Source organism: Pseudophryne corroboree, chromosome 6, assembly GCF_028390025.1.
Source record: "Pseudophryne corroboree isolate aPseCor3 chromosome 6, aPseCor3.hap2, whole genome shotgun sequence".
NCBI lineage: Eukaryota > Metazoa > Chordata > Amphibia > Anura > Myobatrachidae > Pseudophryne > Pseudophryne corroboree.
The window spans coordinates 696057096-696345453 of NC_086449.1; the positions used below are offsets into that span (position 1 = coordinate 696057096).

General features: G+C 47.3%; 2 protein-coding genes and 1 pseudogene across 3 annotated transcripts in view; 2 read left to right on the forward strand and 1 right to left on the reverse strand.

Annotated features, from left to right (window-relative positions):
* Nucleotides 1-9568: 9568 nt before the first annotated feature.
* NME5 (NME/NM23 family member 5) lies at nucleotides 9569-177216 on the forward strand. Of its 2 annotated transcripts, XM_063928319.1 has the most exons (6): nucleotides 9602-9964; nucleotides 63464-63626; nucleotides 92961-93166; nucleotides 142576-142676; nucleotides 144993-145111; nucleotides 177077-177216. In XM_063928319.1, the coding sequence occupies exons 2-6, from the start codon at nucleotides 63474-63476 to the stop codon at nucleotides 177152-177154; spliced, it is 657 nt and encodes a 218-aa protein (XP_063784389.1). In that variant the 5' UTR covers nucleotides 9602-9964; nucleotides 63464-63473; the 3' UTR covers nucleotides 177155-177216. The 2 variants fall into 2 exon arrangements, with proteins under 2 accessions (XP_063784388.1, XP_063784389.1); XM_063928318.1 differs by lacking the exon at nucleotides 63464-63626 and having other exon boundaries at nucleotides 9569-9964.
* Nucleotides 177217-245297: 68081 nt separating this feature from the next.
* On the reverse strand, nucleotides 245298-245416 carry LOC134937262 (5S ribosomal RNA; annotated as a pseudogene).
* A 28034-nt stretch (nucleotides 245417-273450) lies between these two features.
* The window catches only part of LOC134933252 (RUN and FYVE domain-containing protein 1-like), a 180436-nt gene continuing 165528 nt past the window's right edge, over nucleotides 273451-288358 (forward strand). The window contains exons 1-2 of the mRNA XM_063928320.1: nucleotides 273451-273600; nucleotides 281453-281619. Coding sequence (XP_063784390.1) covers nucleotides 281463-281619 — 157 coding nt within the window. The 5' untranslated portion in view covers nucleotides 273451-273600; nucleotides 281453-281462. The remainder of the gene's footprint in view (nucleotides 273601-281452; nucleotides 281620-288358) is intronic.

Genomic DNA, 288358 nt, shown 5'->3' on the forward strand with positions numbered 1-288358 from the left:
ATCAACAGGTACCTTCAAAGTGGCCGTTCCTAAAACGGCAGTGCCACCTTTTTTGACAACCGTGTGAGCGCCTTATCCACCCTAGGGGATATCTCCCAGCGTAACTTATCCTCCTGGCGGGAAAGGGTACGCCATCAGTAACTTTTTAGAAATTACCAGTTTCTAAACGGGGGAACCCATGCTTTTCACACACTTCATTTATTCATCTGATGGGGGAACAAAACACTGCCTGTTTTTTCTCCCCAAACCTAAAAACCCATTTTTAGAGGTGCTTGGGTTAATGTCAGAAATGTGTAACACATTTTTTATTGCCGGGATCAAGTCACGGATGTTCCTAGTGGATTGTGTATATGTCTCAACCTTGTCGACACTGGAGTCAGACTCCGTGTCGACATCTGTGTCTGCCATCTGAGAGAGCGGGCGTTTTTGAGCCCCTGATGGCCTTTGAGACGCCTGGGCAGGCGCGGGCTGAGAAGCCGGCTGTCCCACAGCTGTTACGTCATCCACCCTTTTATGTAAGGAGTTGACACTGTCGGTTAATACCTTTCACCTATCCATCCACTCTGGTGTCGGCCCCACAGGGGGCTACATCACATATATCGGCCTCTGCTCCGTCACCATATAAGCCTCCTCATTCAACATGTCGACACAGCCGTACCGACACACCGCAGACACACAGGGAATGCTCTAAACGAGGACAGGACCCACAAAAGCCCTTTGGGGGGACAGAGTGAGAGTATGCCAGCACACACCGGAGCGCTATATAATGCAGGGACTAACTGAGTTATATCCCCTATAGCTGCTTTTTTTATATAATGTATACTGCGCCTAAATTAAATGCCCCCCCTCTCTTTTTTAACCCTTTTCTGTGTTGTAAACTGCAGGGGAGAGCTAGGGAGCTTCCCTCCAGCGGAGCTGTGAGGGAAAATGGCGCCAGTGTGCTTGAGGGAGATAGCTCCGCCCCTTTTCCGCGGCCTATTCTCCCGCTTTTTTATGGAATCTGGCAGGGGTATTTACCTCATATATAGCCCCTGGGGCCATATATTGAGGTATTTTTGCCAGCCAAGGTGTTTTTATTGCTGCCTCAGGGCGCCCCCCCCCCCAGCGCCCTGCACCCTCAGTGACCGGAGTGTGAAGTGTGTGAGAGGAGCAATGGCGCACAGCTGCAGTGCTGTGCGCTACCTTGGTGAAGACTGAGTCTTCATGCCGCCGATTTTCCGGACCATCTTCTTGCTTCTGGCTCTGTAAGGGGGACGGCGGCGCGGCTCCGGGACCGAACACCAAGGACTGGGCCTGCGGTCGATCCCTCTGGAGCTAATGGTGTCCAGTAGCCTAAGAAACCCAATCCGGCTGCAAGCAGGCGAGTTCGCTTCTTCTCCCCTTAGTCCCTCGCTGCAGTGAGCCTGTTGCCAGCAGGTCTCACTGAAAATAAAAAAACCTAAGTCTATTTCTTTCTAAGAGCTCAGGAGAGCCCCTAGTGTGCATCCAACCTCGGCCGGGCACGAAATCTAACTGAGGCTTGGAGGAGGGTCATAGTGGGAGGAGCCAGTGCACACCAGGTAGTCTAAGATCTTTCTGGAGTGCCCAGCCTCCTTCGGAGCCCGCTATTCCCCATGGTCCTTACGGAGTTCCCAGCATCCACTAGGACGTCAGAGAAATAGGATTTTAATACCTACCGGTAAATCCTTTTCTCCAAGTCCGTAGAGGAAGCTGGGGACTCAAAAAGGACCATGGGGTATAGACGGGATCCGCAGGAGCTTGGGCACACTAAAAAGACTTTGACTGGGTGTGAACTGGCTCCTCCCTCTATGCCCCTCCTCCAGACCTCAGTTATAGGAACTGTGCCCAGGAGAGACGGACATTTCGAGGAAAGGATTTTTGTTTAAACTAAGGGCGAGAAACATACCAGCCCACACCACAAACATACCGTACAATCGGAGTAGGAGCAAACCAGATAACAGTATGAATTAACAACAGCCACAAGCTGAATATAACTAATACACAAATAGAACCAGTAACAACACAACTGCAAGTAACAGTCCGCACTGGGATGGGCGCCCAGCATCCTCTACGGACTAGGAGAAAAGGATTTACCGGTAGGTATTAAAATCCTATTTTCTCTTACGTCCTAGGGGATGCTGGGGACTCCAAAAGGACCATGGGGTCTATACCAAAGCTCCAGAACGGGCGGGAGAGTGCGGACGACTCTGCAGCACCGATTGAGCAAACATGAGGTCCTCATCAGCCAAGGTATCAAACTTGTAAAACTTAGCAAAGGTGTTTGAACCCGACCACGTAGCTGCTCGGCAAAGCTGAAGTGCCGAGACCCCTCGGGCAGGCGCCCAAGATGAGCCCACTTTTCTGGTAGAATGGGCCTTTACTGACTTTGGCAATGGTAGCCCAGACAAAGGAATGAGCTTGCTGAATCGTATTACAAATCCAGCGAGCAATAGTTTGCTTAGAAGCAGGATTTCCAATCTTGTTGGAAGCATACAGGACAAACAAAGTCTCTGTTTTCCTGGTAAGTGCTGTTCTAGCGACGTAAATTTTCAAAGCTCTTACAACATCAAGAGACTTTGGAACCGCCACAGCATCCGTAGCCACAGGCACCACAATAGGTTGGTTAATGTGAAACGAAGAAACCACCTTCGGCAGAAATTGTTGACGAGTCCTCAATTCCGCTCTATCCGAATGGAAGATCAAATATGGGCTCTTGTGAGACAAGGCCGCCAACTCTGACACTCACCTGGCAGATGCCAGAGCCAAAAGCATGACCACTTTCCAAGTGAGAAACTTTAACTAAACCTTACGCAAAGGTTCGAACCAGTGAGACATAAGGAACTGCAACACCACTTCAAGTTCCCACGGCGCCACCGGTGGCACAAATGGAGGATGGATATGCAGTACTCCCTTCACAAAAGTCTGAACCTCTGGAAGGACGGACAATTCTTTCTGAAAGAAAATAGACAAAGCCGAAAACTGCACTTTGATGGAACCCAATTTCAGGCCTGCATCAACGCCTGCCTGCAAAAAATGGAGAAACCGACCCAAGTGAAACTCCTCCACAGGAGCTGCTCTGGTTTCACACCACACAACATACTTTCTCCAAATACGGTGATAATGTTTCGCCGTAACCTCCTTCCTAGCCTTAAGGAGAGTGGGGATGACCTCCCCGGGAATACCTTTCCGAGCTAAGATTTGGCGCTCAACTTCCACGCCGTCAAACGCAGCCGCGGTAAGTCCGGAAACACGCAGGGCCCCTACAGTAATAGGTCCTCTCTTAGAGGAAGCGGCCAGGGATCTTCCACTAGTAATTATTGAAGATATAGATACCAGGCCCTCCGTGGCCAATCTGGAACGACGAGTATCGCCTGAACCCTTGTTCGTCAAACGATCCTCAGCACCTTTGAAATGAGAGGAAGCGGAGGGAACACACACCGACTGAAACACCCACGGAGTCACCAGGGCGTCCACTGCACTGTCTTGGGGGTCCCGTGACCTGGAACAATACCTCGGAAGCTTCTTGTTGAGGTGAGACGCCATCATGTCTATCAGAGGAAATCCCCAACGCCTTGTCACTCTGCAAATACCTCTTGATGAAGGGCCCACTCTCCCGGATTGAGATTTGTGTCTGCTGAGGAAGTCTGCTTCCCAGTTGTCCACGCCCGGGAGGAAGACTGCCGACAGGGCGCTCACGTGCTGTTCCGCCCAGCGAAGGATTCTTGTGGCCTCCGCCATAGCCGCCCTGCTCCTTGTACCGCCTTGGCGGTTTACGTACGCCACCGCTGTTATGTTGTCTGACTGGATCAGGACAGGAAGACCCTGAAGAAGGTTCTTCGCTTGCACCAGGCTGTTGTAAATGGCTCTTAACTTGAGAACATTTATGTGGAGACAAGATTCCTGGTATGATCATTTTCCCTGGAAATTTCTTCCTTGCGTTACTTTGCCCCAGCCTCGGAGACTTGCATCTGTTGTCAGCAGGACCCAGTCCTGGATTCCGAACCAGCGTCCCTCTAGAAGGTGAGAGCTTTGCAGCCACCACAGGAGAGAAATCCTGGCCCTGGAAGATAGACTTATTTTCCGGTGCATGTGCAGATGAGACCCGGACCATTTGTTCAGCAGATCCCACTGAAACACCCGGGCATGAAACCTGCCAAATGGAATGGCTTTGTAAGCCGCAACCATCTTCCCTAGAACCCGAGTGCATTGATGAATCGACACACTTGTCGGCCTCAGAAGCTCCCTGACCATTGTCTGGATTTCCAGAGCTTTGTCTTCCGGAAGAAACATTCTCTGTAGCTCCGTGTCTAGAATCATGCCCAGAAAGGGCAGCCGAGTTGCCGGGATCAACTGAGAACGACAGGAAAAGATCCACATTTCTTACTAACTGTTCCTTGGACCTCGCCTTTATCAGGAGATCGTCCAAGTACGGGATAATTGTAACCCCTTGCTTAAAGGATAACCATCATTTCTGCCATGACCTTGGTGAAAACCCTCTGGGCCGTGGAAAGCCCAAACGGCAACGTCTGAAATTGGTAATGGCAATCCTGTACCGCAAATCTCAGGAAGGCCTGATGTGGAGGGTTCAAATTGTAAAGCGCAACGGAATTTGCTGCGCTATATAAGAAACTGTTAATAAATAAATAAATATCGGGATGTGTAAGTAGGCATCTTTTATGTCGACTGACGCCATAAAATCCCCCCCTTCTAGGCTGGAGATCACAGCCCGAAGAGATTCCATCTTGAACTTGAAAATTTTCAAGTATGGATTGAGGGATTTTAGGTTCAGAATCGGTCTGACCGAACCGTCCGGCTTTGGTACAACAAAGAGGTTCAAATAGAACCCTTCCCCCCGTTGGGATGGGGGAATGGGAACAATGACCCTCTGTTGACACAACTTTTGTATCGCAGCAATTACCACATCTCTTTCCGGAAGAGACACTGGCAAGGCCGAAATGAAAAAACGGTGATGGGGCATCTCCTGAAACTCCAGCTTGTACCCCTGAGACACTATGTCTAAGACCCAAGGATCCAGGGCTGAATGAACCCAGACCTGACTGAAGATCCGGAGATGGCCCCCACACCTGCCCGGACTCCCTCAGGGGAGCCCCAGCCTCATGCGGTGGATTTGGTAGAGGCGGGAGAGGACTTTTGGTCCTGGGCGCCTGATCCTGCAGGCGACTTCTTTCCCCTTCCTCTACCCTTTGAAGCGAGGAAGGATGAGCCTTTACCTCGTTTGTATTTATTAGGTCGAAAGGACTGCATCTATTGATGGGGTGCCTTTTTTTGTTGTGTGGGAACATAAGGAAGAAAAGATAACTTACCCGCAGTAGCGGTAGACACCAGGTCAGCCGGGCCGTCACCAAACAAGACACTACCTTTGATGGGGAGAGCTTCCATAGCTTTCTTGGAGTCGGTATCAGCATTCCATTGATGGATCCACAGCGCCCTCCTGGCCGAGACCGCCATGGCATTGGCTCTTGATCCCAAGAGGCCAACATCCATCGACGCATCCTTTAGGTAATCTGCAGCGTCCTTGATATAACCAAGAGTCAAAAGAATATTATCTTTATCAAGGGTATCCATATCAGAAGCTAAATTATCAGCCCATTTAGCAATAGCAGTACTTACCCACACCGACGCTACAGCAGGTCTGAGCAATGCACCCGTATTAACAAAAATGGCCTTCAAAGACGTTTCCAGCTTGCGATCCGCCGGATCCTTGAGAGCAGCCGTGTCAGGGGACGGAAGCGCCACCTTCTTGGACAAACGGGATAGTGCCTTGTCGACATTCGGAGACGACTCCCATTTTTCCCTGTCATCAGAGGGGAAAAGATATGCCATAAAAATTTTCTTGGGAATCTGCCACCTCTTGTCCGGCGACTCCCACGCTTTTTCACAAAGAGCATTCATTTCATGAGAGGGGGGAAACTTCATCTCAGGATTTTTCCCTTTAAATAGGCAAATCCTTGTTTCCTGAACCGTAGGTTCGTCAGAAATATGTAAAACATCTTTAATAGCCACAATCATGTATTGAATACTCTTAACTACCCTTGGGTGTAAAGTAGCCTCATTAAACTCGACATCGGAATCTGAGTCCGTGTTGACATCTGTACCATCTGAGTAAATGAATGTTTTTGAGACCCTGAGGCAGAGGCGTAGCTAGGGGTTTTGGAGCCCAGGGCAAGATGGAAAATGGCGCCACCCCCCCACAAAAAAAAAACAACAACCAAAAAAACAGCAAAAGAAGCATGTGCGCGCGGCGAAAAAGTGGGCATGGCCACTCGCCAGAAGGGGTGTGGCCACTGAAAATGGCCCACAGTGCCAGTTACATTGCCCCACAGTGCCAGTTACATTGCCCCACAGTGCCAGATACATTGCCCCACAGTGCCAGTTCCATTGCCAGATACATTGCCCCACAGTGCCAGTTACATTGCCAGATACATTTTTACCCCACCATGCCAGTTACATTGCCAAATACATTGCCCCACCGTGCCAGTTACATTGCCCCACCGTGCCAGTTACATTGCCCCACCGTGCCATTGCCCCACTGTGCCAGATACATGCCGCACTGTGCCAGATACATGCCCCACTGTGCCAGATACATGCCCCACTGTGCCAGATACATGCCCCACTGTGCCAGATACATGCTCCACTGTGTGCCCCCCCCCCCCTGCCGGTCACTCACCGCCTGTTGTGTCTGTGAGGGGAGGAGAACGCAGCGCCTCTCCTTCCCCTCACCGCTCCCGGTCTCCGGCGGCTGTGTGGCGCCGGTTCGCCAGCCAATCAGGAGCCGGTCCGCAAGCTCTGATTGGCTAAGGCCGGACACACGCCAGCGCTGCTCGTGCTCTGGTGGCGGTGAGGGAGAGACGCTGCGCTCTCCTCCCCTCACATTTCGGCGTGATGGGGGCGAGTGGGGCATGATGCCCTGGCCGCAGGCGGCGCCCCCCTCTCCTGGGCCTGCCAAGGCGCCCAGGGCACGTGCCCCACTCACCCTACCCTTGTTACGCCTCTGCCCTGAGGGGGTCTGTACCTGAGCCAAAGCATCCTCCATGGATTTTCTCCATGTCTGTGTCTGAGAATCAGATTTATCCAACCTCTTAGACAACAAAGCAACATTGGCATTAAGTGAACTCAACATAGCAACCCAATCAGTAGTCGACTGTGTCATTTCCAGCTCCTTTTCTGCGCCCCCAGTAACTTCCTCGGGAAGGAACACTCAGCCTCAGACACGTCGACACGAAGTACCGCCACCCAACACACACACTGGCTAAATAAAGGGGACAGCCTACAGGGAAACCTGAAGAGAGAAACACAGAGGAAGTAAGCCAGCTCACACCCCAGCGCCCATATACTACACCAAAATAATATATGTCAGTAGCGCTGTTAATAACAATAAAGGCACCAAAAATATTTGTGTCGTCCCCCCCCCGTTTTTGCTCCCTGCTACTTGCGAGGAGCCTGGAGGTCCGGGCCAGCGTTCTCTGCAGCGGCTGTGGAGAGAGGAAAATGGCGATGGTGAGCTGTGCGGCTAAGCCCCGACCCTTCCCGTCGCGCTTCAGTCCCGCTCAATTTCAAATTCTTTATACTGGCGGGGGTTTAATATATGGTGCCCGGGCAACGAATATAGCGTTAACCAGTTGTAACAACCTCAGCAACTGCTGCTCAGGGCGCGGGCGCACCCCCTCCCACCCCCACCCCCCCCCAGTGCCCTGCACCCTGTGAGTGCCGTTGGTGGATGTGTGTGGGAGCATGGAGCAGCGCTACCGCTGCGCTGTACCTCGTTGCTGAAGTCTTCTGCCGTCACTGAAGTCTTCGGATCTTCTAATACTCACCCGACTTCTGTCTTCTGGCATCTGTGAGGGGGGTGACGGCGCGGCTCCGGGAACAAGCAGCTAGGCGAACCAAGTGACCGAACCCTCTGGAGCTAATGGTGTCCAGTAGCCTAAGAAGCAGAGCCCTTAACTAAGTAGAAGTAGGTCTGACTTCTCTCCCCTCAGTCCCACGATGCAGGGAGCCTGTAGCCAGCAGGTCTCCCTGAAAATAAAAAACCTAACAAAAGTCTTTCCAGAGAAACTCAGGAGAGCTCCCCTAGTGTGTGTCCAGTCACTCCTGGGCACAAAGTCTAACTGAGGTCTGGAGGAGGGGCATAGAGGGAGGAGCCAGTTCACACCCAGTCAAAGTCTTCTTAGTGTGCCCAAGCTCCTGCGGATCCTGTCTATACCCCATGGTCCTTTTGGAGTCCCCAGCATCCTCTAGGACGTAAGAGAAAAATTGTGAAAAACTCATGTCGACCTTTTGACCTGTCGACCTAGAACATGTCGACCTAAAGACCCTGTCGACCTAGTTACTGTCGACTTAGAGACCGGATCCCGTATGACGGGTTGCTGTCCCATTGCTGCAAGACTCACCCTGGATGCCGGCCTGACGGGATCTATAAAGCACCCCGAAGTTTAAGCAGGAAGTGACAGGGCAAAGCCGTCTCCCGCGGGATACACGTCATCAGGCGCTTGTTGCTAGGGACCCAGGGGGCGGGGACCGCCGGTAGTGACTGCCCGTGCACTGCGGCTCTGTAGCTTGCGACTCGCATGCAGTCACTGGGCCTTAATTGTTCAGCTGCATCGCAGGGTCTTTGTGACCTAGCGATACAGCACAGTGGAGCAGATGTATTAAGCCTGGAGACAGCATAAGGAAGTGATAAACCAGTGATATGTGCAAGGTGATAAACGCACCAGCCAATCAGCTTCTAACAGTTAATTTACACATTGGAACTGATTGGCTGGTGCGTTATCACCTTGCACGTATCACTGGTTTATCACTTCCTTATGCCTACTCCAGGTTAATACATCTGCCCCAATGTGTGGTGCAGGGAGCCTGTGGGCAGAGAGCCGCGGGTGCTGTGTGTGTGAGATTAAGGGGGGGAGAGCCGTGTGACTGTAATAAATACGCAGGGCCGGACAGGGATTGCCAAAGGGCCGTATGTGTCCCGCGGGCCGTACTTTGCCCAGGTCTGGCCTAGGGGCTGCTAGGGATTTCTAATTTTTTTAGTTGCCTCCGGCGTGTTTTAATACGCTTATATGCCAAATTTCACGATCTTCGCTTGTAAACTGTGATTTGTATAGAAAGGCAGAGGGACAAATTTTCACTTTTATATAGAAAGATGTTTCCCACCGCCTGTAAAAGGCGCATGCGCAATATCAGCAGACGGCACAGTGTGGGCTCCAGCACGCCGCAGGCTACATGCACACAGGGAATGCCGCAGCAGCGCGTATTGTGTGCCGCTATCAGCATATGACATAACAGGCTAGGCGGCCGTATGAGGCACACAGCGCCCAGCACCGAGATGGGATCCTGTCACACGCCTTGCACGGCTACTGCTGCTGCCCTGGCACAACCTGTATTGTTGTCCCCAGCAGCCAGTCACAGCATCACTTATCTTCGGGGTTGAGGTTAGATACAAGTGGCCTAAGGGACCTTTTCCGTCAGGGGGAGGAGCCACGACACAAGGGGGAGGAGCTAGGCCAGCGGGACAGTTGCTCTACTATCCCCGCCACCAACTATTACCTTTAGTAATTAGGTGGTGAGCGGAGCGGAGCGAGCCACCGAGCCCGAAGCGTGGCGAGCGAACTTTTCGGGTACCCTGTTCGGCCGTAGCTCCTCCCCCTGGTGACGTGCCTCCTACCCTAGGGACGTCACAAGGTCCCTTCTCCCACTCCGATATAGAACCAACCTTATCTTCGGGACGTCAGCCACCCGGAAGCCGCGCTGAGACATCGCACAGGTTTGAGCCGCGGTGGACACCGTACAGATGCCTTGTGGCCGGTTTCTTAGCAACGGAACGCGCAAACACTGGTGTGCTGCTACTGCTGGGGCCGGTCACTCATCCCTGTCCTGGGGCCGGTCACTCATCCCTGTCCTGGGGCCGTCACCGTGCTGCACACCGGGAGCCGCTCATTACACAGCCGTAGGTGCCTTACTTACCTTCCTCCCCATTGTGTTACCCTCCATGTGTAATTCTTAGATCAGCGTTATAGTAGCATTACGCCTCATACCCTCGCTGGCTCCTTACGTGGCAGCCTGATAACTACTCTGGACCCATCATGGGGCCTCTATCTATTATCTTACAATAGATACGGGTACTACATGCCTGTTACAGAGGGAGGTCAGTATGTATAATTATAAATTTGAGTGAGACCACTCCAAATGACGTGGAAAGAATAGTCGCAGTTACAGCATGTTATGCATATGTGTAACCTTTTCTCCCAGGACTGATGCCCCGTTGCCTTCTGTATGGTTATGGGGGTATAATAATGGGGAAGCATTCAATATTCCGGCACTCAGCATACCAGCGCCGGGATCCCGACCGTCGGGATACTGTCAACTATTCTCCCTCTTGGGGTGTCCACGACACCCCTGGAGGGAGAATAAATGCCCGCAGCGTGGCGAGCGCAGTGAGCCTGCAAGGAGCTCTTTTGCACTCGCCCCACTGCCGGCATTCCAGCGGTCGGCATCCCAACAGCCGGGATATCGTAGTAGACCCATAATAATGTACATGTAGCGGTACTTGTCAGTGTATATAGAGTTGCTTATAAACAATTAATGAATGTAATGTCACTTGCCATGCAAAGCGTATGTGCTGGACAGAAAGACACACACCGGTAGTGTAACACTTTGCGGCAGTGACCATATAAAGGTAAAGTGCGTATATGCTTGACAGAAAGGCACACACACACCGCTAGTGTAACACTTTGCAGCAGTGACCATATAAAGGTAAAGTGCGTATGTGCTGGACAGAAAGGCACAGACCGGTAGTGTAACATTTTGCGGCAGTGACCATATAAAGGTAAAGTGCGTATGTGCTGGACAGAAAGGCACAGACCGGTAGTGTAACATTTTGCGGCAGTGACCATATAAAGGTAAAGTGCGCATGTGAAGCAGTTACAGGTGAAACTCAGAAAATTAGAATATCGTGCAAAAGTTCATTTATTTCAGTAATTCAACTTAAAAGGTGAAACTAATATATTATATAGACTCATTACATGCAAAGTGACATATTTCAAGCCTTTATTTGTTATAATTTTGATGATTGTGGCTTACAGCTTAAGAAAACCCTAAATCCCAAATCTCAGAAAATTAGAATATTACATAAAATAAATAAAAAAAGGATTTTAAATACAGAAATGTCAGCCCTCTGAAAAGTATAATCATGCATATGTACTCAGTACGGGCCACTTTTGCATGAATTACTGCCTCAATGCGGCGTGGCATGGATTCTATCAGCCTGTGGCACTGCTGAGGTGTTATGGAAGACCAGGATGCTTCAATAGCGGCCTTCAGCTCTTCTGCATTGTTCGGTCTCATGTCTCTCATCTTTCTCTTGGCAATGCCCCATAGATTCTCTATGGGGTTCAGGTCAGGTAAGTTTGCTGGCCAATCCAACACAGTAATCCCACGGTCATTGAACCAGGTTTTGGTACTTTTGGCAGTGTGGGTAGGTGCCATTTCCTGCTGGAAAATGAAGTCAGCATCTCCATAAAGCTTGTCTGCTGAAGGAAGCATGAAGTGCTCTAAAATGTCCTGGCAGACGGCTGCGTTGACTCTGGACTTAATAAATGGGCAAATTCAGTATGAATCGCAAGTAGCGATTCATACGGAATTTTTGCTGATCCGGCGCATGGGTGGAAACGGAGCGTTGCGGTGGCGTGCCAGCCCAAACGGTGGGCTGGTACGCGCGAATGGGGGCGTGTCGGGTGTGTGGCTGCGTGACGGCACACGCAGCCGCTGTGACAGCAAAAAATGGCGCCGGGAATCTGCGCCGGCAGGAGTCATCCTTAATTTCTGCTAACAAGCAGAAATTGCGTGCTGTTCGCAATTTCTGCTTGAAGCAGGGGGGGAGGTGCCGGTCAGCATGCTGGGCGGCCTTGCCCAGCGCTGGGCGGCCCCCAGCATGTGCGCTAATGGTTAGCAAATTCTGCTGATTAGCAGAATTTGCTAACCTTACTGAATTGGCCCCAAAGCACAGTGGACCAACACTAGCTGATGACATGGCTCCCCAAATCAACACAGACTGTGGAAATTTCACACTGGACTTCAAGCATCTTGGATTGTGTGCCTCTCCATTCTTCCTCCATATCCAGTGTGAAGTTTCCACAGTATTTATGATTAGACTTTTCAGAGGGCCGACATTTCTGTAATTAAAATCCTTTTTTTATTGATTTTATGTAATATTCTAATTTCCTGAAGTTTTGGATTTGGTGTTTTTTTAAGATGTAAGCCACAATCATCAAAATTATAACAAATAAAGGCTTGAAATATCTAACTTTGCATGTAATGAGTCTATATAATATATTAGTTTCACCTTTTAAGTTGAATTACTGAAATAAATGAACTTTTGCACGATATTCAAATTTTCTGAGTTTCATATGTATTTCCCCGCATCCCCAAACTATGTATGTACGAGCAAATAAAGCAGCACCTGCCCAGTGAGCATTCTTCAGTGTTCATCATTCTGGGGATTCTATCATCAGGAAGGCAGATAGGGCAATCTGCTACCGGGACCGTGATCGCCGTACAGTCTGTTGTCTCCCGGGTGCTCGGGTACGGCACATCGCGGACCGGGTAGATAGATTGTTGGGAGGGGCTGGGAAAGACCCGGCGGTCTTGGTGCACGTTGGCACCAATGACAAAGTTAGCGGAAGGTGGGATGTCCTTAAGAAAGACTATAGGGACTTAGGAAAGAAACTGAAGGCAAGGACATCTAAGGTAATATTCTCGGAATTATTACCCGTGCCACGCGCTAGTCCAGGGAGACAGAGGGAGATTAGGGAGGTAAATGTGTGGTTTAGGGATTGGTGCAGGAAAGAGGGGTTTGTGTTCCTGGAACACTGGGCTGACTTCTCAGTCAGGCGACATCTCTTTTGTCATGACGGATTGCACCTGACTGAGGAGGAGGCAGCGGTGCTGGGGGGAAGGATGGTTAGAAGGTTGGAGGAGATTTTAAACTAGGAGCCTGGGGGGAGGGTTTAGCTAGAAACTATGGGTCATGCAGTGAGAATAGTGGGGATGGCGGTAGTAAACGAAATGGGGGAGAAGTTGGGGGGAGGGTAAGAGCAGGCGGTAAGGTTACTAACATGGGTACTAAAAGAGATTTTACCAAAGCACTAACCAATGACGATTACAGGTCATCATTGCTACATAAGGTGAAAGATGTCCCTAACGCAAGGGAAAATACTTATCTTAGTTGTATGTATGTAAACGCCAGAAGCATTACTGGTAAAAAGGGTGAACTAGAAATACTTGCAGCAAGCAAACAGTATGATATTATAGGCATTATGAATCTCATGATTGGACAGTCAATCTAGAGGGCTATACACTGTTTAGGAGAGACAGACTAAATAAAAAGGGTGGAGGGGTGTGTCTTTACGTAAAGCCGTTTTTAGAACCTGATATACGGGAAGATATTCAGGAGGGGACTGTAGACACTGTTGAGACATTATGGGTAGAAATTGCATGCAGGGAAAAAGGAATAAAAAAGTTAGTATTGGGTGCATGCTATAGGCCGCCTGGTATCAACACATCTGATGAGGAATTGTTACTAAAGCAAATTGAAAGAGCAGCAGGAGTAGGAGACATAGTAGTGATTGCAGATTTTAACTATCCAGAGATAAACTGGAAAAACGATTCATGTGATACTGCTAGGGGCAATATGTTTTTAAACACACTTAATGATAACTACTTAGTCCAACTAATTGAGGAACCAACTAGGTACAATGCAATCTTAGACCTGGTATTAACAAACAATGGGGATTTGGTATCAGGTATTATAGTAGGGGAACCCATAGGAAACAGCGACCACAATATGGTCACATTCAATATCAGTTTCCATAAACAGCCCTATACTGGCTCAACTAGGACTCTAAACTTTAGCAAAGCAAATTTTGAAAAGATGAGGGTATTTTTCAGGGATATTGTATGGGAAGGTTTGTTTTTAGGAAAAAATACTACAGAGAAATGGGAGGTACTAAAATTCCTGCTAGCTAAAAATACACTTAAATTTATTCCTATGAGCAGCAAAAAAAGGAATAAAAATCATAAACCGATGTGGCTTAACAAAAAGATTAAGGAACTTATGGGCAAGAAAAGGCGAGCATTTAAAAAATACAAATCTGACGGGGAAGCAGAGTCATTTCAGCACTATAAGGAATGTAACAAAATTTGCAAAAAGGAAATAAGAGCGGCTAAAGTAGAAACTGAAAAACTAGTAGCAAAGGAAAGCAAAGCGAATCCCAAAAAATTCTTTAAATACATTAATAGCAAGAGATTAAAGAAGGAGAGTATAGGCCCTTTAAAAGACAAGTTGGGAGTCTTAAGCAAAAATGATAATGACATAGCGGACACACTAAATGAGTTTTTTTCAACAGTATTCACTAGAGAGGACCCAATTCAGGGACTGACACACAATCTCAATAATGAGAATATCCCACTGATAGGTACTTATTTAAGCGAGGAAGTAGTCTGTGACCGATTTAAAACATTTAAAGATTAATAAATCACCAGGGCCCGATGGTACTATTCACCCAAGGGTTCTAATGGAGCTTCACTCTGAACTGGCAAAACCGCTATCTTTGATCTTTAAGGATTCAGTTATATCAGGTATGGTTCCCAAAGACTGGCGTATAGCGGAAGTAGTGCCTATATTCAAAAAGGGAAGTAAAGCTGAACCAGGTAATTATAGACCAGTTAGTCTTACATCTATAGTGGGGAAAGTATTGGAAGGTATTCTAAGAGATAGTATTCAGAAGTTCCTTGAAGTCAATAAGGTCATTAAAAGGAATCAACATGGGTTTATGAAGGACAGATCCTGTCAAACCAACTTACTTGGCTTTTATGAAACAGTAAGCGCAAACCTAGATCAGGGTAAAGACGTGGATGTAATCTTTTTAGACTTTGCCAAAGCGTTCGATACTGTACCACACATGAGACTTATCTACAAGCTACAAGAATCAGGGCTAGGAAGCACAATATGCACTTGGGTCAAAAACTGGTTAGATAATAGGGAGCAGCGCGTTGTGGTTAATGGATCTTTTTCAACTTGGACTGAAGTGCTAAGTGGTGTGCCGCAAGGCTCAGTATTAGGACCGCTATTGTTCAATATTTTCATTAACGACCTAACAGAAGGTCTAGAGAGCATGGTGTCAATTTTCGCAGATGATACCAAATTGTGTAAGGCTATAAATACAGAGGAGGATGCCGAGTCTCTTCAGAACGACTTAGTTAAATTAGAAGCATGGGCAGCCAAATGGAGAACGCGCTTCAACACAGACAAGTGTAAGGTAATGCACTGTGGTAACAAGAACAAAAATTACACCTACCTACTAAATGGGGTAAAATTAGGGGATTCTGTACTGGAAAAGGACTTAGGTGTCCTCATAGATAGCAAGCTAAGCAGTAGTACCCAAAGTAGGACTGCAGCAAAGAAGGTTAATAAGATATTAGCATGCATAAAACGGGGTATTGATGCTAGGGACGAGAGTATTATACTCCCGTTATATAAATCACTAGTGAGGCCACACCTTGAATACTGTGTACAATTCTGGGCACCGTACTACAAAAAGGATATCCTGGAGCTAGAAAAGGTACAGAGGAGGGCGACCAAACTAATTAAGGGCATGGAGACGATGGAATACAAGGAAAGGTTTGAAAGACTATGCATGTTTACATTGGAAAAGCGGAGACTAAGAGGGGATATGATCAACATCTACAAATATATAAGGGGACAATACACAGAGCTTGCGCGGGACCTGTTTTTGGTTAGATCAACACAGAGGACTCGTGGACACTCGCTCAGGTTAGAGGAGAGGAGATTCCGCACAATACGGCGTAAAGGCTTTTTCACAGTAAGGACAATACGTGTTTGGAATTAACTGCCCGAGGGAGTTATAATGGCGGAATCTGTCAACACCTTTAAGAATGGGTTAGATAAATTCCTAATGGATAAGGATATCCAGGGGTATGGTGCAGAGTCATGCATTATAGTTACTATAAATAGGGATAAAATGCAACGACTGACAGCAGCATCAGTCAGAAATTTTAGTCAAATCATCATGCATAGGAGACCACAAATAGGTTGAACTCGATGGACAATTGTCTTTTTTCAACCTCAGATACTATGTTACTATCATCAGGAGCGGCTCCTGCTGCGGGCAAGGGGGATTCTTTCCTGGGGCGCCGAATTCTAAAGGGCGCCGCCTACCCTCCCGAGTCCCGGCTCCCCAAGTCCCGGCTCAGTTTGTATGCTCCCCCTCCTCCCCGTCATTACTACTCTGCTCGGGGCGGAGTTTTGTGCAATGACGTGTTTGCATCGTGATGTCACGACGCAAACGCGTCATTACACAAAACTCCGCCCCCAAGTGGAGTACTGATAATGGGGAGGAGGGGGAGCCATCCCAGAAACCAGCAAGCTAGTAGGAGGAAGGAGAGGCGGGCCAAAGAGCGGGAATCGGGATGGAAGGGGACCGTTGCAAATGTAAGTATAACTTTCTCTCTCTCGCGCTCTCTTTCTTTGTAGAAGGGTACTCTGCCTGCTATAATGTGTAAAATGGGGACACTTGCCTGCCGATATGTTTAAAATGGGGACACTTGCCTGCCGTATTGTGTAAAATGGGGACACTTGCCTGCCATAATGTGTAAAATGGGGACTCTTGCCTGCTATATGTGTAAAATGGGGACACTTGCCTGCTATAATGTGTAAAGTGGGGTCACTTGTCTGTTGTAATGTGTAAAATGGGGACACTTGTCTGCCATAATGTGTAAAATGGGGATTCTTGCCTGCTATAATGTGTAAAATGGGGTCTTGCCTACCGTAATGTGTAAAATGGGGACTCTTGCCTGTTGTAATGTGTAAAATGGGGACACTTACGTGCCGTAATGTGTAAAATGGGGACACTTGCCTGCTGTAATGTTTAAAATGGGGACACTTGCCTGCTGTAATGTGTAAAATGAGGACACTTGCCTGCTTTAATGTGTAAATGGGGTCTCTTGCCTGCCTTAATGTGTAAAGTAGGGACACTTGCCTGCTGTAATGTGTAAAATGGGGACTCTTGCCTGCCGTAATGTGTAAAAAGGGCATTTAATGTATCAAGGGCATTGCGGTGTGTGGCATAATATGGTAATTATTATTATTTTTTCTCATACGTCCTAGAGGATGCTGGGGTCCACTTCAGTACCATGGGGTATAGACGGTTCTGCAGGAGCCATGGGCACTTTAAGACTTTTCTAGAGTGTGAACTGGCACCTCCCTCTATGCCCCTCCTCCAGACCTCAGTTTAGAAAATGTGCCCAGGCAGACTGGTTGCACTCCAGGGGAGCTCTACTGAGTTTCACTGAAAAGACTTTATGTTAGGTTTTTTTATTTTCAGGGAGACTGCTGGCAACAGTCTCCCTGCTTCGTGGGACTTAGGGGGAAGAAGTAGGAACCAACTTCCTAAATAGTTTCATGGCTCTGCTTCTTGCTGACAGGACACCATTAGCTCCTGAAGGGTACTGAACACTAGCTGCGGCTATGCGCTCACTCCCACAGCACGCCGTCACCCCCCTAACAGAGCCAGAAGTCAGAAGAGGCATGAGTATTATTACCGGAGATCTGCAAGAGGGACCTCCGGACATCGTGACGGCTCAAGATACCGCGCAGCGAGCGGGAACGCTGCGCGGACATGCTACACATACACAGCGCACAGCAGGGCGCGCGGGGGGGGGGGGGGGGGCCCTGGGCAGCATGAAAACCTACTCTTACACTGGCAAAAGTAGCATATTATGCCGTGGCACAATCCTACACCCCCGCCAATATAAATATTACCTCATGTTTGCTGAGGAAAAACGCGCCATTGCAGGGGACGGAGGTTCTTCCTCAGGCAGCAAGCACACTGCTCAATGCCATTTTCTTCCAGCAAAAAGCAAGGGAAGAAACGCTGATCCTCCTCTCAACTTATGATTTTAGTATCCGAGTGCAAAAAGGGGGGGAAAGTGTATATTGTGGTATTATAACCTATTATTGACAATATAGAGCGGAAAGTTTCTGTGTACAAAGTACACGACACAGGGATTTTTTATTTAAGTGCTGAGTTGTGGACTGGCAATGTTTTTTCTGTGTCCCTCTGACAGATTTTACTGTGGGTCTGTCCCCTATAAGCCCCGGAGTGTCTGTGGTGTGATTGTGCACGTGTGTGACATGTCTGAGGCAGGGAGCTCTTCCTCTGTGGGAGCCATGTTAGGGACACAGAGTTGTAATGTGACACCAAGAGCCTGACTGGGTGAAAGAATTACGTGATAGTGTGAATCATATCAGTAAGAGATTGGAAAAGTCTGAGTCTCATGCAGAAAACTGAAAATAATTTGTTGAAGATGTGATTTTTAATAGTTCTGCCTTTCATCCACAGGGGACCCCTCTGGGTCACATAAATTTTTGCACAAGTAGTATGAACTGATACCGACAGGGACGCTGATTCCTGTGTCGACACTAGTGATTCCAGGGGAATAGGTCCTAAGTTAGCGAAAAACATTCAAAACATGTTTTTAGCTATAAAGGAGGTATTATAAGTTACGGGGGCCCCTCCTTTACCACAGGAGCAGGCTTACTTTAGAAAAGAAGTAATGTAACTTTCCCTCCACCTCATGAGCTGAACAGTCTCTTGGAGGGAGTCTGGTTTAACCCGAAAAGAAATTTCAGATTCCCAAAAGTAGTCAGGTAGCTTAGCTTTTTCCATGCAGAGGACAGGAAAAGGTGGGAGTCACCCCCCATTTTAGACAGTGGCCTGTCACGGTTAAAGGAAAAAGGGTTTCTCCCTGCGCCTGGGACGGCTTCACTTAAGGAGCCAGCAGACCGCAAATTGGAGTCTACGTTGTAATCTATTTATGTGGCCATTGGGACACTACTTACGCCTTACATTGCCTGTGCGTGGGTGATTGGTGCTATTGAAAAGTGGTCAGAAAACTTGTCATTAGACTTTGACACAATAGATAGAGACAAGATACTCTTAACGTTAGGTCATATCAAAGACGCTGCTGCGTACATGCTAGAAACCATGAAAGATATTGGTCTCTTGGGATCAAGAGCCGCTACCATGGCAATCTCAGCACGGAGGGTGTTGTGGATTCACCAATGGAAGGCTGATGCAGATTCCAAAAGGAATATGGAGGCTCTCCTGTATTAAGGTGAGTCCTTATTTGGAGATGGGCTGGATGCTTTAGTTTATGCGGGTACCGCAGGTAAGTCGACATTCTTGCCTATTGCTCCTGCGCCCGCGAAAAAGACACATCACTCTCAGATGCAGTCATTTAGGCCCAAAAATTACAAAAAAGGGTAAAGGTTCCCCTTTCTTTGTGGGTTAAGAAAGGGGAAAAGAAAATAAAGTCCACAGCGTCTCCAGGATCACAGGAGCAGAAATCAACCTCTGCTCCTACCAAATCTTCAGCATGATGCTGGGGCTCCCTTGCAGTAGTCCGCTCAGGTGGGGGCACGTCTGAAACTCTTCAGTCAGTTCTGGGTTCAATCTGGCCTAGACCCGTGGGTCATACAAATAGAGTCCCACGGGTACAAACTGGAGTTTCAAGACATTTCCCCAGGCCATATTTTCAAATCGACCTTACCAGCTTATATCCCAGCAACAAGGAGTCAATTTAATTCCTGACCTGGAAGATCTCCCGATAAAAGCGAGATCCAGGAAAAAGTTGGTGCAGAACATGGCACTCACCCTGACAGTACTTCAACATCACGGTTGGATCATAAGTTTTCCAAAGTTACAATTGGAACCAACAACAAGATTGTCCTTTCTGGGGATGATACTGGACACAGAAGTACAGAGGGTATTTCTTCCAGTAGAAAAGGCTCTGGAAATCCAGAGTATGGTCAAATTCTGAAACCAACAAGAGTGTCGATTCATCAATGCATTCGGGTGTTGGGGAAGATGGTTGTGGCCTACGAGGCCATACAGTTTGGCCGATTCCATGCCAGAGTATTCCAGTGGGACCTGTTGGACAAGTGGTCCATATCCCACCTACACATGCACCGGAAGATAATCCTGTCATCCAAAGCCAGAATTTCGCTCCTGTGGTGGCTACACAGTTCTCACCTACTAGAGGGACGCAGGTTCGGGATTCAGGACTGGGTCCTAGTAACCATGGATGCAAGTCTCCAAGGCTGGGGTGCAGTCAAACAGGGAGAAAGCTTCCAAGGAAGATGGTCAAGTCAGGAAACCTGTCTTCACATAAACGTTTTGGAGTTGAGAGCCATTTACAACGGCCTTCTACAAGCGGGGCATCTTCTTCAAGATCAACCTGTACAGATCCAGTTGGACAATGTAACAGCAGTTGCGTACATAAACCGTCAGGGCGGAACGAAAAGCAGAGCGGCGATGGCAGAGGTGACAAAGATCCTCCTCTGGGCAGAAAGACATGCAGAATAGGGCCTCCACCAAAAAGTATTCGCAGAGGTGTCAGGTCTTTGGGGTGTTCCTCAAGTAGACATGATGGCATCTCGTCTCAACAAGAAGCTTCAGAGATATTATTCCAGGTCGAGAGACCCTCAAGCAATAGCAGTGGAGGCACTGGTGACCCAGTGGGTGTTTCGGTCGGTGTATGTCTTTCCTCCACTTCCACTAATATCAAAAGTGCTCAAGATCGTGAGAAGAACAAGGGTTCAAGCGATCCTCATTGCCCCAGACTGGCCAAGGAGAGCTTGGTATCCAGATCTTCAGGAGTTGCTAATAGAAGATCCTCGGCCTCTTCCTCTTCGCGAGGACCTGCTGCCGCAGGGGCCGTGCGTGTATCAGGACTTACCATGGCTACGTTTGACAGCATGGCTGTCGAGCGCCGGATCCTAGCCCGAAAGGGTATTCCAAAAGAAGTAATTCCCACTCTGATTCAGGCCAGGAAAGGAGTAACGTCTAAACATTACCACCGTATTTGGAGAAAATATGTGTCTTGGTGTGAATCCAAGAAGGCTCCTACGGAAGAGTTTCAGTTAGGACGTTTTCTCCATTTTCTGCAGGCAGGTGTGGATGCGGGCCTAAGATTGGGTTCTGTCAAGGTCCAGATTTCGGCCTTGTCCGTTTTCTTTTAGAAACAATTGGCCTCCCTTCCAGAAGTTCAGACGTTCGTGAAAGGGGTTCTGCATATCCAACCTCCATTTGTGCCTCCAGTGGCACCATGGGATCTTAACGTGGTGTTGCAGTTCCTTCAGTCGGATTGGTTTGAACTTCTACAGGAGATAGAGTTGAAATTTCTCACTTGGAAAGTGGTCATGCTGTTAGCCTTGGCATCCGCAAGTAGGGTGTCTGAGTTAAGGGGCCTTGTCTCACAAGAGTCCTTACTTGATCTTCCATGAAGATAGGGCTGAGTTAAGAACTCGTCAGCAATTTCTTCCGAAGGTGGTTTCTTCTTTCCATATAAACCAACCTATTGTGGTGCCAGTGGCTACTGACACCTTCGCTGCGTCAAAATCTCTGGATGTGGTCAGAGCTTTGAAAATTTATATCGCAAGAACAGCTCGGATACAGAAAACAGAGGCTCTGTTTATACTGTATGCTCCCAACAAGATTGGGTGTCCTGCTTCTAAGCAGACCATTGCACGCTGGATCAGAGGTACGATTCAGCACGCTCACTCCATGGCAGGATTGCCGATACCGAATTCGGTGAATGCCCATTCTACTAGAAAGGTGGGCTCATCCTGGGCGGCTGCCCGGGGGGTCTCGGCGTTACAACTTTGCCGAGCAGCTACTTGGTCAGGAGCAAACACGTTTGCTAAGTTTTACAAGTTTGACACCTTGGCCGATGAGGCCCTCAAGTTTGGTCAGTCGGTGCTGCAGGGTCATCCGCACTCTCCCGCCCGTACTGGAGCTATGGTATAACCCCATGGTACTGAAGTGGACCCCAGCATCCTCTAGGACGTATGATAAAACAGGATTTTAATACCTACCGGTAAATCCTTTTCTCCTAGTCCATAGAGGATGCTGGGCACCCAGCCCAGTGCGTACTTACCTGCAATTGGTATTTTGTTAAAAATGTTTTCAGCACGGTTGCTGTAATGTTCATGCCCGTTGGCATGTGTTTTGTTGAATGCGATGTGTGCGGCATGGTTGAAGTGTGAGCTGGTATGAATCTCACCGTTAACTTAAAAGTAAATCCTTTCCTCGAAATGTCCGTCTCCCTGGGCACAGTTCCTATACTGAGGTCTGGAGGAGGGGCATAGAGGGAGGAGCCAGTTCACACTCTAGAAAAGTCTTAAAGTGCCCATGGCTCCTGCGGAACCGTCTATACCCTATGGTACTGAAGTGGACCCCAGTATCCTCTACGGACTAGGAGAAAAGGATTTACCGGTAGGTATTAAAATCCTGTTTTCCTGTGGTGGCCGTGATCTGTTGGTGCACGGTCAAAAACTGGGTTGTAAGGTAGTCTTTTCAGATGAGACCACGCCCATATTAATGAGGCCACACCCCTTGCCAGGAGCGCACATTTTGTTTTGTATATCTATATCTGTGTGGGGGTGGAAGGCTGCGCCAAAGGAAACTTTCGCCATGGGCGCCTATATCACATGTGGGCATATCACAGCACTGCATAGGTTAGTAAGCATAACGCCATCCTAATGCTGGGTACACACTATACCATGTATTGTGCAATCCCGTTACAAGTCTGCAGGCCTGATTGAGAGATAAAAACAACATACAAGGGAGCGTTAATTAGTTAGAAATTTAATTATACATATTTAAAAGATTAAAAAATTGCATTATAAAAGAAAAAAGCATTGGATGCATAATATCTCTGAATAAAGTCTTTCAATGCAGTCCTTCTATTCCTCTAAAGGCCCATACACATTAGACGATGTCGCTCTGTGAGCGACATCGTCTAACGTTTCCCCCTCCCGGGCCGGGCGGTCGGCGGCCGCCTGTACTCACTGAGCGATATGACCGCTCATATCGCTCAGTGACGTCACGCCCCCGCCAGCCCTGCATGAAGGTCGTGGACGACGCTTAGTTATTTAACTAAAAACTTAGTAGATTTGCTTTGGATTCTGTGGCGCTTTTCAGTCGCTCTGCTGATCGGTGAGTGATTGACAGGAAAGGGGCATTTCTAGGTGTAACTGAGCGTTTTCCGGGAGTGTGCTAAAAAACGCAGGCGTGTCAGGGAAAAACGCGGGAGTGTCTGGAGAAACGGGGGAGTGGCTGGCCGAACGCAGGGCGTTTTTGTAACGTCAAACCAGGAACTAAACGGACTGAGCTGATCGCAATCTAGGAGTAGGTCTGGAGCTACTCATAAACTGCAAGGAATTATTTAGTAGCAATTCTGCTAATCCTTCGTTCGCTATTCTGCTAAGCTAAGATACACTCCCAGAGGGCGGCGGCCTAGCGTGTGCAATGCTGCTAAAAGCAGCTAGCGAGCGAGCAACTCGGAATAAGGGCCATAGTTCCTTACTTGGATGTTCTCCTTTATAAAGGCGGTGTCCAGGGAGAGTCTGTTGCACAGCATCAACTTGACCGCTCGTCTTCTTACAGACCATGAATGGATCCTAGCCTTCCAGGTGTCTCACATGGAACCGACGCAAAGACTTCAGTTCCTGGGAATGATCCTGGACACAGTGTCTCCCCATGGACAAAGCCTTGACGATTCAGGCTATGGTCCACTCTGTGCTTAGACTCCGCAAGGTCACAGTACACTTTTGCATACGCCTGCTAGGCAAGATAGTGGCCTCCTACGAGGCAATCCAGTACGGCGGGTTCCATGCCCGTCCGTTCCAACTGGATCCACTGTACAAGTGGTCAGGGTCTCATCTACACATGCACCAGAGAATATCCCTGTCGCCAAGAGCAAGAACAGGTCTCTCACCTAGTGGAAGGTCGGAGTTTCGGAACCCAGTCTTGGATTCTGTTAACAACGGTTGCCAGCCTCCACAGTTGGGGGTGCTGTGACCCAGGGGACCCAGTTCCATGGAAGATGGTCGAGTCAGGAATCCTCGCTTCCAATAAATGTTCTGGAACTCAGGGCAATTTACAATGCTCATCTTCAGGCCTCCTATCTTCTCCGAAATCAGGCCATACAGGTGCAGTCGGACAACGCTTCTGGGGATGGCGTACATAAACCACCAGGGAGGAACAAGAAGCAGGGCCACAATGCGAGAAGTGTCAAGGATACTCCTCTGGGCGGAAGCCAACGCAAGGGCCATTTCGGCTGTGTTCATTTCGGGAGTGGAATACTGGGAAGCGGACTTCCTCAGCAGGCACGTCCTCCATCTGGGGTAATGGGGCCTTCACCCTCAGGTGTTTCAACAGCTGGTTCACCGATGGGGCTGTCCACATATAGACATGATGGCTTCTTGTCTCAACAAGAAGCTGCATTGCTGCTGTTCCAGGATGAGGGATCCGCAGGCTGCAGCGGTGGGCGCTCTGATGGCGCCCTGGACTTGCCAGTTCGTGTATCTGTTCCCTCCAATACCTCTCATTCCCAGAGTTCTAAAAATACTCAAAAGGGGAAAACGTTCAGGCAATTCTAATTGCCCGGTTTGGCCTCAAGGATCTTCTTCAGCAAGGGCCGTTCGTCTTTCCAGACTTACCACGGCTACGTTTGACGGCTTGGAAGTTGAGAGGGAGATTCTAGCCAGAAAGGGTCTTCCCTCCAGGGTTATTCAAACTATATGGTACATTCCCGTTAGGTGGGCACGTCTAAGCATTACCATCATATCTGGAAGAAATATATTTCTTGGTGTAAAGGTAGAGGTTTTCTCTTTCGTCCTAGAGAATGCTGGGGTCCATATTAGTACCATGGGGTATAGACGGGTCCACCAGGAGCCATTGGCACTTTAAGAGTTTAACAGTGTGGGCTGGCTCCTCCCTCTATGCCCCTCCTACCAGACTCAGTTTAGAAAATGTGCCCGGAGGAGCCGGTCACAGCTAGGGGAGCGCTACAGAACTTCTTTAGTAAAAGTTTATTTTAGAGTTTTCTCTGACGTCCTAGTGGATGCTGGGAACTCCGTAAGGACCATGGGGAATAGCGGCTCCGCAGGAGACTGGGCACATCTAAAGAAAGCTTTAGGACTATCTGGTGTGCACTGGCTCCTCCCCCTATGACCCTCCTCCAAGCCTCAGTTAGATTTTTGTGCCCGAACGAGAAAGGTGCACACTAGGGGCTCTCCTGAGCTTCTTAGTGAAAGTTTTAGTTTAGGTTTTTTATTTTCAGTGAGACCTGCTGGCAACAGGCTCACTGCATCGAGGGACTAAGGGGAGAAGAAGCGAACTCACCTGCGTGCAGAGTGGATTGGGCTTCTTGGCTACTGGACACCATTAGCTCCAGAGGGACCGCTCACAGGCCCAGCCTTGGAGCTCGGTCCCAGAGCCGCGCCGCCGGCCCCCTTACAGAGCCAGAAGCAAGAAGAGTCCGGCAAATCGGCGGCAGAAGACATCCTGTCTTCCACAAGGTAGCGCACAGCACTGCAGCTGTGCGCCATTGCTTCTCAGCACACTTCACACTCCGGTCACTGAGGGTGCAGGGCGCTAGGGGGGGGGCGCCCTGAGCAGCAATAGAAACACCTTGGCTGGCTAAAAATACATCACATATAGCTCCTGGGCTATATGGATGAATTTTAACCCCTGCCAGATTTTCACAAAAAGCGGGAGAAAGGCCGCCGAGAAGGGGGCGGAGCCTATCTCCTCAGCACACTGGCGCCATTTTCTCTCACAGCTCCGTTGGAGGGAAGCTCCCTGGCTCTCCCCTGCAGTTACTACACTACAGAAAGGGGTTAAAAAAGAGAGGGGGGCACTAATTAGGCGCAGTATAACAATACAGCAGCTATAAAGGGAAAAACACTTATATAAGGTTATCCCTGTATATATATATATATATATATATATATATATATATATATATATATATATATATATATATAGCGCTCTGGTGTGTGCTGGCATACTCTCCCTCTGTCTCCCCAAAGGGCTAGTGGGGTCCTGTCCTCTATCAGAGCATTCCCTGTGTGTGTGCTGAGTGTCGGTACGGCTGTGTCGACATGTTGGATACGTGGAGGCGGAGCGGAGGCCGATAAATGGGATGTCGCCCCCTGTGGGGCCGACACCAGAATGGATGGATAGGTGGAAGATATTAACCGACAGTGTCAACTCCTTACATAAAAGGCTGGATGACGTAACAGCTGTGGGACAGCCGGCTGCTCAGTCCGCTCCTGCCCAGGCGTCTCAAAGGCCATCAGGGGCTCAAACAACGCCCGTTACCTCAGATGGCAGACACAGATGTCGACACGGAGTCTGACTCCAGTGTCGACGAGGTTGAGACATATACACAATCCACTTGGAACATCCATTACATGATTTCGGCAATTAAAAATGTGTTACGCATTTTCTGACATGAACCCAAGTACCACATAAAAAGGGTTTTATTTTTGGGGAGAAAAAGCAGCCAGTGTTTTGTTCCCCCCTTCAGATGAATGAATGAAGTGTGAAAAGAAGCGTGGTTTCCCCCGATAAGAAACTGGTGATTTCTAAAAAGTTACTGATGGCGTACCCTTTCCCGCCAGAGGATAGGTCACGTTGGGAGATATCCCTTGGGGTGGATAAGGCGCTCACACGTTTGTCAAAAGGTGGCACTGCCGTCTTAGGATACGGTCACCTTGAAGGAACCTGCTGATAAAAAGCAGGAGGCGATCCTGAAGTCTGTAATTACACACTCAGGTTATACACTGAAGCCTGCTATTACCTCAGCATAAATAGTGCTGCTGCAGCGTGGTCTGATACCCTGTCAGATAATAGCTAAGACAGGGATAATGTTTTGCTAACATTGAGCATATTTAAGACGTTGTCATATATATAAAGGATGCACAGAGGGATATTTGCCGGCTGGCATCCAGAATTAATGCAATGTCCATTCTGCCAGGAGGGTATTAGAAACCTGGCAGTGGACAGGTGATGCTGCATTTAAAAGGCACATGGAGATTCTGCCTTATAAGGGTGAGGAATTGTTTGGGGATGGTCTCTGGGACCTCGTATCCACAGTAACAGCTGGGAAGAAAATTTTTTACCTCAGGTTTCCTCACAAAAGCCTAAGAAAGCACCGTATTTTCAGGTACAGTCCTTTCGGCTTCAGAAAAGCAAGCGGGTCAAAGGCGCTTCCTTTCTACACAGAGACAAGGGAAGAAGGAAAAAGCTGCACCAGTCAGCCAGTTCCCAGGATCAAATCTCTTCCCTCGCTTCCTCTGAGTCCACCGCATGACGCTGGGGCTCCACAGGTGGAGACAGGTGCGGTGGGGGCGCGTCTCGGGAACTGCAGGGACCAGTGGGCTTGCCCACAGGTGGATCCCTAGGTTCTACAAGTAGTATCACAGGGATACAGGCTGGAGTTCGAGACGACTCCCCCTCGCCGTTGCCTTCACATCAGCCTTGCCTGCTGCCCTCGGAAAGGTAGTACTGGCGGAAATTCACAAGCTGTACTTCCAGCAGGTGAAATCAAGGTACCCCTCCTTAAACAAGGCCGGGGTTACTATTCCAAAATGTTGTGGTACCGAAACCAGACGGTTCGGTGAGACCCATTCTAAAATTGAAATCCTTGAACACTTATATACGAAGGTTCAAGTTCAAAATGGAATCGCTCAGGGCGATTATTGCAAGCCTGGAAAATTTCAGGGTATCACTGGACATCAAGGATACTTACCTGCATGTCCCTATTTACCCTCTTCACCAGGTGTACCTCAAAATTGTGGTACAGGATTGTCATTACCAATTCCAGACGTTGCCGTTGGTCTGTCCCCGGCACTGAGGGTATTTACCAAGGTAATGGCCGAAGTACTTATCCCGTACTTGGACGATCTCCTTATAAAGGCGAGGTCCAGGGAGCAGTTGTTCGTCGGAGTAGCACTATCTCGGGAAGTGCTACAACAGCACGGCTGGATTCTGAATATTCCAAAGTCGCAGCTGGTTCCTACGACGCGTCTACTGTTCCTGGATATGGTTCTGGACACAGAACAGGTTAAAATGGGTTTCTCCCGGAGGAGAAGTCCAAGGAGTTGGCGTCTCTAGACGGAGACCTCCTAATACAAATACAGGTATCGGTGCATCAATGCACGCGAGCCTTGGAAAAGATGGTAGCTTCTTACGAAGAATTTCCATTCGTCAATTCCCATGCAAGGGATCTGTTGGACAAGTGGTCCGGGTCGCATCCTCAGATGCATCGGCGGATAATCCTGTCTCCAAGGGCCAGGGTGTCGCTGTGGTGGTGACTGCAGAGTGCTCATAGGCTGGGGGGCAGTCACACAGGGAAGAAACTTCCAAGGCCTATGGAAAAGTCAGGAGACTTCCCTACACATAAATGTTCTGGAACTATGGGCCATTTACAATGCCCTAAGTCAGGCTAGACCCCTGCTTCAACACCGGCCGGTGCTGATCCAGTCAGACAACATCACGGCGGTCGCTCATGTAAACCGACAGGGCGGCACAAGAAGCAGGATGGCGATGACAGAAGCCACAAGGATTCGCCGATAAGCGGAAAATCATGTGTTGGCACTGTCAGCAGTGTTCATTCCTGGAGTGGACAACTGAGAAGCAGACTTTCTCAGCAGATATAACCTCCACCCGGGAGAGTGGGGACTTCATCCAGAAGTTTTCCAAATGATTGTACACCGTGGGGAAAGGCCACAGGTGGACAGGAGGGCGTCCCGCCTCAACAAAAAGCTACAAAGATATTGCGCCAGGTCAAGGGACCCTCAGGCGATAGCTGTGGACGCTCTGGTAACACCGTGGGTGTACCAGTCGGTGTATGTGTTCCCTTCTCTGCCTCTCATACCCAGGGTAATGAGAATAATAAGAAGGAGAGGAATAAGAACTATACTCATTGTTCCGGGGGGCCAAGAAGAGCTTGGTACCCAGAACTCCAAGAAATGATCTCAGAGGACCCATGGCCTCTGCAGCTCAGACAGGACCTGCTGAAGCAGGGGTCCTGTCTGTTCCAAGACTTACCGCGGCTGCATTTGACGGCATGGCGGTTGGAACGCCGGTTCCTGAAGGAAAAAGGTATTCCGGAGGAAGTTATCCCTACGCTATTTAAAGCTGGGAAAGAAGTGAACGCAAACCATTATCACCGCATATGGCGAAAATATGTTGCGTGCTGTGAGGCCAGTACGGCCCCAAAGGAGGAATTTCAGCTAGGTCAATTTCTGCACTTCCTACAAGTCAGAGGTGACTATGGGCCTAAAATTGGGTTCCATTAAGGTCCTGATTTCGGCTCTATCGATTTTCTTCCAAAATAGAACTGGCTTCACTGCCTGAAGTTCAGATTTTTGTTAAGGGAGTGCTGCATAGTCAGCCCCCGTTTGTGCCTCCAGTGGCACCGTGGGATCTCAACGTAGTGTTGGATTTCCTGAAGTCGCATTGAGTTGAGCCACTTAAATCCGTGGAGCTATAATACCTCACGTGGAAAGTGTTCATGCTGTGGGCCTTGGCGTCGGCCAGGCGTGTATCAGAATTGGCGGCTTTGTCAAAAGCTCTTATCTGTATTTTATATGGATAAGGCGGAATTGAGGACTCGTTCCCAATTCCTTCCTAAGGTGGTAGCAGTTTTTCATGTGAACCAACCTATTGTGGTACCTGCGGCTACTAGGGACTTGGAGGACTCCCAAGTTGCTGGACGTAGTCAGGGCCCTGAAAATATGTTTCCAGGACGGCTGGAGTCAGAAAATCTGACTCGCTGTTTATCCTGTATGCACCAAACAAGCTGGGTGCTCCTGCTTTTAAGCAGACTATTGCTCGTTGGATTTGTAGTACAATTCAGCTTGCACATTCTGTGGCAGGCCTGCCACAACCAAAATCTGTAAAAGCCCATTCCACAAGGAAGGTGGGCTCATCTTGGGCGGCTGCCCGAGGGGTCTCGGCTTTACAACTTTGCCGAGCAGCTACTTGGTCAGGGGCAAACACGTTTGCTAATTTCTACAAATTTAATACCCTGGCTGAGGAGGACCTGGAGTTCTCTCATTCGGTGCTGCAGAGTCATCCGCACTCTCCCGCCCGTTTGGGAGCTTTGGTATAATCCCCATGGTCCTTACGGAGTTCCCAGCATCCACTAGGACGTCAGAGAAAATAAGAATTTACTTTCCGATAATTCTATTTCTCGTAGTCCGTAGTGGATGCTGGGCGCCCATCCCAAGTGCGGATTGTCTGCAATACTTGTACATAGTTATTGTTAACTAAATCGGGTTATTGTTGTAGTGAGCCATCTTTTCTAGAGGCTCATCTGTTATCATACTGTTAACTGGGTTCAGATCACAAGTTATACGGTGTGATTGGTGTGGCTGGTATGAGTCTTACCCGGGATTCAAAATCCTTCCTTATTGTGTACGCTCGTCCGGGCACAGTATCCTAACTGAGGCTTGGAGGAGGGTCATAGGGGGAGGAGCCAGTGCACACCAGATAGTCCTAAAGCTTTCTTTAGATGTGCCCAGTCTCCTGCGGAGCCGCTATTCCCCATGGTCCTTACGGAGTTCCCAGCATCCACTACGGACTACGAGAAATAGAATTATCGGTAAGTAAATTCTTATTTTTTATTTTACAGGGAGGCTGCTGGCAACAGCCTCCCTGCATAGAGGGACTGAGGGGGGAAGCAGTGTCCGCCCTGCGGGGTCTGAGCCACTGTCTCCGCTGACTGGACACTGCGCTCCAGAGGGGATAGATCGTTCCCCGCCGCAGGGGAACGCTCACACCAGCATGCCGCCACCCCCTTGCAGAGCTGAAGTTTGTGGCGAGTGAGTCACCGACCCCCCCTAGCAAGCGGGGGGCTGGTGTGAAGATGGCGGCTACAGGGTAGGAGCGCAGTACTAACTGCGCTCCGAGGGAGGCTCAGCGGTACTTAGGTGCGGCGCTGTGAGGGGCGCCCTGAACTGGCGCCTTAACCCTACACTGACCAGAAAGGCTGTCGGGGTCTGTGGATCTCAGCCAGTAAAAAATCCTCAGGCCAGTATAATCTTGGAAGAGCGGGAAGACGGCGCCATTAAGGGGGCGGAGCTTTTCCTCAGAGCGGACCCAGAAGCGTTCAGCGCCATTTTCCTGCCTGCAGACACGCTGCCAGTGGAAGAGCAGTCCCTCCAGAGCAACTCCAGCTATCTGTACGGTACCAGGGGGTTGTAGAAGGGAGGGGAGGCTGTGTAAGACAGGTGTCACCTATTAAGGGACACAGTCAGCACTGGTTAAGGGTCTCCCTATACCTATATAGCGCTGTGTGTGGGTTGGCTCCAATCTCTGTGTCTCCCTGCCATTCTAGGGGGGGAAACTCTGTCTGCCCTGTACCCTGTGTGTATGTGGGGTGTACAAGCAAACATGTCTAGAGACTCTGTCTCACATGCTGCAGAGGATTTATCTTCTCAGGAAGATCCCATCCCATGTAATCAGGATTGCACTGTTGTAGCGCAGATCCCAGCTAGAGAACCGGAGTGGTTAACCTCTCTTAGGGGGGCTATTTCTCAGATTTCTGAACGGGTTGCAAGTACTGAGCATGCAACTCAGGTGTTGCATTCCTCTACGGCAGTATGGTCTGATACTACTTCTCACAAACGTGCTCTTGCCCAAATTATGCAGGATGACACGGATACCGATTCTGACACAGCAGACGGTAATGGGAATGTGTCGAGGGGGACGGCATCACTTGCTAAGGGGGTGCAGTTGATGATTGAGGCCATGCGGGATGTGTTACATATTTCTGACACACCTCCTGAGCAGGTTGAGGAGGCTTTTTTCACGGACGGTAAGATAGCCCCTCTCACCTTCCCGGCATCTAAGGAAAGAACAAGCCTGCTCACACCTCCTTTAGAGGTGGTCGTGCCAAATCCAAAAAGCCTGTCCCCGCAGGTTCCCAGGACCAGAAGCCGGCTTCTGGTACCTTAAAGTCCTCAGCTTGACGGTGGACCGTACAGCCTGGAGGTAGGTCAGGTGGGAGCAAGACTCCGGAATTTCAGCCACGTCTGGGTGTTGTCGGGCCAGGACCCCTGGATACAGGATATTGTGTCCAGGGGGTACAGGCTGGAGTTTCAAACTCTTCCGCCTCACCGTTTCTTCAAATCAGGCTTGCCAGCTTTGCCGACAGACAGAGCTATTCTTCTGGACGCTATCTGAAAATTGGTTGTGTCCGAGGTCATTGTTCCAGTTCCACCTCATCAGTTGAACAAAGGTTACTATTCAAACCTTTTTGTGGTACCGAAGCTGGATGGTTCGGTAAGGCCAATTCTGAACTTGAAGTCTTTGAACCCTTATCTCAGGGACTTCAAATTCAAGATGGAATCTCTGAGAGCAGTTATTTCAGGACTGATGGAGGAGGAGTTCCTGGTGTCCCTGACATCAAGGATGCGTACCTCCACATTCCCATTTGGTCACCGCACCAGGCCTATCTCAGGTTTGCACTGTTAGACGATCACTATCAGTTTCAGGCACTGCCGTTCGGTCTCTCCACGGCACCGAGGGTCTTCACCAAGGTGATGGCAGAGATGATGGTTCTCCTCCGCAAGCAGGGGGTGAACATAATTCCGTATCTGGATGATCTGCTGATCAAGGCATCGTCCAGAGAGAAATTGTTAAGATCCATTGCTCTCACGACACATCTGCTCAAGGAGCACGATTGGATCCTGAACCTTCCGAAGTCTCATCTGGAGCCGACAAGGAGGCTGTCTTTCCTGGGGATGGTCCTTGTCAAAGTCAGAAAAATATCTCTATGCACACTGCCATATTTGCACCTCATTCATGTCCGCGCTGCGCAGGCGTACGCTCTCCCGTACGTGCACATACTCACAGCCGCGGGCACCCGCAGGCGCACGGTATGCATATTTACGGTAGAGTTTATGTAATCATAGCGTGCGACTCAACCGTTACATATTTTCATTAATAATGTATTTTATAGATCATGGTCCCTTTGATAGATTCTGAAAGTTTGGTTAATATAGAATGTCCCTGAACGGAGGAATCCCTCTTTGTATTGTGCGAAGGGTCTAACAGGAGTCATACAGTGGTGTTTGGTACCCATCGGAAGAGTATTTAAATAGCAATATTCCGGTGTTGGTTTGGAGCGGATTAATCGCTCGTGCGAATAGTTATGGACATAAGAAGTTATGTCCATTTATTATTATTTGTTCTTACTTAGTCATGCACCTGAACAGTACAGGTATCAGTGGGTCTCAAATGGCTCTTTGACCTCAGAGATCCCCCAAACAATAGTTTGCATGTTGGGAGGGCCTCATATCTTTACATGCATAAGGTAAGCACCGGAATAGTAATTGAAGATCAATTGTACTCCAAATCAGTATCTTTCCCGCAGACGGAGTACAATAGCCTTTAATTACACTGAGCTTTGAGACTCAATGAGGAGGGCCAACACCTGTGTTTACAAATGGGGCTGGATTTGTATACAGGAGAATGAGGGCTGAGATGTCATTGTCTCAACTGAAAGTGGACATCATGAATATAGAACAGAACCCAGACAGGATTCTGTTTTGTATTCGCCAAACAATAGCTCTCCAGAAGACAGGAATGTGTTAGTTATCACCCATTGTTTTGCATAACCAAGACCACATACAGCCCACCTGTATGAATCAACCTATGACCTTTGTTATAATGCGAAGCCGAATTCCTGCGTCCAATGGACAATGAGATTGTAGGGACCATTAGATTGCATTGTGTGAGTAGCATAAAAGACGGGCCTGTGGCATCCAGCTTTCACTTCTCATCAAACGGTTCTCATTGCTGATAATCGGGAAGCTGGCTGTCCAGAAAGCGCTTGCGATCGTTACCCTTGTGCGTAAGTTCTCTCCATAATCATATTGTCTTGCTGTGAGCAATTTCTCTCTCTCCGTCTCTATCTCTCTCTCCCTTCTCTGTTCTCCCATATCTCCCCTTGACTAGTATTGTATTGTATTGTATTAGATTGGTATTGTATTGTATTTCTGGTGTAGCTATTTTGGTTAGGAAGTCTCTGTTATATTGTAGTGTATCATTTGTACTGTGATTCCTTTTTGCAAGTATATTAGTTATAATACATATAGTAGGCTTTGGACCCTAAACAAGTATCTGTGTATTTCTTATAGTGTTAAGTGTTCACTTGAGCGTCGGTGACTCTCAAGCAGCTTTGTAGTTAATCAGGTTACACCAGGTTGCACTTACACATTGTCTCTACATAAAGGTATACTGTGTATTTCATTGTTAAAAATATAGATATAAAGGTATAGTGTTGTGAGCGTCTGCACCGCTGGTGACCTCCTCGTGGTCTCGAGCGTCTGCTACGCCATAGCGAATCATTACGTTTGTCTGTAGCCAATAGCGTGCTTGCCTGTGATCTCTGGGCCGTGAGCGAACGTGACGCTTGAGCGTCTCGCCTACGGCTGAGCGATCGCTACGCAACTAGCGTACCCTTACGGTACTTCTTAAGTAAACAGCGTACAGTGTTCTTAGACCTCATATATGGTTATAAGTACGATAAAGGAATTCTGCTTTGTTAATTGGGGGCCGTCCAGTCCTTCACATATCTGCACTAGGTAGATCAGCAGACATTATCCCCCAGCAAAGGGCGGAAGGTTGTCTCGCAGTGCTGATGGGATAAGCGTCTGCTTCGCTTAGATAAAGAGTGCTGAAGGAATCCGGGAACCGGAGGTAAGAACAAAACGCTAGTGTCTTTTAAAACTGTTTATTTTTCTTCTGTCTTGCATATATACGCACGCATACATATATATATCTGCATTTCTTTTCCATCTGTGTATTTCATTTTTCGTATATCACTATCCTGTTTGCCAGTTTTATAGTTGATAGAAAAGTGCAAAAAGAGACTTGCTGTTATTTCATACTTTAAGAATAGAGGTAATAGTTAAAAGTGTAGACAAACACACAGGTTTGCCTGGGAGATAAGGCAAAGCCAGTGGGGTACGCGGTAGATGATCAGGGATCGTTTACATTGATAAAAGTATATTGTGTTACGGTGGATCTTTGTTTTGCGTACACGTGTCTCTAACAAAGACTAGCGTACGCAATCCAAAGGCTGACGCACGCAGCGTACATTACGCAAAGGAGCGTCCGGTTACGCCCACGTAGCCCAAGTCACGAAAAGTTGATTTTTAGCGCAAAACGATAATTAACGCAAAAGCGGTAGTTAGCGCAAAGCGGTAAATAGCGCAACAGGCGATAAATAACGCAAGTCTATTCTTGGAAATCTGAAATTTAGTTTAACAGATCCTGCTCCTAATTGGTAACACAGCTGGGCTAAAGAAAATTTCTGCGCAGAAATAGATATAGAAACAAAAGTGTACATGTGTTGAGTGAGTGTGTTTTTATCACATAAGTTTATATAACTTAGAGGTTGAACCAAAAAGAAATCGGGTACTCGTAAGGGACATACGTGTAAGTGACATATACGGTGGCTAAGGAGGCATCCTTGGTTAAAATAAATATTTGAGCATTAGAGTATAGCGGACCACACAGACCAGGAGGTCATAAGGAGACAAAGAAGTCCGCTATAAAGGTAAGAGGCACAACCCGGGGGGGTTGGTGCAGAACCCATATAGGCCGTACAAGCTCTGGCTGAAGGAATTCGCAGCCGAAATTTTCGATTCCATTGATCTCTCAGTACATAACAGGTAGTGCTTATGTACTGAACGATTGTACCGCACGTCATTGTGTGCATTAGTAAATCCGACCAGTATCATTTTGCGTACAAAGGTCATAAACGCTATTTGTACATTCTGACGTGATTTGTGTAATTTTTTTTTTTGAAGGGAAGTTCGCTGGTCACTCAGGAACTATCTAACAACCCCACCTTTACTGGAAAGAGTAAGTGTCCTTCGGGTAACCCTCATATGTTCCAGTAAACAGAAGGTTTCTGGTAGGGCCCTGTATCGAGTACGCCAGCACCATATCGGTGTGATCAGGTCGTATTGGTCGAGGTGGGCGAGTGAGTGGGGTACTCGGTAAACCGCCACCGCCGGCCTATTTTGAATAATTTGGTTTGCTGTAAGGGTTCGCTGAAGACCGTGATATAAAGATCAAAGGAGTAGTAAGCAACACCTGCAGATTATGGGGGCCAGTTGTTCAGGTAGGGGGCGATCAACCTCGGTTCGGGTTGATTCAGAGAACCGACCAGTCGGGTCGGCAAGGTACATCATGTGTGAGGAAATCACGCAGAAGTTTTATGTGATGAATGGGAGAGAATGACTGTACATGATGGGGAGAAGTTCCCAAATATAGGCAGCTTTAGCCCAAAAGTGTTACAAAATTTAAGGAGGAGGATATGTCTCATTGAACCAACAAAGAGACGAAGTAAACATTATGATTATTTGCAGTTATGGCAACAGGAAGGTGAATTACAAAGAGATTCAATTGACTTTTCTGACTCTTATCTTGAGGGGAGAGACATGGCATCAGGAGAGGAGTTGATTGCGGAGAGAAAAGCACAAGGGTGAACAATAAAAACGCTCTTAGCAACTGTAGTATAGATTATAAGAATAAGTGTAATAAATGTAACAATGATTATTGTAATACTGTTGAATGTACAACTATTAACCTATACAAGTTGCACCCCATGTCAAACTTCCCTCAGGAATACAAACAAGAAAGTGAGCCCAGAACAATGTCGGCACCTCTTCCAGAAGCCATCCTACAAGACATCCAGGTGGACACGATCAAATCGGTAAAGGCAATAATCAAACCCCCTAACGGAGGGTCAGGTGAGGTCGTGTCCACAGGTACGTACAAAGTTTTATATCACGCACAAACAAATGTACCCCATATTGTAAGACCAAAACAAGGTGATGTAATTGAGTTTAGTCCTGTCAGGGTGATCACAGTCCCCAATGGGAAGACTGACGATCAGGGAACCATTCCCGTCAAGGACAGTGCAATGCGCCATCCCTGGTCCCGGACAGAATTGAGATCAATCATGTCTGATTACCCAGATCCTAGGAAAGATCTAACTGTATGATCAAAGATTCACAGAAGGTATATCAACTCCCTAGACAACGACATTATCATGGTATCCAAGGAATCAGGTAGGTACAGGGAAAGCGGTTGATGGTGATGAGCATCCAAGCGTTTGAGGAGGCATCAAATCAGCCAAGACCCCAGTTCACTGACACTTGGAGAAAGCCAAGGATCTGTTACCATTGTAGAAGAGAAGGGCATTATGCTAGCAACTGTAACAGCCCACTTAAAGTTAGACCCCCTAGACCAAGAAATGAGCAAAGTAAGGACACACCAAATTATAATCAGAGATCCGACAGGAAGAATTCTGGCCCACACTCATGATATGTAGTTGAAGGGTTAAATCTCCTCTGTCATTGTGCATTGTGTAAATATTGTTTCTTTTTCTTTTGCCTTGGATTTAGCTTGCATTGCATAAAATAAATATAGTTCCACCCATAGTTTGTTGGGAACTGTGTGAAATCACCACCCCTAGATGAAGTACTAGGCTGTATCCTACATCCCCCCCATGTAGCCTGTTTTATCCCTCCTATGCAGTAAAGTTAAACCAATAAAGTATTTACTTTTGCCTACCCCTCCCTGGACATTCCAATCCCTCCCTAGACAATGATGCCTTATATACCATTGTTATGAACAATAAACGCAGAGTGATTCTTAACTACATGGTGTCGTGTATTATGTGTAACGTTAAGGATTGCTCTCACTGACGTCAGTGGCCATCACATCGAGGTAATCAAAGAGAGGTAGGGATCCTTTCAAGTGGGGGCTCAGTCCTGGATTCAGTTGATCGCCCCCGAATCGGTAAGATAGAGAATTCATTGTCTGTCTTTTCCGTAAGGGATTGCGTTCAAACACTGAATTTGAACTCGCTCCGTGTTCCGGGAACACGTGACAAGGTAATATTTAAGTCCGGGACTTAATATTACGTAGTTTTATGTAAAGCCATAAAACAGGTATCAGGGATACCATATAATCTTTAATGTCTGGGACTTAAAGATACGTCTGAGAAAAGCGCAATTCTCCAAAGACGTTAGTATCTGGGATACTTAAAAAAAAAAAAAATAGACCTGGGGTCTATACGTAACGTAGACTATACCTCGATCTGATCGTCTATATATATATTCTTGTATGTTGTAGTGAGATAAGTTCTTATATTTGGTTCAGACGGCTGGTAAGTTTTCGTCTGCCAGATATCTTTACTCAAAACTCTTTTCTTGCTTCCTGTTTAAAACGCTGTATTTTTTTCTGACATCTTGTACGAAGGTAAGCGTACCCGTCAAAAGATTTCATGTTCTCATTATACAGATAATATTGTGATATTGTCAATGACTAATTAACTGGTGTTAGCTAATGCATGCATAGAAAGTTTTTAAATTGCATTTTTTGTTGTGAAATTGCATAGAACGTATTTTTGTTGTGAAATTGCATAGAACGTATTTTTGTTGTGAAATTGCATAGAATGTTTTTTTTGTAAACTGCATTTTTGTTGTGATATTGCATAGACAGTTGTTATAAGTTGTTGTAGAAATTGCGTAGAAAGCTGGTGTAGATTGTATTCTTTACTATGGGAGGGGGTCAGAGTAAGACAGTCATTTATCCTCCACCTTTACCAGGGGAGACATGTAAAGAGTATGTTGCCCGTAACTCCACCACAGATTATTATTTAGTTAACCCTTGGGTGGATAACTTAGCAGGATGGACAGAGAAAGTTGGCAGCCCCAGTCCATTCCCCCGTGACGGTATTAATTATCCCTTTTATATGGACATGGTCAAAGGTCTTTGTCTGGAAGATAAGGAAGCCTGGCCATGGTATGATCATGACCCACAATGGGACATGACATATATGCGTGCTGGAGGAGAGCAATGGCTCACGATAGCACCTCATTGGTATGACAAGAATATCAAGCAGAAACAGCGTAGAATAAAATCTGTAACTTCCAGACTGCATAAAGCTGAGGAATTTAGAAGCAACAAGTTTCTGAAAAATTCTTCTCCCCCGCCTTACACTCCCCTATACCCCTCCTTAAAAGACACAGATCTTTTAGCTGCAGTTGCTTTGTCACGAATTCCGATGCAAAGGGGAGGGGGAGGAGGGGAAGGGGAAGGAGAAGGAGGCTCAGGAGGAATAGCCCCCCCTGACAGTACCCTCCACATAGACGTAACCACCCCCGCCCCTAGTGCCCCTACTCCTAACAGACAAACCGTCTCCCGCCGCAACGCTGACTTAACTATTGCTACTGACAACCCTCTCACCCCCTCCACAACGCGATCCGGCACTGGTTTCCTCGGTGTCGCCACCCACCTGCCCTTCATGACAGTAGGGGATCAGTTGTTAAAGAAACCCATTGAAATAGAGGATTTAGACAGAATTGTTAAGAACTGTCCCAAACCCACTGTTGCACCTGACGGCTGCATAGCTTACTTGAAAAAGGCTTGCACAGGACGCAGCTATACTCAAGAAGATATGAAGCTGATCATAGATGGGGTTATAGACCATTACAACGGGTGGGATTGGAAAAAGATTCCCACCATAAACACTCCTACCACCCTTAACGATGCCGTTCGCTACCCTCTCAATACTGGGGACGGTGTAACGGAGATGTGGAAGGAAATTGAGACCCATATGAAAGAGATTTTTAAAACCCGAGCTTCTCTTCCTATTGCCGTAGCATGTAAACAAAAGCCCACTGAAACTGTCACTGAGTTTTGGAAGAGGTTTAAAAAGTGTTGGTCTGAAGATGCAGGTCTTACTCTTGTAGATACAGACCATTTACTAATTTCTACCTTTGTAAATAACTTGTTGCCATCTGTTATGGTCCCAGTTAAGCAAGGTGTTTCTTCCTGGACCTCTGATAATATTAAGGAATTTGAAAAGCACTTATATGAAAAGGAAGCTGCAGGATGCTTTGATGTTAAAAAACCCTTGCAGAATGCCCCAACTCATAATTACCAAAATCAGAGAGGTCGGGGAGATAGACGCCAGCAGCACTCCACTGGCCCACCCCGTAATCCAGCCCGATATCAAAACCCACAAGCCAGGCCACCCCACCCCCCTGACTCTGCCAGCAGGAAACAAACCTCCTGCTTCAACTGTGGAAGGGACGATCACTGGGCAAGGGATTGCCCTTGTCCCTCACAAAACCACCGACAGCCCCAAGCTCCGGCTCCCTCCCGGGATCATCCCCGACAGTCACACAACAACCCCTTTCAGGATCATGTCCAATTCCGAGTTGACTGGCAGGACCCCTCCCACTGACGGGGCCCGGAGGAGGGTATCCCAGCCTTTGCCCAACTCACCAGACACTGGAAGGACCCACCGCTACTAACCTTGATTATAGGAAAGAGAGCAATCCCTTTCCTGGTGGATAGCGGGGCAACTACTAGTGTTTTGTGTGTCGACCTGTACGATGGTCATTTGGAAAAGACTGCTCCTTCAATGGGAATCAATGGGATACCCACAGATGCTTACCTGACAGATGCCCTTAGTGTCAGAACCACGGGAGGCACGTATATGGGTAAACACAATTTCACTGTAATACCTGAATGTCCAATTAATCTTCTGGGAAGGGATCTTCTTAGCAAACTCGAAATCTCCATTCTCCCTTCACCCACTAGCAGTGGCCTGGAGGTCGAGTCCCCACACCTACCGGTGTGGGAAGCAACAGACATTACACCTGATTTTGACAAAGTAAACCCTGCTCTATGGTCGGAGGGTCCCTATGACACTGGCCTCATTCCTTGCACACCATATAGAGCAACCCTGAAACCTGACACACAACCTGTCTATCAAAAGCAATACCCCTTGTCACAAGAGAAGGTTGAAGGTCTTAGACCAATGATACAACAGTTTCTCCAACAAGGCATTCTCAGACACGTAATCTCACCTTACTGCACACCAGTCAACCCTGTTGCTAAGTCAGATGGCAGTGTAAGGTTTGTACAAGACCTTAGGGCAATTAACCAACTCATTGTGCCTATAGCACCCATTGTACCTGACATTAACTCACTCATTTCAGCTATCCCTGCAGATGCTGCATTTTTTTCGGTAATTGATTTAAAAAATGCATTTTTTAGCATTCCAGTGGATGCACAGACACAGTTACTTTTTGCATTTTCTTTTGAGGGCAAGCAACTCACCTGGTGTCGTTTACCCCAGGGCTTCATTGACGCACCTGTTGTGTATAGCATTGTACTCCAGGCCACATTGGGGCCCTGGCACCCTCACCATGGTTCAGTCCTGCTACAGTATGCAGATGATCTGCTGCTCTGTAGTCAAACTGAGGAGGCCTGCCGGGAGGATGGTATATCACTGTTAAACTGGCTCTGTGAATGTGGACACAAGGTGTCCAAAACAAAAATGCAATGGTGTAAGAAGCATGTGGATTACTTAGGTTTTGTGCTCACTCAGGGGGAAAGGAAAGTCAGTCCACAGCGCATTCAGTCTGTATTGGGCCTGGTCACCCCAACTACCCAGAGAGAACTGCTGTCTTTTCTGGGTATGGTAAATTACTGCAGACAGTGGATATCTGATTGTTCCTATTATGATAACATCTTGAGACAAGCCACACTGAAAGACAAACCTAACACTGTACAATGGTCACAGGAAATGTTAACTGCATATGAGAGCTTAAAGTGTATGTTAATGAAAAGTCCGGCACTTGGCCTCCCCAACTATGTACTACCTTTTCATTTGTTTGCAAGGGACAATTGTAAAACCATGGCGGGGGTGCTCACACAGTTTCATGGAGGAAAGTTGCGCCCAGTGGCATTTTTTTCCAAAGTAATGCCTGTCACTGTGCAAGGTATGCCTGCTTGCCTCAGGGCACTTGCAGCCTGTGCAATGGTAACTGAAATGGCCACCACACTCACCCTAGGCCACACAACAATACTTCACACCACTCATGATGTTCTAACCATTTTAAAAGGGTTACACACACAACACATGTCAGCTCAGCGCCTCAGTGGATATGAGGTTCTCCTTTTGAACAACCCCTCCCTCACCATTAAGTATGCCACCAACTCTTCAGGTCCTGCACCCATTCTCAACGCTCTACTGGGGCTCAAAGGTCCTGAAGACCACCCTCCTCAACCCCATGACTGCTCGGCCTCCATTGAGTCAGAAACATCCCCCAGACTGGACATGTCCCCTGTCCCTGTCCCCGACGCGGATGTCATTTTTGTAGATGGTTCCTGTAGCAGACCCAATGACACCACGTACCAAGCGGGTTATGCTATTGTCACTCTCCCTGACATTATTCTGGAAGCACAGCCCATTCCTTACCAGTCAGCACAGGCTGCAGAGCTCATTGCTCTCACAAGGGCTTGTCACCTTTACCGGAATAAACCAGTCACCATCTACACTGACTCCAAATACGGGTACGGCGTCGTGCATGACCATGGGGTCATTTGGCAACGCCGTGGTTTCCTTGGAGCTGATGGAAAAGGCATATCACATGCCCAACTCATCTCTGACCTTCTGCATGCCATAACCTTACCCTCTGACATTGCAATCCTCCATTGCAGGGCACACACCGGGGGGAAGGATGCAGTCTCCCTTGGAAATGCCCTTGCTGACTCTGCTGCCAAACATGCAGCCTCACAGCCCATCACTCAGGCCCACATGACCATCATGACCCCCCCAGCTCTCGACAACCATTACCTGATCACCCAGTTACAGGCCTCAGCCTCCAATGCCGACCTAGCTGACTGGACTTACCCAGTTTTGCAGAAGAATCCTAAAACAGGATTAATCTGCAAAGAGGGGAAACCTTGTATACCCCAGTCCAGTGCACCCTTGTTTATTGCCCACTACCATGGCATAGGACACCACAGTAAGGCAACAACTACCTTACTCTTACGTAATGATTTCTATGTCACGGATGCCAAGTCATTAGTAGATCAGTATGTCAGTAGATGCATCACTTGCCTGCGAAACAACCCCAACAACCCTGACAAGGCAAAACATCAGCATCTTGAATACCCCACCACACCCTTTACACACCTGCAAATTGACTTCACCCATATCCCAGGTACTGGTAAACAGGAATATGCCCTGGTCATTGTAGACATGTTCTCTCGATGGCCAGAGGTATTCCCCACTAAATCTGAGGATGCAAAGACAGTTGCTAGGATCCTAACTCAGGAAATCATCCCCAGATGGGGGTGCCCATTGCAAATCAATAGTGATAAAGGCTCCGCCTTTACAGCAAAAATTACACAGGCTCTGGTAAAGACCCTGCAGGTGGAATGGAAATTCCACATCCCGTATCACCCGCAGAGTTCAGGGGTCGTAGAACGCATGAATAGGACCCTCAAAGACAAGCTTAGGAAGGCCACAGGGGGTACCTTCCATAAATGGAAGAAGGTCCTTCCCATTATCTTGGCAGAAATTAGAATGACACCACAAAAGACTTTGGGTTACTCCCCCTTTGAAATATTAATGGGTAGGCCCTTCCCTACACCTTGGGCTAAGAAACCATTAGTAATACAGGAAGGAGATCTAGAACTCATCAGAGAAGAGTATGTCAGGTCCCTGATAATAAAACTGAATGAAATTGAACATGAGGTTGTTTGTAAAAACCCTTTGAATCCACAGGAACCTACACACCCCTTTAAAGTCGGAGACAGAGTCGTGGTGAAGGTGCTCCCCAGGAACAAGAGCCCAGGAGACTTTACCTACGGTCCAGAGACAGAGGTCGTAGCAGTAACCAGAACAGCAGTCCTGACAGAGGAAAGCCCCACCTGGATCCATGCATCCCGAGTGAAAAAGATTCCTAGACCAGACCTAGAGAGGGAAGCAAGTGATTCCAGCGAGGTACAAACGGGGGCAGACAGCCCTGACCTCCCACCTAGCGAAGACAGAAGAACAGAGGAGGATGAGGAACCTGTCCCCTACCTCTATCCTGGGGACTATGTTGATAATCCTAATGGTCCTCACTTGCCAAGCTACAGCTGAAGTAGACATTACACAAAAATCCGGCACCTACACATTTTGGTATAACTCCTCCAATACTGAGGTTGCCGCCTATAAAATAGATTTCTGTACCATTGCTCCCTGTCTTAACAAACATTATGCCTGGCAGTGTGATCAGTATGGTACACGTAATACCCCCACTGAAGCCTATATTTGTGTTACTAGTAAATATTGGGGAAATAAATGTGCGTATTGGGGATCAGTGGGATGGAATTCTGGCCATAGTTATGGATACCAGCCCAAAGAGGCTCTCTCAAGAAAAGACAAATATGGTGAGTCCCTGCTTACCCGTCTTACCCTTCATAGACAAAACAGATGTGATAGTAAATTCATATTAAGCATAAAACATCCCCAGTCTACTGATGCAGGCACCTATGTCCTAGGTGAATCCTTTTTTTTAAACCCATCCCTTACACCATTCTTGTTACAGGATATGTTTAACAATGAAAAGTATGCCCAGCTCAAGCCCCCTAAACCACGCCCCAACCTCTTGAAACCTCATATAACCACCTTCAAGGATATGATGGCCGTTAACAATCCTACCTTTAAAGACACCCTAGCTATTGAAACTGGTTTCTCTGACATCAATTTCTGGTTAGAATGGATGAAGTATAGTGCTAGCAAACATAATAAAAGTAACTGTTATGTCTGTGGCAAATCTAGGCCCCACCTAGGTACAGTGCCCCTTAATATACCCCTAGAACAGGAAAATTGTTTTTTCAGCCTTTTTAATGACACCAAAACAAATGACAGTCAGTGCGAAATGTGGAAAAGGGAATATCCCATATTGTCAAAAAATCCCAACCCAGGAAGCACCATAACCATATATCCTGGAAACTATACCTGTTATACATCTAACACTACCACAGGTAGAAATTTAAAAACCTTCCCACCAGGGTATTGTGCAAATAAAAGAACAACTGTTTTAGTTAACCAAACTAGATCACTAGGTGACATTTATTATATATGTGGGGATATGAAGCTTAGAACTAAATTAGACACACCATGGTATGGTGAGTGTGCCCTGGCCAAAGTCATAATGCCACTCCTAATGATCACCGATGACCCCACTCCTCCCTCTAATACTCCTGCTAATCGAAAGAAAAGAGCACTCCCAGGAGGTAGCTTTGACCCCCACGTATACATTGATGCTATAGGGGTCCCAAGAGGTGTTCCAAATGAGTTCAAAGCTAGAGATGAGGTGGCTGCGGGTTTTGAATCATTGTTCCCTATAGTAACTGTAAATAAAAACGTAGCCTGGATTAATTATATATATTATAATCAACAAAGATTTGTTAATGATACCAAAGATGCTCTTAAAGGTATAGCTGAACAGCTAGAAGCCACTTCCCAAATGACATTTCAAAATAGAATGGCCCTTGACATGATTCTAGCAGAAAAAGGCGGTACATGTGTTTACATTAGTAAGGTGGAAGGCTGTTGTACATATATTCCTGACAACACTGGTCCCAATGGTAAGGTTACTTTAGCCATAAACAAGTTAGAAACCTTATCCATAGAACTCAAGAAAAATTCAGGTATTGATAACCCATGGAGCCAATATTTTGGGTGGTTTGAAAATTGGAAACAGGCTCTGGTGCAAATAAGCATATTCATACTTGTAACTTTAATTCTTTTAGGCATTATAGTTTATTGTGTAATTCCCTGTGGAAAGAAACTTACCTCCAAAGGCATTGATAAGGCCCTGATGTACTATGATATAACCCCCAGTCCTGTCACCTCCTCTGATAGTAAGGGACCCGATGATTATGTTCAATATCTAAAAAATTGGAGAAACAAAAAGGGGGCTCTACAGAAGAATCATGTCGTATAACAATCATGATTCTAAGAGGGGATTGAAGGGTTAAATCTCCTCTGTCATTGTGCATTGTGTAAATATTGTTTCTTTTTCTTTTGCCTTGGATTTAGCTTGCATTGCATAAAATAAATATAGTTCCACCCATAGTTTGTTGGGAACTGTGTGAAATCACCACCCCTAGATGAAGTACTAGGCTGTATCCTACATCCCCCCCATGTAGCCTGTTTTATCCCTCCTATGCAGTAAAGTTAAACCAATAAAGTATTTACTTTTGCCTACCCCTCCCTGGACATTCCAATCCCTCCCTAGACAATGATGCCTTATATACCATTGTTATGAACAATAAACGCAGAGTGATTCTTAACTACATGGTGTCGTGTATTATGTGTAACGTTAAGGATTGCTCTCACTGACGTCAGTGGCCATCACATCGAGGTAATCAAAGAGAGGTAGGGATCCTTTCAGTAGTCAGGAAAGGTGAACATTAGAACTGATGGTAAGCCTGAGGTAACGGTTAATAAAGTGGGAGGTCATTCACTGAAGACACAGGAATGACCAGGTGAAAAGTTGTAAATGTATTTGTGAAAAATGTTTTTTTTTCTCTCTCTCTCTATCCCCATCTCTGACGAGTAGTGGTAAGAATTCACACATTGCCTATCCACTTGGTCCTTGCAGAAGTCTACCAAACCCCAGCATGACCTCCGCCACAATGTATTTCTGGCCAGATACAGACAGTGGAGTAATGCAGGTGCTGGTGGGGAGGGACTGCTCAAGGAGACCATTAGACACATAGATATGACAGCCTAATAAGTCTGACAATGTTTTTCTAATGCTAACAATGTTTTCTTAATGTTGACAATGTTTAAAAATGCTTTGTTTCTCTTTTCTTATTGATGGTTATTGTCGAGTTATGTAATGTATATATGCACATGAATTGTTCTCTATCTCTTTTGTTTTTTTTTTTTGTTGTTGTCTCTCTCTTCCCACTCATGTTTCCATGGTTTAAAGATGCTATGTCACCCCTCAGTTGGACCAATGGTAATGCCAGATTTTTGCTCCTTACAGAAAGATCGTCGGTTGGGAAGGAATATTGCATCACCAGAATGTTCGTTTGGAAGACTGAGAGACAGCACCTTTGAGAGGACAGCAGAACAAGAAGAACAACAAGACGAGAGAACTTATTATCGTAACAAGTTCTCTCCCCCTCAAACTGTTTTTTTATACCCCCTTTACAAATTTCTTCTTTTCTCCTCCTGTAAGATGGACTTGCCCCAAGAGACTGTGATATGGATTTTTCCGTTAACCATGATGTTGACCAGAGCAGTCTGTTTCGGTGAGAGTACCAGTGAGGTCGAGAAAGGATCCAGAAAGGTCCTGATGACTGAGACGGAGGTGTAAATTTCCAATAGCAACTCAACCACCAAGCAAAGGCGAGTACCGGGCACGATCTAACAACCATGTTATCTGTAAACATTTTCTTTGAAGGATTGTTAGTTCAAAAAGAAAACTGTATCTGTAGGCTCGGTAACAATAATGCCAATCCAGTTTTAATAACCATATGGACCGGCATCCATTGAGTGACTATCACTCCTTAGTGGGTAGCGTGTTAAATGAGACAGATTGTTGGGTATGTTCTCAAGTACCTCAAGGTCATAGCAAATCAGGGCTAGTACCATTTCCTTTAACGATAGGGGAGGTACTTGAGTTAAATGGTGGGAGACCGGTGGACAGGAGATTTAACATCTCCAGCCCTCCTAGCTTGAAGCTCCACCAATACCATGTGGATAGGTCCCTCTTATGTTTTAACATCTCCAATCCCCGACAGCCGGGAAATTGGGAAGTGTCATGGAGTAACCACACCATGACCTTTTCACACAGAGCAGATAGAATGCCTACAGATACAGAGCTTGTACGCCACATAGCTAGTAGAGGAAAATCTTTCAGGTATAGATATACCTTAGGAAATAGGATTACTAGAGTTGGACAAGTATCACCAGGATACTGTGCACATATCGTACAGCCTGATACGTGCATTAAGCAGATGGAAGAATTAGGATCAGGAGAGTTCACCTGGAAGGTTTGTAACATGGTAATGTCCTTCTCCGTCCCATATGTTCTCCCCGATGATGCATATTTCATATGCGGGAGAAAGGCGTACAAGTGGCTTGCCCCAAACTCTGAAGGATTGTGTTATATTGGAAAAGTATTGCCTGAAGTGATGACTGTAACACATGACAAAATGAAAGACATACACCGTGGTGCCCAAGCTCCTTATACTCACACTCATTACGAGCACCGAGTTAAAAGACACCTGTCAGAAAGGTTAGAGCATCCGGCCTCTGATCTAATCCATGAATCCACCGGGATTCAGGTTCTGGTAGCGTTAGATTTCACTCGCACCGCTCGAGGAGTGATGAATTATAAATACATTTCCGCACTCGCCAATTTGTTAGATAATATCACTGAAATGTATGATGACACGTTTAGATACACTGGAAGAGAACTTCAAGCCTACAAAACAGAACTAGTTCAGCATAGGATGGTTCTTAATTATCTTACAGCAGTAACAGGCGGATATTGTGTTACATTGGCAACACAGTACGGCATAAAGTGTTGCACGTATATCACAAATAGCACCGAGGATCCGGTAGAGGTCATAGACCAAAAGATGGACGATATTCTCCAGTTAAAGTGGGAATTTCGCCGAAAACACAATCTCACTCTTGCTGCTGTAGGTAATGAGCTGACTGGTTGGGTGTCATGGTTGAACCCGCGAAATTGGTTCTCCGGTTTGGGAGACTGGGCTCAAGGAGTCATAATGGATGTTGGAAAGTTTCTCCTATGTATTTTAGGTGTCGTTATATCGATTGGATTGATATTTAGATGCGGGCAGGCTTTAATAAAGTGCAAACAAAGTACAAGAGTGATGAGTTTGAGGAGTGAGGAAACTGTAATTAACCTGGATTTGATTTATGACCCAATGATAGAAACCAGGATGTGATGAAAATGCGATTATACGGTCCGTTTCTTTCACCTGTTTTTCTGCTTTTCTCCAAGATAACAAGACCCCCTTGGACGAGGAAGTTGACGAGACCCTATACAGACAACGGATGGACCAGAGAAAGAGTTTTTGACCACTTGAGAAATGGACACTTGATGAACTTTGCCATGGATCCCCAGTTTCCCTAGTATTTTTAAACTCACGCTAGCCCAACATTTTTTGTAAATCTGATGGCACTGACAAAGCTTGTTGCTCATGCCTAAGGAGCAAAACAGCGCAAAGAAGACGACTTTCAACTGATACCGAACAAAACTTCGACGACAGATGTACATTTACCTGACATAGAATATCATTGCATTTTCCATAAGTGTTCTTCATCTTCATCTCTACAACCCTCAGGTAATAACACACATAGTATAGGGAATACAGGCACAGATATCAGCAATCACATATTCCCCCATTCATGTATCATCAACTAAAATGTGCTCCCCATTTTGTTCAAAAAACCGAAAAGAGCTCGGTAAAGTTTGACAGCCCATCCACAGACCTGTACCGCAGGATAAGAAGGAATTCAAATGTATACTTCGCAATACCTCGAAGCTTGATTTACAACACGTACGGCACGATGATACATGACCCCCCCAAACATGGACTCATACACACACGCTTCTGCTATCTCACTAGGTCATACCCTCTTCACACCTACTCCTCTCTCCTCCCCTGCCCAACCATGGAAATGAATTAACCCCTGACCTATATTTTTCTCCTTTTGAAATGTTTTAGAAGGTGGCAGTTATTATTGACTGCCAAAGGGTAGACTGTCAAAGTCAGAAAAATATCTCTATGCACACTGCCATATTTGCACCTCATTCATGTCCGCGCTGCGCAGGCGTACGCTCTCCCGTACGTGCACATACTCACAGCCGCGGGCACCCGCAGGCGCACGGTATGCGTATTTACGGTAGAGTTTATGTAATCATAGCGTGCGACTCAACCGTTACATATTTTCATTAATAATGTATTTTATAGATCATGGTCCCTTTGATAGATTCTGAAAGTTTGGTTAATATAGAATGTCCCTGAACGGAGGAATCCCTCTTTGTATTGTGCGAAGGGTCTAACAGGAGTCATACAGTGGTGTTTGGTACCCATCGGAAGAGTATTTAAATAGCAATATTCCGGTGTTGGTTTGGAGCGGATTAATCGCTCGTGCGAATAGTTATGGACATAAGAAGTTATGTCCATTTATTATTATTTGTTCTTACTTAGTCATGCACCTGAACAGTACAGGTATCAGTGGGTCTCAAATGGCTCTTTGACCTCAGAGATCCCCCAAACAATAGTTTGCATGTTGGGAGGGCCTCATATCTTTACATGCATAAGGTAAGCACCGGAATAGTAATTGAAGATCAATTGTACTCCAAATCAGTATCTTTCCCGCAGACGGAGTACAATAGCCTTTAATTACACTGAGCTTTGAGACTCAATGAGGAGGGCCAACACCTGTGTTTACAAATGGGGCTGGATTTGTATACAGGAGAATGAGGGCTGAGATGTCATTGTCTCAACTGAAAGTGGACATCATGAATATAGAACAGAACCCAGACAGGATTCTGTTTTGTATTCGCCAAACAATAGCTCTCCAGAAGACAGGAATGTGTTAGTTATCACCCATTGTTTTGCATAACCAAGACCACATACAGCCCACCTGTATGAATCAACCTATGACCTTTGTTATAATGCGAAGCCGAATTCCTGCGTCCAATGGACAATGAGATTGTAGGGACCATTAGATTGCATTGTGTGAGTAGCATAAAAGACGGGCCTGTGGCATCCAGCTTTCACTTCTCATCAAACGGTTCTCATTGCTGATAATCGGGAAGCTGGCTGTCCAGAAAGCGCTTGCGATCGTTACCCTTGTGCGTAAGTTCTCTCCATAATCATATTGTCTTGCTGTGAGCAATTTCTCTCTCTCCGTCTCTATCTCTCTCTCCCTTCTCTGTTCTCCCATATCTCCCCTTGACTAGTATTGTATTGTATTGTATTGTATTAGATTGGTATTGTATTGTATTTCTGGTGTAGCTATTTTGGTTAGGAAGTCTCTGTTATATTGTAGTGTATCATTTGTACTGTGATTCCTTTTTGCAAGTATATTAGTTATAATACATATAGTAGGCTTTGGACCCTAAACAAGTATCTGTGTATTTCTTATAGTGTTAAGTGTTCACTTGAGCGTCGGTGACTCTCAAGCAGCTTTGTAGTTAATCAGGTTACACCAGGTTGCACTTACACATTGTCTCTACATAAAGGTATACTGTGTATTTCATTGTTAAAAATATAGATATAAAGGTATAGTGTTGTGAGCGTCTGCACCGCTGGTGACCTCCTCGTGGTCTCGAGCGTCTGCTACGCCATAGCGAATCATTACGTTTGTCTGTAGCCAATAGCGTGCTTGCCTGTGATCTCTGGGCCGTGAGCGAACGTGACGCTTGAGCGTCTCGCCTACGGCTGAGCGATCGCTACGCAACTAGCGTACCCTTACGGTACTTCTTAAGTAAACAGCGTACAGTGTTCTTAGACCTCATATATGGTTATAAGTACGATAAAGGAATTCTGCTTTGTTATCCTCGACACGGAGGTGCAGAGGGTGTTTCTACCAGTGGAGAAAGCGTTGGTGATTCAAACAATGGTCCGGGATGTCTTGAAGCCTGCCCAGGTATCGGTTCATCAGTGCATCCGCCTTCTGGGGAAGATGGTTGCCTCCTACGAGGCTCTGCAGTACGGAAGGTTTCATGCTTGATCCTTTCAGCTGGATCTCTTGGACCAGTGGTCGGGATCTCACCTACATATGCACCAGAGGATACGTCTGTCACCGAAAGACAGTATTTTGCTCCTCTGGTGGCTTCAACTACCACACCTTCTGGAAAGCTGAAGGTTCGGAGTTCAGGACTGGATCCTTCTAACCACGGATGCAAGTCTAAGAGGTTGGGGAGCAGTCGCTCAGGGGGAAACCTTCCAAGGAAGGTGGTCAAGTCAAGAATCCCTTCTCCTGATAAACATCCAGGACCTAAGAGCCTTATACAATGGCCTTCTTCAAGCAGCACTCCTTCTGCAGGATCGGGCTGTTCAGCTGCAGTCGGACAACGTGACCACAGTGGCCTACATAAACGGACAAAGCGGAACGAAGAGCAGGGCTGCAATGTCAGAGGTGACAAGAATCCTTCTCTGAGCAGAAAGGCACGTGGTAGCGATGTCAGCAATCTTCATTCCGGGAGTAGACAACTGGGAAGCGGACTTCCTCAGCAGACACGATCTCCATCCAGGAGAGTGGGGCCTCCACCCGGAGGTGTTCGAGGAGGTAACCGGTTGGTGGGGGGTTCCTCACATAGACATGATGGCCTCCCGCCTCAACAAGAAGCTGCAGAGGTACTGTTCCAGGTCGAGAGACCCACAGGCAGTGGCAGTGGATGCACTAGTAACACCGTGGGTGTTCACGTCAGTGTATGTGTTCCCTCCACTTCCTCTAATTCCAAAAGTTCTACAACTTATAAAAAGAACAAAGGTTCTGGCAATCCTCATTGCTCCGGACTGGCCAAGGAGGGCTTGGTACGCGGATCTGCTGGATCTACTGTTGGAAGATCCAAGGCCCCTACCTCTTCGAGAGGATCTTCTACTGCAGGGGCCGTTCGCTTATCAAGACTTACCACGGCTACGTTTGACGGCATGGCGGTTGAGCGCCAGATCTTAGCTCGAGAGGGTATTCCGAGCGAGGTTATTCCTACCCTGATACAGGCTAGGAAGGGGGTAACGTCTAAACATTACCATCGAATTTGGAAAAAATATGTGTCTTGGTGTGAATCCAAGAAATTTCCTGCGGTGGAATTTCAACTTGGACGTTTTCTCCTTTTCCTGCAAGCATGTGTGGATATGGGCCTGAGATTGGGCTCCATCAAGGTTCAGATCTCAGCTTTATCCATTTTCTTTCAAAAACAATTGGCTGTCCTCCCTGAGGGTTAGACCTTTTTGAAAGGGGTTCTGCACATCCAGCCTCCTTTTGTGGCGCCAACGGCACCCTGGGATCTTGATGTGGTGTTACAGTTCCTGCAATCGGATTGGTTTGAGCCTCTACAGGAGGCTGAAATCAAATTTGTCACGTGGAAGGCTGTCACTTTGTTGGCCTTAGCTTCTGCTCGACGTGTGTCGGAATTGGGGGCTTTGTCCTGTCAAAGTCCCTATCTGGTCTTCCATGAAGATAGGGCGGAACTCAGGACTCGTCCACAGTTCCTTCCTAAGGTTGTGTCAGCTTTTCATATCAACCAACCTATTGTGGCTACTGACTCCTCAATTGCTTCAAAGGCCTTGGATGTTGTGAGGGCTTTGAAGATTTATGTGAAGAGGACGGCTCGTCATAGAAAATCTGACTCTCTCTGTTTGTCCTCTATGATCCCCAAAAAATTGGGTGTCCTGCTTCTAAGCAGTCGATTTCACGCTGGATCAGGTTCACCATCCAGCATGCGTATTCTACGGCAGGATTGCTGCATCCAAAATCTGTTAAGGCCCACTCTACTCGTAAGGTGGGTTCTTCCTGGGCGGCTGCCCGGGATGTCTCGGCTATACAGCTTTGGCGAGCAGCTACTTGGTCTCGGTCGAACACGTTTGCTTAGTTTTACAAGTTCGATACTTTGGCCTCCGATGACCTCAAGTTTGGTCAAGCAGTTTTACAGGAGCCTCCGTGCTCTCCCTCCCGTTCTGGGAGCTTTGGTACATCCCCATGGTACTAATATGGACCCCAGCATCCTCTAGGACGTAAGAGAAAATAGGATTTTGGTAACCTACCGGTAAATCCTTTTCTCCTGCGGGGTACACTGGGCTCCACAAGTCTGGACAATGGGGTGTAGAGTAGGATCTTGATCCAAGGCACCAACAGACTCAAAGCTTTGACTGTTCCCAGAATGCACAGCGCCACCTCCTATATCACCCCGCCTCCCAGCACAGGAGCTCAGTTTGTCAGTTGGTGCTGCAGTAAGCAGGCACTTAACAGAGGGGCTGCTCCAAGCAGCCCTGAGAAAAGCTTTTTATGAGGTAAAAAGTGAAGACTTCAAGGGCAGCAGCGGTGGTAAATGTTTTGTGACATTCACTGCTGCAGCTCCAGCTCTCCCCAGCGGCACTGTACACTCCCGAGCCCTGGTTACCGGGTACCTACAGCGGAGGCTCCGGTTTTCTTCATGTTAGACACACGGCTGGGGCTCTCCAGGATCGCGTGGCCGCGCTTCGGGAGGTGGTAAGTGGGTCCCGCTAGCGGGACCCGGTCTTTATCGCGATCCGGCACGGTCAGTGGGAGGCGGGCCGCGCGCGCTGGCGGTGGACACTGTGGCAGTACAGGCGATCCCACTAGATCACCAGGGCATGGGCGCAGGTCGGGTTTTCTCTCTAAATCACTTCTTATATCGCCCACAGTACCCGGTGGTTTTGCCAACAAGGGGGATAAGGCTTAGACCTGAAGCCCCAGCCCCAGGGCGCCATTTCCCGCAAATGTTCCCGCCCTGGAGCTGCATATCTGTCTTTTCCTCACTCCCAGTCAGTGTCAGCTCAGTGTTCCTGGGACTGCTTGGGCAAATCCTCCTATGTAAAGCCGCCTGGTTGTCAGCGCTGTGCCTTTACATGACAAGTATTCTACCTGCCTTTTTAGACCGTGATAGTTAAGAAAGAGTGCATTTAGTCAGGGTTTTATAGTACAATTACCCTGTGATATACATCCAGTTCTTACTGTGTACGGTTATATCTACTGTTAAATAGCTGTGTAAGCTAGTCCAGTGCAGTATTATTGTCTGTAATAACCTCTGCATTGTACTAACTGTGACCTTCTGTGTGTGCATTGGATAGCTGAGTGTTGTCCATCTCGTGTCTTTCACTCAACTTGCTATCCCTATAGTCTATAACCTGAGGGGGCTTGGTGCGTCAGGTGTTATCTAATATAGGATTTTCACAAAGATATACTGTATTACGTATTTTTCTCTGTGATTTGGTCACCATATCTCTCCTTTATCTCTGCTAGTGCTGACTACACTACGCAGGGGTTTGGGATATTGTGCTGCTGATAATTGTACTGTGTTACCTGATACTGCAAGTTATATCATGTCTGCTTCTGAGGGTAACGGTTCTGGGGCAGAACACACTGCTGGTGTTGCTGAAGCCACAGGCACATATGAAGAGAATATAGCAGCTGTGGGCTCTGGTTCTGGGGGCTCCTTGCCCCCCAGTGGGACTGTGGCAACGGAGGCACATACTGACCAACCGTGGGCTGCTTTTTCCACGCTTCTGCATACGCTAGTTCATAAACTAACACCCCCTATGGGACTCCCAATGCCGGTACAACCGTATGTGGGCCCTGCAGCTAACCCGCCGTGGGCGGACGATTTATCTGCTCAATTAAAGAAGTTGAACCAGTCCTTGACTACTAAAAAGTCTGACCAACGCTCGCCTAAGACCAAGAGGTCCTCTAAGCGAGCGCTCGTCTCCTCACAATCCACTGCTGTCACTGACACCTCGTCTGATGAGGACGGCACTTACACTGACCCCACAGGTTCTGACTCAGATATGGCTGATGGGGAGGGTAGTTCACATGTGGATGTTCCTTATCTTTTGGAGGCTATTAAGTTAATTCTGCAGATTACGGATGATCCCGAGCCATCAGTTCCTCCTAAGAAACCAGATAGGTTCAAGCGTCAGAAGGTGATTAAACAAGTTTTACTTCACTCTGACCACCTAGTGGATATACGTCAGGAACCCTGGCAAAGCCCGGGTACGAAGTTTGTGCCTCAAAAGAAGATGCTGGCTCGCTATCCCCTCGCGCCAGAGCTGTCTAAGAATTGGGAAACGCCTCCTCCAGTAGACTCACATGTGGCTAGGATGGTGGTTTCCTCAGCTCTACCTGTCACTACCGTCACGTCTCTGAAAGAGCCTACGGATAAACGTGTGGAGGGTTGTCTAAAAGCGATTTACACCCTCACGGGTGCTGCACAAAGGCCTACTATTGCAGTTTCATGGGCTGCTGAGGCTATTGAAGCATGGGCCTTGGAGTTAGAAGCTGAAATCTCCTCTGACCATGCTAGACAATGCTTGTCATATATTGTCACAGCTTCTCGATATATTAAAGAGGCGGCTTCTGATGCCGGTATCCTGGCAGCCAAGGCCTCTACTACGTCAGTCCTGGCTCGCCGGATATTGTGGCTGAGATCCTGGTCTGTGGATCTGGACTCTAGAAAAACACGGGAGGTACTCCCTTTCAAGGGAGATATTCTGTTTGGGTAGGACTTAAATAAGATAGTGGCTGACTTGGCTACTGCCAAAACTGCCTGTCTACCTAATACCGCTCCTTCTGTGTCGAAGGCTAAAGGCACGTCCTTTCAACCCTTTCGTCCTTCAGGTAAAGCAAAAGGTCAGGCGTACCATAAGCAGGCCCGCACTTCCAAACCTGGTAAGCCGAAGCTCAAAAGAGCCTGGGCTTCCCGTCAGCCAGCTGCCAAGACGATAAGCCTGCCGCATGACGGGGCGGGCCTCCCCCTGGGGGATCCCAGGGTGGGAGGCCGGCTTCTAGGGTATACCCAGGAATGGTTGAAGACACTTCAGATGTCTGGGTACGGGAAGTCGTCACTCGAGGTTACGCCAGTGCCTTCAAAAACCGCCCCCCTCATCGGCAAAAACTCTACACTCGGTGGTACAGACCCTCCTGGATACAGGAGTCGTAGTACAGGTGCCTCTTGCTCAGAGGGGCCGGGGGTACTATTCTCCACAGTTTCTTGTCCCGAAACCGAATGGGTCCTCCCGGCCCATTCTCAACCTCAAGGCATTGAACAGGTTTGTGAAGATTTCCAAGTTCCTTATGGAAACCCTTCGCTCTATAGTTCTGGCCTTGGAACCTGGGGACTACATGGTCTCCTTGGACATACAGGATGCTTACCTGCATATTCCTATAGCAGTGTCACATCAACAATACCTGAGGTTTGCTATTGGCAACATCCATTACCAGTTTCGGGCGTTACCTTTTTGGTTTAACAACGGCTCCGCGAGTCTTCACCAAAGTTATGGCGGTGATGACGGTGGTACTCCGCCGTCAAGGGGACAGTGTCACGATCCGGATACTGAGACACCATTTCCCTTCTGGATGTACGTCCTCCATGGGCCTCTGCTGCCACTCCTGTCTCGCTGACCGCCGCGCGCCGCTGGGCGCATGTTATTCTGCTACTGCGGCCTACATCGCCAGTGTTGCACCTTTCCTATAGTACTTAATTCCCCTTCTTTGTTTGTTCATGGGCGCAGCCATGTTAGACTCCAGTCACATGACATTATTCCTCCTATCCACGGTGCTGGAGCCTTGTCATAATTGCTCAGCCAATCCCTGCTATGCAGCAGGTATAAATATCCGGTCCCAGCTCCCAAAAGATGTCAGTGCTTTCATTGTCAACAGTGTTTCCAGCCTACAAGCTTCACTACAGACTTTCTCCTGCAATTCCATTCTGCAGACCAGCCTGACTTCCCTGGTGATTACACTCTGCTGTGTAACCCGACTCTCCAGTGTTAACCCCCTACAGCCTACTTTGGATTCCTGTGTTTGAACTTTTGCTTTGCAGTAATCATCCTTCATTCTTCAGTTCCTGCGCACTCCAGCTTCATTCCTCATCTTCCAGCGAACCCTAGCCTCATTTATTGTTTACAGGACTTTCTTCCATATTCCAGGTTACTGGCCTTTACCGATTGTGAACCTAATTATCACGTGTGACTTTCTATTATTCTTTTGCACGTTATTTGACTTTTTATTTAATAAAAGCACTTAAGGAATTCCCAGTTGTCGTGGTCACGCCCTCGGGCATTCTTTGCTGCTGTCAATACGCATGTCCAGGAGTCGCATAGCTCCTCCTAAATTTAAGTACCCGTCAGCCCCTACAACTGAGGCTCCCAGTCACGGTCTCCAGCCCTCAGTTGTGACAGACAGGATACTGCCGTATCTGGACGACTTGTTAATCCTGGCAAATTCCCCAGATCTTCTCCTGTGTCATCTGGATATGACGGTCCGGTTTCTAAAAGCCCACGGGTGGCTCATCAACTGGAAGAAATCCTCCCTGGTCCCTGCTCAGAGCATGGTGCACCTGGGAGCGCTGTTAGACACTCACAACCAGAGGTTGTTCTTGTTTCAGAAGAAAGTCCTGAAGCTTCAGGACAGGATTTGTTGCTTCCTTTCTCGTCCGCAAGTGTCGACACATTCGGCTATGCAGGTGCTGGGCCTCATGGTGTCAGCATTCGACATGGTGGAGTATGCTCAATTCCATGCTCGCCCCCTCCAGAAGCTGATTCTAGCTAAGTGGGACGGCCTGCCTCACCGGATCAGGTCTCACATGATCTCATTGACTCCGGAGGTCTGTCTGTCGCTGCTCTGGTGGCTCCAGGACTAACAATTGTGCAGGGGCCGTCCCTTCTGGATATCTGACTGGGTCCGGTTGACGACAGATACCAGTCTAAGAGGTTGGGGCGCGGTGCTGGAGCAGCACTCCTTACAGGGTCGGTGGACCAAGGAGGAATCTCTCCTCTCGATCAACATTCTGGAGTTGCGGGCGGTCTTCAATGCGTTGAACCTGGCCCATCATTTAATTCAGAACCGTCCTGTTCAAGTACAGTCGGACAACGCCACCACAGTGGCTTACATAAATCATTAAGGCGGCACTCAAAGCCGTTTGACAATGAAGGAAGCCTCACGGATTCTACAGTGGGCAGAACGCCATCTACCGGCAATATCGGCAATATTCATTCTGGGAGTCCTGAATTAGGAAGCGGACTTTCTCAGTCATCAGGACATGCATGCCGGCGAGTGGGGTCTCCATCCAGAAGTGTTTCAACTCCTCGTGGAAAGGTGGGGTCTTCCAGATGTGGATCTGATGGCGTCTCGACACAATCACAAGGTTCCGGTCTTCGGAGCAAGGACAAGGGATCCTCAAGCAGCATTCGTGGATACGCTGGCGGTGCCGTGGAGGTTTCGGCTGCCGTACGTGTTCCCTCCGGTGTCACTCCTGCCTAGGGTAATTCGGAAGTTCAAGCAAGAAAAAGGAAATCTGCTTCTCATAGCTCCGGCGTGGCCCAGACGGCACTGGTTCTCAGACCTGCAAGGCCTATCGTCAGAGCGTCCACTTCTACTTCCACAACGCCCAGACCTCCTCGTTCAGGGCCCTTGTGTCTACCAGGACCTAGCCCGGCTATCTTTGACGGCGTGGCTCTTGAAGCTTCCGTCTTGAGGGCTAAGGGTTTTTCTGAAGAGGTCATTAAAACTATGTTGCGGGCCCGGAAACCGGCTTCTGCTCGGATTTACCATAGGGTCTGGCATTCATACTTTGTTTGGTGCGCATCTAACAATTATGACGCTTCCAAGTTTAGTACAGCCAAACTTTTGGCTTTTCTGCAGCAGGGCCTAGATTTAGGCCTGCGTCTGGCCTCCCTTAAGGTTCATATTTCTGCCTTGTCGGTGTGGTTTCAGAGAAAAATTGCGACTTTACCTGATGTTTCACTCAGGGTGTGTTGCGTATCCAACCTCCCTATGTCCCGCCTGTGGCTCCTTGGGACTTGTCGGTGGTTTTGGAGGTGTTGCAGGAGCCTCCATTTGAACCTCTTGGTTCAGCTGACCTTAAGTGGCTTTCCCTTAAGGTGGTGCCTTGTCTTGTAGTTCCCCATATCTGATTTTTTACCGTGACCGGGCGGTTCTTAGGACTCGTCCCGGATATTTACCTAAGGTGGTTTCTTCGTTCCATCTTAATCAGGAGATTGTGGTTCCAGCCTTTGTCTCTCCTGATTTGTCTCCCAAAGAGCGGTCTTTGGATGTGGTACGGGGTCTCCGTATCTATGTGAAGAGCACTGCTTCTATTCGAAAATCTGATTCTCTCTTTGTTTTGTTTGGATTTCACAAACGTGGCTGGCCTGCTCATAAGCAAATTCTGGCCAGATGGATTAGAATGGTGATTGCACATGCTTATGTGAAGGCTGGTCTGTCAGCTCCTGCTCACATTACGGCCCATTCTACTCGGTCTGTTGGACCTTCTTGGGTGGCCCACCGTGGTGCGACCCTTGATCAATTGTACAAGGCGGCTGCGTGGTCCTCCGGGAACACGTTCATAAGGTTCTATGCCTTCGATACTGCCGCTTCCCAGGATGCTTCCTTTGGATGCCGGGTTCTTGTGCCCGCTACATTGCGTCCCCTCCCATAAGGAACTGCTTTAGGACATCCCCATTGTCCAGACTTGTGGAGCCCAGTGTACCCCGCAGCAGAAAACGAGTTTTATGGTAAGGACTTACCTTTGTTAAAAGTCTTTCTGCGAGGTACACTGGGCTCCACAAGGCGCCCACCCTGACGCACTTAGCTTCTTTGGGTTGATATGGCATTAGCCGCTGACACTTCTCTTGTCATGAGAGTGTGGTATATGTGGCTACTAACCGTTGTCGTCTCTTTTCCTGCTACTGCATTGGGCTGGTTAACTAAAACTGAGCTCCTGTGCTGGGAGGCGGGGTGATATAGGAGGCGGCGCTGTGCATTCTGGGAACAGTCAAAGCTTTGAGTCTGTTGGTGCCTCGGATCAAGATCCTACTCTACACCCCATTGTCCAGACTTGTGGAGCCCAGTGTACCTCGCAGAAAGAGTTTTAACAAAGGTAAGTTCTTACCATAAAACTCATTTTCTCGTAGTCCGTAGAGGATGCTGGGCGCCCACCCAGCGCTTCGTTTTCCTGCAGTGGTTATTTAGTTCAGTACTGCCTGGTTTCTAGGTAAGTTCTGCATTTTTTACTGTTTCAGTACTTTTTCAGCTGTTGCTGAGTTTATCCGGCATAAGGCCGGACTTGCCTTGTTGTGTGAGCTGGTATGTATCTCGCCACTACCTGTGTATAATCCTTCTCTCGAAGTATGTCGTCTCCTCGGGCACAGTTTCTAGACTGAGTGTGGTTGGAGGGGCATAGAGGGAGGAGCCAGCCCACACTTTTAAACTCTTAAAGTGCCAATGGCTCCTGGTGGACCCGTCTATACCCCATGGTACTAGTATGGACCCCAGCATCCTCTACAACTACGAGAAAAGGATTTACCGGTAGGTGACCAAAATCCTATTATTCTGCTGTGGAATTTCGACTGGGCCGGTTTCTGCTTTTCCTGCAAGCAGGTGTGGATTTGGGCCTACGGTTAGGCTCCATCAAGGTTCAGCTATCGTCTCTCTCCATCTTCTTCCAGAAACAGCTGGCTGTACTACCTGAAGTACAGGCATTCTTGAAGGGCGTTTTTTGCATTCAACTGCCCTTTGTTCCTCCCACGGCCCCATGGGATCTCATTGTGGAGCTGACCTTTCTCCAGTTGGACTGGTTTGAACCTCTTCACAGGGTGGACTTGAAATATCTTACTTGGAAGACTGTCATGTTGCTGGCATTGGCCTCTGCGAGGCGTGTGTCTGAATTGGGGGCCTTATCCTGTAAGAGCCCTTATTTGATATTTCATGTGGATAGGGTGGAGGCCAGGACTCGCCCACAGTTTTTGCCCAAGGTGGTTTCGGCTTTTCACATTAATCAACCAATAGTGGTTCCTGTGATGTCGGACACATCAGTTGCTCCAAAGTCCTTGGATGTGGTTCAGGCTTTGAAGATTTACGTCAAGAGGACGGCTCGTCATAGGAAGTCTGACTCCCTCTTTGTCTTTTATGACGCTGCCAAGATTGGATGTCCTGCTTCTAAGTAGTCCATTGCTCGTTGGGTCAGGTTTGACTATTCAACAGGCCTATTTTTCAGCAGCATTGCCACCGCCGAGTTCTATTCAGGCTTACTCCACTAGGTCAGTGGGTTCTTTTTGGGTGGCTGCCTGTGGCGTCTCGGCCTTACAGTTGTGCCTAGTTGCTACGGGATCCGGTCTCTAGGTCGACAGTAGCTTGGTTGACACTATCTAGGTCGACCACTATTGGGCAACAGTAACTAGGTCGACATGGTCTCTAGGTCGACATGTTCTATGAGTTTTTCACAATTTTTTTCTTTTTTTGAACCTTTTCATACTTAATGATCAACGTGGACTACGATTGGAACGGTAATCTGTGCCGAACAAAGCGAGGCACCTTGCCCAAAGCAAGGCGAGCAAAGCGAGCCATGCGAGGGGACACGGTGCACTAATTGGGGTTCCTGGTCACTCTACGAAGAAAACAACACAAAAACCCCATAAAAAACTCATGTCGACCTTTTGACCTGTCGACCTAAAGACCCTGTCGACCTAGTTACTATCTACCTTCCATACCACACCCAGTTGTACTTGGGCAGGTTCGAACACTTTTGTCAAATTCTACAAGTTCGATACCTAGTCAACTGAGGACCTTCAGTTGGTCGCTCAGTTTTATAGGGGTCTCGGCACGCTCCCAAACGTTCTGGGAGCTTTGGGACTTCCCCATAGTAACTACGTTTCCCAGTATCCCCTAGGACATTAGAAAATATAGGAATTTAATACCTACCGGTAATTCCTTTTCTTGTAGTCCGTAGGGGATACTGGGCGCCCGCCTCAGTGCTTCGTTTCCTGCTTACCTGTAAGTTTCTTGGTTGGGTCTGCTGTTGCTGTCCCTGTTCCTTGTTTTGTTAGCGTTGCTATCCTTCTTTTTGATTAGCACTGCTACCTTTTGTTGATGTTGTGTGTTGGTTTGTTACCTCACCGTGTATATGTTATATCCTTCTCTCATAGTATGTTCGTCTCCTTGGGCACAGTTTTCCTAGACTGAGTCTGCAGGAGGGGCATAGAGGGGAGGAGCCAGCACATAATGATTTCTGAAAGTGCCAGGCTCCAATGGACCCGATCTATACCACATGGTAACTACGTTTCCCAGTATCCCCTACGGACTATGAGAAAAGGAATTACCTGTAGGTATTAAATTCCTATTTTTTTTTTAGACGTTGCGTTCTTGGGACGCAGCAGCGGATCAGAGAAGTCGATAGGAGGAGTCTATTTATGCAGGCCGCCTCCTGCATCATTAGCATATTATCGCATAGCTGCAGCAGCTGTGTACAATGGGGGTCATTCTGAGTTCGCTCACTAGTTACTTTTTGCAGCCGTGCAGATGTATAGTCACCGCCCACGGGGGAGTGTATTTTCGCTTTGCAAGTGTGCGATCGCATGTGCAGCCGAATGGGACGAAAAAGTTTTTTGCCGTTTCTGAGTAGATCTGAACTTACTCAGCCCATTGCGATCACTTCAGCCTGTCTGGTCCCGGAATTGACGTCAGACACCCACCCTGCAAACGCTTGGACACGCCTGCGCTTTCCCTACCACTCCCAGAAAACGGTCAGTTGACACCCATAAACGCCTTCTTCCTGTCAATCTCCTTGCGATCGGTTGTGCGAATGGATTAGTCGCTAGAAGCATTGCACAGCAACAATGCTGTTTGTACCCGTATGACGCGCGTGTGCATTGCGGTGTATACGCATGCGCAGTAATAACCTGATTGTTGCGCTGCGAAAATCGTCAGCGTGCGATCAACTCGGAATGACCCCCAATTTATCCCTCTCCAAGGTTTGATATATTTTCCTTTAGTCTATTTTGACCATTCATGATATAGAGAATGAAGCTACGTACAGAATATGTTATATAGAAACACAAAATACCTTAAATACATTAAATGAGCTAAACTCTACCATCTTTACTATTTCCAGCTGAAGGAAAATGAGTGCAAACCAGCAGCAAGTCCTTGTGCAGTCTATGGGAGCTCCTAGGATTTTTATAGAAAGAACACTAGCTCTTATCAAGCCAGACGTCCTTCATAAAGCAGAGGAGATTGAGGATATTATTCACAGAAGTGGATTCTTCATTATTCAGGTATTCTGCAGCGCAGGTGCCAGGAACATGTCACTAAGATTGTATTTACATAGGCAGCAATATCATTTTATTTACCTCTACATGATAGAAGTAGGTCTACTCCTATAACGGGATGGGTACAAAATTCCAGTGGTCGGACCCCCCCATAGCTTAAACCTTACCCCAGTACTTACCGGCAGAATGTGGTGGGATTCTGTGCATCGGGATCCCGCAGTCGGTCTTCTGTCCCCATATAACACCTGAGGCTACATTTACTAAAGCTGGCCAAATATCTAAAGATTACCTTTCTGGCGTTTGAGAGTAAATGGCCAATTGTCATTTGCTCCCACACACTGCCCGATTTCTGTGGTTGGAAAGATAATTAAATGTGTGGCCAGTTTAACCCACAGTTTGTCAGTGCCACAGATAATCATCTGCTTTGACCGAGTTATTTAATGCAGCAACATAAATAAATTCTAAACCAGCCTGGTTATGTGGATAGATGGTATTTACTTCTATATGGCCTTTGCATCTTTTATTTGTTAGGGCGGGGGAAGGGGGTTACAGAGGGGGTGGGTCCACCACCCTCTTACGAGGCAGCAGCAGGAGCTCTTCTCCTCAGTCCAGCACAGTCTCCTCTACCAGTGCAGGTGGGGTTAGCGATCACACTGATTACACGCATTCCTTCTGTATGTGCCCCTGGCTGTGGCACATACTGTACCTCCTTATCCAGCGTCCAACGCTATGAGCTTAAAGTATTTTCTCATACGTCCTAGAGGATGCTGGGGTTCACTTCAGTACCATGGGGTATAGACTGTAGGAGCTATGGGCACTTTAAGACTTTTCCAGAGTGTGAACTGGCTCTTCCCTCTATGCCCCTCCTCCAGACCTCAGTTTAGAAAATGTGCCCAGGCATACTGGTCGCACTCTAGTGGAGCTCTACTGAGTTTCACTAAAAGACTTTATGTTATGTTTTTTATTTTCAGGGAGACTGCTGGCACCAGTCTCCCTGCTTCGTGGGACTTAGTGGGAAGAAGTAGGAACCAACTTCCTAAAGAGTTTAATGGCTCTACTTCTTGCTGACAGGACACCATTAGCTCCTGAAGGGTACTGAACACTAGCTGCGGCTATGCGCTCACTCCCACAGCACGCCGTCACCCCCCTAACAGAGCCAGAAGTCAGAAGATGCGTGAGTATTATTACCGGAGATCTGCAAGAGGGACCTCCGGTCATCGTGACGGCTCAAGGTACCGCGCAGCAGGCGGGAACGCTGTGCGGACATGCTATCCATACACAGCGCACAGCAGGGGGTGTGTGGGGGGGGGGGGGGGGGCTTGGGCAGCATGAAAACCTACTCTGACTGGCAGAAAGGTAACATATTGGGCCGTGGCACAATCCTACACCCCCGCCAGTATAAATATTACCTCATGTTTTCTTAGGGGAAACGCGCCATTGCAGGGGGTGGGGCTTCTTCCTCAGTCAGCCAGCGCTGCTCTGCGTCATTTTCTCCAGGCAAGCTGAAGGGAGAAGACACGCTGGCCCTCCTCCAGGTCTGAATCAAGTTTCAGGGTGTATATTAAGGGGGGCAGAGTGAAAAGTGTTGCTTAAATTGGCATATAAAAGCGCTAAAGGTCTCTGTAGGGGTTCACTACGGCTTGCCGGCGGTCGGGCTCCCGGCGACCAGCATCCCGGCGCCGGGAGCCCGACCGCCGGCTTACCGACAGCGTGGCGAGCGCAAATAAGCCCCTTGCGGGCTCGCTGCGCTCGCCACGCTACGGGCACGGTGGCGCGCCACACTATTTTATTCTCCCTCTATGGGGGTCGTGGACCCCCACGAGGGAAAATAAGTGTCGGTATGCCGGCTGTCGGGCTCCCAGCGCCGGTATACTGAGCGCCGGGAGCCCGACCGCCGGCATACAGAAGACCACCCCTCTGTAGATACACAGCGTTTTTTTTACATTGGCGCTGAGTTGTGCACTGGCAGGTCCCTTCTGTGTCCTTCTGACAGATTTACTGTGGGTCTGTCCCCTATAAGCCCCGGAGTGTCTGTGGTGTGATTGTGCACGTGTGTGACATGTCAGGCAGGGAGCTCTTCCCCTGAGGGAGCCATTTTAGGGACACAGAGTTGTAATATGGTGACCATGAGCCTGAATGGGTGAAAGAATTACGTGATAGTGTGAATCATATCAGTAAGAGATTGGATAAGTCTGAGTCTCATGCAGAAAGTTGGAGAAAATCTGTCGAAGATGTGATTTTTCAGAGTTCTGCTTTTTCATCCACAGGGGACCCCTCAGGGTCACATAAACGGTCATTTGCACAGGTAGTACAAACTGATACCGACACGGACTCTGACTCCTGTGTCGACACTAGTGATTCCAGGGGAATAGATCCAAAGTTAGCAAAAAACATACAATACATGATTATTGCTATAAATGAGGTGTTAGAAGTTACAGAGCCCCTCCTTTACCACAGGAGAAGGTTTACTTTTATAAAGAGAAGAAGATTAATGTAACTTTTCCTCCTTCTCATGAGCTGAACAGTCTCTTTGAGGGTGTCTGGGCAAATCCCGAAAAGAAATTCCAGATTCCCAAAAGAATTCAGGTAGCTTACCCTTTCCCTGCAGAGGACAGGAAGAGGTGGGAGTTTTGGACAGTGCCCTGTCACGTTTAACAAAAAAGGTGATTCTCCCTGCGCCTTGGACGGCTTCACTTAAGGAGCCGACAGACCGCAAGTTGGAGACTACGATGAAATCTATTTATGTGGCCAATGGGACACTACTCAGACCTACCATTGCCTGTGCGTGGGTGAGTAGTGCTATTGAAAAGTTGTCAGAAAACTTGTCATCAGACATTGACACAATAGATACGAGATTCTCCTAAAGTTAGGTCATATCAAGGACGCTGCTGCATACATGCCAGAAGCAATGAAAGATATTGGTCTCTTGGGATCAAGAGCCGCTACCATGGCGATCTCAGCACGAAGGGCATTGTGGATCCGCCAATGGAATGCTGATGCAGACTCCAAAAGGAATATGGAGGCTCTCCCGTATAAAGGTGAGGCCTTATTTGGAGATGGACTAGATGCTTTAGTTTCTGTGGCTACCACAGGTAAGTCGACATTCTTGCCTAACGCTCCTGCACCGGCAAAAAAGACACATCACTCTCAGATGCAGTCCTTTCGGCCCAATAAATACAAAAAGGGTAAAGGTTCCACCTTCTTTGCGGGTAAAGGAAGGGGAAAAGGAAAAAAGTCCACAGTGTCTCCAGGATCGCAGGAGCAGAAATCAACCTCTACTTCTGCCAAATCTTCAGCATGATGCTGAGCCCGCTCAGGTGGGGGCACGTTGCAACTCTTCACTCAGTTCTGGGTTCAATCTGGGTCTTACAAATAGTGTCACACGGGTACAAACTGGAGTTTCAAGACATTCCCCCATGCCGATTTTTCAAATCGGCCTTACCAGCTTCTATCCCAGACAGAGAACTGGTAACAGCAGCAATACAAAGATTGTGTCAGGATCAAGTCATTGTCCTGGTTCCCTTGTCACAACAAGGAGAAGGGTTTTATTCAAGCCTCTTCGTTGTTCCGAAGCCGGAATGCTCAGTCAGACCGATTCTAAACCTGAAAACACTGAATCTCTACCTGCAAAGGTTCAAGTTCAAGATGGAATCCCTGAGGGCAGTGATTTCCAGTCTGGAGGAAGGGGACTTCATGGTGTCAGTAGACATAAAACATGCCTACTTACATGTTCCCATTTATCCTCCACATCAAGCTTATCTGAGATTCGCAGTACAGGATTGTCATTACCAATTACAGACGTTGCCGTTCGGACTCTCCACGGCACCGAGGGTGTTCACCAAGGTGATGGCGGAGATGATGGTCCTCCTTCGACAGCAAGGAGTCATTATAATTCCTTATCTGGATGATCTCCTGATAAAAGCAAGGTCCAGGGAAAGGCTGGTGCAGAACATTGCTCTCTCCCTGACAGTACTTCAACGACACGGTTGGATCATAAATTTTCAAAAATCACAGTTTGAACCGACAACAAGATTGTCTTTTCTGGGGATGATACTGGACACAGAACTACAGAAGGTATTTCTTCCAGTAGAGAAGGCTCTGGAAATCCAGAGAATGGTCAAACAAATTCTGAAACCAACAAGAGTGTCGATTCATCAATGCATTCGGTTGTTGGGAAAGATGGTAGCGGCCTACGAGGCCATACAGTGTGGCCGATTCCATGCTAGAGTCTTCCAGTGGGACCTGTTGGACAAGTGGTCCGGATCCCATCTACACGTGCATCAGAGGATAATCCTGTCATCCAATGCCAGAATTTCGCTCCTGTGGTGGCTACACAGTTCTCACCTCCTAGAGGGACGCAGGATCGGGATTCAGGACTGGGTCCTAGTAACCATGGATCCAAGTCTCCGAGGCTGGGGAGCAGTCACACAGGGAGAAAGCTTCCAAGGAAGATGCTCAAGTCAAGAAACTTGTCTTCACATAAACATTCTGGAGTTGAGAGCCATTTACAACGGCCTTCTACAAGCGGTGCATCTTCTTCAAGATCAACCTGTACAGATCCAGTTGGACAATGTAATAGCAGTCGCGTACATAAACCGTCAGGGCGGAACGAAAAGCAGAGCGGCGATGGCAGAGGTGACAAAGATCCTCCTCTGGGCAGAAAGACATGCAAGAGCTCTGTCGGCAATTTTCATTCCGGGAGTGGACAACTGGGAAGCAGACTTCCTCAGCAGACACGATCTCCATCCAGGAGAGTGGGGCCTCCACCAAGAAGTCTTCACAGAGGTGACAGGTCTTTGGGGAGTTCCTTAAGTAGACATGATGGCATCTCGTCTCATCTCAACAAGAAACTTCAGAGATATTGTTCCAGGTCGAGAGACCCTCAAGCAATAGCAGTGGATGCACTAGTGACCCAGTGGGTGTTTTGGTCAGTGTATGTCTTTCCTCCACTTCCACTCATACCGAAAGTTCTCAAGATCATAAGAAGAACTGGGGTTCGAGCGATCCTCATTGTCCCAGACTGGCCAAGGAGGTCTTGGTATCCAGATCTTCAGGAGTTGCTCATAGAAGATCCTCAGCCTCTTCCACTTCGCGAGGCCGAGGCCGTGCGTGTATCAAGGCTTACCGCGGGTGTCTGAGTTAGGGGCCTTGTCTCACAAGAGCCCTTACTTGATCTTTCATGAAGATAGGGCTGAGTTAAGAACTTCTTCAATTTCTTCCAAAGGTGGTTTCTTCTTTTCATATAAACCAACCTATTGTGGTGCCAGTGGCTCCTGACACCTTCGCTACTTCAAAGTCTCTGGATGTGGTCAGAGCTTTGAGAATTTATGTCGCAAGAATAGCTCGGATACGGAAAACAGAGGCTCTGTTTGTCCTCTATGCTCCCAACAAGATTGGGTGTCCTGCTTCTAAGCAGACCATTGTGCGCTGGATCAGAAGTACGATTCAGCACGCTCATTCCACGGCAGGATTGCCGATACCGTATTCGGTGCATGCCCATTCTACTAGAAAGGTGGGCTCATCCTGGGCGGCTGCCCGGGGGGTCTCGGCATTACAACTTTGCCGAGCAGCTACTTGGTCAGGTACAAACACGTTTGCTAAGTTTTACAAGTTTGACACCTTGGCCGATGAGGACCTAAAGTTTGGTCAGTCGGTGCTGCAGGGTCATCCGCACTCTCCCGCCCGTACTGTAGCTTTGGTATAACCCCATGGTACTGAAGTGGATCCCAGCATCCTCTAGGACATATGAGAAAACAGGATTTTAATACAGGTTGAGTATCCCTTATCCAAAATGCTTGGGACCAGAGGTATTTTGGATATCGGATTTTTCCGTAGTTTGGAATAATTGCATACCATAATGAGATATCATGGTGATGGGACCTAAATCTAAGCACAGAATGCATTTATGTTACATATACACCCTATACACACAGCCTGAAGGTCATTTTAGCCAATATTTTTAATAACTTTGTGCATTAAACAAAGTGTGTGTACATTCACACAATTCATTTATGTTTCATATACACCTTATACACACAGCCTGAAGGCCATTTAATACAATATTTTGAATAACTTTGTGTATTAAACAAAGTTTGTGTACATTGAGCCATCAAAAAACAAAGGTTTCACTATCTCACTCTCACTCAAAAAAGTCCGTATTTTGGAATATTCCGTATTTCGGAATATTTGGATATGGGATACTCAACCTGTACCTACCGGTAAATCCTTTTCTCCTAGTCCGTAGAGGATGCTGGGCACCCAACCCAGTGCGTACATTTGCTTGCAGTTGTTATTTTGTTATAGTACACAAGTGTTGTGTTCAAATAATTTTCAGAATGTTGCTGCAATAGTTCATGCCCGTTGGCATGTGTTCGGTTGAATGACATGTTGTGCGACATGGTTGAAGTGTGAGCTGGTATGAATCTCACCGTTAACTTAAAAGTAAATCCTTTTCTCAAAATGTCTGTCTCCCTGGGCACAGTTCCTATGCTGAGGTCTGGAGGAGGGGCATAGAGGGAGGAGCTAGTTCACACTCTGGAAAAGTCTTAAAGTGCCCATGGCTCCTGCGGAACCATCTATACCCCATGGTACTGAAGTGGACCCCAGCATCCTCTACGGACTAGGAGAAAAGGATTTACCGGTAGGTATTAAAATCCTGTTTTCTTTTAAATCCTAGAGGATGCTGGGGTCCACATTAGTACCATGGGGTATAGACGGGTCCCTTGGGAGCCATGGGCACTTTAAGAGTTTAATAGTGTGGGCTGGCTCCTCCCTCTATGCCCCTCCTTCCAGACTCAGTTTAGAAAATATGCCTGGTGGAGCCGGTCACAGCTAGGGGAGCTCCTCGGAGTTTCTCTGGTTTTATTGTTTTTTTTAAATAGATTTAGGTACAGGGAGGCTGCTGGCAACAGCCTCCCTGCTTCTTGGGACTTAGGGGGGTAGTGGGATCCAACCCTAGAGGTTAATGGCTCCTATCTCCGCTGACAGGACACTGAGCTCCTGAGGGTGATGATCGCAAGCCCACGAGGCAACCGCTCACTCCCGCAGCACGGCCGTCACCCCCTAACATGGCGGCATAAGGCTCCGGAGCGCAGCCCCGTGAAGCTGCACTCTGGAGGGCTCAGCAGTACGAGGTGCGGCGCTGTGAGGGGCGTCCTGAGCCAGCGCACAGACCCTACACTGGTGTTCAGAGTCTAACAGAGGCTAATCCCACTTCCTCTTACGTCCTAGAGGATGCTGGGGTCCACATTAGTACCATGGGGTATAGACGGGTCCACTAGGAGTTATTGGCACTTTAAGAGTTTGAGAGTGGGGGCTGTCTCCTCCCTCTATGCCCCTCCTACCAGACTCTGTTTACAAAATGTGCCTGGAGGAGCCGGTCACAGCTAGGGGAGCTCGACAGAGCTTCTTTAGTAAAAATAAGATTTTACTTACCGGTAAATCTATTTCTCGTAGTCCGTAGAGGATGCTGGGACTCCGTAAGGACCATGGGGAATAGACGGGCTCCGCAGGAGATAGGGCACTTTAAGAAAGCTTTGGACTCTGGGTGTGCACCTGCTCCTCCCTCTATGCCCCTCCTCCAGACCTCAGTTAGGGAAACTGTGCCCAGAGGAGATGGACAGTACGAGGAAGGATTTTTGTAAATCTAAGAGCGAGATTCATACCAGCCACACCAATCACACCGTATAACTTGAGATAAACTTACCCAGTTAACAGTATGAACAACAACATAGCCACGGTTCCACCGAAAACTATAACATAACCCTTATGTAAGCAATAACTATATACAAGTCTTGCAGAAGTCCGCACTTGGGACGGGCGCCCAGCATCCTCTACGGACTACGAGAAATAGATTTACCGGTAAGTAAAATCTTATTTTCTCTAACGGCCTTGAGGATGCTGGGACTCCGTAAAGACCATGGGGATTATACCAAAGCTCCCAAACGGGCGGGAGAGTGCGGATGACTCTGCAGCACCGATTGAGCAAATAGGAGGTCCTCCTCAGCCAGGGTATCGAACTTCTAGAATTTTGCAAAGGTGTTTGTCCCCGACCAAGTAGCTGCTCGGCACAACTGTAATGCAGAGACCCCTCGGGCAGCCGCCCAAGAAGATCCCACTTTCCAAGTGGAGTGGGCCTTAACCGATTTCGGTAACGGCAATCCTGCCGTGGAATGCGCCTGCTGAATCGTGTTACAGATCCAGCGAGCAATAGTCTGCTTTGAAGCAGGAGCGCCAACCTTGTTGGCCGCATACAGAACGAACAAAGCTTCAGTCTTCCTGATTCTAGCCGTTCTGGTCACATAAATCTTCAAAGCCCTGACGACATCCAGGGACTCAGAATCCTCCAAGTCCCGTGTAGCCACAGGCACGACAATAGGTTGGTTCACATGAAAAGATGAGACCACTTTTGGCAGAAAGTGAGGACGAGTCCTCAACTCTGCCCTATCCACGTGAAAAACCGAATATGGACTTTTATGTGATAAAGCCGCCAATTCGGAAACACGTCTTGCCGAATCTAACGCCAACAACATGACCACTTTCCACGTGAGGTATTTCAACTCCACAGTTTTGAGTGGTTCAAACCAAGGTGACTTGAGGAAACGTAACACCACGCTAAGATCCCAAGGCGCCACCGGAGGCACAAAGGGAAGTTGAATATGCAGCACTCCCTTCACAAAGGTCTGTACTTCAGGAATAGAGGCCAATTCTCTTTGAAAGAAAATGGATAAGGCCGAAATCTGGACCTTTATGGACCCTAATTTTAGGCCCAAAGTCACTCCTGTTTGAAGGAAGTGAAGTAGACGGCCCAAATGGAACTCTTCCGTAGGAGCAGCTCTGGCCTCACACCAAGAAACATATTTCCGCCATATACGGTGATAATGTTTTAACGTCACGTCTTTCCTAGCCTTGATCAGGGTAGGAATGACTTCCTCCGGAATCTCTTTTTCCGCTAGGATCCGGCGTTCAACCGCCATGCCGTCAAACGCAGCCGCGGTAAGTCTTGGAACAGACAGGGCCCCTGCCGCAGCACGTCCTGCCTTAGAGGAAGAGGCCACGGATCCCCTGCAAGCAAATCTTGCTGCTCCGGATACCAAGTCCTCCGTGGCCAATCCGGAACAATGAGTATTGTTCTGACCCTGCTTCTTCGTATTATTCTCAACACCTTGGGTATGAGAGGAAGAGGAGGAAACACATAGACCGATCTGAACACCCAAGGTGTCACCAGAGCGTCTACCGCTACCGCCTGAGGGTCCCTTGACCTGGCGCAATACCGCTTTAGCTTTTTGTTGAGACGGGATGCCATCATGTCGATTTGAGGCAGTCCCCAACGATCCGTGATCTGTGCGAAGACTTCTTGATGAAGTCCCCACTCTCCCGGATGCAGGTCGTGCCTGCTGAGGAAGTCCGCCTCCCAGTTGTCCACCTCCGGGATGAACACCGCTGACAGCGCGCTTACATGGTCTTCCACCCAGCGTAGAATCCTGGTCGCTTCTGCCATGGCCATTCTGCTCCTTGTTCCGCCTTGGCGGTTTATATGTGCCACTGCCGTCACATTGTCTGACAGAATCAGAACCGGTTTTCTCCGAAGCAATTCCTCCGCTTGATGCAGGGCGTTGTATATGGCCCTCAACTCCAGGACGTTGATGTGGAGACAAGACTCTAGGCTTGACCAGAGACCTTGGAAATTTCTTCCCAGTGTCACTGCTCCCCAGCCTCGGAGGCTTGCGTCCGTGGTCACCAGGACCCAGTCCTGAATGCCGAACCTGCGACCTTCTAGTAGGTGAGCACTGTTCAGCCACCACAGGAGAGATACCCTGGTCCTGGGAGACAGGGTGATCCTTTGATGCATTTGCAAATGGGACCCAGACCACTTGTCCAAGAGGTCCCATTGAAAAGTCCTCGCATGGAACCTGCCGAAAGGGATGGCCTCGTAGGAAGCCACCATCTTCCCCAGGACCCGCATGCAATGATGCACTGAAACCTTTTTTGGTTTTAATAGGTTCCTGACCATGGCTATGAGTTCCTGAACCTTTTCGTTCGGAAGAAAAACCTTTTTCTGGTCTGTGTCTAGAATCAGCCCCAAAAAGGTCAGACGCGTTGTAGGGACTAGCTGGGACTTCGGTATATTGAGAATCCAGCCGTGTATCTGCAACGTCTTCATGGACAGAGACACGCTGTCCAGCAACCTCTCCCGAGATCTCGCCTTTATGAGGAGATCGTCCAAGTATGGGATAATTGTGACCCCCTGCCTGCGCAGGAGCATCATCATTTCTGCCATTACCTTGGTGAAAATTCTCGGGGCCGTGGAAAGCCCAAACGGCAACGTCTGAAATTGGTAGTGACAGTCAGTCACTGCAAATCTCAGGAACGCCTGATGCGGGGGGAATATCGGAACATGAAGGTAAGCATCCCTTATGTCCAGGGACACCATCCAATCCCCCCCCTCCAGGCTGGCGATGACCGCCCTGAGTGATTCCATTTTGAACCTGAACCTCTTCAAGTACAGGTTCAGAGATTTCATGTTTAAAATGGGTCTGACCGAACCGTCCGGTTTCGGGACCACAAACAGGGTTGAGTAATATCCCTCTCCTTGCTGGAGATGAGGAACTGTGACAATCACCTGTTGAATATACAATTTTTGGATTGCTGCCAACACTAGCTCCTTCTCTGACTGGTAAGCCTGCAGAGCCGATTTGAAAAATCGGCGAGGAGGCAAGTCTTCGAATTCCAGCCTGTATCCCTGAGAAACAATCTCTAAAAAAAAACGAAGACGAGCCCCCACCAGATCTGCCTCTCCTCGGAAAGCCCCAGCGTCATGCGGTGGACTTTGCAGACGCAGGGGAGGACTTCTGCTCTTGGGAACTAGCTGTGTGCAGCTTTTTTCCCCTGCCTTTCCCTCTGGCAACAAAGGATGATGCACGTACCTTCTGGTTTTTATTGGAACGAAAGGACTGCATTTGATAATGAGGTGCCTTTTTTGTATGCTGCGGGGGGACATAAGGTAAGAAATTTGACTTACCAGCCGTAGCCGTAGAGACAAGATCCGAGAGGCCGTCTCCAAACAACTCCACCCCTTTGTAAGGCAAGGACTCCATATGCCGCTTTGAATCGGCATCTCCCGTCCACTGTCGGGTCCACAAGAGCCGCCTAGCAGAAATAGACATAGCATTTATTCTGGAGCTTAATAAACAAATGTCTCTCTGAGCATCTCTCATATACAAGGCAGCATCTCTGATATGCTCTATGGTCATTTGAATGGCGTCCCTATCTAAGGTGTCAATTTCCGTAGATAAGGAATCTGCCCATTCCACAACCGCACTACAAACCCAGGCCGACGCCATAGCCGGTCGAGCAATAGTACCGGAATGATTGTAAATGTGCTTTAAGGTAATTTCCTGCCTGCGATCAGCAGGTTCCTTGAGGGAAGCCGTATCCTGAGAAGGCAGTGCCACCTTTTTGGACAAACGTGTCAGCGCCTTGTCAACTTTTGGCGAAGATTCCCAGCGTATCCTATCAGTTTGTGGAAAAGGATACGCCATGAGAATCCTTTTGGGAACTTGTGGTCTCCTATCCGGAGATTCCCAAGCCTTTTCGCACAAGTAACTTAATTCAAATGAGGATGGAAAAGTGACTTCAGGCTTTTTCCCTTTATACATGTGTACCCTCGTGTCAGGGACAGGGGGTTCCTCAGTAATATGCAAAACCTCTTTAATGGCAATAATCATGTACCGTATACCCTTAGCCACCTTCGGCTGTAATTTTGCATCTTCATAGTCGACACTAGAGTCGGTATCTGTGTCATCGATCTGGGATATGGTGCGCTTCTGAGACCCCGAAGGACCTGGCGCCCCAGGGACAGGCATGGACTGGCTACCTGACTGATCCCTAGCTTCTGCCTTGTCTAATCTTTTATGCAATAGATTGACATTTGCATTCAAGACATTCAGCATATCCACCCATTCCGGTGTCGGCGTTGCCGACGGCGACCTGACATTCAAGCACTCCCCCTCCACATTAAGCGAGCCTTCCTCGTCAAACATGTCGACACACGCGTACCGACACACACACACACACACACACACACGGAACCCCTTTCCTGTAAACCGCCAATTATGTGCCCCCCCCTCTCTTTTAAGCACCCTTTCACCGTGTGTAAGCAGGGGAGAGTCCGGGGAGCTTCCTTTCTGCAGTGCTGTGGAGAGAAAATGGCGCTGGTGAGTGCTGAGGAAGAAGCCCCGCCCCCTCGGCGGCGGGCTTCTGTCCCGCTCAAACTTAGTAAAATATGGCGGGGGCTCTTTTATATACATGTACAGAGCCCACCTGTACATGTATATAGTCTTTCTCTAACATCCTAAGTGGATGCTGGGGACTCCGTAAGGACCATGGGGAATAGCGGCTCCGCAGGAGACTGGGCACATCTAAAGAAAGCTTTAGGACTATCTGGTGTGCACTGGCTCCTCCCCCTATGACCCTCCTCCAAGCCTCAGTTAGATCTTTGTGCCCGAACGAGAAGGGTGCACACTAGGGGCTCTCCTGAGCTTCTTAGTGAAAGTTTTAGTTTAGGTTTTTTATTTTCAGTGAGACCTGCTGGCAACAGGCTCACTGCATCGAGGGACTAAGGGGAGAAGAAGCGAACTCACCTGCGTGCAGAGTGGATTGGGCTTCTTAGGCTACTGGACATTAGCTCCAGAGGGACGATCACAGGCCCAGCCATGGATGGGTCCCAGAGCCGCGCCGCCGGCCCCCTTACAGAGCCAGAAGACAGAAGAGGTCCGGAAAATCGGCGGCAGAAGACGTCCTGTCTTCAACAAGGTAGCGCACAGCACTGCAGCTGTGCGCCATTGCTCTCAGCACACTTCACACTCCGGTCACTGAGGGTGCAGGGCGCTGGGGGGGGGGGCGCCCTGAGACGCAATAAAAACACCTTGGATGGCAAAAAAATGCATCACATATAGCTCCTGGGCTATATGGATGCATTTAACCCCTGCCAGAATACATAGAAAAATGGGAGATAGGCTCCGCCCCCTTATCGGCGGCCTTATCTCCTCAGCACACTGGCGCCATTTTCCCTCACAGCTCCGTTGGAGGGAAGCTCCCTGGCTCTCCCCTGCAGTCACTACACTACAGAAAGGGTTAAAAAAGAGAGGGGGGGGCACTAAATACGCGCAGTATTAAAGATACAGCAGCTATAAGGGGAAAAACACTTATATAAGGTTATTCCTGTATATATATAGCGCTCTGGTGTGTGCTGGCAGACTCTCCCTCTGTCTCCCCAAAGGGCTAGTGGGGTCCTGTCCTCTATCAGAGCATTCCCTGTGTGTGTGCTGTGTGTCGGTACGTTTGTGTCGACATGTATGAGGAGAAAAATGATGTGGAGACGGAGCAGATTGCCTGTAATAGTGATGTCACCCCCTAGGGGGTCGACACCTGAGTGGATGAACTGTTGGAAGGAATTACGTGACAGTGTCAGCTCTGTATAAAAGACAGTGGTTGACTTGAGACAGCCGGCTACTCAGCTTGTGCCTGTCCAGACGTCTCATAGGCCGTCAGGGGCTCTAAAGCGCCTGTTACCTCAGATGGCAGATATAGACGCCGACACGGATACTGACTCCAGTGTCGACGGTGAAGAGACAAATGTGACTTCCAGTAGGGCCACACGTTACATGATTGAGGCAATGAAAAATGTTTTACACATTTCTGATAATACGAGTACCACCAAAAAGGGGTATTATGTTCGGTGAGGAAAAACTACCTGTAGTTTTCCTGAATCTGAGAAATTAAATGAGGTGTGTGATGATGCGTGGTTTTCCCCCGATAACAACTGATAATTTCTAAAATGTTATTGGCATTATATCCTTTCCCGCCAGAGGTTAGGGTGCGTTGGGAAACACCCCCTAGGGTGGATAAAGCGCTCACACGCTTGTAAGGGCTCTACCCTCTCCTGAGATGGCCGCCCTTAAGGATCCTGCTGATAGAAAGCAGGAGGGTATCCTAAAATGTATTTACACACATACTGGTGTTATACTGCGACCAGCAATCGCCTCAGCCTGGATGTGCAGTGCTGGGTTGGCGTGGTCGGATTCCCTGACTGAAAATATTGATACCCTAGATAGGGACAGTATATTTTTGCCTATAGAGCATTTAAAAGATGCATTTCTGTATATGCGTGATGCACAGCGGAATATTTGCCGACTGGCATCAAGTCTAAGTGCGTTGTCCATTTCTACCAGTAGAGGGTTATGGACACGTCAGTGGTCAGGTGATGCGTATTCCAAACGGCATTTGGAAGTATTGCCTTATTAAGGGTAGGAGTTATTTGGGGTCGGTCTTTCAGACCTGGTGGCCACGGCAACAGCTGGGAAATCCACGTTTGTACCCCAGGTCGCCTCTCAACATGAGAAGACGCCGTATTATCAGGCGCAGTCTTTTCGTGGACAAGCGGGCAAAAGGTTCCTCATTTCTGCCCCGTGACAGAGGGAGAGGAAAAAGGCTGCAGAAATCAGCCAGTTCCCAGGAACAGAAACCCTCTCCCGCCTCTGCCAAGCCCTCAGTATGACGCTGGGGCTTTACAAGCAGAATCAGGCACGGTGGGGGGCCCGTCTCAATGAATTTCAGCGCGCAGTGGGCTCACTCGTAAGTAGACCCCTGGATCCTTCAGGTGATATCTCAGGGGTACAAATTAGAATTCGAGACGTCTCCCCCTCGCCGTTTCCTAAAGTCGGCTTTACCGATGTCTCCTTCTGACAGGGAGACAGTTTTGGAAGCCATTCACAAGCTGTATTCCCAGCAGGTGATAATCAAGGTACCCCTCCTGCAACAGGGAACGGGGTATTATTCCACACTGTTGTGGTACCGAAGCCGGACGGCTCGGTGAGACCGATTCTAAATCTAAAATCTTTGAACACTTACATACAGAGGTTCAAATTCAAGATTGAGTCACTCAGAGCAGTGATTGCGAACCTGGAAGAAGGGGACTACATGATGTCTCGGGACATCAAGGATGCTTACCTTCATGTCAAAATTTACCCTTCTCACCAAGGGTACCTCAGGTTTATGGTACAGAACTATCAGTTCAGACGCTGCCGTATGGATGGTCCACGGCACCCCGGGTCTTTACCAAGGTAATGGCCGAAATGATGATATTCCTTCGAAGGAAGGGAATTTTAGTTATCCCTTACTTGGACGATTCCCTGATAAGGGTAAGATCCAGGGAACAGTTGGAGGTCGGTGTAGCACTATCTCAGGTAGTGTTGCGGCAGCACGATTGGATTCTCAATATTCCAAAATCGCAGCTGGTTCCGACGACTTGTCTTCTGTTCCTAGGGATGATCCTGGACACAGTCCAGAAAAAGGTGTTTCTCCCGGAGGAGAAAGCCAGGGAGTTATCCGAGCTAGTCAGGAACCTCCTAAAACCGAGCCAAGTCTCAGTGCATCAATGCACAAGGGTTCTGGGTAAAATGGTGGCTTCCTACGAAGCAATCCCATTCGGCAGATTCCACGCAAGAACTTTCCAGTGGGACCTGCTGGACAAATGGTCCGGGTCGCATCTTCAGATGCATCAGCGGATAACCCTGTCACCAAGGACAAGGGTGTCCCTCCTGTGGTGGTTGCAGAGTGCTCATCTTCTAGAGGGCCGCAGATTCGGCATTCAGGACTGGGTCCTGGTGACCACGGATGCCAGCCTGCGAGGCTGGGGAGCAGTCACACAGGGAAGGAATATCCAGGGCTTATGGTCAAGCCTGGAGACATCACTTCACATAAATATCCTGAAGCTAAGGGCCATTTACAATGCTCTAAGCTTAGCAAGACCTCTGCTTCAAGGTCAGCCGGTGTTGATCCAGTCGGACAACATCACGGCAGTCACCCACGTAAACAGACAGGGTGGCACAAGAAGCAGGAGGGCAATGGCAGAAGCTGCAAGGATTCTTCGCTGGGCGGAAAATCATGTGATAGCACTGTCAGCAGTATTCATTCCGGGAGTGGACAACTGGGAAGCAGACTTCGTCAGCGCGACCTCCACCCGGGAGAGTGGGGACTTCACCCAGAAGTCTTCCACATGATTATAAACCGTTGGGAAAAACTCGACAGGTATTGCGCCAGGTCAAGGGACCCTCAGGCAATAGCTGTAGACGCTCTGGTAACACCGTGGGTGTACCAGTCAGTGTATGTGTTCCCTCCTCTGCCTCTCATACCCAAGGTACTGAGATTGATAAGATGGAGAGGAGTAAGCACTATGTTCGTGGCTCCGGATTGGCCAAGAAGGACTTGGTAACCGGAACTTCAAGAGATGCTCACGGAGGATCCGTGGCCTCTACCTCTAAGAAGGGACCTGCTCCAGCAAGGACCCTGTCTGTTCCAAGACTTACCACGGCTGCGTTTGACGGCATGGCGGTTGAACGCCGGATCCTGAAGGAAAAAGGCATTCCGGATGAAGTCATCCCTATCCTGATCAAAGCCAGGAAGGATATAACCGCAAGACATTATCACCGCATTTGGCGAAAATATGTTGCGTGGTGCGAGGCCAGTAAGGCCCGACGGAGGAAATTCAACTGGGTCGATTCCTACATTTCCTGCAAACAGGAGTGTCTATGGGCCTGAAATTGGGGTCCATTAAGGTTCAAATTTCGGCCCTGTCAATTTTCTTCCAAAAAGAACTAGCTTCAGTCCCTGAAGTTCAGACGTTGTAAAAGGGGTACTGCATATACAGCCTCCTTTTGTGCCTCCAGTGGCACTTTGGGATCTCAATGTAGTTTTTGGGTTCCAAAAGTCACATTGGTTTGAACCACTTAAATCTGTGGAGTTAAAATATCTCACATGGAAAGTGGTCATGCTGTTGGCCCTGGCCTGGGCCAGGCGCGTGTCAGAATTGGCGGCTTTATCCTGTAAAAGCCCTTATCTGATTTTCCATTCGGACAGGGCGGAATTGAGGGCTCGTCCTCAGTTTCTCCCTAAGGTGGTTTCAGCGTTTCACCTGAACCAACCTATTGTGGTGCCTGCGGCTACTAGGGACTTGGAGGACTCCAAGTTGCTAGGCGTTGTCAGGGCCCTGAAAATATATGTTTCCAGGACGGCTGGAGTCAGGAAATCTGACTCGCTGTTTATCCTGTATGCACCCAACAAGCTGGGTGCTCCTGCTTCTAAGCAGACTATTGCTCGTTGGATTTGTAGTACAATTCAGCTTGCACATTCTGTGCAGCCAAAAATCTGTAAATGCCCACTCCACAAGGAAGGTGGGCTCATCTTGGGCGGCTGCCCGAGGGGTCTCGGCTTTACAACTTTGCCGAGCAGCTACTTGGTCAGGAGCAAATACGTTTGTAAAATTCTACAAAATTGATACCCTGGCTGAGGAGGACCTGGAGTTCTCTCATTTGGTGCTGCAGAGTCATCCGCACTCTCCCGCCCGTTTGGGAGCTTTGGTATAATCCCCATGGTCCTTACGGAGTCCCCAGCATCGACTTAGGACGTTAGAGAAAATAAGAATTTACTTACCGATAATTCTATTTCTCGTAGTCCGTAGTGGATGCTGGGCGCCCATCCCAAGTGCGGATTGTCTGCAATACTGGTACATAGTTATTGTTACCAAAAAATCGGGTCATTGCTGTAGTGAGCCATCTTTTCTAGAGGCTCCTCTGTTATCATGCTGTTAACTGGGTTCAGATCACAAGTTGTACGGTGTGATTGGTGTGGCTGGTATAAGTCTTACCCGGGATTCAAAATCCTTCCTTATTGTGTACGCTCGTCCGGGCACAGTATCCTAACTGAGGCTTGGAGGAGGGTCATAGGGGGAGGAGCCAGTGCACACCAGGTAGTCCTAAAGCTTTCTTTAGATGTGCCCAGTCTCCTGCGGAGCCGCTATTCCCCATGGTCCTTACGGAGTCCCCAGCATCCACTACGGACTACGAGAAATAGAATTATCGGTAAGTAAATTCTTATTTTTTGCCATGCAGAGGTTTATATTGCTGCCCAGGGCGCCCCCCCCTGCGCCCTGCACCCTTACAGTGACCGGAGTATGTGAGGTGTATGGGAGCAATGACGCACAGCTGCAGTGCTGTGCGTTTCCTCAGTGAAGCTGAAGTCTTCTGCCGCCTGACTACTTCTGTCTTCTGTACTTCTAGCTCTGTGAGGAGAGCGGCGGCGCGGCTCCGGGGGTGGACGCCCAGTAAGAACCTGCTTTCACCCCCTCTGGAGCTAATAGTGTCCAGTAGCCGAGGAAGCAGAGCCTATCTTTGACAAGAAGGTCTGCTCCTCTCTCCTCAGTCCCTCGATGCAGGGAGCCTGTTGCCAGCAGTGCTCCCTGTGAAAAAGTAGTAAAAGGTAGAAGAAAAAAAAATCCAAACAAAAATGCTTCTAGGCAGAGAACTCTGGAGAGCTCTCTGCAGTGCACCCATCTTGCTCTGGGCACAGTGTAAAACTGAGGTCTGGAGGAGGGGCATAGAGGGAGGAGTCAGTGCACACCCGGAGTCCAAAGCTTTCTTAAAGTGCCCTATCTCCTGCGGAGCCCGTCTATTCCCCATGGTCCTTACGGAGTCCCAGCATCCTCAAGGACGTTAGAGAAAGTTATTTTAGAGTTTTTTATTTTACAGGGAGGCTGCTGGCAACAGCCTCCCTGCTTCGTGGGACTAAGGGGGGGAGTAGTGTCTGCCCTGCGGGGTCTTGAGCCACTATCTCCACTGACAGGACACTGAGCTCCTGAGGGGTTCGAACGTTATCCACCACAGGGGATCGCTCACCCCAAGAGCATGCCGCCACCCCCTTACAGAGCCAGAAGATCGGTGGCGAGTTAGTCACCGACCCCTCTAGCAAGCGAGGAGCCGGTGTGAAGATGGCGGCAACAGGGTATGGAGCGCAGTACTAACTGCGCTTCAGGGCTCAGCGGTACATAGTGCGGCGCTGTGAGGGGCGCCCTGAGCCAGCGTCTACACTCTACACTGACCTCTCAAGCCTGTCAGGGTCCCGGGATCTCTGCCAGCATAAATCCTCAGGCCAGTATATTCTTATGAAGAGCTGGAAGACAGCGCCATTAAGGGGGCGGAGCTTCAACTCAGAGCGGACCCTGCATCGTTCAGCGCCATTTTCCTGCCTGCAGAAACGCTGTCAGTGATGTGCAGTCCCTCCAGAGCAACTCCAGTTATCTCTCAAGGTACCAGGGGGGGGAGGCTGTGTAAAGACTGTGTAACCTATTAAGGAACATAGTCAGCACTGGTTTAGGGTCTCCCTATACCTGGAAAGCGCTGTGTGTGGGTTGGCTCCAATCTCTGTGTCTCTCTTGCATTCTTGGGGGTGAAACTCAATCTGTTCTCCCCTGTGTGTGTGTGTGTGGAGTGTCTGTGGTCTCCATTAAGCTATGTCCAGGGACTCTGTGTCATATGCAGCAGAGGATATGTCCTCTCAGGATGATCCCATTCCATGTAATCATGATTACACTGTTTTAGCACAGATACCAGCAGGGGAGCCTGAATGGTTATCCTCTATCAAATCCATGATTTCTCACAAGGGTTGCACAGAATGAATCTGCAACTCAGGCTTTACAGAACTCTATGGCCGTTTGGTCCTGTTCTGTTACCTCAGGGCCCCCCTCTGGAGGTTCCCATAAACGTGCTCTTGACATGGATACCGACTCTGACACGGCAGACGGTGATGGGGATGTGCTCAGGGGGGCTGCATCTCTTGCTAAAGGGGTGCAATTGATGATAGAGGCTATAAAGGATGTGTTGAATATTGCAGACACAACACCTGAACAGGTTGAGGAGGCTTACTTCACTTACAATAAGAAAGCCTCGCTAACCTTCCCTGCGTCCAAAGAATTAAATGCTATATTTGAGAAAGCATGGGAAAGCCCGGAGAAAAAAAATCCAGATCTCTGGAAGGTTTCTGGTTGCTTTTCCCTTCCCTGAGGAGGATAGGAAAAAATGGGAAAACCCACCCATAGTGGATGCGTCTGTATCCAGACTCTCTAAAAAGGTGGTTTTACCTGTTTTACCTGTTCCAGGATCTACCGCCTTAAAAGAGCCGGCTGATCGCAAAATTGATACTGCGCTCAAATCCATATACACGGCTTCAGGGGCGATACTACAGCCTACTATTGCCTGTGCATGGATTTCCAAAGCTATAGTAAACTGGTCAGGCACATTACTTGAGGATTTGGATACTATGGATAAAAGTGACGTAGAATTGTTTTTACGTAACATTCAGGATTCTGCAGGATTTATGGTGGAATCCATGAAGGACCTGGGTTCAGTGGCTGCAGGAATTTCTTCCATGTCTGTCTCAGCTCGTCGAGGACTGTGGCTGCTCCAGTGGTCTGCCTACGCGGAATCCAGGAGAGGTGTGGAGACCCTACCCTACACAGGTCAGGCTCTCTTTGGGGAAGTGGATGCGTGGATCGCCACGGCTACAGCGGGTAAGTCACCTTTTCTTCCCTCAGCTGCACCTGCTGCGAAGAAACCTTTTCCTTCAGCGGCATCACAGTCCTTTCGTGTTACTAAAACAAGAAAGGCAAAACCGTCCAACACCTTTAGAGGAGGTCGACCAAAATCCAAGAAACCTGCTGCTGCGGGTTCCCAGGAACAGAAACCTGCTTCTGGTACGCCAAAGTCCACAGCATGACGGTGGAGGTAGGGCCGGTGGGGGCGAGACTCAGACATTTCAGTCACGTCTGTGTGTCGTCCGGCCTGGATCCCTGGATACTAGATATTGTGTCCCTGGGGTACCGGCTAGAATTTCAAGATCTCCCTCCTCACAGGTTCTTCAAATCAGGCTTGCCAGCTTTGCCGGCAGAAGCTGGTGGAGGCACAGGTTATCGTACCAGTTCCTCACCAGATGCAAAACAAAGGTTACTATTCAAAAAAGATAAAGGAACTTATGGGCAAGAAAAGGCGTGCATTTAAAAAATACAAATCTGACGGGGAAGCAGAGTCATTTCAGCACTATAAGGAATGTAACAAAATTTGCAAAAAGGAAATAAGAGCGGCTAAAGTAGAAACTGAAAAACTAGGAGCAAAGGAAAGCAAAGCGAATACCAAAAAATTACATTAATAGCAAGAGATTAAAGAAGGAGAGTATAGGCCCTTTAAAAGATAAGTTGGGAGTCTTAAGCAAAAATGATAATGACATAGCGGACACACTCAATGAGTTTTTTTCAACAGTATTTACTAGAGAGGACCCAATTCAGGGACTAACACATAATCTCAATAATGAGAATATCCCACTGATAGGTACTTATTTAAGCGAGGAAGTAGTCTGTGACCGATTAAAACATTTAAAGATTAATAAGTCACCAGGTCCCGATGGTATTCACCCAAGGGTTCTAATGGAGCTTCACTCTGAACTTGCAAAACCGCTATTTCTCTGACGTCCTAGTGGATGCTGGGAACTCCGAAAGGACCATGGGAATAGCGGCTCCGCAGGAGACTGGGCACAACTAAAGAAAGCTTTTAGGTCACCTGGTGTGCACTGGCTCCTCCCACTATGACCCTCCTCCAAGCCTCAGTTAGATTTTGTGCCCGGCCGAGGTTGGATGCACACTAGGGGCTCTCCTGAGCTTCTAAAAAGAAAGTATATAATTAGGTTTTTTATTTTACAGTGAGACCTGCTGGCAGCAGGCTCACTGCAGCGAGGGACTAAGGGGAGAAGAAGCGAACCTACCTGCTTGCAGCTAGCTTGGGCTTCTTAGGCTACTGGACACCATTAGCTCCAGAGGGATCGACCGCATGGAACTGGCCTTGGTGTTCGGTCCCGGAGCCGCGCAGCCGTCCCCCTTACAGAGCCAGAAGCAAGAAGAGGTCCGGAAAATCGGCGGCAGAAGACATCAGTCTTCACCAAGGTAGCGCACAGCACTGCAGCTGTGCGCCATTGCTCCTCATACACACTTCACACTCCGGTCACTGGGGTGCAGGGCGCTAGGGGGGGCGCCCTGAGCAGCAATAAAAACACCTTGGCTGGCAAAAATACCACAATATATAGCCCCAGAGGCTATATATGTGATAATTACCCCTGCCAGAATCCATAAAAAAGCGGGAGAATAGTCCGCGAAAAAAGGGGCGGAGCTATCTCCTTCAGCACACTGGCGCCATTTCTCCCTCACAGCTCCGCTGGAAGGAAGCTCCCTGGCTCTCCCCTGCAGTCTACACTACAGAAAAGGGTAAAAAAAGAGAGGGGGGGCACTAAATTTAGGCGCAGTATATATAACAGCAGCTATAGGGGACATAATTCAGTTAGTCCCTGCATTATATAGCGCTCTGGTGTGTGCTGGCATACTCTCACTCTGTCTCCCCAAAGGGCTTTTGTGGGTCCTGTCCTCTGTAAGAGCATTCCCTGTGTGTGTGCGGTGTGTCGGTACGGCTGTGTCGACATGTTTGATGAGGATAATGATGTGGAGGCGGAGCAGATGCCTATAGAAGGGATGTCACCCCCTGCGGGGCAGACACCTGAGTGGATGGACTTATGGAAGGAATTGCGTGCACGTGTCGACTCCTTACACAAAAAATTTGACGACATGCCAAATGCGGGACAGCCGGCTTCTCAGCTCGTGCCTGTCCAGGCGTCTCAAAGGCCATCGGGGGCTCTAAAACGCCCGCTACCTCAGATGGCAGACGCGGATGTCGACACGGATACTGACACCAGTGTCGACGACGATGAGTCTAGTCTAATGTCCACTAAGGCCATTCGTTACATGATTGAAGCAATGAAAGAGGTGTTAAAATTTCTGATATAAACCCAGGTACCACTAAAAAGGGTATTATGTTTGGGGAGAAAAAACTACCCGTAGTTTTTCCCCCATTAGAAGAATTAAATGAAGTGTGTGAAGAAGCGTGGGCTTTCCCTGATAAAAGATTGGTAATCTCTAAGAAGTTACTAATGGCGTTCCCTTTCCCGCCAGAGGATAGGTCACGTTGGGAGACACCCCCTAGGGTGGATAAAGCGCTCACACGTTTGTCTAAAAAGGTGGCACTACCGTCTCCGGATACGGCCGCCCTCAAGGAACCTGCTGATAGAAAGCAGGAGGCGATCCTGAAGTCTGTATATACACACTCAGGCATTATACTTAGACCAGCTATTGCGTCAGCATGGATGTGCAGTGCTGCCGCTGCGTGGTCAGATTCCCTGTCAGAAAATGAGAGATGCACAGAGGGAGATCTGCCGGCTGGCATCTAAAATAAGTGCATTGTCCATTTCTGCTAGGAGAGGCTTATGGACTCGCCAGTGGACAGGGGATGCAGATTCAAAAAGGCACATGGAAGTTTTGCCTTATAAGGGTGAGGAGTTATTTGGGGATGGTCTCTCGGACCTAGTTTCCACAGCAACTGCTGGGAAGTCAGCATTTTTACCCCATGTTCCCTCACAGCCTAAAAAGGCGCCGTTTTATCAGGTACAGTCCTTTCGGACTCAGAAAAACAGGCGTGGAAAAGGCGGGTCCTTTCTGTCCAGAGGCAGAGGTAGGGGAAAAAGGCTGCAACAAACAGCAGGTTCCCAGGAGCAAAAGTCCTCCCCCGCTTCTTCCAAGTCCGCCGCATGACGGTGGGGCTCCACAGGCGGAGCCAGGTACGGTGGGGGGCCGCCTCAAAAATTTCAGCGATCAGTGGGCTCGCTCACAGGTGGATCCCTGGATCCTGCAAATAGTATCTCAAGGGTACAAACTGGAATTCGAGGCGTCTCCACCCCACCGGTTCCTAAAATCTGCCTTGCCGATTACTCCTTCAGACAGGGAGGCTGTGCTAGCGGCAATTCACAAGCTGTATTCCCAGCAGGTGATAATCAAGGTGCCCCTACTTCAACAAGGACGGGGTTACTATTCCACACTGTTTGTGGTACCGAAACCGGACGGTTCGGTGAGACCCATTTTAAATTTGAAATCCTTGAACACATACATAAAAAAATTCAAGTTCAAGATGGAATCGCTCAGGGCGGTTATTGCAAGCCTGGACGAGGGGGATTACATGGTATCCCTGGACATCAAGGATGCTTACCTGCATGTCCCCATTTACTATCCTCACCAGGAGTACCTCAGATTTGTGGTACAGGATTGCCATTACCAATTCCAGACGCTGCCGTTTGGACTCTCCACGGCACCGAGGGTGTTTACCAAGCTAATGGCGGAAATGATGATACTCCTTCGAAGAAAGGGAGTTTTAATTATCCCGTACTTGGACGATCTCCTAATAAAGGCGAGGTCCAAGGAGCAGTTATTGGTGGGAGTAGCACTATCTCAGGAGGTGCTACACCAGCACGGTTGGATTCTGAATATTCCAAAATCACAGCTGGTTCCGACGACACGTCTACTGTTCCTGGGTATGATTCTGGATACAGTCCAGAAAAAAGTGTTTCTCCCGGAGGAGAAAGCCAAGGAGCTGTCATCTCTAGTCAGAGACCTCCTGAAACCAAAACAGGTATCGGTGCATCACTGCACGCGGGTCCTGGGAAAGATGGTGGCTTCTTACGAAGCAATTCCTTTCGGCAGGTTCCATGCCAGAATCTTTCAGTGGGACCTGTTGGACCAATGGTCCGGATCGCATCTTCAGATGCATCGCCTAATAAGTAACCCTGTCTCCAAGAACCAGGGTGTCTCTGCTGTGGTGGCTACAGAGTGCTCATCTTCTAGAGGGCCGCAGATTCGGCATACAGGACTGGGTCCTGGTGACCACGGATGCCAGCCTTCGAGGCTGGGGGGCGGTCACACAGGGAAGAAACTTCCAAGGACTATGGTCGAGTCAGGAGACTTCCCTACACATAAATATTCTGGAACTAAGGGCCATTTACAATGCCCTAAGTCAGGCAAAATCCCTGCTTCTACACCAGCCGGTACTGATCCAGTCAGACAACATCACGGCAGTCGCCCATGTAAATCGACATGGCGGCACAAGAAGCAGGATGGCAATGGCAGAAGCCACAAGGATTCTCCGATGGGCGGAAAATCACGTACTAGCACTGTCAGCAGTGTTCATTCCGGGAGTGGACAACTGGGAAGCAGACTTTCTCAGCAGGCACGACCTCCACCCGGGAGAGTGGGGACTTCATCCAGAAGTCTTCACGCTGATTGTAAATCGATGGGAACGGCCACAGGTGGACATGATGGCGTCCCGCCTAAACAAAAAACTAGAGAGATATTGCGCCAGGTCAAGGGACCCTCAGGCGATAGCTGTGGACGCTCTAGTGACACCGTGGGTGTACCAGTCAGTTTATGTGTTCCCTCCTCTGCCTCTCATACCAAGGGTACTGAGAATAATAAGAAAACGAGGAGTAAGAACAATACTCGTGGTTCCGGATTGGCCAAGACGAGCGTGGTACCCGGAACTTCAAGAGATGATCTCAGAGGACCCATGGCCTCTGCCGCTCAGACAGGACCTGCTGCAGCAGGGGCCCTGTCTGTTCCAAGACTTACCGCGGCTGCGTTTGACGGCATGGCGGTTGAACGCCGGATCCTGAAGGAAAAGGGCATTCCGGAGGAAGTCATTCCTACGCTGATTAAAGCCAGGAAAGATGTAACTGCAAAGCATTATCACTGCATATGGCGGAAATATGTTGCTTGGTGTGAGGCCAAAAAGGCCCCAACAGAGGAATTTCAACTAGGTCGATTTCTGCATTTCCTACAAGCAGGAGTGACTATGGGCCTGAAATTAGGCTCCGTTAAGGTACAGATCTCGGCTCTGTCGATTTTCTTCCAGAAAGAACTAGCTTCACTACCTGAAGTTCAGACGTTTGTGAAAGGAGTGCTGCATATTCAGCCCCCGTTTGTGCCTCCAGTGGCACCTTGGGATCTCAACGTGGTGTTGAGTTTCTTAAAATCACATTGGTTTGAGCCACTTAAAACCGTGGATCTAAAATATCCCACGTGGAAAGTGGTCATGTTATTGGCCTTGGCTTCAGCCAGGCGTGTGTCAGAATTGGCAGCTTTGTCATGTAAAAGCCCTTATCTGATTTTCCATATGGATAGGGCGGAATTGAGGACTCGTCCTCAGTTTCTCCCTAAGGTGGTATCAGCTTTTCACTTGAACCAACCTATTGTGGTGCCTGCGGCTACTAGGGACTTGGAGGATTCCAAGTTACTGGACGTAGTCAGGGCCTTGAAAATTTATGTTTCCAGGACGGCTAGAGTCAGGAAAACTGACTCGCTATTTATCCTGTATGCACCCAACAAACTGGGTGCTCCTGCTTCTAAGCAGACTATTGCTCGCTGGATTTGTAGCACAATTCAGCTGGTGCATTCTGCGGCTGGACTGCCGCATCCTAAATCAGTAAAAGCCCATTCCACAAGGAAGGTGGGCTCATCTTGGGCGGCTGCCCGAGGGGTCTCGGCTTTACAACTTTGCCGAGCTGCTACATGGTCAGGGGCAAACACGTTTGCAAAATTCTACAAATTTGATACCCTGGCTGAGGAGGACCTTGAGTTCTCTCATTCGGTGCTGCAGAGTCATCCGCACTCTCCCGCCCGTTTGGGAGCTTTGGTATAATCCCCATGGTCCTTTCGGAGTTCCCAGCATCCACTAGGACGTCAGAGAAAATAAGATTTTACTCACCGGTTAATCTATTTCTCGTAGTCCGTAGTGGATGCTGGGCGCCCATCCCAAGTGCGGATTGTCTGCAATACTTGTACATAGTTATTGTTAACTAAAGGGTTATTGTTGAGCCATCTGTTGAGAGGCTCAGTTGTTTTCATACTGTTAAACTGGGTATAGTATCACGAGTTATACGGTGTGATTGGTGTGGCTGGTAGGAGTCTTACCCGGGATTCAAAATCCTTCCTTATTATGTCAGCTCGTCCGGGCACAGTGTCCTAACTGAGGCTTGGAGGAGGGTCATAGTGGGAGGAGCCAGTGCACACCAGGTGACCTAAAAGCTTTCTTTAGTTGTGCCCAGTCTCCTGCGGAGCCGCTATTTCCATGGTCCTTTCGGAGTTCCCAGCATCCACTACGGACTACGAGAAATAGATTTACTGGTGAGTAAAATCTTATTTTTTGATCTTTAAGGATTCAGTAATATCAGGTATGATTCCGAAAGACTGGCGTATAGCGGAAGTAGTGCCTATATTCAAAAAGGGAAGTAAAGCTGAACCAGGTAATTATAGACTAGTTAGTCATACATCTATAGTGGGGAAAGTATTGGAAGGTATTCTAAGAGATAGTATTCAGAAGTTCCTTGAAGTCAATAAGGACATTAAAAGGAATCAACATGGGTTTATGAAGGACAGATCCTGTCAAACCAACTTACTTGGCTTTTTTGAAACAGTAAGCGCAAACCTAGATCAGGGTAAAGAGGTGGATGTAATCTTTTTAGATTTTGCCAAAGCGTTCGACACTGTACCACACATGAGACTTATCTACAAGCTACAAGAATCAGGGCTAGGAAGCACAATATGCACTTGGGTCAAAAACTGGTTAGATAATAGGGAGCAGCGCGTTGTGGTTAATGGATCTTTTTCAACTTGGACTGAAGTGCTAAGTGGTGTGCCGCAAGGCTCAGTATTAGGACCGCTATTATTCAATATTTTCATTAACGACGTAACAGAAGGTCTAGAGAGCATGGTGTAAATTTTTGCAGATGATACCAAATTGTGTAAAGTTATAAATGCGGAGGGGGATGCTGAGTCGCTTCAGAATGACTTAGTTAAATTAGAAGCTTAGGCAGCGAAATGGAGAATGCGCTTCAATACAGACAAGTGTAAGGTAATGCACTGTGGTAACAAGAACAAAAATTACACCTACCTACTAAATGGGGTAAAATTAGGGGATTCTGTACTGGAAAAGGACTTAGGTGTCCTCATAGATAGCAAACTAAGCAGTAGTACCCAAAGTAGGACTGCAGCAAAGAAGGCTAATAAGATATTAGCATGCATAAAACGGGGAATTGATGCTAGGGACGTGAGTATTATACTCCCATTATATAAATCACTCGTGAGGCCACACCTTGAATACTGTGTACAATTCTGGGCACCTTACTACAAAAAGGATATCCTGGAGCTAGAAAAGGTTCAAAGGCGGGCGACCAAACTAATTAAGGGTATGGAGACGCTGGAATACGAGGAAAGGCTTGCAAGACTAGGCATGTTTACACTGGAAAAGAGGAGATTAAGAGGGGACATGATCAACTTTTACAAATATATAAGGGGACAATATACAGATCTTGCGCAGGACCTGTTTTTGGTTAGATCAACACCGAGAACTCGTGGACACTCGCTCAGGTTAGAGGAGGTTTTACGGTAAGGACGATACGTTTTTGGAATTCCCTGCCTGAGGGAATTGTAATGGCCGACTCAGTCAACACCTTTAAGAATGGGTTAGATAAATTCCTAATGGATAAGGATATCCAGGGTTATGGGGCATAGTCACGCACTATGGTTATTATAAAAAAGAGGGGTAAAACGTAACGGCAGCCATCAACTTCAGTCAAAATTTTATACAAAATAATCGTGCATAGGAGACCACAAATAGGTTGAACCCGATGGACAATTGTCTTTTTTCAACCTTAGATACTATGTTACTCTGCCTAGTTCCTACCATTAGCTTTTGTTCCCCCCCCCAATCCCCACCACTGTTTACATGCCTGTATGCTATACCTGCACGTGGATGTATTCGTAAAGGGTGTACCACACACACGTGCCAGCTTGCCTAGGTATGCCCTGGGTCTTTGTATGGCTTATCTCCCACAGTGTAACCTTTGCAGTGCGCCCAACATGGCTGCTTCACCTTGTACACTTGTGGATGGGATGGAAACTACATGGACTTGACGGCTATGTGTTGGACCCTATTCCTAGTGTCAGGACGCTCAACCACCACATTTTGTGTCATCTCTTCTAGGTGTGTCCTATTCCACTCAGGGTAATCCTACGTAGTGCGTCCAGGATGGCTGCCTCATCTGGTGCCTTTCGTGGGTGGAGTACTTGACCATGGACGTTAATGCACAAAATATATCAACCCTGCAATGTGCTTATTATTGTGCCCTCTACGTTTCTGATGTTTTTCATTATTTCTGTGTGGTTTTCTATTTTCTGTAATTACCAAATGCTTGTACAGTGTACCATGTTTCTGATGTCTGTATAGCAACTTTCAGTCCCATGGGAGAAAGCACTGTATTATTATTATTATTATTATTATTATTATTATTATTATGAGGGCTGGGAAGAGAGATAAAGCCGATACTGCATATTTTATCCTCAATTTAAATAATAAGTTGCTGCTTCACGTTTTTCAGAACTAAAAACTCTTGGCGCTGAGCTTATGGAGAAAACAGAAATATATGCATTGTGTTAAGTAACCTTCCATTAGTAGAATAATGTGTTACCTTTGCAAAACAGGCAGATCAGATATATGTAAAAACTCACATTACATTTCACTGTAACACTGACAGAAGAGAAAAGTGCATCTAAGCCCAGAACAATGCAGTGACTTCTACTCAGACCAGTATGGGAAAATGTTCTTCCCAAGCCTGACTGCCTACATGAGCTCTGGACCAATAATTGCTCTGGAACTGACCAGACATAATGCCATCCACTCCTGGAGAGAGCTAATGGGACCATCCAATAGCCTGAAAGCTAAAGAAACTCATCCTGATAGGTAAGAATGTCTTGTACATATTTACATATCAGGACATAATTGTCTCTCTTGGGCATATCATAGTCTAGACATGCAGTAATGTACCTTCCATGTTAGCAGTTTGGGGCATGAGTCTTGTAATCACTATATAATACTGTATAATGGGATCAGCATAAATAACATTCTGCTAGTGTTTATATAATACTAATGAGTAATGCGTTTTACTGTGTTTCTCTGTGATTTACTTGTCTTCCATTAGAATTATGTCTGCTATTGCACTGTACATTATTTAATGTTTTGAAATTCTGTAGAATAATACTGATGATATAATATTTTTTCTGCAGCGAGGTACACTGGGATTCCACAGGGAATACATCGGGGTGTAGAGTTGGATCTTGATCCGAGGCACCAACAGGCTAAAGCTTTGACTGTTCCCAGGATGCACTGCACCGCCTCCTCTATAACCCCGCCTCTGGGCACTGGAGCTCAGTTTGTAAGTTGGTGCCTGCAGAGCAGGTCACTAACGGGGGGCTGCGCTAGGCAGTTCTGAAAAGAACTTTTTAAGAAGAACTCAAGGGCCACAGCACTGTTTATGTCATTCTGACATTCTGTGCTGCTGCTCCATTACCTTCCCAGCAGCGCTGCATACTCCCGCGACCGGGTTGACGGGTACTTGCAGCGGAGGCACACCGGTCTTCAGGCACACCATCGCTGACGCTCTCCTGGATCGCGTGGCTGCACGTTAGGGAGGTGGTAAGAGGGTCCCCCAGGTGCGACCCGCCGGTAAATCGCAGTCCCAGGAGACGGACCGCGCCGCTGGCGTGGACCCTGTACTGCACAGGGACCCCACTATATCCACCAGGGCAGGGAGCACAGGTCAGATCTACTAAAATCTGTTTTACATAGGCTCCACAGTACCCAATGGTGAGGACCAGCATAGGGGTAAGGCGCTGACCTGTAGCCCCTCCCCCAGCTCCGGGCGCCATCTGCTGCTGGTGTTCCCGCCCTGGAACTGCATTTCACTCTCCCTCACTCCCTGACAGAGATTTTGGCGCCATCTTTCCACAAGTAGCTGGGCTGATCTCCGGGACTGCAGGGCACTGTCTCCTCTGTAAAGCTGCCTGTTTCATCAGCGCTGTGCATTTACAGGCACTTAAGTATTCTACATGTCATTTTAGACAGTGTTAGTTAAGAACAAGTGTACTGCTACCTGAATATTTAGTACAAGTATTCTGTGATATACATCCAGTATCTACTGTGCATTGTTATATCTATATACATACATATCTATATGTAATTTTACTAGTCCAGTGCAGTTTTATTTTGCATCTGTAACTTCTGCATTGTACCTGTGACTGAGTGTGCCTGTAGCTGCTGTGTGGATTTCATTCTCGCGTATCACACCTCTAGCTATCACTATATTCTGTACCCTGGGGGACTAGGTGCGTCAGGGTCTCTTATATATATATATATATATATATATATATATATATATAATATCTCCTATATATTCGCCCTGTGACTCTGTGCTTGGCCCTCTAACACTGGGCGGAGTCACAGTGGTGGGTGGAGTTAGCAGCTCCTGCCCTGTTCCAGCACACCACTAGCAGAACGGAGCAGCAGCCACAGAATCCACCCACCAGCCCCAGCCACCAGTGCATGGACGCCCCACAGTGCCAGGTAACCACGGACACCCCAATGCCACCCGCACCACGCACCTCCAAACCCCCCCTCCACCAGCTCCCACATCCAGCCATGGACGGCCCACCCACCCCCCATCCGGACGCCTGCATAACTCACCACACTGCCCAGCCTAACCCCCACATCCAGTGGCAGGGACACGCACCATGGCCACACCGCACTGCACACCGCCCCTCCCATCAGCCGCACCGCACACCGTCCCTCCCGTTAGCGCACACACCTTCCCTGCCACGGCCGCAGCACACACCGCCGATAACACCCCCCACCCCCCCGCCGCACCATCTGTCACTTTGCAGGCGCGCCGCGGGCACACAGTCCCGCAGCACGCCGTCCACACCGCGGCCGCACAGACCGCACCCGCCCTCCCCACAACCCCAGCACAAACTGTCTCCCGACCGCGGACCACACTGTACCGCGGGGACCCGCTGCACTCACACATCCCCGTCACCCGCACCTGTCTGTGTGCAGGAGACAGGGCTCTCACAGCTCCAGCGCCACATACATAGTCTCTCCTCTCCCAGCACCATACACCCGCACCCAGCCATCCCGCCCCCCTATCAGCCATCACCCCCCCTATCAGCTATCACCCCCCCTATCAGCCATCACCCCCCCATGAGCCACCACCCTCTCTCAGCCATCAACTCCCACCCCTATCAGCCATCACCCCCCCCATCAGCCTTCACCCCCTCTCAGCCATCACCCCACCCCCCTGTCAGCCATCCCCCCCCTCAGCCATCTACCCCTCCCCCCTCAGCCATCTACCCCTCCCCCCTCAGCCATCTACCCCCCCCCCCTCAGCCATCTACCCCCCCCTCAGCCATCTACCCCCCCCGTCAGCCATCTTCCTCCCCCCCTGTCAGCCATCTCCTCCCGTCAGCCATCTCCCCCCCCCTCAGCCAACACACCCCCCCTGTCAGCCATCAACCCCCCATCACCCATCCCACCCCCTATCAGCCATCACCCCCCTGTCAGCCATCACCCCCCATGACTTACCCCCCCTGTCAGCCAGCCATCTATCCCCCGTCAGCCATCTACCCCCCCTGTCAGCCATCTACCCCCCCCCCTCAGCCATCTACCGCCCCCCCTGTCAGCCATCTGCCCCCCCCCCCCCGTCAGCCATCTACCCCCCCCTATCAGCCATTCCGCCCCCCCTATCAGCCATCACCCCCCCCATCAGCCATCACCGCCCCTGCCACCCCCCCACCCCCCTATCAGCCACACACCCCTCTATCAGGCCCCCCATCAGCCATACACTCCCCTCTATCAGCCATACACCCCCCTCTATCCCCCCTATCAGCCATCCCCCCCACCCCTTATCAGCCATCATACCCCCCCCCCCCATCATCCATCCACACACCCCTATCACTCATCCCCCAAGGCCATAAATGAGCATGCCTCCCTTTTGCTCACAACTCCGCTCACATCTGCTAGAGTCAAATAACTACCTTTTAACATTAGCTATATATTAATACCGTGTAGCCGTAATGGCTGCTAAACCATGTGCACATGCTACGCACTCCGTACGCTATTTGCGTATGAAGACCTCGCACGTGGTACGCAAATAAAGTACACACGCTGTGCTGGGTGTACGGAATACCCACAGTGAGCATACACACAGACAGTAACCTTTATAAACTTTAAACACAGATTATGCTTACACTGTGCAACACACTATGATTGAGTTTGTATTGTAAAACCTTGCTGCTGAAATACTGCAGCGATATAACGCTGCTTAACCTTGTTAATGTAAATGCTGTTAGAGCGATTTAGAATTCAGAAACCCTTTGTACCAGCTAGAGAGACACAGACACCCTGCTGAGGTTCTAACACCTTATGTGAATGTTCTATTTGTCAAAAAGAATAATACAATTACAAGCCATACACTACAATATAACATAGACTAACTAACCAGATAACTACACAGTAAATACAATACAATTACGTTTAAGGGAAAATGAGAGAAAAAGGAGAAGAGAGAGAGATATGGCCCATAACAACTAGAAGGACAATATGATTGCGGAGAAAACTTACGCACAAAGGAAACGATCGCATGCGCCTCTAGACATCCAGCTCCCGATTTTCAGCAATGATAACCGTTGAAGAGTGAGAGCTGGATGTGATCGGCTTGTCTATTTATGCCCCACACACAATACAATTCAATGGTCCCTACAATCTCATTGTTCATTGGACACAGGAATTCCTCCTCGCATTATAACAAAAGGTCATAGGTTGATTCATACAGGTGGGCTGTGACTATTTCCAACAGCTCAGGTGGGAGGGAAACTGGGTTTCCCGCCGCATGGATAAGTAAGTGCAAATAATAGTAAATGGACATAAACTTCTTATGTCCATAACTATTCGCACGAGCGATTAATCCGCTTCAAACCAACACCGGAATATTGCTAATTAAATACTCTTCCGATGGATACTAAACACCACTGTATTACTCCTGTCTGACCCTTCGTATCAAACAAAGAGGGATTTCTCTGTTCACGAACATTCTATATTAACTAAACTTTCAGAATCTATCAAAGGGACCATAATCTACAAAATACATTATATAGTTAAAATATGTTATGAACGAGTCGCCCGCTAGACGCGCACAAACTCTACCGTAAATGCGCATACCGTGCGCCTGCGGGTGCCCGCAACAGCGAGTATGCGCACTCACGGGAGAGCGCACGCATGCGCAGCGGGGACACATATGAGGGTGCAAATATGGCAGTGTGCGTCGTGATATTTTTCTGACTTTGACAGTCCACCCTTTGGCAGTCAACAATAACTGCCACTTCCTAAAACATTTCAAAAAGAGAAAAATATATGTCAAGTGTAAATACATTTCTATGGTTGGGTAAGGGAGGAGAGGAGAAGGTAGGAAAAGGGTATGACCTAGTGAGATAGCTGAAGCATGTGTGTATGAATCCGTGTTTGGGGGTCATGTATCATCGTGCCGTACGTGTTTTAAATCAAGCTTCGAGGTATTGCGAAGTATACATTTGAATTCCTTCTTATCCCGTGGTACGGGTCTGTGGATGGGCTGTCAAACTTTACCGAGCTCTTTTCGGCTGTGGTTGTAACAAAATGGGGGAGCACATTTTAGTTGATGATACATGAATGGGGGAATATGTGATTGCTGATATCTGTGCCTGTCTTCCCTATCGACTATGTGTGTCATTACCTGAAGGTTGTAGAGATGAAGATAAGACATAATTACGGTAAATGCAGTGGTATTCTATGTCAGGTTAATGAACATTCGTCGATTGAGGTCTTGTTCGGTGTCTGTTGAATGCAGTCTTCTTTGTGCTTTTGCCAAAAGGCGTGGGCAAAAGCTTTGTCAATGTCCATAGATTTACAAAAGTGTTGGGCTAGCGTAATTTTAAAATTTCTAGGGAAACTGGGGATCTATGGCAAAGTTCATCAAAAATCTGTGTATAAGGTTGTCAAAACTTCTTCTTTAATCCATCTGTTGTCTGTATATCGGCTCATCAAATTCCTCGTCCAAGTGGGTCTTTTTACCTTGGAGAAAACGGAAAAACAGGTGAAAGAAACGGACCGTATAATCGCATTTTCATTACATCATTGTTTCTACCGTCGGGTCATAAATCAAATCCATTGGAATTACAGTTTCCTCACTACTTAAACTCATCACCCTGGTACTTCGTTTGCACTTCGTTAAAGCCTGACCGCATCTAAATATCAAGCCAATCGTTATGATAACACCTAAGATACATAGGAGAGACTTCCCAACATCCATTATGACACCTTGCGCCCATTCTCCTAAACCGGAGAACCAATTTCGCGGGTTCAACCATGACACCCAACCAGTCAGCCCATTACTCACAGCAGCAAGGGTGAGATTGTGTCTCCTGCGAAATTCCCACTTCAATTGGAGAATGTCGTCCATCTTTTGGTCTATGACCTCGACCGGGTCCTCGGTACTATTCGTAATATATGTGCAACATTTCACGCCGTACTGCGTTGCCAGTGTGACACAATATCCACCTGTTACTGCTGTGAGATAATTGAGAACCATTCTATGCTGAACTAGTTCTGTTTTATAAGCTTGAAGTTCTCTTCCAGTATAACTAAACGTGTCATCATACATTTCTGTGATATTATCTAACAAATTTGCAAGCGCAGAGATGTATCTATAGTTCAGCACTCCTCTAGCGGTGCGAGTGATATCTAACGCGATTAGGAATTGAATCCCGGTGGATTCACTGATCAGGTCAGAGGCCGGATGCTCTGTTCTCTCTATCAGGTGCCGCTTAACGATGTGCTCGTAATGAGTATGAGTATAAGGAGCTTGGGCACCACGGTGAATATCTTTCATTTTAGCATGTGATACAGTCATTACTTCAGGCAGTACTTTTCCAATATAACACAATCCTTCAGAGTTTGGGGCAAGTCACTTATACGCCTTCCTCCCGCATATGAAATATGTATCATCGGGGAGAACATATGGGACGGAGTAGGACATAACCATATTACACATCTTCCATGTGAAATCTCCTAACCCTAATTCTCCCATCTGTCTAGTACACGTATCAGCTTGTACGATATGTGCACAGTATCCTGGTGATACCTCTCCAACTCTCGTAATCCTATTTCTCTAACGTCCTAAGTGGATGCTGGGACTCCGTAAGGACCATGGGGAATAGCGGCTCCGCAGGAGACAGGGCACAAAATAAAAGCTTGAGATATCAGGTGGTGTGCACTGGCTCCTCCCCCTATGACCCTCCTCCAAGCCAGTTAGATTTTTGTGCCCGGCCGAGAAGGGTGCAAACTAGGTAGCTCTCCAGAGCTGCTTAGAATAAAAGTTTAGTTAGGTTTTTTTTATTTTCAGTGAGTCCTGCTGGCAACAGGCTCACTGCATCGTGGGACTAAGGGGAGAAGAAGCGAACTCACCTGAGTGCAGAGTGGATTGGGCTTCTTAGGCTACTGGACGTTAGCTCCAGAGGGACGATCACAGGTTCAGCCTGGATGGGTCACCGGAGCCGCGCCGCCGTCCCCCTTACAGAGCCAGAAGAGACGAAGGTCCGGTGAAAGCGGCGGCAGAAGACATCCTGTCTTCAAGACTAAGGTAGCGCACAGCACCGCAGCTGTGCGCCATTGCTCTCAGCACACTTCACACTCCGGTCACTGAGGGTGCAGGGCGCTGGGGGGGAGCGCCCTGAGACGCAATATAACACACATATACCTTAGCTGGCAAAAGGAATACATCACATATAGCTCCAGGGCTATGTGGATGTATTTTTTCCCCTGCCATTTTACACAAAAAAGCGGGAGTTAAGGACGTCGTGAAGGGGCGGGGCCTATCTCCTCAGCACACTGGCGCCATTATTCCCTCACAGCTCCGCTGGAAGGACGGCTCCCTGATTCTCCCCTGCAGTACTGCATCTGATTCAGGGTAAAAAAGAGAAGGGGGGGCATTTTGGCAGCAAATAACTAGATTAACAGCAGCTATAAGGGATTAACACTTATATAAGGTTATCCCTGTATATATATAGCGCTGGGTGTGTGCTGGCAGACTCTCCCTCTGTCTCTCCAAAGGGCTAAGTGGGGTCCTGTCCTCTATCAGAGCATTCCCGGTGTGTGTGCTGTGTGTCGGTACGCGTGTGTCGACATGTATGAGGAGGAAAATGAGGTGGAGGCGGAGCAGTTGCCTGTGTTAGTGATGTCACCCCCTAGGGAGTCGACACCTGACTGGATGATTGTGTTTAAGCAATTAAGTGATAATGTCAGCAATTTACAAAAAACTGTTGACGACATGAGAAAGCCGGCAAATCAATTAGTGCCTGTTCAGGCGTCTCAGACACCCTCAGGGGCCCTAAAACGGCCGCTACCTCAGTGGGTCGACACGGATCCAGATACAGATACTGAATCTAGTGTCGACGGTGACGAGACAAACGTAATGTCCAGTAGGGCCACACGTTACATGATCACGGCAATGAAAGAGGCATTGAACCTTTCTGACACTACAAATACCTCAAATGCGGGTATTATGTGGGGTGTGAAAAAACTGCCAATAGTTTTTCCTGAGTCTGAGGAAATAAATGAGGTGTGTGATAAAGCGTGGGTTTCCCCCGATAAAAAACAGCTAATTTCTAATAAGTTATTAGCACTATACCCTTTCCCGCCAGAGGTTAGGGCACGGTGGGAAACACCCCCTAGGGTAGATAAGGCGCTCACACGTTTATCTAAACAAGTAGCGTTACCGTCCCCTGATACGGCCACCCTCAAAGAACCAGCTGATAGGAGGCTGGAAAATATCCTGAAAAGTATATACACACATACTGGTGTTATACTGCGACCAGCAATCGCATCAGCCTGGATGTGCAGTGCTGGAGTCGCATGGGCGGATTCCCTGACTGAGAATATTGATACCCTGGATAGGGACAATATTCTGTTAACTATAGAACATTTAAAGGATGCATTGCTATATATGCGTGATGCGCAGAGGGATATTTGTACCCTGGCATCAAGAGTAAGCGCAATGTCCATCTCTGCCAGAAGAGCATTATGGACCAGACAGTGGTCAGGGGACGCAGATTCCAAACGGCACATGGAAGTATTGCCGTATAAGGGGGAGGAGTTATTTGGGGCTGGTCTAACAGACCTGGTGGCCACGGCAACGGCTGGAAAATCCACCTTTTTACCCCAGGTTACTTCACATCAACAGAAAAAGACACAGTCTTTTCAAACTCAGTCCTTTCGTTCCCATAAGTACAAGCGAGCAAAAGGTCACTCTTTTCTGCCCAAGGGCAGAGGAAGAGGAAAAAGGCAGCACCATGCAGCCGCTTCCCAGGAGCAGAAGCCCTCCCCTGCTTCTGCCAAGTCTTCAGCATGACGCTGGGGCTTTACAAGCAGACTCAGACACGGTGGGGGCCCGTCTCAAGAATTTCAACGCGCAGTGGGCTCACTCGCAAGTGGATCCCTGGATTCTACAGGTAGTATCACAGGGGTACAAACTGGAATTCGAGGCGTTTCCTCCTCATCGGTTCCTGAAGTCTGCTTTACCAAAGTCTCCCTCCGACAGGGAGGCAGTTCTGGAAGCCATTCACAAGCTGTACTCCCAGCAGGTGATAATCAAGGTACCCCTCTTACAACAGGGGAAGGGGTATTATTCCACACTATTTGTGGTACCAAAGCCGGACGGCTCGGTGAGACCAATATTAAATCTAAAATCTTTGAACACTTACATAAAAAGGTTCAAATTCAAGATGGAGTCACTCAGAGCGGTGATAGCGAACCTGGAAGAGGGGGACTATATGGTGTCGCTGGACATCAAGGATGCTTATCTCCACGTCCCAATATATCCTTCTCACCAAGGGTACCTCAGGTTTGTAGTACAAAACTGTCATTATCAGTTTCAGACGCTGCCGTTTGGATTGTCCACGGCGCCTCGGGTCTTTACCAAGGTAATGGCCGAAATGATGATTCTTCTACGAAGAAAAGGCATCTTAATTATCCCTTACTTGGACGATCTCCTGATAAGGGCAAGAACCAAGGAACAGTTAGAAGTCGGAGTGGCACTATCTCAGGTAGTGCTAAGTCAGCACGGATGGATTCTAAATATTCCAAAATCGCAGCTGATTCCAACGACACGTCTACTGTTCTTAGGAATGATTCTGGACACAGTCCAGAAGAAGGTGTTTCTCCCGGAGGAGAAGGCCAGGGAGTTATCCGAGCTAGTCAGGAACCTCCTAAAACCAGGACAGGTCTCAGTGCATCAGTGCACAAGGGTCCTGGGAAAAATGGTGGCTTCTTACGAAGCGATTCCATTCGGAAGATTCCATGCAAGAACTTTTCAGTGGGATCTACTGGGAAAATGGTCCGGATCGCATCTTCAGATGCATCAACGGATAACCCTGTCGCCAAGGACAAGGGTGTCTCTCCTGTGGTGGCTTCAGAGGGCTCATCTACTAGAGGGCCGCAGATTTGGCATTCAGGATTGGATCCTGGTAACCACGGATGCCAGCCTGAGAGGCTGGGGAGCAGTCACACAGGGAAGGAATTTCCAGGGCTTGTGGTCAAGCATGGAAACATCTCTTCATATAAACATTCTAGAACTAAGGGCCATTTACAATGCCTTAATTCAAGCAAAACCTCTGCTTCAGGGTCAGGCGGTGTTGATCCAGTCGGACAACATCACGTCAGTCGCCCACATAAACAGACAGGGCGGCACGAGAAGCAGGAGGGCAATGGCAGAAACTGCAAGGATTCTTCGCTGGGCGGAAAATCATGTGATAGCACTGTCAGCAGTGTTCATTCCGGGAGTGGACAACTGGGAAGCAGACTTCCTCAGCAGACACGACCTTCACCCGGGAGAGTGGGGACTTCACCCAGAAGTCTTCCACCAGATTGTAAACCGTTGGGAAAGACCAAAGGTGGACATGATGGCGTCACGTCTAAACAAAAAACTGGACAGATATTGCGCCAGGTCAAGGGACCCTCAGGCAATAGCAGTGGACGCTCTGGTAACGCCGTGGGTGTACCAGTCAGTGTATGTATTCCCTCCTCTGCCCCTCATACCGAAAGTATTGAGAATCATAAGAAGGAGAGGAGTAAGAACTATACTCGTGGTTCCGGATTGGCCAAGAAGGTCTTGGTACCCGGAACTTCAAGAGATGCTCACGGACGAACCGTGGCCTCTACCTCTAAGACAGGACCTGTTACTGCAGGGGCCTTGTCTGTTCCAAGACTTACCGCGGCTGCGTTTGACGGCATGGCGGTTGAACGCCGGATCCTGAAGGACAAGGGCATTCCAGAAGAAGTCATCCCTACTCTGGTAAAAGCCAGAAAGGAAGTAACCGCAAAACATTATCACCGCATTTGGCGTAAATATGTTGCGTGGTGTGAGGCCAAGAAGGCCCCTACACAGGAATTTCAACTGGGTCGTTTCTTGCATTTCCTGCAAACAGGACTGTCTATGGGCCTAAAATTAGGGTCCATTAAGGTTCAAATTTCGGCCCTGTCGATATTCTTCCAGAAAGAACTGGCTTCAGTACCTGAAGTTCAGACATTTGTGAAAGGGGTGCTGCACATACAGCCTCCTTTTGTGCCTCCAGTGGCACCTTGGGATCTCAATGTTGTGTTGAGATTTCTAAAATCACACTGGTTTGAACCATTGTCTACGGTAGATTTAAAATATCTCACGTGGAAGGTGTCGATGCTGTTGGCCTTGGCTTCGGCTAGGCGTGTGTCAGAATTGGCGGCTTTATCATGTAAAAGCCCTTACCTAAATTTTCATTCTGACAGGGCGGAATTGAGGACTCGTCCTCAATTTCTACCTAAGGTGGTTTCTGCATTTCACATGAACCAACCTATTGTGGTACCTGCGGCTACTAGGGACTTAGAGGACTCTAAGTTGCTGGACGTTGTCAGGGCCTTGAAAATATATGTTTCCAGGACGGCTGGAGTCAGGAAAACTGACTCGCTGTTTATCCTGTATGCACCCAACAAGCTGGGTGCTCCTGCTTCAAAGCAGACGATTGCTCGTTGGATTTGTAGTACAATTCAGCTTGCACATTCCGTGGCAGGATTGCCACAGCCAAAATCAGTAAAAGCCCATTCCACAAGGAAAGTGGGCTCATCTTGGGCGGCTGCCCGAGGGGTCTCGGCTTTACAACTTTGCCGAGCAGCTACTTGGTCAGGGGCAAACACGTTTGCTAAATTCTACAAATTTGATACCCTGGCTGAGGAGGACCTGGAGTTATCTCATTCGGTGCTGCAGAGTCATCCGCACTCTCCCGCCCGTTTGGGAGCTTTGGTATAATCCCCATGGTCCTTACGGAGTCCCAGCATCCACTTAGGACGTTAGAGAAAATAAGATTTTACTTACCGATAAATCTATTTCTCGTAGTCCGTAGTGGATGCTGGGCGCCCATCCCTAGTGCGGATTGTCTGCAATACTTGTATATAGTTATTGTTACAAAAAAATTCGGGTTATTATTGTTGAGCCATCCTTTCAGAGGCTCCTTAAAATTTATCATACTGTTAACTGGGTTCAGATCACGAGTTGTACGGTGTGATTGGTGTGGCTGGTATGAGTCTTACCCGGGATTCAATATCCTTCCTTATTATGTACGCTCGTCCGGGCACAGTATCCTAACTGGCTTGGAGGAGGGTCATAGGGGGAGGAGCCAGTGCACACCACCTGATATCTCAAGCTTTTATTTTGTGCCCTGTCTCCTGCGGAGCCGCTATTCCCCATGGTCCTTACGGAGTCCCAGCATCCACTACGGACTACGAGAAATAGATTTATCGGTAAGTAAAATCTTATTTTCCTAGGGTATACCTATATCGGAAAGATTTTCCTCTACTGGCTATGTGGCGTATAAGCTCTGTATCTGTCGGCATTCTATCTGCTCTATATGAAAAGGTCATTGTCAGACTTGGTTTTGTCTGTGTCCCCGGAGGGGGCGCTAGTGGGTCAGTGGAGGTGGATGGGAGAAAACGAGGAGGCTGGATTATGTTTCTGCGCATGAGCGCAATGATATTTATTATACAGATGATTCACAAACGGCAGCAGAAAATAACAGTAGAAATGCAAATGTCAATTGTACAGCGTAATAGCTGAGAGTCTATGGTAACAGAATGAATGGTGACTGATGAAATAATAACCGGTAGTGATGATAACAGATGAGTGATAATTTGGCAGAGAATATTCTGGTATGGAAACCAGAGCAGATTAAAACATGGAACCAGCAGAGATGGTGTTGTATGGCAAACCTGGTAGCAGAGGCAGGAGTCTGACTATGTCCACAGTGCAGGTGATGAGGCACTGGCAGCGAGCAAGCTGCATCACAGGTGGGGAGATGGAACACACCTGGAGTCAGTCTCTACTGCTAGGCTGAAGCACACAGAGATGGTGATGAGTGTGAAGCCTGTAGATGGATGCAGGTATTGCTGGGGCTTGAAGTTCCACGGAGCTGTGAAAAGTAACCAGGAGTACAAAGTCTCAGGTAGAAAGCCAGGAACACGGAACAGCAGGTAGGTATCCAGGTACACAGAGGAAACAGGAACCAGATCCTTACACATGAGTCGCAGGAGTGACACAAAGTTCAGGATGCCTGCAGACTGATCCTGCAGCTTCATATATACCCCTTGTTAAACAGTCATTGGTGGAGTGAGGAAAAGTGGGTGCGGCCAAGCACCGGATTGGCCGCCGTATGCTGACTGCTGGAGGCTGTCATGGCGGCGCCCATGCCGCGGCCTAGCGGGAACGCGGCGTGCTACACGCCCGCTATCACAGGAGCGCTCCCAGGCCCAGGATGGCGTCTGATGGCAGAGACGCGGATGACAGATGAACGCAGGGACCCAGGACGGAGTCCGCAGCGGCGGACAGATGTCAGCTTGGTGAGTCGATTCCTGACAGTACCCCCCCCCCCCTTTAAGGGTGGGCACCGAACACCCACGTGGCTTGGAAGGATGAGTGTTATGGAAGACACGGACCAACCTTGGAGCATGGACATCCAACGAATTTACCCAACTTCTCTCCTCTGGGCCATAACCGGACCAATCGACAAGGTATTGAAGACGTCCATACCGGCAACGGGAATCCAGAATCTTGCCAATCTCGAACTCCACGCCCCGCTGAGTTCGAACTTTGGGGCCAACTGGAAGAGCTCTTTGGAAATGATTCAGGACTAAAGGTCTGAGGAGAGAAACATGAAAAGCATTAGGTATTCGCAGAGAAGGTGGTAACTTCAGCTTGTAGGCCACAGGGTTGATGACTCTTTCGACAGGAAAGGGGCCAATGAAACGTGGTGCAAATTTCATAGACTGGACCCTAAGACGGAGGTTCCGGGTAGACAGCCAAACCTTGTCCCCAGGTTTCAGGCTAGGAACTGCGCGTCTTTTGCGATCAGCAAAGTATTTATACCGGCTGGAGGCCTTTTTGAGAGAAATGTGAATCTTCCTCCAGATTGAAGAAAACTGACTCAGGGCAGTAGTGGCGGCAGGAACATCCATGTGAGGGAGTTCTTGGAAGTCTGGAACACGAGGATGTTGCCCATATACTGCAAAGAATGGAGTTGTCTCAGTAGCAGTGTGGTAGCGGAAGTTGTGGGCAAACTCGGCCCATGGGAGCAGATCAAACCAGTCATCCTGAGAAGATGAAACATACAATCTTAAAAATGTCTCTAGTTCTTGATTTACCCTCTCTGTCTGCCCATTCGTCTGAGGGTGGTAAGATGACGAGAACTTCAGTTTAACCTGCATGGCAGAACAGAGAGCCCTCCAAAACCTCGCTACAAACTGTACACCTCGGTCGGATATTATTTCTGAGGGTAGACCATGTAAGCGGAAAATCTCCCGTAGGAAGATTTGGGCGAGTTTTGGGGCAGAAGGGAGACCCTGGAGAGGAACAAAATGGGCCATCTTGGTAAATCTGTCCACTACAACCCAGATGGTATTGTATCCTTGAGAAGGAGGAAGGTCGGAGATAAAGTCCATGGACAGGTGTGACCAAGGGCGACTAGGAATAGACAATGGTTGTAACTGACCTGCTGGAGACTGACGAGGAGTCTTGTGCTGCACACACTTAGGACAGGATGCTACGAAATCCTTGATGTCAGCTTTCATCTTTGGCCACCAGTATGTCTCAGAGAGGAACTTGAAGGTTTTCAGGACACCGGGATGACCAGTGAACTTGGATTGATGGGCCCAAGACAGCAACTTGGGACGGAGTTCTGGGGAAACAAAAGTCTTACCAGGAGGAGGAGCTGGGGAGACTTGAGATGCAGCAAATACCACTGGACTCAGGATGGAATGTGGAACTGAGTCAGGCGTTTCCTCTTCGGATTCCATAGATCGGGATAAGGCGTCAGCTTTAACATTCTGCGAACCTGGGCGGAAATGAAGCTTAAAGTTAAAACGTGAGAAAAACATAGCCCACCTGGACTGGCGAGGATTAAGGCACTGGGCTGCCTTTAAATATAGCAGATTTTTATGATCCGTGTAGATGTTGAACGGATGTTTGGCCCCTTCCAGGAGATACCTCCATTCCTCGAGGGCCAGCTTAATCGCCAGTAGTTCTTGATCTCCAACGGAGTAGTTAGCTTCTGCAGGGAGGAATTTACGAGAATAAAATCCACAGGGGTGGATTTTCCCATCGGTTCCCTTCTGGGAGAGAACAGCACCAACTCCAACTGTAGAGGCATCCACCTCCAACTCGAACGGTCTGTTTACATCTGGCTGGGACAGAACTGGAGCAGACATAAAGGCCAGCTTGATCTTCTGGAAGGCCGCTAAAGCCTCTTCTGACCAGTTGGAATGGTCTGCCCCTTTCCGAGTTAAGTTGGTAATAGGAGCGATGAGAGTGGAGAATCCCCGAATAAATTTCCTATAGTAGTTGGCAAATCCCAGGAACCGCTGAATAGACTTGAGAGAATTTGGAATGGACCAATTGGCAATGGCTTCCAACTTTGTCGGGTCCATCTGGAGATCCGATCCGGAAATTATATAACCCAGAAAGGGTATAGAGGAAACTTCAAAGGTACACTTGGATAGTTTACCGTAGAGCCGGTTCTCACGAAGACGTCGGAGGACTTCACGGACTTGTAGACGATGAGAGGGAAGATCTTGGGAGAAGATGAGGATATCATCCAGATAAACAACGAGGTATTTATACAGAACATCACGGAAGATTTCGTTCACAAAGTGTTGGAACACTGCTGGGGCATTACTCAACCCAAATGGCATTACCAGGTACTCGTAATGACCATCTCGAGTGTTAAAAGCTGTCTTCCATTCGTCACCACTCCGGATTCTGATGAGGTTGTAGGCACCGCGGAGATCTAGCTTGGTGAAGATGCGGGCTCCTTTAACTCTGTCAAATAATTCGGTAATGAGTGGTAATGGATAACTATTTTTAATGGTAATGTCATTGAGACCCCGGTAGTCAATGCATGGACGCAGTCCTCCATCCTTCTTTTTAACAAAGAAGAAGCCTGCACCAGCGGGTGATGATGAAGGACGGATGAATCCCTTCTGTAAATTCTCCCGGATGTAGTCGCTCATCGCTTCAGTTTCGGGAACAGATAACGGGTAGGTACGCCCCCTAGGTGGCTTCTTGCCAGGAAGGAGATCGATGGGACAATCCCATTCTCTATGGGGTGGCAGGACATCCGCGGCCTTTTCACTGAAGACATCAGAGAAATCTTGATAAGCCGCAGGAAGACTTGACTGGGTTTTTACTTCAGTAGACTTGATTGGACAAACTTGGGCTAAACAGGACTGATGGCAATGTGAACCCCATGAAGTAAGTTGTAACGTTGACCAGTCAAACTGTGGATTGTGTAGCTGGAGCCAGGGCATGCCCAAAACGATCTCCTGGGTGGCTTGAGGAATGACTAAGAACTTTATTAATTCTGAGTGTAGGAACCCAACTCCCAAAACCACTGGTGCAGTTTGGTGAGAAATATTCCCCTTGGAGATTCGGCTACCATCCACGGCGGTAATGTAGACTGGGTAAGAAAGTTCACATACAGGCAAGCAAAATTTATTTACCGCAGCTTGGGTGATGAAATTTCCTGCGGCTCCACAGTCCACTAATGCTGATGCAGACTGAAGCCCAACTGAAGTCTCTAAAGTCACAGGAAGGATAAGGTCTTGATTAGAAGGAGCTTGTCTAGAAGATCCCGACTTGACTCCTCCTTTACAAGTCAGGATCTGGCGTTTCCCGAACGCACTGTGCAGGAATTAATCTGGTGACCTGCAGCCGCACAATAAAGACAAAGTCCCTCACGAAGCCTTCTTGACCGCTCCTCAGGAGTTAGGCGGGACCTATTTATTTGCATAGGCTCATCAGAAGGTGGAGACTGGAACTGTACGGAAGGTATCATCCTTGATCTGCGTGGCTCACTCCGAGCACGTTCATTGTTGCGTTCGCGGATGCGAGAGTCCAACTTGATGCACAGGGAAATTAAATCAGACAATTGTACAGGAAGATCGCGGGTTGCCAGTTCGTCCTTGATCCGATCAGAGAGTCCATGCCAGAAAGCTGCTACCAGGGCTTGATTGTTCCACTGAATCTCTGCGGCCAACGTCTGGAACTGGATGACATATTGTCCCATACTACGGGTACCTTGACGAAGTTGGATTAGGTCTGCAGAAGCTGATGTTGCACGACCAGGCTCGTCAAAGATCCGTCTGAAGGTTGACACGAATTCTGTATAGTTGTTAATCAGAGGGTCGGCACGTTCCCACAGAGGAGACACCCAACTCAAAGCAGATCCAGAAAGTAGAGAGATGATGTAGGCAACCTTGGATCTTGACGTGGGGAAATTATGTGACAACAATTCAAACTGGATTTCACATTGGTTGAGAAACCCGCGACATAACTTTGGGCTGCCATCATACTTGCTTGGCACGGGCAGGTGCAGACGTGACACTGGAGCTGATGCAGCCGGCATAGAGGAACTCACAGTACTGGCAGGTGCTGGAGTAACAGGAACTGTAGAAGTGTGTACACTAGGCAGGGATTGCTGTAGTGTATCTATCCGGGAGGACATCCCTTGCAGGAACTGGAACATCTGCTGCTGCGCAGCCTCTTGACCATCCAGACGGGAGACCAGATTTTGCAAGGCCTCTGACCCCACACTCCGTCCACCATCCGAGTCCATCGATCCTGAACTTACTGTCAGACTTGGTTTTGTCTGTGTCCCCGGAGGGGGCGCTAGTGGGTCAGTGGAGGTGGATGGGAGAAAACGAGGAGGCTGGATTATGTTTCTGCGCATGAGCGCAATGATATTTATTATACAGATGATTCACAAACGGCAGCAGAAAATAACAGTAGAAATGCAAATGTCAATTGTACAGCGTAATAGCTGAGAGTCTATGGTAACAGAATGAATGGTGACTGATGAAATAATAACCGGTAGTGATGATAACAGATGAGTGATAATTTGGCAGAGAATATTCTGGTATGGAAACCAGAGCAGATTAAAACATGGAACCAGCAGAGATGGTGTTGTATGGCAAACCTGGTAGCAGAGGCAGGAGTCTGACTATGTCCACAGTGCAGGTGATGAGGCACTGGCAGCGAGCAAGCTGCATCACAGGTGGGGAGATGGAACACACCTGGAGTCAGTCTCTACTGCTAGGCTGAAGCACACAGAGATGGTGATGAGTGTGAAGCCTGTAGATGGATGCAGGTATTGCTGGGGCTTGAAGTTCCACGGAGCTGTGAAAAGTAACCAGGAGTACAAAGTCTCAGGTAGAAAGCCAGGAACACGGAACAGCAGGTAGGTATCCAGGTACACAGAGGAAACAGGAACCAGATCCTTACACATGAGTCGCAGGAGTGACACAAAGTTCAGGATGCCTGCAGACTGATCCTGCAGCTTCATATATACCCCTTGTTAAACAGTCATTGGTGGAGTGAGGAAAAGTGGGTGCGGCCAAGCACCGGATTGGCCGCCGTATGCTGACTGCTGGAGGCTGTCATGGCGGCGCCCATGCCGCGGCCTAGCGGGAACGCGGCGTGCTACACGCCCGCTATCACAGGAGCGCTCCCAGGCCCAGGATGGCGTCTGATGGCAGAGACGCGGATGACAGATGAACGCAGGGACCCAGGACGGAGTCCGCAGCGGCGGACAGATGTCAGCTTGGTGAGTCGATTCCTGACAGTCATGGTTTGGTTACTCCATGACACTTCCCAATTTCCCGGCTTTCGGGGATTGGAAATGTTAAAACCTATGAGGGATCTATCCACATGATATTGGTGGAGCTTCAAACTAGGAGGACTGGAGATATTAAACCTCCTGTCCACCGGCCTCCCACCACTTAGCTCAAGTACCTCCCCTATCGTTAAAGGAAATGGTACTAGTCCTGATTTGCTATGACCTTGAGGTACTTGAGAGCATACCCAACAATCTGTTTGATTTAACACACTACCCACTAAGGAGTGATAGTCACTCAATGGATGCCGGTCCATATGGATATTAAAACTGGATTGGCATTTCTTAATGCACCCATCCTCAACTACATTGTCACGGAGCCTACAGATACAGTTTTCTTCAGCTAACAATCCAAAAAAATGTTTACAAATAACATGGCTGTTAGATTGTGTCCGGTACTCGCCTTTGTTCGGTGCTTGTGTTGCTATTGGAAATTTACACCTCCGTCTTAGTCATTGGAACCTTTCTGGTGTCAAAACTTCTTTCTCGACCTCACTGGTACTCTCACCGAAACAGACTGCTCTGGTCAACATCATGGTCAACAGGAAAAATCCATATCACAGTCTCTTGGGGCAAGTCCATCTTACAGGAGGAGAAAAGAAGAAATTTGTAATGGGGTACAGAAAATCAGTTTGAGGGGGAGAGAAACTTGTTACGATAATTAGTTCTCTCGTCTTGTTGTTCTTCTTGTTCTGCTGTCATCTCAAAGGTGCTGTCTCTCAGTCTTCCAAACGAACATTCCGGTGATGCAATATTTCTTCCAAACCAGCGATCTTTCTGTAAGGAGCAAAAATCTTGCATTACCATTTGTCTAGCTCAGTGGTTCTCAAACTCGGTCCTCAGGACCCCACACAGTGCATGTTTTGCAGGTAACCCAGCAAGTGCACAGGTGTATTAATTACTCACTGACACATTTTAAAAGATCCACAGGTGGAGCTAATTATTTCACTTGTGATCTGTGAGGAGACCTGCAAAACATGCACTGTGTGGGGGTCCTGAGGACCGAGTTTGAGAACCTGTGGTCTAGCTGATGTGTGACATACCATCTTTAAAACATGAAAACATGAGCGAGAAGAGAGAGAAAACAAAAAAAACAAAAGAGAGAGAGAGAACAATTCATAAAAATATATATTACATAAACCAACAATAAACAACAGGGAAAAAAACATTTTTCAAACATTTTAAAACATTGTCAGATCATCAGGCTGTCATATCTACATGTCCAATGGTTTCCTTGCGCAGTCCCTCCCACCAGCACCTCCATACTCCACCCTCTGTATCTGGCCAGAATACATTGATGCGGATAGGTCATGCTGGGGTTTGGTAGACTTCTGCAAAGACCAAGTAGATATGCAATGTTTGAGTCCTACCAATAATCGTCAGAGATGGGGAGAGAGAAAAAGAAACATTTCACAGATACATTTACAACGTTTCACCCGGTCATTCCTGTGTCTTCAGGGAATGACCTCCCAATTTATTAACTGTTACCTCAGGCTTACCATCCGTCCTAGTGATCACCTTTCTTGACTACATATCATGAGTGTGGACCAAAATTCTTCCTATATGATCCCTGATTATAATTTGGTGTGTCATAATTTTGCTCATTCCTCTGTCTAGGGGGTCTGACTTTATGTGTGCTATTACAGTTGCTGGCATAATGCCCTTCTCTTTTACAAGATAACAAACCCGGGGCTTCTTCCAAGTGTCAGTGACCTGAGGTTTTGGTTGATTTGATGCCTCCTCAAACGCTCGGATGCTCATCACCATCAACCGCTTTCCCTGTGCTTCCCTGCTTCCTTGGATATCATGGTTATGTTGTTGTCTAGGGGATTGATATGACTTTTGTATTTCTCTTGATCTACAATCTCTCGCAAAGTGTCCCTTTTTATGACAATTGTAACAGACTTCCACATTTAAATTTCTCGCAGGGGTTTGGGGCTTATGCTGGAGTGGTCTTGTGGTTAGGGCCTGTATACTTGCGGCCATTAATTTATCACTTTGTGACTCTCTGTATCTGGTGATATTTCAATCAATATCAATAGCGGCCTCTCTTAATGCGGCCACCGAGATATTTCTCCAGTTTGGGTTGGTGGTCTGTACCCTTGTTCTCAATACCTCCTTTAAACCATTCATTAATACCTTAACCGTTATTTCTCTATGCTGTGCGCATGTTTTGATGTCTGTGATCCCAGTGTTCCTAGCCATTACTTGCAGTGCTCGATTGAAATAATTAGAAATACTTTCCCCTTCGTTTTGTCTTATGGAGAAAATTTCATTCCACTTGACAACGGCAGGGAAATATACTTCCAACTGTCGGTTGATCTGCTTAATACATTCCTGATTGTGTTCCTCCGTTTGAGGTACTTCTGTGTCTAATTGGCAATCAGTAATAAATTTCGCAGGGTCAACACTGGAGGGCAAACATGCCCTCAGCACTGTCCGCCACTCTTTGTTGGTGGGTTCTGTGGAGTTTCCTAGTTCTTTAACAAACCTTTGACATGCTACTAGATTTTTCCTGGGATCAGGAAATTCAGACATAATTGATCTCAATTCCATCCGGGACCAGGGACAGCGCATTGCACTGTCCTTGACGGGAAGGATTCCCTGATCGTCAGTCTTCCCATCGGGGACTGTGATCACCCTGACAGGACTAAACTCAATTACATCACCTTGTTTTGGTCTTACAATATGGGGTACATTTGTTTGTGCGTGATATAAAACATTGTACGTACCTGTGGACACGACCTCACCTGACCCTCCGTTAGGGGGTTTGATTATTGCCTTTACCGATTTGGTCGCGTCCACCTGGATGTCTTGTGTGATGGCTGCTGGAAGAGGTGCCGACATCGTGTTGGGTTCACTTTCTTGCTCGTATTCCTGAGGGAAGTTTGACATGGGGTGCAACTTGCACGGGTTAATAGTTGTACATTTAACAGCATTACAATTATCATTGTTATGTTTATTACACTTATTCTTATCATCTATACTACAGTTGCTAAGTGCGTTTTTATTGTTCAACATTGTGCCTTTCTCCGCAACCATAATCCTCTCCATTGCCATGTCTCTCCTCCCAAGATGAGAGTCAGTTAACTCTCTTTGCAATTCACTTTCCTGTTGCCACAATTTTAAACAATCATAATGTTTGGTCCGTCTCTTTACTGATTTAATAAGACCTATCCTTCTCCTTAGATTCAGTAACACATTTGGGCTAAAGCTGCCTACTCTTGGGAATTTCTCCCCGTCATGTACCGTCATTCTTTCCCATTCATCACATAAAACCTCTGTGTGTGAACCATATTTTTCACACATTACATACCTTGCCGACCCGATTGGTCGGTTTACTAAATCAACCCGAACCGAGGTTGATCGCCCCCTACCTGAACAACTGGCCCCCATAACTTGCAGGTGTTGCTTTTCTTCAGCGAACCCTTACAAAACCCAAGATGTCCGGGGCAGGCTGGCGGTGAAGTTTACCGAGTACTCCACTCACTTCTCGCCCACGTTGGCCAGTAACACAATCACTGTATCCAGAGCTGTTGTACCCAACCTAGGGCCCCTGTGAACCTTTATTTACTGGGGCGCGTTCCCCAGCAAGCATCGGTTGTTGGATAGTTCCTGAGTGACCAGCGAACTTCCCTTAAAATAAAAAAAAATTCACAAATCACGTTAAAATGTACAAATAGCGTTTATGACCTTCGTACACAAATAGTACCGGTCAGGTTTACTAATGCACACAATTACGTGCGGTACAATCGTTCAGCACATAAGCAACTAATCTTATGTGCGGGGCGACCAGTGGAATCGAAAATTTCGGCTGCGAATTCCTTCAGCCAGAGCTTAATGGCCTATATGGGTTCCGCACCAACCCTTCTTGGTGTTGTGCTACTTGTCTCTATAGCGGACTTCCTTGTCTGCTGTACCTGGACCTCCTGGTCTGTTATGCGACCTCCTGGTCTGACCTCCTGGTCTGTTACAGTATGACCTCCTGGTCTGCTACACTCTAATGCTCAAATTTTATGTTTAACCAGGGATGCCTCCCTAGCCACCATGCACGTCACTTACATGTATGTACCTTCACGAGAACTCGATACTTTTCTTGTGGTTCAACCTCAAAATTGTATAATTGCAAACACTCACTCACCACATGTACACTTTTGTTTCTATTTCTATTTCTGCGCAGAAATTTTCTTTAGACCAGATGTGTTGTGAATTTGGAGAAGGATCTGTTAATCTAAATTTCGGACACTAAAATAGACTTGCGCTACTTACCACGTTGCCACCTTTCCGCCTGTTGCAATAACACTATCGTGTGATTTGAGTTACGTGGGCGTACCCGGACGCTCCGTTGCGTAATATACGCTGCGTGCGTCGGCCTTTGAGTTGCGTACGCGAGTCTCAGACCTTTGTTAGAGACACGTGCACGCAAAGCAAATATCCACCGTAACACAATGTACACGTTTATCAATGTAGATGATCCTCGATCATCTACCACACACCACACCAATCTCTCCTTTTACCTTTAGGTAGAGCTGTGTGTTTTTCACTTTACACTTTAATGTATTACTTTTACACTTTTAACTATGAAATAGCGACAAATCTCTCTTAGCACGTTTATCAATTATAAAATGGCAAACAGGAAAGTGAGATGTGAAGATTACACAAATGAACATGCAATTCTAAATTAATCTAATAACATATATTGATGTAAGCACACGCATATAGATATTACATATATGAGACCCTATTAGTGCTTCTACTTTGCATATGAATGTGCAATTTCTTTCACTGCTGGGAGAGAGAGAAAAAAAAAAAACAACAAACCAGTCCCACAGGTCATTTGCATTTCAATGGCCATCCTACAAATAGCAGCGTTAAAACAGGTTCTTGAAGAGAGACAGTTACCAAAAAAAAAAAAACTACTTGTGTATTTCTTAAATCAAATATTTAATTTATTATTAACTGTTATTAAACTCTATCTGAACTACTTATGATTGACTATGATATGGACTAAACAAATGCATTAAAAAAAAACTCATTAAATGATTATTTCTTTTTGACAGTGGATGGCTGATTATTTCCTGAGTCAACTGAAAATCAGCCGTTCAAAAAAAAATATTTTTTTTTGACCTTCCCAAAATGGCTGCTGCTCCTCCCCCATCCATGAGGTTTACACAAAATGGGGGACAGACCTTTTGTCACAAAGAAAAATCATCATGCCAGCCCCTTTTAGTTATCACACTATGCAGAGCGATTAAAAATAATTTTAAACCTATTTAAACAGACAAACCATCCAATCTGCGTGTGCAGTTGGCACCAAATAGAAATAAAAACCAGATTTACAAAGACAATAGCTTAATGTTCCTACCTCTGGTTCCGGATTCCACCAGCATCCCTACAGACCAAAAGAATCAGACGCAGACTCTCATCTGATCAGCACTACTGCCTTCCCGCCCTTGCTGATCGATAAAGTCTGCGCCTTTTTCACCTGACTGCGGATATGAGATGGACCGGACTTGCCCCCACTTGCTAGAGTCAAATAACTACCTTTTAACATTAGCTATATATTAATACCGTGTAGCCGTAATGGCTGCTAAACCATGTGCACATGCTACGCACTCCGTACGCTATTTGCGTATGAAGACCTCGCACGTGGTACGCAAATAAAGTACACACGCTGTGCTGGGTGTACGGAATACCCACAGTGAGCATACACACAGACAGTAACCTTTATAAACTTTAAACACAGATTATGCTTACACTGTGCAACACACTATGATTGAGTTTGTATTGTAAAACCTTGCTGCTGAAATACTGCAGCGATATAACGCTGCTTAACCTTGTTAATGTAAATGCTGTTAGAGCGATTTAGAATTCAGAAACCCTTTGTACCAGCTAGAGAGACACAGACACCCTGCTGAGGTTCTAACACCTTATGTGAATGTTCTATTTGTCAAAAAGAATAATACAATTACAAGCCATACACTACAATATAACATAGACTAACTAACCAGATAACTACACAGTAAATACAATACAATTACGTTTAAGGGAAAATGAGAGAAAAAGGAGAAGAGAGAGAGAGAGAGAGAGATATGGCCCATAACAACTAGAAGGACAATATGATTGCGGAGAAAACTTACGCACAAAGGAAACGATCGCATGCGCCTCTGGACATCCAGCTCCCGATTTTCAGCAATGATAACCGTTGAAGAGTGAGAGCTGGATGTGATCGGCTTGTCTATTTATGCCCCACACACAATACAATTCAATGGTCCCTACAATCTCATTGTTCATTGGACACAGGAATTCCTCCTCGCATTATAACAAAAGGTCATAGGTTGATTCATACAGGTGGGCTGTGACTATTTCCAACAGCTCAGGTGGGAGGGAAACTGGGTTTCCCGCCGCATGGATAAGTAAGTGCAAATAATAGTAAATGGACATAAACTTCTTATGTCCATAACTATTCGCACGAGCGATTAATCCGCTTCAAACCAACACCAGAATATTGCTAATTAAATACTCTTCCGATGGATACTAAACACCACTGTATTACTCCTGTCTGACCCTTCGTATCAAACAAAGAGGGATTTCTCTGTTCACGAACATTCTATATTAACTAAACTTTCAGAATCTATCAAAGGGACCATAATCTACAAAATACATTATATAGTTAAAATATGTTATGAACGAGTCGCCCGCTAGACGCGCACAAACTCTACCGTAAATGCGCATACCGTGCGCCTGCGGGTGCCCGCAACAGCGAGTATGCGCACTCACGGGAGAGCGCACGCATGCGCAGCGGGGACACATATGAGGGTGCAAATATGGCAGTGTGCGTCGTGATATTTTTCTGACTTTGACACATCCCACTCATCTCAGGGTGTGGGGGCCCGCGGTGCTGCCTTTTACACCCACATATACCATGGTCTACTATACTTTTACACACACACACACACTCAGCCTGCACACTCCTAACATAACACATGCACCCTACACCCCCCCCAATCACAGACAATACACCTTCCCCATGTGTACACCACCAACACCCACCAACTTTCACACCTATACCTATCACCCTCACACCACAATAACATACACAAATCACACACACCCCAACACACCTTCTTACACGCACCCTCACACCCACCCAAACCCCTCTCCTACACACCCCGCACACCCTAAGGTCATCCCACAACCACCATAACCCCATACCTGCCAACCACCCACAAATACAACACCCATCCAGCTTCTCTTCCCCCCCCCAAAAAAAAAACCAACACAAAAATTCCTCTACCTTCACCTAATGGCCCCCCCTTCCATGCACACAACCCTACCCCCCCCCCCCCCCCAAAAAAAAAAACCCTCCACCCATCCATCACATATCAACACACTCCACCCATGCACACCTCTAACTCTATCCCCCTAACACCCACAACCACACCTCCATCACACACTGCACGTCCTGTCACCACCACCAACCCTCACCCCTAGACCAATACATATAGAGGCAGCCACCCACCCCCACGCTATTCCGCAAGCACCATACATCACTACCCAACACTTTTTCTTAACCCACACACACACACCAACGTACCCCTCCTACATAACACTCCAACACCCACATTCCCTTCCACACACTCCACAATCCTGCACAACACCACACTACCCCTATTACACACCCACCTCTCTCTCTATACAGCCCATGGATTCTGTCAACCCATCACCACAACAAATAGGCCACAACAGTATCCGTCTCACAACCAGGCACCCACATGCCAATTGCTGCCCCCCCCCCCCCCCCCACACACACACACAACCTCCCAGCCACACACCACACTACCCTACACATAGCAACCTATGCAGAAAACCCACAGCCATGCCACCTTCCAACACACTCACTCTAAAGCACACACATACCACTCCACCAACTACTACACCTCCTAAACCCTCACCCACCCCTCATCCCTAGCCCAACTTATACACTGGCCACACCACATCCACCGTCCAACCTCACTCTGCTCAGCCCCCCAAACACACCATTTTCTCTGACGTCCTAGTGGATGCTGGGAACTCCATAAGGACCATGGGGAATAGCGGCTCCGCAGGAGACTGGGCACAAAAGTAAAGCTTTAGGACTACCTGGTGTGCACTGGCTCCTCCCCCTATGACCCTCCTCCAAGCCTCAGTTAGATTTTTGTGCCCGGCCGAGAAGGGTGCACACTAGGGGCTCTCCTGAGCTTCTTAGTGAAAGTTTAGTTTTTGTTTTTTTATTTTCAGTGAGACCTGCTGGCAACAGGCTCACTGCATCGAGGGACTAAGGGGAGAAGAAGCGAACTCACCTGCGTGCAGAGTGGATTGGGCTTCTTAGGCTACTAGACACCATTAGCTCCAGAGGGACCGAACACAGGCCCAGCCTCGGAGCTCGGTCCCAGAGCCGCGCCGCCGGCCCCCTTACAGAGCCAGAAGCAAGAAGAGGTCCGGAAAAATCGGCGGCAGAAGACATCCTGTCTTCACCAAGGTAGCGCACAGCACTGCAGCTGTGCGCCATTGCTCCTCAGCACACTTCACACTTCGGTCACTGAGGGTGCAGGGCGCTAGGGGGGGGCGCCCTGAGCAGCAATAAAAACACCTTGGCTGGCGAAAATACATCACATATAGCCCCCAGGGCTATATGGATGAATTTTAACCCCTGCCAGATTCCACAGAAAAACGGGAGAAAAGGCCGCCGAGAAGGGGGCGGAGCCTATCTCCTCAGCACACTGGCGCCATTTTCTCTCACAGCTCCGTTGGAGGGAAGCTCCCTGGCTCTCCCCTGCAGTTACTACACTACAGAAAGGGGTTAAAAAAGAGAGGGGGGCACTAATTAGGTGCAGTATAACAATACAGCAGCTATAAGGGGAAAAACACTTATATAAGGTTATCCCTGTATATATATAGCGCTCTGGTGTGTGCTGGCATACTCTCCCTCTGTCTCCCCAAAGGGCTAGTGGGGTCCTGTCCTCTATCAGAGCATTCCCTGTGTGTGTGCTGTGTGTGGGTACGTTGTGTCGACATGTATGAGGAGAAAAATGAGGTGGAGGCGGAGCAATTGCCTGTAACAGAGATGTCACCCCCTAGGGAGTCGACACCTGAGTGGATGAGCTTATGGAAGGAATTATGTGACAGTGTCAGCTCTTTACAAAAGATTGATGACATGAGACAGCCGGCGACTCAGCCTGTGCCTGTCCAGGTGTCTCAAAAGCCATCTGGGGCTCTAAAACGCCCGTTACCGCAGATGGCAGATACAGACGCCGACACGGATACTGACTCCAGTGTCGACGATTAAGAGACGAATGTGACTTCCAGTAGGGCCACACGTTACATGATTGAGGCTATGGAAAATGTTTTTACACATTTCTGATAATACCAGTACCACTAAAAAGGGTATAATGTTGGGTGAGAAAAAACTGCCTGTAGTTTTTCCTGCATCTGAGGAATTATATGAAGTGTGTGATGATGCGTGGGTTTCCCCCGATAAAAAACTGTTAATTCCTAAAAAGTTATTAGCATCATACCCCTTCCCGCCAGAGGATAGGGCACGTTGGGAAACACCCCTTAGGGTGAATAAAGCGCTCACACGCTTGTCTAAACAGGTGGCACTACCGTCCCCGGATACGGCCGCCCTTAAGGAACCTGCTGACAGAAAGCAGTAAAATATCCTAAAATGTATATACACTCACACGGGTGTGATACTGCGACCAGCAATCGCCTCAGCCTGGATGTGCAGTGCTGGGGTGGCTTGGTCGGATTCCCTGACTGACAATATTGATACCCTAGATAGGGACAGTATATTACTAACTATAGAGCATTTAAAAGATGCATTTCTATATATGCGTGATGCACAGAGGGATATTTGCCGACTGGCATCAAGAGTAAGTGCGCTGTCCATTTCTGCCAGAAGAGGGTTATGGACAAGACAGTGGTCAGGTGATGCTGATTCCAAAAGGCATATGGAAGTATCGCCTTATAAAAGGGAGGAGTTATTTGGGGTAGGTCTAACAGACCTGGTGGCCACGGCAACGGCTGGAAAATCCACATTTTTACCCCAGGTAACTTCTCAACCTAAGAAGACGCCGTATTATCAGGCGCAGTCCTTTCGGCCCCATAAGGGCAAGCGGGCAAAAGGCGCCTCATTTCTGCCCCGTGGCAGAGGGAGAGGAAAAAGGCTGCAGCAAACAGCCAATTCCCAGGAACAAAAGCCCTCTCCCGCCTCCGCAAAGTCCTCAGCATGACGCTGGGGCTTTACAAGCGGTCTCAGGCACGGTGGGGGCCCGTCTCAAGAAATTCGAGACGTCTCCCCCTCGCCGTTTCAGAAAGTCTGCTTTACCGACGTCTCCCTCAGACAGGGAGACAGTATTGCAAGCCATTCACAGGCTGTATTCCCAGCAGGTGATAATCAAGGTACCCCTCCTGCAACAGGGAAAGGGGTACTATTCCACACTATTTGTGGTACCGAAGCCGGACGGCTCGGTGAGACCAATTTTAAATCTAAAATCCTTGAACACTTACATACAAAGGTTCAAATTCAAGATGGAGTCACTCAGAGCAGTGATTGCAAACCTGGAAGAAGGGGACTATATGGTCTCTCTGGACATCAAAGTTGCTTACCTACATGTCCCAATTTACCCTTCTCCAAGGGTACCTCAGGTTTGTGGTACAGAACTGTCACTATCAGTTTCAGACGCTGCCGTTTGGATTGTCCACGGCACCCCGGGTCTTTACCAAGGTAATGGCCGAAATGATCATACTCCTTCGAAAGAAGGGAGTTTTAGTTATCCCTTACTGGAACGATCTCCTGATAAGGGCAAGATCCAGGGAACAGTTGGAAGTCGGGGTAGCACTATCTCAGATAGTGCTGCGGCAGCACGGTTGGATTCTCAATATTCCAAAATCGCAGCTGATCCCGTCGACACGCCTTCTATTCCTAGGGATGATCCTGGACACAGTCCAGAAAAAGGTGTTTTCTCCCGGTGGAGAAAGCCAGGGAGTTATCCGAACTAGTCAGAAACCTCCTAAAACCAGGCCAAGTGTCAGTGCATCAGTGCACAAGGGTCCTGGGAAAAATGGTGGCTTCCTACGAAGCAATTCCATTCGGCAGATTCCACGCAAGAACTTTCCAGTGGGACCTGCTGGACAAATGGTCCGGATCGCATCTTCAGATGCATCAGCGGATAACCCTGTCACCAAAGACAAGGGTGTCTCTCCTGTGGTGGTTGCAGAGTGCTCATCTTCTAGAGGGCCGCAGATTCGGCATTCAGGACTGGGTCCTGGTGACCACGGATGCCAGCCTGCGAGGCTGGGGAGCAGTCACACAGGGAAGAAATTTCCAGGGCTTGTGGTCAAGCCTGGAGACATCACTTCACATAAATATTTTGGAGCTAAGGGCCATTTACAATGCCCTAAGCCAAGCAAGACCTCTGCTTCAAGGTCAGCCGGTGCTGATCCAGTCGGACAACATCACGGCAGTCGCCCACGTAAACAGACAGGGCGGCACAAGAAGCAGGAGGGCAATGGCAGAAGCTGCAAGGATTTTTCGCTGGGCGGAAAATCATGTGATAGCACTGTCAGCAGTGTTCATTCCGGGAGTGGACAACTGGGAAGCAGACTTCCTCAGCAGGCACGACCTCCACCCGGGAGAGTGGGGACTTCACCCAGATGATTGTAAACCATTGGGAAAAACCAAAGGTGGACATGATGGCGTCCCGCCTAAACAAAAAAATTGGACAGGTATTGCGCCAGGTCAAGGGACCCTCAGGCAATAGCTGTGGACGCTCTGGTAACACCGTGGGTGTACCAGTCAGTGTATGTGTTACCTCCTCTTCCTCTCATACCAAAAGTACTGAGAATTATAAGACGGAGGGGAGTAAGGACTATACTCGTGGCTCCGGATTGGCCAAGAAGGACTTGGTACCCGGAACTTCAAGAGATGCTCACGGAGGACCCGTGGCCTCTACCTCTAAGAAGGGACCTGCTCCAGCAAGGACCCTGTCTATTCCAAGACTTACCGCGGCTGCGTTTGACGGCAGGGCGGTTGAACGCCGGATCCCGAAGGAAAAAGGCATTCCGGATGAAGTCATCCCTACCCTGGTCAAGCCAGGAAGGATGTAACCGCAAAGCATTATCACCGCATTTGGCGAAAATATGTTGCGTGGTGCGAGGCCAGTAAGGCCCCGATGGAGGAATTTCAACTAGGTCGATTCCTGCATTTCCTGTAAACAGGAGTGTCTATGGGCCTAAAATTGGGGTACATTAAGGTTCAAATTTCGGCCCTGTCAATTTTCTTCCAGAAAGAACTAGCTTCACTACCTGAAGTTCAGACGTCTGTAAAAGGGGTACTGCATATACAGCCTCCTTTTGTGCCTCCAGTGGCACCTTGGGATCTCAATGTAGTTCTGGGGTTCCTAAAGTCACATTGGTTTGAACCACTTGAATCTGTGGAGTTAAAATATCTCACATGGAAAGTGGTCATGTTGTTGGCCCTGGCCTCGGCCAGGCACGTGTCAGAATTGGCGGGCTTTATCCTGTAAAAGCCTTTATCTGATCTTCCATTCAGACAGGGCGGACTTGAGGACTCGTCCTCATTTTCTCCCTAAGGTGGTTTCAGTGTTTCATCTGAACCAACCTATTGTGGTACCTGCGGCTACTAGTGACTTGGAGGACTCCAAGTTGTTGGACGTAGTCAGGGCCTTGAAAATATATGTTTCCAGGACGGCTGGAGTCAGGAAATCTGACTCGCTGTTTATCCTGTATGCACCCAACAAGCTGGGTGCTCCTGCTTCTAAGCAGACTATTGCTCGTTGGATTTGTAGTACAATTCAGCTTGCACATTCTGTGGCAGGCCTGCCACAGCCAAAATCTGTAAAAGCCCATTCCACAAGGAAGGTGGGCTCATCTTGGGCGGCTGCCCGAGGGGTCTCGGCGTTACAACTTTGCCGAGCAGCTACTTGGTCAGGGGCAAACACGTTTGCTAAATTCTACAAATTTGATACCCTGGCTGAGGAGGACCTGGAGTTCTCTCATTCGGTGCTGCAGAGTCATCCGCACTCTCCCGCCCGTTTGGGAGCTTTGGTATAATCCCCATGGTCCTTACGGAGTTCCCAGCATCCACTAGGACGTCAGAGAAAATAAGAATTTACTTACCGATAATTCTATTTCTCGTAGTCCGTAGTGGATGCTGGGCGCCCATCCCAAGTGCGGATTGTCTGCAATACTTGTACATAGTTATTGTTACAAAAATCGGGTTATTATTGTTGTGAGCCATCTTTTCAGAGGCTCCTCTGTTATCATGCTGTTAACTGGGTTCAGATCACAGGTTGTACGGTGTGATTGGTGTGGCTGGTATGAGTCTTACCCGGGATTCAAAATCCTTCCTTATTGTGTACGCTCGTCCGGGCATAGTATCCTAACTGAGGCTTGGAGGAGGGTCATAGGGGGAGGAGCCAGTGCACACCAGGTAGTCCTAAAGCTTTACTTTTGTGCCCAGTCTCCTGCGGAGCCGCTATTCCCCATGGTCCTTACGGAGTTCCCAGCATCCACTACGGACTACGAGAAATAGAATTATCGGTAAGTAAATTCTTATTTCTCTAACGTCCTAAGTGGATGCTGGGGACTCCGTAAGGACCATGGGGAATAGCGGCTCCGCAGGAGACTGGGCACATCTAAAGAAAGCTTTAGGACTATCTGGTGTGCACTGGCTCCTCCCCCTATGACCCTCCTCCAAGCCTCAGTTAGATCTCTGTGCCCGAACGAGAAGGGTGCAAACTAGGGGCTCTCCTGAGCTTCTTAGTGAAAGTTTTAGGTTAGGTTTTTTATTTTCAGTGAGACCTGCTGGCAACAGGCTCACTGCATCGAGGGACTAAGGGGAGAAGAAGCGAACTCACCTGCGTGCAGAGTGGATTGGGCTTCTTAGGCTACTGGACATTAGCTCCAGAGGGACGATCACAGGCCCAGCCTGGATGGGTCCCAGAGCCGCGCCGCCGGCCCCCTTACAGAGCCAGAAGACAGAAGAGGTCCGGAAAATCGGCGGCAGAAGACGTCCTGTCTTCAACAAGGTAGCGCACAGCACTGCAGCTGTGCGCCATTGCTCTCAGCACACTTCACACTCCGGTCACTGAGGGTGCAGGGCGCTGGGGGGGGGCGCCCTGAGACGCAATAAAAAACACCTTGGATGGCAAAAAATGCATCACATATAGCTCCTGGGCTATATGGATGCATTTAACCCCTGCCAGAATTCATAGAAAAACGGGAGATAAGGCCGCCGATAAGGGGGCGGAGCCTATCTCCTCAGCACACTGGCGCCATTTTCCCTCACAGCTCCGTTGGAGGGAAGCTCCCTGTCTCTCCCCTGCAGTCACTACACTACAGAAAGGGTTAAAAAAGAGAGGGGGGGGCACTAATTACGCGCAGTATTAAATGATACAGCAGCTATAAGGGGAAAAACACTTATATAAGGTTATCCCTGTATATATATATAGCGCTCTGGTGTGTGCTGGCATACTCTCCCTCTGTCTCCCCAAAGGGCTAGTGGGGTCCTGTCCTCTATCAGAGCATTCCCTGTGTGTGTGCTGTATGTCGGTACGTTTGTGTCGACATGTATGAGGAGAAAAATGATGTGGAGACGGAGCAGATTGCCTGTAATAGTGATGTCACCCCCTAGGGGGTCGACACATGAGTGGATGAACTGTTGGAAGGAATTACGTGACAGTGTCAGCTCTGTATAAAAGACAGTGGTTGACATGAGACAGCCGGCTACTCAGCTTGTGCCTGTCCAGACGTCTCATAGGCCGTCAGGGGCTCTAAAGCGCCAGTTACCTCAGATGGCAGATATAGACGCCGACACGGATACTGACTCCGGTGTCGACGGTGAAGAGACAAATGTGACTTCCAGTAGGGCCACACGTTACATGATTGAGGCAATGAAAAATGTTTTACACATTTCTGATAATACGAGTACCACCAAAAAGGGGTATTATGTTCGGTGAGGAAAAACTACCTGTAGTTTTCCTGAATCTGAGAAATTAAATGAGGTGTGTGATGATGCGTGGTTTTCCCCCGATAACAACTGATAAATTCTAAAATGTTATTGGCATCATATCCTTTCCCGCCAGAGGTTAGGGTGCGTTGGAAAACACCCCCTAGGGGGGATAAAGCGCTCACACGCTTGTAAGGGCTCTACCCTCTCCTGAGATGGCCGCCCTTAAGGATCCTGCTGATAGAAAGCAGGAGGGTATCCTAAAATGTATTTACACACATACTGGTGTTATACTGCGACCAGCAATCGCCTCAGCCTGGATGTGCAGTGCTGGGTTGGCGTGGTCGGATTCGCTGACTGAAAATATTGATACCCTAGATAGGGACAGTATATTTTTGCCTATAGAGCATTTAAAAGATGCATTTCTATATATGCGTGATGCACAGCGGAATATTTGCCGACTGGCATCAAGTATAAGTGCGTTGTCCATTTCTACCAGTAGAGGGTTATGGACACGTCAGTGGTCAGGTGATGCGTATTCCAAACGGCATTTGGAAGTATTGCCTTATTAGGGGAGGAGTTATTTGGGGTCGGTCTTTCAGACCTGGTGGCCACGGCAACAGCTGGGAAATCCACGTTTGTACCCCAGGTCGCCTCTCAACATGAGAAGACGCCGTATTATCAGGCGCAGTCTTTTCATGGACAAGCGGGCAAAAGGTTCCTCATTTCTGCCCCGTGACAGAGGGAGAGGAAAAAGGCTGCAGAAATCAGCCAGTTCCCAGGAACAGAAACCCTCTCCCGCCTCTGCCAAGCCCTCAGTATGACGCTGGGGCTTTACAAGCAGAATCAGGCTCGGTGGGGGGCCCGTCTCAATGAATTTCAGCGCGCAGTGGGCTCACTCGCAAGTAGACCCCTGGATCCTTCAGGTGATATCTCAGGGGTACAAATTAGAATTCGAGACGTCTCCCCCTCGCCGTTTCCTAAAGTCGGCTTTACCGATGTCTCCTTCTGACAGGGAGACAGTTTTGGAAGCCATTCACAAGCTGTATTCCCAGCAGGTGATAATCAAGGTACCCCTCCTGCAACAGGGAACGGGGTATTATTCCACACTGTTGTGGTACCGAAGCCAGACGGCTCGGTGAGAACGATTCTAAATCTAAAATCTTTGAACACTTACATACAGAGGTTCAAATTCAAGATTGAGTCACTTAGAGCAGTGATTGCGAACCTGGAAGAAGGGGACTACATGATGTCTCGGGACATCAAGGATGCTTACCTTCATGTCAAAATTTACCCTTCTCACCAAGGGCAGCTCAGGTTTATGGTACAGAACTGTCACTATCAGTTCAGACGCTGCCGTATGGATGGTCCACGGCACCCCGGGTCTTTGCCAAGGTAATGGCCGAAATGATGATATATCTTCGAAGGAAGGGAATTTTAGTTATCCCTTACTTGGACGATTCCCTGATAAGGGTAAGATCCAGGGAACAGTTGGAGGTCGGTGTAGCACTATCTCAGGTAGTGTTGCGGCAGCACGATTGGATTCTCAATATTCCAAAATCGCAGCTGGTTCCGACGACTTGTATTCTGTTCCTAGGGATGATCCTGGACACAGTCCAGAAAAAGGTGTTTCTCCCGGAGGAGAAAGCCAGGGAGTTATCCGAGCTAGTCAGGAACCTCCTAAAACCGAGCCAAGTCTCAGTGCATCAATGCACAAGGGTTCTGGGTAAAATGGTGGCTTCCTACGAAGCAATCCCATTCGGCAGATTCCACGCAAGAACTTTCCAGTGGGACCTGCTGGACAAATGGTCCGGGTCGCATCTTCAGATGCATCAGCGGATAACCCTGTCACCAAGGACAAGGGTGTCCCTCCTGTGGTGGTTGCAGAGTGCTCATCTTCTAGAGGGCCGCAGATTCGGCATTCAGGACTGGGTCCTGGTGACCACGGATGCCAGCCTGCGAGGCTGGGGAGCAGTCACACAGGGAAGGAATATCCAGGGCTTATGGTCAAGCCTGGAGACATCACTTCACATAAATATCCTGAAGCTAAGGGCCATTTACAATGCTCTAAGCTTAGCAAGACCTCTGCTTCAAGGTCAGCCGGTGTTGATCCAGTCGGACAACATCACGGCAGTCACCCACGTAAACAGACAGGGTGGCACAAGAAGCAGGAGGGCAGTGGCAGAAGCTGCAAGGATTCTTCGCTGGGCGGAAAATCATGTGATAGCACTGTCAGCAGTATTCATTCCGGGAGTGGACAACTGGGAAGCAGACTTCCTCAGCACGACCTCCACCCGGGAGAGTGGGGACTTCACCCAGAAGTCTTCCACATGATTATAAACCGTTGGGAAAAAGTCGACAGGTATTGCGCCAGGTCAAGGGACCCTCAGGCAATAGCTGTTGACGCTCTGGTAACACCGTGGGTGTACCAGTCAGTGTATGTGTTCCCTCCTCTGCCTCTCATACCCAAGGTACTGAGATTGATAAGATGGAGAGGAGTAAGCACTATATTCGTGGCTCCGGATTGGCCAAGAAGGACTTGGTAACCGGAACTTCAAGAGATGCTCACGGAGGATCCGTGGCCTCTACCTCTAAGAAGGGACCTGCTCCAGCAAGGACCCTGTCTGTTCCAAGACTTACCGCGGCTGCGTTTGACGGCATGGCGGTTGAACGCCGGATCCTGAAGGAAAAAAGGCATTCCGGATGAAGTCATCCCTATCCTGATCAAAGCCAGGAAGGATGTAACCGCAAAACATTATCACCGCATTTGGCGAAAATATGTTGCGTGGTGCGAGGCCAGTAAGGCCCCGACGGAGGAAATTCAACTGGGTCGATTCCTACATTTCCTGCAAACAGGAGTGTCTATGGGCCTGAAATTGGGGTCCATTAAGGTTCAAATTTTGGCCCTGTCAATTTTCTTCCAAAAAGAACTAGCTTCAGTCCCTGAAGTTCAGACGTTTGTAAAAGGGGTACTGCATATACAGCCTCCTTTTGTGCCTCCAGTGGCACTTTGGGATCTCAATGTAGTTTTTGGGTTCCAAAAGTCACATTGGTTTGAACCACTTAAATCTGTGGAGTTAAAATATCTCACATGGAAAGTGGTCATGCTGTTGGCCCTGGCCTGGGCCAGGCGCGTGTCAGAATTGGCGGCTTTATCCTGTAAAAGCCCTTATCTGATTTTCCATTCGGACAGGGCGGAATTGAGGACTCGTCCTCAGTTTCTCCCTAAGGTGGTTTCAGCGTTTCACCTGAACCAACCTATTGTGGTGCCTGCGGCTACTAGGGACTTGGAGGACTCCAAGTTGCTAGACGTTGTCAGGGCCCTGAAAAATATATGTTTCCAGGACGGCTGGAGTCAGGAAATCTGACTCGCTGTTTATCCTGTATGCACCCAACAAGATGGGTGCTCCTGCTTCTAAGCAGACTATTGCTCGTTGGATTTGTAGTACAATTCAGCTTGCACATTCTGTGGCAGGCCTGCCACAGCCAAAAATCTGAAAATGCCCACTCCACAAGGAAGGTGGGCTCATCTTGGGCGGCTGCCCGAGGGGTCTCGGCTTTACAACTTTGCCGAGCAGCTACTTGGTCAGGAGCAAATACGTTTGTAAAATTCTACAAAATTGATACCCTGGCTGAGGAGGACCTGGAGTTCTCTCATTTGGTGCTGCAGAGTCATCCGCACTCTCCCGCCCGTTTGGGAGCTTTGGTATAATCCCCATGGTCCTTACGGAGTCCCCAGCATCCACTTAGGACGTTAGAGAAAATAAGAATTTACTTACCGATAATTCTATTTCTCGTAGTCCGTAGTGGATGCTGGGCGCCCATCCCAAGTGCGGATTGTCTGCAATACTGGTACATAGTTATTGTTACCAAAAAATCGGGTTATTGCTGTAGTGAGCCATCTTTTCTAGAGGCTCCTCTGTTATCATGCTGTTAACTGGGTTCAGATCACAAGTTGTACAGTGTGATTGGTGTGGCTGGTATGAGTCTTACCCGGGATTCAAAATCCTTCCTTATTGTGTACGCTCGTCCGGGCACAGTATCCTAACTGAGGCTTGGAGGAGGGTCATAGGGGGAGGAGCCAGTGCACACCAGATAGTCCTAAAGCTTTCTTTAGATGTGCCCAGTCTCCTGCGGAGCCGCTATTCCCCATGGTCCTTACGGAGTCCCCAGCATCCACTACGGACTACGAGAAATAGAATTATCGGTAAGTAAATTCTTATTTTTCTCTACACCATGCACAATCTATGTACCCCTTCCACAACAAACTAAACACCAAACATTGTTCCTTCACTCCCCTCCACAATGCAGCATGCAATATATACACCTACCACGTACAAACTCTGACCCTCAACACGGATTATATCTGCCCATAACAACAACAACAGTTACCCCACAACACTACCTGTCTACCCTACAACCAACCACATGCACTACAAACATTTACAGGCCCACTCCACACAATCAACTTAACACGCCCTACCATCACTCCAAAAACCTCACAACATTCTTCATCCTCCACAAACCCTATCACAAGAGACCACAACCGAAAACTCATAACTACTATGCCTCTACCCCTAATACACCTACCTTTACACAAGTATAGCACCTATGCACCCCCTCGACCATGCCCAACACCCCCATTTAAAACCAACCATACACACGCACATTCACATCCTCCACACAGGATACCCACCACCACTGACTACAGCTACATAGACCTTTTAACAGTACACCTCTACAATAACAACCCCATCCACATCTCCCCTTCCATAGCCACACAGACAACACGTGCACAACCTTCACCATCACATTCCTTTGTGTCATACTACATCTACCCACGAACAAACCTCCCATTCCACCAACACAAACTATACAACTACTATTCTACACCTTCACTTTTCAGTAGAGATTACGGGGGCATAGCCCCTTACGGCGGTGTGAAGAGCGCCCCGTAGGGCGCGATGAATCACCTAGTATATATATATATATATATATATATATATATATATACAATACACAAAATGGAAAGCTGCTCAATCAGATTGTAATGTCACTCAGGTGCTAAAAGGGAGGGGTAATTCTTGTAGGAAAAAACTGTGTTCCCTAATGCACACCGAGTGAGAAATATTACTACATAATAGTCAGATAATACGGAGATATTAGTTGCGTATATCTGCAGATATAGGGTTAAGCCCCCAGGCCGATCGACAAGGCTTCTCCGTCACTGGGGGTCCCTAATACTAGGTATGGGTCCGGGGTGCAGGACCCCACGATGTCGGCACAGGTCCGCCACCCCAGGTCAGCACACAGGTGAAAATTAATAGGGGTTAATAAGAAGCACCGAAGTGCTATGTAAGTGGTGTGATTAAAATAATATATACAAAGTGATAGGGAAAATCATAAGTGTTAATAAAGTGTTAAGGTGTGCCGACCTGAAGCAGCCCAGCCATACCGACACAGGGGCCACCGCACCCCACACCCACCCCATAAATAATTACAAATATGTCTGGGTTAAATTCCCAGTGTAAGGCCACATGGTAATGGCTCCTATAGCATCTGAGAGCCAGCTTACCTGGGGATACCCCTGGCTTCCCCTATGGCACTATGGAGTCAGCAATCCCTCCTAATGCTGACCCATCTATGCCTCCCTAAATACAATACACAAAATGGAAAGCTGCTCAATCAGATTGTAATGTCACTCAGGTGCTAAAAGGGAGGGGTAATTCTGTGTAGGAAAAAACTGTGTTCCCTAATGCACACCGAGTGAGAAATATTACTACATAATAGTCAGATAATACGGAGATCTTAGTTGCGTATATCTGCAGATATAGGGTTAAGCCCCCAGGCCGATCGACAAGGCTTCTCCGTCACTGGGGGTCCCTAATACTAGGTATGGGTCCGGGGTGCAGGACCCCACGATGTCGGCACAGGTCGGCTACCCCAGGTCAGCACACAGGTGAAAATTAATAGGGGTTAATAAGAAGCACCGAAGTGCTATGTAAGTGGTGTGATTAAAATAATATATACAAAGTGATAGGGAAAATCATAAGTGTTAATAAAGTGTTAAGGTGTGCCGACCTGAAGCAGCCCAGCCATACCGACACAGGGGCCACCGCACCCCACACCCACCCCATAAATAATTACAAATATGTCTGGGTTAAATTCCCAGTGTAAGGCCACATGGTAATGGCTCCTATAGCATCTGAGAGCCAGCTTACCTGGGGATACCCCTGGCTTCCCCTATGGCACTATGGAGTCAGCAATCCCTCCTAATGCTGACCCATCTATGCCTCCCTAAATACAATACACAAAATGGAAAGCTGCTCAATCAGATTGTAATGTCACTCAGGTGCTAAAAGGGAGGGGTAATTCTGTGTAGGAAAAAACTGTGTTCCCTAATGCACACCGAGTGAGAAATATTACTACATAATAGTCAGATAATACGGAGATCTTAGTTGCGTATATCTGCAGATATAGGGTTAAGCCCCCAGGCCGATCGACAAGGCTTCTCCGTCACTAGGGGTCCCTAATACTAGGTATGGGTCCGGGGTGCAGGACCCCACGATGTCGGCACAGGCCCTATATCTGCAGATATACGCAACTAAGATCTCCGTATTATCTGACTATTATGTAGTAATATTTCTCACTCGGTGTGCATTAGGGAACACAGTTTTTTCCTATATATATATATATATATATATATATATATATATATATATATATATATCTAACGTCCTAGAGGATGCTGGGACTCCGTAAGGACCATGGGCAATAGACGGGCTCCGCAGGAGACATGGGCACTTTAAGAAAGACTTTAGACTCTGGGTGTGCACTGGCTCCTCCCTCTATGCCCCTCCTCCAGACCTCAGTTTTAGACTGTGCCCAGAGGAAGATGGGTGCACTGCAGGGAGCTCTCCTGAGTTTCCTGCTAAGAAAGCATTTTGTTAGGTTTTATTCTTATTTTCAGGGAGCTCTGCTGGCAACAGACTCCCTGCATCGAGGGACTGAGGAGAGAGGAGCAGACCTACTTAAATGATAGGCTCTGCTTCTCGGCTACTGGACACCATTAGCTCCAGAGGGAGTGGAACACAGGTTCGTCCTGGGCGTTCATCCCAGAGCCGCGCCGCCGTTCTCCTCACAGAGCCGGAAGAAACGAAGAAAGAAGACTACTGAGGCGGCAGAAGCCCTCGGGTGCTTCACTGAGGTAACGCACAGCACTGCAGCTGTGCGTCATTGCTCCCATACACCTCACACACTCCGGTCACTGTAAGGGTGCAGGGCGCAAGGGGGGGCGCCCTGGGCAGCAATAGAATACCTCTCCTATGGCAAATGACTATATACATGTACAGGTGGGCACTGTACATGTATATAAAAGAGCCCCCGCCATATTTTATTAAGTTTGAGCAAGACAGAAGCCCGCCGCCGAGGGGGCGGGGCTTCTCCCTCAGCACTCACCAGCGCCATTTTCTCTCCACAGCACCGCTGAGAGGAAGCTCCCCGGACTCTCCCCTGCTTGACACACGGTGAAAGAGGGTTTTAAAGTAGAGGGGGGGCACATAATTGGCAATTATACATTACAGCAGCGCTACTGGGTAAACATTCTGTGTTTTTCTCCGGGGTCATATAGCGCTGGGGTGTGTGCTGGCATACTCTCTCTCTGTCTCTCCAAAGGGCCTAAAGGGGAACCTGTCTTCAGAAAAGTTTCCCTGTGTGTGTGGAGTGTGTCGGTACGCGTGTGTCGACATGTTTGACGATGAAGGCTCGCCTAAGGAGGAGGGGGAGTGCATGATTGTCAGGTCGCCGTCGGCAACGCCGACACCGGACTGGATGGATATGTGGAATGTCTTGAATGCTAATGTAAATTTATTGCATAAGAGATTAGATAAGACTGAGGCTAGGGATCAGTCGGGTAGTCAGACCATGCCTGTCCCAGTGGCACCGGTACCTTCTGGGTCTCAGAAACGCACATTATCCCAGATCACTGACACAGATACCGACACGGATTCAGATTCCAGTGTCGACTATGAGGATGCAAAATTACAGCCAAAGTGGCTAAAGGTATTCGTTACATGATCATTGCTATTAAAGAGTTTTTGCATATTACTGAGGAACCCCCTGTCCCTGACACGAGGGTACACATGTATAAAGAGAAAAAGCCTGAGATCACCTTTCCGTCCTCATTTGAGCTAAGCGAATTGTGCGAAAAGGCTTGGGAATCTCCAGACAGGAGACTACAAGTTCCCAAAAGGATTCTTATGGCGTATCCCTTCCCACAAAAGGACAGGATACGATGGGAATCTTCGCCTAAAGTAGACAAGGCGTTGACACGCTTATCCAAGAAGGTGGCACTGCCTTCCCAGGATACTGCTACCCTCAAGGATCCTGTGGATCGTAAGCAGGAAGTTACCATGAAGTACATTTACACACATTCTGGTACTATTGTTAGGCCGGCTATGGCTTCGGCCTGGGTTTGTAGTGCTGTCGCAGCATGGACAGATTCCTTGTCTACGGAGATTGAGACCCTAGATAAGGATACCATTCTAATGACCCTAGAGAATATCAAGGATGCTGCGTTATATATGAGGGATGCTCAAAGAGACATTTGTTTACTAAGCTCCAGAATAAATGCTATGTCTATTTCTGCTAGGCGACTCTTGTGGACCCGACAGTGGACGGGGGATGCCGACTCAAAGCGGCATATGGAGTCGTTGTTTGGAGAAGGCCACTCGGACCTTGTCTCTAATGCTACGTCTGGTAAATCGAATTTTTTACCTTATGTTCCCTCACAACATACTAAGAAGGCACCTCATTACCAAATGCAGTCCTTTCGTTCAAATAAAAGCAAAAAGGTACGGGGATTGTCCTTTCTTGCCAGAGGTAAAGGCAAGGGAAAAAAGCTGCACACAGCTAGTTCCCAAGAGCAGAAGTCTGCAAAATCCACCGCATGACGCTGGGGCTTCCCTGGGAGGGCAAGATCAAGTGGTGGCACGTCTTCGATTTTTCAGCCACGTCTGGGTTCACTCACAGGTGGATCCCTGGGCAATAGAGATTGTTTCTTATGGATACAGGCTGGAATTCGAAGAGATGCCTCCTCGCCGGTTTTTCAAATCGGCTCTGCCAGCTTCTCCGTCAGAAAGGGAGTTAGTGTTAACTGCAATTCAAAAATTGTACCTGCAACAGGTGATAGTCAAGGTTCCTCTTCTCCAGCAAGGAAAGGGGTATTACTCAACCCTGTTTGTGGTTCCGAAACCGGACGGTTCGGTCAGACCCATTTTGAATCTGAAATCCCTGAACCTGTACTTGAAAAAGTTAAAGTTCAAGATGGAATCGCTCAGAGCGGTCATCGCCAGCCTGAAGGGGGGGGATTGGATGGTTTCCCGGGACATAAAGGATGCTTACCTTCATGTTCTGATTTTTCTTCCTCACCAGGCGTTCCTGAGATTTGCGGTTCAGGACTGTCATTACCAATTTCAGACGTTGCCGTTTGGGCTTTCCACGGCCCCGAGAATTTTCACCAAGGTAATGGCGGAAATGATGGTGCTCCTGCGCAAGCAGGGTGTCACAATTATCCCATACTTGGACGATCTCCTCATAAAGGCGAGATCTCGAGAGAAGTTACTGGACAGCGTGTCACTGTCAGTGAGGACGTTGCAACAGCACGGCTGGATTCTCAATATTCCGAAGTCCCAGCTGGTTCCTACAACGCGTCTGACCTTTTTGGGCCTGATTCTGGACACAGAACAGAAAAAGGTTTTTCTTCCGATGGAAAAGGCTCAGGAGCTCATAGCTCTGGTCAGGAACCTATTAAAGCCAAAAAAGGTTTCAGTGCTTCACTGCACCCGTGTCCTGGGGAAGATGGTGGCATCGTACGAGGCCATCCCTTTCGGCAGGTTCCATGCGAGGACTTTTCAATGGGACCTACTGGACAAATGGTCCGGGTCTCATTTACAAATGCATCAAAGGATCACCCTGTCTCCCAGAGCCAGGATATCTCTCCTGTGGTGGCTGCACAGTGCTCACCTCCTGGAAGGCCGCAGGTTCGGCATTCAGGACTGGATCCTGGTGACCACGGACGCGAGCCTCCGAGTTTGGGGAGCAGTCACACAGGGAAGAAATTTCCAAGGACTTTGGTCAAGTCAAGAGACTTGTCTTCACATCAACATCCTGGAACTAAGGGCCATATACAACGCCCTACGTCAAGCGGAGATCTTACTTCGCAATCGACCAGTTCTGATCCAGTCAGACAACATCACCGCAGTAGCTCATGTAAACCGCCAAGGCGGCACAAGGAGCAGAGTGGCAATGGCGGAAGCCACCAGAATTCTTCGCTGGGCGGAGAATCATGTAAGCGCTCTGTCAGCAGTGTTCATTCCGGGAGTGGACAACTGGGAAGTAGACTTCCTCAGCAGACAAGATCTGCATCCGGGAGAGTGGGGACTTCATCAGGAAGTCTTCGCGCACATTGCAAGTCGGTGGGGACTACCCCAAATAGACATGATGGCATCCCGTCTCAACAAAAAGCTACAAAGGTATTGCGCCAGGTCAAGAGACCCTCAGGCGGTAGCTGTGGACGCCCCAGTGACACCGTGGGTGTTCCAGTCGGTATATGTGTTTCCTCCTCTTCCTCTCATACCCAAGGTGTTGAGGATAATAATAAGAAGAGGAGTGAGAACAATTCTCATTGTTCCAGATTGACCACGAAGGACCTGGTATCCGGATCTGCAAGAAATGCTCACAGAAGATCCGTGGCCTCTTCTTCTAAGGCAGGACCTGTTACAACAAGATCCCTGCATGTTCCAAGACGTACCTCGGCTGCGTTTGACGACATGGCGGTTGAACGCCGGATCCTAGCGGAAAAAGGTATTCCGGATGAGGTCATTCCTACGCTAATAAAGGATAGGAAGGACGTGACGTCTAAACATTATCACCGAATATGGCGAAAATATGTTTCTTGGTGTGAGGCCAGGAATGCTCCTACGGAAGAATTCCATCTAGGCCGTTTTCTTCACTTCCTACAAACTGGAGTGAATTTGGGCCTAAAATTAGGCTCCATTAAAGTTCAGATTTCGGCCTTATCCATTTTCTTTCAAAAGGAATTGGCCTCTTTACCTGAAGTACAGACTTTTGTGAAGGGAGTACTGCATATTCAGCCTCCTTTTGTACCTCCGGTGGCGCCTTGGGACCTTAACGTGGTGTTAAGTTTCCTTAAGTCACATTGGTTTGAACCACTTAAAACGGTGGAGTTGAAATATCTCACTTGGAAGGTGGTCATGTTGTTAGCCTTGGCTTCGGCTAGGCGAGTTTCGGAATTGGCGGCTTTATCACATAAAAGCCCCTATTTGGTTTTCCATATGGATAGAGCGGAGTTGCGGACCAGTCCTCAATTCCTACCTAAGGTGGTATCATCCTTTCATATGAACCAACCTATTGTCGTGCCTGTGGCTACACGTGACTTGGAGGATTCCGAGTCCCTTGATGTGGTCAGGGCTTTGAAAATTTACGTGGCCAGAACGGCTAGGATCAGAAAAACAGAACCACCGTTTGTCCTGTATGCAGCCAACAAGGTTGGCGGCCCTGCTTCAAAGCAGACTATTGCTCGCTGGATCTGTGACACGATTCAGCAGGCGCATTCTACGGCAGGATTGCCGTTACCGAAATTGGTTAAGGCCCATTCCACTAGGAAGGTGGGCTCGTCTTGGGCGGCTGCCCGATGGGTCTCGGCACTACAGCTGTGCCGAGCTGCTACTTGGTCGGGGTCAAACACTTTTGCAAAGTTCTATAAGTTTGATACCCTGCCTGAGGAGGACCTCCTGTTTGCTCAATCGGTGCTGCAGAGTCATCCGCACTCTCCCGCCCGTTTGGGAGATTTGGTATAATCCCCATGGGCCTTTACGGAGTCCCAGCATCCTCTAGGACGTTAGAGAAAATAAGATTTTACACTTACCGGTAAATCTATTTCTCGTAGTCCGTAGAGGATGCTGGGTGCCCGTCCCAAGTGCGGACTTCTTCTGCAAGACTTGTATATAGTTATTGCTTACATAAGGGTTATATTATAGTTCATCGGTTTGGACCGAGACTATGTTTGTTCATACTGTTAACTGGGTAGTTTATCACAAGTTATACGGTGTGATTGGTGTGGCTGGTATGAATCTTGCCCTTAGATTAACAAAAATCCTTTCCTCGTACTATCCATCTCCTCTGGGCACAGTTTCTCTAACTGAGGTCTGGAGGAGGGGCATAGAGGGAGGAGCCAGTGCACACCCAGAGTCTAAAGTCTTTCTTAAAGTGCCCATGTCTCCTGCGGAGACCGTCTATTCCCCATGGTCCTTACGGAGTCCCAGCATCCTCTACGGACTACGAGAAATAGATTTACAGGTAAGTGTAAAATCTTATTATACTGCTCAAAAAAATAAAGGGAACACTAAAATAACACATCCTAGATCTGAATGAATGAAATATTCTTATTAAATACTTTGTTCTTTACATAGTTGAATGTGCTGACAACAAAATCACACAAAAATTATCAATGGAAATCCAATTTATTAACCCATGGAGGTCTGGATTTGGAGTCACACTCAAAATTAAAGTGGAAAAACACACTACAGGCTGATCCAACTTTGATGTAATGACCTTGAAACAAGTCAAAATGAGGCTCAGTAGTGTGTGTGGCCTCCACGTGCCTGTATGACCTCCCTACAACCCACACAAGTGGCTCAGGTACTGCAGCTCATCCAGGATGGCACATCAATGCGAGCTGTGGCAAGAAGGTTTGCTGTGTCTGTCAGTGTAGTGTCCAGAGCATGGAGGCGCTACCAAGAGACAGGCCAGTACATCAGGAGATGTGGAGGAGGCCGTAGGAGGGCAACAACCCAGCAGCAGGACCGCTACCTCCGCCTTTGTGCAAGGAGGAACAGGAGGAGCACTGCCAGAGCCCTGCAAAATGACCTCCAGCAAGCCACAAATGTGCATGTGTCTACTCAAATGATCAGAAACAGACTCCATGAGGGTGGTATGAGGGCCTGACGTCCACAGGTGGGGGTTGTGCTTACAGCCCAACACCGTGCAGGACATTTGGCATTTGCCAGAGAACACCAAGATTGGCAAATTCGCCACTGGCGCCCTGTGCTCTTCACAGATGAAAGCAGGTTCTCACTGAGCACATGTGACAGACGTGACAGAGTCTGGAGACGCCAAGGAGAACGTTCTGCTGCCTGCAACATCCTCCAGCATGACCGGTTTGGCAGTGGGTCAGTAATGGTGTGGGTTGGCATTTCTTTGGGGGGCCAAAGATTTCTCCGAGGCGGTTATTCAAACTATGTTGTCAGCAAACCGGCTTCTGCACGGATTTATTACAGGGTCTGGAACTCTTACTTCACATGGTGTGCTGCTAAGAATTGTGATACCTATTCGTTCAAAACTTCCAGGCTTTTGGCTTTTCTGCAACAGGGCCTAGATTTAGGCCTTCATCTGGCCTCCCTCTAGGTTCATATATCTGCCTTGTCAGTGTGGTTTCAGAGAAAAATTGCGTCTATTCCTGATGTTCATACTTTCACTCAGGGTGTTTTACGGATTCAGCCTCCCTATGTCCCTCCTGGGGATCCATGGGATCTGTCTGTTGTCTTAAATGCCCTACAAGAGTCTCCATTTGAACCTCTTGTGTCTGTGGACCTTAAATGCTTTACGCTTAAGGTCGTGTTTCTGCTGGCTATTGCCTCTGCTAGGAGGGTGTCGGACTTGGGCGCTTTGTCCTGCCGTCCACCCTTTTTAATTTTTCACCGTAACCGGGCAGTTCTTCGAACTTGCCCCGGTTATCTACCTAAAGTGGTATCTTCTTTCCTTCTTAACCCTTGGCCAGATGGATTAGAATGGTGATTGCACAAACTTATGCGCAGGATGGACTCCCAGCTCCTGCTGCTTTCAAAGCCCATTCTACTTGGTCTGTTGGACCTTCTTGGGCTGCCCACCGTGGCGCGTCCACTGAACAATTGCGCATGGTGGCTACGTGGTCCTCAGTGAACACGATCTTTAGGTTCTATGCCTTTGATACTTCCGCCTCCCAGGATGCTTTCTTTGGACGCCGGGTTCTTGTCCCGCTACGGTGCATCCCCTCCCATGATGATCTGCTTTAGGACATCCCCGATGTATTCCCTATGGAATCCCAGTGTACCCTGCTGCAGTAAAGGAGATTTATGGTAGACTTTACCATAGTTAAATCTCTTTCTGCGAGGTACACTGGATTCCACAGGGCGCCCAACCCGACGCACTTAGCTTCTTTGGGTTTGTATGGCATTAGCCGCTGATCCCTTCTCCTGTCGTGAGAATGTGGTTCTATGTGACTAACATCTGCTGTCTCTTTTACCTGCTACTGCATTGGACTGGTTAATGAAACTGAGCTCCAGTGCCCGGAGGCGGGGTTATAGGGGAGGCGGTGCAGTGTATCCTGGGAACAGTCAAATCTTTAGCCTGTTGGTGCCTCGGATCAAGATCCAACTCTGCACCCCGATGTATTCCCTGTACAATCCAGTGTACCTTGCAGAAAGAGATTTAACTATGGTAATTCTACCATAAATCTCCTTTTAGGCCTAAAACTGAGGGTGTAAAGTAATTCTGACCATTTGTGGATATTTTTTATTAAGCAGTGATAATCCGTTGTTGCCAAGGGAGGGGGTTATCACTGCTGGTTGTGGTATGATATTGTGACCTAATGTTGACATGGTCATAATATGGACATTGACCATGTCCAAATACATCATGTAGGCACTGATGAAATGGTGACTTGTTAGAATGTCGACATATTGTCCCTGGTGGCCCAGCAGTCACTTAGCTGCTCTTTGCGGCTCCACGGTCCACAGCGTGCCTGCCAGTTCCCAGCAGTCATGTCGACATGATTACTACAACCCTCACTGATTCTTACTATTTAGCAAGTGGCCTACTGCAGAGAGATCCAGTTTCTCCTGCAGGACCCCTAATTTCACCATTACATAGTGACAGAGCCAGACCTTGAAGTGAGAGGAAGAAAAGAGCAAATACAGTCACTGCCGTGGAGGGTGTGGCAACATCACACTAGGGGCAGGACTGCGTCATATGTAACGCACAATCAGGACTAATGTATTCACATTTTGAGATATTTAATAAGAACACAAAAACTAAGTAGTATGTCTAACCATGAATTAGGACAAACTGAAGAATACATACTCTTTGGAGTCACGGGTTGGGTCTGATATGCCTGCAGACAGGATGCTGGTGGACGGAATTAACACAAGTACAAGCATAATGGCAACTAGTGAATATGTAGTTGCTTTACATGTTATAAGTTTCATTGGAAGGCGGTAGTTGCCACCTGCATGATAATTGGGAAACAACACTGTAACGGCTAAGAAAAAAAGATCTTGTGTTTTGTCAAAAATGAGAGTTTAGAGGCGATGGAAACTGATAATTGATCTACAATCATGCATTTACACCTATTCCTGATCTACAATCATGCATTTACACCTATTCCTGATCTACAATCATGCATTTACACCTTTTTCTGATCTACAATCATGTATTTACACCTATTCCTGATCTACAATCATGCATTTACACCTATTTCGGCATGATCTACAATAATGCATTTACACCTTTTCCTGATCTACAATCATGCATTTACACCTATTCCTGATCTACAATCATGCATTTACACCTTTTCCTGATCTACAATCATGCATTTACATCTATTCCTGATCTGCAATCATGTGTTTACACCTGATCCTGATCTACAATCATGCATTTACACCTATTTCGGCATGATCTACAACAGGCCTGGCCAACCTGTGGCTCTCCAGCTGTTGTAAAACTACAAGTCCCATCATGCCTTGCCACAGTTTTGCTATTAGGGAATGCTAAAATTGTGGCAGGGCATGCTGGGATGTGTAGTTTCACTACATCTGGAGAGCCACAGGTTGGCCAGTCCTGATCTACAATCATGCATTTACACCTATTTCTGACTTATAATCATGCATTTAGTGACCTAAATTCCTTTGTTTCAGCTTAAGGGCTATCTATGGAATTGATGATCTCCGCAATGCTGTACATGGTAGTAACTGCTTTACTTCAGCTGAACGTGAAATTCGATTTATGTTCCCCCATGGTAACTATGATACAAGGCAGTAGTGACTTTATTTTTGTTTACTCTGAGGACTGATTGTTACAACTGTTACTTTTAATACATACGGCTGTATTCAATAGCTGTGGGAGGACCCGACAGCACATTATTCAATGCCGGGCCAAACCCGACAGGTTTGGCCCGGTCCCGACAGTGTTAATCCGACTTTTTTTAAAGTCGGATTGACATTGTCGGAAACTGGGCTTAAACCTGTCGGGTTTGGCCTCTTCCGACAATACACGCGGCTCGGTGGCTGAAGCCGCCGATCTGCGTGTATCCCGACATTGAATAGGTCAGAACCCCTTCCGACCTCAGTCAGTAGGAAACTGCCGTCTTTCTGACAAGACGGCAATTTCCGACTCCTATTGAATATGGCCCTTACTAAGACAGACTTGACAACTTTTTACCCTGGCCTACATCTGGTGGGTGATGTCCAGGTGGGAGGTGTAGATGTGTGGTGCTGTGATATCATCATCATGACCTCACCAACCACTCACGGCACAGTGCCGCAAATCACGGCCAGCAGTAGGCGATTATGCGATTCACCACAAATCACGTAGTTGAGTCCTCAGACAGCCACTTTCCTGAAGGACGCTGCAAACAACTTTTCTTAGCTGCTTTTTGTCAAAGCTGCTACATTGCATAGAATAAAACTTATAGGGACGAAATGTAATGACGCCTTAGTCCAGCAGCCATATACGATGCAGGCCTAACTCAGATGTTTTTTTTAAAGGGTCAGTCATTGTAAGTGATTGCCTCTTTAAAAAACCATCCAAGTTCGGCCGGCATCCCACACAGTCGCCGAACTCGGACGTCAATATGGGATCAGTATAAGATTCCGGCGAACGGGATCCCGGCAGTCAGGAGACCGACGCCAGGATCCCAACAGTCGGGATCCCGGCGGCGAGTGCAGCGTGTCCCCTCGCGGGCTCACTGCGCTCGACACTCTTCGGTCATCACAGGGTTCTATTCCCCCTTGGGTGGTGGTGTGGACCACCACCCAAGTGGGGAAACCAGCCGGCGGTCGGGACTCTGACCGCCAGTATTGAAGTTGGTGTCGGGATTCTAGCGTCTAGGATCCCATTCGGCGGTCAATTGACTGCCTCCCATCATTACATTCGGCCCATAGTGTTTTCTATAAGTTCAGGGGAGCGTCCCAGACATTTCAGTAGATCATACCAGTGTGGTTGACACAATTGGCCAAGCAGAAATGATATTGAGGGAGCAGCACAGATTGTATACAGCATTTCAAAATGAGATAGACATATGTCCTATTCCATCAAAGACCAATTAGTTTTAGACATCATAAGAAATAGATGTAAGATAGACGTTTATCAGTATTCAAAAGGAAACGTTTCTGTACAATCCAGTACTCTATCAGGTTGTGGATCATTAGAGCTACCCTACAAAGGTCTACAGTCAATAATTCGTCCCCAAATGGTTGAAAGGGTCAAAAGGTCAACATGCAATAGGTAGACACACAAAAAATCCCCATTAGCGTACCGTGTCCCCTCACATGGCTCGCTTCGCTAGCAATGCTTCTGCCAAAGTGAAGGTCGTAGTCCACGTGGATGGTAAAGTATGAAAAAGTTGAAAAAAAACAAAAAGTGTGTCGACAATTGTCCTGCCAACCTGTTGACAGTGTCAACCATTAGTGGTCGACCTATTGACTGTCAGTCTTTTCACTGTTGACCTATAGACCGGATACCACGAGTGGGAATAGTCCCTAATAGTCAAGATTTACAGGTGCCGGGATCCCGGCGTCGGTATTGTGTCCGCCGGTCACATAAAAGTATATCCCCAGCCTATAAACCTTAACCAAAGCAGGAGCAATTACCCACGATAAAGCACACAGAGAATGCGTGATACTGACTGGCCATAGCGACACCAGAAGGCTGACATTCATGGTGTTGAGATGGTTAAAATGACGCCATATGAAATAACATCATTTGCATTAGTGTTACCATTGGGGTTATCCCTAGGGTTAGGGACAGCACTAGCACCACAAAAAGCAATTGCAGACTGAGCATGGTGTAAATAGGGCTTTCACATTTATCACAACACAGTTCTCTTGTGTATTTGACACCATTACATTATATTGTGTACAAATAGGGTACACACTTCTTATGCCTAGTGCAAATTATATTGTATTTGTACGGATCATATGTAGATTAATAGCCCTGTGTATGTGCCATAATACCATATATACATTCAGAGCACATATGTGTTGTGTCAGCCTCTAAATGAGCCCCAGTGTGGGCGCAAGTTTATTTTTTCCTAATGTTTAGTTTCATATTTCAGTTACCATTGAACCTGTTCCCGCTGGAGAAACCGCTAAGGATTATCTAAACCTTTTTGTTAATCCAACACTACTTTCTGGACTCACAGAACTTTGCAAACAGAAACCAGCTGATCCATACGTAAGTTCTGATTCCTGCAATTATCTCCATGTTTTATGCATGTTTTTTTCTGTATGAATGAAAGCTAAACTGATTTCAATTTTTTTAATCATTTTTACAAGATAATCTCACACAATGGAGAAGAAGAAATTTATTCAAAAGCTGATGATTTAAATTGGTTAATCATTTAATTAAAAAAAGAGAAATGTATAAATAAAACATACAATAATGACATACACTAGTATCAATAAAACATCAAATACAGAAAAAAAGAAATTAAAAATTGAGTCTGTGGTTAATCCTTTTATATTGCTAATTGAGCCGGCATTAATTCGGTAGATATAAATTAGTGGAGTTGATAAACTATTTAAAGTTCCGTTTTTAGTCTCTGAGGTGAAGTTATTTGGATAAGTAATAATATTCACGTTTAACAGATATAATGTTTCACGCCACTGGGAATTTTGTTACAAGTTTAAATGCCCGCGGATAATATTAATATATTAAGTCACGTGGGGTTGTGACAAAACGCGTCAGGAGCCCTCCTTCTTCACCTGGCCGGCAATCGGTTATTATATACTACGGAGATATCAATCACTTCAACACCGCCAACAATTCCTCCCGCCCTGATACGGATCATTACACTGTCATTGCACTGAATCACAAACGGCAGGAGAACTGGTATCCTATTTCCGCATCTGTGCAGCGTATTCAAAACGGCTACAACACAGAGACCCTGACCGCCGTACGCACCGAGGTGCTTTTGAAAGCGAGCCCTTAGCGGCGGGATCCACTCATATATTTATTTATTTTGAGCTGCACAATATTGGCTAATAACGGCTGGGACACCAGGACCCTTCACCCCGTGAGTACAAAATACCCGAGGACGCTCGGAACCGGGGCTAACATCATCCTGCTTAAAAGAATACCTTACCTGAATGCACCAGTTACAATTTATCTGCGGGCATTTAAACTTGTAACAAAATTCCCAGTGGCGTGAAACATTGTATCTGTTAAACGTGAATATTATTACTTATCCAAATAACTTCACCTCAGAGACTAAGGGGGTCATTCCGACCAGTTTGCGGTTTTTCGCTGCAGTGCGGAATGCGCATGCATGGCGGCCACTGTGCGCATGCGCAACGTTGTTACGTCGCGGGTTACGTTGCGGCTTACGACGGAAGCGATCGCAGCGGCGACCACTAAGAAGATTCACAAGAAGGAGGCGTGGATGGGTGGATCCGGACCGTTGGAGACCATTTTCGGGAAGTGGTGAGTAAAACGCAGGCGTGTCCAGGACAACGGAGGGCGGAGGAGTGACGTCAAAGCCGGGTCCATCATCGCTGGATCCATCGCACAGGGTAAGTATGTCCAGCCCTAGTCTACTTCTGCTTGAATTTTTTTTAGCTTAGCAGGACTGCACAAGCGATCGCAGCCCTGCTAAGCTAAAATACACTCCCCCATAGGCGTGGACTATTGATCGCAGCAGCAGCTAAAAGTTGCTGGCTGCGATCAACTCGGAATGACCACCTAAAAACGGAACTTTAAATAGTTTTTCTCCTTCATCCACTAGGGCAGTGGTTCCCAAACTGTGTGCCGTGGCTCCCAGGGGTGCCTCGGGACACTTGCAGGGGTGCCTTGGATTGGTGGTCCAGGACCAATTCAAATTATTTATGGTACATATAATAGGCAAAACTAGTGCTAGTAGCTGTCAGTCATAAAATATGGGGACAAACAGAAGCAAATCTTGTCCCTCACCACACAATTGACCCTAAGAATGACATATAAACACAATCTACTTAATTTAATATTTCTTTCTAAATTTCTCAATAAGAAATTTTTGTCTTAGGGGTGCCGTGAAAAATATTCTGATACTCTAGTGCGCCGTGATTCAAAAAAGTTTGGAAACCACTGCACTAGGGGACACTGGAGCGCAGTTACAATGGGGAAATAGTAGGCAGTAACTGGGAACTGGCACTTTAAAACTCAAACACTATGGCTAGCTCCTCTCCTACTATGTCCCCCCTCCAAGCCAGTCTTTGTTTTGTGCCCAGAGGGAGCTGGTCACTCTTGGGTTTTCTCTGAAGAATTATTTTTTTTTTCTTTCTCGCACTCACAGACTGGCAGCTCTGCCACTGCCAGTCTGCAACGCGGGAGGCTGCCGGCAGGGTCCCATCGCAGCTGCGTGCAGCTCGGGATGGGCCCCGGCTGAAGGAGACACTGAGCTCTCCGGAGCTGTCCGGATACCGCTGCGTGCGGCGCGTGTCAGGGCCGCTCCATCGGCAGAAGATTCCGGCAGCGGTAAGTATATGCGGCCGGACACCGCTGCGTGCGGCGCATGTCGGGGCCGCTCCACCAAGACGGTGAGTAAAAAGCTGTGCCTTTTTTATGTGCTCACTATATTCATGTTAAGACAACTGGCTACAGTGCAGACAAGCCTAGGGACTTTGATTTATTATAAACCCCGGCTCCCCACTTCCCCTCTTTGCACTGGTCCCCCGGTGGGCTCACACTCCCCACCCCCCATTCTTAACGTTGGTCCCGGCGGCCGCGGCTCACAGTACCCGCTCTCCCGCTCTGATCGCTGGTCCCGGCGACCGCGGCTCACACCCCCCGCCGGGATTCCCGCTCGGCGCGGCTCACAGATTCGGCACGGGGATTCCGCTGGAGGCGCGAAACAGATTTTAATCTGGCGACTTTACGGAGGGGGCGGAGCTTAGTCCCGCTCTCCTCCACTGGGCTCAGCGCGCGCTGGCGGCCATTTCCTCCAGGCTGCAGCGCGGGAGATAGAAGCACTCCGGTCACAGTGAGCGTGTTACAGTGGGGACAGGGGGCACTGGGGCACCTATACTTTATTAGAGCTTATTAGAGGTTATGTCCCTGCTGACTAGGGAACTGAAGTCCTCTCGGGAAGATAGAGAGGCGACCCGGTACCGACAGTTAGTCCCGGTACCAGCATGGGCTGTTTCCCTGGCAAAATCAGTTGAAGGGCTCTCTAGGGCTGTAATCCCTTCCCAAGCCCCATCCTTTAGTCCCCCCCCCCCCTCCCCCACAGGCTTCTAAAAAGAGATTGCTAGCCTCTTTGTTGCAGGAATCGGACGATGATATGCCTCAGTTAGATGAGGCGGTGGTAGATATACAGGATACTGATGACGATCAGGTGTATGAGGACTCTGAACCAGTAGCTCAGGGTATAGAGGCTCTTATTACTGCTATTCGCTCAGTATTAAAGGTGGAGGAGACGGAGCAGGACGCCTTACACCCTTCAAGGTTTGGCACCAACCAATGCTTGCCGGTGACTTTTCCAATTTCGGAGGAGCTAGATGCGCTCATAACGGCAGCCTGGAAACATCCAGACGCAAAGTTTCAGGTATCAAGAAAAATGTTGTCTTCCTATACTTTTCCCGCTGATAGCAGGACGCGTTATGAGACCTCTCCGATTGTGGATCCTTCGGTATATCATCTGTCCAAGAAGACGGGTTCTGCCGGTTCCTGGAGCGACTTCGCTTAAGGAGGCATCGGATAGGAAGTTGGAATCCACCTTGAAGACTATTTACTCGGCGGCGGGGGTATTACATCGTCTGGCGCAGTTAGGTTGTTGGGGGTCAACAAGGCGATGGAAGCTTGGGCGGAGCAATTGTCCTCTGGAATGTGGGACGATTTGCCGGCGGATCAGCTGATACAGTTGGCAGAACACATCCGTGAATCAGCCCTTTATCTTTGCGAGGCTTCCACGGACATCTGTATCCTCGGTGCTAGGATTTCCGCTTTAGCAATTTCGGCCCGCAGAGCTCTCTGGCTGCGGCAGTGGCAAGCGGATACGGAGTCCAAGCGGGCAGCAGAAGCTTTGCCCTTTACGGGAGAGGTCCTGTTCGGTAAGGGTCTGGATGCCTGGATTTCTCAGGCCACCGGAGGTAAGTTGACTTATCTTCCTTCTGCTGCTCCAGCCCCTCGTAGGCCATATAGGGGTCCCTCCTTTCGTACCCCTTCCAAGTTTTGAGGCCAGGCCAAGGGAGGAGCTTCCGCCTCCCGTGGCCATAGGGGTAGAGGCAGAGGTAGGGGTTCCACTGCCTCAACCCAGTCAGAGGTTAAATCCTCCACCACTACCACCGCATGATGGGCTTCCCTCCCACCTGGGAGACCACAGGGTGGAAGCTCGTCTGTGGTACTTCAGGGAAGTCTGGGTACAGTCCTGTCCAGATGCTTGGGTCAGGGATCTCATCATTTGCGGTTACAAGCTCGATTTTCAAACCCGACCGCCCCAGCGTTTTTTTTACCACGGGTTTACCAGTTTCCGACGACAGAAGAGTTGCCTTACAGGCAGCGGTCCAGAAGCTTCTATCCGCAAAGGTACTGATCCCTGTTCCCGCTCATCATCGGACGGCTCGGTCAGACCAATCCTGAACTTGAAGGATCTCAATCCGTATTTGAGGATATTCAAGTTCAAGACGGGGTCCCTCCAGTCTGTTATTGCGGGTTTGGAGCAAAATGAGTTTCTGGCGTCCTTAGACATCAAGGATGCATACTTACATGTTCCCATTTGGCCTCCTCATCAGGCTTTTCTCCGGTTCGCGATTCAGGACACTCATTTCTAGTTCCAGGCCCTTCCGTTCGGTCTCTCTTCTGCTCCCAGAGTGTTCACAAAGGTCATGGCGGTCATGATGGCCCTCCTTCAGAAGCAGGCTGTGACGATTGTTCCCTATCTGGACGATCTGCTCATAAAGGCGCGCTCGGCAGACCTGTTACTTCAGAATATCCGGATAACACAGGACCTTCTGATTCGGCACGGGTGGATCCTGAACTTCCCGAAGTCTCACTTATGCTCCTCACAACGGTTGCTGTTTTTGGGGATGATTCTCGACACGGTCCGTCAGAAGGTTTTCCTTCCTCAGGACAAGATCCTGTCTCTGCAGACGCTGGTAAGGTCGGTACTTCGACACCGTCGGATGTCAGTGTATCTGTGCATTCGTCTTCTGGGAAAGATGGTAGCGGCGTTCAAAGCTCTTCCGTACGGTCGCTTCCACTCTCGACCGTTTCAGCTGTGTCTTCTACATCAGTGGTCAGGATCTCATCTGTTCCTTCATCAGCGGGTGACGCTATCTCCAAAGGCAAGGTCGTCGCTTCTCTGGTGGCTCCAGTCGGCACATCTATTGGAAGGAAGGCGGTTCGGAGTATGGGATTGGACTCTCCTCACCACGGACGCCAGTCTGCGAGGCTGGGGGGCAGTGACCCTCGAACATCAGTTTCAGGGGCGCTGGTCAATCCACGAATCCATTCTCCCCATAAACATTCTCGAATTACGGGCGGTATACAACGCCCTACTTCAGGCACATCAGCTGCTGCACGGTCGAGCGGTCAGAGTTCAGTCCGACAACGCCACGACGGTAGCGTACATCAACCGTCAGGGCGGCACTCGCAGCCGTGCGGCGATGAGGGAGGTCACCAACATCCTTCTCTGGGCGGAGGAGTATACTCTGTCCTTCTCAGCAATATTCATTCCAGGATTGGACAATTGGGAAGCCGATTACCTCAGCCGACAGGATATGCACCCGGGAGAATGGTCACTTCATCCCCAGGTGTTTTGGCAGTTGGTCCGCCGGTGGGGAAAACCACAGATTGACCTCATGGCGTCCCGCCTGAACCATCTTTATTACTCTAGAACGAGGGACCCGGCGGCGGCGGGCATGGATGCCCTCACGTCTCCTTGGAATTTCCAGTTCGTTTACCTCTTTCCTCCTTTCCCGCTGTTGCCTCGGGTTCTGCAACGCATCAAGAGAGAAAACGCTCTGGTCCTCCTGGTGGCTCCAGATTGGCCACGCAGGGCTTGGTACTCCACCCTACACCTGTTGTCAGGGGCCAAGCCTTGGCCCCTGCCACTACGGGACAATTTTCTACAACAGGATCCTTTTCTTTATCCAGACTTACGCAGGCTACGTTTGACGGCGTGGCTGTTGAGAATGCCATCTTGAAAAAGAAGGGGATTCCTCGTACGGTTATACCAACTATGCTTCGGGCTAGAAAGTCAGTCACATCGTCTCACTACTACCGTATTTGGAAGGCCTATGTGGCCTGGTGTGAACGTCGAGAGTTTTCTCCTTCAGTTTTTCGCTTAGCCTGCCTTCTCAGTTTTTTGCAGGCGGGTTTCTCGGCAGGCTTAAGACTGGGTTCACTAAAGGTGCAGGTCTCTACTCTTTCGGTTTTCTTCCAGAAGAAGTTAGCCTTGCTGCCGGAAGTTCAGACTTTCTTTCAGGGGGTTCTACAAATACAGCCTCCCTTTCGCCCTCCGACAGCGCCATGGGACCTCAGTCTGGTCCTCTCTTTTCTGCAATCTTCATAGTTTGAACCTCTAGAGTCAGTGGAGATGAAATATCACACCTGGAAGGTGGTTCTTCTCTTAGCTCTCGCTTCGGCCAGACGGGTGTCGGAACTTGGGGCTCTCTCTTGTCGACCTCCTTACCTGGTGTTTCATGCTGATAGGGCCGAGCTCTGTACTCGCATGTCTTTTCTACCTAAGGTGGTGTCCGAATTTCACATCAATCAGCCACTTGTGGTTCCGGCCCTCTCGGTGGACTCTCCGGATTCGAGATCATTGGACGTTGTCAGGGCGCTCAAGACCTATGTGGATAGGACTTCGGCTATTCGGAAGTCCGACTCCTTATTTGTTCTATACGATGCTGCCCGCCGTGGTTGGCTGGCTTCTAAGCAGACCTTGTCTCGATGGATTCGGCTGACCATCAGACAAGCTTATTTGGCAGCTTCTCGGGAACCTCCGTCTTCAATTTCAGCGCACTCTACGCGTTCTGTGGGGCCTTTGACACTTTTGCGGCCTCTGCATCACAGTTTGGCCGAGCGGTTTTACAGGACTCTCAGCGCTCTCCCGCCCGTCTTGGGAGCTCTGGGACGTCCCCATTGTAACTGCGCTCCAGTGTCCCCTAGTGGATGAAGGAGAAATCAGGATTTTGGTACTTACCGATAAATCCCTTTCTCCGATTCCACAGGTGACACTGGACGCCCACCCAGCGCTGTTTCCTCCTTTTTTGCTTAACGGTTCGCAGATCACTATGTGACTGCTTGTTTGGTTCAGGTTAACCTTTTGTTAGGTTAGGTTCCAAGTTGGTTTTTCGTGTTATCTTGGTTTACATGGCGGCGTTAACCTCCTCTACTTTAACGTTAGTTTATTCCAGCTCTCCTCGGGCACAGTTTTACGTAGACTGACTTGGAGGGGGGACATAGTAGGGGAGGAGCTAGCCACAGTGTTTGAGTTTTAAAGTGCCAGCTCCCAGTTACTGCCTACTATTTCCCCATTGTAACTGCGCTCCAGTGTCCCCTGTGGAATCGGAGAAAGGGATTTATCGGTAAGTACCAAAATCATGATATCAACTCCACTAATTTGTATCTACCGAATTAATGCCAGCTCAATTAGCAATATAAAAGGATTAACCACATAGACTCAGTTTAAAAAAAAAAAAAAATCTGTATTTGATGTTTTATTGATACTAGTGTATGTATTATTGTATGTTTTATTTATATATTTCTCTTTTTCTAATTAAATGATTAACAAATTTAAATCATCGGCTTTTGAATACATTTCTTCTTCTCCATTGTGTGAGATTTGACCCCATGAGCGCCGCTATTTTTTAACCTCTGCTTGCATTCTATTGTATTAGGGATAAACACAGTCCCTTATAGAGGCGAACGTGGGCTCATTATTATCTCACATTTTATTAATAAATATAGGTTTGATTCTTTATTAATTTAAGGTGTAGATTGAAAAAGCAACTTTCTAGATACAGGCGCTTCAAAAGTTGTTTTGTTTGTTCATTACAAGATAACCTACTTGTGCTGTTAGTATATATGAAAGGAATTTGCATAATATACATTATAGTGAATCTCCTATATTATATATTAAGTAATCAGCAATTCAGAAACACCACAATCTACAGAGTATGCGTATTTGATAAATAATATTGTGTATCGCCTATATTATACAAGGTGAGGTATAAAAACCTCCCAGATTTTAAAGTTAACATAAAAGGCATGGTTAATGCTATTCACAATGTTAGTACATGTTTTATTAGTTTCTGAAGTGTCGCATTACTCGGCGGGTCATTTCCGGCATTATCACTGCAAACTCCTGATGAAGCTCACCTTCATTTGTCTGGCTATGTTAACAAGCAGAATTGTCGTTTCTGGGTGGAAAACCATCCCCATCTGCTTCATGAAAGGCCTCTACACAGCCAACGGGGCCATTTGAAAGCTGAGGTCTACAAACATCGACCAAGAACCATTAATGTACTGAAGGCTGCTATTCACCAAGAGCTGTCGATATCCTATACAAAACCATCTGAAAATAAACTGTATTCCTTGTACTTTTAGATTATGTACAAAAATCGTGAATAGCATTTACTATGCCTTTTTCTCTAACGTCCTAAGTGGATGCTGGGGACTCCGTAAGGACCATGGGGGATAGCGGCTCCGCAGGAGACTGGGCACAAAAGTAAAGCTTTAGAACTACCTGGTGTGCACTGGCTCCTCCCCCTATGACCCTCCTCCAAGCCTCAGTTAGATTTTTGTGCCCGAACGAGAAGGGTGCACACTAGGTGGCTCTCCTGAGCTGCTTAGTGAAAAGTTTAGCTCCCTGGCTCTCCCCTGCAGTCACTACACTACAGAAAGGGTTAAAAAAGAGAGGGGGGCACTAATTAGGCGCAGTATAAACAATACAGCAGCTATAAAGGGAAAAACACTTATATAAGGTTATCCCTGTATATATATATAGCGCTCTGGTGTGTGCTGGCAAACTCTCCCTCTGTCTCCCCAAAGGGCTAGTGGGGTCCTGTCCTCTATCAGAGCATTCCCTGTGTGTGTGCTGTGTGTCGGTACGTTTGTGTCGACATGTATGAGGAGAAAAATGATGTGGAGACGGAGCAGATTGCCTGTAATAGTGATGTCACCCCCTAGGGGGTCGACACCTGAGTGGATGAACTGTTGGAAGGAATTACGTGACAGTGTCAGCTCTGTATAAAAGACAGTGGTTGACATGAGACAGCCGGCTACTCAGCTTGTGCCTGTCCAGACGTCTCATAGGCCGTCAGGGGCTCTAAAGCGCCCGTTACCTCAGATGGCAGATATAGACGCCGACACGGATACTGACTCCAGTGTCGACGGTGAAGAGACAAATGTGACTTCCAGTAGGGCCACACGTTACATGATTGAGGCAATGAAAAATGTTTTACACATTTCTGATAATACGAGTACCACCAAAAAGGGGTATTATGTTCGGTGAGGAAAAACTACCTGTAGTTTTCCTGAATCTGAGAAATTAAATGAGGTGTGTGATGATGCGTGGGTTTCCCCCGATAACAACTGATAAATTCTAAAATGTTATTGGCATTATATCCTTTCCCGCCAGAGGTTAGGGTGCGTTGGGAAACACCCCCTAGGGTGGATAAAGCGCTCACACGCTTGTAAGAACAAGGGCTCTACCCTCTCCTGAGATGGCCGCCCTTAAGGATCCTGCTGATAGAAAGCAGGAGGGTATCCTAAAATGTATTTACACACATACTGGTGTTATACTGCGACCAGCAATCGCCTCAGCCTGGATGTGCAGTGCTGGGTTGGCGTGGTCGGATTCCCTGACTGAAAATATTGATACCCTAGATAGGGACAGTATATTTTTGCCTATAGAGCATTTAAAAGATGCATTTCTATATATGCGTGATGCACAGCGGAATATTTGCCGACTGGCATCAAGTCTAAGTGCGTTGTCCATTTCTGCCAGTAGAGGGTTATGGACACGACAGTGGTCAGGTGATGCGGATTCCAAACGGCATTTGGAAGTATTGCCTTATTAAGGGGAGGAGTTATTTGGAGTCGGTCTTTCAGACCTGGTGGCCACGGCAACAGCTGGGAAATCCACGTTTGTACCCCAGGTCGCCTCTCAACATAAGAAGACGCCGTATTATCAGGCGCAGTCTTTTCGTGGGCAAGCGGGCAAAAGGTTCCTCATTTCTGCCCCGTGACAGAGGGAGAGGAAAAAGGCTGCAGAAATCAGCCAGTTCCCAGGAACAGAAGCCCTCTCCCGCCTCTGCCAAGCCCTCAGTATGACGCTGGGGCTTTACAAGCAGAATCAGGCACGGTGGGGGCCCGTTTCAATGAATTTCAGCGCGCAGTGGGCTCACTCGCAAGTAGACCCCTGGTTCCTTCAGGTGATATCTCAGGGGTACAAATTGGAATTCGAGACGTCTCCCCCTCGCCGTTTCCTAAAGTCGGCTTTACCGATGTCTCCTTCTGACAGGGAGGCAGTTTTGGAAGCCATTCACAAGCTGTATTCCCAGCAGGTGATAATCAAGGTACCCCTCCTGCAACAGGGAACGGGGTATTTCTCTATCGTCCTAGTGGATGCTGGGGTTCCTGAAAGGACCATGGGGAATAGCGGCTCCGCAGGAGACAGGGCACAAAAGTAAAGCTTTCCGATCAGGTGGTGTGCACTGGCTCCTCCCCCTATGACCCCCCTCCAAGCCAGTTAGATTTTTGTGCCCGGCCGAGAAGGGTGCAATTCTAGGTGGCTCTCCTAAAGAGCTGCTTAGAGAAAGTTTAGCTTAGGTTTTTTATTTTACAGTGAGTCCTGCTGGCAACAGGATCACTGCAACGAGGGACAGAGGGGAGAAGAAGTGAACTCACCTGCGTGCAGGATGGATTGGCTTCTTGGCTACTGGACATCAGCTCCAGAGGGACGATCACAGGTACAGCCTGGATGGTCACCGGAGCCGCGCCGCCGGCCCCCTTGCAGATGCTGAAGAAAGAAGAGGTCCAGAATCGGCGGCTGAAGACCCTTGCAGTCTTCTAAAGGTAGCGCACAGCACTGCAGCTGTGCGCCATTTTCCTCTCAGCACACTTCACACGCAGTCACTGAGGGTGCAGGGCGCTGGGGGGGGGCGCCCTGGGAGGCAAATGTAAACCTATATACTGGCTAAAAATACCTCACATATAGCCCCCAGAGGCTATATGGAGATATTTAACCCCTGCCAAACTTCACTAAAGAGCGGGAGACGAGGCCGCCGGAAAAGGGGCGGGGCCTATCTCCTCAGCACACAGCGCCATTTTCTCTCACAGAAAGGCTGGAGAGAAGGCTCCCAGGCTCTCCCCTGCACTGCACTACAGAAACAGGGTTTAAACAGAGAGGGGGGGCACTAATTGGCGATATAAATATCTATATAAAGATGCTATTAGGGAGAAACACTTATATAAGGTTGTCCCTATATAAAATTATAGCGTTTTTGGTGTGTGCTGGCAAACTCTCCCTCTGTCTCTCCAAAGGGCTAGTGGGTCCTGTCCTCTATCAGAGCATTCCCTGTGTGTGTGCTGTGTGTCGGTACGTGTGTGTCGACATGTAGGAGGACGATGTTGGTGAGGAGGCGGAGCAATTGCCTGTAATGGTGATGTCACTCTCTAGGGAGTCGACACCGGAATGGATGGCTTATTTAGGGAATTACGTGATAATGTCAACACGCTGCAAGGTCGGTTGACGACATGAGACGGCCGACAAACAATTAGTACCGGTCCAGACGTCTCAAAAACACCGTCAGGGGTTTTAAAACGCCCGTTTACTTTAGTTGGTCGACACAGACACAGACAGGGACACTGAATCCAGTGTCGACGGTGAATAAACAAACGTATTCCTTATTAGGGCCACACGTTAAAGGCAATGAAGGAGGTGTTACATATTTCTGATACTACAAGTACCACAAAAGAGGGTATTATGTGGGATGTGAAAAAACTACCATAGTTTTTCCTGAATCAGATAAATTAAATAAAGTGTGTGATGATGCGTGGGTTCCCCCCGATAGAAAATTATGGGCGGTATACCCTTTCCCGCCAGAAGTTAGGGCGCGTTGGGAAACACCCCTTAGGGTGGATAAGGCGCTCACACGCTTATCAAAACAAGTGGCGGTACCGTCTATAGATAGGGCCGTCCTCAAGGACCAGCTGACGGGAGGCTGGAAAATATCATAAAAAGTATATACACACATACTGGTGTTATACTGCGACCAGCGATCGCCTCAGCCTGGATGTGCAGAGCTGGGGTGGCTTGGTCGGATTCCCTGACTAAAAATATTGATACCCTTGACAGGGACAGTATTTTATTGACTATAGAGCATTAAAAGGATGCATTTCTATATATGCGAGATGCACAGAGGGATATTTGCACTCTGGCATCAAGAGTAAGTGCGATGTCCATATCTGCCAGAAGATGTTTATGGACACGACAGTGGTCAGGTGATGCAGATTCCAAACGGCACAAAGGTGTATTGCCGTATAAAGGAAGAGGAGTTATTTGGGGTCGGTCCATCGGACCTGGTGGCCACGGCAACTGCTGGAAAATCCACCGTTTTTACCCTAAGTCACATCTCTGCAGAAAAAGACACCGTCTTTTCAGCCTCAATCCTTTCGTCCCTATAAGATCATATCTGCCCAGGGATAGAGGAAAGGGAAGAAGACTGCAGCAGGCAGCCCATTCCCAGGAACAGAAGCGTTCCACCGCTTCTGACAAGTTCTCAGCATGGCGCTGAGACCGTACAGGACCCCTGGATCCTACAAGTAGTATCCCAGGGGTACAGATTGGAATGTCGAGACGTTTCCCCTTCGCAGGCTCCTGAAGTCTGCTTTACCAAGGTCTCCCTCCGACAAGGAGGCAGTATGGGAAAAAATTCACAAGCTGTATTCCCAGCAGGTGATAATTAAATTACCCCTCCTACTACAAGAAAGGGGTATTATTCCACACTATATTGTGGTACTGAAGCCAGAAGGCTAGGTGAGACTTATTCTAAAAAAAATTTTTTGAACACTTACAAAGGTTCAAATCAAGATGGAGTCACTCAGAGCAGTGATAACGAACCAGGAAGAAGGGGACTATATAGTGTCCCGGGACATCACGGATGCTTACCTCTATGTCCCAAATTTGCCCTTCTCACTAAGGGTACCTCAGGTTCGTGGTGCAGAACTGTCACTATCAGTTTCAGACGCTGCCGTTTGGATTGTCCACGGCACCCCGGGTCTTTACCAAGGTAATGGCCGAAATGATGATTCTTCTTCGAAGAAAAGGCATCTTAATTATCCCTTACTTGGACGATCTCCTGATAAGGGCATAGTCCAGGGAACAGTTGGAGGTCGGAGTAGCACTATCTCGGATACTGCTACAACAGCACGGGTGGATTCTAAATATTCCAAAATCGCAGCTGATCCCGACGACACGTCTGCTGTGCCTAGGGATGATTCTGGACACAGTCCAGAAAAAGGTGTTTCTCCCGGAAGAGAAAGCCAGGGAGTTATCCGAGCTAGTCAGGAACCTCCTAAAAACAGTGCATCATTGCACAAGGGTCCTGGTAAAAATGGTGGCTTCCTACGAAGCAATTCCATGCGACAGATTTCACGCAAGAACTTTTCAGTGGGATCTGCTGGACAAATGGTCCGGATCGCATCTTCAGATGCATCAGCGGATAACCCTATATCCAAGGACAAGGGTGTCTCTCCTGTGGTGGTTATAGAGTGCTCATCTTCTAGAGGGCCGCAGATTCGGCATTCAGGATTGGATGCTGGTGACCACGGAGCCCAGCCCGAGAGGCTGGGGAGCAGTCACACAAGGAAAAAATTTTCCAGGGAGTGTGATCAAGTCTGGAGACTTTTCTCCACATAAATATACTGGAGCTAAGGGTAAATTTATAATGCTCTAAGCTTAGCAAGACCTCTGCTTCAAGGTCAGCCGGTATTGATCCAGTGGGAAAAACATCACGGCAGTCGCCCACGTAAACGGACAGGGCGACACAAGAAGCAGGAGGGCAATGGCAAAAACTGCAAGGACTTTTCGCTGGGCGGAAAATCATGTGATAGCACTGTCAGCAGTGTTTCATCCCGGGAATGGAAACTGGGAAGCAGACTTCCTCAGCAGGCACGACCTCCACCCGGGAGAGTGGAAACTTCATCGGGAAGTTTTTTCCACATGATTGTAAACCGTTGGGAAATACCAAAGGTGGACATGATGGCGTCCCGTCTGAACAAAAAACGGGACAGGTATTGCGCCAGGTCAAGAGACCCTCAGGCAATAGCTGTGGACGTTCTGGTAACACCGTGGGTGTACCAGTCGGTGTATGTGTTCCCTCCTCTGCTTCTCATACCTAAGGTGCTGAGAATTATAAGACGTAGAGGAGTAAGAACTATACTCATGGCTCCGGATTGGCCAAGAAGGACTTGGTACCCGGAACTTCAAGAGATGCTTACAGAGGTCTTATGGCCTCTGCCGCTAAGAAGGGACTTGCTTCAGCAAGTACCATGTCTGTTCCAAGACTTACCACAGCTGCGTTTGTCGGCATGGCGGTGGAAAGCCGGATCCTAAGGGAAAAAGGCATTCCGGAAGAGGTCATTCCTACCCTGGTCAAAGCCAGAAAGGAGGTGACCGCACAACATTATCACCTCATGTGGCGAAAATATGGCGTGGTGTGAGGCCAGGAAGGCCCCACAAAGAAATTTCAACTCGGTCGTTTCCTGCATTTCCTGCAAACAGGAGTGTCTATGGGCCTCAAATTGGGGTCCATTAAGGTTCAAATTTCGGCCCTGTCGATTTTCTTCCAGAAAGAATTGGCTTCAGTTCCTGAAGTCCAGAAGTTTGTCAAGGGAGTATTGCATATACAACCCCCTTTTGTGCCTCCAGTGGCACTGAGGGATCTCAACGTAGTTCTGGGATTCCTCAAATCACATTGGTTTAAAACCAGTCAAATCTGTGGATTTGAAGCATCTCACATGAAAAGTGACCATGCTCTTGGCCCTGGCCTGGACCAGGCGAGTGTCAAATTGGTGGTTTTTTCTCAAAAAAGCCCATATCTGTTTGTCCATTCGGACAGGGCAGAGCTGCGGACTCGTCCCCAGTTCTCTCCCTAAGGTGGTGTCAGTGTTTCACCTGAACCAGCTTATTGTGGTGCCTTGCACCTACTAGGGACTTGGAGGACTCCAAGTTGCTGGATGTTGTCAGGGCCCTGAAAATGTGTTCCAGGACGGCTGGAGTCAGGAAAACTGACTTGCTGTTATCCTGTATGCACCCAACAAACTGGGTGCTCTTGCTTCTAAGCAGACTATTGCTAGTTGGATGTGTAATACAATTCAGCTTGCACATTCTGTGGCAGGCCTGCCACAGCCAAAATATGTAAATGCCCATTCCACAAGGAAGGTGGGCTCATCTTGGGCGGCTGCCCGAGGGGTCTCGGCTTTACAACTTTGCCGAGCAGCTACTTGGTCAGGGGCAAACACGTTTGCTAAATTCTACAAATTTGATACCCTGGCTAAGGAGGACCTGGAGTTCTCTCATTCGGTGCTGCAGAGTCATCCGCACTCTCCCGCCCGTTTGGGAGCTTTGGTATAATCCCCATGGTCCTTTCAGGAACCCCAGCATCCACTAGGACGATAGAGAAAATAAGAATTTACTTACCGATAATTCTATTTCTCGGAGTCCGTAGTGGATGCTGGGCGCCCATCCCAAGTGCGGATTATCTGCAATACTTGTACATAGTTACAAAAATCGGGTTATTATTGTTGTGAGCCATCTTTTCAGAGGCTCCGCTGTTATCATACTGTTAACTGGGTTTAGATCACAAGTTGTACGGTGTGATTGGTGTGGCTGGTATGAGTCTTACCCGGGATTCAAAATTCCTCCCTTATTGTGTACGCTCGTCCGGGCACAGTACCTAACTGGCTTGGAGGGGGGTCATAGGGGGAGGAGCCAGTGCACACCACCTGATCGGAAAGCTTTACTTTTGTGCCCTGTCTCCTGCGGAGCCGCTATTCCCCATGGTCCTTTCAGGAACCCCAGCATCCACTACGGACTCCGAGAAATAGAATTATCGGTAAGTAAATTCTTATTTATTCCACACTGTTGTGGTACCGAAGCCGGACGGCTCGGTGAGACCGATTCTAAATCTAAAATCTTGAACACTTACATACGGAGGTTCAAATTCAAGATTGAGTCACTCAGAGCAGTGTTTGCGAACCTGGAAGAAAGGACTACATGATGTCTCGGGACATCATGGATGCTTACCTTCATGTCCAAATTACCCTTCTCTCCAAGGGTACCTCAGGTTTATGGTACAGAACTGTCACTATCAGTTTCAGACGCTGCCGTATGGATGGTCCACGGCACCCTGGGTCTTTACCAAGGTAATGGCCGAAATGATGATACTCCTTCGAAGGAAGGGAATTTTAGTTATCCCTTACTTGGACGATTCCCTGATAAGGGTAAGATCCAGGGAACAGTTGGAGGTCGGTGTAGCACTATCTCAGGTAGTGTTGCGGCAGCACGATTGGATTCTCAATATTCCAAAATCGCAGCTGATTCCGACGACTCGTCTTCTGTTCCTAGGGATGATCCTGGACACAGTCCAGAAAAAGGTGTTTCTCCCGGAGGAGAAAGTCAGGGAGTTATCCGAGCTAGTCGGGAACCTCCTATAACCGAGCCAAGTCTCAGTACATCAATGAAATGGTTCTGGGAAAAATGGTGGCTTCCTACGAAGCAATCCCATTCGGCAGATTCCACGCAAGAACTTTCCAGTGGGACCTGCTGGACAAATGGTCCGGGTCGCATCTTCAGATGCATCAGCGGATAACCCTGTCACCAAGCACAAGGGTGTCTCTCCTGTGGTGGTTGCAGAGTGCTCATCTTCTAGAAGGCCACACATTCAGGACTGGGTCCTGCTGACCACGGATGCCAGCCTGCGAGGCTGGGGAGCAGTCACACAGGGAAGGAATTTCCAGAGCTTATGGTCAAGCCTGGAGACATCACTTCACATAAATATCCTGAAGCTAAGGGCCATTTACAATGCTCTAAGCTCAGCAAGACCTCTGCTTCAAGGTCACCCGGAGTTGATCCATTCGGACAACATCACGGCAGTCACCCACGTAAACAGACAGGGTGACACAAGAAGCAGGAGGGCAATGGCAGAAGCTGCAAGGATTCTTCGCTGGGCGGAAAATCATGTGATAGCACTGTCAGCAGTATTCATTTCGGGAGTGGACAACTGGGAAGCAGACTTCCTCAGCAGACACGACCTCCACCCGGGAGAGTGGGGACTTCACCCAGAAGTCTTCCACATGTTTATAAAACTCGACAAGTATTGCGCCAGGTCAAGGGACCCTCAGGCAATAGCTGTAGACGCTCTGGTAACACAGTGGGTGTACCAGTCAGTGTATGTGTTCCCTCCTCTGCCTCTCATACCCAAGGTACTGAGAATTATAAGATGGAGAGGAGTAAGCACTATATTCGTGGCTCCGGATTGGCCAAGAAGGACTTGGTAACCGGAACTTCAAGAGATGCTCACGGAGGATCCGTGGCCTCTACCTCTAAGAAGGGACCTGCTCCAGCAAGGACCCTGTCTGTTCCAAGACTTACCGCGGCTGCGTTTGACGGCATGGCGGTTGAACGCCGGATCCTGAAGGAGAAAGGCATTCCGGATGAGGTCATTCCTATCCTGATCAAAGCCAGGAAAGATATAACCGCAATCACCGCATTTGGTGAAAGTATGTTGCGTGGTGCGAGGCCAGTGAGGCCCCGACGGAGGAATTTTCAACTAGGTCGATTCCTACATTTCCTGCAAACAGGAGTGTCTATGGGCCTGAAATGGGGGTCCATTAAGGTTCAAATTTCGGCCCTGTCAATTTTCTTCCAAAAAGAACTAGCTTCAGTCCCTGAAGTTCAGACGTTTGTGAAAGGGGTACTGTATATACAGCCTCCTTTTGTGCCTCCAGTGGCACCTTGGGATCTAAATGTAGTTTTTGGGTTCCAAAAGTCACATTGGTTTGAACCACTTAAATATGTGGAGTTAAAATATCTCACATGGAAAGTGGTCATGCTGTTGGCCCTGGCCTGGGCCAGGTGCGTGTCAGAATTGGCGTCTTTATCCTGTAAAAGCCCTCATCTGATTTTCCATTCGGACAGGGCGGAATTGAGGACTTGTCCTCAGTTTCTCCCTAAGGTGGTTTTCAGCGTTTCACCTGAATCAACCTATTGTGGTGCCTGCGGCTACTAGGGACTTGGAGGACTCCAAGTTGCTAGACGTTGTCAGAGCCCTGGAAATATAGGTTTCCGGAACGGCTGGAGTCAGAAAATCTGACTCGTTGTTTATTCTGTATGCACCCAACAAGCTGGGTGCTCCTGCTTCTAAGCAGACTATTGCTCGTTGGATTTGTAGTACAATTCAGCTTGCACATTCTGTGGCAGGCCTGCCACAGCCAAAATCTGTAAAAGCCCATTCCACAAGGAAGGTGGGCTCATCTTGGGCGGCTGCCCGAGGGGTCTCGGCTTTACAACTTTGCCGAGCAGCTACTTGGTCAGGAGCAAATACGTTTGTAAAATTCTACAAATTTGATACCCTGGCTGAGGAGGACCTGGAGTTCTCTCATTTGGTGCTGCAGAGTCATCCGCACTCTCCCGCCCGTTTGGGAGCTTTGGTATAATCCCCATGGTCCTTACGGAGTCCCCAGCATCCACTTAGGACGTTAGAGAAAATAAGAATTTACTTACCGATAATTCTATTTCTCGTAGTCCGTAGTGGATGCTGGGCGCCCATCCCAAGTGCGGATTGTCTGCAATACTGGTACATAGTTATTGTTACCAAAAAATCGGGTTATTGCTGTAGTGAGCCATCTTTTCTAGAGGCTCCTCTGTTATCATGCTGTTAACTGGGTTTAGATCACAAGTTATATGGTGTGATTGGTGTGGCTGGTATGAGTCTTACCCGGGATTCAAAATCCTTCCTTATTGTGTACGCTCGTCCGGGCACAGTATCCTAACTGAGGCTTGGAGGAGGGTCATAGGGGGAGGAGCCAGTGCACACCAGGTAGTTCTAAAGCTTTACTTTTGTGCCCAGTCTCCTGCGGAGCCGCTATCCCCCATGGTCCTTACGGAGTCCCCAGCATCCACTACGTACTACGAGAAATAGAATTATCGGTAAGTAAATTCTTATTTTTGTTAAATTTTAAAATCTATTTTTTTTTTGCCTCACCCTGTATTTTCACAACCCTTCAGAATAGCTTCAGGTCTCTCGATGTAGATGGTAACACATTTCTAATGATGTGTACACACTGGCTGATATATCGGGCGTTCTATTGAATGGCCAATATATCATGGGCCCGTTGCTCAGTGTGTACGAGCGATATGTCTGTGAACACCGTCATTCACAGACATATCGCATTGGCCCTGCAGCACAGCCGATGGCCAATATATCTAACAATATATTGGCACATCGCTGTGTGTGTTCTTCCAAACTAAGCTAGCCCCAAATGTCTTCTGACATCCAGGCCTTGTTGTCTAGCAAGCACTTCTTGTTACTCCATGCCAGGCGCATGCATGGAGTTCTCCTGATGCAGCTCCAACAAACATTAATCCATAGGTGAATGTGGGCGTTTCTGCCTTTTAGCAGCCAAGAGCGTCTTATTTAGCTCAATATTTTATTTGAAATAATGCTAAGAGTGCAGGAGAGATATGAGATGAGCAGCGGTAAAGTATATTCTGTACTATAGTCATAAATGTGAATTGGAGAGAAATATGGTTATATTACTATACCTTAGAGCGTGCAATACTAAAATATATACTTGATATAATAGTAATTTCTGCAGCAGGTTACACTGGTATTCCACAGGGAATAACATCGGGGAGTAGAGTTGGATCTTGATCCGAGGCACCAACAGGCTAAAGCTTGGACTGTTCCCAGGATGCACTGCTCCACCTCCTCTATAGCCCCGCCTCCAGGCACTGGAGCTCAGTTTGTAAGTTGGTGCCTGGAGTGCAGGTCACTAACAGGTGGGGCTGCTTTAGGCAGCCCTGAAAAGAACTTATTTAGAAGACTTCAAGGGCCGCAGCACTTTCTATGTGTTTATGACATGCTGTGCTGCGGCTCCATCACCTTCCTCAGCAGCGCTGCATACTCCAGCGGCCTAGTTCCCGGGTACTTGCAGCGGAGACACACCGGTTTTCTTTAGGCACACCACCGCTGTTATTCTCCAGGATCGCGTGGCTGTACTTGAAGGGTGGAGGTAAGGTAAATCGCGATCCGGTCGTGGTTCCAGGAGACGGACCGCGCCGCTGGCACGGACACTGTGTCGCACAGGGACCCCACTATATCCACCAGGGCAAGGAGCACAGGTCGGATTTATTAAAATCCATTTGCAAAAGGCTCCACAGTACCCGGTGGTGAAGTCCAGCAGAGGGAATAAGGTGCTGACCTGTAGCCCCTCCCCCAGCTCCAGGCGCCATCTACTGCTGGTGTTCCCGCCCTGGAGCTGCATCTCTCTCTCTCCCTCACTCCCTGAAGAGATTTTGGCGCCATTACATAGCTGGGCTGATCTCCGGGACTACTGGGCACTGTCTCCTCTGTAAATTTGCCTGCATCATCAGCGCTGTGCATTTACAGACACTTAAGTATTCTACATGTCATTTTAGACAGTGTTAGTTAAGAACAAGTGTACTGCTACCTGAATATTTAGTACAAGTATTCTGTGATATACATACAGTATTTACTGTGCATTGTTATATCTGTATACATACATTCCTATATGTAATTACTAGTCCAGTGCAGTTTTATTGTTATATGTGATAATTCCTGCATTGTACCTGTGACTATAGCTGCTGGATTCCACTCTTGTGTATCACACGTTTGCTATCACTATATTCTGTACCCTGGGGAACTAGTTGCGTCAGGGTCTCATATAATATATAGTGCTACACAAGATATACTGTTTGTATTTCTCACTGTGTTTTTCAGTCACCCCATACCACTTATATCCTCTGTTTGTGCTCTGTATTGTCACAAAACACAGGGGATAATTTGCTGGGTTTTTTTGTGTTTGTCTGGCTATATTGTACTATTACATCCTAAGGCTACATCCCACATGATGTCTGCTACACAGGGTGGGACATCCGCTGACGCTCCTGCATCATGCAGTGCTGTCGTTATGGATTCACCAGTGGGGGAAGTGTTAGCTGCTGGTTCAGGCGCTGGGGGTCATACATCTCCCAGTCCGTCTGTGGCACCTGTGGTCAATCAAAACCCACCTTGGGCAGCTTTTTCAAATATGCTGACTATGCTTGTAACACGTCTCACGCCCCCTGTGGGGCCTCCAGTGCCATTACAGCCAGATATTGTCCCTGTAGTTAATCCGCCATGGGCGGATACTTTGTCTACCCAGTTACAGCAATTAAATCAGACTTTGGCTAGACAGAAGTACACCCCACGTCCCTCTGGGGCCAAGGGGTCATCTAAGCTGGCCATTTCTTCCTCACAATCCACTAATATTTCGGATAATTCTTCAGATATAGATGGGGAATATACTGATCCGTCAGACACTGATACAGTTGCTTCTGATGAGGAATCTGCAACCCAGGTTGATGTTCCTGACCTTGTGGAGGCTATCAAGCTGATTCTCCAAATTGATGATGACATTGAGCCTCCTGTTACATCTAAGAAATCTGATAAGTTTAAACGTCAGAAGGTTGCTAAAGTAGTTTTACCACATTCTGACCTCTTAATTGATATACGTCAGGAATCCTGGTCATCTATAGAAGTTTTTTCTGTCTAAAAAGATGCTAGCTCATTATCCTATCCCTGCGGAGTTGATCAACAAGTGGGAAACTCCACCGCTGGCGGACTCTTATGTCGCCCGTCTTGTGGTGTCCTCTACTCTGCCTGTCACCACTGTCACCTCACTGAAGGAACCGACAGATAAGCGTGTGGAGGAATGCCTGAAGTCTATTTACACTCTTACTGGTGCTGTACATAGACCCACTATGGCTGCCTCTTGGGCGGCAAAAGGAATTGAAGCATGGGTTCAGGCAATTGAGGAAGAGCTACCTCAGGATTTTTCTGACATTTCCTGTCGTATATTACCACAGCCTCTCACTATATTCAGGAGGCGGCCTCTGATGCAGGGGTCATGGCGGCCAAGACTTCTACTACGTCTATCCTGGCCCGCCGGATTCTTTGGTTGAGGTCCTGGAAAGTGGACCTGGACTCTAAAAACACCTTGGAGGTACTCCCTTTCAAGGGAGACATCCTGTTTGGGGAAGATCTGATTAAGATTGTGACTGACTTGGCTACGGCCAAGACTGCATTTCTCCCAAGTACTAATCCTTCTGCTCAGAAGGCTAAGAGTACCACTTTTCGTTCCTTTTGACCCCCAAGTTAAGCAAAAGGTCAGGCGTACCCGAGACAGGCTCGTACTTCCAAAATCAGTAAGCCCAAATCTAAACAATCCTGGGCCGCCCGTCAGTCTGCTTCCAAACAAGACAAGCCTGCTGCATGATGGGACGGGCTTCCCCCTGGGGGACCCCAGGGTGGGAGGCCGACTTCTGCAGTACGCACAGGCCTGGTTAAAGACCACTTCAGATGCCTGGGTACGGTAAGTTGTCTCTCACGGGTACACAATCTCTTTCAAGAGACGTCCCCCTCGCCAGTTCTGTTCAACGATTATCCCCTCAGATCCGTTGAAAGCGCAAGCTCTACACCTGGTTGTACAATCCCTCCTGGAAACAGGAGTGGTAGTGCCAGTACCCCTGTCCCAGAGAGGCAGGGGATACTATTCGACCCTGTTTCTAGTTCCGAAACCGAATGGGTCTTTCCGGCCTATCCTCAACCTCAAATCATTGAACAAGCAACAAACTCTGCACTCTATTGTGCTGGCCATGGAACCCGAGGACTATATAGTATCCCTGGACATACAGGATGCTTACCTGCAGATACCTATTGCCATTTTGCATTAGCAATATCTGCGGTTTGCTATTGGCAACCTTCATTTTCAATTCCAGGCTCTGCCATTTGGACTGGCCACGGCACCTCGGATTTTCACCGAAGTAATGGCCATGATGACGGCTTTTCTCCGTTCGTCAGGGAATCAAAATCCTGCCATATCTGGACGACTTGCTGATTCTGGCGAACTCCCACGATGTCCTCCTCAGTCAACTGGAGATGTCGGTCAAATTCCTTCAAGCCCACGGGTGGCTCATCAATTGGAAGAAGTCCTCGCTGGTCCCTGCTCGGAGCATGGTGCACCTGGGGGCACTGTTGGACACACACAGCCAAAGGCTGTTTCTGTCTCCGGAGAAGGTCCTGAAACTTCAGGACAAAATCAGATGCTTCCTCTCTCGCCAGAGAGTGTCGATACACTCGGCAATGCAAGTACTAGGCCTCATGGTGTCGGCTTTCGCCATGGTAGAGTACGCTCAATTTCATTCCCGTCCTCTGCAGAGGTTAATCCTTTCCAAATGGGATGGCCTGCCTCATCGGATCAGATCTCAAATGATCTCCTTGACTCCGGAGGTTCGTCTGTCACTGAGCTGGTGGCTACAGAACCAACAGTTGAGCAGGGGCTGTCCCTTCTAAATCTCCAACTGGGTCCTCCTGACAACGGATGCCAGTCTGCGAGGTTGGGGCACGGTGTTGGAGCAACACTTTCTCCAGGGTCGGTGGACCAGGGAGGAATCTCTCCTCCCGATAAACATTCTGGAATTGCGGGCAGTGTTCAATGCATTGACACTGGCCCTGCCTCTGGTACAGAACAGGCCTGTTCAAGTACAATCGAACAACGCCACCACAGTGGCGTACATAAACCGTCAAGGCGGCACTCGAAGCCGCATGGCAATGATGGAAGTGTCAAAAATCCTCCAATGGGCGGAACGCCATCTGCCAGCCATATCGGCAGTGTTCATTCTGGGAGTCCTCAACTGGGAAGCGTACACGCCAGAGAGTGGAGTCTTCATCCCGAAGTCTTTCAACTCCTAGTGGACAAGTGGGGCCTACCAGATGTAGACTTCAGGGCATCTTGACACAATCACAAGGTTCCGGTCTGCGGAGCAAGGACAAGGGATCCTCAAGCAGCGTTTCTGGATGCACTGGCAATTACATGGAGCTTTCGGCTGCCAAACGTGTTCGCTCCAGTGTCACTCCTGCCCAGGGTAATACGGAAGTTCAAGGTAGAAGGAGGAATACTATTTCTAGTCGCTCGAGCGTGGCCCAGGCGGTATTGGTTCTCAGACCTGCAGGGTCTATCAATTGAGCGTCCTCTTCTACTTCCTCAACGCCCAGTCCTCCTCGTTCAGGGCCCTTGTGTCTACCCGGACCTGGCCAGACTGGCTTTGACGGCGTGGCTCTTGAAGCATCACTCCTGAGAGAAAAAGGATTCTCTGAGGCGGTTATTCAAACTATGTTGAAAGCCCGTAAACCAGCTTTGGCTTGGATTTCTTACTTCACATGGTGTGCTGCTAAGAATTATGATGCATATACATTCAAAACTTCCAGACTTTTGGCTTTTCTACAACAAGTCCTAGACTTGGGCCTTCGTCTGGCCTCCCTCAAGGTTCATATTTCTGCCTTGTCGGTGTGGTTTCAGAGAAAAATTGCGTCTCTTCCTGACATTCACACTTTCACTCAGGTTGTCTACTGATTCAGCCTCCCTATGTCCCTCCCGTGGCTCCACGGGATCTGTCTGTCGTCTTAAATGTCCTGCAAGAGTCTCCATTTGAACCTCTTGAGTCTGTGGACCTTAAATGCCTTACAAATGGGAAAGGAATAAGATAACTGAATGCAGCCCTGCGCTATAATTATTAGCAGCTTGTTTCTAACTCATAGGATTCACCCTTTAGAATCCAAAGGAATACAGACTAATACAACAAGGATTTGTTAAAAACTAGTGCTTTTCAAAGGTACAAAAACCTAGAATATAGTGCTTTCTCCCGATCAGCAGTCAGGTGATCCCTCGCAAGTGGAAAGACACTCACATTAGTGTTCTGTCTCGCTCTCCCATAAAGGTATCTTTAACCAAATGGAACCAGCTTGCCGCTCGTCAGGAATAGCAGGCTAAAAAGTCAAACTTACATTAGGGTTCTGTCACGAGTACACCAAAAGGTATCTTTGAAACCCCGACACTTGTAGGCAGGAGACAGGCAGACCGATGTACTTTCACAAAACAGGGTCATTTATTCATCCAATAAACAAGTATAAAAAGTTCAGCATCAAACCGGATTCAGATCCACATCATAAGGACGAAGGATATCATCGAGATGTTCCAATATAATGTCCTGTTCGGATGTAGATATCACGGTGATCGTCTCATGGTGGGTAAAGAGTCCGACACAAAGGTAACTTCAACGCGTTTCCGGGCTTACTCACCCCTTTGTCAAGAAGTAATAAAACAACCCAGGTTTACCAGGATTTATCCTAAAAGGTTTCAGTCACATGGTTGCGTTTAACCAATGATAACTGACACATTAACACATCATTAGAAACACATGTGATGACACAATAGTTATAGAATGCTCACAAAGATATAACAGAGAGTACACCAACTGTATCTTTACGTAAATGTTACAAATTTTATACAGATGTAAGTCCAAAATTATATTGTGAATGTTGTTTTGAATAATCCCGGAGGCATTTTCAAGCATAAATTACGGTATATTGGGCATAATAAAGGGGAGATACGTTGCGGTCAGAAATGCAACGCTGCAGAACGATCCTAGTGCAGCAAAGACCAAACCCCTCTAAAGAGATTTGTGTGGATCACGTGACTGGAATTAACCAGTCACGTTGCATCTCTTTAGATGTATCTACACTGAGTTACTTAGTATCAAAGAATATATAACTGAAGAGTAAGCATCTAATTCTAGAGAGCATACTGCGTATAAATGGTATGGTTAAGTGTTGAGGATAAGTAATTTAAACCTGGGGATAATTAAAAACAGGACAGGACGGGACCGGGATAAACAAAACCGAATGTCCCAATCCCGAAAACTCCTTTAGGGCATTCCCGATGTTATTCCCTGTGGAATCCCAGTGTACCCTGCTGCAGAATAGGAGATTTATGGTAGACTTACCATTGTTAAATCTCTTTCTGCAAGGTACACTGGATTCCACAGGACACTCAGACGCACTTAGCTTCTTTGGGTTTGTGTGGCATTAGCCGCTAGTCCCTTCTCCTGTCGTGAGAATGTGGTTCTATGTGACTAACATCTACCGTCTCTTTTACCTGCTACTGCATTGGACTGGTTAACAAAACTGAGCTCCAGTGCCTAGAGGCGGGGCTATAGAGGAGGCGGTGCAGTGCATCCTGGGAACAGTCAAAGCTTTAGCCTGTTGGTGCCTCGGATCAAGATCCAACTCTACACCCCAATGTATTCCCTGTGGAATCCAGTGTACCTCGCAGAGAGAGCTTTAACAATGGTAAGTCTACCATAAATCTCCTTATAATATAAAGTAACTATGATGATTTAATGTATTTTTTTCTCTTACGTCCTAGAGGATGCTGGGGACTCCGTAAGTACCATGGGGAATAGAGGGGCTCCGCAGGAGACATGGGCACTATAAAGAAACTTTAGAATGGGTGTGCACTGGCTCCTCCCTCTATGCCCCTCCTCCAGACCTCAGTTAGATCCTGTGCCCAGAGGAGACTGGGTGCTTTCAGGGGAGCTCTCCTGAGTTTCTCTGTAATAAAGAATTTTGTTAGGTTTTTTATTTTCAGGGAGTCCTGCTGGCAACAGGCTCCCTGCGCCGTGGGACTGAGGAGAGAAAAGCAGACCTACTTCAGTGATAGGCTCTGCTTCTTAGGCTACTGGACACCATTAGCCCCAGAGGGATCGGAACGCAGGTCACCCTAGCCGTTCGCCCCAGAGCCGTGCCGCCGTCCTCCTTGCAGAGCCGGAAGATAGAAGCCGGGTGAGCATACGAAGAAAGAAGACTTCACAGGCGGCAGAAGACTTCGGATCTTCACTGAGGTAACGCTGCGCGCCATTGCTCCCACACACACACACACAGGCACGGATGGGTGCAGGGCGCAGGGGGGGCGCCCTGGGCAGCAATAATCCTCTTGGCTGGCATAAACGGTAAATTCAGCTATGGCATTATAATATACAATCCCCCGCCAGGTTTTTTTTGTATTTTGAGCGGGACAGAAGCCCGCCGCTGAGGGGGCGGAGCTTGATCCCACAGCACTAACCAGCGCTATTTTCTCCACAGCACGCTGCTGAGAAGCTGGCTCCCCGGACTCTCCCCTGCTGAACACGGTGACAGGGGGCTTTGAAGGGGGGGGGGGGGGGGCACATAATTTGGGCGCAGTCAATATAAATATATATATATATAAAAAAGCGCTATATATATCTGGGAATTGTGTTTCCAGGGTCATTGGCGCTGGGTGTGTGCTGGCATACTCTCTCTCTGTCTCTCCAAAGGGCCTTGTTGGGGATCTGTCTCCAGATTAGAGATTTCCCTGAGTGTGTGGGGTGTCGGTACGTGTGTGTCGGCATGTCTGAATTGGAAGGCTCTTCTAGGGAGGAGGTGGAGCAAATGAGTGTGGTGTCTCCGTCACCTGACACCTGATTGGTTGGATATGTGGAATGTTTTAAATGCAAATGTGAATTTATTACACAAAAGGTTGGACAAAGCGGAGTCCAGGGAAAATACAGGAAGTCAATCCCTGCCTTTCACTATATCACAGGGCCCTTCTGGGTCTCAAAAGCGCCCACTATCCCAAGTAGCAGACACTGATACCGACACGGATTCTGACTACAGTGTCGACTATGATGATGTGAGGTTGCAGCCGAGATTGGCAAAAAGTATTCATTATATGATTATTGCAGTAAAAGATGTGTTGCATATCACAGATGACCCCTCTGTACCTGACACGAGGGTCCACATGTTTAAACAAAAGAAACCTGAGGTTACTTTCCCCCCTTCACATGAGCTAAATGAGTTGTTTGAAAGGGCTTGGGAAACTCCAGACAAGAAACTGCAGATTCCCAAAAGGATTCTTATGGCGTATCCTTTCCCGGCTAAGGACAGGATACGGTGGGAATCCTCCCCCAGGGTGTTGACGCGCTTATCCAAAAAGGTAGCGCTGCCGTCTCAAGATACCGCAACCCTCAAGGATCCTGCGGATCGCAGGCAAGAGACTACTTTTGAAGTCAATTTACACACATACTGGTACATTACTCAGACCGGCGATAGCGTCGGCTTGGGTTTGTAGCGCTGTAGCAGCGTGGACAGATACCTTGTCTGCTGAAATTGATACACTGGATAAGGATACCGTTTTATTGACCTTGGGTCGTATAAAGGATGCTGTCCTATATATGAGAGATGCTCCGAGAGACGTTGGCCTACTGGGTTCCAGAGCCAACGCCATGGCGATTTCTGCTAGGCGAGCCCTGTGGACCCGACAATGGACGGGTGATGCCGACTCAATGAAGCATATGGAGGTTTTTGCCTTACAAGGGTGAGGACTTATTTGGGGAAGGTCTCACGGACTTGGTTTCGACAGCTACTGCAGGTAAATCCACTTTTTTACCTTATGTTTCCTCACAGCCAAAGAAAACGCCACATTATCAGATGCAGTCCTTTCGGTCGCATAAATCCAAGAGAGTACGGGGATCTTCCTTTCTCGCCAGAGGGAAAAAGCTGGCAACCGCAGCTAGTTCCCAGGAACAGAAGTCCTCCCCGGCTTCTTCAAAATCCACCGCATGACGCTGGGGCTCCGCTGAGGTAGTCCGCCCCAGTGGGGGCACGTCTTCGACTTTTCAGCCACGTCTGGATTCAATCACAGGTGGATCCCTGGGCAATAGACATTGTTTCCCAGGGTTACAAGCTGGAATTCGAAGAGGTGCCTCCTCGCCGGTTTTTCAAATCGGCCCTTCTAGCTTCTTCCCCAGAGAGGGAAGTAGTTTTAAATGCAATTCAAAAACTGTGTCTTCAACAAGTGGTGGTCAAAGTTCTCCTGCTTCAACAGGGGACGGGGTACTACTCAACCCTGTTTGTGGTCCCGAAACCGGACGGTTCGGTCAGACCCATTCTGAATTTAAAATCCTTAAACCTATACTTGAAAAGGTTCAAATTCAAGATGGAATCGCTCAGAACGGTCATCGCCAGCCCGGAGGGGGGGATTATATGGTGTCCCTGGACATAAAGGATGCATACCTTCATGTCCCCATATATCCTCCTCATCAGGCGTTCCTGAGATTTGCGGTACAGGATTGTCATTACCAATTTCAGACGTTGCCGTTTGGGCTTTCCACGGCCCCGAGGATTTTCACCAAGGTAATGGTGGAAATGATGGTGCTCCTGCGCAAGCAGGGAGTCACAATTATCCCGTACTTGGACAATCTCCTAATAAAAGCGAGATCGAGAGAACAGTTGCTGAACAGCGTATCACTCTCCCTGAGGGTGTTGCAGCAGCACGGCTGGATTCTCAATCTACCAAAGTCACAGTTGGTTCCAACGACCCGTTTGCCTTTCTTAGGCATGATTCTGGATACGGACCAGAAAAGGGTTTTTCTGCCGATGGAAAAGGCCCAGGAACTCCAGAACGTGGTCAGGGACCTGTTAAAGCCAAAAAGGGTGTCGGTCCATCAATGCACTCGAGTTCTGGAAAAGATGGTGGCGTCTTACGAGGCCATTCCATTCGGCAGGTTCCATGCAAGGACCTTTCAGTGGGACCTTCTGGACAAGTGGTCCGGGTCACATCTACATATTCATCAGATGATCAGCCTGTCCCCCAGGGCCAGGGTATCTCTCTTGTGGTGGCTGCAGAGTGCTCACCTTCGAGAGGGTCGCAGGTTTGGCATTCAGGACTGGGTTCTGGTGACCACGGACGCAAGCCTCCGAGGATGGGGAGCAGTCACACAGGGAAGAAACTTCCAGGGTCTGTGGTCAAGCCAGGAGGCTTGTCTACACATCAACGTACTGGAATTGAGGGCCATATACAACGGCCTACATCAAGCGGAGAATTTTCTTCGCGACCTACCGGTTCTGATTCAGTCAGACAACATCACGGCAGTGGCTCATATAAACCGCCAAGGCGGAACAAGGAGCAGAGTGGAAATGGCGGAAGCCACCAGAATACTTCGCTGGGCGGAAAATCATGTAAGAGCTCTGACAGCAGTCTTCATTCCGGGAGTGGACAACTGGGAAGCAGACTTCCTCAGCAGACACGATCTCCATCCAGGAGAGTGGAGACTTCATCATGAAGTCTTTACAGAGATTGCAAGTCAGTGGGGACTGCCTCAAATAGACATGATGGCGTCACGCCTCAACAAAAAGCTCTCGAGGTATTGTGCCAGGTCAAGGGACCCTCAGGCGGTAGCAGTGGACGCCCTGGTGACTCCGTGGGTGTTTCAGTCGGTCTATGTGTTCCCTCCTCTTCCTCTCATCTCAAAAATATTGAGAATCATAAGACAAAAAGGAGTACAGGCAATTCTCATTGTTCCAGATTGGCCTCGAAGGGCTGGTATCCGGATCTGCAGGAAATGCTCACAGAAGATCCGTGACCTCTTCATCTCAGAGAGGACCTGTTGCAACAGGGGCCCTGTCTGTTCCAAGACTTACCGCGGCTGCGTTTGACGGCATGGCGGTTGAACGCCGGATCCTAGCTGAAGAGGGCATTCCGGATGAGGTCATTCCTACTCTGATAAGGGCTAGGAAGGAGGTGACTGAAACATTATCACCATATCTGGAGGACGTATGTGTCTTGGTGTGAGACCAAGAATGCTCCTTCGGAAGAATTCCATCTGGGCCGTTTTCTCCACTTCCTACAGACTGGAGTGAATTTGGGCCCAAAATTAGGTTCCATTAAGGTACAGATTTCGGCCCTGTCCATTTTCTTTCAGAAGGAATTGGCTTCTCTACCAGAAGTCCAGACTTTTGTGAAGGGAGTGCTGCATATCCAGCCTCCTTTTGTGCCCCCAGTGGCACCATGGGACCTTAACTTGGTGTTACAGTTCCTTAAGTCTCACTGGTTTGAGCCTCTTCAAACCGTGGAATTAAAGTATCTCACTTGGAAAGTGGTTATGTTGTTGGCCTTGGCATCTGCAAGGCGAGTGTCTGAGTTGGCGGCTTTATCTCACAAAAGCCCCTATCTGATTTTCCATGTGGACAGAGCTGAGTTGCAGACTCGTCCTCAATTTTTGCCTAAGGTGGTTTCCTCTTTTCATATGAACCAACCTATTGTGGTGCCTGTGGCTACAAGGGACCTGGTGGATTCCGAGTCCCTTGATGTGGTCTGGGCTTTGAAAATTTATGTAGCCAGAACGGCTAGGGTTAGGAAAACAGAGGCTCTTTTTGTCCTGTGTGCAGCCAACAAGGTTGGCGCTCCTGCTTCTAAGCAGACTATTGCTCGCTGGATCTGTAACACAATTCAGCAGGCTCATTCTACGGCAGGATTGCCGTTACCTAATTCGGTGAAGGCCCATTCCACTAGGAAGGTGGGCTCTTCTTGGGCGGCTGCCCGAGGCGTCTCGGCATTACAGCTTTGCCGAGCGGCGACTTGGTCGGGTTCAAACACTTTTGCAAAATTCTACAAGTTTGATACCCTGGCTGATGAGGACCTCATGTTTGCTCAATCGGTGCTGCAGAGTCATCCGCACTCTCCCGCCCGTTTGGGAGCTTTGGTATAATCCCCATGGTCCTTACGGAGTCCCCAGCATCCTCTAGGACGTAAGAGAAAATAAGATTTTAAACTTACCGGTAAATCTTTTTCTCCTAGTCCGTAGAGGATGCTGGGCGGCCGTCCCAGTGTGGACAACATTCTGCAAGACTTGTATATAGTTATTGCTTGCATAAGGGTTATGTTACAGTTTTGTTCAGTCTTTGATGCTGTTCTGTTTCATACTGTTGACTGGTTCGTATATTCCAGGTTATACGGTGTGGATGGTGTGGGCTGGTGTGAATCTTGCCCTTGGATTAACAAAATCCTTTCCTCGTACTGTCCGTCTCCTCTGGGCACAGTTTCTCTAACTGAGGTCTGGAGGAGGGACATAGAGGGAGGAGCCAGTGCACACCCATTCTAAAGTTTCTTTATAGTACCCATGTCTCCTGCGGATCAAGTCTATTCCCCATGGTCCTTACGGAGTCCCCAGCATCCTCTACGGACTAGGAGAAAAAGATTTACCGGTAGGTTTAAAATCTTATTTTTTCTTTCCAGCTCTGGCTTGCTGATTGGCTTCTGAAGCATAATCCTAACAAACCAGACGTTCATGACGGCACCATTATAGAAGAATAAATGAAAAACAATAAATGTGGACGATAAGAATGACCATGCTAATAAAGCATAGAACTGAATAACATGGGCTGAGCTGTACCATTTTGTTCGCATTGTTGCTTCTATATAAGTAGCCAGTCTGAGAACCGACAGTGTCACACTCTGTTACTTTTCATCTCACAACACTACTTATTACAATACTTGAAAAAAGTAATTTTCTCCCCATCTATATCCAAAAGACGGAATCCTTGTCCTATGCTTCCTTCTCTGGGACCTGTGTGCACTTCTCTCTCCACCGCTGCTCAGCATGATCAGTTTCTTTATCAAGGGCTAAAGTGTAGATAAATCTATTTGCCCATAGGTGAGCTCACAGGCCTTCAGGAGAACTTTATATTTGTATAATGATTGAAGGATGAGTTAGTCTCTCAAGAACAGCCCATTATGCTAATGTACATGAAGCCCACTGATCTGTATGCTTCTGCCAGAGCAGGGGTGTTTCTAGGGGTCCAAGCACCCCCTGGCAAAGTAAGGGACTGCCCCCTCCAACAGCGCATCTCGCGCATATTTTAAATAGACACAAAGGAGAATGGTCTTATGGGAAAGGGGTGTGGCCACTGTATAGTGCTCCCAATTCACACTACACAGTAGTGTCCCTTATTCAGGTTATGCCTTATTCAGGTGGAGTGAGGCTACTCTAATTACACTGAAATCCAAAATAATGATGGGCCCAAACAAAAACCTGTATAGAGAAGGGGTTAAGAAATGGGTCCTAAAACAGTTATAATAGGACGGTTGGGTCCCCATCGTCCTTTCTTACAAGCTTATTGGGTACTACTAACTGAAAATAATCTCCATGTTATTTTGTACAACTTCTCAATTGACATTATTTCTAAATAATCTGAATATAGGCTCTGAGTCAGGGTACTGTACTTTGGGTTCTGCATGCAAAGAATAATGAACATCTAGCAAATAAACAGCACGAGCTATCACTTTCCTCAAATGCCAAACACTTCAATGTGTGGTAAGGCCTCCTGCTCCTCTCTGAAGCCGGGGAAACAAAAGGCAGCAAAATGCAACTGAACGCCAAGGCCTGGGATATCGCTGAGCTCAGTGCCCTTCCAAGATCTCCTGGAGTTGCCATAGCCTTAAACTCAGGTACAGCTTTCTTCCTACTTACAGTAGTGTCAGACCCATGCACTCATTTATAACAAGTTGCAATCAGAGGAGCTGGATCAGGTATAGAAATAAATGGGCAGCTTTTACACTCTTATGCTATGTACATATTATGCGATCCCATACGATACAATATCACATGATATTGTATAAGATATCCTATCAGATCGGATCATGTGTACACACTAAAAAACGATGTCTAGAAACAAAGTCATCACTGGAGTTCAAAACCACACAATATCACCTCATCAAGACTGCATGCACATTCTACAATATCATTTAGGACTGAACAATATCGTTCAGATCGTGAATGATATTGCATAGTGTGTATGGGCCATTACTGCCACCGACAAGTTTCATCCATGCAACATTACTTCATGTTATACCATTACCTATGGCAGCTACCAGGTCCACATGATAGTCTTCCTAAGAATCTGGCAGTCTGACATTTCCCCAGCCCTTGAGAATAAAACTGATCAACAGACTTACTATGGTGGCTTTTTAATAGACATAGGGGTCTATTTACTAAGCCTCAGGTGAAGATAAAGTGGACGGAGAAAAGGTACCAACCAATCAGCTCCTAATTGCCATGTCACAGGCTGGGTTTGAAAAATGACAGGAGGTGATTGGCTGGTACTTTATCTCCGTCCACTTTATCTCCACCTGAGGCTTAGTAAATAGACACAATAGCTGGTAAAATGATGTAGAACACACACACACACACACACACACACCACATTTTACCAGCTCAGACCCCTAAAATTGAAGTTGAAATATTCAGTTTCAATGTGATTATTTCTCTTACGTCCTAGAGGATGCTGGGGACTCCGTAAGGACCATGGGGTACAGACGGGCTCCGCAGGAGACATGGGCACTCTAAGACTTTAGATGGGTGTGAACTGGCTCCTCCCTCTATGCCCCTCCTCCAGACCTCAGTTAGATCCTGTGCCCAGAGGAGACTGGATACACTGCAGGGGAGCTCTACTGAGTTTCTCTGAAAAGACTTCTGTTAGGTTTTTTATTTTCAGGGAGCACTGCTGGCAACAGGCTCCCTGCCTCGTGGGACTGAGGGGAGAGAAGCAGACCCTCTTTCCTGGACTGATGGGCTCTGCTTCTTAGGCTACTGGACACCATTAGCTCCAGAGGGTCGGAACACAGGTGTCGTCCTCGCTGTTCGTCCCGGAGCCGTGCCGCCGTCCTCCTCACAGAGCCGGAAGATAGAAGCCGGGTAAGTATATGAAGTAAGAAGACGTCAAAGGCGGCAGAATACTTCAGTTCTTCAGAGAGGTACCGCGCAACGGTCGCGCTGGGCGCCATTGCTCCCACACACACACAAGGCACAGCAAGGGTGCAGGGCGCAGGGGGGGCGCCCTGGGCAGAAAGAATTACCTCATAGAAAACTGGCACCATTATTAGATACTGCGGAGGCAGTATATTATAAAACCCCCGCAAGTATAAGCAAATGAGAGGGACCGAAGCCCGCCGTCGAGGGGGCGAGGCTTGATCCTCCAGCACTAACCAGCGCCATTTTTACTCCACAGCATGCTGCAGAGAAGCTGCTCCCGGACTCTCCCCTACTGAACAAGTAACGGGACAAAAAACGAGGAGGGGGGGACATTTATTTGGTGCAAATTATATATATATATATATATATATAAAAAGCGCTGTACAGGCTGAGACTTTGTTTTCAGTATCTAGGGGCGCTGGGTGTGTGCTGGCATACTCTCAGTCTCTCCAAAGGGCCTTATTGGGGGGCTGTCCCCATATTCATATATCCAAGTGTGTGGGGGGGGGGGGGGGTGTTTGTACGTGTGTCGACATGTCTGAAGCGGAAGGCTCGTCGAGGGAGGATGCAGAGCAGATGGTGGTGGTGTCTCCGTCAGCACAGCCGACACTTGATTGGTTGGATATGTGGAATATTTTAAATGCTAATGTGACCTTATTACATAAGAGATTGGACAAAGCAGAGTCCAAGAAAAAGAATCAATCCATGGTTTTGGCTGTGTCACAAGACCCCTCAGGGTCCCATAAACGTCCCTTTTCCCAGATTGCAGACACTGATACCGACACGGATTCCGACTCCAGTGTCGACTATGATGATGCAAGGTTACACCCAAGGGTGGCCAAGAGTATTCAATATATGATTATTGCAATAAAAGATGTTTTGCATATCACGGAGGGTCCCGCTGTCCCTGACACGAGGGTCTGCATGTTTAAGGAAAAGAAACCTGAGGTAACGTTTCCCCATCTCATGAGCTGAACGCTTTATTTGAAAAGGCTTGGGAAACTCCAGACAAGAGACTGCAGGTTCCCAAGAGAATTATTATGGCGTATCCTTTCCCCTCAAAGGATAGGTTATGGTGGGAATCCTCGCCCACGGTGGACAAGGCCTTAACGCGCTTGTCCAAAAAGGTTGCACTACCGTCCCCGGACACGGCAGCCCTCAGGGATCCTGCGGACTGCAGGCAGGAAACTACCTTAAAATCAATTTATGCGCATACGGGTGCCCTGCTCAGACCGGCAGTAGCGTCGGCATGGGTGGGTAGCGCAATGGGCAGATAACTTGTCATCTGACATTGACACCCTAGATAAAGATAGTATTTTGTTGACCTTGGGTAACATTAAGGACGCAGCGTTGTATATGAGAGAGGCTGCGAGAGATATTGGGCTGTTGGGTTCAAGAGCCAATGCCATGGCAGTTTCTGCTAGAAGGTCCCTGTGGACCCGTCAATGGACAGGTGATGCTGATTCAAAGAGACATATGGAGGCTTTACCTTACAAAGGTGAAGTTTTATTTGGGGAGGGCCTCGCGGACCTGGTTTCCACAGCTACCGCGGGTAAGTCTTCTTTTTTGCCTTATGTTCCCCCACAGCAAAAGAAAACACCTCAATACCAGATGCAGTCCTTTCGGTCGCATAAGTTCTGAAAGGGTCGGGGCTCTTCCTTCCTCGCCAGAGAAAGAGGTAGAGGGAAAAGAACACCAGCTACGGCTAGTTCCCAGGAACAGAAGTCCTCCCCGGTCTCTACAAAATCCACCGCATGACGTTGGGGCTCCGCTGAGGGAGTCCGCTCCGGTGGGCGCACGTCTTCGGCTCTTCAGCCAAGTCTGGGTTCAGTCGGATTTGGATCCTTGGGTGGTCAAAATTGTATCCCAGGGCTACAAACTGGAGTTCGAAGAGGTGCCTCCACGCCGATTTTTCAAATCGGCCTTGCCAGCTTCTCACCCAGAGAGGGAAATAGTTTCAGCTGCCATACAAAAGCTGTGTCAACAGCAGGTGATTATAAAGGTTCCCCTAGTTCAACAGGGGAAATGGTTTTATTCAACCCTATTTGTGGTTCCGAAGCCTGATGGCTCGGTCAGGCCAATACTGAATCTAAAATCCCTGAACCTGTATTTGAAAAGGTTCAAATTCAAGATGGAATCTCTCCGGGCAGTGATCTCCAGCCTGGAAGGGGGGATTTTATGGTGTCACTGGACATGAAGGATGCATACCTTCATGTCCCCATATATCCGTCTCATCAAGCGTACCTGAGATTCGCTGTACAGGATTGTCATTACCAGTTTCAGACGTTGCCGTTTGGGCTTTCCACGGCCACGAGAATTTTCACCAAGGTAATGGCGGAGATGATGGTGCTCCTGCGAAAGCAAGGAGTCACAATTATCCCATACTTGGACGATCTCCTGATAAAGGCAAGATCAAGAGATCAGTTACTGAAAAGCGTGTCTCTCTCCCTGAGAGTACTACAACAACACGGTTGGATTTTAAATCTGCCAAAGTCGCAGTTGGTCCCGACAACTCGGCTGGCGTTTTTGGGCATGGTTCTGGACACGGAAAAAAAGAGGGTTTTTCTCCCAATGGAAAAAGCCCAGGAACTCCAGAACATGGTCAAGGACCTGCTAAAACCAAAAAGAGTGTCAGTTCGTCAATGCACTCGAGTATTGGGAAAGATGGTGGCGGCCTACGAGGCCATTCTGTTCGGCAGGTTCCATGCGAGAACTTTTCAGTGGGACCTTCTGGACAAGTGGTCATGGTCCCATCTACAAATGCATCGGAGGATAAGCCTGTCCCCCAGGGCCAGGGTATCTCTCCTGTGGTGGCTTCAGAGTGCTCACATTCTAGAGGGTCGCAGGTTCGGCATTCAAGATTGGATTCTTGTGACCACGGACGCGAGCCTCCGAGGATGGGGAGCAGTCACACAAGGGAGAAATTTTCAGGGAATATGGTCAAGCCAGGAGGCTTGTCTACACAACAATGTGCTGGAATTAAGGGCCATATACAACGGCCTACAACAAGCGGAGACCCTTCTTCGCAACCTACCCGTTCTGATTCAGTCAGACAACGTCACAGCAGTGGCGCATGTAAACCGCCAAGGCGGGACAAGGAGCAGAGCAGCAATGGCAGAAGCCACCAGGATTCTTCGCTGGGCGGAAAATTATGTAAGCGCTCTGTCAGCAGTCTTCATTCCAGGAGTAGACAACTGGGAAGCAGACTTCCTCAGCAGACACGATCTCCATCCAGGAGAGTGGGGACTTCATCAAGAAGTCTTTGCAGAGGTAACAAGTCGCTGGGGACTTCCTCAAATAGACATGATGGCGTCACGCCTCAACAAAACGCTTCGGACGTATTGTTCCAGGTCGAGGGACCCTCAGGCAGTGGAGGTGGACGCCCTAGTGACACTGTGGGTGTTTCAGTCGGTCTATGTGTTTCCTCCACTGCCACTCATCTCAAAAATGTTGAGAATCATAAGACGAACAAGAGTGCAGACAATACTCATTGTTCCAGATTGGCCTCGAAGGGCCTGGTATTCAGATCTTCAAGAAATGCTCACAGAAGATCCGTGGCCTCTTCATCCCAGGGAGGACCTGTTACAACAGGGGCCCTGTGTGTTTCAGGACTTACCGCGGTTACGTTTGATGGCATGGCGGTTGAACACCAAATCCTAGCTAGGAAAGGTATTCCGGGGGAAGTCATCCCTACTCTAATCAGAGCTAGGAAGGAGGTAACGGCGAAGCATTATCACCGTATCTGGAGAAAATATGTATCTTGGTGTGAAGCTAATGATGCTCCTACGGAAGATTTTCAGCTGGGTCGTTTTCTCCACTTTCTACAGACAGGAGTGGATATGGGCCTTAAGTTAGGCTCCATTAAGGTGCAGATTTCGGCCTTATCTATATTCTTTCAGAAGGAATTGGCTTCTCTCCCAGAAGTCCAGACTTTTGTGAAGGGAGTGCTGCACATCCAACCTCCTTTTGGGCCCCCAGTGGCACCGTGGGACCTTAACGTGGTGTTACAGTTCCTTAAATCACACTGGTTTGAACCTCTTCAAACGGTTGAATTAAAATTTCTCACTTGGAAAGTGGTCATGTTGTTGGCCTTGGCATCTGCGAGGAGGGTGTCTGAATTGGCGGCTTTGTCTCACAAGAGCCCCTATCTGATTTTCCATGAGGATCGAGCAGAGTTGAGGACTCGTCCTCAATTTCTACCTAAGGTGGTGTTGTCGTTTCATATGAACCAACCTATTGTGGTGCCTGTAGCTACGGGTGACTTGGAGGATTCCAAGTCCCTTGATGTAGTCAGGGCCTTAAAGATTTATGTAGCCAGGACGGTTCGGGTTAGGAAAACAGAGGCACTGTTTGTCCTGTATGCAGCCAACAAAGTTGGCGCTCCTGCTTCTAAGCAGACTATTCCTCGCTGGATCTGTAACACGATTCAGCAGGCTCATTCTGTGGCTGGATTGCCGTTACCAGATTCTGTAAAGGCCCATTCCACTAGGAAGGTGGGCTCTTCTTGGGCGGCTGCCCGAGGCGTCTCGGCATTACAGCTTTGCCGAGCAGCTACTTGGTCGGGTTCAAACACTTTTGCTAAATTCTACAAGTTTGATACCCTAGCTGATGAGGACCTCCTGTTTGCTCAATCGGTGCTGCAGAGTCATCCGCACTCTCCCGCCCAGTCTGGAGCTTTGGTATAATCCCCATGGTCCTTACGGAGTCCCCAGCATCATCTAGGACGTAAGAGAAAATAAGATTTTAAACCTACCGGTAAATCTTTTTCTCCTAGTCCGTAGAGGATGCTGGGCGCCCGTCCCAGTGCGGACTATTTCTGCAAGGCTTGTATATAGTTGTTGCTTACATAAGGGTTATGTTACAGTTGAGATCAGTCTCTGGCTGATGCTGTTTTGTTCATGCTGTTAACTGGTTTGGTATATACCAGGTTGTACGGTGTGTATGGTGTAGGCTGGTATATACCAAACGCCCTTAGATTAACAAAATCCTTTCCTCGTACTGTCCGTCTCCTCTGGGCACAGTTCTCTAACTGAGGTCTGGAGGAGGGGCATAGAGGGAGGAGCCAGTTCACACTCATCTAAAGTCTTAGAGTGCCCATGTCTCCTGCGGAGCCCGTCTGTACCCCATGGTCCTTGCGGAGTCCCCAGCATCCTCTACGGACTAGGAGAAAAAGATTTACCGGTAGGTTTAAAAAAAAAAAAAAAAAATGTAATTAAATACAATGGAAGTACCACAAAGGAAAGTTACACAAGGATACAGCAGATCATCACCTAGTAATGTGGCTTGATTTTCTTCTGTCTTCTTCTTTTCACCTCTGATTCCTCATGACATGACGTTTCATCCCCACTGGGTGTCACTATTAGCTCTTAAACACACAGGAAAAAGAAAGCCAGGGACAATTGGACCCACTGTCACTCATGTATTATTCATTGCCTGCTGTAATGTATATTAGTAGTGGTGCGCCGGGCACGCTGCTTTTAATATGCATACATTGGGTGCTAGGAAATTGCATATCGTGGGGCTGGTTTTACCCCATGGCTGTGGGTGGCACTGCCTGCCAGAGCCCCTGGCAAGTGCCATCCTTGCTAATGGGGAGATGCGCCCCTAGGGGTAGAAGCCATTTGTGTGTTCAGTTCCTCTATGTACACACCGTACAGCAGCTGGCTGGTATACGTGTGATATCAGATCACCATTGGAGAGGAGAGCAGGGATAGTCTGCAGAGCTGCTATCACCATTTCCTCTTTCCCTAGTGGGAAAGGCTATAGGTATCATGGGACATGGGAGCAATGTGTGAGCAGTGGCTAGTACTGAGTCTAGCACAGTAACTGGTTTTGCAGTAAGCTGCAGTGGCCTGATTTACTGCCTTATGCTAATGTGAGAGCCTGTGCGTCTTCCTGCTACTCGCTGCGCCACCTACTGGTACAATGCTACCTGCCGTATGTCATCATTAGTATTGGCACTTGCACCAGCTCCATTATAGGAGCAAGAGATGCATCAGACACAGCTTCCCTAATGCATGTGTGTGACCCGCACAGAGCGTTAGCTGCAGGCCCATGTCCCTGCCACCAGACAGATCTCTGTGTGTTGCCTCCCAGTATGAGCCCACATCACGCAAAGTGAAATCCGGCAGAGAGAAGCCATTGCGGTGTAATTATGCGTAACCTCACTTCCACACATGCGCTGTATGGTAACTCGCTAGTTGTGCCTGTAATAGGAGATACGTCCCACTTACAGTCAGGCCCATTGTGTCTAGGAGATAAATACAAATCTAGTATATGTAATAAGTGGCGGGTGATGGAAGGTAGAACCTGGGCTAGTCTGATGTATTCTCCGACATCAGATAATTAATAATAATGTAGCAATCACGTCACTGTACAAAGGTTTTGCCTTGTAAATGACTGTCACTTTAAAAAAAAACGTCCAAGTTCAGCCGGCATCCCGCCAGCAGTGTCAGATTGTCTGTTCGTAAATCTGGGGGATAAAACAAAACAAAAAAAGAAAAGAAAATGTGCCTCTGTCGTCCACAGATCCCCTGACACTGCATTACTTGTCAGGAATTGTCAGTCCTTTTGCACAAACCAGCTTAGAATTAGTTTGGGTGACTTTTACCCCTTTTCCACTAGCTCAAAAAACACGGGTAAATGCACGGGGGCGCGCATTTACCCGTGTTTTTTGCAAGTGGAAAAGGGTAAACCCGGATCAAGTGACCCGTGAATCCTACCCGGCTATCTACCTGGGTAGGACACGGGAATGATCCGGGTAGGGTCGTAGTGTAAACGGGAGCCGTGTCGATGCGACACGGCTCCCATTTACACTGTATGGAAGGGCGGTGCTGGGAGATCATGTGATCTCCCTGCCGCGTCACTAGAAGCGTCACCAACCCGGCATATGCCGGGTTGTGACTGCTGATGGAAAAGGGTCCGAGCACGGGTCGCAGCAGGGGGCAGCTCCCGTGTCAGGCTCCCGGCTGCGACCCGTGCTCGCAGGTGGAAAAGGGGTATAAATGATGGTCAGAAATTCCCAAGGTGACGATAGGAAGATTCTAGACGCAGAAAGAAAGAATTGGTAACAATAAGGACCATCAGGCAATATAGAATAAAGATAAGCAATAATCTCACCAAAACCCAACAGATGACTATTATTGCTAGGGCATGTAAGGGCTACAGCAGTGATGATAGGGCCATCCTAACAGCAGCGTAGGCACCTTGGCAAAGTAATGCACTGGGGCTCGTACTCATGTTCCAGCAGTTGGGGTGGGGGTGTTATCAGTGGCGGCTTTGATGTCCCGCGGGCAGTAGGGGGTGATCTATCTTCCGCTCAGCATGTAGGACCTAGAGCAGTACTTTGTGCTAATTACTACTTCATTGCACAGATGGTGGGAGATGGGGTGAGAGGGAGACCAGCAAGCTGTAGAATGGGGCATTGGGCTGAATGAAGGGGCCCCGGTACATGACTTCCAGGATGGTAGGTGGTGTCTAATATGCAGGGGAGGGGTGGAAAGTGGAGTGGGCTTAATATTTATCTTTTTCCAGTGGAAGGGCAGCTTGCTTGACTGCAGATATCTCCAGTTCCTGGAAATAGATTTCTTAGCTTTAAATGGCATAAAAAATCTAGAGTCCCACCTTTCAGGAGGTGCTGGGGACTTGGGGATCAGAGATCAGGAGTCAGAGCAATCCACCGGCAAAAATATAAACCTGCATCCCCAAAGTGTGGAGCTGGAGCAGGGAGCAGCTGCTGGAATGCTGATATCTCTGGTTCTGGGCTTAGTAGAGACAAGCTGCCAGAGTCCACCGAAAGGGGAGAGTCCCAGCTTTTGAAGTATATCCTCAGAAAAAGTCAGATAGAACCCGAGATATCTGGCTGGGAAGATCAATTAACAGGCTCAGATGGGGGTGGTCCGTGAAGTCGCATATCTCCGGTTACCCAGGGCCGATTTTCAAAAATCTGGTCCCCCTGAAAAATGTGGACCCTCAGCTATCAGCCTAGGGCCCTTATATTCCTGGGGCCCTTGGGCAACTGCCCATTGAGCCCATACGAAAAGACGGCCCTGAGTGATGGCTTCCTACGGAGAATGTGGAGCATCATGCATAGAGAACCACCGAGAATAAAGTCATGTGTATCAGACCATGCAGAAGCATCCTGAGTATGAGGTTAGGTAATGCAGTTCAGCATAGATAAGGAATACCTCTTATTACTATTACTTTACATCTAAATTACAGCAGGGAAATCACAGTATGAGCACAGAGCAATTACACAACACACACAGGTGCCAAGAGTAGGAAAAGGAAAATCCATTATGCCCATCAGAACAAAGTACTGGCAATGAGAATTAGTAAGTAATCCAGCATACCTCCCAACTGTCCCACTATCAGCAGCACAGTCCAGTTTTTCTTTGACTGTCCTGCTATCCCACCCACGGGTTGTAGTGTCCCGTGGTGGTGGTGATGGGGGAAGGGGGTGAGTTGAGGAGAGCAGTGAGTAAATAGATGCCATGCATATGCAATGCACGCCCCCATAGTAACGTGTTCATAGTTGCCATGAGGCTCCACCCCCTTTTCGGATGCGGAGGTCCCGAACTGCAATTCTACAAAGTTGAAAAGTATGAATACAATGTAAGACAAATGGTTAAACAATTCAATAAGCATAATATAAGCAGAGTTCTAAAACTGCAGATTATAAATTAGCCTAATTTATTTAGCCTAGGTTTCAGTTGACATTAAGGAAAAGCACATAATTGGTACAGTATAGTTTGGGGGGATCCTCTATAAATAAAATGTAATAATAATAATAATAATAATAGCAGATCAAAGCATACATACACAGCATAAGTACCAAATATCACAGCACAGACTGGGTAGGATAGATAGCAGGGGAAGGGTAACTTGCTGGAAATAGCAGGAGAATACAGAGCTGAGGTGAATCAGGGCTCAGTGATCTTGTACCCATCAAATGGACAAGCAAACAGAGTATGAGCCCCCAAGGGGGAGAAGGACAACGGAGAGGAGCAATGGTGACATGGATATTGCTAGGTAAGAACAAGAGGGCTGAAGGTGCTGTCCATAAGAGCTTATGTTATACTAAGAGAAAGGGGTGAGCTGGGAAGGATGTTTAGTGGAGGGGGGTGGGGGTGAAGTACAGTACTGAGTTATGCGGAAGAGTGGTACACTTTGATAGCTATGTTTTCAGGGCACATGTAAAGCTTGGGAGACTACTAGATAGTCTAGGCAAGGGAGTGATTTTCAGAGGGAGGTGGCACCTGACGCCCTGGAGGGAAGCATGAGAAAGAGGGACCAGGGTGGAGAAGAGGCATTGTCAGAGGAGGAGCAGAGAGGGTGGGAGGGAGTGTGGAGAGAGTTGGGGTTAGAGATAAAGGGATGTTAGAGATGAAGTATAAGCAGGATGCCAGTGAAGCAGGCTGCAAAGGGGCAGCCAGAAGCTGTGTGGCAGGAGAGGAAAATTAGGAATTCAGCACCACTTAGAATAGAATGAAGTGGGGAGAGCTGAGATAGGGAGACCAGAGCGTAGGAGTATTAAGTAGTCTAAGTGGGAAATGATGAGATCGTGAAGAAGTGTTTTGCAAAGTAGTGGCCCATATGATTTATTATAATTAGTCCACTTATTATTTGTTTACATAACAGTTCCCCCTTATTAATGTGTGTATTTGTGTGTATATATATATATATATATATATATATGTATGCATATATTATTAGGGTACTGTTGTGTCCTTAGTGTGTGGGGGTGGGGGCTCTACAATTGTCCATGCCCTGCTGATCGGTTGAGTGCTAGGATATACTGTACCTGTTACTAGGGAGGCCAATCCTGGGCCTTTTTTCAATCCCGGGTATCGGGATTGAAAAAAGGTAAATCCTGGGATACCCATTATTGGGTTGGGGACCCGCCCACCCCAGAGCCCACAGAAATACCATCGTGGATGGGAGGCAGGCTCACGAGCAGCGAGGTGCGGTCCTGGCAGATGGCGTCACACCATTGTGGGTGGGAGGGCTTGCAGGCGGCGAGGTGCAGGCGGTGAGGTGCGGTCCGTGCGGGCTGGTGGCATCAGACTGCACAGCGTGACCTTTGACACCATGTCACGCAGCACAGTACACACTGCTGGGGCAGGGGGAGCTGGAAAGAGGGAGCTGGGCAGTGTCTGAGCCTCCTGAGGACGCTCAACGCTGCCCGGCATTAAAAAACAATAGGGCAGGTAAAATCCGCACTTTTTTTGGCCTAAATCCCGGCATCCCATCGATCCCGATCCCGGGATTGGCCTCCCTACCTGTTACTGTAACTACTCCTCCATGTGCCTGGAGAGCAAACACACCACAGCCAAAGGTATTGGACCTGATTCAGAGGTGCACACAACTGCGATTTTGGATGCATCGGTGGTGCAAAGATATGCTAATGACAAAGCTGCTGCCTTGTGCACAGATACACCCGCTGCCGATGGCTCAGATCTGCTGCTTGCATACAGAAGCAGCAACATCGGGGAAAATCCATCACAGCATTAACTTCTGAGAATGAACTTTTTCTTATGCAAATAGTTCTTATTAAAAATTTTCAAATATACAAAAAAGCATACGATACACAGAAAAAAATTTAAACAGGACATCACAAATCAATTTTAAGATTCAATAGATCAATAACAAAATAGCCTGTTCCTTGATAGAATATACAGTATCGCACATTGAGTAAACCTCACCATTTAAAAAACTAATAACATCAAAGAGAGTATGAAAAGAAAATGAAAGTAAGGAAGCCAAAAAAAAGAACAAGTAGGAAAAAAAGAAGAGAAAAATGAAGGAAAGCCATGAAAAGAGAACGAGAAAGAGATAGAAAGTCTCTCCCTCCACCATACCTGGGGCAGAGTCAGTATGGTAATGCATCAGAGAAACCTTCTGGGTTCACAATACCCTTTAGTGTAGTGACCTGTAGTGAGCTAATTCTATAGTGTGAAATAAGTTTTCTGCTGCGGGGTACACTGGGCTCCACAAGTCTGGACAATGGGGTGTAGAGTAGGATCTTGATCCGAGGCACCAACAGGCTCAAAGCTTTGACCTTCTTCCCAAGATGCATAGCGCCGCCTCCTATATCACCCCGCCTCCCAGCACAGGAGCTCAGTTTGTCAGTTGGTGCTGCAGTAAGCAGGCATTTAACAGAGGGGCTGCTCCAAGCAGCCCTGAGAAAAGCTTTTTATGAGGTAAAAAGTGAAGACTTCAAGAGCAGCAGCAGTGGTAAATGTCTTGTGACATTCACTCCTGCAGCTCCAGCTCTCCCCAGCGGCGCTGTACACTCCCGGGTGCCGGGTACCTACAGCGGAGGCTCCGGTTTTCTTCATGTTAGACACACACGGCTGGGGCTCTCCAGGATCGCGTGGCCGCGCTTCGGGAGGTGGTAAGTGGGTCCCGCTCGTGGGACCCGGTCTTTATCGCGATCCGGCGTGGTCAGTGGGAGGCGGGCCGCGCGCGCTGGCGGTGGATACAGGGAATCCCACTAGATCACCAGGGCATGGGCGCAGGTCAGGTTTTCTCTTTAAACCGATTTTAATATCGCCCACAGTACCCGATGGTTTTGCCAGCAAGGGGGATAAGGCTTAGACCTGAAGCCCCTCCCCCAGCCCCAGGGTGCCATTTCCAGCAAGTGTTCCCGCCCTGGAGCTGCATCTCTGTCTTTTCCTCACTCCCTGTCAGTGACTGCGGCGCCATTACTCCTCAGCTCACTGTTCCTGGGACTGCTTGGGCAAATCCTCCTATGTAAAGCCGCCTGGTTGTCAGCGCTGTGCCTTTACATGACACTTAAGTATTCTACCTGCCTTTTTAGTCAGTGTTAGTAAGAAAGAGTGCATTTAGTCAGGGGTTCATAGTACAATTACCCTGTCATATACATCCAGTTTCTTACTGTGTATTGTTATATCCAGGCCCGGCGCTACCCGCTCAGCGAAGGGATGCAGTGCAGGGAGGCGTTGGGACGGATAGGCGCTCCCCCTGCTCTGCATTCCTTCCCTGCTGCGCCGTCCTGTCCCCCCTGCTGCTTGTGCAGCTGCCAGTGCTGTGTCTGTCACTGTATGACAGGCACTGGCAGCGGGCACCTGCAGCATGAAAAGCCTCCTCCCTCCCCTCACCTGTGCTGTGTGACAGCGCCGAGTATGGGACAGAAGGGGGCGGAGCTACACGGGACGGAAGGGGCGTGGCTAAACGGGTCAGAAGGGGCGGGGCTACACGGACCAGGCTGCTCATGGCCTCATGTACAGAGGGAGACTGGCTTAGGTAAGTGGAGGGTGAGAGAGAAGTGTGTGTGTATATGGTGGGTGTGTATATATGTGTGAAGTGTGTGTGTGTGTGTGTGTGAGGTATGTCTGTGCGCGCGCTTTATGGACGCTACTACTGGGGGGGCATTACGTATAACGACGCTACTACTGGGGGGGCATTACATGTAAGAACGCTACTACTACTGGGGGGGTCATTACGTATAAGGACGCTACTGCTACTGGGGGGGCATTACGTATAAGGACGCTACTACTACTGGGGGGGGCATTACATGTAAGAACGCTACTACTACTGGGGGGGGCATTACGTATAAGGACGCTACTACTACTGGGGGGGGGCATTACGTATAAGGACGATACTACTACTGGGGTGCACTACGTATAAGGACGCTACTACTACTGGGGGGCATTACGTATAAGGACGATACTACTACTGGGGTGGGGGCATTACGTATAAGGACGATACTACTACTGGGGGGGGCATTACGTATAAGGACGCTACTACTACTGGGGGGGGCATTACGTATAAGGACGCTATTACTACAGGGGGGGCATTACGTGTAGCAACGCTACTACTGGGTGGGCCATTACGTGTAAGGACGCTACTACTACTGGGGCTGGGGGCATTACGTATAAGGACGATACTACTACTGGGGTGCACTACGTATAAGGACGCTACTACTACTGGGGGGGGGCATTACGTATAAGGACGATACTACTACTGGGGTGCACTACGTATAAGGACGCTACTACTACTGGGGGGGGCATTACGTATAAGGACGATACTACTACTTGGGGGCATTATGTATAAGGACGCTACCATTACTGGGAGGGCATTACGTATATCAATGCTACTACTGGGGGGAGGGCATTACGTATAAGGACGCTACTACTACTGGGGGGGCATTACGTATAACGACGCTACTACTGGGGGGGCATTACATGTAAGAACGCTACTACTACTGGGGGGGTCATTACGTATAAGGACGCTACTGCTACTGGGGGGGGGGCATTACGTATAAGGACGCTACTACTACTGGGGGGGGGGCATTACATGTAAGAACGCTAAGACTACTGGGGGGGGGCATTACGTATAAGGACGCTACTACTACTGGGGGGGGGCATTACGTATAAGGACGATACTACTACTGGGGTGCACTACGTATAAGGACGCTACTACTACTGGGGGGCATTACGTATAAGGACGATACTACTACTGGGGGTGGGGGCATTACGTATAAGGACGATACTACTACTGGGGGGGGTATTACGTATAAGGACTCTACTACTACTGGGGGGGGCATTACGTATAAGGACGCTATTACTACAGGGGGGGCATTACGTGTAGCAACGCTACTACTGGGTGGGCCATTACGTGTAAGGACGCTACTACTACTGGGGCTGGGGGCATTACGTATAAGGACGATACTACTACTGGGGTGCACTACGTATAAGGACGCTACTACTACTGGGGGGGGCATTACGTATAAGGACGATACTACTACTGGGGTGCACTACGTATAAGGACGCTACTACTACTGGGGGGGCATTACGTATAAGGACGATACTACTACTTGGGGGCATTATGTATAAGGACGCTACCATTACTGGGAGGGCATTACGTATATCAATGCTACTACTGAGGGGAGGCCATTACGTATAAGGATGCTACTAGTGCGCAGAGCATTATGTATAAGGACGGTACCACTACTGGGGGCGCATTACGTATAAGAACGCTACTACTACTGGGAGGGCATTACGTATAAGGACGCTTCTACTACTGGGGGTGCACTACGTATAAGGACGCTACTACTACTGGGGGGTATTACGTATAAGGACGCATCTACTACTGGGGGTTCACTACGTATAAGGACGCTACTACTACTGGGGGGCATTATGTATAAGGATGCTACTACTACTGGGGGGGCATTATGTATAAGGACGCTACTACTACGGGGGGGGGGGGGGGCATTATGTATAAGGATGCTACTACTCCTGGGGGGGATTATGTGTAAGGATGCTACTACTACTGGGGGGGCATTATGTATAAGGACACTACTACTACTGGGGGGCATTATGTATAAGGATGCTACTACTACTGGGGGGCATTATGTATAAGGATGCTACTACTACTGGGGGGCATTATGTATAAGGATGCTACTATTACTGGGGTGCATTACATATAAGGACGCTACTACTACGGGTGGGGCATTACGTATAAGATTAATAAGATTGTGCTACATTGTGGCGTAATTTTAAATGGGGGTACTATTGTGTGGCCATGCCCCTTACTTGTGAGACCACACCCCTTTTCCTGGCGCGCGCCAAAGGAATATGGGAGGGCGCAAATTTATAGTTTGCAGGGGGGCGCCGAACACCCTAGCACCGGCCCTGGTTATATCTATTGACTATATAGCTGTGTAAGCTAGTCCAGTGCAGTATCATTGTCTGTAATAACCTCTACATTGTACAAACTGTGACTATTTGTGTGTGCATTGATAGCTGAGTGGTGTCCATCTCGTGTCTTTCACTTAGAGATGTGTAACTCACCCTTGAGACGCTCTTTTGAGCCTGGCTCTACGGAGTGAGCCGTTTCAAGTGAGCGGCGGTTCACTTCACCAGTTCACCTGCTGTCAGCTGAGCTCCCTCTGTCTATGTCTGTGAAGATCAATGTATTCATCATGTGATGACTCATAAGAAGAACGGACTCGCTCGCGCTCCCGGCTCCAGGCAGGAAGTGTAACAGAGCCGGCTCACAGTGAGCTGCGGTTCTTCACTGAGTCAGTGACGTGTATCATTATACAGTACACTGACTCAGTGAAGAACCGCAGCTCACTGCACCGGCTCTGTTCCACTTCCTGCCTGGAGCCGGGAGCTAGTCCGTACTTCTCATGAGTCATGACTCATGAATGCAATGATCTCATCTTCTCATTACAGTAACACACAGATTATAGAACAGACACAAGTGAACAGACGTGGAGTCTGTTATTTATTGCTTGAGTCAGGTGACAGGTAATTATATAAATAATATATGTACAGTATGTGTTTTTAAAGACTTAAAGGCTCTTTATTTTCTTCCCCTGGAGAAGAGGGGCAGGGGGTGGCAAAGTGGGTGCTGCTGCATTTGTGAGGCGATTGTGCTTCTGTTCAGTCAGACTTCCAACAGCCTGGCTTCCCTTTGGAATTCTCCGCCCTACGACTTGAATTGAGATCAATTAAAGAAAAACAACAGGGACAAAGAAATGGTGCTTTACGTGAAGGCACTTTCCCACGATCAGGGCAGTCAGCTCAGCAGCAGCAACACACCAGAGCAATGTAATTAGTGAGCCGTGAGCCATGAGCCGCTCAAAAGAACCGGCTCTTTTCCGCGAGCTGAACCGTTCAGAGCCGCTCACGGAAAAGAGCTGAGTTGCCCATCTCTACTTTCACTCAACTTGCTATCCCTATATTCTATAACCTGAGGGGGCTTGGTGCGTCAGGTGTTATTTAATATAGGATTTTCACAAAGATATACTGTATATATTATGTATTTTTCTCTGTGATTTAGTCACCATATCTCTACTTTATCTCTGCTGGTGCTGACTACACTGCGCAGGGGTTTGTGTTTAGAGATATAGTGCTGCTAATAATTGTATTGTGTTACCTCATACTGCAAGTTATATCATGTCTGCTTCTGAGGGTAACGGTTCTGGGGCGGAACACACTGCTGGTGTTGCTGAAGCCACAGGCACATATGGGGAGAACATAGCAGCTGTGGGCTCTGGTTCTGGGGGCTCCTTGCCCCCCAGTGGGACTGTGGCAATGGAGGCACATACTGACCCTCCATGGGCCGCTTTTTCCATGCTTCTGCACATGCTAGTTCATAAACTAACACCCCCTATGGGACCCCCAATGCCGGTACAACCGTATGTGGTCCCTGCAGCTAACCCGCCGTGGGCGGACGATTTATCTGCTCAATTAAAGAAGTTGAACCAGTCCCTGACTACTAAAAAGTCTGACCAACACTCGCCTAAGTCCAAGAGGTCCTCTAAGCGAGCGCTCGTCTCCTCACAATCCACTGCTGTCACTGACATCTCGTCTGATGAAGACAGCACATACACTGACCCCACAGGTTCTGACTCAGATACGGCTGATGGGGAGGGTAGTTCACATGTGGATGTTCCTGATCTTTTGGAGGCTATTAAGTTAATTCTGCAGATTACGGATGATCCCGAGCCATCCATTCCTCCTAAGTAACCAGATAGGTTCAAGCATCAGAAGGTGATTAAACAAGTTTTCTCTAACGTCCTAAGTGGATGCTGGGACTCCGTAAGGACCATGGGGAATAGCGGCTCCGCAGGAGACTGGGCACAAAAGTAAAAGCTTGAACTAGCTGGTGTGCACTGGCTCCTCCCCCTATGACCCTCCTCCAAGCCTCAGTTAGATTTTTGTGCCCGAACGAGAAGGGTGCATGCTAGGTGGCTCTCCTGAGCTGCTTAGAGTAAAAGTTTATTTCTCTAACGTCCTAGTGGATGCTGGGACTCCGTCAGGACCATGGGGAATAGCGGGCTCCGCAGGAGACAGGGCACATCTAAATAAAGCTTTTAGGATCACATGGTGCGTACTGGCTCCTCCCCCTATGACCCTCCTCCAAGCCTCAGTTAGGTTTTTGTGCCCGTCCGAGAAGGGTGCAATCTAGGTGGCTCTCCTAAAGAGCTGCTTAGAAAAAGTTTTTTTAGGTTTAAATCTCAGTGAATCCTGCTGGCAACAGGATCACTGCATCGAGGGACTTAGGGGAGAGATTTCCAACTCACCTGCGTGCAGGATGGATTGGAGTCTTAGGCTACTGGACACTTAGCTCCAGAGGGAGTCGGAACACAGGTCCTCCTGGGGTTCGTCCCGGAGCCGCGCCGCCGATCCCCCTTACAGACGCTGAAGACGGAGGTCCGGAAAGCAGGCGGCAGAAGACTCCTCAGTCTTCATGAAGGTAGCGCACAGCACTGCAGCTGTGCGCCATTGTTGCTACACGTCTCACTGATTCAGTCACGGAGGGTGCAGGGCGCTGCTGGGGGCGCCCTGGGCAGCAATATTAAATACCTTTAGTGGCAAAATAAATACATCACATATAGCCATTAAGGCTATATGTATGTATTTAACCCAGGCCAGTTTTCTTAAAACCCGGGAGAAAAGCCCGCCGAAAAGGGGCGGAGCTTATTCTCCTCAGCACTCAGTGCCATTTTCCTGCTCAGCTCCGCTGGTGAGGAAGGCTCCCAGGACTCTCCCCTGCACTGCACTACAGAAACAGGGTAACAAAGAGAAGGGGGGCATAATTTGGCGATATTGATATATTAAAAGCGCTTATATCAAAAACAACACCTTCTAGGGTTGTTTATATACATTTATAGCGCTTTTGGTGTGTGCTGGCAAACTCTCCCTCTGTCTCCCCAAAGGGCTAAGAGGGTCCTGTCTTCGATTAGAGCATTCCCTGTGTGGCTGCTGTGTGTCGGTACGTGTGTGTCGACATGTATGAGGACGATGTTGGTGTGGAGGCAGAGCAATTGCCGGTAATGGTGATGTCACCCCCTAGGGAGTCGACACCGGAATGGATGGCTTTAGTTATGGAATTACGTGATAATGTTAGCACATTACAAAAGTCAGTTGACGAAATGAGACGGCCGGAAAACCAGTTAGTACCGGCTCAGGCGTCTCAGACACCGTCAGGGGCTGTAAAACGTCCCTTACCTCAGTCAGTCGACACGGGTACCGACACAGATGAATCTAGTGTCGACGGTGAAGAAACAAACGTATTTTCCAATAGGGCCACACGTTATATGATCACGGCAATGAAGGAGGCTTTGCAGATCTCTGATACTGCTGGTACCTCAAAAAGGGGTATTATGTGGGGGGTGAAAAAACTACCTGTAGCTTTTCCAGAATCAGAGGAATTGAATGACGTGTGTGATGAAGCGTGGGTTAACCCAGATAGAAAACTGCTAATTTCCAAGAAGTTATTGGCATTATACCCTTTCCCACCAGAGGTTAGGGCGCGCTGGGAAACACCCCCTAGGGTGGATAAGGCGCTCACACGTTTATCAAAGCAAGTGGCGTTGCCGTCTCCTGATACGGCCGCCCTCAAGGATCCAGCAGATAGGAGGCTGGAAACTACACTGAAGAGTATATACACACATACTGGTGTTATACTGCGACCGGCAGTAGCCTCAGCCTGGATGTGCAGTGCTGGGGTAGTGTGGTTGGATTCTCTGACTGAAAATATTGATACCCTGGATAGGGACAGTATTTTATTGACTCTAGAGCAATTAAAGGATGCTTTTCTTTATATGCGAGATGCTCAGAGAGATATTTGTACTCTAGCATCAAGAGTAAGCGCGATGTCCATATCTGCCAGAAGAAGTTTATGGACGCGACAGTGGTCAGGTGATGCGGATTCCAAAAGGCATATGGAAGTATTGCCATATAAAGGAGAGGAATTATTTGAGGTCGGTCTTTCGGACCTGGTGGCCATGGCAACTGCCGGCAAATCCACTTTTTTACCTCAGACCCCCTCCCAACAGAAAAAGACACCGTCTTTTCAGCCGCAGTCCTTTCGCTCCTATAAAAACAAGCGACCAAAAGGACAGTCTTATCTGCCGCGAGGCAGAGGAAAGGGTAAGAGAGGGCAGCAAGCAGCCCCTGCCCAGGACCAGAAGCCCGCCCCGGGTTCTACAAAGCCATCAGCATGACGCTGGGGCTTTACAAGCGGACTCAGGAGCGGTGGGGGGTCGACTCAAGATTTTCAGCAATCAGTGGGCTCGCTCACAAGTGGACCCATGGATCCTGCAGATAATATCTCAGGGTTACATGTTGGAGTTCGAAAGGTCTCCCCCTCGCCGGTTCCTAAAGTCTGCTTTACCAACGTCTCCCTCAGAAAGGACGTCGGTTTTGGAAGCCATTCACAAGCTGTATTCTCAGCAGGTGATAGTCAAGGTACCCCTCCTACAACAGGGAAAGGGGTATTATTCCACACTATTTGTGGTACCGAAGCCGGACGGTTCGGTAAGACCTATTCTAAACCTGAAATCCTTGAACCTGTACATACAGAAATTCAAGTTCAAGATGGAGTCACTCAGAGCAGTGATAGCGAATCTGGAAGAAGGGGACTTCATGGTGTCCCTGGACATAAAAGATGCTTATCTGCATGTCCCAATTTACCCCTCACACCAAGGGTATCTCAGGTTCGTGATACAAGACTGTCATTATCAGTTTCAAACGCTGCCGTTTGGTTTGTCCACGGCCCCTCGGGTCTTTACCAAGGTAATGACCGAAATGATGGTTCTTCTACGAAGAAAAGGCGTATTAATTATCCCTTACTTGGACGATCTCCTGATAAGGGCAAAGTCCAGAGAACAGCTGGAAGTCGGTGTAGCACTAACCCAGGTAGTGCTTCAGCAACACGGGTGGATTCTGAATCTTCCAAAATCTCAATTGACCCCGACAACTCGTCTGCTGTTCCTGGGAATGATTCTGGACACGGTTCAGAAAAAGGTGTTTCTCCCGGAGGAGAAAGCAAGGGAGTTATCCGAACTTGTCAGGAACCTCCTAAAACCAGGAACTGTGTCAGTACATCAATGCACAAGAGTCCTGGGAAAGATGGTGGCTTCTTACGAAGCGATTCCATTCGGCAGATTCCATGCACGGACATTTCAGTGGGATCTGCTGGACAAATGGTCCGGATCGCATCTGCACATGCATCAGCGGATAACACTGTCACCAAGAACAAGGTTGTCTCTCCTGTGGTGGTTGCAGAGTGCCCATCTGTTAGAGGGCCGCAGATTCGGCATACAGGACTGGGTCCTGGTGACTACGGATGCCAGCCTACGAGGCTGGGGAGCAGTCACACAGGGAAGAAACTTCCAGGGCGTGTGGTCAAACCTGGAGACGTCCCTTCACATAAATATACTGGAGCTAAGAGCGATCTACAATGCTCTAAGCCTGGCAAAATCGCTGCTTCAGGGTCAGCCGGTGTTGATCCAGTCGGACAACATCACGGCAGTCGCCCACGTAAACCGACAAGGCGGCACGAGAAGCAGAAGAGCAATGACAGAAGCTGCAAGGATTCTGCGCTGGGCGGAGAATCATGTCATAGCACTGTCAGCAGTGTTCATCCCGGGAGTGGACAACTGGGAAGCAGACTTCCTCAGCAGACACGACCTTCACCCGGGAGAGTGGGGACTTCATCCAGAAGTCTTCCACATGATTGTGAACCGTTGGGAAAGACCAAAGGTGGACATGATGGCGTCTCGCCTCAACAAAAAATTGGACAGATATTGCGCCAGGTCAAGAGACCCTCAGGCAATAGCTGTGGACGCTCTGGTAACACCGTGGGTGTACCAGTCAGTGTATGTGTTCCCTCCTCTGCCTCTCATACCAAAGGTACTGAGAATTATACGGAAAAGAGGAGTAAGAACAATACTGGTGGCTCCGGACTGGCCAAGAAGAACTTGGTATCCGGAACTTCAAGAGATGCTCACGGAGGATCCATGGCCTCTACCTCTAAGAAGGGATCTGCTTCAGCAGGGACCTTGTATGTTCCAAGACTTACCGCGTCTGCGTTTGACGGCATGGCGGTTGAACGCCGGATTCTAAAAGAAAAGGGCATTCCAGAGGAAGTTATTCCTACCTTGATTAAGGCTAGAAAGGAAGTGACTGTACAACATTATCACCGCATTTGGCGAAAATATGTTGCGTGGTGTGAGGCCAAGAAGGCTCCAACGGAAGAATTTCAATTGGGTCGATTCTTACATTTCCTGCAAGCAGGATTGTCTATGGGCCTAAAATTGGGGTCCATTAAAGTTCAAATTTCGGCCTTATCAATCTTCTTCCAGAAGGAATTGGCATCAGTGCCTGAAGTACAAACTTTTGTCAAAGGTGTACTACATATACAACCCCCAATAGTGCCTCCAGTGGCACCGTGGGATTTGAACGTAGTTTTGAATTTTCTCAAATCTCATTGGTTTGAGCCTCTAAAATCGGTAGATTTAAAATACCTTACATGGAAGGTAACCATGCTATTGGCCCTGGCTTCAGCCAGGAGAGTTTCAGAGTTGGCGGCTTTATCATACAAAAGCCCATATCTGATTTTCCATTCGGACAGGGCAGAACTGCGGACACGTCCTCATTTTCTCCCTAAGGTGGTTTCGGCTTTTCACTTGAACCAGCCTATTGTGGTGCCTGCGGCTACTAGCGACTTGGAGGACTCCAAGTTACTGGACGTTGTCAGAGCATTAAAAATATATATTTCAAGGACAGCTGGAGTCAGAAAATCTGACTCGTTGTTTATATTGTATGCACCCAACAAGATGGGTGCTCCTGCGTCTAAACAGACGATTGCACGTTGGATCTGTAGCACAATCCAACTTGCACATTCTGTGGCAGGCCTGCCACAGCCTAAATCTGTAAAGGCCCACTCCACAAGGAAAGTGGGCTCATCTTGGGCGGCTGCCCGAGGGGTCTCGGCATTACAACTTTGCCGAGCAGCTACGTGGTCAGGGGAGAACACGTTTGTAAAATTTTACAAATTTGATACTCTGGCTAAGGAGGACCTGGAGTTCTCTCATTCGGTGCTGCAGAGTCATCCGCACTCTCCCGCCCGTTTGGGAGCTTTGGTATAATCCCCATGGTCCTGACGGAGTCCCAGCATCCACTAGGACGTTAGAGAAAATAAGAATTTACTTACCGATAATTCTATTTCTCATAGTCCGTAGTGGATGCTGGGCGCCCATCCCAAGTGCGGATTGTCTGCAATACTTGTACATAGTTATTGTTACAAAGATCGGGTTATTACTATTGTTGTGAGCCATCTTTTCAGAGGCTACTTCGTTTTTTGTTATCATACTGTTAACTGGGTTCAGATCACAAGTTGTACGGTGTGATTGGTGTGGCTGGTATGAGTCTTACCCGGGATTCAAGATCCTTCCTTATTGTGTACGCTCGTCCGGGCACAGTACCTAACTGAGGCTTGGAGGAGGGTCATAGGGGGAGGAGCCAGTACGCACCATGTGATCCTAAAAGCTTTATTTAGATGTGCCCTGTCTCCTGCGGAGCCCGCTATTCCCCATGGTCCTGACGGAGTCCCAGCATCCACTACGGACTATGAGAAATAGAATTATCGGTAAGTAAATTCTTATTTTTAGGTTTTTTATTTTCAGTGAGTCCTGCTGGCAACAGGCTCACTGCATCGTGGGACTAAGGGGAGAAGAAACGAACTCACCTGCGTGCAGAGTGGATTGGGTTTCTTAGGCTACTGGACATTAGCTCCAGAGGGACGATCACAGGTTCAGCCTGGATGGGTCCCGGAGCCGCGCCGCCGGCCCCCTTACAGAGCCAGAAGAACGAAGAGGTCCGGTGAAATCGGCGGCAGAAGACGTTCCTGTCTTCAACTAAGGTAGCGCACAGCACTGCAGCTGTGCGCCATTGCTCTCAGCACTGAGTCAGCACACTTCACACTCCGGTCACTGAGGGTGCAGGGCGCTGGGGGGGAGCGCCCTGAGACGCAATAAAAACAGAAATACCTTAGGATGGCAAAAGAAATACATCACATATAGCTCCTGGGCTATATGGATGTTTTTAACCCCTGCCAGTTTTCCAGAAAAAAGCAGGAGATAAGGCCGTCGTGAAGGGGCGGAGCCTATCTCCTCAGCACACAAGCGCCATTTTCCCTCACAGTTCCGCTGGAAGGACGGCTCCCTGACTCTCCCCTGCAGTCCCTACAGAATCAGGGTAAAAACGAGAGAGGGGGGGCACTATTGGCAGCTAAATTATAAACAGCAGCTATAAAAGGGAGTAACACTTATATAAGGTTATCCCTATATATATATATAGCGCTCTGGTGTGTGCTGGCAAACTCTCCCTCTGTCTCCACAAAGGGCTAGTGGGGTCCTGTCCTCTATCAGAGCATTCCCTGTGTGTGTGCTGGGTGTCGGTACGATTGTGTCGACATGTATGAGGAGGAAAATGATGTGGAAGCAGAGCAATTGCCTGTATTAGTGATGTCACCCCCTAGGGAGTCGACACCTGACTGGATGGTTGTATTTAAAGAACTACGTGACAATGTCAGCACTTTACAAAAAACTGTTGACGACATGAGACAGCCGACAAATCAATTAGTGCCTGTCCAGGCGTCTCAGACACCGTCAGGGGCGATAAAACGCCCGTTACCTCAGTGGGTCGACACAGACCCAGACACGGATACTGAGTCGACTGATGTCGACGGTGAGGAGACAAACGTAATGTCCAGTAGGGCCACACGTTACATGATCACGGCAATGAAGGAGGCATTGAACATTTCTGACACTACAAGTACCACAAAGAAGGGTATTATGTGGGGAGTGAAAAAACTACCAGTAGCTTTTCCTGAGTCAGATGAATTAAATGAGGTGTGTGATAAAGCGTGGGTTTCCCCCGATAAAAAAGTGCTAATTTCTAATAAATTATTGGCACTATACCCTTTCCCGCCAGAGGTTAGGGCGCGTTGGGAAACACCCCCTAGAGTAGATAAAGCGCTCACACGTTTATCTAAACAAGTAGCGTTACCGTCTCCTGATACGGCCGCCCTCAAAGAACCAGCGGATAGAAGGCTGGAAAATATCCTGAAGGGTATATACACACATACTGGTGTTATACTGCGACCAGCAATCGCATCAGCCTGGATGTGCAGTGCTGGAGTGGCGTGGTCGGATTCCCTGACTGAAAATATTGATACCCTGGATAGGGACAGTATATTACTAACTATAGAGCAATTGAAGGATGCATTACTATATATGCGTGATGCACAGAGGGATATTTGCACCCTGGCATCAAGAGTGAGTGCTATGTCCATTTCTGCCAGAAGAGCGTTATGGACGCGACAGTGGTCAGGGGATGCGGATTCCAAACGACATATGGAAGTATTGCCGTTTAAAGGGGAGGAGTTATTTGGGGCCGGTCTATCGGACCTGGTGGCCACGGCAACGGCCGGAAAGTCCACCTTTTTACCCCAGGTCACCTCTCAGCAGAAAAAGACACCGTCTTTTCAAACTCAGTCCTTTCGTTCCCATAAGTACAGGCGGGCAAAAGGCCACTCATTTCTGCCCCGGGGCAGAGGAAGAGGAAAAAGACTGCACCAGGCAGCCTCTTCCCAGGAGCAGAAGCCCTCCTCTGCTTCTGCCAAGTCTTCAGCATGACGCTGGGGCTTTACAAGCAGACTCGGACACGGTGGGGGCCCGTCTCAAAAATTTCAACGCGCAGTGGGCTCACTCGCAAGTGGACCCCTGGATTCTGCAGGTAGTATCACAGGGGTACAAACTGGAATTCGAGACGTCTCCCCCTCGCCGGTTCCTGAAGTCTGCTCTACTAAAGTCTCCCTCCGACAGGGAGGCAGTTTTGGAAGCCATTCACAAGCTGTATTCCCAGCAGGTGATAATCAAGGTACCTCTCCTACAACAGGGAAAGGGGTATTATTCCACGCTGTTTGTGGTACCGAAGCCGGACGGCTCGGTGAGACCAATTTTAAATCTAAAATCCTTGAACACTTACATAAAGAGGTTCAAATTCAAGATGGAGTCACTCAGAGCAGTGATAGCAAACCTGGAAGAAGGGGACTATATGGTGTCTCTGGACATCAAAGATGCTTATCTTCACGTCCCAATCTACCCTTCTCACCAAGGGTACCTCAGGTTTGTAGTACAAAACTGTCATTATCAGTTTCAGACGCTGCCGTTTGGATTGTCCACGGCACCTCGGGTCTTTACCAAGGTAATGGCCGAAATGATGATTCTTCTTCGAAGAAAAGGCGTTTTAATTATCCCTTACTTGGACGATCTCCTGATAAGGGCAAGGTCCAGGGAACAGTTAGAAGTCGGAGTAGCACTATCTCAGTTAGTGTTACGTCAGCACGGGTGGATTCTAAATATTCCAAAATCGCAGCTGATTCCAACGACACGTCTCCTGTTCCTAGGAATGATTCTGGACACAGTCCAGAAAAAGGTGTTTCTCCCAGAGGAGAAGGCCAGGGAGTTATCCGAGCTAGTCAGGAATCTCCTAAAACCAGGCCAGGTATCAGTGCACGAGGGTCCTGGGAAAAATGGTGGCTTCTTACGAAGCGATTCCATTCGGAAGATTCCATGCAAGAACGTTTCAGTGGGATCTTCTGGACAAATGGTCCGGATCGCATCTTCAGATGCATCAGCGGATAACCCTGTCGCCAAGGACAAGGGTGTCTCTTCTGTGGTGGCTGCAGAGTGCTCATCTACTAGAGGGCCGCAGATTCGGCATTCAGGATTGGATCCTGGTGACAACAGATGCCAGCCTGAGAGGCTGGGGAGCAGTCACACAGGGACAAAATTTCCAGGGCTTGTGGTCAAGCATGGAAACATCTCTTCATATAAACATTCTGGAACTAAGGGCCATTTACAATGCCCTAAGTCAAGCAAAACCCCTGCTTCAGGGTCAGGCGGTATTGATCCAATCGGACAACATCACGTCAGTCGCCCACGTAAACAGACAGGGCGGCACGAGAAGCAGGAGGGCGATGGCAGAAGCTGCAAGGATTCTTCGCTGGGCGGAGAATCATGTGATAGCACTGTCAGCAGTGTTCATTCCGGGAGTGGACAACTGGGAAGCGGACTTCCTCAGCGGACACGACCTTCACCCGGGGGAGTGGGGACTTCATCCAGAAGTCTTCCAAGAGATGGTAAACCGTTGGGAAAAACCAAAGGTGGACATGATGGCGTCCCGTCTCAACAAAAAACTAGACAGATATTGCGCCAGGTCAAGGGACCCTCAGGCAATAGCGGTGGACGCTCTGGTAACACCATGGGTGTACCAGTCAGTGTATGTGTTCCCTCCTCTGCCTCTCATACCAAAAGTACTGAGAATCATAAAAAGGAGAGGAGTAAGAACTATACTCGTGGTTCCGGATTGGCCAAGAAGGACTTGGTACCCGGAACTTCAAGAGATGCTCACGGAGGACCCGTGGCCTCTACCTCTAAGAAAGGACCTGCTCCAGCAGGGACCTTGTCTGTTCCAAGACTTACCGCGGCTGCGTTTGACTGCATGGCGGTTGAACGCCGGATCCTGAAGGAAAAAGGCATTCCAGAAGAAGTCATCCCTACCCTGATAAAGGCCAGGAAGGATGTAACCGCGGAACATTATCACCGCATTTGGCGAAAATATGTTGCGTGGTGTTAGGCCAAAGAGGCCCCTACAGAGGAATTTCAACTGGGTCGCTTCCTACATTTCCTGCAAACTGTCTATGGGCCTAAAATTAGGGTCCATTAAGGTTCAAATTTCGGCCCTGTCGATTTTCTTCCAAAAAGAACTGGCTTCAGTGCCTGAAGTCCAGACGTTTGTCAAAAGGGTACTGCATATACAGCCTCCTTTTGTGCCCCCGGTGGCACCTTGGGATCTCAATGTGGTTTTGGGGTTCCTAAAATCACATTGGTTTGAACCACTCACCACTGTGGAATTAAAATATCTCACATGGAAGGTGGTAATGCTGTTAGCCCTGGCTTCAGCCAGGCGTGTCTCAGAATTGGCGGCTTTATCTTATAAAAGCCCCTACCTGATTTTTCACACGGATAGGGCAGAATTGAGGACTCGTCCTCAATTTCTCCCAAAGGTGGTTTCAGCGTTTCACGTGAACCAGCCTATTGTGGTGCCTGCGGCTACTAGGGACTTGGAGGACTCCAAGTTACTGGACGTAGTCAGGGCCCTGAAAATATATATTTCCAGGACGGCTGGAGTCAGGAAATCTGACTCGCTGTTTATCCTGTATGCACCCAACAAGCTGGGTGCTCCTGCTTCTAAGCAGACGATTGCTCGTTGGATTTGTAGTACAATTCAGCTTGCACATTCTGTGGCAGGCCTGCCACAGCCAAAATCTGTAAAAGCCCATTCCACAAGGAAGGTGGGCTCATCTTGGGCGGCTGCCCGAGGGGTCTCGGCTTTACAACTTTGCCGAGCAGCTACTTGGTCAGGGGCAAACACGTTTGCTAAATTCTACAAATTTGATACCCTGGCTGAGGAGGACCTGGAGTTCTCTCATTCGGTGCTGCAGAGTCATCCGCACTCTCCCGCCCGTTTGGGAGCTTTGGTATAATCCCCATGGTCCTTACGGAGTCCCAGCATCCACTTAGGACGTTAGAGAAAATAAGAATTTACTTACCGATAATTCTATTTCTCATAGTCCGTAGTGGATGCTGGGCGCCCATCCCAAGTGCGGATTGTCTGCAATACTTGTAAATAGTTATTGTTAACTAAAGGGTTATTGTTGAGCCATCTGTTGAGAGGCTCAGTTGTTTTCATACTGTCAAACTGGATATAGTATCACGAGTTGTACGGTGTGATTGGTGTGGCTGGTAAGAGTCTTACCCGGGATTCTAAATCCTTCCTTATTATGTCTGCTCGTCCGGGCACGGTGTCCTAACTGAGGCTTGGAGGAGGGTCATAGTGGGAGGAGCCAGTGCACACCAGGTAGTCATAAATCTTTCTAGAGTGCCCAGCCTCCTTCGGAGCCCGCTATTCCCCATGGTCCTTACGGAGTTCCCAGCATCCACTACGGACTACGAGAAATAGAATTACCGGTGAGTAAATTCTTATTTTATACTCGACTCCATGCGGTGAGAGATAGAGTAGATTCTTTTGCGCTTGCCGAGATCCATCGTAACATTCAGTGACTTAATCAGAAATACTACATGTTAGATAATAAAGCAGGTCACCTTCTGGCCCATAAACTCCATGGTCATAGGGCCAAGGAACGCATTCATGCTGTATACACGTCTACTGGTGTTAAAGTCGTCGAACCTTTCGGTATAGCTAACACATTTGCGGATTACTAGTCTCAATTATATAACTTGAAACATGACCCTAATACCACCTAGCCAGACCCTGAGGAGATTTCTAAATTCCTTGGAGAGCTCCCTTTAAGTTCTCTATCAGACCAGGACATTGACTCCCTCAGTTCCCCATGGTCCTTGGAGGAGGTGGAGGCGGCCATATCTTCTCTACACCTGGATAAAGCCCCTGGCCTGGATGGCTTTATCTCCAACTTTTACAAACAATTCAAAGGCATCCTAGCCCCAGTTTTGTTAAACCTTTTTAATGAAGCCTCTGCTAATTCTTACTTTCCCAAAGAGATGCTAGAATCTCGAATCGTGACAATCCCGAAGCCAGGAAAACCGCCCACATCAGTCCAAAATTACCGCCCTATTGATCTACTTAATGTAGATGTTAAACTATTTGCAAAATTAATTGCCAATAGACTTGCCCCGCTCTTGCCTAATATTATTAATCCAGATCAAGTTGGTTTTGTTGTTGGTAGACAGGCTTATGATAATACGAAGAGAGTGATAAATATGATTGAGCATTGCCATAATTCCAGTCAGCCTTTATTGCTGCTTTCACTTGATGCCGAAAAGGCATTTGACAGGCTGCACTGGAATGATATGCAACAGATACTACAGAAATTTGAAATCATAGGTAATTCCCTAGGATGATCTGTAATAAATTCAACAGAGTTCTTTCAAACTACATATTGGGGGGGGAGAAATCGAAATTTTCTAGATCTGTACTCACCGCTCCGAAAACTAAAGGAGGAGTAGCCTATCCCGATCTGGAGAAATACCACATGGCTTGTATTCTAAGCCAAACCAAAGATCGGGCCAGTTTAGACCCAATTAAGCCTTGGGTAGCTATAGAACAATATGTTTTCTCTATCGTCCTAAGTGGATGCTGGGGTTCCTGAAAGGACCATGGGGAACAGCGGCTCCGCAGGAGACAGGGCACAAAAAGTAAAGCTTTTACAGGTCAGGTGGTGTGCACTGGCTCCTCCCCCTATGACCCTCCTCCAGACTCCAGTTAGATTTTTGTGCCCGGCCGAGAAGGGTGCAATTCTAGGTGGCTCTCATAAAGAGCTGCTTAGAGAAGTTTAGCTTAGGTTTTTTATTTTACAGTGAGTCCTGCTGGCAACAGGATCACTGCAACGAGGGACAGAGGGGAGAAGAAGTGAACTCACCTGCGTGCAGGATGGATTGGCTTCTTGGCTACTGGACATGAAGCTCCAGAGGGACGATCACAGGTACAGCCTGGATGGTCACCGGAGCCTCGCCGCCGGCCCCCTTGCAGATGCTGAAGCAAGAAGAGGTCCAGAATCGGCGGCTGAAGACTCCTGCAGTCTTCTAAAGGTAGCGCACAGCACTGCAGCTGTGCGCCATTTTCCTCTCAGCACACTTCACACGGCAGTCACTGAGGGTGCAGGGCGCTGGGGGGGGGCGCCCTGGGAGGCAAATGTAAACCTATATAAGGCTAAAAATACCTCACATATAGCCCCCAGAGGCTATATGGAGATATTTAACCCCTGCCTAAATACAATAAATAGCGGGAGACGAGCCCGCCGAAAAAGGGGCGGGGCCTATCTCCTCAGCACACAGCGCCATTTTCTCTCACAGAAAGGCTGGAGAGAAGGCTCCCAGGCTCTCCCCTGCACTGCACTACAGAAACAGGGTTTAAACAGAGAGGGGGGGCACTAAATTGGCGACATAAATATATTAAAGATGCTATAAGGGAGAAACACTTATATAAGGTTGTCCCTATGTAATTATAGCGTTTTTTTGGTGTGTGCTGGCAAACTCTCCCTCTGTCTCTCCAAAGGGCTGGTGGGGTCCTGTCCTCTGTCAGAGCATTCCCGGTGTGTGTGCTGTGTGTCGGTACGTGTGTGTCGACATGTATGAGGACGATGTTGGAGGAGGCGGAGCAATTGCCTATGATGGTGATGTCACTCTCTAGGGAGTCGACACCGGTATGGATGGCTTATTTAGGGAATTACGTGAGAATGTCAACACGCTGCAAGGTCGGTTGACGACATGAGACGGCCGACAAACAATTAGTACCGGTCCAGGCGTCTCAGAAACACTGTCAGGGGTTTTTAATAACGCCCATTTACCTCAGTCGATCGACACAGACACAGACACCGACACTGAATCCAGTGTCGACGGTGAATAAACAAACGTATTCCTTATTAGGGCCACACGTTAAGGGCAATGAAGGAGGTGTTACATATTTCTGATACTACAAGTACCACAAAAAAGGGTATTATGTGGGAGTGAAAAAACTACCTGTAGTTTTTCCTGAATCAGATAAAATAAAATAAAGTGTGTGATGATGCGTGGGTTTACCCCGATAGCAAATATTGGCGTTATACCCTTTCCCGCCAGAAGTTAGGGCGCGTTGGGAATGAATAAGGCGCTCACACGCTTATCAAGTGGCGTTACCGTCTCCAGATACGGCCGCCCTCAAGGAGCCAGCTGATAGGCAGCTGGAAAAATATCCTAAAAAGTATATACACACATAAGGTGGTTATACTGCGACCAGCGATCGCCATCAGCCTGGAGATGCAGTGCTGGGTTGGCTTGGTCGGTTTCCCTGACTGAAAATATTTGATTGATATAGAGCATTTAATAGGATGCATTATATATTTATGTATGCGAGATGCACAGAGGGATATGTGCACTCTGGCATCAAAATAAGTGCGTGATCCATATCTCCCAGAAGATGTCATGGACACGACAGTGGTCAGGTGATACATATCCCATACGACACATGGAAGTATGGCCGTATAAAGGGAAAGAGTTATTTGGGGTCGGTCCAACAGACCTGGGGGTCTCGGCAACAGCTGGAAATCCAACCTTTTTACCCCAAGTTACATCTCAGCAGAAACAGACACCGTCTTTTCAGCCTCAATCCTTCCGTTACCATGAGGGCAAGCGGGCAAAAGGCCAGTCATATCTGCCCAGACATAGAGGAAAGGGAAGTAGACTGCAGCAGACAGCTCCTTCCCAGGAAAGGAAGCCTTCCACCGCGTCTGCCAAGTCCCCAGCATGACGCTGGGGCCGTGTAAGCGGACTCAGGTTAGGTGGGGGTGTAGTCTCAAGAGTCTCAACGCGCAGTGGGATCACTCGCAAGTTGACCCCTGGATCGTACTAGTATTATCCCAGGGGTACAGATTGGAGAGTCGAGACATCTTTTCCTCGCAGGTTCCTGAAGTCTGCGTTACCAACGGCTCCCTCCAACAGGGAGGCAGTATTGGGAAAAATTCACAAGCTGTATTTCCAGCAGGTGATAATCAAAGTACCCCTCCTACAACAAGGAAAAGGGTATTAGTCTTCCACACTATATGGTGGTACTGAAGCCAGACGGCTTGGTGAGACATAGTCTAAATCTGAAATCTTTGAACACTTACATAAAGGTTCAAATCAAGATGGAGTCACTCAGAGCAGTGATAGCGAACCGGAAAGAAGGGGACTATATGGTGTCCCGGGACATCAAGGATTACCTCCATGTCCAAATTTGCCCTTCTCAACAAGGGTACATCGGGTTCGTGATACAGAACTGTCAATATCAGTTTCAAAAGTTGCCGTTGAATTATCCACGGCACCCCGGGCCTTTACCAAGGTAATGGCCGAAAAGATGACTCTCTTCAAAGAAAAGGGCATCTTAATTATCCCTTACTTGGACGATATCCTGAAAGGGGCAAGTTCCAGAGAACAGTTGGAGGTCGGAAAAGAACTATCTAAAGTAGTTCTACGATAGCACGAGTGGATTCTAAATATTCCAAAAATCGCAGCTGTTTTTCCGATGATACGTCTGCTGTTCCCAGGAATGATTCTGGGCATAGTCCAGAAAAAGGTATTTCTCCTGGAGGGGAAAGCCAGGGAGTTATCCGACCTAGTCAGAAACCTCCTAAAACCAGGCCAAGTATCAGTGCATTAATGCACAGGAGGCCTGGGAAAAATGGTGGCTTCTTACGAAGCGATTCCATTCGGCAGATCTCACGCAAAACATTTTCAGGGAGATTTGCTGGACGAATGGTCCGGATCGCATCTTCAGATGCATCAGCGGATAGCCCTGTCTCCAAGGACAAGGGTATCTCTTCTGTGGTGGTTGCAGGAGGCTCATCTACTGGAGGGCCGCAGATTCGGCATACAGGATTGGATCCTGGTGACCATGGACGCCAGCCTGAGAGGCTGGGGAGCAGTCACACAGGGAAGAAACTTCCAGGGAGTGTGGACGAGCCTGGAAAAGTCTCTTCACATAAACATTCTGGAACTAAGAGCAATCTACAATGCTCTAAACCAGGCGGAACCTCTGCTTCAAGGAAGACCGGTGTTGATCCAGTCGGACAACATCACGGCAGTCGCCCATGTAAACAGACAGGGCGGCACAAGAAGCAGGAGTGCAATGGCAGAAGCTGCCAGGATCCTTCGCTGGGCGGAGAATCACGTGATAGCATTGTCAGCAGTATTCATCCCGGGCGTGGACAACTGGGAAGCAGACTTCCTCAGCAGACACGATCTTCACCCGGGAGAGTGGGGACTTCATTCAGAAGTTTTCCTCATGATAATAAACCGTTGGGAAAAACCAATGGTGGACATGATGGCGTCTCGCCTCAACAAAAAACTGGACAGGTATTGCGCCAGGTCAAGAGATCCGCAGGCAATAGCTGTGGATGCGCTGGTAACACCTTGGGTGTACCAGTCGGTATATGTGTTTCCTCCTCTGCCTCTCATACCAAAGGTATTGAGGATTATACGGCAAAGAGGAGTAAGAACGATACTAGTGGTTCCGGATTGGCCAAGAAGGACTTGGTACCCGGAACTTCAAGAGATGGTCACGGACGATCCGTGGCCTCTACCTCTGAGAAGGGACCTGCCTCTGCAGGGTCCTTGTCTTTTTCAAGACTTACCGCGGCTGCGTTTGACGGCATGGCGGTTGAACGCCAGATTCTAAAAGAAAAAGGCATTCCTGAAGAAGTCATTCCTACCTTGATTAAGGCAAGGAAAGAAGTCACCGCAAAGCATTATCACCGCATTTGGCGGAAATATGTGGCATGGTGCGAGGGTCGGAATGCTCCGACGGAGGAATTTCAACTGGGTCGTTTCCTACATTTCCTGCAATCAGGATTGTCTATGGGTCTCAAATTGGGATCTATTAAGGTTCAAATTTCGGCCCTGTCTATATTCTTCCAAAAAGAATTGGCCTCAGTTCCTGAGGTCCAGACTTTTGTCAAAGGAGTACTGCATATACAGCCTCCTGTGGTGCCTCCGGTGGCACCGTGGGATCTAAATGTAGTTTTAGATTTCCTCAAATCCCATTGGTTTGAACCACTTAAGAAGGTGGATTTGAAATATCTCACATGGAAAGTGACTATGTTACTGGCCCTGGCTTCGGCCAGGAGAGTATCAGAACTGGCGGCTTTATCTTATAAAAGTCCTTATTTAATTTTCCATTTAGATAGGGCAGAGCTGCGGACGCGTCCGCATTTTCTCCCGAAGGTGGTGTCAGCGTTTCACCTGAACCAGCCTATTGTAGTGCCTGCGGCTACAAACGACTTGGAAGACTCCAAGTTGTTGGACGTTGTCAGAGCTTTAAAGATATACATTTCAAGGACGGCTGGAGTCAGAAAATCTGACTCGCTGTTTATACTGTATGCACCCAACAAGTTGGGTGCACCTGCTTCTAAGCAGTCGATTGCTCGTTGGATTTGTAACACGATTCAACTTGCACATTCTGTGGCAGGCCTGCCACAGCCTAATTCTGTTAAGGCCCATTCCACAACGAAGGTGGGCTCATCCTGGGCGGCTGCCCGAGGGGTCTCGGCATTACAACTCTGCCGAGCAGCTACGTGGTCAGGGGAGAACACGTTTGTAAAATTTTACAAATTTGATACCCTGGCAAAAGAGGACCTGGAGTTCTCTCATTCGGTGCTGCAGAGTCATCCGCACTCTCCCGCCCGTTTGGGAGCTTTGGTATAATCCCCATGGTCCTTTCAGGAACCCCAGCATCCACTTAGGACGATAGAGAAAATAAGAATTTACTTACCGATAATTCTATTTCTCGGAGTCCGTAGTGGATGCTGGGCGCCCATCCCAAGTGCGGATTATCTGCAAGACTTGTACATAGTTATTGTTAACTATTTCGGGTTATTTTGTTTAGGGAGCCATCTTTCAGAGGCTCCTCTGTTATCATACTGTTAACTGGGTTTAGATCACAAGTTGTACGGTGTGATTGGTGTGGCTGGTATGAGTCTTACCCGGGATTCAAAATCCTCCCTTATTGTGTACGCTCGTCCGGGCACAGTACCTAACTGGAGTCTGGAGGAGGGTCATAGGGGGAGGAGCCAGTGCACACCACCTGACCTGTAAAAGCTTTACTTTTTGTGCCCTGTCTCCTGCGGAGCCGCTGTTCCCCATGGTCCTTTCAGGAACCCCAGCATCCACTACGGACTCCGAGAAATAGAATTATCGGTAAGTAAATTCTTATTATATCCCCTTTTCAATTGATAGATTTACTGTGGCTCCCACTCCACTTTATCTCTATGGCATAAACTGTGCAACTCTGAGGCTGATCACTCCTATCCTTTCATGCAGTTGTCACTTCATTCTGTAGCGCTTATTATTCCCAACTTGAATCTGAGTTCCTGGTCTGACCGTGGGCTTAAAACTCTCAAAGATATTTATGTTCAGAATAATCTACTCTCGTTTTCCCACCTCCAAACACAATTTAACATTCCAAAACAGGACTTCTACAAATATCTTCAAATCAGGAACTGGCTTTCTAAACTTCACGGTAAATCTCTGACCCCGAGAAAATTTCCAGGAATGCTCCCCCTTCTCGTTCATGCTAAATTGAGTTGAGGAAATATCTCTAGATGGTATGGTTATATAATACTAGACTCTATGAACTCTATGTTTCCATCTCAGAGAAAATGGGAGAGAGAGTAAGTAGATATCTTCACGCCAGAAGTGTGGTCTAAAATTTACCTTTACTGCTTTAAGATATCAAACTGTATCAGTCATTCAGAGATATTCTTTAAATGAATTCATAGAGCTTATCTCACCCCTGACTTTCTTCATAAGATTTGACCCGAAACCTCACCATACTGTTGGAGAGGATGTGGACAGATTGGGAGCATTCTATACACCTTTTAGTCCTGCCCCCTTCTTCAACCACTTTGGAGGGAAATTTTTGCTTTATTATCAACTGTATTGGGATATACTATCCCATTTGAACCCCTGGTTGCACTATTCCATTGTGCTTATCCACATATTGCTGAGTCTGATGTCTATCTACTGGGACATGTACTAATTGCCTCCAAGGCGGCTATAGCTCAGCAATGGAAGTCGGCAGCGAACCCTATTATCCAAAGTATTAAAGCCAAAATCCATAAACATATATTTGAAACAGCCCCCAGTGTATACACTGTCTCTACACCCTCTACTCCTCATAAATGGGTTAAGTGGTCCACATATGTAAACGGATGTGATGCGTCGGACTTCCAATCACAAGGATTTATGCTTGAAAGTTTAAACTCGCATCCTCCACCTGTATAAATATTTATGGATATTACCTGACCATTTATAGGGGCTCCCTCTTCTACCACTACTGCTTGTATGTTTCAGGTTCACAATATATTCGATTCACTATATGCTGTATGTAACTGTATTTGCTATATGTAATTTTATGCCAGTCTCTCTCTCTCTCTCTCTCTCTCTTTCCTTAAAATTTCCTTTATTTATTTTATTTTTTTTATGTATCTCTGCTTAAATTGTTGGTATATTTTACCTTATGTTTGTCATCCTTAATGTTCAATAAAAACGATTAAAAAAAATATAAAAAAATAACTGATAATAAATAAATAAATATATATCTGAACCCACTGTTTAGATGAATCCGGTCTGGACCATTCTATAATCCTGCTCAAGTGACAAGCCTGATAATACCCTTGAATATAAGGAAGATGAATCTTGCCTCTATCTTTCTGTCTGAACATCAAACTAAACCTCAGACGTGGATGTTTTCCACCCCAAAGGAAATCTCTAAATAGTGTTTGGATATCCTGAAACCATTTCAAGGGGATTTTGATAGGAAGATCCTGCAATTTAAGGGAGAGAATTCATTTTAAGTATTCCCAGTCTCCCAAACCAAGAAAATGGTTTTGACTTTCAAGTCTGGAGATCAGATTGTAACCTAATCAATAATGGGGTAAAAGTAGAATCAAATAGGCATGAGAGATCTCTAGTAAGAGTAAACCCTAGATTTAAGTTGAGAGGCGTCTCAGGAGAAAGGAAACACCATTGTAAGCCCCGCCACCACTGAAAGCTACCGACTTAGAATAATTTATTTTAAAATTGGAAAGATCTTATAATTTATTTTAAAATTGGAAAGATCCCCAAAAATTTTGAACTACACCATCAAGTTAGGAAGGGAGATTACAGGATTTGTAATAGTGGCTAATAAATCTTCGGCCAAAAGGGTGAGTTTGTGTTCATTACCCTGAATCTTGATTCCTGAAATGTTAGGATTAAGTCTGATTGCTCTCCCCAGAACCTCCATACAAAGAAAGTGGTGAAAGTGGGAACCCCTCTCAGGTACCATTATGAATGTCAAAAGAGCCTGACAAAGAGCCATTAATCCTAATTCTAGCTGTTTGGGAATTGTATAGTGTTAAAATACATTGAAGGCATGTAGGACCCAATCCCAGATGTCCCAGCAGCCCGGCCTTAAAACCCCAATCAACCCTATCAAAAGCCTTTTCGGCATCAGCAGATAACAGGATAGCGGGAGAGTCCGAGGTTGAAATGTAATGGATGAGCGCTATTATCTTGGAGGTGTTGTCCTTAGCCTCTTGGCCAGGTACAAACCCCACTTGGCCAGTGTGTATGAGGGACAGCAAAAGACATTTTAATCTATTTGCAAGAAGTTTTACAAAAAGCTTTATGTCAGTGTTGAAGAGAGAGATAGGCCGGTAGCTGGGACGCAGGGAGGGGTCCTTGTCGGGTTTAGGAATAACGGTAATGTGGGCTTCTAGAGACTGACGAGAGATAGGCGTATTATCTGAAACAGTATTGCAGGCATCCAGAAATAAAGGAATCAACCTATCTCTAAAGACTCTTTAGTAAGTAATAGTGAAGCCATCTGGGGCCGGTCTCTTACCGGCTGGAGTTGATTTGAGAGCCTCTTCAAGTTTCAAAGAGGAAAAGGGTTTCTCAAGCTCCCCACTAGCTTCAGCAGTGAGTCTGGGAAATACGATTTTCGTAAGGTAAGAGTGAATGACCTTCTGTTTCTCGTCAATATCTGTAGTCCACAGGGGGAGGCTAAACTGTTTAACAAAGAGTAGTAGGAGCAAAACGTCACAGCTATTTTATCGGTATTGTAGAAAGTGAAACCCTGCTCAGTTTTAATAGAGGGAATATATGAAAGAGCTCTCTGAGAGCGCAAAGCTCTGGCCAGCATCTTGACAGGTTTGTTCCCCCAGCGATAGTATCTATTATGGCATTTCCTAAAGGAGAATTTAACTTTATCTAGGAGCAATTTGTTGAGTGACGACCGGGCTGAAACAAGATCCGCATATACGTCAGATAAGATGGTATTTTTGTGGGAGGATTCCAGAAGCTGGATTTTCCGTAAGAGCCCATCAATATGACACTGCCTCTGCTTCTTAAGACAGGACCCCAATTGTATACATTTGCTACACACTACACACCAAGTGATAAGGCTTGATACCTCAGGGAAAACATTGGATTCTATGTACATGTCTAAGGTGTCTTCTAGTTGAGTTTTGCAATAGGTATCGGATAGGAGCGATTCATTGAATCGCCAAGAGAGGAAGGTGGGGTCGGGGGTGCCAAGCGTCAGGTCCAGATGGACTGGAGCATGATCTGACCAAGTTGTCAGGCCTATGGATGCATCTTGGACCAACCGAAGATAGCTATGATCTAAAAGACTATAATCTATCCTAGAATAAGAACGATGAGGGACAGAGTAATGTGTAAAATCCCGGTTTGTAGGATGGAGTATTCTCCAAGCATCAGACAGCTGGTGAGTGTGGAGTAGGTGCCTCAACCATCTCCACAGACGGGTTGAAATAGAGGAGGAACCAGAGGAGACGAGATATCTGGCTGGGAAGAGCAATTAATAGGCTGGGATGGGGACCACTGCTTTGAAGTCAGATGTCTCTGGTTTGACAGGGCCGATTTTCAGAAATCTGGTACCCCTGGAAAGAGGAGACCCTCAGCTATCCCCTTATACTTCTGGGGCCCTTGGGCAAAACCCCATTGAGCCCATATGAAAAGACGGCCCTGTTGCCAAGCACAAAGTAAAGCATTACGGAAGATACACTAATGGCTGCTGGCTAGGCAAGGAGCCATTTACATCAGCAGCTGCTATGGTTCCAGCGTCACTGCCTGTTACCTGTAATCTCTATAATATAACCATATTTTATATAAAAGAAGTATTGGTGGACGCTATATCACTGTCCCTGTCCTCCAAGCCAGATATTTCTGGTTCTGTCTGACTTAGTATACTACAAAAGATGAGATTCTCCCCTTTCGGTGAACACTGGCAGCTTGTCTCTACTATTCCCAGAACCAGAGATATCAGCCTTCCAGCATCTGGTCCCTGCTTCAGCTCCACACACCTGATATCCAGCTTTATATTTTCATTGGTGGATTGCTCTGGCTCTTGAACTCTGATTCCCAAGTCCCCGGTCCTTCCTGAAAGTAGGAACTGTATAGTTTTGTTACCCCATTGAAAGCTAAGAAATGTATTTCCAGGTACTGGAGATACCTGCAGCCAACCAAGTTGCCCTCCCAACAGAAAATGATGAATATTAAGCCCACTCCACTATCCACCCCTCCCCTGTGTATTAAACCCTGCCCTACCACCCTGGAAGTCATGTACCAGTCATGCCCCTTCATTCAGCCCAATGCCTCTTCTACAGTTTAGTGTTCTCCCACTCCCACCATCTCCCACCATCTGTGCAGTGAAAGAGTAATTAGCAGAAATTACTGCTCCAGGTTCTACATGCCTAGTGAAAGATATAACACCCGGTCCCTACCGCCCGTGGGATATCAAAGCTGCCGCTCATAGCACCTCCCACCCATACCGCTGCAGAATGGGTAGGGGCCCCAGTGCATTGCACTGCCCAGGGGCCTACACTGCTGTTAAGACGGCCCTGCTTGGCAAGTTGTGTTTATTGCTGTTTATACAACATGAGATCAAGAAAGAGAAAGCATGGGGGGCTCCTGCTGTGCTGACCCTGCTATACATATACCCCTGCACTACTGTCTCCTAGCTCATTGACATCACTGCTGGGGCCCTCTCTGTTGTTGGGGGCGTCATTTGCGGAGTGGTGGGACCCGGTTTTCGGGTTCCGGAAGTCGGGCCCTACATCGCCTAGCAAAGCCGTGGCCTCAAGTGACGGACTAATCCCGGCCGGGCTCCGTGGACAGCGCGGTGCTCCGGATCCTTGGCCGCATCCAGCCGCGGAAGTGTGGACGGAGCTCCCGCCTCCCCTAGCATCCATAGCCTGGTGCCTCCCTGCCTGATCTCAGCTCTGGCCCCAGCCGCACTGCCGGCCATGGCCTCCTAGCTGCCAGAATGCCGTGCAATACCCCTAGCTTACCCTCTGGTCCTACTCACGCTCCCTGGCAGACTGTGGACACCCTCCAGACGTGAAGCTCTCCTCCTACGCTCCGTGGATCATTTTAAGTGGAGAGACAAAAGTCAGGTACTGTAGCTGAAGGGGATATAGGCAGCCATCTTAGATACTGGCACAGCTGAACTTCTGCTGTTTAGTGACGGTGCCTTGCCTCAGGTCAAGAAAGAGAAAGCGACCAAATAACAACAGGTGCACTACAGAGGAGCTAGAGGCTCCTAGGAAGAGGAATAAGGCTTGTACTAAAGTTGCCTTGCAGGGCTAAGCCTCTTTGTAGTGGGACGCAGCCATCAGCCGATAGTAGGATTAAGAGATCAGCCACTAAGAGATCATTGGGCAGACCCAGGGACAGTGGGAGGAGTAAGAAGAAGAAAGAGGATGAGCATTGTGACAGTGCAGATGAGGGACCCTGCGTGCCCATCAGTACCATCACAGAGGTATCAGGATGGAGGGCCATAGAGATCCCACACAAGTGAGGAAACAGGCGACAAAAAGAGATCAGCAGGTAACATGTTTTTATCTGAAAACATGAACTGTATTATCTCAGAGAAATGAGGTGCAGGTAGTACTTACATGGCAAGTGTAGCACTGGCACCTAGTGTGTGTAAGCGCCATGAATAGGCCTACAAAGTGCACAAGTCAGACGTAACTCTAACCCTAACGAAGTGTGCTGCCCAGGGAGATACAGTGACTGTTCTGCACTTGCTGATCATGATGTAATTCAGATCTGATCGAAGATGTGCTCAATTTAGCACATCTATGATCAGTTTCTCAGACATGCAGGGCTAGCCCAGCACAGGGCTAGTCCGCCCCGCATGTGTGGCTCTGCCCTCCCGCAAGGGTGCAAAAGCATTGCATGGCGGCGATGCTTTTACACCTGCTAAGTAGCTCCCTGCCAGCGCAGCTCCTGCGCTAGCAGGCCGCTACTCGCGTGTCCCAGGTCGCAGCAGCAGCATGTGACGTCACCAAGCCACTATGGCCCGCAACGGTCCGGACGCACCTGCGTTGTCCAGATCAGGCCCTCCAACTGCGTTCTAATGCCATAGGCACGCCCCGCGACCACCTCTGCCTGTCAATCAGGCAGAGACGATCAAAGCCCTGAGATGCTGTTAGCATCTCACTGGGCTCTCAGGGTTCGTACGTGCAGTACAGCCACTGCCTGTGTGCACTCCAGCAACGGCTTCAGACTGCGATCACTGCCGCTGCAGCCATCCAGTCTGATTTAGCTCCACTTTTACTACAGAAAGTGCCATGGAAACTATTAATATTGGTGAACTTTAGGCATTGTACTACATTCCTGGGAAATGATGGCTGGCATAGAGACCAGTGATGTGGGGGCTTCTGCGCTGTCAGCGCACTCTATGTGATGAGTGCAGTAAGAATAGCGCACACTGCACTGTAATGAGGGTGATTTACTAAGGAGCAAATGTTCAAAGCCACTGACCATCGGTGGCTTTCACCAATTTAAAAAAAAATGGCAATAGGAATAATACTAAACTAATGTGGTGACCAATGACTTCTCCTATAATTACAGCGTAGGAAAATATGGGAGAAAAGCCGATAATTATAATGTGGTTTCAACATATTTTACTATATAGACCCCTTAAGCATTTAAAAGAAAAGATTTCCAAAAACTAAAGTTTATTTGTATTAATAAATCCCCTTTTTGTTTATGTCACAAGGTGTAAATGGAATCCCCCAGACACATCAGCTGGCTCTCAGCTTCTGGCAAGTCTGACATTCCAGTAATTGGAGTAATTGGAGAGGACGGCTTCAGGAAGGTAAATACAAATACAATGGGAAAACGAAATAGGGCTGCGCTCATGGGAGTAAGAATAACCAAAATCAGGAGAGCTGACATGATAAGAGCTTTAAAATAAATTTATTAATACCACATTGATCAGTTAAAAGTTCAAAATGGATAATAGTAAATTTAAAAAATTAAATAACAATTACACTGAGTCGCTGTGTGGGTAAAGACAATATAGTCCATCCACATAGTATTCCACAGGTGGAGATGTTACTAATAGAGCTCAGATGGATAACTGAATACACTGAAAGAAAACATGAACTGTTTGTAGTTCCAAGGACTGAGTTCGAAAACTTTTGCTACAGATGTGATAATGACAGGACTACAGTATTAACCAGAGGAGGTACACCTTTGAGAAAGTCACATGATCCGTGATGAAATGCGTTAGGATCCTCTTCTAATCACACTGAGGTCACTGTGAGCGCTTTGGACGGCTCTCAGCTTCTACAAGCCGGCTTCTGCCTTTACCTGTGAACGGCGTGATCCCGCTTCGGAACGCCTCTCTGCTGATCGGTGACCATTCCAGTGGACGAGTTGCATCTCCCTCTCCCCTGCTAAATACACCAGTGCACTCTGCAGTGGACTTCACCTGAGGACGCTCGGTGACGCCAGCCCACGGGAGAGTTACAAATCCACAACTACTGTTATCACCGTATGACCATCGGTAGTTACCACAATCAACGGACTTTTACTTGTCACCTGCATATTTATTCAGTGAGATGAGTTTCTTTCAGTGTATTCAGTTATCCACCAACACACGGAAAGTTTCCACACTGGGACACATTGTTTCTACTATAGCCATAGCAGCAACATATGTTTCTGCAATTTAGAAACATTAAACTCCTGACAGCATCTGAGCTCTATTAGTAAAATTTCCACCTGTGGAATACTATGTGGATGGACTATATATTGTCTTTAACCTCACAGTGACTCAGTGTAATTGTTATTTAATTTTTTATTTTTACTATTATTCATTTTGGACTTTTAAGTTTTAACTGATCAATGTGGTATTAATAAATTTATTCTAAAGCTCTTATCACGTCAGCTCTCCTGGTTTTGGTTATTCTTACTCCCATGAGCGCAGCCCTACTTCGTTTTCCTTGTTCTAGTTTTAAAGACACATACACAGTGTCTTACAGCAGCGCCTAGGGGAATTAGAATATACTGGAATTTTCATCACTTAGGCGCTTATAGCAGTATTTGGTTTATGTTTGTGATTACAAATACAATGGGGCATCATCACATCTCTTCTAAGCGATGTCTGTAGTAGGTCTGTACCCAGGCTCCTCATACAGTGACAGTGCGTCCTGATGTTAGTGTATGTGGAGTATGGCGATTGACAGCCAGAGTTAATAAGGTACGGGAAGGGGGTGCAGGAAAGATGCATGCTGTCCTGTACTATTCCCCTCTGGAGACTGGCCACACCCCTAAATATGGGCCCCTACCTCTGTGCTCCCCTGGTGGGCCCTTCATGCACCAGTCTGACACTGGTTCCTAATATTTACAGTTTAGAGGAAATTAAGAAAAGGGGGACATGGCAGGAACTGAGTGTAATAAGAGTTGTGTCTAGGGGGTTGTCTTGTACCTCGGGACCGCATTACCAGAATTTGGGAAATGTTGATGATGACCATAGCACAGGAGTATTCCTGTACTGTGATCTGCTGCCGTGTAGCAAATGGGGTGCAGCAGTACCAAAATAAATTGCTGCCCAAACCTGGGGTACCCCTATCAGAGTTAAAGAAAACAATATTCTTCCAGAGAGAAGTTATGCAACATGATAGACAGAATAAATGTCACAAATGTTATTTTCCAGAAGAATAGTAGTTATGTTGTATAAGCCTCCAGCAAATGTTGTTTTAGGATGTTTTAGATGTCATACTGAGAATAAAGTGTCATAAGGAAAATTATGAAATTAGTCTGCTGGTTGATATCTGCCATTAACCGTATATATTACTTTCTGTTTATCCCCTTGATAGCTCTTACACAAAAGCCCAGAAGAGAGGCAGAAATTCTGCGAGAACCTAAAAGCCATCCTTTCTTCCGGCCCACCGACTGGGAGCAGCTACCAGCAGGACAACTCCCCCATCTATCATGTCTCCCGTAAGTATATGGGCAATATAGGAACTTATGCAGTGTGCGCTCCGCCATGCAGTCACATTATCCCATAGACTGCTGTGTACCATGGTGATGATGAGGAGAGATGAGGGATGCTACAGCAATTAGTCACACAAATGCAAATCTTCTGGCAGAATATTATGTTACAGAGGTGCAATGTTCCAGCAGTCTATACATAAAGCTGGAATGACATCAGACAATCCATAATGCTGTGTGGTGTTGTTGGGGAGAACTGGGAATATCTAGATCTATAATAGGTATGCAGTTAAGTTGCTGGCAGTTGGGATCATGGCGGTCGGAATTCCGACGCCGGGATCCCGACCGCTGACAATGCCGACAACCGGAATCTCGGCTAATAGGGGCTATTCCCACTCGTGGATGTCCACAACACCCATTGAGTGGAAATAGAAACTTTGGGGAGCACAGCGAGCCACCGAGCCCACATGGGGACACGTTGCGCTCGATCCGTTGCCGGCATACTGACAATTGGAATGCCGTTTCTCGCTATGCTGACGGCCAGCATCCCGATCGTCGGTAAATGCTACTGGTCCCCTGTAACACTACAGTACACAGCTACAGCTACATGCAGAATGAGGAGAATATATTGTGGACTAGTTTGCAAAATCGTATTCATCACTAATGACTGGGCATTCTCTCTGCAACGTTGCCTCTGCTGGGGAATATGAGGAATTACAGCGCTGTGACAGGCTGTGACTGCATGGACCTTTTTGCCATCCACGGGCATTTAAGAGCTCAGTCTGATTATAAGAGACCACATAACCTCTCATTATTAATAATTCATCTGCAAAAACATATCTAGATTTACTTTTATTGTTTATGGTACTTTTAACAAGTATACTGCAATATTCTTCATTCATATATATTTATACAGTATACAACGTAATAACCCAAAGTCTGTAAGACATCTAGTTACTGTGGTTACATATCTCTGCCACGTGATTGTGTAATTTATAGAAGTAGACAATATTTTCATATATTATCTTTTACAAAATCATGCAACACATTTATTTCCCTATCGCAGACTGAAGATACAATGGGTGACTCTATAATCCTGGAAGACCTGCTCTCACCACCAGAATCTACAATAGAGAGCCTATTTATTGGATCCTCTTTTACCAGTAACTGGTGGAAAGCCATGCACTGAAGTACAATGTCATCTTCCGTGGGCAGGCTGATTATGGCTTATTATGAATATGATTATGAATATGGCTGATTGTTAGCAGAGCTCCTCTTCTGCTGCTCCATATATCACTCTGAATTTGGGCTTTACAACCTTACAGGTTACATGGATGAGGGCACTATAATGCTGTCCTTTCTGTAATTCTATTTTTTTACCCTACGGTTATTGTCTTTCACTTTGTTTTCTCCAAGGGGCTTGATGTGCCTCCTTCAATGCATGATGTTTTTCAACTACCATACGTATGTATGGCATTACTGTATCCCCGTCTTGGCTGTTATGCCCCGCAAATATACCCCTTACTCCATTTTGGTATTACCCCTCTTCCCCCTGACCCGGTTGGCCACCCCCCCTGGTTCTCTTAAAAATTACAAACTGACTCTAATTGCATTACATTTTCCTGTTTCTACATTAATGTTGGGTATATGACTTATAGTACTAGAGACCTTTCAGGACTACCTCCTTATTACATTCCCGTTCTGCCTGCTTGCTGGGACAGGTGGGAACACCCACTACTAGTCAGCTTTGTTCTATTGCCTGTGGAGAAGTTGCACAAGCTCATATTTATAATTTGCTTACTACTAAATTATACAGAGCAGCTGATTGGTTGCCAAAGGGGTCTATTCATGGCACAGTGAAAAGTGTGGGGAAGTGAGCCAGTGGAGAAGTTGCCCATGGCAACCAATCAACATTGAAGTAACATTTATAATTTGCACACTATACAATTGTACGGAGCAGCTAATTGGCCGCCATTGGCAACTTCTCTACAGGCTCTCTTCTCCGCTCTTTTCTCTGCTTCATGAATAGACCCCAAAGTCTCTTTACACACAGACAGCTGCCAGAGTTAGAAGCAGCATCCCCAGTTTATGTGGGACCATAGGCAGCATTGAGATATCACCGGAATCGCGACTTCCAGGGGACGGGCGTACACCTCTCCTCTCTGGCATTGGCGTTCTTATGGTGATGGTGTTTATAAGGTAAGACAACACATGTTAAATCTCTTTATGGTTGCCTGCATCTGTGATTTTATTACTTCTCCTCTGGTCCTGACGACGGGGTCCTGTGGGGCCCAGAAACATAATGTTGACTACGCTAGAGTATTGTAATGTATAGTGGATTTTCAGCAAGTATGCTTGCCACATTAAAAATATACGTTATGGTAAGAACTTACCGTTGATAACGGTATTTCTCCTATGTCCACAGGTTTCCACAGGATAACAATGGGATATGATGGAGCGACAGCGGATTGGCACCAAACGATCACAAACTTTCAGTCCTCCAATGATGCAACGGGCCCGTACATATATCCCCGCCCACTGGCTCAGGCAAATCAGTTGGATTCCAAAGCATTTAGGCAGGAGCATTATGTAGAACCCCATTCAGGCGAGAAGTACACACATGCACACCCTTCCATGCTAGAGGGAAGAGTTTAGTGAGTATAAAGATCCTCAAATCAGGTGCGTCAGGGTGGGATCCGGGTGGACATAGGAGAAATGCCGTTATCAAGTTCTTATCATAACGTATATTTCTACGGCAGGGTACACAGGTTATCCACAGGATAACAATGGGATTTCCCAAAGCAATTTTTAGTGATGGGGACGCTCCTGATTAGATAGGAGATACTTAAGCCCGAATTCAGCATCATGAGAGGCAAAAGTATCCAAGGCATAATGTCTGATAAATGTGTTAATGGAAGACCATGTGGTTGCCTTACATATCTGTTCTGCTGAAGCACCATGTTGTGCTGCCCATGAAGGACCTACCTTACATGTAGAGTGAGCAGAGACATTAGCTGGAACAGGGAGATCAGCTTGAGAGTATGCTTCTGAAATCGTCATTCAGAGCCATCTTGCTAGCGTCTGTTTAGAAGCAGGCCATCCCCTCTTGTGAAATCCGTAGAGGATGAAGAGAGAATCTGTCTTTCGGATGGCACTGGTACGATCCACGTAGATCCTTAATGCCCGGACTACGTCCAGCGACGCATCTCCCGCAGAAAGTCCCGATTCCTGAAAAACCAGGACCACAATTTCTTCATTAAGGTGGAATCTAGACCCCACCTTAGGAAGATATCCAGACCTAGTTCTGAGAACTACTTTATCTGGATAAACATCAGACAAGAAGATTAACATGACAGTGCTCCAAAATCTGACACTCTTCTAGCTGATGCCATAGCAGAAAGAGAACTTTAGCTGTCAACCATTTAAAATCCACTTTTTTAGTGGTTCAAACAGAGCAACTTGAAGGGCTTTGAGGACTAGACTTAAGTCCCCAGGCACTGTATTAGGAACAAAAGGAAGTTGAATGCGCAGCATTCCCTGGAAAAAGTGCGCACATCCTGCAATTTGGCAATTGTCTTTCGGAACCATACAGTCAATGCTGACACTTGCATTCCCAAGGAAGCCACCCTTAAACCTTTATCCATTCCTGCCTGAAGGAATGCTAGAGCCCTGGAAACTCTGAAAGATTTTTTGTCCATACTTCTTCCATTGCACCAATAAATATAGGCTTGCTATATTTGGTGATAAATACGAGCCAAGGAAGTTTTCCTTGCTCTGAGCATCTGTGAGAATCCTCTGGACTTCAGGATATAGATTTCAAGAGTGAAGAGAGAAAAACCTTAACCACTGCGCAATAAACTCAACAATGCAGCCTGGGTACCTCTAGGTCCACCAAACCCTTACAGAAATACAAAAACAAAAAGAGGGATCCCTGTGGCGCAAAGAAGATGTTCCATGTACAACCAGAAAAAGGTAATAAATAAAGAAGTCAATACAGTGCCTTTCGTCTTTGGTCCTCCAAAAGTGTTTCTCGATTTGTAGTACCTCAAAAATAGGAGAGAGACACTTAGTGTAACACCGTAGGGAAATGTACAGAACCAATGATAAAATGGCACACTCACATGGACTTAAGATAATTAGTGCTCGTCATCCACCCAATTTGAGAGTATTAACTTCAGGTATCTTCCTCCAGTAGAATCTCAAATAAGGGAAAGACACTTAGTGTAACACCGTTTGGAAATTTCACAAAACTAGTGTTAATGATAAGTAGCACACTCACATTGAGTTAAAGTAATAAATGCTCATCATCCACCAAATTGGGAGTGATAACTTGACATTCCTTCATCCAATAGAATCTCAAATAAGAGAAAAATATTTAGTGTAACACCATTTGGAAATTTATTGAACCAATGGGAAATGGGTAACACACTCACATTCAGTTGGAATAAATAAAGCTCATCATCCACCAATTTGAATGTGATGACGTCAAATATCCTCCTCCAGTAAAATATGTAAAATAAACGAAGAAAAATAGTGCAACACTGTTTTTCATGAAAACATATGATTTTTTAATTACCAGGTTACTCACATTTGGTTAAAAACATAAAAACATATCTCCTCCAAAAGGAGTGGCTCACACTGGGAAACAGCTTCCACAAACTGGTATATTCGGGATGGAAAAGTCAAAAGTCCTCGTCAAAGGGATATTTCAACACAGTGCTGGTCCCACGGGAGTCAAAAACCACCTGCTTAACGCGTTTCGGACTTTGGGCGTCCTTCATCAGAAGCATGGTGGTATGGTGCATTATTCAACTATTTATACCCTGGATGATTAACCAAAGGCACAACCCTAAAACGGCCTCCCACCCTCTGTGTTTCCGGGCGCCACAAAGAACATTCAAACCACCGAATCGCGTGTTACTTGACGCGACGTCACTTCCGCTTAGTCACAGGAAACTGCTTCTTGCGTTCCACTGCGTTTCAAGATCCGGAAGGACGGCTTCTGGAGTCTCGTTACGTCACTTCCGGTCGGTGAATCCGTCGCTTATTGCGTTCCACTTGAATGCGGAAGAGAACTAGAATAGCGGCGCGTCTCCATAGCAACGGGGTTTGAATAGCCGGACGCTTCCAGTACCACAGACGGTGAGATACCTAAAACATGAAAAGAATATATATATATATACATATAACAAATTAAACAGTATTTTAAGCAAAAAACAAAATTTGCAAACAAGGAGGAGAAGAGTGAGGATTGAAATAGGAAAACTACAAGAAATGTTTCAACTCGAATTCCCCATTTAGACCTCTGGGGACTAGAGTTTTCAGTTGGAAGATCCATTTCATCTCTGCTTTAGAGAGTCTTAAATCAACATCTTTAGATCTCCAGCTGGCCTGAACCTGCTGAATACCCCAAAAAGACTTAATGTAGCATTCCTTAGAATTATGTTTCTCCTTAAAGTGTGCGGAGAGGGTATGGGAGTCTAGGCCCTTTTTAATATTATAGATATGTTCTGCTAAACGAGTTTTAAGATTTCTTGTAGTTTTACCTATATATAATAGGTTACATGTGCATTGCACCGCATACACCACGTTCTTAGAACAACAAGTGATAAAGTCCTTTATTGGATATATCTTTCCATTTACTGTGAAATCCTTAATTTTAGATGGATTATCTTTCGTAGTTGTTCTGCACATAAGGCACAGACCACAGCGATGGAAACCTTGTATTCTTAGACTGGTCCGTTTTTCTTCTTCTATACTACTTCGAACTAACTTATTTTTTAGGTTTGGGGCCCTTCTGTAGATGAATGATGGTTTTTCAGGAAGTTCTTTTCCAATTACTGGGTCCTTCAATAATAAAGACCAGTTCCTTTTAATACAGTTTTCTATTTCCTTATGATTAGAACTGTATCTACTAATAAAGGACCACATGTATCTATCACGATTGGATTCAGAGGTTTGATTTTTACATTTAAGTAATTCAGATCTACTTGTCTGATTAATTCGCATCTCTGCTTTTTCCAATTCCATTATTCTGTAGCCCTTTTCTACAAATCTTAGTTTAGTTTCTTCCATTAATGCTTGACAGACCTCTGGTTCAGAGCAATTCCTCTTAATACGGCTAAATTGTCCGAAAGGGATCCCACTCAACCAGTTGTCATGATGGAGGCTATCTCTATATATATAGCTATTACAATCTGTTGGCTTACGATAGTTTTTTGTATGGATTTCTCCATTTTTTATATAGATACAGAGGTCTAAAAAAGTTATCTCGATCTTACTAAGTTGAAACGTCAGATTGATATTACAATCATTTTGATTTAAGGAGTCACAGAAAATGGTAAGACTTTCATGGGAACCATTCCAGATGAACAACACGTCATCAATGAACCTTTGCCAGGATACCAGGCCCGCCCTCAGCTCACCATTCGGCCAAACCGATCCTCCCTCCCAATAGGACATGAAGAGGTTGGCGTAGCTGGGGGCGAACCTGGTACCCATGGCGGTCCCGATCAATTGAATATAATAATTACTATCAAAAAGGAAATAGTTATTCTTCAGAATAAAATCTATTCCTTTCAGAACAAATTCCTTGGTTTCTAAATCCAAGTCACTTTGATCCAAGAAGAAAGAAACAGCTTCCAGACCTTTTGCAGAGTCAATGATGGTATATAACGTACTGACATCAGCACTACCTAGAATATACTCTTCATCCCACTTTATGTTATTAATTTTAGTCAGGACATCAGTCGTATCTTTAAGGTATGCTCTAGTATTTTTAACCAGAGGTTGTAGAAATCCATCAATTACAGCAGAAAGATTACTAGTGATGCTGTTTGTCCCAGAAATTATTGGTCTTCCGGGAGGATGTACAGGGTCTTTATGTATTTTTGGTAAAATGTATATGGTGGGTATTGACGGGTTTTTTATGTTGATATAATCACATTCATTTTGTGTCAAAACCCCTTTACCTACTGCAGATGTAGTAAATTCAAAAAGTTCTTTTATTATTCTATTTGTGGGATCAGTTTTTAATTTTTTATAGGTATTACCAGAATTTAGTTGTTTATAAATCTCTCCCATATATACCTCTCTATCCAGCAAGACCACACTCCCCCCTTTATCAGCGGGCTTAATAATAAGGTTCTTGTCCTCCTGAAGTTTTTTTAAGGCCATGTATTCCCTCTTAGTGAGGTTGCATCTTTGATGTTTCTTTGGAAGAGATGTAAGTTCTTCTAATTCTTCACTAACAATTTTGTTGAAACACTCAATGAAACTTCCCTTACAGAAAGAAGGATAAAAAGTAGATTTATTTTTATAAACTGGTCTAGCTGAGGCTTCAATATTTTCCTCAATATTACCGTTATCTTTAGTTAAAAAGAATTTTTTTACAGTTATTTTACGTATGAATTTTTGAAAATCAATATATGTATCAAATGGGTCTGCTTTTATGCTTGGGGCGTATTTTAAACCTTTCATCAAAACTCTCTCCTCATCTTCAGATAATTGTCTCTTACTTAGGTTGAAAATTTTCATCCTATCTCTCTCTACTAAAGGTTCTATGGACTCTGCAATTAAAGGTTTATTTTTGGGTTTTTTTTGGCCTCCTCTCTTACCCCTTTTAGTTGGGGCTGCTATTTTCAGAACTTTCTTTTGTATCTGAAATCCCGCTCTGGAAAAGGGGAAGTTGGATTGGTTCCATTCCAATCATCCTGTAATGGTAGGTATCTATTATCAGTGGTTCTGATATCTCTCTGGTGCTGATCACGATTATACATTATGGGCCCTTGTCCTCTATCATTCCAATTTTCCCCATTACTAGTATTTTTCCTCCATGTTTGTCTGTCTAATGTTTGTCTATATCCATATCTATCTCCATGGTTATTTCTCCTTTTTTGTGTATATCTTTGATATTTAGGGGTTTCTAAATCTTTGGATATTTTCATGGATGCTTTTGAAGGCAACACTTTTTCTCTCACACTTACATTTTTAACAATCGGTAAAATAATGGGATCCTTGTCACTCTGTCCCTCTGTAGTAATTTTAGAGGCATTGAGATCTCTATTATATTTCCGAATCTTTCTATCTCTTAGTTCTCTAGTTTCTTTGTTAATTTTCCTCATAATTTCTTCTTCTGCTTTTTTGAAATCTTCTAATTCTTTAAATGGTTCAATCAGAATGAACAATTGGTTAATGTCGTCATTAACCAAATTGAGAGATCTCTTACGTTCTCTCAAAATTAGATCTATTAATTTATGTGAGCAATGATCAAGGGTCATTTGCCATTCATTCTGAAAACTAGTATCAGTACCATTAAAAGATGGAGGTTTTGTTATTTGTAGACCTTTGGGGATTAAATTATCAGTCTGATACTTATCTAGAGTGACAACCTCCCACCACAGCCAAGCTATGCTTAAAGAAAATAGGCTGTGGTGGGAGGTTGTCACTCTAGATTGAACCATTTAAAGAATTAGAAGATTTCAAAAAAGCAGAAGAAGAAATTATGAGGAAAATTAACAAAGAAACTAGAGAACTAAGAGATAGAAAGATTCGGAAATATAATAGAGATCTCAATGCCTCTAAAATTACTACAGAGGGACAGAGTGACAAGGATCCCATTATTTTACCAATTGTTAAAAACGTAAGTGTGAGAGAAAAAGTGTTGCCTTCAAAAGCATCCATGAAAATATCCAAAGATTTAGAAACCCCTAAATATCAAAGATATACACAAAAAAGGAGAAATAACCATGGAGATAGATATGGATATAGACAAACATTAGACAAACATGGAGGAAAAATACTAGTAATGGGGAAAATTGGAATGATAGAGGACAAGGGCCCATAATGTATAATCGTGATCAGCACCAGAGAGATATCAGAACCACTGATAATAGATACCTACCATTACAGGATGATTGGAATGGAACCAATCCAACTTCCCCTTTTCCAGAGCGGGATTTCAGATACAAAAGAAAGTTCTGAAAATAGCAGCCCCAACTAAAAGGGGTAAGAGAGGAGGCCAAAAAAAACCCAAAAATAAACCTTTAATTGCAGAGTCCATAGAACCTTTAGTAGAGAGAGATAGGATGAAAATTTTCAACCTAAGTAAGAGACAATTATCTGAAGATGAGGAGAGAGTTTTGATGAAAGGTTTAAAATACGCCCCAAGCATAAAAGCAGACCCATTTGATACATATATTGATTTTCAAAAATTCATACGTAAAATAACTGTAAAAAAATTCTTTTTAACTAACTGATGAGGGTATTTTTCAGGGATATTGAATGGGAAGGTTTGTTTTTAGGAAAAAATACTACGGAGAAATGGGAGGTACTAAAATTCCTGCTAGCTAAAAATACACTCAAATATATTCCTATGAGTAGCAAAAAAGGGAATAAAAATCATAAACCGATGTGGCTTAACAAAAAGATTAAGGAACTTATGGGCAAGAAAAGGCGAGCATTTAAAAAATACAAATCTGACGGGGAAGCAGAGTCATTTCAGCACTATAAGGAATGTAACAAAAATTGCAAAAAGGAAATAAGAGCAGCTAAAGTAGAAACTGAAAAACTAGTAGCAAAGGAAAGCAAAGCGAATCCCAAAAAATTATTTAAATACATTAATAGCAAGAGATTAAAAAAGGAGAGTATAGGCCCTTTGAAAGACAAGTTGGGAGTCTTAAGCAAAAATGATAATGACATAGCGGACACACTAAATGAGTATTTTTCAACAGTATTCACTAGAGAGGACCCAATTCAGGGACTGACACACAATCTCAATAATGACAATATCACACTGATAGGTACTTATTTAAGCGAGGAAGTAGTCTGTGACCGATTAAAACATTTAAAGATTAATAAATCACCAGGGCCCGATGGTATTCATCCAAGGGTTCTAATGGAGCTTCACTCTGAACTGGCAAAACCGCTATCTTTGATCTTTGAGGATTCAGTTATATCAGGTATGGTTCCCAAAGACTGGCGTATAGCGGAAGTAGTGCCTATATTCAAAAAGGGAAGTAAAGCTGAACCAGGTAATTATAGACCAGTTAGTCTTACATCTATAGTGGGGAAATTATTGGAAGGTATTCTAAGAGATAGTATTCAGAAGTTCCTTGAAACCAATAAGGTCATTAAAAGGAATCAACATGGGTTTATGAAGGACAGATCCTGTCAAACCAACTTACTTGGCTTTTATTAAACAGTAAGCGCAAACCTAGATCAGGGTAAAGACGTGGATGTAATCTTTTTAGACTTTGCCAAAGCGTTCGATACTGTACCACACATGAGACTTATATACAAGCTACAAGAATCAGGGCTAGGAAGCACAATATGCACTTGGGTCAAAAACTGGTTAGATAATAGGAAGCAGCGCGTTGTGGTTAATGGATCTTTTTCAACTTGGACTGAAGTGCTAAGTGGTGTGCCGCAAGGCTCAGTATTAGGACCGCTATTGTTCAATATTTTCATTAACGACCTAACAGAAGGTCTAGAGAGCATGGTGTCAATTTTTGCAGATGATACCAAATTGTGTAAGGCTATAAATACAGAGGAGGATGCTGAGTCTCTTCAGAACGACTTAGTTAAATTAGAAGCATGGGCAGCCAAATGGAGAATGGGCTTCAACATAGACAAGTGTAAGATAATGCACTGTGGTAACAAAAACAAAAATTACACCTACCTACTAAATGGGGTAAAATTAGGGGATTCTGTACTGGAAAAGGACTTAGGTGTCCTCATAGATAGCAAGCTAAGCAGTAGTACCCAAAGTAGGACTGCAGCAAAGAAGGCTAATAAGATATTAGCATGCATAAAACGGGGTATTGATGCTAGGGACGAGAGTATTATACTCCCGTTATATAAATCACTAGTGAGGCCACACCTTGAATACTGTGTACAGTTCTGGGCACCATACTACAAAAAGGATATTCTGGAGCTTGAAAAGGTACAGAGGAGGGCGACCAAACTAATTAAGGGCATGGAGACGATGGAATACAAGGAAAGGCTTGAAAGACTAGGCATGTTTACATTGGAAAAGCGAAGACTAAGAGGGGATATGATCAACATCTACAAATATATAAGGGGACAATACACAGAGCTTGCGCGGGACCTGTTTTTGGTTAGATCAACACAGAGGACTCGTGGACACTCGCTCAGGTTAGAGGAGAGGAGATTCCGCACAATACGGCGTAAAGGCTTTTTCACGGTAAGGACAATACGTGTTTGGAATTCCCTGCCCGAGGGAGTTGTAATGGCGGAATCTGTCAACACCTTTAAGAATGGGTTAGATAAATTCCTATTGGATAAGGATATCCAGGGGTATGGTGCATAGTCATGCATTATAGTTACTATAAATAGGGATAAAATGCAATGGCTGACAGCAGCATCAGTCAGAAATTTTAGTCAAATCATCATGCATAGGACACCACAAATAGGTTGAACTCGATGGACAATTGTCTTTTTTCAACCTCAAATACTATGTTACTATGTAAAGATAATGGTAATATTGAGGAAAATATTGAAGCCTCAGCTAGACCAGTTTATAAAAATAAATCTACTTTTTATCCTTCTTTCTGTAAGGGAAGTTTCATTGAGTGTTTCAACAAAATTGTTAGTGAAGAATTAGAAGAACTTACATCTCTTCCAAAGAAACATCAAAGATGCAACCTCACTAAGAGGGAATACATGGCCTTAAAAAACCTTCAGGAGGACAAGAACCTTATTATTAAGCCCGCTGATAAAGGGGGGAGTGTGGTCTTGCTGGATAGAGAGGTATATATGGGAGAGATTTATAAACAACTAAATTCTGGTAATACCTATAAAAAATTAAAAACTGATCCCACAAATAGAATAATAAAATAACTTTTTGAATTTACTACATCTGCAGTAGGTAAAGGGGTTTTGACACAAAATGAATGTGATTACATCAACATAAAAAACCCGTCAATACCCACCATATACATTTTACCAAAAATACATAAAGACCCTGTACATCCTCCCGGAAGACCAATAATTTCTGGGACAAACAGCATCACTAGTAATCTTTCTGCTGTAATTGATGGATTTCTACAACCTCTGGTTAAAAATACTAGAGCATACCTTAAAGATACGACTGATGTCCTGACTAAAATTAATAACATAAAGTGGGATGAAGAGTATATTCTAGGTAGTGCTGATGTCAGTACGTTATATACCATCATTGACTCTGCAAAAGGTCTGGAAGCTGTTTCTTTCTTCTTGGATCAAAGTGACTTGGATTTAGAAACCAAGGAATTTATTCTGAAAGGAATAGATTTTATTCTGAAGAATAACTATTTCCTTTTTGATAGTAATTATTATATTCAATTGATCGGGACCGCCATGGGTACCAGGTTCGCCCCCAGCTACGCCAACCTCTTCATGTCCTATTGGGAGGGAGGATCGGTTTGGCCGAATGGTGAGCTGAGGGCGGGCCTGGTATCCTGGCAAAGGTTCATTGATGACGTGTTGTTCATCTGGAATGGTTCCCATGAAAGTCTTACCATTTTCTGTGACTCCTTAAATCAAAATGATTGTAATATCAATCTGACGTTTCAACTTAGTAAGATCGAGATAACTTTTTTAGACCTCTGTATCTATATAAAAAATGGAGAAATCCATACAAAAAACTATCGTAAGCCAACAGATTGTAATAGCTATATATAGAGATAGCCTCCATCATGACAACTGGTTGAGTGGGATCCCTTTCGGACAATTTAGCCGTATTAAGAGGAATTGCTCTGAACCAGAGGTCTGTCAAGCATTAATGGAAGAAACTAAACTAAGATTTGTAGAAAAGGGCTACAGAATAATGGAATTGGAAAAAGCAGAGATGCGAATTAATCAGACAAGTAGATCTGAATTACTTAAATGTAAAAATCAAACCTCTGAATCCAATCGTGATAGATACATGTGGTCCTTTATTAGTAGATACAGTTCTAATCATAAGGAAATAGAAAACTGTATTAAAAGGAACTGGTCTTTATTATTGAAGGACCCAGTAATTGGAAAAGAACTTCCTGAAAAACCATCATTCATCTACAGAAGGGCCCCAAACCTAAAAAATAAGTTAGTTCGAAGTAGTATAGAAGAAGAAAAATGGACCAGTCTAAGAATACAAGGTTTCCATCGCTGTGGTCTGTGCCTTATGTGCAGAACAACTACGAAAGATAATCCATCTAAAATTAAGGATTTCACAGTAAATGGAAAGATATATCCAATAAAGGACTTTATCACTTGTTGTTCTAAGAACGTGGTGTATGCGGTGCAATGCACATGTAACCTATTATATATAGGTAAAACTACAAGAAATCTTAAAACACGTTTAGCAGAACATATCTATAATATTAAAAAGGGCCTAGACTCCCATGCCCTCTCCGCACACTTTAAGGAGAAACATAATTCTAAGGAATGCTACATTAAGTCTTTTTGGGGTATTCAGCAGGTTCAGGCCAGCTGGAGATCTAAAGATGTTGATTTAAGACTCTCTAAAGCAGAGATGAAATGGATCTTCCAACTGAAAACTCTAGTCCCCAGAGGTCTAAATGGGGAATTCGAGTTGAAACATTTCTTGTAGTTTTCCTATTTCAATCCTCACTCTTCTCCTCCTTGTTTGCAAATTTCGTTTTTTGCTTAAAATACTGTTTAATTTGTTATATATATATATATATATATATATATATATATATATATTCTTTTCATGTTTTAGGTATCTCACCGTCTGTGGTACTGGAAGCGTCCGGCTATTCAAACCCCGTTGCTATGGAGACGCGCCGCTATTCTAGTTCTCTTTCGCATTCAAGTGGAACGCAATAAGCGACGGATTCACCGACTGGAAGTGACGTAACGAGACTCCAGAAGCCGTCCTTCCGGATATTGAAACGCAGTGGAACGCAAGAAGCTGTTTCCTGTGACTAAGCGGAAGTGACGTCGCGTCAAGTAACACGCGATTCGGTGGTTTGAATGTTCTTTGTGGCGCCCGGAAACACAGAGGGTGGGAGGCCGTTTTAGGGTTGTGCCTTTGGTTAATCATCCAGGGTATAAATAGTTGAATAATGCACCATACCACCATGCTTCTGATGAAGGACGCCCAAAGTCCGAAACGCGTTAAGCAGGTGGTTTTTGACTCCCGTGGGACCAGCACTGTGTTGAAATATCCCTTTGACGAGGACTTTTGACTTTTCCATCCCGAATATACCAGTTTGTGGAAGCTGTTTCCCAGTGTGAGCCACTCCTTTTGGAGGAGATATGTTTTTATGTTTTTAACCAAATGTGAGTAACCTGGTAATTAAAAAATCATATGTTTTCATGAAAAACAGTGTTGCACTATTTTTCTTCGTTTATTTTACATATTTTACTGGAGGAGGATATTTGACGTCATCACATTCAAATTGGTGGATGATGAGCTTTATTTATTCCAACTGAATGTGAGTGTGTTACCCATTTCCCATTGGTTCAATAAATTTCCAAACGGTGTTACACTAAATATTTTTCTCTTATTTGAGATTCTATTGGATGAAGGAATGTCAAGTTATCACTCCCAATTTGGTGGATGATGAGCATTTATTACTTTAACTCAATGTGAGTGTGCTACTTATCATTAACACTAGTTTTGTGAAATTTCCAAACGGTGTTACACTAAGTGTCTTTCCCTTATTTGAGATTCTACTGGAGGAAGATACCTGAAGTTAATACTCTCAAATTGGGTGGATGACGAGCACTAATTATCTTAAGTCCATGTGAGTGTGCCATTTTATCATTGGTTCCGTACATTTCCCTACGGTGTTACACTAAGTGTCTCTCTCCTATTTTTGAGGTACTACAAATCGAGAAACACTTTTGGAGGACCAAAGACGAAAGGGACTGTATTGACTTCTTTATTTATTACCTTTTTCTGGTTGTACATGGAACATCTTCTTTGCGCCACAGGGTCCCTCTTTTTGTTTTTGTATTTCTGTAAGGGTTTGGTGGACCTAGAGGTACCCAGGCTGCATTGTTGAGTTTATTGCGCAGTGGTTAAGGTTTTTCTCTCTTCACTATTGTCACCCCCACTTTTCACCTGAACCTTGCTGCAAACATGTTCACCTTTCGTGATAATAGAAATATCTCTGTAAAATAATTATTTCAAATTTCCAATATAGAGGATAATTGTTGTGATGAAGATCTCAATAGCATATGTAAAAAATTGGAACTAGCTATGCTTAAAGAAAATAGGCTGTGGTGGGAGGTTGTCACTCTAGATAAGTATCAGACTGATAATTTAATCCCCAAAGGTCTACAAATAACAAAACCTCCATCTTTTAATGGTACTGATACTAGTTTTCAGAATGAATGGCAAATGACCCTTGATCATTGCTCACATAAATTAATAGATCTAATTTTGAGAGAACGTAAGAGATCTCTCAATTTGGTTAATGACGACATTAACCAATTGTTCATTCTGATTGAACCATTTAAAGAATTAGAAGATTTCAAAAAAGCAGAAGAAGAAATTATGAGGAAAATTAACAAAGAAACTAGAGAACTAAGAGATAGAAAGATTCGGAAATATAATAGAGATCTCAATGCCTCTAAAATTACTACAGAGGGACAGAGTGACAAGGATCCCATTATTTTACCGATTGTTAAAAATGTAAGTGTGAGAGAAAAAGTGTTGCCTTCAAAAGCATCCATGAAAATATCCAAAGATTTAGAAACCCCTTAATATCAAAGATATACACAAAAAAGGAGAAATAACCATGGAGATAGATATGGATATAGACAAACATTAGACAGACAAACATGGAGGAAAAATACTAGTAATGGGGAAAATTGGAATGATAGAGGACAAGGGCCCATAATGTATAATCGTGATCAGCACCAGAGAGATATCAGAACCACTGATAATAGATACCTACCATTACAGGATGATTGGAATGGAACCAATCCAACTTCCCCTTTTCCAGAGCGGGATTTCAGATACAAAAGAAAGTTCTGAAAATAGCAGCCCCAACTAAAAGGGGTAAGAGAGGAGGCCAAAAAAAAACCAAAAATAAACCTTTAATTGCAGAGTCCATAGAACCTTTAGTAGAGAGAGATAGGATGAAAATTTTCAACCTAAGTAAGAGACAATTATCTGAAGATGAGGAGAGAGTTTTGATGAAAGGTTTAAAATACGCCCCAAGCATAAAAGCAGACCCATTTGATACATATATTGATTTTCAAAAATTCATACGTAAAATAACTGTAAAAAAAATTCTTTTTAACTAAAGATAATGGTAATATTGAGGAAAATATTGAAGCCTCAGCTAGACCAGTTTATAAAAATAAATCTACTTTTTATCCTTCTTTCTGTAAGGGAAGTTTCATTGAGTGTTTCAACAAAATTGTTAGTGAAGAATTAGAAGAACTTACATCTCTTCCAAAGAAACATCAAAGATGCAACCTCACTAAGAGGGAATACATGGCCTTAAAAAACCTTCAGGAGGACAAGAACCTTATTATTAAGCCCGCTGATAAAGGGGGGAGTGTGGTCTTGCTGGATAGAGAGGTATATATGGGAGAGATTTATAAACAACTAAATTCTGGTAATACCTATAAAAAATTAAAAACTGATCCCACAAATAGAATAATAAAAGAACTTTTTGAATTTACTACATCTGCAGTAGGTAAAGGGGTTTTGACACAAAATGAATGTGATTACATCAACATAAAAATCCCGTCAATACCCACCATATACATTTTACCAAAAATACATAAAGACCCTGTACATCCTCCCGGAAGACCAATAATTTCTGGGACAAACAGCATCACTAGTAATCTTTCTGCTGTAATTGATGGATTTCTACAACCTCTGGTTAAAAATACTAGAGCATACCTTAAAGATACGACTGATGTCCTGACTAAAATTAATAACATAAAGTGGGATGAAGAGTATATTCTAGGTAGTGCTGATGTCAGTACGTTATATACCATCATTGACTCTGCAAAAGGTCTAGAAGCTGTTTCTTTCTTCTTGGATCAAAGTGACTTGGATTTAGAAACCAAGGAATTTATTCTGAAAGGAATAGATTTTATTCTGAAGAATAACTATTTCCTTTTTGATAGTAATTATTATATTCAATTGATCGGGACCGCCATGGGTACCAGGTTCGCCCCCAGCTACGCCAACCTCTTCATGTCCTATTGGGAGGGAGGATCGGTTTGGCCGAATGGTGAGCTGAGGGCGGGCCTGGTATCCTGGCAAAGGTTCATTGATGACGTGTTGTTCATCTGGAATGGTTCCCATGAAAGTCTTACCATTTTCTGTGACTCCTTAAATCAAAATGATTGTAATATCAATCTGACGTTTCAACTTAGTAAGATCGAGATAACTTTTTTAGACCTCTGTATCTATATAAAAAATGGAGAAATCCATACAAAAAACTATCGTAAGCCAACAGATTGTAATAGCTATATATATAGAGATAGCCTCCATCATGACAACTGGTTGAGTGGGATCCCTTTCGGACAATTTAGCCATATTAAGAGGAATTGCTCTGAACCAGAGGTCTGTCAAGCATTAATGGAAGAAACTAAACTAAGATTTGTAGAAAAGGGCTACAGAATAATGGAATTGGAAAAAGCAGAGATGCGAATTAATCAGACAAGTAGATCTGAATTACTTAAATGTAAAAATCAAACCTCTGAATCCAATCGTGATAGATACATGTGGTCCTTTATTAGTAGATACAGTTCTAATCATAAGGAAATAGAAAACTGTATTAAAAGGAACTGGTCTTTATTATTGAAGGACCCAGTAATTGGAAAAGAACTTCCTGAAAAACCATCATTCATCTACAGAAGGGCCCCAAACCTAAAAAATAAGTTAGTTCGAAGTAGTATAGAAGAAGAAAAACGGACCAGTCTAAGAATACAAGGTTTCCATCGCTGTGGTCTGTGCCTTATGTGCAGAACAACTACGAAAGATAATCCATCTAAAATTAAGGATTTCACAGTAAATGGAAAGATATATCCAATAAAGGACTTTATCACTTGTTGTTCTAAGAACGTGGTGTATGCGGTGCAATGCACATGTAACCTATTACATATAGGTAAAACTACAAGAAATCTTAAAACTCGTTTAGCAGAACATATCTATAATATTAAAAAGGGCCTAGACTCCCATACCCTCTCCGCACACTTTAAGGAGAAACATAATTCTAAGGAATGCTACATTAAGTCTTTTTGGGGTATTCAGCAGGTTCAGGCCAGCTGGAGATCTAAAGATGTTGATTTAAGACTCTCTAAAGCAGAGATGAAATGGATCTTCCAACTGAAAACTCTAGTCCCCAGAGGTCTAAATGGGGAATTCGAGTTGAAACATTTCTTGTAGTTTTCCTATTTCAATCCTCACTCTTCTCCTCCTTGTTTGCAAATTTTGTTTTTTGCTTAAAATACTGTTTAATTTGTTATAATATATATATATATATATATATATATATATATATTCTTTTCATGTTTTAGGTATCTCACCGTCTGTGGTACTGGAAGCGTCCGGCTATAGATTTCAAGAGCCACGCCGTCAAAACAGTTGATCCAGATATCTGTGATAACAAGGACCCTGCATTAGTAGATCTGGGCGTAGAGGAAACAGAAATGGCATTCGACATCTTCTGCGGATCTGTGTAACAACACCTTCTGGGCCAAGCCGGAGCTATTAGAATCCCGGCATCTTTTTTGTATTTTCCTCACTATCCTGGGTAGCAGGATGATTTGAGAAAACACATAAGTGAAATGAAATTCCCATTAAAAAGACGTCCTCAAAGATCACTCCCTGATCCTTTGTTCCTGACCTGATTATGGGCTCTTTGTTGTTCAGATGGTGTCACGATCTGGGTAACTGAACGCCATTTTCTACCTGTTAGGTGTCTCCTGAGATTGGCTCAGTGTGCCAGGGCCAGGTTATAACTATGTGTTCCTTACAGCTCTTTTGGTATTGCCCGCAGCGCTGGCTCAGCGGCCTTCTCAGTGTACTCACTTAACTGTGGTATGGCGCTCTCAGTCTCATCGCGGCTGTCACCGCCGCGCCTGTGGTCTCACCTCATGAAAGCTGAGTGCGGCGTCCCCCATGTGTTGCGGCCGCTGTTGTCATCCCTGTGACCGCTGTGCGTGTGTGGGTGTTCGCGGTGCATCTGCTGCTGCGGCCCTTGCCGCCATTAATGTTTGGCACATGGTCTCTCCAGATCATCTTTTCCCCTTCAAAGCCGGTCATGGGCGCAGCCATCTTGGACAGAATCACATGTTGCTTTCCTCAGCAATCCACAGCGCTGCTGCGGCCTGAGCATAATTGTCTGCCAATCCCTGTTACTCTGCAGGTATAAATATCCTGTCCCAGCACCCAGGAAATTGTCAGTGCTTCAATTGTCCCTTCAGAGATCCCAGCCTGCAATTCACTACAGACTCTCCTGTGAATGCTCTCTCTGGTTCAGCCTGACTCCTCTGTGTCTACCCTCTGCGGTGCAGCTCCAACTCTCCTGGGGTTATTCTGTGGTGCTATCTGTCCTCATTGCTTCCGCACCCAGTAGTAGCAGAGTGTGTACCCCCGCTTCCAGCAGCCACTCTCCAACGGTTTACGCTTTTCCAATACCATCTATAACTCACTATCATAGTGGAGTGATATACCTGCGATCCCCAGCATCACTTGTGTGCTTCACCTGCGAACCCCAGCATCACTTGTGTGCTTCACCTGCGATCCCCAGCATCACTTGTGTGCCTCACCTGCGATCCCCAGCATCACTTGAGTGCTTACCCTGTGATCCCCAGCATCACTTAATGTTTCACCTGAGATCCTCAGCATAACCTACTGCTCTACCTGTGCTCCTAAGCATCACAAGGCATTACAAACTTATGCTTCGGTTACTGGTCTCAAACCAGTAGGAACTCAGAGACTTTCTCTTTAACCCTTATTGTTTTGTTGCACTTTCTATGACTTTTATTTAATAAACACCCTTAAAGGCACTTCCTGTTGTCTTGGTCACGCCTTTGGGCTTGGTACTACTGATCCTGCGCATGTCTAGGAGTCCCATCTCACCTCCCACATTCAGGTACCCATCAGCCCCTACAACTGAGGCTTCCTGCTACCGACACCAGCCCTCAGTTGTGACAGATGGGACTCCATGAGATCTATCTCTGGCCAACCCCACTTGTCTGCGCAAGTCTGAAACGACTTTAGGGTGCAAAGCCCATTCGCTTACCTGAATGGCGTGTCGACTGAGAAAATGTGCTCTTCAGTTTAGGACTCCCGTCACGAACACTGCGGACAAGGCTGGAAGATGGAGTTCTGCACACTTTAGTATGTGATTTATCTTCTTCCTTGCTGTTTAGCTGCGTGTTCTTCTCTGAAGGTTGAGGTACACTACTGCCATTTCCTTGTCCTTGCGGATCTGGACCAGTTTTCCTTTAGTAGTGTCCTGTGCCTGAATCAGGGCCCAGTATATGGCCCGAAGTGCTAACAGGTTTATTAGCAGGCAACTTTCTTCTGTGGTCCATAGTCCCCGGAATCATAATCTTCTGGACAATGGCCCCCACAGCCCTGAAGACTGGCATTTGTTGTCAGGATCTCCCAACCTGATATCCAAAAAGGTGTCCTCTGGTCTAGATGGAATGTATGTAGCCCCAGGCTACTGACTTTCTTACCTTTTCTGCCAGTACCACGTACTTGTTTGTATATTGTCGTTCTGGCCCACCTACACCACCTGGTATTCAAAGGTGGTCTCCTATCAGAGAATTTAACCAGGCACAACACTGCTTAACTTCCAACATCAAATGAGATTGGACATATCCAGTGTGATGCGGCTGTAGATGGAAACAGATGCTGGAGAGGTCTTGAGTGGAATTGTGCACACTCCACCATGTAACAACTCCCCTAACTTTACCTTGGATATCTTTTTCTGAGGTAACTATTTTGTGCAGACTTGAATTCAGTACAGCCCCACCATTAGTCATCCGTTGTTATGGAACCAGAGATGATTTTACCAATTTATGAACCACCCGTGCCTCTACAAACAAGTTATTGTGTGTTGTAGATGGCACAGAAACCTTTCCTGTATTTGTGCCAGGATAAGAAGGTGGTCAAGGTATGGCAATTTTCTTATCCCCTGCTAGCGGAGATAAACTGCCTTAATCATTTTGGTAAATACTCTGGGGCTGTGGCTAACCCAAAGGGTAAGGCCTAAAACTGAAATGTTGCTGAAGAATGGTAAACCTTGAGATAACACTGATGGACAGTGCTATAGGAGCCTGAAGGTAAGATTCCTGACTTATTCAGGAATACCATGTAATCTACTGGCTCCCCACCAAATTATGGAGTGCCATGTCTCCATGTGAACCGTGGTACCCAAAGTTATCTGTTTAGACTTTTTGAGATTGAGAATGGGGCTAGGGATCCTTTTTGACCCAGGTTGGAGTAAACCCCCCCCATTGTGCATAGGTTACCGGAATGACTATTCCTGACAAAAGCAATTTCTGAACTGCTTCATGCAAATCCCTCGCCTACGCCTCTACCCGAGACGGGCTGAAACAGAAGAACCTTCGAGGAGGATGCTTCTAGAAGAGAAAGCATAACCTAGAGATACCGCTTCTTGCACCCAGGCATCTGTTTGTAGACTGCTACCAGATCTGTGCAAACTGAAGAAGTCGGCCCCATTCTTGTTTGGAAACTGGCCCTCTTGGGGCTGTTACGTTCCTTTATGACCGACAAGGCCGAAACCGGACCCCTAGGTTTGGGGTTATATGTGGAAGAAAACGTGACCTTCTTGGAGTCTGTTTCTTACTCCAGAATAACTGTTAACTCCTTCCCAAACAGAAACTTCCAGCCAAGGCAAAGTTTCCAGAACCTTCTTTGATTCTGAAACAGCTTTCCATGTATGTAAGCCAAACTGCTCTGCGAGCAGCTATTGTTAATGCTGATGCCCTAGAACATTAGTGTCCATATGAGCTATATGGGATTCTTGCTCCCTTGCAGGCGCTGAAAACCTGTCTTCCAGTGCCTCAGCCCAATGTACCTACAGCACCTGGTATTTCAAGGTGGTCTCCCCTCCAAGAACTAACCAGGCCCAACACTGCTTAGCTTCCAAGATCTAGTGAGATTGGGCCTATCCAGTGTGATGAGGCCGTAGATTGCAAGGTGAAGTCATGGCTGGCCTTATGACTGCCCCAGACAAAGACAGTATGGTTTTTTTTTAAACCATTCCTCTTTTGACGGCAGAGACCATATCGATTTTTGCACTATCAATGACATGCAGATCTATTTTGGGAGGCACTTCCCTATTTTAAACAGTCCCCAGCTGGAAAAAGATATTGGAATCCCATTTACCGGGAATTCTATTTTATTGGGTGTAACCCAAACCTTTTCCCTAAATTATGCCCTTGTGAAGAGGCCCTTTTTTTGGGACATTTAAACACAGGTGCCTTATTTTTAACCCAGGCTCTGCTGCCTCTATTGACAGACTAGCCTTTTCTGCTCTCATTTATTCGGCTTATTCATTTAGCTGATACCTTTTACCTGTTCTTCGTATGCTGAAGTAGAGTATATAGAGCTTTCATCGTCTGATGATTATCATGTGTAGCCTGTGAAGTCGATAATTTATTTACATTCGGTTCATCAGCTTGTCTTATTGGAGAAGCTGTTGGGGATATACTGCAGATAGTGAGCTGCATGTATGGGTTAATAGTGCACCCTATTCCTGGTATTGAAGCTGTAAGAATTAACTTTTCAGCTAAACTGGTCTGTGTATACCTGATGTAGATCAGGGATGTATTAAGCTAAACAGAAAACCATAAACTATCCTGTACCAGATCAAAGAGGATAATACAGTTTTTGCAAAACAACAAGATATGAGTGTTGGTGTTACTGTAAGTGTACCCTAGTACTCTTAGACATGATAAATAAACAGCACTTTCACAGTGTACTACACAATTTGTGACTGTAACCATTTTATTTTTCTAAAGTGATATCATGTGTGACCCTACCCATGCACCTGCATTGAGGATCCGAAGATCAATCATTTATATTAAGTCAGCAATCACACTAGCAGTCAGTCACATGTTATACACTGCTCAAAAAAATAAAGGGAACACTTAAACAACACAATGTAACTCCAAGTCAATCACACTTCTGTGAAATCAAACTGTCCACTTAGGAAGCAACACTGATTGACAATCAATTTCACTTGCTATTGTGCAAATGGAATAGACAACAGGTGGGAATTATAGGCAATTAGCAAGACACCCCCAATAAAGGAGTTGTTCTGCAGGTGGTGACCACAGACCACTTCTCAGCTCCTATGCTTTCTGGCTGATGTTTTGGTCACTTTTGAAAGCTGGCGGTGCTTTCACTCTAGTGGTAGCATGAGACGGAGTCTACAACCCACACAAGTGGCTCAGGCAGTGCAGCTCATCCAGGATGGCACATCAATGCGAGCTGAGGCAAGAAGGTTTGCTGTGTCTGTCAGCGTAGTGTCCAGAGCATGGAGGCGCTACCAGGAGACAGGCCAGTACATCAGGAGACGTAGAGGAGGCCGTAGGAGGGCAACAACCCAGCAGCAGGACCGCTACCTCCGCCTTTGTGCAAGGAGGAACAGGAGGAGCACTGACAGAGCCCTGCAAAATGACCTCCAGCAAGCCACAAATGTGCATGTGTCTACTCAAACGATCAGAAACAGACTCCATGAGGGTGGTATGAGGGCCTGACGTCCACAGGTGGGGGTTGTGCTTACAGCCCAACACCGTGCAGGACGTTTGGCATTTGCCAGAGAACACCAAGATTGGCAAAATCGCCACTGGCGCCCTGTGCTCTTCACAGATGAAAGCAGGTTCTCACTGAGCACATGTGACAGACGTGACAGAGTCTGGAGACGCCAAGGAGAATGTTCTGCTGCCTGCAACATCCTCCCGCATGACCGGTTTGGCAGTGTGTCAGTAATGGTGTGGGGTGGCATTTCTTTGGGGGCCCGCACAGCCCTCCATGTGCTCGCCAGAGGTAGCCTGACTGCCATTAGGTACCGAAGATGAGATCCTCAGACCCCTTGTAAGACCATATGCTGGTGGGGTTGGCTCTGGGTTCCTCCTAATGCAAGACAATGCTAGACCTCATGTGGCTGGAGTGTGTCAGCAGTTCCTGCAAGACGAAGGCATTGATGCTATGGACTGGCCCGCCCGTTCCCCAGACCTGAATCCAATTGAGCACATCTGGGATATCATGTCTCGCTCCATCCACCAACGCCACATTGCACCACAGACTGTCCAGGAGTTGGCGGATGCTTTAGTCAAGGTCTGGGAGGAGATCCCTCAGGAGACCATCCGCCACCTCATCAGGAGCATGCCCAGGCGTTGTAGGGAGGTCATACAGGCACGTGGAGGCCACACACACTACTGAGCCTCATTTTGACTTGTTTTAAGGACATTACATCAAAGTTGGATCAGCCTGTAGTGTGTTTTTCCACTTTAATTTTGAGTGTGACTCCAAATACAGACCTCCATGGGTTAATAAATTTGATTTCCATTGATAATTTTTGTGTAATTTTATTGTCCGCACATTCAACTATGTAAAGAACAAAGTATTTAATAAGAATATTTCATTCATTCAGATCTAGGATGTGTTATTTTAGTGTTTCCCTTTATTTTTTTGAGCAGTGTATATTAGTCATATGAGCATATTATCAACTACAAACACATCTCAAAATATGTAGGAGTACATATTACTGAATTCTGTTCTATACAGATCTTTAACGTATTCAGACGCATTGCGAAGAGAACCACAGTAATGTACACAGACTCATCTGCAATAGGCACTAAAGTTAACTATTCATACTGACAAAAAGTAGATAGAAATTTAGTGCTGTATAACCCGTACTCAGTAGAGTGGGATACAGGGAGACTTACCCCACTTCCAGGATCGATCAATACGTTAGCGAACGCTGAGTGGATCCAGACGCTACTAGTGTACACTGCCGCTCCGGGAACTTTTAGTGAACACAGATGCACTGTGCAAGCAGACGCACCAGTCATACTCTCCTCGCGGTAGTGCTTAGTGTACACAGATGCAGCGGCCTATGCTGCGACCGAGACCCCTCGTGGTAGCGTCTGAGACGGAAGTGAGGCAATCAGTTCATGGCGGGAGACCGACGGAAACTGGTCATGAACTGGGGAGAGGGGCAACCAGGAGAGCGTCTGACTCCCCACTGCTGACATCAACCCTAGGGATCACAGCCTCATGCTACTCCTGGTGCCTTATGATCCCTAAGGACTAGCGCTGGAGAACCCGTGGTGGCGGCGCGCCAGCTGCTGTTTGGTAGTCTCCTCCCAATACAGTGCGGATGTGTCCGTTATTGCTCTTCTAAGTGGAACGATGCCTTACCTTCTCCCCGTGCTCCGGCCACAGCCTGGTAACGTCTGCTGGACCTGCTAGTATATCCGACACAGACGCCCGTCGAGACAGCACTTGTACCGTGGGTAAGCGTTGTTGGAGCGACTCTTTCCAATATGCGTGTAAGACGCTGTTAGGAAAGATCACTCAGAAAACATAGTAAGACTATAAAAAGAAATTAATAAAGCTTAGGGCTGCCAAAGAACAGCAGCCCTGTGACCATGGTCTGGCTCCTGCCGCATCAAACAAAAAACTGATTTGCCTGAGCCAGTGGGCGGGGATATATGGACGGGGCCATTGCATCCTGGGAGGACTGAAATCTTGTGATTGTTTGGTGCCAATTCGCTGTCGCTCCATCATATCCCATTGTTATCCTGTGGATAACCTGTGGACCCTGCCGGAGAAAGCACTCTTTGTACAAAATATTATATATGTAATAGTCATAGATATAATACTCTTGGGTGTGCGGTCGTGCTCTGATATACTTGATGTGCGTTGTAATGCATGAGTTTCAATCACCTATGGCGTGCTTATATCAGTGCACAACCGCACACGCAAGATTGCTATATCTATCTTATGAAATGGTCCCTGTTGTGACAAAATAGTTCTAAGTATGTGGAGATAATGTAGGGTGAAACAGATGCTTACTGATTTTAAAGTGGCTGCTCAGAGAAGTCCTGGTCACATTTTCTGAACAGATCACTATTGTACAAGTCATGTGTGATGAGGTCTGATGTGAAATCATTTGCGTTATGTTGTTAATTTGACATTTTGGGACATTTTTCTGTCAGAAATATCTGTCATAGTGAGGCAGTGATGTGGTACTTCCCTGTATCTCAGTAAGAGGTGTTTACACTTGTGGAGTGATACAGCTGTGGCTTTGTGATCAGGATCAAATTACTCTTGGAAGTAGATCAGGCCTGAGGTGTGCAGTCAATAGGGAATAGTGCACGGTCATATGATCTAATGTAGTGGTCTCCAACCTTAATTGGGGTGTGAGCTACTTTCGGAAAGTAAAACCTCTGAAAGAGCTACGCCCAATGTGCGCGTGTTCCTGCGAAAGTGGGTGTGGCCTTACAAAAGTGGGTGTGGCCTCACAACTACAAGTATTGCCCCCCTCGCGTAGTGCCAGATACACAAATAATGCCCCCCAGCAGTGCCATATACACAAATAATGCCCCTCATCAGTGCCAGATACACCAATAATGTCTTTCAGCAGTGCCAGATACACAAATAATGCCACCCCAGCAGTGCCAGATACACCAATAATGCCCTTCAGCAGTGCCAGATACACCAATAATGCCCCTACCAGTGCCAGATACAATGCCCCCCACAGTGACAGCTACAGTGCCCCCACAGTGCCAGATACAGTGCCGAATACAATGCCCCCCACCGCAGTGCCAGAAACAGTGCCCCACAGTGCCAGATACAATCCAAAAGTGCTCACCGCTGCTGGCGCCGGTGCTGCTTCTCCAGTATGAGGGACAGAAGGGGAGGACAGCGCTGCGCGTGCCTCTCCTGTGAAGTCCAGACTCCGGACCGGAGAAGGTGGCAGAGTCTCCGGCAGCGTTGGCGGAGGGCATTTGAAATATGGCGCCGGTAAGTGAGCCAATTAAAGCTCGTGGTCCGGCAGCCAATCAGATGCCACCGCTGCCGGTCCGCGAGCTCTGATTGGCTGACTGCCGGCTCCAGAGTAAAAATTAAGGGAGAAAGGGAGGAGGAGTGCCAGTGACTTGCCAATCACGTCCACTCTGCGAGCTACAGAAAATACTACGGCGAGCTACCGGTAGCTCGCGAGCGACGGGTTGGTGATCACTGATCTAATGTACCCAATCATGTTGGTGAAATCTGTCTTAATGTACCACACCATTTTATAAATCTGTATATATACAGGATCGGTATGAAATACCTACATTCAAAATCCTGACGGTCGAAATCCCGACAGCAATTGACGGTCTAAATCCTGACAAGGTCAAAATCCCGACATGAACAAAATACTGACATTTAAAATACCGACAAGGTCAAAATACTGACATCTAAAATGTCAACAGGTCAAAATGCTGACATGAGATTTTAATTGTTTTTGGTGTGCATGTCGACATAGGTCGACATGGACACCATATAAGTGTACCGCGTCCCCTCCAGGTCCACTGGCATGGTAAAGTATGAACAAGTCGGTTTCAATTAAAAAATCATGAAAAACTCATGTCGACATTTTACATGTCGGTATTTTGACCTTGTCGGTATTTTAAATGTCGTGATGTCTAGGTAGTGATAACTGCCTGTATGAGTATAAGTGACTTTTTCAAAATGTACACACTAGAAACCTGAGAACTAACATTGGGGTGACACTGACACAATTCAATTTAGTGACAGTTGAGTAGCGCTGGGAATTAGCTCCCGCCGCTATTCAATACAGAGCAGTGGTAAGTCGGAAAATGCCCGTTCTCCCGGACTAAACAGGATGTTTTGTCAGGAGAACGGGCATTCCCTGACTTAAGTGCCCAGCGCGATGCTGTTTTTGCCTCGCTAAGGGCAGATATCGAATCATGAATTGATTTTAATTGCCCATAGTGTGAATGCCTTGTATACTATAGATTGAAACTCTGTCAACTATTATAGCCATATATATATATATATATATATATATATATATATATATATATACAAACAACACCGGGTGCGGCACTCCATGCGGCGAAATCATCAGAACACTTACATTTGAAGTAGTGACAAATGTAAGTGTTCTGATGATTTCGCCGCATGGAGTGCCGCACCCGGTGTTGTTTGTATTTGATGTCTGTGGAGGCACCCAGCGCTATTGTACTCACTATTGGGAGAGCCAGACCCGCATGTTGTCTATATATATATATATATATATATAGTGGCGAATAAGGGTGGCACTCAAGCAGACTGTTGCAAGTGTAGATGATCAGTTTTTATTGAACCGACATGTTTCGGGGACTAGCCCCGTCCTCAGGGCCTTAACAGGCCCTGAGGACGGGGCTAGTCCCCGAAACATGTCGGTTCAATAAAAACTGATCATCTACACTTGCAACAGTCTGCTTGAGTGCCACCCTTATTCGCCACTATATCTATTGAGGACTTTGCCTCTGGGAGGGCACCGCAGCATTATTAACAGAATATAAGAGGAGTGCCGGGATTTTCCGTATTTCTATATATATATATATATATATATATACTGTATGCAAATAGGGTACTCATATATACCCTCATGCTATTGGATAAGCCCTTCATTTAGAACTCCAGAAATTGAAGGCGCTCCTTACCACTTTGGGAAAACCACAAAACTAATAAATATTTACAAAATCCATTTATTGGGTTAGTACCCATTTGAATCTGTAAAAAATCTCTGTACATGTATTAATAAGAAAATATGTATTTAAGAGATGTATATGACTTACTCAAAATTATCTATTAAGCAAGTGGTCTAATAGAATTTATTCAAATTTTACCTTTTTTTTAAGTTCCTCACATTATATTAAAATGATATATAATAAAAGTTAAGTTTTATTAACTACAATTCCAACCAAATAGGTTAAAAAGATTGCCCCTAAAAAGAAGTCTTCAAATTTTCCCTAACTTATCATAAATATAGCCTTTGTAAAGTGGTCTGCGTGCAAATTGCCACAGGAATTTGAATTTTGTAAATACAAGATGGACACTGTGAGCCGATTGTGGCTCACCGCTTCATTGCCCCACCACCCTTGGGTATACTAGCCAGTGCCTCCCCATCCATTGACCTCACCGCATGTCACTGATCAACATGCAGTTTAGTCCTCTGTTGCTGCATCTCAGTCCCCAGCTAAGGCACACAGTGAAGCTGCATGTTCATACATATTGAGGACTTAATGTGCAAACATAATCAACATGCAGCTTAGTCCTCTGTTGCTGCATCTCAGTCCCCAGCTAAGGCACACAGTAAAGCTGCATGTTCATACATATTGAGGACTTAATGTGCAAACATAATCAACATGCAGCTTAGTCCTCTGTTGCTGCATCTCAGTCCCCAGCTAAGGCACACAGTAAAGCTGCATGTTCATACATATTGAGGACTTAATGTGCAAACATAATCAACATGCAGCTTAGTCCTCTGTTGCTGCATCTCAGTCCCCAGCTAAGGCACACAGTAAAGCTGCATGTTCATACATATTGAGGACTTAATGTGCAAACATAATCAACATGCAGTTTAGTCCTCTGTTGCTGCATCTCAGTCCCCAGCTAAGGCACACAGTGAAGCTGCATGTTCATACATATTGAGGACTTAATGTGCAAACATAATCAACATGCAGCTTAGTCCTCTGTTGCTGCATCTCAGTCCCCAGCTAAGGCACACAGTAAAGCTGCATGTTCATACATATTGAGGACTTAATGTGCAAACATAATCAACATGCAGCTTAGTCCTCTGTTGCTGCACCTCGGTTCCCAGCTAAGGCACATAAGAAGAGGGAGGGGAAGGAGAGATAAATAGGAAGCTGATCAAAGAGGGGTTGAATGAGTGAGAGGTATACTTTACTGATCCTGAGTGAGCTGCTCAACTGTAGCGCATCTGTCGGCCCTCATGCTCCTTTATAGCCGGCATTCACATATCACATCAATGCCACGTTGGTTATTTGCAATGGTGCCATTTGTCCAGTCACAATACACCTTCACCACAGCAGAATGCGAACAGTTCACAAACTGCTCTGTTTCAGAAATACTGCTACCCTTGGCCCTAAAAGCCGAAAATTATCCCTTTTTGCAACTCTGATAAATCGCCCCTTTTAACCATGACAGCAACGAGTGATATGTGTGCACACCTTATATACCCAAGTCAGCGCACAACACGTGACGTACTTCATGAGCAACACCACCACTTTTTCTTTTTAGAAGCTTTACTAAATCTAGCCCCTAGACTGTCAGTGTCTTGCTGTGTGAGAGTAGGTAGGCTAGCCTTACCATGGGTGTGGAGAACATTTGCTGGCCTGCTGATAGGAAGTAGGCTAGCCTTACCATTGGGGTGGAGAGAATTTGCTGGCCTGCTGATAGGAAGTAGGCTAGCCTTACCATTGGTGTGGAGAGAATTTGCTGGCCTGCTGATAGGAAGTAGGCTAGCCTTACCATTGGTGTGGAGAGAATTTGCTGGCCTGCTGATAGGAAGTAGGCTAGCCTTACCATTGGGGTGGAGAGAATTTGCTGGCCTGCTGATAGGAAGTAGGCTAGCCTTACCATGGGTGTGGAGAACATTTGCTGGCCTGCTGATAGGAAGTAGGCTAGCCTTACCATGGGTGTGGAGAACATTTGCTGGCCTGCTGATAGGAAGTAGGCTAGCCTTACCATTGGTGTGGAGAGAATTTGCTGGCCTGCTGATAGGAAGTAGGCTAGCCTTACCATTGGGGTGGAGAGAATTTGCTGGCCTGCTGATAGGAAGTAGGCTAGCCTTACCATGGGTGTGGAGAGCATTTGCTAGCATGCTGATAGGAAGTAGGCTAGCCTTACCAGTGGTGTGGAGAGCCTTTGCTGGCCTGCTGATAGGAAGAAGGTCAGCCTTACCATGGGTGTGGAGAGCATTTGCTGGCATGTTGATAGGAAGTGGGCCAGCCTTACCATGGGTGTGGAAAGCATTTGCTGGCCTGCTGATAGGAAGTGGGCCAGCCTTACCATGGGTGTGGAAAGCATTTGCTGTCCTGCTGATAGGAAGGTCAGCCTTACCGTGGGTGTGGAGAGCATTTGCTGGCGTGCTGATAGGAAGTGGGCCAGCCTTACCATGGGTGTGGAAAGCATTTGCTGGCCTGCTGATAGGAAGTGGGCCAGCCTTACCATGGGTGTGGAAAGCATTTGCTGTCCTGCTGATAGGAAGGTCAGCCTTACCGTGGGTGTGGAGAGCATTTGCTGGCCTGCTGATAGGAAGTGGGCCAGCCTTACCATGGGTATGGAAAGCATTTGCTGGCCTGCTGATAGGAAGGTCAGCCTTACCGTGGGTGTGGAGAGCATTTGTTGGCTTGCTGATAGGAAGTAGGCCAGCCTTACCATGGGTGTGGAGAGCATTTGCTGGCCTGCTGATAGGAAGAAGGTCAGCCTTACCATGGGTGTGGAGAGCATTTGCTGGCGTGCTGATAGGAAGTGGGCCAGCCTTACCATGGGTGTGGAAAGCATTTGCTAGCCTGCTGATAGGAAGTAGCGAACCTTAGCCTTTCCCTTGATCCATTAGCTTGTTTGTGTATTAACTTTAAGTATCAGGTGATCCCTCCAATACAGCAGAATGCTATTCCTTTCTTGACTGTTGCACTAACTGTTGCAAAAAAACTCATACTAACTTACTGAATAGAAATACACCTACTATTCAGGAATTGAAAACAAAGTTACTACAATTACTTTACATTGACAAAAAAGGCTATTTCACTCTCCCCAGGTAACCAAATGAAGAAATTTATGTGTAAATGGGGGACTTATATTGCCTCTCTGGATAATGTTATTCAATCCAAAATTTTATTTGATATTAATACTACCCTCTAAGAGTTCTAAAGCAGGTCTAGGCAGTAAGGCTACACATACTTGTGCTTTTTAAGATGAGTATATATGATACCGTATGTTTTGAGAAAACTTACTACATGACCCCTCCACCCCCACTCCTATCCTCTCCTAGGATTGTCGGTGTTATATTTTTTTCTTTATGTTCCTCTTGTCTACGTTAAATTTATGTATCAAACTTTATTTTAGTTATATGTGGTATGTATGTTTATATAACGGACAATTTTATATTACTTTTCTATTAGTACGATTTCTTGTACTCTACGTATCTACTAATATTTGTAACATGTGAATGTTTTGAATACTACACAAATTTTTTCGAAACTTTGATATATATTTTTTGTTATGTATAGATATAGATATGAATATTGACATATATTAACACACGTCAGGCAATATCCTATAATATATATCACGCATGTATTTTTTTTTACAATATGTCCTGTACCCAAAGAGGTAATGATATGCTAACTATAGTCCAACTTGTGGCGTGGTCATTGACCTTTATCTTTGAGTTCATTTTGTATTGTTTAATATAAAATATGAAAAAAACTAATAAAATTTTGAAACCAAAAACAGTTTTCAGTATTGTATAAGTTATCACATGTCATCCAATACTGAATTCTCAGCTGTGTATGGAGTTCTCTTTAAACCTCCAGCTGCTAAGAAAGAATCCCTCCATGCTGAGCCAGTTCTGACATGTTTAGGCTTATTGCACTCCTCAATATCTGTAACAGTACCTATACAATTCTTACCTTGTTTCTTTGTATTTTCATGAAATATTATTGGTTTATTTGTAACCCAACATTGGAATCCATAGTAGATTTCAAGGGGGTAGATTTAGTGGGTGTGGTATAGAAGGTCGATAGTAACTAGTTTGACAGTAACTAGGTTGACCACTATTGGTCGACAGTAACTAGGTCAACAAGGTCTTTAGGTCGACAGGTCAAAAGGTCAGCACGAGTTTTTTTATGTTTTTTTGGTGTCGTTTTCTCCGTACAGTGATCGGGAACCCCAATTAGTGCACCGTATCCCCTCACATGTCTCGCTTCGCTTGCCATGCTTCTGGCAAGGTTACTATTCCCAATCGTAGTTCACGTGGATCGTTAAGTATGAAAATGTTCAAAAAAATAAAATAAATTGTGAAAAACTCATGTAGACCTTTTGACCTGTCAACCTAGATCAGAGGTTATCAAACTCTGTCCTCGGGGGCACACACAGTGCATGTTTTGCAGGTCTCCTCACAGAATCACAAGTGAAATAATTAGCTCCACCTGTAGACCTTTTAAAATGTGTCAGTGAGTAATTAATACACCTGTGCACCTGCTGGGTTACCTGCAAAACATGCACTGTGTGTGCCCCCGAGGACCGAGTTTGAGAACCTCTGACCTAGACCATGTTGATCTAGAGACCCTGTCGACCTAGTTGCTGTCGACATAGTGGTCGACCTAGTTACTGTCGAATTAGAGACCGGATCTCGATTTAGTAAAGTGTCTAAAAATGAAAAGTGGTAGTATTGTCCGTAGCAACCAATCAGATTCTAGATTTCATTTCTCCGTTGTAGCCTAAAAAATTATGGTGGTAATTCAGAGTTGATCGTAGATGTGCTAAATTTAGCACATTTACGATAATTTACTCTTGACATGCGGGGGGACGTCCAGCCCAGGGCTAGTCCACCCCCCATGTCAGGCCCTACCCCCCCTTTTGTACCTGGCGAGTAGCTCCCAGCCTGTGCAGCTCCTGCGCTCTGGCAGGGAGCTAGCAATGCTTTCACACCCGGTGAGTAGCTCCCTGCCTACGCAGCCTAGCCCAAGCAATGGTACGGATATGCCTGCATTGCCCGGACCATGCCCCCCAATGGCGTTCAAACGCCGCTGGCATGCCCCCTCCCGCTCTGCAACTGCCTCTGTCTGTCAATCAGGAAGAGGCAAACGCACCAATGAGATACTTTCGTATTCCACTGTGCCCGCTGTGCATGCGCACTACACAATGGGCTTCAAGGTGCGATCAGCTCTGAATTAGGCCCCATATCCCACAGAGTTATTATCATCCAAAACTTCACGTACACGTCTGCTTCCAGCTCCTCTCCATTAGCAATTGCAATTGTCTCACCCAGTGGACCACCTCTCCCACCCACCATCATGGCCAACCCCTGACCCTGGTGTTATCTCATCCTTCTGTTTCTCTGACACAAAGTCCCCTTGTTCCACCTCTCTCTACATTCCCCCCAGACTGAAGCCTTATTCAGAGTGAGTCTCCAATTATGATTTTTCACACTGATTGAAATTTTGAGATGTTTTTTTTTTATTTTTAGCTCATCTGCCTTGAATCTCGCTCCGCCTGGAATAAGTGTGGCTTGCAGGAAGCGAGCGCATGGTTGAAACAAAATCACAGTATGGGTGTGGTATGGGAGTGCAAATACAAATTAAGACTAACATGGCTGGGGCGTGGCTTGGCTGTGAATACGGGTGGCTGTGCTAAGCTTGGGCTCCTGCTGGAGACATAATTTTCTCACTAACTGGCCCTGCTTGTTGCTAGTGGAGACTCACGTTAACTTGTTTAGGCTCCCCTGCACCTGGTAGATTGGTTTGCGGAGCCGGCGGGTGCCTCCTGTACCTGTGCGGGTTGCGGCCTGTCTGCCTGCTTGGAGCCGGGGACTCGAGTTCGGTGCTACCCCGGACCGGAAGTGGAGCGCCCTGGGATCGCAGGCTGCTGAGAACCTCTCCTCCTCCCTACCGTCCCCGCATTTACCTCCAGTCCGGCTGCCCTGAGCGGCGAACGGCCCATTAGCCGCGACGCCAAGAGTGAAGCTCCGCTGAAGCGGTGGTGAGCGGCGCTGCTCCCACGATAGTGCGCTCGGGACCGGCCGCCGCCACCTCTATCACCCGCTCTCCAGCTGCTTGGGGTCGCCCTGCGGCCGTCGGGATACTCGCCACTGCCACCAACGCTTCTTCTCCCGCTGGTTGGGGCTTCAGGTACTGGCACTGCTGGAGCTCAGTGTTGGAGCCTGGCAGCGCCATCTTGGTGATTGGAGAAATGCCCTTACTGGGAGACGCTGGCCTGTGATGGAGGGGGGGGGGGGGCGCTGCCCTGCTCCCACTTCTGCCACTGGCTGTAAGAGCTGCTGGGAACCCTCTCCCCACTGCCTTTAGTGACACTCACTGCCCATACTAGTCACTGTTAGGGGAAGAATTATATTATGGAGTGGCATGCAGCTGCACTTGCCCCTTTGCATCTACTCTGCATTTAAATAGTGGGTACTGAGGTCACTTTTCAATTACAGTGCGGCGTCTGCACTGGATCTGCTACCATTTGTTACTTGCTTCCTTCCCCGCACCCACGATGCTGGTGCTCCCTTCTGTTGGGGACTCTCGCCCGTGCTAATTTACCTTTTCTAACCCCCTGTCGCTCCTTTTGTTTCGTGTAATATCATAACTACTGTATCTATAGTGGAGCTGTCCTTTCGTTTGTACTTGCACTACTGGAGACACTTATTAAACCCCTCGTCTTCTCTACAGTATGCCTCCTAAAAAGTGAAAGTCGCTAAAACTGCTTCTCAGGTTGCCTTCTTTAAACAGTCACCTTAACCCACTAAACCGCAGGAACCCTACGCTCCCTCCTCCAGAGGTCTTTCTCCTGCTTCGGCTTCTGGTGGTAGTGCTTCCTCACCGGGTCCAATATCTGTCAAGCCTAGAGATATGGATGACAATGATGCGCTTACAGTCGGTTCTATGAAGGCTCTCTTATCGTCCTTTAAAGATGAAGTGGCTGCAGAGTTTAGAGCCTCCCTCCGCATGTGTCAACAGTCTATAGACGAATTAGGTGGCCGGACTGACCACCTCGAGACAAAGATGGTGGAGGTAGTTGGATCTCATAATGCTCTTATTTCTTCCCACAATCAATTGGAAATGGAGGTCTCTGTTTTGCGGGATAAGGTAACGGAAATGGAGGACAGATCCAGAAGGAATAACCTGAAATTGAGAGGTGTCCCGGAGACTGTCTCCAGTAGTCCCTTGCATGATTACACTATTACGTTATTCCGGAAGTTGGCCCCGTCGTATACTTCTAGTGAACTCCTGATCGACCGTATACATTGACTACCCAAGGCCAGAAACGCACCTTCGGATGTCTCCAGGGATGTCCTGATGTGGATCCATTTCTTCCACGTGAAGGAGGCGCTATTAAAGTCGGCTCGGCCATCCTCAGATACAGCTGAGGCGCTGGGCTCCCTTCAACTGTTTGGTGACTTTTCTAGGGACACACTACTGAAACGACGTTCCTTTCAACCTGTTATCAGCGCTCTCAGGAAGGCCAACATTCCCTACCGGTGGAGGTTCCCCACTAAATTGCTGATATCGAAGGACAGCTCCACGATTGTTCTCACTAATGTGCCGGACGGCATGAAAATGTTGGAGAGATGAAACTTCGTCGGCCCTTCTGACCATAGCTCTCCTGCTCGCAGTCTTCAGCAGGACTGGTCCACGGCTGGACCGGAATGATCGCTGTGCCACGGTTTCTCTTAGTCTCTCCTAGCTCCGCTGCTGTAGACCTGCATTTAATGTTTACTTAATTCATTTTTTTTTTACATGAGCGGAGTGAGAGATTTTCCTTTTGAGTGAATTTCCTTCTCCTATTATGACTTTATACATTGTTATGACTGTTGTTTATTGCGTTTAGGTATCTGGTTGGTGGACCCTCCGTGCTTCCATATGCTGACTGTTGGCTTACTATTGCTTTTTCAAAGTGACCGATGGATTTTATCATTGCTTTGAATGGCGCGGAGGGGCACCAACGGAAGTCTTCTGTTTTTTTATTTAGGGGCGACAGGGCTCTAGCCGCTAACCCCATGTTTACTCTCCAGTCGACCATGGTATGGTGCCTGTTTTGGCCCCTGATGGGGTCAGTTCAGTTTTCTTTTTTTCCCCTATATGTTAATCTGTATTTTATTTTATTTATTTTGTTGTCCTATTGCCAGCTCTTGTATTCTTTTATGTAGCCTTGTATGTTTGTCATGAATCACACCCTCTCTTCTCTTAATAATGCTCAATGTAGTTTCACTTAATGTTAAGGGCTTAAACTCTCCTCAGAAGAGGAAGCTTGCCCTTAACTACTTCCATAGGCTTAAAGCACATATTGTCGCAGTCCAAGAGACCCACTTCAAAGGGGCGGCACCTCCCCTGTTTCGGAACTCTAAATTCCCCCATTGCTACATGGCTAATGGCCCGGAGAAGAAAGTGGGTGTGGCCATCTTGATTTCCCAACAATGCTCATTCAGTGTCTTAGCTCAACATCCGGATCCCGAGGGAAGCTAGGTAATGTAGATGTCACCCTAGTGTCCTGCTATGCTCCCAACACTAGACAGTTGGCCTTTTGTAAAAAGTTTTTCTCAGTATTGCAGACGCATGTTACTGGTGCACTTTTGGTCTTGGGCAACTTTAATATGGTTCTTGATCCGAATATGGATAGGTCCAGGACGACCGTGTCATGTAGTCTCAAACCTCAAGATTTTGCTAAAGGGTTTAGTAGACTGATAGCTGAGTATGATCTTTGTGACATTTGGAGATCTCAACATCCTACGACGAGAGACTATTCATTCTACTCACATGTCCATCGATCATATTCTCGGATAGATTTGGCCTTTTCCGACAGATGGACGTTGCCCTTTATCAGCAAAATTGACATCCTGCCTATGACGTGGTCGGACCACTCTCCCTTGTTGTTAGTGTGGGATATAGGTGGTTGGAGAGTCATCCCTGGGCCGTGGAGACTGGTTTGTGGTGTCCTCTCCCATCCGGAGGCTTGACAAGCTATTCAGCAGTCTGTGTCCCATTATCTTCAAGAAACTTACCCCAATGACACTTCGTTATTTAATCATTGGTGTTCCCTTAAGGCTGTCGTTAGAGGGTCGGCTATACAAATTGCTGCGAAATTGAAGAGGGACTATAAACGGACTTATGAACAAGCAGAACTGGAGGCTCCTGATTTGGAGAGGGCCCACAAAGTGACTCCGACTGACAAATCTCTATATAGGCAACTCCTTCTACAGTAGCTCGGGAAAAAGTTAATTCCTTTTCTTTCTTTTTTTAAATCATATAAATTTTTATTTTGATAGAGATTCAAACAAGTCAGCTGAAAAGAGCGCGGTAAATATATAAACAATAAGCAGGTGGCCGGAAGGCCAGTATGAATACAGATACACAAAGTTTCTCTAGTAAAAAGGAAAAAGCGATGGGTGTGGTAATCGTTGTGTAAAGAAACAGGAGACATATGTAGTAAGACGTTTTCGGGGGGTAGAAAGATGTAGGAACAGAAAGAGTAGTGGGTCGTGTGGTTCCGAGCTGTGGTGGAGGTAGTAAGTAGCGAAGTGGGTAGGAAAAGCATGTGGGAAGTGAGGATCAGAAAAGAGAGATCAAGTGATATAGAGGAAGGAAGAAAATAAAGAGGAAGGAGAAATTCTCAGAAGAGTCGGGGGTCTGAGGAGGAGAAGAGAGAGAGAAAAGAGAAGAAAAAAAAGGTGTGGGGGGGTATAGGGGAAGGGGTAACAATCGTAGAACGGAGTCCATAATTAGTTTAAACCAGGGAGGGGGTGGTCATGATATCTGTACCAGGGGAGCCAGATGGAGTGGAATTTTTGTACTGTGTTTTGACGGAGACTGGTAATATACTCCATATTTGCGACAAACCAGATTCTATTCCTAAGTGCTTGGCGATTGGGAGCTTCGGGGTTCTTCCAATTTCGCGCTATTTGATATTTGGCTGCGCAGGAGATAAAGAGGGTCAGGCTTTTCGAGTCTTTGGAAATGTAATCGGGTGGTGCGCAAAGGAGGAGGTTCGCGGGTGAAAGAGGAACTGGCAAATCAATTAATCGGGAGAGTAGCCTGCGGACCATCACCCAATACTGAACAATTACCGGGCAGATCCACCAAACATGATAACACGTGCCTATTTGACCGCAGTTCCGCCAGCAAAGGTCGGAGGAGTCAGGATAGATCCTATGTAACCGATCTGGTACCAGATACCATCTTGTGTATATTTTGTATGAATTTTCGCGGATGGCCACGCTGATGGAGCAGTGTGAGATCGTAGTGCAGATTGTGTCCCAACCTTCCTCCCCGAGGTGACACCCTAAATCCGCTTCCCACGCTAGCTCGTGTGGTTCGAGAGGGGGAGGTTCAGGATTGAGGGTGGCTTTGTAGAGAAGAGAGATAGTGCCCCTATCAGTAGAGTTATAAATGCAGAGTCTCTCGAAAGGTGAGGGGACTGATAGGGGGAATGGTAAATGTAGAGAAGAAAGGAAGTGGCGGATTTGTAGATATTGATAAAATAGAGTGGGGTAGATCGTATGTAGTTTGTAATTCGGAGAATGATTTAATGGAGTGCGTCCCTGTAAAATGGTGGATTCTAGTAACACCTGCCGAGATCCAAGGGCGGGCCATTCCTCGAGAAAGCCCAGGGGGAAATGCTGGGTTGCTCCAGATGGGAGTCAAAGGGGAGGGGTGGGTAGACAATTTTAACTTTTTGTTCAGGTTTCGCCAGTGTGTAAGTGTTAATTCTATTGTGGGTGAGATGCAGTGGTGTGGGGATCGTTGTTTTCCAGGGAGCCAAGGCAGGTATGAGATCGATGGGACTCCCAAAAGATCACTCTCCAGGTCAACCCATCTTTTAGTATGCTTTGGGGCATGCCAGGCAACCATTTGGCTCAACCTGGTCGCATCATAATAACATTGAAGGATGGGAAGGCCCAGACCGCCGTTCCGAGAGTGTTTAGCTAAGATATCCCGCCGGATTCTAGGCTTTTTATGGCTCCAAATGAATTTGCACAAGGAAGATTGGAGAGAATTAAGAGTCTGGGAGGGGATCGGAATTGGAAGCGTCTGGAACAAGTACAGAAGTTTGGGGAGGGCATTCATTTTTATAGCGTTAATGCGCCCTACCCAAGAGAGAAAGTAAGATTCCCATTGGTGGATATCAGTAAGGATTGATGTGATGAGTGGGGAATAATTAGCCCTGTAAAGAGAACTGTAGGATTTAGTGATGGAGACCCCTAGATACCTGAGGGAGTGTCTGCGCCACGAAAAGTTAAAATTCTTTTGTAATTGAGACTTAATTAGTTTGGGAATGTGCAAGGAGAGGGCTTTAGATTTTGTCTGGTTAATTTTGTATCCCGAGAAGTTGCCATATATGGATAGTTCTCGGAAGAGGTTCGGGAGGGAAATAGTCGGGTTCGTCAGAGTCAGAAGGATATCATCGGCGAAGAGGGAGATGGTGTATTGGATTTGGTTGACACAGACTCCAGATATGTCAGGATTGGCCCGAATGCTGTTTGCAACGGGTTCAATGACAGGTGCGAAGATGAGGGGGGATAGTGGGCACCCCTGGCGGGTTCCATTCGAAATTTTGAAAGGGTCCGATAGTAGGCCGTTTGTGTGGACCGATGCTGATGGATTCTGGTATAAGGCCTTTATGGCCTGAAGAAATTTACCCTGAAGGCCAAAACGTTGTAAAGACTGCTGCATGAAGGGACATGAAACCCTGTCGAAGGCCTTCTCTGCGTCCAGGGCAAGAGTCAGGGACGGGATCTTGTGAAGATTAATGTGGTGAATGATATCCACAACACGCCTAATATTGTCAAGTGCCTGTCTGGAGGGGACGAAGCACACCTGATCGGGATGTATGAGCGAGGGAAGAATAGGATTAAGTCTATTAGCCAGTACTTTGGCAAAGATTTTCAGATCAGAGTTCAGAAGTGATATGGGTCGGTAGTAAGAAAGAAGCTGGGGATCTTTATTGGGTTTTGGAAGCACCGTAATGATAGCCGTAGTAGTGTGGGGGTGGAAGGGAGACCCATCTAGAATAAGATTAAATACTGTCGTGAGGTGAGGTAGTAGTGCGGGTTGAAAAGTCTTATAATAAGACATCGGATAGCCATCCGGACCTGGGGCCTTAGATGGTTTCTGGCTCTTGATAGCGAGGCTTATTTCTTCGGGGGTAATAGGTCCATCGAGGTCCGGAGAGGTATTTGGGTCGATACGGGGCAGATCAGAGGACGTTAAGTAGTCAGAAATCGTGGGGTGAGTCGGGTCCAAAGAGGGTAAGGTGTCAGGCAAGTTATAGAGTCGCTTGTAATAAGTCTGAAAAAGAGAGTTAATAGTCTTTGGGTTATATTGAAGAGAGCCATTCTCGTCTTTAATAGCCGGGATAACAGTGCGTGCCTTCTGGGCTCTCAATCTGCTGGCCAGTAGCGAATCAGCTTTGTTGCTTTTCTCATAGAATTTTTGTTTCAGCCAGCGGAGTGAGTGCTCAGTTTTTTCGGCTAGTAAAGCGTTTAATGTAGCCCTGGTAGATGTGAGTTGTGAATATAGAGACCGTGAGGGTCGTTGTTTATGTAGGGTTTCTAAGGTGTGGACCTCAACTGTGAGGGACGATATTTTTTGCTTGCGTTCCCTGTTCCTGTGTGACGCATAGCTAATAATGTGCCCCCTGATGACGGCTTTATGAGCTTCCCAGATTAATGGGGTGCAAGAAGAATCAGTGATATTTAAGGAGAAATAGTCAGCGATAAATTTTTTCCTGGAATTTAGGGATTTTCAGAAGTGTCTCGTTTAATCGCCAATTGGGGCGAGTTGTCAAGAATGTCAAAGGTGGCAGTGATGATGGAATGGTCTGACCAAGGGTTGGTAATAATAGAGGAGTCCGTTACGTGCTTGGAGGCCTGTGTGCCACAAAAAAAAAAGAAGATCGATTCGAGAGTAGGATTGGTGCGGGATCGAGAAGAAGGTATAGTCTCTAGCAGTTGGGTTGAGGGCCCGCCATACATCGAAGAGGCCAGATTCATGGATATGTTTGTTTAAGGAACGTGAGGACGAGTCGCGCTGGGGGCGGGACTGACCAGAAGATTTATCCAGGTCGATGTCTGGAACAGTGTTGAAGTCCCCCCCTAATATTAAATAACCTTTTCTGACTTTAGTCAGATCTGCGAAGAAAGAATTGAAAAAAGAGGGTTGCCCGGAATTGGGGGTGTAAACAGTGGCAATCGTGCATTCTAATTGTCCGAGTGTGCCCGTCAGAATGATATATTGGCCATCAGTGTCTGTGTGGGATGAGTGTAGTGTGAATGGGATTTTGGAATGAATCAAAACGGCCACTCCATTGTGTTTCGATTGGCTTGAGGAGTTAAAAGCCATTGGATAGCGCTTAGTAGCCAGGGTTGGATGTGACCGGGATTTAAAGTGAGTTTCTTGAATGAACACTATTCCCGCTTTAAGAGCTTGAAGAGAGCAAAACAGGGACGAACGTTTCTGAGGGGTATTGAGACCCTTGGCGTTCAGGGACGCCAAGACCAGGGGCATCTTAAATATTGCTTAAAAGGGGCAAAGAAGAGGGAAGTAGGAGAGAAAGAGATAATAATAAAAATAAAAAAGGGGGGGGCGAGAGTGAGGGAGGGACCCCGACTCAACGGAGGAAAAAGAGGGAGGGAGAAGGAGGAGATAGGTACAGAAGAGAGGTGTCAGAAAGGAAAAAAAAAAAAAGGTGGGGGTGGGGGGAGTCTGTGCAGGGGTTCCTTACGACCAGCGAGAAGGAACAGGCACAGGAAGTAGGATCAAAGGATCCGAAGTGGAGGAGCGTCGGGTAGCGATCGTGCTCCCTCCACGGAGGGGAAAGGCGGGTCGAGGCACTAGAATGCATTAGTGTGAGCTTGTGTGGTAAGTAAAGGTGGTGGGGGAACACGTCCCTCCAGTGGTGGTCTATGTGAAATTTACAGTAGAGGCTGTGAGGCGTATGAACCAGTGTGTGAAGAACATTTAACAGGGGAGTGGTATACAGAACCAAACATTGGCCCTCATTCCGAGTTGATCGGTCGCAAGGCGAATTTAGCAGAGTTACACACGCTAAGCCGCCGCCTACTGGGAGTGTATCTTAGCATCTTAAAATTGCGACCGATGTATTCGCAATATTGCGATCACAAACTACTTAGCAGTTTTAGAGTAGCTTCAGACTTACTCTGCCTGTGCGATCAGTTCAGTGCTTTTCGTTCCTGGTTTGACGTCACAAACACACCCAGCGTTCGCCCAACCACTCCCCCGTTTCTCCGGCCACTCCTGCGTTTTTTCCGGAAACGGTAGCGTTTTCAGCCACACGCCCATAAAACGCCGTGTTTCCGCCCAGTAACACCCATTTCCTGTCAATCACATTACGATCGCCGGAGCGATGAAAAAGCCGTGAGTAAAAATACTTTCTTCATAGCAAAGATACTTGGCGCAGTCGCAGTGCGAATATTGCGCATGCGCACTAAGCGGAATTTCACTGCGATGCGATGAAAAATACCGAGCGAACGACTCGGAATGAGGGCCATTGATTGCAGTAATAGTAATACCGTGGTAATAGAAACAAATTTACTAGAAATTTTTAAACTAAACATCCTGGCGCCCGTACACAATTATAAAGTATGCATTAGCAGCTGATATGTGGTAGCAAGTGCCACGTGGGCAGACCTAATAAAATAGATATAGCCGCGGGGCTTTGAGTGGTGGGGTTAGCAAGGTAGGCTGAGAAAAGTGAGGGCAAGTAATACACAGTAGGCATACGGAGCAACCAGGATGAGAAACTGAGATAGGTAAAATAGTCAACATGGGTACTAGAGCAGTTTAACGAGAAGAGTGTCCACGTAACCGCTGGTGTAAAAGTGGTCAGGGCGGACAGGAGTCAGAATTCTGCCCGATTGGCGGGTCTGAGTCCTCCAGGTGTGACAGGAAGTCTCCTCCTTCTCTCGGGTCTTTGATGACAATCGTTTTACTGTTGTAGTCGACCAGAAGTTTAAAGGGGAATCCCCAGCGGTAGCGGATCCCGCGTGTGCGGAGTGCGGAGGTTAAGTCCCTGAGTTCTCTTCTTTTAAGTATGGTAGAGGGGGCCAAATCTTGAAAGAACTGCAGCTTAGAGTCTTCAAACATTATGTGTGGCTTGCCCCGGGTCGGGAGGAGAACCAACTCTTTGTCTTTGAAGCTGAGAAAGCGCATGATAACGTCCCTAGGGGGATCGCCATCACGAGGTCTAGGTCGGAGGGCCCTGTGAGCTCTTTCCAAGGGCAGATCCTGCGGGTTCGTACTTGGTACTAGGGAGGAGAACAGCCTCTGTAGGTATGCTTTGAGAGCCGCTGGAAGAATGGACTCTGGGATGTGGCGGATTCGGAGATTGTTTCTCCTCTCGCGATTTTCCAGATCCTCGTTTTTGGCACGCAGCTCCAATATATCCTGGATAAGGTGATCTATATCCCTGACAGTTTCTATGTGATCCTTTTGTAGAACATCTTGTCTGGATTCCAATTTAGAGGTTCTGGAAGACAGGGCTGAGATGTCCAATCTAATTGAGATGACCGCTCTGTCCAATTTATATTCCAGCGATTCTTTGAAGTCCATTATGAGCGATTGCAAGGCCCTGATATCCTCTTTGGTCGATATAACGGATGAGGAGGATGGGTCATCTCTATCGGATGAGGATAGGCTAGGAGAGGGAGGGCCTAAGGGTAGGGAGGGCTTGTCACTCTTGTCGGTTTTAGTGAAATGTTGGGTAATATCTGTACCCGCACGTCTTCTGGTATTCGGGTTGGATTTAGACATGGTTGTACCTCGGCAGATGAGTTTGAATGAGGGAGGATTAAACAAAGCACTGGAGTAGGTTGATGAAGTAGAGCTACCGGACAGCCGGAGAAAGAACCACTGGAGGGCTGAGTTATGGTGTGATCATTGGAACATGAGGACTGGTAGCCGTCTCAAACAGTTGTGGGGTTCCTGAGCATTGCTGTGTGTGGGGATGCTCTCCGCCAGGTAGCTGGTGTGGAGCTGTAAAGCACGCACGGCTCTACCGGGTGTTGGAGGTCCAGATGTACGTGAGGTAGGGGTCAGGGAGCGTGGGCTGTCCGTCGCACTCACGGGAGCCTCCGATTAGCTGGAGAGGAAGCAACGGCCTCCAGGGGGCGGGTGTGCCTGTATCTTCTAGAGCTCTACTGGTGTTCCCCGTGCACCACCTGGGATCAGCTATAGGGGTTGGGGAGGCAGTAGAACATGTGGGAGACTGGGGTGGAAATAAAGGCCGGGGTGCAGACGTGGATCTGGGGCCAGAGTGCAATGCAACTCATAATCCAGAGCAGTATGTGGCAAAGGCAGGGGGATTCTGGTGTCCCTGGTCTGCCTGGGTGGTCTGATGCAGCACCACTCAGTGGTGTCTGCTGGCTGGGGTGAGCAAAGTAGATCGGGGAGCAGGAACTGGGGAGCGCTGAGGGCACCAGCTTGTTGCTGTGAAGCTTACCTCCCCTCAGCAGTCACCCTCGGTCCAGGCTGCAGGCTTCGCCAGGTCCCGTTGCGGATCGCCGTGGGCGGGAGTCGGGGCACACTCTCCGGATCTCCCCAGAGACAGGGCCGTCCGTACCCGGCAGCACCACCCGAGGTGCGGCGCCGGGAGATGAGGTAGCGGAGGAGGCCTCCGGAAACAAGACGGCGGACGCCCGTCCCGTCCAGGGAGCGGGGAGAGCCGCGGCTGCCGCGAGGGACCAGAGCAGGCAGAAGCGAGCCGCTCCACTGGCGGTGAGTGCAGCGGTAGTTGGTCCGGGTGTTGCTGGGTCCCGGAGGGGGTCAGGCGGGCCGGAGGGATCCAACAGAGCCTCCAGCAGGTGGGCCCGAAAATTTAGGTCCCGGGCTGTATGGGGGAGGTAGGCCACAACCTGCAGAGAGGCCTAGTGCCTCTCCCGGCTCCGCAGTCACTGCACTCCTGGAGGTAGGGAGGGGGGAGATTGATTGTGAGGGATCGGAGCGCAGGGATATATAAATAGTATTATACAGGGATATAGCGGGAGCCCCTGGACAGCACGTCTTTCCACACAGGCTGCTAAACCACGCCCCCTGGAATGTCCAAGTTAATTCCTTTTCATTGCGTGAAGTGCAGCGTAATATAGCGCGACTGAATCAGAAATTCTATGCCTTTGGCAATAAGGCTGGTCGATTATTGGCTAGTAAATTAAGGGGACAAAAAGTGAGGGAGAGCGTGCGCCATGTCTTTAATTCTCAAGGCGCTAAAATATCTGACCCACACCAAATCGCTAACGCATTTGCGGAATATTATTCTAACCTCTATAATCTCCGGGATGATTTAGACACCCCCCAACCTTCTCAGATAGATATTGTTGCTTTCCTGCAATCCTTATCCCTTCCTTCGTTAGACTCCGCAGCCTGCCTGTCCCTAAGTTACCCTTGGACTACAAATGAAATAGTAGCAACTATTGACTCGCTTCCATCCGATAAAGCCCCTGGCCCAGATGGGTTCCCTGCTTACTTTTATAAATCTTTTAAAGCAGAGCTAGTACTGGCGTCCGTGTTTGGCGAGGCCACGTTGGTTGGGCGTTTCCCGAAGGAAATGCTCAATGCACGAATTGGGACCATTCCTAAATCTGGGAAATCCCCTTCCTCAGTACAGAACTTCAGACCTATAGCTTTGCTAAACACGGATGTCAAGATATATGCAAAAATGATCGCTAATCGCATTTGCTCCTTTCTGTCCCAACTTATTAAACCAGATCAGGTGGGGTTCATTCCGGGCAGGCAGGCTCCAGACAACACTCGCCGGGTTTTAGATGTAATGGATTACTGTGACTCTCTTGGGTCCCCTCTTCTAATTCTTTCTTTGGATGCCGAAAAAGCATTCGATAGGCTTCACTGGGGGGTTTGTACAGGCTGCGTTGCGTTGATTCGGATTTAGTGGAGATATTTTGGACTCTATCCTTGCCTTGTATTCTTCCCCTTCGGAAACGGTTTCGGTTAACGGATGCCTTTCTGCTAGCTTTGATATCGCCAATGGTACGAGGCAGGGCTGTCCGTTGTCGCCTATCATATTTGCCTTAGCAATTAAACCCTTGGCGGAGAAGATAAGGATGACAGCGGACATTCATGTTCCTATTATTGGTGATGTTTCTCACAAAATCTGTCTCTTTGTGGATGAAATCCTCTTATGTTTAACGAGACCGGAGGTTTCTCTCCGCGCTCTACACCGAGTCTTGAAGCAGTTTTCCGAGGTGTCATATTATAAGTTGAATACCTCCAAAACTGAGGCCCTCCCTCTACATATTTCTACAGACGTATTACAGGAATTACAGGTTGATTTCAGGTATACGTGGCAGTCTAAATCTCTCAAATACTTAGGTGTTAACCTAGCAAGAGAACGTGATTTGATCGACTGCAATTATAATCCGCTATTGCAGGCCTTTGAAACTCTGAGTAAAGATTGGATGCTACATGAAGTATCCTGGTTGGGTCGTATAGCAGCCGCTAAAATGGTGCTGCTGCCAAAGTTAAGGTCTCTTTACAGAACTATCCCAAGACTTATCCCCAAGCCTCTACTCCACAAGTTTGATCAAACTCTAATCAACTACATATGGAAAGGCTCTAAGCCAAAAATTGCTAGACATACCCTTTCCCTTCCGAAACTTAGGGGAGGTGCTGCCTTCCCAGATCTCGAGGCTTATCAATCAGCCTGTATACTGAGTCAAGTTAAAGACTGGATCCTATCAGGGACACCTAAACAGTGGGCCATTATTGAGGGTTGCATGGTGTCCCCCTTTAGTCTCCCCGATCTTCTATGGTTACCTGTTACGGTGGCTCCTCGCCAGACTCATACCTGTAAGGCGATAGCCACAACACTTCAGATTTGGCGTAAATTTATATCCTCTCAAACAGAGATTTCTCTACCCTTTTCAGAACTGTCCCTATCTACCATAGCTGCCCTGATACCTTCTTTAATCCTAGACACATGGGCTGAAATGGGGGTGACTTCTTTGAAAGATGTGCTTCGAGTAGAGGGTCTAGTTCCTTTTTCACACCTCCAGAGTACGGCTAATATTTCACCTCGGGATTTTTATAAGTATCTCCAGTTGAGCTAATTTAGCTTGCCCTCCCCTATTGTTGTCTAAACTTAAATCATCAGCCCAGAGAGGTACTATCTCCTGTTGGTATCAATTTATACTGTTGGGACGGACTTATGGGAGACTACCCTCTATGGTTAAATGGGAGAGGGAACTCTCCCGGGTATTAACAGATGTCATTTTCCGCACTTGCTATACGGTTTCCAAATGTGTTCACCATTCGGAGATGTTTTTTAAGCTACTCCACAGAGCCTATTTCACTCCAGAGCGGTTGCATAAGATCTGGCCTACAGTTTCCCAGTTTTGCTGGAGGGACTGTACCTCAATTGGAGATATCTATCATGTTTTTTGGGCTTGCCCTGCCGTGCGGCCGCTCTGGAGGGAAGTATTTTGGATGATTAGTGAAGTATTGGGATCTACTGTCCCTGCGGACCCCTTAATGGCTTTGTTTCACTTTTATCCCGGGGCTACTATCCCAGGGAGATGGGTACCTCATGGGACATATTTTAATTGCTATCAAGGCCTCCATAGCCCATCTGTGGAAATCTCCTTTAATTCCTACGCTTACGGCTATTTTAGATAAAGTCCACAGACACTATTTATTTGAAACGGCAGAAACGTCATATTCCCCCTCTGCCTCCTCCAGTCATATGCAGTGGTTTAAGTGGAGTGAGTTCCGTGAGCGCATGGGACATTCCGTCATCTACAGTGCGCCCATAGACTATACGGTTCTGGATTCCCCTGTGGAAAACCCCTGTGATACTGCTATTGTTTCTGAATAGACATATGACACCTTGTTATCATATTCCCTGACTCCATGTTTATGTGGCGGCTTTGTCCGTCATTTCTCTTACAGTTATAGACTAGGTCTGGCATTTCCCTCCCCCTTCTTCCCCCTCCTCCTCTTTTCTTTTACCATCTTTCAATTCCTGTTTGATTGTATTTGATTTGTTGTATGCTACCGAGAATATAATGATAAAATTCAATAAAAATTATTGTTAAAAAAAAGAAAGAAAAAAAAAGACTAACATGGCTGCCAAAAAGACTCAAAAACAGCTTCCTGAAGGGGTCTTACTTGTGTCAGCTCTCACTCTGCTGTACATATAACAGTGGACAATGGTGACAGCAAACCTGCTATGATGACTGTCTACCCAACAACTGTGAAAAACACCCATTTATTATATAGTAAACAGCTGAACAGTGCCATAACTAGAGATGTTGGTGCCCTGTGCCAGAGAGTGCATAGGTGCCCCCCCCCCCCCCTCCCCTTAATTTAATTAGGGAGAGCATATGCTGGAAAAAGTGAGTGGTCTCATGGGGAATGGGCATGGCCAAACAATAGTACCCCTAATTCACATTACACTGCACAGCAGTGCCCCTTACACATTACACCCACACAGTAGCAGTGCCCCTTGCACATTATGCCCACACAGTAGCAGTGACCCTTGCACATTATGCCCACACAGTAGCAGTGCCCCTTATAAATTACACCCACACAGTAGCAGTGCCCCTTACACATTACGCCCACACAGCAATGCCCCTTGCACATTACACCCACACAGCGTTGCCCCTTACGGTTAGGCACCACCGGGGTGGGTTAGGCTGCAGGGAAGGGGAGAGGGTTAGGGTCAGGCTGCGGGAGAGGAGGGTCAGGGGTAGGAAGAGAGGGACAGCATACTTACCTAGTAGGTGTCGGGATCCTGAGCGTCGGGATGGCGCTGTTGGTATTCTGACTGCCGACATCCCAAGTGTCGGGATCCCGATACCATTCCCTCCGGTCACAATCCCATCTCATCTCAGCAAAGCAGGACAAGGGGAGGGAGTTGCAGCTGGTGTTTTGCAGATATGACTCCCTGGGAATAGTTCACTGAGATGTGACTTTAAAAAAAACAAACACAAATAGTGCTTACAATTCAGACTGACTTTGAAAAACACCATAATGATTCTACTTCACGTCTATTTTTTCCCCAATCATTCTTCCATAATTGTGACATATTTAAGAATTGTCTATAATATAGTATAATAAGATACTACTATTTCCATATGTAATAAACGATAGTAAACAAACACATACATAAATAATCACATAAATAAATAAATAAATAAATAAATAAATATGGAATTTAAGGCAAAATCCTCAGTCTGCTCTTAATCCCTCCATCTTCTCAGCCTCCATAGAATCAGTGCTCCTTATCCCTCTCCCCGTGTCCACCAATAACACACAGATGGTCTCTTCCTGCACTAAATACTACACAAATGAAGAAAGTAACGCTTGCAATTACATAGCCGGCAGTAGCCGGTACAGTTCTCCTGGCTACACTGTAACCACATGAAGGATTGTCCCTCGCAGGAGACCATAGACAAGTGATGCGTATGGGAGGAGGCGGCGGCTGTAGTCTGTGCTACTTCCCCACTGATCCCTGTAATGGCTGCTGCTGAGGATCAGTGGGCTGCTTTCCCTACGTGTATGATGCTATAGCTTCTCAGGAATCGATACTCCCAGGTCAGTAACGCTGCGCAGCCTCGTAGCTGCACGGGCTGCGGGCTTACATGAGGCTTCATTGCAGGGCCAGCAGCTGCAGGAAGTTTCCCGTACATGAGACTGTGCTCCCAGCAGTTATGGATGGGAGTTGTTATTTCTGGGTTACTAGACATGGTTGCCTTATTAGTCCTCTTCATATGTTGTCCACAGTGGTCGCACATCGTTAGTACATTGGTGATGTGCAGTGTGAGTGTGTGATACCAGCTGTCTGCACTCTACTAGTATCATGTGATGCTGTCCTGCCTGTATGTCAGGCTGCATGGCTGGATATACATGCCCTGTGTAAGCTCATTTTAAAATCTAAACTACAATCAAAGTATTTATCTTCACTGTTTCATTGTCTGTAAATAACACAGTTGAGCTATTTTTATTTACATTTCTGCAGCGGGGTACACTGTGTTCCACAGGGAAAACATTGGGGTGTAGAGATGGATCTTGATCCAGAAGCACCAACAGGCTAAAGCAGTGGTTTCCAAACATTTTTGAATCACGGCGCCCTAGAACATCAGAACTTTTTTTTCATGGCACCCCTAGGCCAAAAATTTCTTATTGAGAAATTTAGAAAGAAATATTACATTAAGTAGATCGCGTTTTTATGTCATCCTTAGGGTCAGTTGTGTGGTGAGGGACAAGATTTGCTTCTGTTTGGCCACATATTTTATGACTGGCAGCCACCAGCACTGGTTTTGCCTATTATATTGACCATGAATAATTTGAATTGGTCCTGGACCACCAACCCAGGGCACCCCTGCAAGTGTCCAGAGGCACCCCAGGGAGCCACGGCACACAGTTTGGGAACCTCTGGGCTAAAGCTTTAGACTGTCCCAGGATGCATTGTGGGGCGTCCTCTATATAACCCCGCTTCCAGGCACTGTGAGCTCAGTTTTAGAGTTGGTGCCTGCATAAGCAGGTCATTTAACAGGGGTAGCCCTGAAAAAAGCTATTTAGAAGACTTCAAGGGCTGCAGCACTTCATATGTCAGTGTGACATACTGTGCTGCGGCTCCATCACCTCCCCAGCGGCATCGCATACTCCTGCTGGCTCTGTCCCTGTGTACTTGCGGCGGAGGCGCTCCAGTTCCTAGGCACACCACCGGAGACGCTCTCCTGGATCGCGTGGCTGCTACTAAGGGAGGAGGTAAGAGGGTCCCCCAGGTGGGACCCGCCATTAAATCGCGTTCCAGCCGCGACGCTGGCGTAGACACTGTGGCCGTACAGGGACCCCACTATATCCACCAGGGTAGGGGAGCACAGGTTGGATAATACATTATCCATGTTTAATAAGGCTCCATAGTACCAGGTGGTGAGGACCAGCATAGGGGATAAGACGCTTGACCTGTAGCGCCTCCCCCAGCTTCGGGCGCCATCTACTGCTGGTGTTCCCGCCCTGGAGCTGCCTCACACTCTCCCTGACTGAGACGCTGGTCACCATCTTACAGTAGCTGCGACTGGTCTCTGGGACTGCAGGGCAAGGTCTCCTCTGTAAATCCGCCTGATTTATCAGTGCTGTTATTCTACAGACACTTAAGTATTCTACATGTTCTTTTAAGACAGCGTTAGTAAAGAACAAGTGTACCTCTACCAGAATATATTGTATGAGTATTCTGATATATACATCCGGTCTCAGATCACGCATTGTTATATATATTCTAGTCCAGTGCAGTTTTATTGTCTGACTAAAATAATTATCTGCATTGTCACTGTGACTGTGTGTGCCTGTATCTGCCGTGGGGATTTCACTTTGTGTATCTATCACTGTATTCTGTACCCTAGGACTAGGTGCGTCAGGGTCTCGTATATAGTGCTGCACAGTATTTACCGTTAAGTGTATTCTACTGTGTACTCAGTCACATCATACCGGATTTATTTGCTGGTGTTGTGTACACATAGTACTGGATTTAGACGCTGGTGTTGTGTACTGTGTACGCTGTCACGTACTAGGGGATTTATTCGCAGGTATTGTACTCTGTCTGGCTGTATCGTACTCATACGCTCTGCGGTTACATTCATTGAAATGTCTAACACAAAGGGCGGGAAATCCGCGGATGCTCCTGTATCATGCAGCGCATGCGTCAGGGATTTGTATGAGGGGGAAGCTTTGAATGATGGTCTGTGTAATATGTGCCATACATCTACCAGTCAGTCCGCTGCTCCTGTAGCCAATCAGGAGCCACCTTGGGCGGCGTTCTCAAATATGCTTAATACGCTTGTGACACGCCTTACACCCCCAAGGGGACCTCCTGTGCCATTGCATCCACATATTGTCCCTATGGTTAATCCACCCTCGTCGGATACTCTGTCTACCCAGATACAACAATTGAATCAGTCTTTGGTTAGACAAAAACCTACCCTACGTCCCTCTGCGGTCAAGGGGTCATCTGAGCCTACTCACTATCCACTAATATCTCAGATGATCCTTCTGATGAGGATGGGGAGTATACTGATCCGTCAGATACTGATATAGTCGTTTCTGACGAGGAAACTACAACGCAAGTTGATGTCCCTGACCTAGTGGAGGCTATTAAGCTGATTCTACAAATCAATGATAATGTAAATCCCACTACTGTGTCTAAGAAACCTGATAAATTTAAACGTCAGAAGGTAACTAAAGTAGTCTTACCACATTCTGACCATTTGGTTGACATACGTCTTGTGGTGTCATCTACTCTACCTATCCCCACTGTCACCTTACTGAAGGAACCGACAGATAAGTGTGCGGAGGGATGCCTGAAGTCTATTTACTCCCTTACAGGTGCTGTACATAGACCCACTATAGCAGCCTCCTGGGCCGCAAAAGGAATTGAAGTATGGGTTCAGGCAATAGAGGAAGAGCTGCCCCAGGATATTTCTGACGCTGCCAGACAATATCTGTCTCTTATTGCCACCGCCTCCCACTACATTCAGGAGGCGTCCTCTTAGGCAGGTGTAATGGTGGCCAAGGCATCGACTACGTCCATCCTGGTTCGCCGAATTCGGTGGTTGAGGTCCTGGAAGGTGGACCTGGACTCCAAAAAGACCTTAGAGGTACTGCCTTTTAAGGGAGACATCCTGTTTGGGAAAGATCTGAATAAGATTGTGACTGACTTAGCGGCTGCTAAGACTGCGTTTCTCCCAAATACTAATCCTTCTGCACCGAAGGCAAAGAGTACTACTTTTCTTTCCTTTCAAACTCAAGGAAAAGCAAAAGGTCAGGCATGCCCGAGACAAACTCCTGCTCCCAAAACCACTAAGCCCAAAGCAAAACAATCCTGGACTGCCCGTCAGCCTGCTTCCAAACAAGACAATCCTGCTGCATGACGGGGCGGGCCTCCCCCTGGGGGATCCAAGGGTGGGAGGCCAACTTCTGCAATTCACCCAGGTATGGATAATGACCACTTCAGACGCATGGGTGCGAGAAGTCTCACGGGTACGCAGTCTCTTTCAAGTTCTGAATGACGGTTATCCCTTCGGACCCGTTGAAGGCGCAAGCTCTACACCTGGTTGTGCGTTCCCTCCTGGTAGTGCCGGTACCCCTGTCCCAGAGAGGCGGAGGATACTACTCAACCCTGTTTCTTGTCCCGAAACCCAATTGGTCTTTCCGGCCTATACTCAACCTCAAATCACTGAACAAATTTGTGAGAGTGTCCAAGTTCCGTATGGAAATGCTGCGCTCGATTGTACTGGCCATGGAACCCGGAGATTATATGGTATCCCTGGATATACAAGATGCCTAGCTGCATATGCCTATTGCCATATCGCATCAGCAATATCTGCGGTTTGCTAATGGCAACATTCATTATCAGTTCCAGGCTCTGCCGTTTGGACTAACCACGGCCCCTCGGATCTTCACCAAGGTTATAGCCGTGATGACGGCTCATCTGCGTCATCAGGGAATCAGGATCCTGCTGTATCTTGACGACTTGCTGATCCTGGCGAACTCCCAAGATGTCCTCCTCAGTCATCTACAACTGACTGTAAACTTCCTACAAGCCCATGGGTAGCTCGTGAACTGGAAGAATTCCTCGCTGGTCCCTGTTCGGAGCATGGGCACCTGGGGGCACTGCTGGACACACAGAGTCAGACTGTTTCTGTCTCCACAGAAAATGCTGAAGCTTCAGGACAGGATAAGATGCTTCCTCTCTCGCCCAAGAGTGTCGATACACTCGGCGATGCAAGTACTAGGCCTCATGGTGTCGGCGTTCGGCATTGTAGTGTACACTCAATTTCATTCCCACCCTCTACAGAGGTTAATCATTTCCAAGTGGGATGGCCTGCCTCATCGGATCAGGTCTCAAATGATCTCCTTGACTCCGGAGGTTCGTCTGTTACTGACCTGGTGGCTACAGGACCAGCAGTTGCCCAGGTGCTGTCCCTTCCGGATTCCCAACTGGGTCCTCCTGACTACAGACACCAGTCTGAGGGGTTGGGGCACAGTGCTGGAGCAACGCTCTCTCCAGGGTCGGTGGACCAGGGAGGAATCTCTCCTCCCGATAAACATTCTGGAATTGCGGGCAGTGTGCAATGCTTTGACTCTCGCCCTGCCTCTGATACGGAACAGGCCTGTTTAAGTACAGTCAGACAACGCCACCACGGAGGCTTATATAAATCATCAAAGTGGCACTCGAAGCCGCATGGCAATGATGGAACTGTCAAAAATCCTTTGTTGGGCGGAACGCCATCTGCCAGCTATATCGGCAGTGTTCATTCCGAGGGTCCTCAACTGGGAAGCGGACTTCCTCAGTGGTCAGGACGTGCACGCCGGAGAGTGGAGTCTTCATCCAGAAGTCTTTCAACTCCTAGTGGACAAGTGGGGCCTACCAGATGTAGACCTGATGGCATCTCGACACAATCACAAGGGTCCGGTCTTCGGATCAAGAACTAGGGATCCTCAAGCAGCGTTCGTGGACGCACTGGCAATTCCATGGAACTTTCGGCTGCCCTACGTGTTCCCTCCAGTGTCACTCCTGTCCAGGGTATTACGGAAGTTCTAGTTGCTCCAGCGTGGCCCAGACGGCATTGGTTCTCAGACCTGCAGGGTCTTATCGATAGTGTCCTTCCTAAACGCCCAGACCTCCTCGTTCAAGGCCCTTATGTCTACGCGGACCTGGCCAGACTGGCTTTGACGGCGTGTCTCTTGAAGCTTCACTCCTGAGGGCCAAAGGTTTCTCTGAGGCGGTTATCCAAACTATGCTAAAGGCCCGCAAACCGGCCTCTGCACAGATTTATTATGGGGTCTGGAATTCTTACTTCACCTGGTGTGCTGCTAAGAATTATGATGCTTACAAGTTTAGTACTTCCAGACTTCTGGCTTTTCTGCAATTAGACCTGGATTTAGGACTTCGTCTGGCCTCCCTCAAAGTTCACATAGCTGCCTTGTCGTTGTGGTTTCAGAGAAAAATAGCTTCTATTCCTGACGTTCATACATTCATTCAGGGCATACTGCGGATTCAGCCTCCCTATTATCCCTCCTGTGGCTCCATGGGATCTGTCTGGTGTCCTGAATGCCCTGCAAGAGTCTCTGTTTGAACCTCTTGAGTCAGTGGTCCTTAAATGGGTTACGGCTAAGGTCCTTTTCTTATTGGCCATTGCCTCTGCCAGAAGGGTTTCGGATTTGGGCGCTCTCTCCTGTCGTCCGCCCTTTTTGATATTTCATCGTGACCGCGCAATTCTCCGAACTCGTCCCGGTTGTTTGCCTGAAGTGGTGTCATCTTCTCACCTAAATCAAGAGATTTTGGTTCCGGCCTTCATCTCTTCTGACTTGTCCTCCAAAGAACGGTCTTTGGATGTGGTAAGGGTTCTCCGTGTTTATGTGGAGAGGACTGCCGCTATCAGGAGGTCAGATACACTTTTTGTCCTGTTTGGTTTCCACAAACGTGGCTGGCCTGCGAAGAAGCAAACCTTGGCCAGATGGTTTAGAATGGTGATTGCAGAAGCTTATTGGCAGGCTGGGTTCCCGGCTCCTGCTGCTATTAAGGCCCATTCTACTCAGTCTGTTGGACCTTCTTGGGCGGCCCGCCGTGGCGCGTCTGCAGAAAAATTGTGCAGGGCGGCTACGTGGTCCTCAGTGAACACATTCATTAGGTTCTATACCTTTGATAGTTCCGCCTCTCAGGATGCTTCCTTTGGACGCCGGGTACTCATACTCGCTAAGGTGCATCCCGTCCCTTGAGGAACTGCTTTAGGACATCCCCAATGTTTTCCCTGTGGAACACAGTGTACCCCGCTGCAGAAAAGGAGATTTATGGTAGACTTACCATGGTTAAATCTCTTTCTGTGAGGTACACTGGGTTCCACAGGGCGCCCACCCTGACGTAGTTAGCTTCTTTGGGTTTGTATGGCATTATTATAAAAAGGAAGGTCTCCACATTAGTAGTTTCCTTTTTTCTTCTCTAAGCTGCTCCCAAATGACTTGGCAGTCATAAAGATAATTAACATAAAAAAATCGAGTAGTACAGGTTACTCAATTAGAGAGCGCTCATCAATTTATTAGTTAACACAGTGGTTTAAAATAAACATAACAATAAAATCAATGTTATTCTGTAGGCATACTCTCACCATCCACATTTGTGTTTTAATGATTCCATCTCATATAATTTGTTTAGTCTCACAGGTATAATGTAGATATCCTTAGTGCACCAGAGAGTTCTGTTGCTAGCGGTATGCTACCACCTCCCACTTATAATACTGTGGCTAAGTTCATTATTCTAACTATTAATGTCAATGTCCAACGTGGTTTTGGTAATAGATTATTATGTAAGAGGGAGGAGAGGAGACATAGGGCCTAATTCAGACCTGATCGCAGCAGCAAATTTGTTCTCTAATGGGCAAAACCATGTGCACTGCAGGGGGGCAGATATAATATGTGCAGAGAGCGTTAGATTTGGGTGGGTTATATTGTTTCTGTGCAGGCTAAATACAGTAGTGGCTACTTTTATTTTTACATTGCAATTTAGATTTCAGTTTGAACACACCACACCCAAATCTAATGGGCCCTACACACTGGCCGATTACACTGAAAGATATGAACGAGATATCGTTCATATCTTTCAGTGTGTAGGCATGAACGATGTGCGGCCCCGTGCTCGTTCATCGTTGGTGCCGGCTTGTTTAAACATGCAAGCCAATATGGACGATCTCGTCCATATTAGCATGCAGGGCTATGGGTCTGGGTGACGGGGGGATTCTGCCGGCAATCGGCCAGTGTGTAGTGGCTATTACTCTCTCTGCACATGTTATATCTGCCCCTACTGCAGTGCATATGGTTTTGCCCATTAGAGAACAAATTTGCTGCTGAGATCAGGTCTGAATTAGGCCCTTTATTAATGCATGTTGATTTATACCCCTTTTACACTCGCAAAAAAATCCTGGGATATTGCACATGAATGCGCATCATCCCGGGATTTTTCTCAGCGTGAAAGGGTACAGGGACAATTTCCCGGGACGAGCATCCCGGGATTTCAAACCAGGTCTTGACCTGGGTTGAATCCGGGACCGTCCCGGGAAGCTGTGCAGTGTGAACGGGTATAGCGGGTCAAGGAGACCCGGCACCCGTTCTCTGCATAGGAGGAGGTGGTGCTTGGAGAAGATTATCTCCAAGCTGCGCCTCCGGTAGAGTCAGCGGTGACGTCACCGACCCGGCAATATGCCGGGTCAGGCCGCGAATGTAAAAGGGTCATTCCCGGGAATGTATCCCGGGACACATTCCCGGGAATGACCCGAGCCTGCGAGTGTAAAAGGGGTATTATTAGCGTTGTTTTTCTACTTTAAACATCTTTCACATTTGTTTGTGTTAATCAACTGAAACAGCCCAAATTTTAATTATATGTATTTTATAGAGGTAGCAAGATGGAGGAGCGTGCCAACTTAATGAATATGATGAAGGTCAGCATAAAAGTATTGATCCAGTCCGCTCTTAATCTGGGTAGAAGTCTGGATTCTGATTACCCGCCGCTGCAGCAATTTTTTTTTGTGATGGAGCATTGTCTGAAACATGGATTAAAAGGTATTTTTAATTGTGAACTGTATGGGGCTCATTTTCAGTTTGATGTTGAACTCAGAGGTGCAAAATGCATTTTTCAGCGCAGTTGCTTCAGGGCCTAATTGTACTAATGGAGCAACACAAACTAATTGGTGATTTATAGAAGGTTTATTATGATGACTTTGGGGCAGTTTCAGAAGTTTACACTATTGCACAGCCGCAGTGGCTTTGCTAAAATATGTAAAAGCCGCAGAAAATGTCTTAAGTAAACAGATGCCCACTGCTGGCTTCTGTGATCCGCTGCTGCCGCCGAAGACACAGCATCGGATCAACTGTGTAACTATTGGACATCTGAGTAACCCCCCAGGTTACTAGGGATGTCCGGTGAAATTACACTGCAGGGGCCAGTGAAGCGGATGAAGCCACTGGCTTCGGCACGTACAACAAATTTTTTTCTCTAATGTCCTAAGTGGATGCTGGGGACTCTGTAAGGACCATGGGGATTAGCGGCTCCGCAGGAGACTGGGCACAACTAAAGAAAGCTTTAGGACTACCTGGTGTGCACTGGCTCCTCCCACTAAGACCCTCCTCCAGACCTAGGTTAGATTTCTGTGCCCGGCTGAGCTGGATGCACACTAGGGGCTCTCCTGAGCTCCTAGAAAGAAAGTATATTTAGGTTTTTTATTTTACAGTGAGATCTGCTGGCAACAGACTCACTGCAGCGAGGGACTAAGGGGAGAAGAAGCGAACCTACCTAACAGGTGGTAGTTTGGGCTTCTTAGGCTACTGGACACCATTAGCTCCAGAGGGATCGACCGCAGGACCCGACCTTGGTGTTCGTTCCCGGAGCCGCGCCGCCGTCCCCCTTACAGAGCCAGAAGCATGAAGAGTCCGGAAAATCGGCGGCAGAAGACTTCGGTCTTCACCAAGGTAGCGCACAGCACTGCAGCTGTGCGCCATTGCTCCTCATGTACACCTCACACTCCGGTCACTGATGGGTGCAGGGCGCTGGGGGGGCGCCCTGAGGGCAATATATGACACCTTGGCTGGCAAATCTACATCATATATAGTCCTAGAGGCTATATAGATGTAAAATTACCCCTGCCAGTATTCCAGAAAAAGCGGGAGAAAGTCAGCCGAAAAAGGGGCGGGGCTTCTCCCTCAGCACACTGGCGCCATTTTCTCTTCACAGTGCAGCTGGAAGACAGCTCCCCAGGCTCTCCCCTGTAGTTTTCAGGCTCAAAGGGTTAAAAAGAGAGGGGGGGCACTAAATTTAGGCGCAATATATGTATACAAGCAGCTATTTGGGGAAAAATCACTCAGTTATAGTGTTAATCCCTGCATTATATAGCGCTCTGGTGTGTGCTGGCATACTCTCTCTCGGTCTCCCCAAAGGACTTTGTGGGGTCCTGTCCTCAGTCAGAGCATTCCCTGTGTGTGTGCGGTGTGTCGGTACGGCTGTGTCGACATGTTGGATGAGGAAGGTTACGTGGAGGCGGAGCAGAGGCCGATAAATGGGATGTCGCCCCCTGTGGGGCCGACACCAGAGTGGATGGATAGGTGGAAGGTATTAACCGACAGTGTCAACTCCTTACATAAAAGGCTGGATGACGCAACAGCTGTGGGACAGCCGGCTTCTCAGCCCGCGCCTGCCCAGGCGTCTCAAAGGCCATCAGGGGCTCAAACAACGCCCGTTACCTCAGATGGCAGACACAGATGTCGACATGGAGTCTGACTCCAGTGTCGACGAGGTTGAGACATATACACAATCCACTAGGAACATCCGTTACATGATCTCGGCAATGAAAAATGTGTTACGCATTTTCTGACATGAACCCAAGCACCACATAAAAGGGGTTTTATTTTTGGGGAGAAAAAGCAGCCAGTGTTTTGTTCCCCCATCAGATGAATGAATGAAGTGTGTAAAGAAGCGTGGTTTCCCCCGATAAGAAACTGGTAATTTCTAAAAAGTTACTGATGGCGTACCCTTTCCCGCCAGAGGATAGGTCACGTTGGGAGATATCCCTTAGGGTGGATAAGGCGCTCACACGTTTGTCAAAAGGTGGCACTGCCGTCTTAGGATACGGCCACCTTGAAGGAACCTGCTGATAAAAAGCAGGAGGCGATCCTGAAGTCTGTATTTACACACTCAGGTTATATACTGAAACCTGCAATTGCCTCAGCATAAATAGTGCTGCTGCAGCGTGGTCTGATACCCTGTCAGATAATATTAATACACTAAGACAGGGATAATATTTTGCTAACATTGAGCATATTTAAGACGTTGTCTTATATATAAAGGATGCACAGAGGGATATTTGCCGGCTGGCATCCAGAATTAATGCAATGTCCATTCTGCCAGGAGGGTATTAGAAACCCGGCAGTGGACAGGTGATGCTGCCTTTAAAAGGCACATGGAGATTCTGCCTTATAAGGGTGAGGAATTGTTTGGGGATGGTCTCTGGGACCTCGTATCCACAGCAACAGCTGGGAAGAGAAAAATTTTACCTCAGGTTTCCTCACAAAAGCCTAAGAAAGCACCGTATTTTCAGGTACAGTCCTTTCGGCTTCAGAAAAGCAAGCGGGTCAAAGGTGCTTCCTTTCTGCACAGAGACAAGGGAAGAAGGAAAAAGCTGCACCAGTCAGCCAGTTCCCAGGATCAAATATCTTCCCTCGCTTCCTCTGAGTCCACCGCATGACGCTGGGGCTCCACAGGTGGAGACAGGTGCGGTGGGGGCGCGTCTCGGGAACTGCAGGGACTAGTGGGCTTGCCCACAGGTGGATCCCTAGGTTCTGCAAGTAGTATCACAGGGATACAGGCTGGAGTTCGAGACGACTCCCTCTCGCCGTTGCCTCACATCAGCCTTGCCTGCTGCCCTCGGAGAATGGTAGTACTGGCGGCAATTCACAAGCTGTACTTCCAGCAGGTGAAATCAAGGTACCCCTCCTTCAACAAGGCCGGGGTTACTATTCCAAAATGATTGTGGTACCGAAACCAGACGGTTCGGTGAGACCCATTCTAAAATTGAAATCCTTGAACACTTATATACGAAGGTTCAAGTTCAAAATGGAATCGCTCAGGGCGATTATTGCAAGCCTGGAAAATTTCAGGGTATCACTGGACATCAAGGATACTTACCTGCATGTCCCTATTTACCCTCTTCACCAGGTGTACCTCAAAATTGTGGTACAGGATTGTCATTACCAATTCCAGACGTTGCCGTTGGTCTGTCCCCGGCACCGAGGGTATTTACCAAGGTAATGGCCGAAGTACTTATCCCGTACTTGGACGATCTCCTTATAAAGGTGAGGTCCAGGGAGCAGTTGTTCTTCGGAGTAGCACTATCTCGGGAAGTGCTACAACAGCACGGCTGGATTCTGAATATTCCAAAGTCGCAGCTGGTTCCTATGACGCGTCTACTGTTCCTGGCTATGGTTCTGGACACAGAACAGGATAAAAAGGGTTTCTCCCGGAGGAGAAGTCCAAGGAGTTGGCGTCTCTAGACTGAGACCTCCTAATACAAATACAGGTATCGGTGCATCAATGCACGCGAGCCTTGGGAAAGATGGTAGCTTCTTGCGAAGAATTTCCATTCGCCAAGTCCCATGCAAGGATCTTCCAGTGGGATCTGTTGGACAAGTGGTCCGGGTCGCATCCTCAGATGCATCGGCGGATAACCCTGTCTCCAAGGGCCAGGGTGTAGCTGTGGTGGTGACTGCAGAGTGCTCATCTTCTAGGGGGCCGCAGATTCGGCATACAGGAATGGGTCCTGGTGACCACGGTTGCCAGCCTTCAAGGCTGGGGGGGCAGTCACACAGGGAAGAAACTTCCAAGGCCTATGGAAGAGTCAGGAGACTTCCCTACACATAAATGTTCTGGAACTATGGGCCATTTACAATGCCCTAAGTCAGGCTAGACCCCTGCTTCAACACCGGCCGGTGCTGATCCAGTCAGACAACATCACGGCGGTCGCTCATGTAAACCGACAGGGCGGCACAAGAAGCAGGATGGCGATGGCAGAAGCCACAAGGATTCTCCGATGGGAGGAAAATCATGTGTTAGCACTGTCAGCAGTGTTCATTCCCGGAGTGGACAACTGAGAAGCAGACTTTCTCAGCAGACACGACCTCCACCCGGGAGAGTGGGGACTTCATCCAGAAGTCTTCCAAATGATTGTTCACCGTGGGGAAAGGCCACAGGTGGACAGGATGGCGTCCCGCCTCAACAAAAAGCTACAAAGATATTGCGCCAGGTCAAGGGACCCTCAGGCGATAGCTGTGGACGCTCTGGTAACACCGTGGGTGTACCAGTCGGTGTATGTGTTCCCTTCTCTGCCTCATACCCAGGGTAATGAGAATAATAAGAAGGAGAGGAGTAAGAACTATACTCATTGTTTCGGGTGGCCAAGAAGAGCTTGGTACCCAGAACTCCAAGAAATTATTAGAGATGAGCGCCGGAAATTTTTCGGGTTTTGTGTTTTGGTTTTGGGTTCGGTTCCGCGGCCGTGTTTTGGGTTCGACCGCGTTTTGGCAAAACCTCACCGAATTTTTTTTGTCGGATTCGGGTGTGTTTTGGATTCGGGTGTTTTTTTCAAAAAACCCTAAAAAACAGCTTAAATCATAGAATTTGGGGGTCATTTTGATCCCAAAGTATTATTAACCTCAAAAAACATAATTTACACTCATTTTCAGCCTATTCTGAACACATCACACCTCACAATATTATTTTTAGTCCTAAAATTTGCACCGAGGTCGCTGTGTGAGTAAGATAAGCGACCCTAGTGGCCGACACAAACACCGGGCCCATCTAGGAGTGGCACTGCAGTGTCACGCAGGATGGCCCTTCCAAAAAACCCTCCCCAAACAGCACATGACGCAAAGAAAAAAAGAGGCGCAATGAGGTAGCTGACTGTGTGAGTAAGATTAGCGACCCTAGTGGCCGACACAAACACCGGGCACATCTAGGAGTGGCACTGCAGTGTCACGCAGGATGTCCCTTCCAAAAAACCCTCCCCAAACAGCACATGACGCAAAGAAAAAAAGAGGCGCAATGAGGTAGCTGACTGTGTGAGTAAGATTAGCGACCCTAGTGGCCGACACAAACACCGGGCCCATCTAGGAGTGGCACTGCAGTGTCACGCAGGATGTCCCTTCCAAAAAACCCTCCCCAATCAGCACATGATGCAAAGAAAAAGAAAAGAAAAAAGAGGTGCAAGATGGAATTATCCTTGGGCCCTCCCACCCACCCTTATGTTGTATAAACAAAACAGGACATGCACACTTTAACCAACCCATCATTTCAGTGACAGGGTCTGCCACACGACTGTGACTGATATGACGGGTTGGTTTGGACCCCCCCCAAAAAAGAAGCAATTAATCTCTCCTTGCACAAACTGGCTCTACAGAGGCAAGATGTCCACCTCATCTTCACCCTCCGATATATCACCGTGTACATCCCCCTCCTCACAGATTATCAATTCGTCCCCACTGGAATCCACCATCTCAGCTCCCTGTGTACTTTGTGGAGGCAATTGCTGCTGGTCAATGTCTCCGCGGAGGAATTGATTATAATTCATTTTAATGAACATCATCTTCTCCACATTTTCTGGATGTAACCTCGTACGCCGATTGCTGACAAGGTGAGCGGCGGCACTAAACACTCTTTCGGAGTACACACTTGTGGGAGGGCAACTTAGGTAGAATAAAGCCAGTTTGTGCAAGGGCCTCCAAATTGCCTCTTTTTCCTGCCAGTATAAGTACGGACTGTGTGACGTGCCTACTTGGATGCGGTCACTCATATAATCCTCCACCATTCTATCAATGTTGAGAGAATCATATGCAGTGACAGTAGACGACATGTCCGTAATCGTTGTCAGGTCCTTCAGTCCGGACCAGATGTCAGCATCAGCAGTCGCTCCAGACTGCCCTGCATCACCGCCAGCGGGTGGGCTCGGAATTCTGAGCCTTTTCCTCGCACCCCCAGTTGCGGGAGAATGTGAAGGAGGAGATGTTGACAGGTCGCGTTCCGCTTGACTTGACAATTTTGTCACCAGCAGGTCTTTCAACCCCAGCAGACCTGTGTCTGCCGGAAAGAGAGATCCAAGGTAGGCTTTAAATCTAGGATCGAGCACGGTGGCCAAAATGTAGTGCTCTGATTTCAACAGATTGACCACCCGTGAATCCTTGTTAAGCGAATTAAGGGCTGCATCCACAAGTCCCACATGCCTAGCGGAATCGCTCCGTGTTAGCTCCTTCTTCAATGCCTCCAGCTTCTTCTGCAAAAGCCTGATGAGGGGAATGACCTGACTCAGGCTGGCAGTGTCTGAACTGACTTCACGTGTGGCAAGTTCAAAGGGCATCAGAACCTTGCACAACGTTGAAATCATTCTCCACTGCACTTGAGACAGGTGCATTCCATCTCCTATATCGTGCTCAATTGTATAGGCTTGAATGGCCTTTTGCTGCTCCTCCAACCTCTGAAGCATATAGAGGGTTGAATTCCACCTCGTTACCACTTCTTGCTTCAGATGATGGCAGGGCAGGTTCAGTAGTTTTTGGTGGTGCTCCAGTCTTCTGTACGTGGTGCCTGTACGCCGAAAGTGTCCCGCAATTTTTCTGGCCACCGACAGCATCTCTTGCACGCCCCTGTCGTTTTTTAAAAAATTCTGCACCACCAAATTCAAGGTAGGTGCAAAACATGGGACGTGCTGGAATTTGCCCATATTTAATGCACACACAATATTGCTGGCGTTGTCCGATGCCA

Bases quoted from the DNA above. Each gene is read 5' to 3' on its own strand.
- NME5 (XM_063928318.1), top strand. From the start codon at position 9,809: ATGCCTTGTGGCCGGTTTCTTAGCAACGGAACGCGCAAACACTGGTGT. The intron at 9,965-92,960 runs GTAGGTGCCTTA...TAACACTGACAG, and splicing joins GAGCCGCTCATTACACAGCC to AAGAGAAAAGTGCATCTAAG. The intron at 142,677-144,992 runs GTAACTATGATA...TTCATATTTCAG, and splicing joins TCGATTTATGTTCCCCCATG to TTACCATTGAACCTGTTCCC.